The sequence below is a fragment of the Vanessa atalanta genome, chromosome 24 (genome assembly GCF_905147765.1).
Source record: "Vanessa atalanta chromosome 24, ilVanAtal1.2, whole genome shotgun sequence".
Classification (NCBI taxonomy): domain Eukaryota; kingdom Metazoa; phylum Arthropoda; class Insecta; order Lepidoptera; family Nymphalidae; genus Vanessa; species Vanessa atalanta.
The window spans coordinates 3,415,193-3,703,550 of NC_061894.1; the positions used below are offsets into that span (position 1 = coordinate 3,415,193).

Genomic DNA, 288,358 nt, shown 5'->3' on the forward strand with positions numbered 1-288,358 from the left:
TTTTTCACTTATCATATATATACACTCTGTCAACTGGGCGTATTATTAAAGACAAATATGTCGACTATGTCGTGAAACAGGACATTATTATAGCATATGTATTAATTAGACTAGCGATGCCATCAAGCTATAACTTCTTTTACGTAAAAGTCTTCAGTTACGTAAAAGTAAGAAGTTTTCACAGCACAACCCTCTCCTTATTTATATAAACAGTATACGTGATAGAACTAAAAGCGTGCACTCAAAATCGACCTTGAAATTATACTCTCATCTCACTCAATGAAGTTTACCTTCTGGAGTCCGCAACTTCTTGCACAGATTATCCTTATTTTGAGATAGATAGGAACAGATTACTTTATAAAGATCGCTGATAAAATGTTTTACAAGATTTCATTTAAGAATTAACATTTAAGGTTGGGTAAATCGGAATGAATTTTAAACAGGTTCCGCCAAATTGATTGAAATTAAATACTCACTATTTGAGGTGGTAACAATTCATGCATATTAAAATAGAGTATTGAATATAAACTTAATCGTGTCTTATGCCTAAAAGTCTTCATATTGCTAAGAGAGAAGTAGTATTTCCGCGTAGAATATGAAATCATTGTTGTTTAAAAGAGATAGATGTGATATTCCGTACTAAATTCATGCATATTAAAACGTATGTATATCTCACTGTAAAATAATAAAATCCGTTTACAATTTTACGTATTATATTTGGCTAAATTATAATCTATAGAAGTTAATTTTCAGTTAAATTATAAAAACTATCATCCAACCTAATCTAAAAATTATGAGCTACTAAAAAATACTAACATTTCAAATCAGTGTAAAACTATGTAATTAATAAATGACTTAGTACTTTGGAAGGAAAATCTTGTTAGTTATCAAATTATCGAAAATGAAGACGGTTGAAGGCCTGCTCCGAGTACCAGCATATCAGAAATTGATAGAATCAATCATAAGTCAATACTACTTTTTCTATATTAAATATTGTTGACAAAGTAATAGGATTTAACATTGTTGTAGAAATTGTGTTCCAGTCGGTTAAGTACATTTATAACTCAAACTTATATTTTCATTCTTCGTTGACTGATATTTACCAATTATGTAATTTATTTTATATCTGGTACAAGCTTGACAAACATAGCGATTCAAATAATAATAGAACTAAGCCCATACATCTTGTGACGTCATAGCTGTTTTAAATTTAAACTATAATACTAAAAGTAATTATGATTTCCATAGATTTGCTAAGATTTTTTAATATATAAATTATAAAAAAAAAAATATTTTTTTAATTTTAAAAGTGGTAAATTTTATTTTTTTGCTAGCCGTACTTTTCAAATGACAGATGACAGACGTCAGATCGCAGTAATTTGAGGTAATTATTGTTCCAATTCGTATTTGATTCGTATAACGAAAGTTATGTATATTCTGATAAAATAGGTTAGGGGCCATTCATTTATAACGTAAGACTATTTCCGCTTGTTTTTTTCCCCTCCCCCGCAATTATAAGAAAAAATACCCCTCCTGTCTAATATTTATTTCGTAAGAATGTAAAGGAAAAAATGAATACACGGTTGGTTTACTTTAATGTTTATGTTACAAAGAATCAATTTTTTGAAATATTTATTTGTAATTTCAAAGGTACTAATAATCTTTATCTTTATCCCTCGCCCGTTGCCATGGAAATGGATATATTGTTTTATACCTATACGCACCCGAGCGAACCTCGACAATCGAACCATTTTCAAATAATTTTAACTTTGCGCATTTTTTTTTATCTTACGTAAGAGCTATCGAGACTCCTTCCCACCCCTTTATAAGAAAACATAAGACATGGTCGAGCTCCCTCCCCCCTACATTGTCTTACGTAATAAATGAATTGCCCCTTATAATATAACTATCATATGTCATGTATATTCAACTAGTTTATAATTTTTTTATTGCCAACAACCGTTCAACAGCTGTCCTCATATACGACATTACACTGCTTGTTTCTGTTAAATAATATGCAATAAAAATGTAATTACAAATTCAATAAATGTTGTAATAAAACTCTCAAAAAGATACTTGCCCAATTAGTATCCTTTTAAGATAAACAATTTGTGAAGTGAGCGTCACTTTGAAGCTCGGAAAGAACCTTTAAAGCATACCATAATTTTCTAAGAAGTTGATTTTGAATGGTACTTGTATAAAATTAGTCTAAGCGCAAACCGTGTAGGACGTATAGCCTCTTCAATCCGCCCACGATTAATCAAGACTGTTTGACATCAATGTTTTGACGCAGATTTTATTGTTATATTTCATTTTTATTCTTCTAAAGCAATATCTCAACGAATTTTAATATTTCGTATACCGTGATTATCATTTCAAGCAATAGATGCTAACTAAACAGTTTTTGGCAATATTACGATTACAAACAACTATTACCTATCTACTTTACTGGGCATTTTTTTAATATTTTTGTAAATATAAAAACTTACAATTGAATAACATTAATAATTTCACTTTTTTACAAACGAATTATTTACAACGTTGTAACCACGAGATTTTATTAGAATTGAAATGTCAAGCAGACTACAAAAGGACAATCGCCGCCATCTTGTCGAAAATTAAAAAAATACATAAACTGACTACGTGAAATATGTAAATGACAGATATTATTTTTGTTTTGTTTAATTATTTTTTCTTAGAAGGTAAATGCACTATACAGCCTCTTTAGTATTTTTTAAATCTTAAGATTAAGCGACGTCTTCCTGGCTGGCAGATTTGTTTAATTTGGTTTCTTTTTTGGTTAAACAAAATAACTATAATTTTGAAAATTTACATTTATACTTTAATGAGAATGATTTGGTTTCTTTTTAATTTTAAGTTAATAATATGTAACAACTTATCGTAGATGATTTTTTATCTTTAAATGATGTTAGAGAATACAAAATACATATTATTATAAAAAAAAATAGATTTCTAAGTGTATTTAGACGTACTGTCAGTATTACGTAATTATAGCAAAATGACGCTTGGTTAAATATTAATAGTAGTGTTGTATGTAAGTTCATGTTATTGTTAGTAAACTAACTATATTTTTCTATATAAAACTTTCTACGAACTTTTTATATTGAATGATCTGTTATAGATTTTATCTGTGCCACAAAATTACATATATATTCTTTATTTCTTCATAAAATAATATGTCAATTTCTTGGCACAGATAAATAATTTAAGAACTTTCTATTATAATTTCTCTATATGTCAAGATTTATGATAACATTAGACAGACTGAGAAGAAAAACAAATGATTTTATGTTTTTAAAAAGTAGATGATATTTGACAAAACTTATTTAAATATGATTCGAATAAAATTTAGGGCTCATTATCATAAGTTGAGTTTTATTCAAATGCTTATAAACATTATTATTGTTGTTTAATTCAAATAGATTATAATTTTTTTTTTTTTTAATTCATTCTACGTCGTCAAAAAGTTAGGTTAGGTCCAAATTAACAATAATGTGACATAATATTCCAACTTCCGGTATATTTAAAAAAAAACATGAATTATCTTATGCAAATACTTTCAAACATACAGTATATCTATAAAACAATCAACACCAACTGGAAAATATATGACATGAATCGATTAAAATAACTGTATCATAATTATGTATTATTTTATGTCATTAATTATTCCAAACTATATACGTATATGAACAAAAATACATATATTTATTTAGAGTACTAATGTATACTTATAGTTTTGTTATTGTACCATGCAACGCAGTTTATATATTTGCTATTCGCTCGATCATATATTCTACATATAAGCTTATTAAAATATAATTTCTTTTGTATATTTTCTTATTGTGTTGTGGATTTAGGCTTATAATAAAACCCGACTTATGTATGATCGTATTTCTAAAGTAAACGGAGAAAGGAAAATAAAAAAGGAGAAAGCATTGTAAATTAGCCCAAGTGCGAAAGAGAGAGAGATCTTGTTTTTTATCAATTTATATTTTTATTCTTTCAGTATTTCGATATTTTATATCTTTAGGTAAAAACCATCTCGTATATTGAAAGAGGATAGAAAAAAATCATCATAAGCTTTAAGTTAGTAAACGTAACGTCTGAATATATGTTTATACATATATACCTATGTATGAAATAGTTTTTAAATTATTTAATATATATCCATGAATATCCATTTAAAGCATTGTTGGATAAACTAATACTTAAATATTCATCTCATTCTGTTTCTTGTAATCTCTTATAAGCTATCCGACCTACTTCGTGTCTCACTAGCGAAATATGTACGACTTGCAGCGCTATTTTTGTGAAATGTTTTATCACGTATGTTTTATTAGTGTGATTAAAATTGATTTGTTAATCCACTAAGGCTAATTTAAAAACCCGCAGATCTTAAAGGTCGGTATAAAATCCCGAGTCGGGCAGTTGAAAGTCTTATGGTTTTCTATAAAAAAAAAACATTGTAGTAAAGTCAGAAGGCGTCACACTCTCGCACCTCGGAGAGTAAATAAAGCATGATCTCTCTCCTGTCTAAGCCGATCGAATAAAGAAGGCACATGTGCATAATAATATCTACTGCCTGCCTCTATGTTTGAGACTTACTGTCACTGATGTTCGGTATTTATATTATTGTTTATTTATATATATATAACTTCTTTGGTTTTCTATAAAAATAAACTCAGTAGCAGAGTCAGAAGGCGTCACACTCTCGCACCTCGGAGAGTACGTAAAGCATGATCTCTCTCTCCTGTCTAAGCCGATCGAATAAAGAATGAAAGCACTTGGTCATAATAATTTTCTAATAAGATCATAATGCTTTAATTAATAAATCATATAACAGTTCAACTGACTTAATGTAATCTAGTTTATAAAGTGTTGTTTGCGTACTACAGTTTAATATTTTCTATCTTAAAATCTAAAGTCTGAGCTTTCTAAATAATTAATAATTATATTGTATAACATAAACATGTGTATAGTTTTTCATAATATGTTAAAGTTTTTGGTGTTTTTCAATTTGAAACTATATGTGATTAAATATGATAGTTGCAAATAAATGAACTATTTAAATTGAACATTGAATTTTTATTTCATATCAGTGACCAAACGTTGCTTAATTTTTATATACTTGCAACACTGAATACAAGACATCTTTTCGCTCTTTCATATTTACAATTTTTATATATATCCGTCTCTTTTCGCCTTCCCTATTGGGATACGAAAATTTGGTAGTAAACGAAAAGGGAAGCTCCCAATTACTTCGGAGATTAAAATTAACAGTTCTGTGTTTGAACTACAAAGTTATACGGGACACTGGGGGAAGCGTGGCATTTAATTTGTATATTATATTTCTAGCGTACAACTTTCCAACTTAAACAAGACTCGTACATGCGAAACTTTGTAAAACAAAATTTTATCATTATGTGGTCTGTGGAGTATCATCCTAAGATAATCAAGAATTTCAACAGGTAATCTCTTCTTAAGTATTTTATATCAAATCTTGTAATTGAATTTTAAACCAGTTCCATTCAACTCACATATATCCTTGGTTCTATTGACAATGCGATATCGCATACTATATATATATATATATATATATATATATATATATATATATATAATGCAGTATGCGATATGCGACAGCGACTATATATATATATGTATATTTATATGTGGCATTTGTTGGCGGACGAGCATATGGGCCACCTGATGGTAAGTGGTTACCATCACCCATAGACAATGGCGCTGTAAGAAATATTACGTCACCTATGCTCCACCAACCTTGTACATTATAATTGTTTAAGTATATAAGCTATAGTACTTTGTGGAAGGGTTATGTGTTCCGGTTTAAAGTGTGAGTGAGCAAATGTAACTATAGCCTTTTCCAATCAAAGTATGAATAAAGATAAACAAACCTTAGAATATATATTTCTTCAGATATTTCGTGCGATTTGCTAATAACTCAGATATATTGTGAACTACTAAGACTTTGTGATTAATATATCTTTATTAATAATACAATACTATTACACTTAACTTCTTATTAAATAAATAATAAATTTTATTTCCAAAGTATCGATGACAGTTTCGTCGACGTTCAAAACGCGATTTTTTCGCAAATCCTTAGTGAATATCATAGTTTAATCAAGCTTTTGAACCAATGGCATCGCGTCAATTTGTTGTCAAATGTTGTTTATTTGGCATTTCTACTATACTGCTAAGTTTTTTTGTGCATTGAGTATATGAGAAATGATTAATTTTTGTGACCATAAAGACATAAATAAAAGCAATACTATTAAAAAAAATTACAAGATTTTGTAACATTTATTTTATAACAATACAAAATTAAAGGTGGTAATTAATAAGACATTCCATATTTAAATTAGCGTAATTCTATGAAAAAAGTCATGTGTAATATACACATGAATTTTGGCATAGAAAGATTTGTATATATTATAAAACGATACTATTCAGAAGTATCTAAATCCAAAAGAATATAAAAACATTTTAAGCAACATAAGTATGTCACATACCAGTGTCAAATTGAGTCGAGATGGCCCAGTGGTTAGAACGCGTGCATCTTAACCGATGATTTCGGGTTCAAACCCAGGCAGGCACCACAGAAATTTCATGTGCTTAATTTGTGTTTATAATTCATCTCGTGCTCGGTGGTAAAGGAAAACATCGTGAGGAAACCTGCATGTGTCTAATTTCAACGAAATTCTGCCACATGTGTATTCCGCCAACCCGCATTGGAGCAGCGTGGTGGAATATGCTCCAAACTTTCTCCTCAAAGGAGAGGAGGCCTTTATCCCAGCAGTGGGACATTTACGGGCTGCTAATGCAGTGTCAAATAGCTTATTTACACATTAATATAAATAATTAGCAAAGAGAACTAACCAAGGTAATCATTATCATTGAATCAGTCCACATTTGGACTACTATCTGTGCAAAGATCCCGCTTCTCCAGATCATCGGTACATCTAGCTGGCTGTATTACTATGAGTTACGTTACAACATTGCTCGAGGTGAGTATTTTTTTCTATAAGAAATCTATAAGAATAATTTAAGCCTATTGGCTGGGAAATAAAATACATGAAGTGGATTTCAGGTAAAATTATTTCTAGGATATGAGTTCCGGGCACGATAAATGTATCGGTGTAAGTGGATTGAATAGCAACGACGTGGAAGCTTGAATCTCCTTAAGGGTAGGGCGATGATCCGGGAAATATCCGTGAGGTCACGTGTGATATTCTTGTACATGTATATATTTGTACTATTTACTAACTTAATAAAGACACTTATTTTCAAAAATTCACTAATGAATACTTCCTATTTAAGACATCATATTTATTTAGCATACATGGATCTTAATCACAAAAAGAGTAAAGTCCGATTGCAACGTATACTTACTTGGTATGCTGTCGTATATATATACATGTATGGTTTATTTATTTATTTATTAAGAACCATCATCATCAGTCACTACATTTTCACATGTTATACATAAAAAACATATTTATATTTAATATAAAGTGTGCGACTCTTTAAGACGGCCACAACATGCATTTTAAGGTACAATATACAAGTATATTATTTTTACAAAAATAATATTATATAATTAAAATACTAGAGATTAATTTATTAAGAGGTTAGTTAGTATAGTTCAGAAAATAAAAGATTTTGTCAAATGTGTATCTATGTATGTATAGCAATATATAATGTAGCTAAAACGTCCGTTATTACACTTATACCAGTTATAAAAATGTAGAAGTTGTTTATATATCACTTAGACGAATATAATAACACTATATAGTGCGAGAATTGTTAGTTTATTTAATATGCTAAGGTATCTTACTAATATTTGTTGGTTCAAAAGTAGAATGTATTAAATGCCGACGTTTTGCGCTTCTTCTACTTCCGATGGTTCAAAATTTAAGGCTAGCCAACACATGTTGTAAATTTTTCTTTCGTTACAAACTTAACCAACTTTTTTATCTTTTCTCTATTATACTTACCGACAGTACCGTGGGTTCTGTATAGGATACGCTATGCTACACATACCCTCTGATCGCTTAAAGAACTTTCGTATTTGCTCAATTCGGACTACGAATATTATTATATATTACTATCGTGAAAAGTCAGAGTGGTTCCAGAAGCGGTTGGATTTTTCATGAGCATCGGACAGAACTATGAAAGGTTATTTAAGTATGAGTTACGAGATCAGGTGTTACAGCTTTGAAACTAACACAGGAAGGATTGTATGGATGTGTCTTAATTAAGTACAAAAACATCCTTTTAATGATCTGACTTAAGGCCTTCTCTCCTTTTTGAGGAAAGAAGGTTTGGTGAACACAAATGGAGATTTTCATCTTGCACATGCTAGTAATCCCAATAATAAGGAACTGCCAATTTTCGGGGAAAATTCAAAATGTGAATTTTACCAGAAGTCATGACATGTTTTATTTTCTGGGCCATCTCGGCTAGTAGATGTGTATGCATTTATGTATGAGTATTCCAGCAGATATAGCATAGAAGTCACTTGAGTTTATTGCAAAATTTGGTTCCGTGGTCCTATTTTCCAGTATCAAATAAAATAAACCGTATACAAATATTATAATAATATTCGTAAATATTATTAATATAAGAATGGTCAACTTTTTTTAAACAAATTTATAAATTACGCTTTTACAACAGGATCCCAGAAAACATTCAATATTTTGCTATTGTAAGGTTAACCAATAATCAATTTTAACACAAATTTCTGAATTGAAAATTTCTAAAAAAATATTTGCAGAAACTCCCCGTCTATAAGTTATTGAGTTGAATTTGTCAGAAATAAATCCAATATATGTATAATTCCTCACAACGTTTTTTCCACCTACTATGGGAAAAATCAGTGGCACTGACACACAAACCAAATAAACCAGATTGAATGAATTCAGTTCTAACCGACGTCTTTTATCTTCATCATCATCTCAGTCAGAAAATGTGGTCGGTTTCAATATAATTACTAAGGCTAAAAATTCTTATCACTTTCCCTATTTTATGAAGACTCAGCAAGAACATTACCTACAAACGAAATCTGTTTCTATTTAAGATAATAGATCCTTTAAACTTCTTCTTTCTTATGCTTACATTCAGTTGCGAAGGTTAAATTGAGTCTTATATCAAAGGAATAAGGTTAATTTTAAATGAGCTTAAAGTATCTCTTGGGGAGTCTTCCCCAACGGCCCTTTTGTTTTGAATATTTAATCGTCTGTTACCTTTAATTTAGCTTTGAAATCTGAAATATAAAACGTCGAAAAACGCAAATTGTTTCATATAAAAAAGAACCTTATCTCAATAGAGTATTAGCAAAAATTGTAAAGCAACTATGTCATGTCCATTTAACAATTTTCAACGTGAGAATATATGAGCAATGAATGGAGTGAAATGGCATTTATTATTGAAACGACGCTGAAAAAGCAACTATTACGAATTTAAAGTAATTTGCAAATGTAATATCATTGTTCGACCTTTTTTGTTTATTTAATATTTAATAAATCCTGACGGAATTGAATCTGAAATGTTACAAGTTCAAGGTCAGATGTCTCAATTATTCTAGTAACTCACAGACACTAATCAACAATAACTATTTAGCTTTGTAATTAGTCTATACAATAATTAGTATTGGATTTTTAGGTGACCTGCCATCGGAAATTTGATTCAGCGTTAGAATGCCATTTTTGTAACATTTCCATGTAGTCGTGATAAATGTATTACTCTAATTTCAAGTGTAGATTTTGTAATTCAACACGTGTCCATCTCATAGATAGCCTATATGGTCGATTATGAGAGGTTCACCGATTGCAATAACCATTTGCATCTCATTAACTAAAGATCAGTACAATTTGCCAGATGCCGTTGACGTTTATGGATATTGCTCTACCCCTAAGAGTCGTAGCATGAAGATATAGCTCACATCGCCCATTTATTAAAGAAGATTGGTAAATATATTTTGAGTTAACTAACTATGCAAATCTATAAATGTTTTTAAAGGATGTTTAGTCAAACAATGAAGCTTCTTTTCATTGTTATCAAATTTCAAATCAATGATGACAGATGGAGAGAAAGTGTTTAACAAATCAACGCTACACAACGTTCATAAGTGAGGCCGTTAGAGACTAAGCCGTCGGTCATTACAGAAGACTCCAAGGTCCGAGTTTGTCAATTGAAAACGGTATTAATATATAATTTGAAGTTAGACACAAATATTTGCACTATATTTTCGCTACAGCGAAATTCAACACTTCCATCCACCTCTTCAAGTCAATCTGTTTTGAATTCAAACTGAGCATCTACGCGGTGTGGATTACAGTCCAGTCAAGGAAACTAGACTGGGAACAGCGAGGGCTTAATAGCATCTCTTGTATTGGCCAAGGTTTTCACAACATCTATAAGTTTCTAGTTACCAAATCTCCCAAGGATAGTAGTAAGTAGTATCTGCTGAGCAAATGCTTGAGAACGATATTATTACGGCGGTACCCAAGTCCTTATCCTTAAAACTTAAATTTTCGCTCAATAAGTTAAGTTGAAAAGCAGATATTGGATTTGACAAATTAACTTTTAACATTGAATACGGCTTGGGATTCGATTTTATCGTATCATTTCCTAACGTATTAAGAAATTAGAAATATGTATTACGTACATGGTTTGCATTATAATAATTTTTACTTCGATAACCGTTCACAAGTAATTTTATATAAACCTCATATTGTATTTATATTTGATTTGAATTTAATTTTCTATTAAATATGTTTGCAGCGTTGACATCGAACACAAATATTCAGTAAAATATTTGTTATCGCTGAGAAATATTCTTCGGAAGCAGTGTTTCATTACTCGTTAATATCGCCCGAGCACCGAGGTACCTCGGGGACATATTAATAAAGTTCCGAACAATTCAGACTATTAGCAATTACGACGCTTTATTTACTCGCCCTTATCTGGCTAAACGGAATTTATTTTTATTTTGGTAGAGATTTTTTTATTCTTCCCTCGTTATGTGTATTGTTATTTAAATTTTTTTTTATGTTTGATTTTAATATTCTTTATTTTATTTAGTTCAGGCAAGGAATTTTCAGTAACAGCCAACCTATCAGTTTGGATTTATCAATTTTTTATATTCCCTTGTCTCGGAGAGCACGTCAAGCCGGTGTCTCCGGAAATGGACTCTCTCTGGTTGAGTCGGATTACCATATAATCGGATTATGATATTATGGTTGTATATTATTTTTACTTGGTGGTAGGGCTTCGTGCAACCCCGTCTGGGTACGTACCACTCACTCATCAGATAAGATATTCTACCACAAAACAGCAGTACTCAGTATTGTTGAGTTCCGGTTGAGCGAGTGTAACTATAGGCACAAGGGTCATAACATCTCAGTTCCTAAGGTCGGTGGCGATTTATTACGGTACTAATATCTTTGAGCAATGATGACCATTTACCTCATCCTCACCTCATGTGGCCCACTAACCCCTCCTCTTACCGAGACTTTAAAAACCTAGGTGTAATTACTTTAGTGCAAATTATTTGCAAATTAATTCAACTTAAGCCCAGTGACTACCGAAAATATATTAAATATTAATTATATTAAGTGATTAACATCTAGTGTCATGTTATTTGAAATTTAAAACATGAATTTGTAAATTGTTAATATTATTGCATAAATGACTTATACTCACGTATGAGTAGGTTTAACGTGTGGATAGATTCTATGTACCCTTTATCCTTTTATATACCTCTGTCAAAATTTCATGACGATCGTTCGATTTATTAAGATGTCAATGCATAAAAAACAAATAAAACCTTTTTTTAAATCAACTTTTTTATTTTGGGTCTAGTGACCAAGTCAAAGGTTTATTTTATTTGTATGACGCAACGTCATCAAAGCCAAGCCATTGATGTGAATTTATTTGAATGTTTTCAAAAGTAAACATAATAATTATTTTCTAAATATTTTATTTACTATTTGCAAATTAATAAAAATATTAATAAAGCCGTTCAAATAAATAATACTTAAAGATTAATACGTAAACGCCGAGGGCGGTAAATTAAAAAAATAATTGGCCGAGTAATTCATTCCTGGACTGAGATTCTTATTTTTTAATTTGTTCGCCTAAAGCGTAAAGTCGTGTATATACTTGACTTAAAGAGTGGTTGATATGGATCAATTATTATTTATTAAGATAAATTTATTATATACAAATATAATAAATAATAATGTACCAAAAGCTTGATGTATCTTTATAATAATTTGTTTTATACTCATTTGTAAATACAAATACGTTTTCTTTTTTATTTTAGACTTTTGAATCCGTACTTTTGCTTGAGTTTATTTATTTTGTTTTTGCAATCGTACTTCCGGTTATATTTTTATTCTAACTCAATAGCAGGAACTGACGGTGTAACTTGAAGATTGTATTAATTAACTTAGATGAGAGATTAACTGAATCAGATTATTCTTAATTACAGTGGACAACTGAACACGTATTACGGTAATTAGTTATATTAATAATAAATAGTATAAGTACACCTGGTTTCGAATTCTGATCTAATGTAATAATGTACTATTTTGTTACGTACCGTTTCCTACAAATAGCAGTCTGTCAGGCGAACAGACTTACTTGGTGGTAGGGCTTTGTGCTAGCCCGTCTGGGTAGGTACCACTCATCAGATATTCTACCGCTAAACAGCAGCACCTAGAATTGTTGTGTTCCGATTTGATGGGTGAGTGAGCCAGTGTAACTACATGCACAAGGGACGTAACATCTTAGTTCCCAAGGTTGGTTGCGCATTGACAGTTTGAATAATGGTTATTATAACGCCATTGTCTATGGGCGGTGGTGACCACCTAACATCAATTGGCCTATTTGCTCGTCCGCCTACCGATATCATAAAAAAACAGACAATCACATGACAAAGTTTAAAAATAACGTGTTTCGTATGTTACTGAACACTCATAACTCGTTCTTTTTGTAAATATATTTAATGTGCGGACGTGACACTTTGTCGGATTTACTATACGTTAAGTATAGATGCTGCTTCCTCGCCGACTTCGTGCATTCCATCTATCAGAAAACAGCGTTATCAATTCATTCAAACTTATTCTGATCTATCTATCTACCAGACAATAAGTTTTACGTGCAACTCGAGTCAATATGAATGTTAACACTGGCGTCTTCCAAACTCTTAGTTGCTACTGAGAAATAAAAAAGGACAAATTCAATAACGTTTTGTTGGCCCGACCTTGAACTAGGTCCTCGGGAATCTGAACCTGTAGTAAGCCACTAGACACCTAGACCACTAGACTATTAGAATGCCAAAGTAGCGTGGCAAGCTCAAAATTTTTCGAAAAAAATATCAGCGTCGTATTAGACCATTCTGTTAGATTAAAAATTTGAACCATTTGCCAAATTCTACTTATAATAACACAAATATTGTTTGTACAAAAGACTTAAAACGCATAAGAAGCAACTTCCGGAAATGTTCAATTATCATACTGAATTTATATAAAGTATCCAAAACAGATAGTTTTACCCCTAACTTTTGACACACTAGGTTCAAAGGACACCTAGACAATCAATACAATAGTTATAAAGGTAACATTCACATTAAAATTATTTGACACCAATTCGCACTAATTCAAGTTAATTGAGATCAGTCGGTTAAATCCATCACTTCATTTAAAGATAACTAATTTTAGATCGTGTAACGCTCTACTCTGTCATTATTCTATAGTAAATAATGGGGTCCACCCTTTGAGATCCAGTGGTCCGTAAGTTTTGTTAGCATGCGTTTGAAATGCAAACGAACCGACAGTTTGCTTTACTAACTAACTTTGTTTGATAATTTAAAGTTAATAAAGTGACTTAAGAAAGTGCATTATCCAAGTCTTGTGGTCGACTATCGGATAGCCCAGTGGATTGTATAAGTAAATTATAATATAAGATTGTGAGTTCTAATCCAGACAAGTAGGTACTATATGTCAACGTGTCTGTGCATTCTGTGGTCGTCAAACATTTCGTGCTCAGCGTGTAATGCTGATACATTTTTATTCTATCCGACAAACCAACCCACAATGCAGCATGGTGTAATAATCTTTTAAAAGTATTTGCTTAGTTAAAGTGTAATTAATTTATTTAACTCAATACGAGAGCAGCAATATAATTTGTTAACAAAGATTATTCCTTACAAACGTTTTCAACGAACTAAATTAAATTCTTAAAGTACGACGTGATATATTCGTTGATATCGTAATCACTAGATAAGACTTACGTTACGATTAAATATTTATAAAATTATTTAAAAATTTACATTATTTTATGTTTAATACTTTGTGTAAAATATATTCTAATGTTGTTTGTATGAGAACCGCAAATAAACTGATATTACATTTTCTATGACGTCATGTTTTTAATGATAAAGAAATACAATTCGATGTTTAGATAACATCAATATTCTTTACTTCATTTATTACGTTGAAAACTTAGTTCACTAAATGCTTAAAACAAGGGGAGGTACTTATTTTAATGCAATCGATGTCAATTGTTTTATTTATTTTAAGCTGGGGTTTGGTGAGAAAGAGACAGAGGGAGTCATACAAGAGAACAATAATAAAAAAAAAATTACTAACATTTTATTTAAAAAAACCTTACACTATGTATTAAGAGTTTTACTATATAAATATAGCATACATTCTTAAAAGATACTAGATAATATAGATTTTATTCACAAAACATCTTAGAAATCACATCCAGTTCATTTTGATATCCTCGTGTTTTTATATATATTTTTTCCTTATGTAGATGGATTAATTAAACTTCATAAACGAATATCATCAAGTTCTTATAAAAACATTGTATAATTTCTCAGTCTGCGTTTCTTAAAATAGGTAGACAGGTCAGAGGTCAGATGGTCAACCTGGTGGTATGTTTTAACCAACGCCCATGGACTTTTACGCTGTAAGAAATATTAACGATTTCTTACATAACCAAAGCGCCACCAACCTTAAGAGCCAAGATGTTATGCTCCCAGGACCGGAACTACCATATGGCTTTTTGGGCTTCAGGCCAGGGCCCCGTGGATTCCAGCTAAGTCAAGTCAAAATCAAAAATAGATAATAACGAGAAAGAATCCATAACTTTATTAAATTAAACAGATCGTAATGTTTGCAGCCCTGTGAGTCCTGCAATTAATCAAACCCATTCAATTAATTTAATTCAAGTCTACGTTCAGATATGTCTTAGGTAGGCCCCTAAGTAATGTTAGTCCAGCGCCCCCTAAGCTTACGGTCCGGCCCTGTATGTCCTCATGCCTATAGTTACACTAGTTCACTAAACCTTCAAACGGGAACACAACAATACTTGTTTTACGGTGATAAATAAGCCAGTTACAAAGACTAATACCATCCTAGTACCACCGGATGTTTTGTAAGACATTTCAACGGAAAATTGTCTCGCTTTCGACATGTTAATGTTAAAAAGTTATTAAAATGATTCGATTATAGAATAATTATAATCTAAGAACAAAAGTGATCACTTGATAATAGATTATTAAAGCCCGGCAACGAATCTGCAAGACCCTGGTGATGTCTATGGGCGGTGGTAGTGAGGTGAGCCTCCTACTGGTTTGCCAGCTATACCATAAAGAAAAAAAATACTTGTCTCAAAATTATAGGCTGAACTAATAGAGGGTGGGATTAACTAGTGTTTCAAACGGCTATTAATATTGGTAGCGCAAAACCAGGAAGCGATATTGAATTACGAGTTTCTCTGGTTTCACCTTGATTAAATGATACAGCTCCGTCGCCGTGGGCTATAGCGTGATATCCTTTAGTATATATTCTTTCTCAATAAATGGGCTATCTAACATAAAAAACATTTTTATCGTATATAGTCGGATTAGAAATTCCTGATTTCGTTCAAACAATCCAACACACTCTTTAACTTAATATAAAACTATTTTACTGATTATCAAAAATTACTAGCAGCTTAAATATCATCTCCGACGAAACAATGGCGTACAAAATACAATAGGAAAAAGCTACAAAAAAAATGTATTCTATTTTTATCTTCGTTCATTTAATTTGACCCGGATAAAATGGAAATGTGGAAATTAATATCGGAAATTTTAAAAAAGGAGAACGAATTCATAATCTGTATTAATAAATTACACCAAAATTGCAATAAAATAATTAAAAAAGCCATTACATTCATCTTGCTTGCTTGTTAATCAATACTTATAAAATAACAAGTCCTGACTGACTGATACATCATCTAAGTAAACTATTAAAGTTAGGGCCATGAAATTTGGTTAGTAAGGTCGTTTTATTAAGTAGACAGCAATTTTGGAAATTCTACCCCTACGGGGGTAATTTAGGGGTTGAAATTTTGTATTGGAGTTCGTCATTTTTGAGTTAGCAACATGAAACTTTATTTTTGGTATACTGTTTAAAAGTAGCAGTACCCTAAGGGATGAAATACTGACCAATTTGGTATATAAAGAGGTCTTACATTAACGTAATATTTTAAGTTAATCTGTAAATATATTTAACTTCCAGGCGAGCAAAGCCGCCGGCAACTGCTAGTTTTATATAAAAGATTTTGTTTCAATAATATGCAATTTTGTTTTTTTTGTATATTTTTTTCTTTAAGAGTTTAAATTTAATTCAAGTTGTCGAAGATAATAAAAGATATTCATAGAATGCCTAATAACACAATAATAGAGAAAAAGAATAACTTTTTAACTATTCTGAAAGACCTATCGTGAGTTGTTAATTTTTTGTCATGGTAACATTCTTAAAACATTTTCATTTGATTAGTATTTTCTTTCTTAAACATTTGCAACGATTAAATTAAAATAATTTTATTTATATATATTTATATATCCTATAATTAATAAAATTAACAATTAAAAGTTGCACTCCTTTGAACTTGAATGCAGCTATATACCTAAAGATTGCGCGCCTGAGTTTAACAACACTTTGATGTTCAATTAAGTCTGCGCGAGTAAATGTGTTTGCACTTGAGTATGTTCTTTGTCGACGTAACAATGCGTGGTCGAACGATTAAAATAATTATTTAAAGATATCACACAAACAAGTATGTTATATAAAACCTTATTAGTAATTTGGCTGTTCGTAACTAAATCTGTTCAATTAGAATTTTATATTCTTTAATCAATTCTTTAATGTAACCAATTATTATTATTAATTATAAGTAAATTAATATTTTGTGTGAACAATAATAATGACGAGCCGAGATGGCCCAGTGGCTAGAACGCGTGCATCTTAACCGATGATTTCGGGTTCAAACCCAGGCAGGCACCACTGAAATTTCATGTGCTTAATTTGTGTTTATAATTCATCTCGTGCTCAGCGGTGAAGGAAAACATCGTGAGGAAACCTGCATGTGTCTAATTTCAACGAAATTCTGCCACATGTGTAGTCCGCCAACCCGCATTGGAGCAGCGTGGTGGAATATGCTCCAAACCTTCTCCTCAAAGGGAGAGGAGGCCTTTATCCCAGCAGTGGGACACTTACGGGCTGCTAATGTAAAAAAATGTAAATGTGAACAATAATTGTCAATGATGATGACGTTCTAACCAATTTCGGTCACGGCAGCGAATCTCAAGGGAAACCAGAGAACGCAGGAAATATTAAGTTAGTTAGTAGTTATAATTAGTTAACATGTTTTTTTATTTTTGTTGTTTTCCTTTTTATACTTTTTATAATTGTGTCGTGTCCTAATAAACATTTATTTCTTTCTTTCTTTCAAATATAGGTGCACTCTCCATTCCCTTACTCTCGTAATCTCGGCCTGACCTGAGGTTCGAACCCAAGAGGTTAGGATCTGCGGCACTATCTATCCACTAGACCAAGTAGAATAGTAAGAATAATAGTCATGTAACATAATTGCACCGAGGTGGCCTAGGGGTTAGAACGCGTGCATCTTAACCGATTATTGCGGGCAAGCACCACTAAATTTTCATGTGCTTGTGTCTATAATTCATCTCATGCTTATGAAGGAAAATATTGCGAGGAAACCTGCATGTGACTAATTTCAACGAAATATCCACCAACCCGCATTGGAGCAGCGTGGTGGAATATGCTGCAAACCTTCTCCTCAAAGTGAGAGGAGGCCTTACGACAGCAGCGGGAAATTTCCAGGCTGTTACTATAGAATTACATTATTATTAATCTCAATTTTCTAGCAAACTTAATGCTTATCGCCTATTGCTTATCATGTAGTTTAACTTCCAGAAACTACATAGCAAAAGTAGGTCGCATGAAAACATAATAAAATGCAAATGTTAAGATTCTTTGTGAAACGGTTATTGTTGTTTGTGCAAAAATAAGATTTATTTTATTGTTTTGCATGAAAACTTTGATAAAAAACCTTTTATAATTTCCCTCACGGCTGGATAAATAATAATGTCCTCTGCCCAAAATATCTCGTCTATGAAACTTTTCAGATAATAATCGACTTTACCTTCTAATTGACCGCGAAACTGAACGAGGTTCGAAACATCAACGCCAAGTTTCCCGATATTAGCTGCGGCAGCAATATAAATGTTCTCAAATCGGGGAGATACGACAAATGTTTATTGCCAGACAGAATCACAATTTAGATTTGAGTATTACTTATTATTATTATTTAAAAATATATCAATATATGGTATAACCTAAATGGTTTAGGAATACACGCTTTCTCCTTAAACATATTATTTTCTATATATGTTTGTATATAATATCATATTTTTTATTTTATAATGATAAAAAAACTCATATATTACGTACCTATTATAGATATTATGATCTCCACTCACAATACAAAGTAGCTTTTTAACGAGATCTGTTCATTACAGTTCTTCGGTAAAACATTACGGTAGATATATTTGCGGGTATTTTAATATGAGTCTTCTTAATTTAATATAAATTTATTTTCATTAAGACAACCAACAGTACATACAATATCACATTCAAAATAAAAAAATAATTACATTTCAAAATTATCAAGGCAAAAGTTCTACTACCTACAGGTTGTCTCACCATGCAATATCATATTTACACAATTTTTATTTTATTTTATTTTAAAGGAAATAATAAGCTTTATTTAAAACAAATGACATTAGTATTGATAACATTAAGTGCTTAAATATATATACAAATATGAATTAAAAAAAATTACTGTCTTAAAGAAATGTTAATTGTTAATTTTTTATTTAATACGAACATAACTAATACTGCGCGTTGTTGCATAAAATCTGTAAATTTCTCGTTAGTTGACAACCATGAACGCAGGTGGCAAATCTCAAACGAGATAGCCCCATTTGTATTAATATAATTATATTATCGGATGTTAACGTTTAATTGCAAGTATTATATATGTTCTACACTCCGTTATATACTGCATATCCAATTAATTAATATTCACAAACTACTGTTAAACGAAGTCATTTATATTATGTCTATATAATTTATACAGTCGCCAGCGAACCACCGGGTTCACAGGGGTGTGTTATCAATAAAGGAAATTATATTATTATAATCTATCATTCATCAAATATTGAAAAAAATATACACAATTAACAATTATATACAGCAAAATAACAAAAACATTAAAGAACTCATATCATAAGTAACCGACTATTCTATTCTGTCTCTTATGTCAACTCAATATGGCTGCCTCGCCGCCCGCGTGTCATATCATTTCTTATGCCACGTCGTCTGTCCGCTGACGTCACTTCCCAAGCCACGTCACTCAGTCTTCGTTCAACATTATATAAATCTATACATATAATAAAATTTCAGTAGCTATTTGTAATAATGAAATTGCCGTTTTTTACTAAATGCATATGTAGGTATGTATGCACACGGTGCATATACCAAAATAATATTTTTAATTTATGTTTGACTGTCTGTTTGTTCCGGCTATACTCTGGAGCGGCTGGACCGATTTCGACGGGGCTTTCACTGGCAGATAGATGATGTAATAAGGAGTTACTTAGCCTACAACAATAACTTTTTTGTTAAATTCAAACGCGCACGAAGTTGCGGGCACAGCTAGTATAAAATATAGCACTCAAGCATAATGTAGCTTTGTACCAGTATTTTTTTTTTAGAATTTGTTCATTAATTACATTCATTACCGTCTATCAACAGGCCCCACGTCCCCAAATAATAAAAAAATAAATTTTACATCTTCCTTGAAAAAATACTGTTTGTAGATAAATATTAGTTTTCTAGTTTCCTTGATAATAATTTATATTCTAATGTTAAGATAAAAACAGAAAGTATAAAAATGTACGTACTCCTCAACGGGACAGCAACCCGACAGGACTGAAGAGATTTCAAAACTGTCAACTTCCAAATTCCGAGCTCCCACTGTGAAATAATTAACAAAAACACCATCAAGTTTCGTTCGTGAAGTCCGGAGTTTGAACGCATGAACCCATCTACATAAGCTAGCCACTTACCATAAATTGAATTAAATAGTTAGTCTTCGAAAATTAAATTAAAAAAAAATAGGTCGCTAACCCTTTAACAATGTACCTTTGTCACTGTTTAAACCTTCAAAACAAACAACTGAAAATCGCGCTGTGATTAATTGCTCTAACTTCAGATCGTATTGTATTAAACTTCGACTGGCAATACAAGTGGTCGCAAACTTTGATTACTATACGTCGTTCTGTAAAATTATTTTCAATTAAAATCATAAACTAGTTTTAACTGGATTTGCCTCGCCTCTATTTGAGTTATTAATAATCATAACAGCTTGGTATTGCTCTTTAGCATTAGATAATTTGTATATGTAAGGTCACGACCGTCCATAAAATCGACACTGTAACAAATATTAACCATACTTCGCCAATGCGTCACCAAACTTGGGAAGTAAGATTGTATGTCCCGTGTGTATGTAGTTACACTGGCTCACTCACCCTTCAAACCGGAACACAACAATAATGAGTACTATTGTTTGATGATTATGAGCCGAGATGGCCCCAGTGGTTAGAACGCGTGCATCTTAACCGATGATTTCAGGTCCAAACCCAGACAGGCACTACTGAATTTTTATGTGCTTAGTTTGTGTTTATAATTCATCTCGTGCTCGGCGGTGAAGGAAAACATCGTGAGGAAACCTGCATGTGTCTAATTTCAAAGAAATTCTGCCACATGTGTATTCCACCAATCCGCATTGGAGCAGCGTGGTGGAATATGCTCCAAACCTTCTCCTCAAAGAGAGAGGAGGTCTTAGTCCAGCAGTGGGAAATTTACAGGCTGCTAATGCTTAAAAAAATATATTGTTTGATGAGTGGGTGGTGCTTTCAAACCGGAACATAACAATTTTAATTATTTACGGTTGCGGTAGATACGTGACGAATGGGTAGTACTTACCCAGATGGGTTTTTACAAACCCCTCCCAAGTAAATAGTTCATTTAATATCTTCTACTCATTGAGTTATTAAAAAGTTGTAACTTATTTGATACAAAACTTGTTTATGTTTGATAAATCAAGACAAGAAACTTAATTTAAATTTGCTTAGAGCGTCATAAGCCTGAATATAAAATTATCTGTCGCAGAGTGACGCGCTATATAATGTATTTATAGCGTTTACGTGATTTCAATGTAAGGCATATTTTTAACGAAAAGATAAGAAAATCATATCAGAATCACTGTCATTTTATACGATTAAATGAAAAGTACTATACTGAAATCGGGGTTAATAATAAATTGCAATTATAATAATTCGTGCTGTCAGTAACTATGAGACGGCGATAGCTTCATCCCTTTTTGCCAGGACACTTTGAAAAACCCTTTTTGGCCATATGTTATCAAAAATTGGGAAAATACGAATGAAAATTTATCCCTAAATACCTAATTTCCCTCCAAAAGGTAACATTCTGTCAAATAACTTTACTTTTAAATACACTGTATGCAAATGTTAATAATACATTGGAATTATAATTAAGAAACGATTTCGACTCCGTGCAAAAAGTATCTATAAGACGGCAGTTATCACCGCTTTTTGCATCGTTAGATATCTTTGAGAAAACATTTTTCATCCGATACTTAATTACTATCTTCATTTTTTTTTTATTGTGGTTAGAACTAAGTTTTCATGTGCTTAATTTATGTTTATAATTCATCTCGTGCTCAGCGGTGAAGGAAAACATTGTGAGGAAACCTGCATGTGTCTAATTTTAACGAAATTCTGCCACATGTGTATCCACCAACAAGCATTGGACCAGCGTGATGGATTACGCTCCAAAACTTCTCCTCAAAAAGGAAGCCAATATACCTACATCAAAATAGTATTACTAGATATAGGCACACACATGAATCCAGCTGAACTAGAACAGCTGACAATTAAAAATTAAAAAAAAATATTTTCGACTATTCCGACATACCTATTTTTTTATTTAAAGAATAGTAGCAATACCTCATTCTAAGGAATTACTTACCCATCTATTTACCCATTTAAGCTTAAAGCTTGTGCTAGGAGTGGGGACGACTATAGCCCAAGGGGTCAGGATCGATCCTTCGACTTTTTACATCGACGGCCATTAAACAAATAAAGATCATTTAAGTTAGAATAACTTACGACTACTTGGACCATGATTTTTTTCAGGAACATAATAACTCATTTTACAGATGATTCATTGCTGCGTTAAGGAAAACAAATAATTACACACTTTCGTATTTATAATGTTGTAGGAGGATTTTGAACAGCCACAATTATGTGAAGCATAAGAATATAATCTATCAGAGTTGCTCGGAATTTTTTAATTTTCTACTCACTCGACTCGCATACCACGGCAACAGCAATTTCCTTCAACATTTACCTGTGACCTTTATAAAATCCCAACTAATATAATGCGAAAGTGAGTTTACTTGTTTGTTACGCTTACACGCCTTAACTGCTCAACCGATCACAATGGAATTCTGCGGAAAACGTTATCAGGTGGACAGAGAAGGAAATACCTAGCACTTTTCCTCTCTCACTCACACACGCAGACAAGGATATTTTTAACTTTGCCGATTCATAAATTCAAATCATTTGTTAAAAAAGCATTAATAAATAAAGAATTCGACAGATGATTATATAGATGATAAAGAAACGTGGAGATAATGCTTGTTGACTTCCATATATATATATCCTATATTATATTAAATCGTATCTCAAATGTTGGAAAAGAGTAACTACTGAGTTTCTTGCTGATTCTTTTCAGTAGTTTTACTTAATATAGTTCTGTAAAATGGCGATTCATAACTGCTTGTAAACGCCTAGTTGATTAAAAGTGGGTGTTTGATTTTGATTATTTATTAATTTTGAAAGCCGCGAAATTTTAAATTTTATGTGTGAGATTTTGTATAACAATATTATATATGTTTACAATCAAATAGATATTTTTTAAAGGTACACTGACACTCATTGTATAGACACGAGGTAAACTAATAAAATCTAGTTTCTGATCTCCAATATATACTTCCCTGGATACGGTTTATTAAAAAGAATAAATCTCATGTCAAAAAAAACTTCGATAAATAAGACATGTTACTCAATAAAAGATTATAGAGCGTGATCTTAGTATTTGTTGATTTCTAGGCAGGACATAATTAAATTTTATTGTAATTGACATACCGAGTTAATTGTCGGTTCTTCTCGGTAGAATCTATTTTCGGAACCGGGGGTGGCTTTACGTTTAATTCAACAATATACTCGACATGTACATTAAGATTCAAAAGTTTATGAGCCTTTTTTTTTTTTTTTTTTTTCGCTGGAAAAACGCGTTACGCGTTTCCCCCACGTGGAAGTGGGGGGGTATGTGGGACTCGCCGGTGCCCAAGATGTTAGCGGCACACCGGAATACCCACTAAAAAACCAGCGGTACCCTCTCCGTCTCATCGGTAGGCGCCACGGGATCGCTTTCGCATACTACCGTGACGCCCTGACGGTCGGCCCACCTATGCGGGCCTCCAATTCCTAGGGGGGATTCCCGGGGTACTGAGAACCCTCCTAGCTCCTGTGGCGCCTATTGAGGCGGGGGGAGAAGGTGCGCGTAGCGTTGTTTCCTCCTCCCCGGTCTTCTTCGGCGGATCGGGTCTGCAGCAGCGTCCACCTCCCGCTCCCGTTCCGCTGCCTCCTTCTGCGACATAACGTTTTCGCAGAAGGAGCGCATTTCTGACCAGCACGCCTCGCTACCGAGCATTGCGTTGATGACGCTCGGCAGCGAGAGGTCTCCGCCCAAAGACGCCACCAGGGAATGCCTCTGGGGCCCCCACGCAGCACACTCAGTCAGGGTGTGGTACGCCGTGTCCACTGACGCGCCACACTGATGGCAGGAGGGTGACACCTCCCGCCGCGCTATCCCGTGCAGGTACTTACCGAAGCATCCGTGCCCGGTAAGTACCTGCGTCATCCTGAACGTGAGCGTGCCACGCTTTCTCTTGACCCAGCGACTCAAGTGGGGACGAACCGCCTCCACTGTCGCCAGGCCTGCCGTGGGTGACCCCAGATCCTCCTCCCATCGGGCGATCAGGGCTTGCTGGGCTATGGCTCTGATCCGCCCGACCTCCGCCAACCCTGGACGGTCGCCGCCGTTCCTCGCCTCCGCCCGGAACCGGTACACCTCTGCGAGCACCTCCGCTTGGAGTTCCCAAGGTGGATCACCCGCGAGAAGTGTCGCCGCAGTCCATGACACCGTACGGTACCCTCTTATACCTCTCACTGCTATGACCCTCTGCGGTTTCCGCAAGAGGGCCCGATTGCCAGCGGTGAGGGCGTCTATCCAAATCGGGGCACCGTACAGCGCCATTGACCTCACTACACCGGCATATAGTCGCCGACATAGCGATCCCGGCCCTCCCACATTTGGTAGGAGGCGTCCCAGGGCGGCAGCGGCGTTGATGAGCTTCGGCCCGAGTTGAACGAAATGCTGCCTGAAGCTCCATCGTCCGTCCAGGATCAGGCCCAGGTACTTCATCTGGGCCTGCACCTTGATCACCGTCCCCTGGACGGTGATACTTGCCCCTCGAGGGGGTCCCCTTCGTGGACCGTGGAAAAGGAGAGCCTCCGTTTTCGAAATGGAGACCCTCAGGCCCAGCGCTTCCATCCGGTCCACGGTGAGAGCAGTTCCGACTTCAGCCAAGCGGGCTGCGTCCCCAAAATCTCGCCCTGTCGCCGTGATGAGGGTGTCGTCCGCGTAACAGAGCACCCCCATCCCGGGAAGGACGGGAGCTCTCAAGAGCCAATCGAAACTAACGTTCCACAGGATTGGGCCGAGAACCGACCCCTGTGGAACGCCGCAGCCTACCCGATGCCGGACTAGCTCCCCATTGACCCCCACCCAGAGGACCTCCCGGTCCTGGAGGTACGCTTCCAACAGTCTCCTCAGATAGGTCGGCACCCCGTGGTATAGAAGTGCCTCCCTGATCGTCTCGAATGGAAGACTGTTAAAGGCGTTCGTTACATCGAGTGACACCGCCAGGACGACTTGCCCCCGGGCCACCGCTTCTGTCGTCCGAGTCTTCAGGGCGTCCAGGGCGTCGACTGTTGATCGGCCTGCCCTGAACCCATACTGGGCCTCTGAAAGACCCGGACCGACCTCCTCAAGGTGCTGAACAAGACGGGCTGCGAGGACCTTTTCGAAAAGTTTGGCCGTCTCGTTCAGCAGCACTATTGGCCTGTACGCCGAAGGGGAATTCATCGGCCGACCTTCCTTCGGCAATAGCACCAACTTCCCCTCCTTCCAAGGCTTCGGAAACTGCCCGCTGCAAAGACATTCGTCGAACAACTCCCGAAGCCTTGCACCTAGGTATTCCAGAGCGTCGCACAAAACACGCCCTGGAACCCCATCTGGACCCGGCGCCGTGTTCTTGGTTTTCAAGCGGCCGAGGGCCATCTCCATCTCCCGCTCCGTGATCAGTGGTGGAGCCGCTGCGTCTTCTATCACGGAGCGAGGGGCCATCTGCGGAGGGACGTGCTCGCCTGGATGGGGAAGAGTTCCCCAACTAGGCGCAGAAGAAGATCCGGCGGCAGCGTCTCCGTGACGGGGGCGCTTTGGTTGCGGAACTTTCCACGCACACCACGGTACGGGCGCCCCCACGGGTCTCGGTTGAGGCCCGCCAGAAGCTCCTCCCTGGCCCTCTCCTTGGCCTTACTTATTGCCAACTGCAGATCTTTTTTCAGTTGACGATAAGCGGCCAGCAACTGTCCCTCCAGTTCCGCGTCGAGGCCGTTGTGTCTTCGACAGCGGACGTAGGCCCTCCGCGCCCGGCAACACGTCGCCCGAAGGTCAGCGATTTCGAGCGACCACCAGTAGACATGCCGGCGCGGAACCTTGCGCCGGGTCCGAGGCATGGCCGCATCGCAGACCTCCTTGAGGGAACTGCTCATGCGACCCGCCAGCTCCTCCGCGTTGGCGCCCTCCCTTCTCCCTGCGGAAACCCACCGCTGCACGACCAGCCTCCTTGACCAGCTCTCGATCGACCTGGCCGAGAGACCACCTCGGCAGCGTGGTCGGCACCCTCTGGGGTTCCGCCGGCCTGCGAGAGGTGGAGATCTCAAATCGGATGTAGCGGTGATCCGATAGAGTCTCCACCTCCTCCTCTACTCTCCAGTTCTGCACTCTGCGAGCCACTACAGGGGTAGCGAACGATACGTCCACCACAGAACCCCCCTGTTGGCGCACGCAGGTGTGAACCTGCCCCTTGTTGAGGAGGGACAGATTGGAGAGTAGGGCCCACACTTGTACGGCCCTCCCTCGCGGATTCGTGGCAGGGTTGCCCCAGGCACGCGATTTTGCGTTTAGGTCGCCGAGAAGTATTGTCTGTTTCGACGACTGCCTGGCCACCGCAGCTCTGACCGAACCGAGATAGATCTCGAACTCAGCCAAACTTCGGTTCGGGGAGAAGTATGTTCCGATTACCACGTACTCCCCCCACCCCACCACTACGTAGCCTGAGCCCCTCTCAATGAGTGAAAGGGGTGGACCTATTCCGCTTCTCGTGAGGACCGCCACGGTGCCGTCCACGTCCCCTAACCAATGAGTTAAGGGCGGAACGTAATAGGGCTCGCAGGCCACAGCCAGGTTGATCCCCCACTCCACCATGGACTGCAGCAGTAGGTCCTGAGCCCCGGCGCAGTGGTTGAGATTCGTCTGAAGGAAGCTGAAGTCTACGCTCATACTGACATTGCAGCTTCCTCCTCGGCCTGGCGCCGTCCCACGTTGGCGGTGGTCTGGTTATCTCGGACCACCTTACCTTTCGTGATGGGGGGGTTACACTCCCTCGACCCCATCACGTGCCCGGAGAGCTTGCCGGCGTCTGAGCACACTGCGCACCGCAGCTTTCCGGTACATGCAGCCGATTTGTGGCCATCAACGCCGCACCGGTAGCAAAGGCCTCCTCGTTCCGCACTGAATGGGCAGAGCGCCTTTGTATGACCAAGGCCCATGCACTTATAGCAGCGCAGAGGGCGCTGTTCCAGCACGTACACCCTGGCCGAGCTCCACCCAACCAAGAGACGACCGGCATCAGACAGCTTCTTCGCCACAGCTATCGGACAGGACACAAAGACCATACCCATATAACCGGGCCCGCGTGAAATATCTCCACACCTTAACATTTCAGCGGGGCAACTCCCCTCGCGAGCGACTGCGGCAATAATTTTTTCTTTAGTGACGGAGTCGTCTAACCCCGTCACTTTAATGTCCACCTTTCTTATGGGGCGAACAACGTTGGCCACCCCATCCAACAAAGTGCGGAGCTTGTCGGCTAATTTCTCCGCCTGTTCTGTCTGTGCTCTCGGCAGCTCCAGTACTCTAGCCCCCGTCGCTGCGCGTCGAACTTTGAGCCCGCCATTGATCCCAAGGTCTTCGAGTTTCACGTTCTGCTCAGCGCGCTCCAAGACCTGGGCATACGTGATGCCTTTCTGCTCCGCTTCCGGCTGCAGCGTTAAAACCACTGCAGCTGTACGAGGAGCGGCCAGCTTGGACTTGGCCGCATGACGTGCCTTAGGCATCGTAGGCGCAACCGTGGCGGTTGTAACAGCCGGGGGGGAAACCTGCTTTCCCTTCTTTCCCTTTTTAACCACAGTAGACCAGGAAATCTCCTGGACTACCTGTGGTGGAATCGTCTCCGACGTAGTCTGGTCGCTTGAAGGACCAGCGATAGGTGCTGTCGGAGCAGCACGTGGCGCCCGCTTTGGCACGGGTGTAACTTTCGGCAGTGGAGCCGGGTGGACTGCCTGCGCGTAGGGCGCAGCAATTTGCTGCGCCGACTCCCGCCTCTTATCCGCAGCTAACGGAGGGCGTTGTATCTTTGCGGGTGGCAAGCGTTCCTCTAGTACTGCAAATCGGGCGTTAAACATAACGCCGAGCGAAGAAATTATGGAGGCCTTAAATTTCTCCATCTGAGCATCCTGTGCTGAGCCGGATGCCTCATTTGCCCCTGCCACCTTGGTCCGCATCTCCGCGAACTCGCGGCGGTGAGCTTTCACCTCGGCCTTGAGGCTGTCCACCTCTTTGCGCAGGCGGCCATTATCAACGCGGAGCTTTCGCGTCTCCTCGGCTTCTGTCCGAGATGCTAAGGCATCTACAATGCCCTGCAGTGCAGCCGCCGACTCCCTCAGCCTCTTTGCAAAGCCTCCTTTTAAGTTAGAGGACTTTTGGGCCACCTCCACAATGAGAGCTGCGCTTCGGCCAGCTTGTGCTCGAAGTTCCTCCGCACCCAACTTCGTGGGATCCTCGGTGTGTACATCTGAGGAAGAGGATTCCTCGGAGTCCAAAACAACCTGAGGAGCGTCCTTTCGAAACGCTCGACTACGCAGCGATCGCTCGAAGGCTTCCTCTCTGGCTTCGTTGGCCTTGGCTTTCAGCTCAGCCTTAGCCCGAGCAAGACCACTACCACGTCCTTTCGCGGTTTTGCCGCGAATGGCAGGCTTGTTCTTCGCAGCTAACCTCGTCTCCGTCTCCGTGTCAGAGTCAGAGTTAAAAATAGCAAAAGTTTATGAGCCTACTTGAATAAAAAAAAAATTTTTGGTTTTCATTTAGTTTGAGATGCAGTATTTGCAAAATATCCGAATATTGGACTAGTAGCTAGATTGTAATACCGCAAAACCCGAGTTCATTCTTTGGGTCAGGTCAATAAAACTGCCACGATATCCTCAGAAGCAGCCCGAAGTTCGGAAGTGTTTACAGCGTAAACAGTGTAGTTTAAACTTGACACTACTATGCCATGGAAAGCACGTAACTGTCGGGCCTGTACATGAACAGTTCCTGCTCATATTAGGTTTGCCATCTTATTGGTATCAGAGTGAGGTCATAAATAATCAGTTAATAGAACATAAGGTGTCTATGAACTCCATAAAACATCACAAACAGTAGAAATACGTAACCCAATATAGTATAACAGATACAAGCTATGACTATTCTTTTTACACCAATATTTAGAAGACTTAAAAGAAGAGAAGGCTAATTTGGTTCTTTACGTACATATGTTTTTCAATATTATCGCTAAAAATGAACTGATTTTACTGTCTCTTTTGTAATAAATTTAATAGTTATTCCATTTTAATTTGAAGATTAAATTCAAATCCTGAAAAAAAAAAAAAAAAAAACGATTGACCGATAAATGCTCTCACGTTATGAAATAATAGAAATCAATGATTGTTTAATAAAGTTTTTTCTTGATTTTAGAAAACATGTCGAACTTACCTGAATGGAATAAATATTAAAATGAGAGAAACCAAACTTATACAACATAGTATTATAACCTCCTTCACATATTTTATAGTTAAATATGACGACTATATTTATGTAATACTAGTTGTCGTCTGTGACATTGCTCGTGGTTTAGGAATTTTCCGCCAGGTGCTATGCATCAAAAAGTATTATGTCCTTCTTTTGAGTTCAAGCTTGATTTGTACCAAATCATCAATTTCGGTTCAGCGTTTTGGCCATGAAAAGCGACTGACAGACAGACACATAGTCTGAGTTACTTTCTCATTTATAAAATAAGTTCAAAAAAAAAAACGAGGAAAAATATTGTTAATGAAAAGGATATATTACTAACAAAATATATCGATAAAAGATCGCGTCGATAAAGTAACTGTTGTAATTCTTCCTCGAATTTATTTATACATTGAGGAATTTCTTTGATTTTTTTCCTTGATAATTTAACTTCACCTGATACTTACAAAATGATAAAAGTGATTGACGGAAAGTATCTACTCGAATAAAAATATTTACTTGATTCGACTATTTGTATCAATAAGGCTGATAAGAATGAAAATGTATATTCAATAACCAGTCAAGAGTACTCGTATACTTGGTCGTTAACGAGCTACCCGCCCCGAATTCGCGATAGTACTGTGGAAATATTTTTTAGACATAGTGTTATACATAAGCCGAAGTGGTTTATATCCCAACAAACATCAACGGTAGGTTAAAAATGTATAGGGCCTCAATTTTAGATCCTAAACAGCACCAAAACAGTATTTTATAATAATTCCCGTATCACGACGCACTCAACCTCAAACTCAAATTCCTCTATTCAATATAGAAATATTACACTTGCTTATTGTCAAATTAAACACTACCACCGGTTCGTAAAAGAAAATAACCTGAACTGAGAAGAACTGGCAAAAAAAACTCAACTAAAAGAAAAGCAGCACAGTCGAGTTATCACAAAAAAACGAAATTCAACCCTTTTTTCAAGATGACGCCTAACGTACATAGGAAATCGAGGTCGACACTTTCAAGTTAAGATTTTTTAAGGCACTCCTACTACATATCCAGAAATCAGCTTTCTCGGTTCATTTACTTTTCTCGGCCTGTTTTTTGTATATAATGACTAGACTACTACAACTCTATAAAATGCTAATAAATAGTTAAGTATTTTTTTTTTATATTAATTATAAAGGTAGTTGAATGTAGGTATCATTAGTGTTAGAGACTAGCCCTATCCTCCAATACGGTACTATGTCATAGGATATCATAATTAGTTATATCATTAATAATGTCACATTATTATTATTATTACATATTATAAATATATACAATTATTATTGTAATTAGTTGATCAATAATTTTTACAACTTTAGTTAATATCATTTTACATGGAATAACATTTAATACTGGCATGTAACACTATTTCTTATTTTAAAAGTGATTGAGCTGTCATAAGGAATACAATTGGATGATTGTTTAGCATTGTAAAAATATAGAGAGAGATTGGGACATCATTGTAAAACATAATTTTATTTTGCCATCCCGAACTACTAAAATTACAGTAGGCTTTGCTATAGATGTGCATCAGATAGATTTCAACCACACCAGATAGATACACAATGAATGGTATAGATTTTTACGTTTACAGCATTCTTCGTTACCATTCGACAGGTCGTTAGTTTTTTTTGTACAATACTTAGGTGAGTGAGCAAATAGACCAATAGCAAATGGATCTTCGCCACCGCCAGTAGACATCGGCGCTGTAAGAAATATTAACCATTCCGATAATCATGGAATCTAAGATGTCCTTTGTGAATCTAGCTACGATGGCTTCAAGCCGGAACACAATCATACAAAGTATTGATGTTTTCCGGTAGTATATGCGATGAGTGGGTGGTACCTACACAGACGGGCTTGAAGAAGAATCTACCACGTAGATTGATAGTTCCTAATTAGTTTCATCTTTAACAACGAAAGTAAAAATATGTTTGCCGAATTTTATTATATAGTAACTTAATTCGAAACTTACATTGCCTTTGCGAAGTCAGAAACTTCCCGTAACAAGTTTATCGTTACTGTTCGTGTTAATTCTGTATGTCTACATGATGTTTGTTACGGAACTGAATAATTTGTATTATTGTGTTTTAGCATTGTTGCTTAGAGTTAATAATCTCGAAACTCACCGCAGAAAACGATCGAAAAATGTCAGAAAGTGATACCTATGTTACATTCCCTTTAAATCTATATTATAAAATTATAAATGCAAAAGTAACTCTGTCTGTCTGTTGCTCTTTCACGGCCAAACCACTGAACCGGATTGAATGTAATTTGGTACGAAGCAAGCTGGAACCCAAAGGATCCTTTCATGTGCTTTTTTATACCTAAAACTCTACCGAAGTCGCGGTTGACAACTAGTTATCTAAAACAGGCAAAGACAAAACAGTTCGGTACCTTTTTCACCTCTGTTTGTCAGCCGATATTCTGTTTTATTTTTATTTGTTAGTTATAAACGAACTCCATATTTAAATGAAGTTCGCCAACTAAATATAGTTCAGCCAAATATATATTTTATCAACATATTGATTTTGGTAAATTTTCAACTTACGTGCAATCCAATTATCAATTAATCAATTATATTTTCAATAACGTATCACCGTAGGTCGGTTTTCAACATTTCCCGAACTGAGATCTTACAGAAAATCACTGCTGGTCTATCATTGAGAATAATATTCATATCATGAGTGTACGTAAGGTCACCACATGCTTACCACAAAGTCTATTAATCTTTGTTAATCCCGAGACCAAGTCTACTTGGAAATGCGTTTTCTGATAGCTTGGTTTACCTCGACTTTACGAGTAGTTGAGGTCCCTAAATGTTCAGTTTGACAAGAAATCTTAAAAAATTTGAAAAAGCACAGATTTGTGGATTTGTCAGATTAAATTTAAAATTGACGCTTTTAGTCTTATTGACTATTTCTGTTTTGTTTTGTTAATAAACTAAACATGTATTCTTAAGAAAAATTAAATACTATATATTGAAACTGATTTCAGAATATAAAGGAACATATGTATGTCGTAAGCGGAACCAGGAAAGCCGCTCGGCTGAGACAATGGAAGCATTTTCCTGAGTAAAGTTCCGCTTAAGCATGGGTGGCTGCGTATGTGAAAACGATCCCGCAGCCTCTGCGATTCGTGTCCGAAGATTATTATCGCAGGCTATTTAGTAGATAAGAATCTTTTAGAACCCTGATCTCGGTATATTTCGAAGATTAAATGAAGATTAAATACAACTTAAGTGAAAGTCAGAAATTTTTATTCAATATAGGACCGTGACACTTTATAGATTGTCAAAAATCTACCACCTTAAGTAAACGGCTTCTTTTCAAAAGCCGCTTATATTATGACTTATAAAATTTCTAAGAATCCGAGATCAGATTGAAGGTTTTCACCAATGTTTTTCCAAAATGTCACACTTTAAGAACAACAGAGATTATCTTGCTACGCCCCAAGATGATCTCTTGGGCGACATATTTCATTAAACAATTATTATAAACAATATATAATATGTTTCTCTATTTTATTTTCACTATTCCTCCTTTATTTTGATCGACATTAATCTTTATAATTTTTATATTTCTTTAGTTTCATTTGTTCAGTACATATGTCACCGTAAAATTTTAAATACCGTTAGATTATAATCTACCGAAGCTAATTAAAGTTAAACTATAAAAATTCTAACTCAACCGAATCGAATTATCATAAACTATCGAAATTTTTGACGTTTTATTTTGAGTTAAATCACCGTTCAGAAATCCAGAATCACCGTTCAAGGTCACGGGCCGATAGCTGTCATTGAAAAATAAAGAAATAATCAAAAATATAAAAAGAGAATAAACGATTTTAAAAGAGTAAAATATTATTTAAGTTTGATACGATATCTCATGACCATCTAATTACAAGTCTTATAACGAGGTCCTCATTTACCTTCGTTACATATATTACAATCACTATTGTCAAATAATAAAAAAAAAAAAATACAGAAAATAGAGCAAACATTTTTCCTAGTATACTCATTTCATATTTTTTAATCATTCCATAAACCGCCTATTCATCGCCATGCTGCTAAGGCCCTTTGTGTCTGTAATTAAAATGGCGCACCCTTAAACCGGAACATTGCAAAAGCATTTTTATTGGAATAAGTGATGTGAAGGTTGGCCCAGCGTTACGGGTCACATAGTCATGCGAACGGTAATTGTATAGTTAAACACATAATAAAATCAGAAATTAAATACCCTATATATAGGAAATATAGTAAATTTATATCTAATTCCAATGAGAGGAAATAAAAATAAATAATTAAATTCGATATTTAATTGAATAATAACATTGCTCGAAATGTTGTATATTATGGATACGTCGTTACATTTTGAATGTCGGCAATGTTGAATGAAAAATTTATTGTCAATTTTTCATAAGTCTTATTGTCATATACCTTTGTTATTATACTTTGCTGTATTTTAAATAAAGATATATTAATTATTAACAATTTGTAGAGTATATTAAAACAGAGCTATCATATCGCACAAAATATGTAAATTAAGTTCGTTTATCTTTATTACTCCAACCGTTGAAATGCAATAAATTATATAGTTTCAGAAAAATTGCTTCGAAATTATAGTATACCTATTCATTCACGAAGGCGCGCCCTTCCACGGTAAATACAATATGTCGTAGTGTGCGTGAGAAAATTAGTAAAAAAGAGATGTGTCGCGATACGCTCTGTTGGAAGGAAGTTGCTTTAAGCATTAGCAGCCTGTAAATTATCCCACTGCTGGGCTAAAGGCCTCCTCTCCCTTTGAGGAGAAGGTTTGGAGAGCATATTCCACCACGCTGCTCCAATGCGGGTTGGCGGAATACACATGTGGCAGAATTTCGTTGAAATTAGACACATGCAGGTTTCCTCACGATGATTTTCTTCACCGCCGAGCACGAGATGATTTATAAACACAAATTAAGCACATGAAAATTCAGTGGTGCCTGCCTGGGTTTGAACCCGAAATCATCAGTTAAGATGCACGCGTTCTAACCACTAGGCCATCTCGTTATATATTAAACAACAAGGAAAATATTTAACAACGTTTGAGAATAATCAAATGACAAAGTATAAAATTGTAAAACTTCGTTCCAATAAATACAGATTAGATTATATTATGACCTTTTCTTTCAAGTTCTACGTTTAGTTTAACGTTGGGGGGAGGGGGGTGCTCCGTGAGTGAATAGATTTATAGTAGTATTCATTAGTTCTGAAAAGATATTCCAATAACCTATAATATTAAAAATTGTTTGAAAGTACTGCTCGAAATATGTCAATAATTTTAGACTTTATTTCTTTTGCCATAAAGACTATTACCCTAAATATCAATTGTATCCTTTACTTATACCGGAATTTTTAATTTGAAATCGTTTACATTGAATATTTATTGCTATTTGACTTACGCACCAACGAATAAAGTGGTAGGATAGACTATTTTATAGATGAATATTTATTCAAACAGATGTGATTGTTATTAGTTTTAATTTAAAAAAATATATAATTGATTTAAAATAAAATATCAGTAATATAATATCATCTCACCCTTGGACGGTCCGCTTTTATTAACTTTACAAAGATTTCTTATTTGTACACGCTTCAATTATCTAAAATTGTTTCGTAATTGTTAAAAGATATCGCATTCAACAAGTGAGCAGAAAGGTGACAAAGCTAGAAGCCAAAGGTAAAGAAGAAAGACACTTATACTATACTTATACTTATAATAAGAATGGTACTACAAACTCTTTTCAGTTAATATTGTATTCTATTTTTAAAATTCAAATGAGAATGTTTTTTGTAATTGCGAAATTAGTTAAAAAAAAAGTTGTTGAAAAAAGTTTAAGCTAAACAAATTTCTTTATAAAATTAAAAGTTGCAAAAAAATATTCAAACTGAAGTTAACGACGGCAAAAAAAAACGTGTCATATCAATTTCAGTTTTTTTAAAACTGTATTTTGTTACTATGAACGATTTCTTAGTTAGACTATAATATGTACATGTGAATATAGTTTAAACAATGTATAAATATCTATTAAACGTGTACTTTGTTTCCATTTAACATTAGAAGAACAATTTCCCGTTAAATAAAAAGTTCCAACAAGCGTGAAGAATGAAAAAGTGTAAACAAAGAAGCGAACCAGCCAACCATCAGTCACCCAGCCTTGTTTAAAAACAAAACAACCGTGCGGCCGTTGTTTCATAGAGACCGTTGAATCATTTTAAATTTTAAAATAAGAACTTGCCTTCTATTACGATACATATATTTTCATTTGTATTGTTCATTTTTTAAATGATATATGTAAAGGCGCCGGTTTAAATTTACATATTTTTATAAAAGCGTAACTAAATGTAGCGTAAGCGTAACTAAGCGTAAAGTAAATGAGAGGTTCATTGATTAATCAGGAAATATCAGAAACTATAACACCTACAAACTTGACATTTGGCAAGTAGGTTTCTTATGTATGTGTAGATATATATATTACATATTATGAAACTTCACCCCTAAAGAGGTAAAACAGGGGTCGGAAGCTTGTTTGTATACATTTCGCGCGGGTAAAGCCGCAGGTTCAGCTAGTTATTTATATATCTATTTAGAGTGTCGCACTACAAAAGAAATAAAACTTTATTATCTTGGTGTGCGTGACAGCGACGCTTGACACTCTAAATAGTGTGCGTGTAGCACACTAGTAAAGTAGTGAACATATTATGTTGGCCACTATTTTTTTCGACGCGTTCTCCGCTTTGACAGTCTGTCTAGACAGATAAAAAATCAAAAGGCACAGGAAAACCTCCATCAAAATTCATCATGGTTAGTATATTTGTATATATTTGGGTAATTAATAAAACATTAATCCTTTTCCACCACACATTAAAACAAGCATAATAAATCTTCTAATAATTAAATAATAGGTAGTGAATTGCCGCGCACGGTGCACTGGTGAAATTCCGATTTCTTCCAAATCAAAATAGCCGCGCTACCCTAGACGAGATGTTCCACTAGAGTGCCAGTAACAAGACACTCTCTTCATAGACACGCCGTCATATGCTTTGTAACAGTAGCATAAGATTTTCTGCTATGTAAAAAAAAGCACATATTTTGATTGTAGTGAAACTTCATAAGACGCGATGAAAGTAACATTCTAATATATTGCATGAATCGAGATGTTCGCCTCTGAGATTAATCTCAGTGGAGTAAATTGCGGTGGATATATTATAGTATACAGGTACGCACGCAAATAGTTTCTATTTCCTCATTCTTATAGTTTAACGACACGAGCGGAGAGATTTCAGTCACAGCACCACCTCTATTACTTTCCGAGGCACAGGAGAGTAATGCAAACTTCTTAACTTTTTATTTATAATTTTAAAACCCTGTTTTTATTTTATTAATCTGAATTTGGCATCGGCATCTCGTGATCTCCAGCTGTACAAGTTAACCACTAAACCTAAAATACAATCAAAAGACGAGTACTAAGTTGCAAATGATAACGTTTTTGTAAAAAATATTTTTTTGGAATCGCTGGCAATTAAGCAGGAGGATCATCTGATGGAAAGGGACTACCACCGTCCAAGGACTTCATCGGGAAGTTTGCAGGTGCGTTGCCAGCATATGAGGGTCTTTTTTCTTTTAATAATTCCAAATCGTATCGGTTCTGATAAACTAATGAAACTTGGAAATATGGTAAAAACTTTGCCAAATTTTCGAATTTTGACGAAAGAATTTTAAAATTATAAAGTACATTCTAATGTACATTATGTACATTGATTGAACACATAGGCTACTAATGTTACATTTTATACGTAGTCTTGTCTATGTTTGAACCAATTGTTATGGCGAGTGACCCTTCTAGAAGGAAGTTACAACAAAGAGTATTGAAAAAAGCATAATATCCATAGAAATCTTTCAAGAATACTCTTGCCAAATAATTAAGTTATAAAAAATATTGAATTTATTTCACATTTATTAATCACAAAAAGCTTACAAACATGCGATATGTGTGCCCCAATCCTTAAAAGCACGATTTAACCCTGAAACATGCAACGTGACAAAAATGTCAACGTATCAAAGAGACACGCTGCCCGTGATGCTTGTGTCGTTAACAAAATATTTTTGTAGCATTAGCGTAAGTGACATATACATTTCACTGGACATGACATTTCCGATACATGTCGACATCTATATAATATTCGTATCTAGTTGTCGCCCGCAGCATCGCTCGTGTTTTAAGAGTTTTTCATAAGGTGTAATGCATAATCCTGGAGTTTAAGTTTGCTTCATACCAAATTTCATAGAAATTCGCTTAAGTTGTTTGGTCGTAAAAGAGCAACAGATGTTCAGACAGGCAGAGTTACTTTTGCATTTATAATATCAGTGTAGATAATAAATGATGAAACGTTATTTTTGTATTACCTAAATGAAAGAAATACTAAACTCTAAATGGAGTAAATATATACATTTATACATATTGCGTCACGATAGCGCAGTGGACAGAACATGTTGATCTTAACTTATGGATCTTTGCTACAGAATCACGCCAGAATGACTCTAAATTTAATTTGGCACAGGCATATATTAGTCTAGGATTACATATAAGGTACTTGTCAATCCTAACACCTCACAAGCAGCGAAGACGAGGGAGGACACAAGTATTACTATATAAGTAGATACGTTTCACAGTTTTCAGCGCTTAAAATTTATACTTTTGACTATTTGCTCTAATCTCAAAGCAATTCTGTATCGTTGGTCCACTAATCCGCTTTAGAGCAACATGATGGAATGAGTTCTAACGCCTTTACTTAAGAGAATATTCCTATGCATTTCTCTTTAAGTAGGGGGGGGGGGGGCATTAATAGAGTGCTATTTACAACATCATAAACAATATATCAGGATAAAACCTTCATAGTACAAAGGCGAAATATGTATACAAGGGTCAGTGTTTTAAAAATAACCCTTACCCCTTTTAATTAACATTCGCCCAACGGAAATCAAATATACCAAATCAAGTGGAAAATTAAACAAGACAAAATCGTAATTACTTTATCGGCTTAGTCTAATAAATTTGTAAAAAACTCAAAATATGGACTTATATTCTGAAATAAGAACTTATTATTAATAGCTAGCCCGTTCCGACATTTAATACCATAAGTAATACAGAAAAATATTGAACGAACTCTATAATAGAGCATTAATTAATTAAAGTGTTTCTATGAAGACTTCGAGATACAATCTGAGCCAAGAAACAGCCTTTGAATGTTTTCTCGAGAAGCCTTTTCCCTTATCAAGGAAAAGGATTTCGAAACATTTATAGATTTTCCGACTAATCTATATTTTTTCATCGAGATAGATAATTCAGTCGAGTTTTTCCAGATTTTAACCCTCGATCTCATGTCCAGGTGACATGTTCTGAACACCGCGCTATCGTGACGCAATATGTATAAATGTATAGCTTTATTCCATTGAAAGTTTCCACTCAACAGAAAACCACAGGTCGTTTGAAAAGCCGAGTGGACGTAGAAAATATTAAATGGATATGTAGAGATTTACCTAGAGTTCAAATATTATCAGTCAATTTTGAACTTTAACTCAACACTATAAGGTGTAGTATCACTTGTCTGATACAATTCTACGAAAACTATTTGTAAAAGAGGTCCACCGGGGTAAATACTTCTATCATATTTGTGTTTTCTAAACCACAAAAGATATACAATTTCGAAATGGATCTTTATTGTATTCTTATACATACTTTTTCTAATAAATTTCTTCTACAATAAAATGTCTGCAACTTATATAAAAAAACGTGGCCGTGACGGGTAGTCCAGCTGATAGGAAAAACCGAATAATTAAGGAAAAGTAATATCGATAAATATATTTGGTGTAAATAATTAAAATCATAGTTTTTTTATAAAATAAATAAACAGAGCGCTACGCAATTAGATAGTAGAGTCTATTTGAATCGAAGAAAGTATAGAAATAAACAAACCTTAGATTTACGTTTGCTACGCTTACTATTTGCTAATAGCTCAGCTATAATAAACACAGATAACAGCTTTTGACTTATATATTTTTATTTATAATACAACACTATTTCTCTAAACTACTTATATGCATTTTAATTTTACTTCCAAAGTTCCGATAACAGTTATGAGTGGTATTTACCATCAGATGGCCTTTTTGCTAGCCTACCTATAAATAGAAATAAAAAAAGTTTTGATAGTTAAAAATTAATAAAATGCTATTTACAAAATTTATTTGTTCCTCCAATTTATATTAAAACTAAATATTAAATGTTAAAGGTTATCTGTGAATAATTTTCATTATAACTTGGTCTGTTATTTAAGTAAATATAATTTAAAAGTTATCAATGAGATATAGCAATTATATTTCAATACATTTTTATAGACCGTGGGCGTCATTTTAATTTATATTCAAGAGTAAACAGGAGAATGATTAAAACAAATGGTCATTTCACTTACTTGGTAGTAGGGCTTTGTGCAAGCCTGTCTGTATAGGTACCACCCGCTCATCAGATATTCTACATAACAACAGTACTCAGTATTGTCATGTTCCAGTTTGAAGGGTGAGTGAGACAGGTAACTACAGGCAAGGGACACAACAATTCAGTCCCAAGATTGGTGGCGCATTAGCGGTGTAAGAAATGGTTAATATTTCTTACACCGCTAATTTTTTATTGTTAATGCCATATTGTATGTGTGAAATAATAAATAATTACAATAATGTCATCCTGATCGATTTCAGCCTTGATGGCCAATCTCAGGGGAGACTAGCCAAATATGGAGGACATATTATTGGGCACAAGTGTATGCGCAAACACAGGAACACTCTGACCCCTCACTCTCATGAGAACGGCAAATACACTTCTAACTTCGAAATTCCGCTACCGCTACGTTGTTGCTTCTCGGATTATTTTTGTCTGACATACTGAAAAACGTTCTATCACCTCGATCTAGGATTTCAATCCATGCTGCCTCATTAGCAGCCCGTAAATGTCCAAATGCTGGGATAAAGGCCTCCTCTCCCTTTGAGGAGAAGGTTTTGGAGCATATTCCACCACGCTGCTCCAATGCGGGTTGGCGGAATACACATGTGGCAGAATTTCGTTGAAATTAGACACATGCAGGTTTCCTCACGATGTTTTCCTTCACCGCCGAGCACGAGATGAATTATAAACACAAATTAAGCACATGAAATTTCAGTGGTGCCTGCCTGGGTTTGACCCGAAATCATCGGTTAAGATGCACGCGTTCTAACCACTGGGCAATCTCGGCTCTTTCTTTCTTTCTCTCTTTTCTTTCTTTCTCCCTGCTGCCTCATATCCAGCCATTAGCCCGAAGAGGCAGACATCAATAGATACAATTGTGCAAAGATTGAATGTTTCGATAAATAAATGTACAAAGTAACTATTGAAGTTTTAATCCTATTTATCTCGATAGATTGATATTGATAATGTAGTTTATCTTTCGAGCTGGTGGTACTGTCATGTTAAATTTAAAGTTGAAATTTAACGACACAGAGTCGTCTCGTCAGTGCCTACTTTTATTAAGTTGCTTTATTTCATTTATACTAAAACTTTTACTATCTACATCGTATATTGTAATATTCAATTATAATACTGACGTGAATTGTGTGGCGTGACAAGAATGGATAGTAGGGCAAGAAGTAGGAAGAAATTTAAGAAAAAAGAGCGGAATCTGATATAAAAATTATTGTGTTATGCTTATAGCCACAAATCCATACGAAGACAGTCTCTACATCGATTTATTTACTCGTATTTTCGCCTTCTTCTTGTAAGACGCAAGTAAATAAAACACAAGAGATAGAAATGGTTGGGAAAAAAATACACATTGCACCGGGAAAACGAAAGATTATAATATAAATATTTTAAGTCGAAAGTATTGTCATAAATTTGATATCCAGTATCCTCGCACGTATGGTTTCTTTGAAATAAATATAGTAAAACCTTTTTTTCTAAATTATACGCAGTGCAAAAACAGTACTGTGTATTGTTAGTTTTCCGACGGCCGAAACATCTTCCAAATTGATTGATGAAACCAGAACCTTCTTACAATTCTGTAGAATCGTGAAAGAGCTTTCAATGGAAATTGATGTGTTTACCTTAAGTCGAAAAAAAAAGAAACTTTTTTAAATCATGTAGCTTCATAATTTTTCGACATCGAATACATTAATTAAGATAGGACAGACTTCGTAAATTCGGCGTAACTAATGCAGTAAGCAAATAATTCTTTTTTTTTTTTTAAATATTATGATAAATGTAATTTCTTTCTTTTTCACCAATACCACAACATTCACAATTTGAATTTGTAATAAAATAAACGATGTTAAGATAAGGTGCGTCGTTGTCTGTTTCGAGCGACTTGACACTTAATTGGCGGTTTAGCGAGCAGCTTATCCTGTAGTTTTAATTTGACTACGCATTATAAAAATAATCATAACGCCCTAAAATAAGTGTAACTTTAAAAATAAACATTTAGTATCTATATAATAAGTAAAATCAAATCTATTGGTTTATTAAAGATCAGATTATTTAAAAAAAAAATGGTATAATAGTAGTATTATATTTTATTATATAATTTATACTATGATATGGTGGGATTTTTTTTAATCTAATGCTATTTTTTTAATTTATAGCTTTGTTACTAACAAAGTCTAAAACTTTCAGACTTGACAATAACCGATTAAAACATCTAATTATATTGTACAAAGTAAAATCAAACAAAGTTGTCACAACAAACCTAAAAAAAGAAATATTTTTTTACGCCGCAGGCTCTAAACGCCATGCCGTTGCTTACAATACGAACGCATTAGACGAACATAGAATAGCCATTTGGCGGGAAACGTGACAACTCATGTCACTTACATTATATTGTAGTTATAACAAATATTAGTTATTAGTTTTATGCTGAGTCATTTGATTATTTTTATTATGTGACACAATTAATTAATAAGAATTCTAAACGGTTAGTGGTTGATTATTCAAAGATATCATAATAATATGTGATATACACTATCGATCTTATCGATCTTATTACAATAAAATATAACAAATTCTACGTATTTAAAAAAAATGTGTAGCCCAAATAGAGTGACCATTATTGTATTTATCGTTATTGAATAAAGGATTATGTTATTAGTATAAAAACGTTCAACAACTTTATATTCCTGGATTTCATAAGATTTATTCCGACTTTAAGTTTATTAAATAAACGCAAACTTTACCACAGGCTAACTTGCTTTAATTTTGATAGGTTGATGATAAATTCGTAAGAGTACCAGAGTCAGTGAGTGAGTGAACCAGCCATCGAGTATTATTGTGATAAATGTAATTTCTTTTTTTATTTACCATTGCTACACTCTCTCACTCGCTCACTCACACTGAGTGTGGTAGCATTAAAGATTCATGATTTGGATTAAATTATGGAAATGACTTAGAAAACCTTTCCTGATAGACTTATGGTGAAAGGTCAGCAATAGTTTGGGAGAGGCGAGTTTGCCAATAGGATTCAACCTTCGTGCTGATCCTATACACCATAAAAATAACGCTCTATTATCGAAATGTTGCATTAAATTGTTGATATTTTAAATTATTTATTACAGTATTTTAAATTGTTGATATTTTAGAAGATAAGAAAATAAATTTTGATGAACTCAAAACATTCATCCTCTTAATATAGCTTGAAGTTTTTCCGAGGCCCGAGTGTACTTAGTGAAAAGCTAGCGCTACAGGTAAACATGGAGCTATACATCGAAAAAAATTTGTAGAAAAGTTGGTAACACTCTATACCCTATAATGGTAACACGACGTTCGATAATGACTTTGAATTGATATTCTGTAAGGTCTAGTACTGTAATCAGGCCTTTACCTAAAGCATCGTATTTGCCATAAACTTGAATAAGATAAGTTAATCCAATGAACGGAGTATCAAAATATAGACGGATTAAATCTCTGTCTAACTTACTCTGAACTTGTGACCTCTGATTAAACGTCACATAATATCTTTAGTAGACCATCTCAGCTAAATAAATAAGTATCAAACAAATATTTCCCTTTCTTTGTAGAAGTTGATTGAAAAAAATGCGAAAAACTTTTGAACTTTTGAAATAATTTTATCAAAGAATATTTATCTCGGTACTTTAAATTAAATAAGAGTTTATGAGGAAAAATCTTGATATAAAATTAAAACAAAACGCTCTAACTCATACCTCGCATTGCTTAAACTCTTTGCTTCAATAAAGCTGGCTGCACACAATCATATTTTACTCACATCTTAGATTTTTTTTACATATATAAGCATGAATAAAGATTCGTCCTTTCTCTGGCTAAAGTCTGAATCTGTACACAGATTTAAGAAAATTATAGTAGTAGTGGTAGATAAATAATATATAATATATATATATTATATATTATTTATATATTATATATATTATATATCATTTATAATGAACACATATCATGCAATACAGAACCGTCTAACTAGACGCCAAAATGTTAGTTGCGGACCGCACCTGCACTGATCCGTGCCAAGTTAAAGTAAGATCAATAAATAAAAAATAAATCTAAACTAAAATGAAATCAAAGCAGATCATTAGTAATAAATGGTAATACTATTTTGTCTGTAGTTCGTAGAAGCCTTAAAAGTAATTGCGATTCAGTCTACCGCGTAAAAGTCGAGGATTTTTCAACGTGACCTTTGTTCTTAATTTAATTACCACGTTTTCTCGATTACATTTCCTTCGCGTTTGATTTAATTGTTTACGGTCTAGTGGAAGGTAATATCTTCTACCTAAACCTTTTAAATCAACCTGTTTGAATATAAAATAAAAGCCCGTAAAAAAGGCACTCCTTGCAAAAGGTTGAAGCTTATTTCATTACAGTGCATTGAACGACCTGGTGGATTATACATAGCGCATAAATTTAATCAGGAACTTGTAAGTTTATGCACGATGTTTTCGTAAATTTAAGAGCTTACGATATCTCCAATGAGGGTTAAGGTACAGGTTCTCTGTTTGTTACTCTTAATAAATTTGACTTCAAAATAAATGACAAACGAAATAACTAAACCATATTATAATAAAATCAATTACCAACATCGAAATAAATTAAAAATGTATTATTTACATACTGACACGAACTTACCAATAAGTGAAAAATATCATTATGAATTCCTTTTTAATAAAAATACACAAAATCAGTACAACCCAAACAAGTGATGGTATAATTTTGAAAAAAAAAAACTTAGTATTCTGTACTATTTATACTAATATTATAAACGCGAAAGCAACTTTGTCTGTCTGTCTGTTACGCTTTTGCGACTTACATCTACCTAAACCTACCTACCTAGCTTAAACTTCAGACTTACTGACCCCAAAGAAAGCCCAAAAAGCTAATTTTTAATACCTAAAACTGGTGAACTGATAAATAAGGGAGACTTTTTTTAATAATGCTTAACTGAAAAAACTTCGAAAACAATATATTTACATAAAACTTATACTAGACTGTATCTTCTAGAGGTTTTATTAAATAATATTAATATGTAAATATATACATATTTTCGTCGGCGTGAATTTGTCGACGTGTGCGTAAATTTCTTTTGTAATAAATAAAACGATGAAGGCTTTTTTATATTTATTACATACAAAATATACAAATTACATTTTTACTGTGGTAATTAAATTAATATTAATTTAACTGTACATAATATTTCAATTATTATAGTATTTTAACGCGCTTTATAACAACTTTATTTGTAAGTAAATAACAAAAGCCACTGTGTAAACAAAACTAGGTCGATTAAATCTTACCTCTAATAATTACGGCGTCGATATGTCAATTTTGCCAGAATATGTAATTTGAATGCCAATACGAAGTGGTACATTTCAATGGGTTTAGGAAAACCGAAGTGCGATAGTCAGTTTTGACAAAATAGCGATTTTTTAAAATTTGCAAATAGGCTAGGCTGTTAATTGAATGGCTTAAGCTGTCTGCGACATATATATAAGACCAAAAACCAAGAAGTTTCATAAGGAACATCACCACCACTGCATTTTATCAGGTAGATTTTATCCATAGATTCTCTTGTAAAGATCTTAGATCTGGAGGATCCAGCATGAGCAAGGAGTGGTGATAGATTATTTAATTTACCACCCAGGCAGGTTTAGGAATACCAATGGCCACGTATGTCACGGACAGAAATGCACATGCGTTCTCGTGGGCAGCGGTTATATCGCCACCGAAAGCGTCGAATCTTGCAGAATGTCTTTATATCGCGTACTTTGACTGCTACCAGGCGCGTTTTTCTTACTGCTTATCTGTACTAATATTATAAATGGAAGTAACTCTCTGTCTGTCTGTTGGTTGCTCTTTCACGGCCAAACCAATGCACCGAATCCCTTCAAATTTAATATGAAGCAAGCTTGAATTCCAAGGAAGGACATAGGCTACTTTTTATTCTTAAGACCTGACGACCAACCCTTAAAACAAGAGCAAAGCTACGGGCGACAACTAGTAATTCATTTTGCACACTTCTCGCATCTAGCAGCAAGCTTGGATCTATTAAGACTAAAAAAATTTGCTTTATAAAAACAAGGTTTTAACTTAGCTTGCTTAGTGTTAAATATTGGTACAAATTAATAATACCCACTCTTATGGATTATGGTGTCTGTACGTTTAACCTCTTCTCTATGGTACATATTCATTTCAAAATGACACACAACTGATTTTTGTAATTATTTCACTGGTATCTATAGGAAGGTTTAATATTTCAAATAAGCCGCCACTAATAATAATAATTGCTTTGGTTTATACAATCGGTACGTTCAAAATATACCGCATATTTCGAATTTAAGGAATAAATATAAACTTCATATTGATAATGTAAGAACTAATTATGGTAAAAAAACAATTCTGTTTAAGGGAGAACGCTATAGTAATAAAGCCTTTTATATCCAACGGCCCAGATGTTAAAACTGTTTTCTTGCAAATGGTAAATTCTTATGAGAAATAATTTTTATACCTAAAATATATTGAATTTTTACATACATCATATATTTTCAAACATTAGAGAAAATAGTATAGTCTCATTGTGTTCTAATATAGCCAATCTTTCAGAATGATTTATGTATGTTATAGTTTTAAATCTGTTTAGAGCGGGAATAATTCTAGTGTCTATGGATGACCAAACCAGAAACTAAAAGTACTTAAGCTTAGATCATTCTCTTTTAAATTATTGCACGAACGAATTATCAGTAAGTAGCAGTAGTATACGGGATTGTGATATTACTATTTACCTATATATATATATATATATATATAATATACTATATTACTATAATACTAGCGATGGAGTAGACTCGTCCCACTCGGCGAGCAGCGGTCAGAGGCGACGAACGTTTTCGTATGACGTTGATTACCCTCAGTCAGGGGCGGACCGTAAGTTTAACACCTTTTTTTGACCCTGGGCTAACACTACTTAGGGGCCCATCTAAGATATATCTGAACGTAGAATTGAATTAAATTAATTGAATGGGTTTGATTAACCAAACGATCTGTTTAATTTAAAAAGTTATGCATTCTTTCGCATTATCGTCTATTTTTGACTTTGACTTAGCTAGGGCCCCCTTAAGAATCTACGGGGCTTTGGGCTGAAGCCCAAAAAGCCATATGGTAGATCCGGCCCTGCCCTCGGTTAATAAAATAAATGTTAGGCTAACCTTGACATATTTTTCTAATGATATATATTTCCAATTATCTATCTACCTATCCGGTTACTATCGGGTCTACGGCTGCTGAGAAGTTACTTGCCCGTTGTTTTACAAAGACCTCGGAAGTAGACCAGTGAGGGATGTAGTATGAGTACGGTTAATGTATGAAATTATCCATAAGATAATGTATCACTCGATAAAAATTAACGCTAGTATTCCGTTTATCATTCTTCCTTTACAATTGATCCTTAGTAACTATCAGCTGGTCTAAATCAACAAATTAAATTCCTGGTTAGGATAAGACGCAAGATTTACAAAAAAAAGTCTAATCAAGGCGATTATTTTAGTTCCCATCAACATTTCGATATACCTTGTCTAGTATCAGATTTGAACGACGATCACTTGAAAAAAAAACATGCTTAGGTATATTCGGGTCACAATTATATATCAATAACATTATTATTTATTAATAATTTCTGTACAAACTAGTCCATCTGGGCTGATTTTAATATTATACTATAAGATAATCTCGTGTTTAAAACTTCGCGTTAGATGTTTATGCGGTAACACAATGGAGTTCAGGAGAATCGTCTCAGCTGGCACCACCACACCCGCACCTGAAAAAAAAAGGCCAATAAATACAGGAACTTCTTCCTGATGCTTCCGTATATTCTATTTCTATTTTAATGTAATGTAAAAAATGTAATGTTAAAAAAAAATGTTTAAAAAAATTGTCTATTCCAATCACAAATTTTGAACGTCTACGAAACTTTTATCGGAACTTTGGAATTTTTTTTAGAGTGGATATAAATAGTTACGTGGAATGGTGTTATACTATAAATATATTAATCATGAACTCTTTGTAGCGCACAATATATCTGGGTTATTAGAAAATCGCGTTGAATACGTAAATCTATGGTTTATCTTTATTCATTCTTCGATTGGAATAGACAATAGAATATCTGTAAAAGAAGGACTCTTTTCGTTGAAAATATGTAGGTGGACTTGCAAATGAGCCACCATATTTTAAGGCACCCCCGCAAATATATTTTGGCACTTAACCAACCCTCACATAGCCAATGCGTCACCAACCTTGGTAACTAAGATGTTAAGTCCCTTGTGTGTGTAGTTGCACTGTCGCAAGGTCCACTCATTGGCCAGTCCGCATACATTTTTGACAAAAAAACATAAAAAAATGGCAATACCAATGTTATCTATATATATTTAGAAAATATATATACGTAAGTAGCGTCTGGTGACAGAGTTTAGTACGTACATAGTCAAATTGTACTCACCTAATATACTTATAGACGGGTTAAGTCTGCCGTCATTGTTGAAGAGCGGAGTGTTGTCCATCTTAGCGAAGGGCTTGTTGGGGTCCGGGTCAGAGGGTGTCCCTTCCACGCGAGACCACTCGCCTACTGACGCTTCTTGACCGACTGCAGGGAATTATACACAAATACGGAAATTATACAATCCAAACGAAAATCTAGCGTTTATTTTTATTATTTTATTTATTATATATTATATTTGCAGTAAAAATAAAGATAAACAAATCACAGAATTACACGCATTACAAAGAGGATTTAATTAATGTATTTATATTTTATTTGTAATACAAAACTGTTCCATTAAATATTATAAGTATTTTAATTTTACTTCCTTAGTTCTGATAACTTTTCAAAATGCTATTTTTTCACGAAACCATAGTGAATACCATAGACTGTTGAAGACTTGACCATAGATGTCATATCAATTCAAGGTCAAGCTTGTGTGTTTATGCTATAAATGTGTAAACATATTGATACTGGTTAAAACCAGTGACGCCAGGCAGATTTTATCGCAAAAACATCGATATTATTAGAGGCGCTGTCACTTCGGTATGGCAACACGTCATCACACCGTACTAGATGTTTCAATAGCGGGGCGACGCCCGACATTCAGTCGGTCTGACCGTATTGAATATTAAACCGGCATATATGGGATTCCGTTTTTGAGCTGAGATGGCCCAGTGGTTAGACCGCGTGCATCTTAACCGATGATTTCGAGTTCAAACCCAGGTAAGCACCACTGAATTTTTATGTGCTTAATTTTGTTGTGTTAATTTTGTCGTGTTTATAATTCATCTCGTGCTCGGCGGTGAAGGAAAACATCGTGAAGAAACCTGCATGTGTCTAATATCAACGAAATTCTTTCGTGTCAATATAACGCAACCGCGTTTCCTCCCGTACAGTGCTCCGCTCGTGGACCTACGAAGCTCTCCTCAGATGGGATTTAGACACAGACAATTTTACTGATTATTACTAATAACAACTTACCAACAGAATACATGATGAGGGTGTGTTCGTGTATTGTCGCGTTGTTCAATATTATAGATTCCTTGATTCTGACACCCGCTTTCACGGTCACTCCTGCGCCGATGGACACGTTCGGACCGATCTAGAATAAAAGATAAATGTATTAGACATAACTACAGTGACATTGACAAAAACTAAATATACTTTATTCAAGTAGCCTTTTACAAGCTATTTTGAATCGTCATTTTACAGAACTGCATCAAACATAAAGCTACTACCGGTTCAGAATGTAGAGTCTACCGAGAAGAACCGGTAAGAAACTCAATAGTTAATCTTGTCCAACTTTTGAAATACAAGGTTATGTCAGTTAAACAAAATTATATTTCATATTCTGCTTGAAAAACAACAAGCGTTAGCGCGACGCTTTTTTATCATCTATATATAATCTTGAGTGGAATAATATGACTAATTTATTAATTTTCTTTTAACAAACGATTATCGAGTTAAGAGCGCCACTAGAAGGACAATTTTCCAGCCATTACAAGTAAAAAAATTACGCAGGCTATCCTCTGAAGATTATATTTAATTAAAATATATAATATATCTACTTATTAGATGAAAAATCAATCAATAGTTCGTAAATAAGAATTTCAGACTGTACAATATTCGTAATTTTAAAAGTGCAAATATTCGTAGTCAATTTTTAATATTGAACTTATTTTTATATACTTACTGTACTTGGCCTCATTTAGTATGGATTTAAATATAAAAATATCAAAAAAAGACAATATAAAAACGTTCAATTACTAAGCATACATATAAATTATACATACCACAGCAGTACTGTCAACCACAGCGGTGGGATGAACAAACACATCGGGGAGGATGTTGCAAGGCGCATGGCTGAGCCGATCCCGATGCAATTCCAGGTAATGACGGTTCGCGTATATCGCTGAACCGGCCGTTTTCACTTGTGACCACCAATTTGTTACCTATATTATAATTTTACATTAAGAAACAGTTACATTTTAGGCATGGAATCAAAGATTTCCTGAATGCCTACGTTTTCAGATGACATTTTATGGGCGTGAGTAAATATCGTGCAAAATGAGAAAGCATTTCGAATAAGACACCGTATTTAAATAGTCAAAAATAATCATTAATCACAACACTAAATGAGGTTAAATATGGTCCCGGAATGTAACTGATCCAAATTCGCGTGAGAGTTGAGTCTTCTCAATAATCGTATTGGTGAGACGTCGTAAGTTGAAACACTGAGAAGTTCCTAGGCAGGAAGTGTGCCGGCCAAAATATGAGCAAAATTTTGTTGGTTTTTTTTTACAGTTGGTGTGGACCAATCCATCGCTCATCGAATTTAATTAACTTATATGGGAAACTAGCGACCCGCCCCGGCTTCACACGGGTGCAATGCTGATATTAAATATACTACAGAATGACTTACAACTTTCACAGTTTTTCAGTCGTTGAATAATATAAACCACTATGTTCTTGCCTTTTAAATCATTAATATCTTCGAAAATATTTATTTCAATTACATACTGTAAAGGGTCATGTTGATTTTTATTAAAATCACAATGTATTTAAGGTACTTAATTTAATGTACAATACTGTAATACATTATTCTGATCTATCTCGTAGAGTTCAGCCAGCGTTTGCATTGTAAGCGCAAAAAATGTTTTTATTTATGACATCACTTCAGAAACCTCTAAAATTAGTGTTTCTCTACTATATTGTGCATGTACTATACATAATAAACCTATCTCTTGAATCAAACTATCTATTAAAAAAAACCGCATCAAAATCCGTTGTGTAATTTTAAAGATCTAAGCATACACATATATACATACATACAGGGACCAACAGCGGTTTGTTTTATACTATGTAAGATTATATCACTCACGTTATAATCGAAAAATAATTTGCAACACAAGATGATATAATCATTTTACATGTAGTATAAGTTTTATACATATTTGAATAGTTGTAAAACTATTACTACATTTTATTGGGCCAAGTTCAAAGTAGCAGCCCTGAGTCTTAAACTTGGCAGTTTCGACTGCTGTACCTCGTAAAACCATAAGTCCTGCGCCTGAATTGTTTCCATTTCATGTAATTGCCGTCTTATCGGAATATGAGAATGGGAAAGACTTACTCTAGTGTACTGTCATATATCACATTGACAGTGGTCAAAATAGGTTTGAAATTTCATCGGCACACGTTAAAAAGTACTTTAATTCAATTAACACTTCCTTTGTTATCTATGTAACCACATATATACGTATATATAACTCGAGTAAAATAATAGATTGAGTTTTGAAAATCGAACAAGGAAATAATAATGCTGAGGAGATTGAACCAATCAAATTAATTTAACTTAGTTTTTTATTCAATTTAAAAACTTAGTTCAGTTCTATCTTAACTTTTTACACAACATTAACAGCCTGTAAATTACCCACTGCAGGGCTAAGGTCCTCTCTCTTTGATAAGAAGGTTTTGGAACATATCCCACCACGCTGCTCCAATACTGGTTGGTGGAATACACATGTGGCAGTTTTTCGTTGAAATTAGACACATGCGGGTTTCCTCAAGATGTTTTCCTTCACGCACAGCACGAGATGTATTATAAACACATATTAAGCACATGAAAATTCAGTAGTGCTTGCCTGGGTTTGAACCCGCAATCATCAGTTAAGATACACGCATTCTAACTCGGGCCATCTAGCGTCACTGGGCCATCTTAATTTTATTCCATAAGTATACCACAAGTATATAATAACAAGTACTGCAATTAAATATTTTTATGTAGTTTATAATATATTATAGTATATTAGAACCACTAATACTTCTGTTGGATGTTCTAAATAAATAAATTACATACCTGTATTGCATATAATTTGTTAGTTCCTGCGAGCAATGCCAGAACATCTTGTTCCCAGGACATGTAGCCGGGGTGAGCACTGCCTTGACCGTTACCACTAAAACAAATAAACTTCAGATATAAGATGCTCGGATACTGTAAATTAAGAATAAAAATTTTTAAAAATAAAAATATACTTTATTCTCTAATAATATATTTATTAGAGAGATAATTATTATATATATACTCAAAATAAAGTATAATTATTATATATATATATATATAATAATTATACTTTATTTTGAGTTGGTTTTTACAAGTACATTTGAAATGTCAATTCAATGAGGTCAATGTGAAGCAAGCACTGGTTACTTCCACTGATAAAAATGTGTAAGAAACAATCAAAATTTATTTGTGAAATAATTTAATTATATTGATAGTATGTTCTCCTCCTTACGATCCTTACAATACTTTGCAAGCCATTCAGTAGATAGGACTTTATGAGGCGTACACAAAGATTCCCTCCTCCTTCAGTATCCTATATCCCATATTATTCTGTTCTCCTGCCTAAAACTCCACCATTTCATTTACGATATTCTCCCTCCCACCTACAGTTCCTTATCCTATTAATGTTGTGTATTTGTTTAGTGTTTGAGTATTTCTGTTTTGGGATTAAATTGAGGGTAATCAAATTATAGTTGTATAGTTCTGCAATGGTTTATGATTTATCATACTAACAATTTATACCGATATAATTATTTATATGTGTTGTTATAGGTGGAGGATTTACAAAAATCTGACTACTAATATGGCTCCAAAAATTCAATCAAGCCCGTAACCTAGATCATACCGACAAATCTTTTCCGTGTCTTTTCCATCCCACATGAAATAATATGTGCAAATTTGGCAATCAATTGTTCGGATTAATCCCGGCTGCTGAATTTCACCTTCGGACATCTCGTCAAAACTCCAAATATCACCCGCACCACCTAGATGTCCGAAAATCCACAACAGCGCGATTTTTAAGACATTTTCTGCCTCGCACAACCACTCTGTGGAACCAGCTTTCGCCGGCGGTTTTTCCGAACCGCTACGACTTGGGAACCTTCAAGAAAAGAGCGTACTCTTTCCTGAAAGGCCGGCAACGCACGTGCAAGCCCCCCGGTGTTGCTGATGTCCATGGGCGGTGGTAGTCACTTTCCATCAAATGAGCCTCCTGCTCGTTTGCCACCTCTGACATAAAAAAAAAACAACGGAACAACATAAAAATTAAGGTATCCCATACTTGTAAAATCCATCCTGTTTCCTTTGAAATGCATCAGCCATAGTGTGAAACACTTGTAACGAACAGACATAAACTCCACAGTTAATCAGTGTAGATATATAGCTGCTCGGCTTCTCCACGTAATGTGTAACGGCCTTTGTGTTAGGCTCACGAACCATACAGCCATAGTGAACTGATTGTTGACGTGTTGCTTCTGTTCCCATTATTGTGACCTTGAAATATTAAAACAATTATTGACTTTAATTTAATATCCAGTAGAATTAAATAGACAATGAATACTAGATAAATTGGTTTATAAAATTCTAGTAAATGGCAAACTATCGAAAGTTAACACCAGATTATGATATTATCTCTTTTAGATTATATTAACAACGCTGTCCAGTGACATAATATTGTACATGTATAAAGGAAAATCTCATCAATGCCAAAGTTGGCAGAGCATTGGCAATGTATGTAATGCATTCTGATACCCTTCATGTTATCTGTCAAATAATGCTTAACTGTAATTTTAACATATTATGTAGACATACTCCGTGATATTAATTACGAGCAAAATTTGTAAATTAAGAAGCAAAAGTCACATTTCAGGGAGACTGACAATTATAGAAATTAAATTGGGTCTTACAATAGTAAAATATAAATTCTTACTATAGCAGTTGATTTTTCTTCATGAAATGCCCATAATTCCTTAAGCGGGAAGTCAGCACAAACATCGCCATTGAGAAGAAAGAATGCTGTAGGATTTCCTGCTCTAATTTGGTCCCGGAAGTGGTAGAGTCCTCCTCCAGTGCCAAGTGGAGTGAATTCTTGAAGATATCTGAAATTTAATATAAATTAAATTTTAAAACTGTTTACATACTTAAATACATACACTTATAGATAAATTATTGTCGAAAAAAGCTGTTATCGGAACTTTTGAAAGTTTTTTTTTGGCATTGGTTGGTGGACGAGTATATGGGCCACCTGATGGTGAGTGGTCACCACCGCTCATAGACAATGGCGCTATATTAAATATTAACCTTTCCTTACGCCCTTACAACCTTGGGGACTAAGATGTTATGTCCCTTGTGCCTGTAGTTACACTAGCTCACTCACTCTTCAAATCGGAGCACAATAATATCTAATGATTGGGTGGTACTCACCCAGATGGGCTTGCACAAAGCCCTACCACCAAGTAAAATTTAAGTGGATATAAGTAGTAAGGTGGAAAAGTGTTATATTATAAAATAATATTAATCAAGAACTAGAGACCATTACAGATGTGCTATTAACAAATGTCATGGAATATGTAAATCTAAGGTTTGTTTCTATTAATTCCAGCTTTGATTGGAATAGTCTAGATATGGATTTATGGTATAAATATATATTTTTATACCATTAATCCTATTGAGTTAAGCTTTATACAGCTGTTGAAACGATGTTAAGGTTTCTGGAAGTTTTAGTTAGCTGTGGTTAATCAATACTATGCTTTCCTTCATGTATATTTAAAAGGCAATATAATATGTACATTTGAAATCGGACATGTAAATGCTATAATTTAAAGATCCAAACACATTTACTATCTGATAAATTTGCTATGATTTTTAAGCAGAAAAGAACAGTCATAAACACATTTTAAGAGCTGAAGCAGTATTTTATTTCAAACAATTAAAGTGTATGGCTGAGTGCCTAAACCCATGAAACACCACCGATCGCTACCACCATAAAAACAAAGTGAAATGCAGGTGATTTTACAAACAATATATTTATGAATTGTATTGATTTTCAAGCTTAAGAACTTTTTAAGTGGCCTATAGGTCCGTAAAAGAACGCATTAGCTTGCAATGTACCATAGTCCATAAACAAGCTCAAACTTTACTATATTGATACATATTTTCATATATACCTTATTATAACGGCATATTCCTTCTGCATTTCACTAACAAACGGAGTCATAGTTGTTGTGGTGTATGAACCAATTATGAGGATCTCTTTACAATCTGTAAGCTTGGCACATGCTGCTATGTGATGTTGTATTAAAGGTAGACCAGCTATTGGGAACAGCGGTTTTGGTGTATCAAGAGAGAGAGGACGAAATCTTGTTCCTGAAACAAATAAATTCATATTAAATACCCTTTCATGGCTAGTATAATGATCCATAAGATCGACCCTTGTACTGTAGTTTATTTCTAAATAAAATTAAAAAATTAATATATAGTCAAGTTGTGGTTAAATAATTTTTAATCCATAAGTTACAATTGGTAAACGAAGTTTATATGAATTAATATATTTTGTATTCCTAACATTTTAATTTTTAGACTTGCAGCCTGTGAATCAAACCCATAAATATAAATATAAACACCAATGGCCTAAACAATATCTTAGCCAAGTATCATGCTACTTTATAATGATAATTATTAGTATATATAAACTTATATACAACAAACTTATTTACATTTACATTATTACACACAATACAACAGATAATTCTAAAATACAAAATATTACTAATACGTGAAATTCTTAAAAATTAATTCTGATTGCTGATTTACATGTAAAGCCAGGTTTATTTAAGGGTATCACGATGATTTATAGAGTACTCTTCATAAGTATTACATTATAGTATCAATAATAAACAATACAAGGAATTCATATCGCACCGATAAAAGCCGGTGACGTACAACATCATAAAAGTGTACTGTACCTTTTTGTGGACCACCGATAAGTATCACAGCTTTTAACATTTTGAAGCCTACTCCTAACTATATTTATAAATAGTAAACCAAGATATTTACAACTTTTTCGAACTTATTTTTTTAACTTGTTTACACAAGACCTTTCCTCTCAATGAATGTCAGCAAACAACTACAGATACAGATAACAAAAACAGATTATACTTATTAAGTACACGTCAGATACGTCACGGCGTTACTTGACAGTGACAATTGGACAGATAATGCAATTAATTTTCCGACTAAAATCCTTGCAAGTTAAATAAACTATAGCCTATTCCAGTCGAACTAGGAATAAAGTTATCTTTATTTCCGTACGTACTGAGTCATTCGTATGCCGATACTTTTATTGAACATATATGTCTTAAATAGGTAAGATTTGTTAATATAGATTAATTTAGAAACGAAAATGTTTAACTTTAAAAGTATTTAACAAAAGTTAGTTATTTCGAATCTCCGTCAACAAGCCTGTAATATCTATTATTATTTTATTTATTGAGAGCCGAGATGGCCCAGTGACTACAACGCATACGTCTTAACCGAAGATTGCGGGCGAGAAGCACCACAGTGAGGAAACCTGCATGTGTCTAAGGTCTAATTTAATTTCAACGAAATTCGGTCACAAGTGATTCAACTACCCCGTATTGGAACAGCATGGTGGAATATGCTTCTAAGCTTCTCCTCAAAAGGAGAGGAGGCCTTAGCCTAGCTGTGGGAAATTTACAGGTTGTTACTATTATTTAATTTATTTGGCACACGACATTAATTATTATCAAAATAAATTACATCATTTTTTCGATCGAAAGTTCCATTCAAACTATAATCAAGTCAAGTACTTATTTATCTAAGTAATATTATAAATACGAAAGTATCGAAGGATGTTTGTTACTCAGACACGCAAGAACGGGTAACAGGATCTGAATAAAATTAAGCACAGAGATAGGATGTCTGAAATAGCACGTAGGCTACTTTTAATCCCGGAAAAATGTAGCTAATACCTGCAATGAGTTTGCATGAAAAAACATAGCAAAAACGTGAGAGTATTCGCGCTGAGTATATTGTATCGCGCGAAAAGATTGCTTAGCGTGATATTATATATTGTATGATAATATTTGTTTTTTTTTACAAATTACAAAAAAATATAGGGGAATACCATATTAGCAAGTCAGTACAAACAAAAAGGCAACATCGAAATAAAAGTCCGAGGTATTTTACAAATATGCCATCTGTAGGTTGAACTCAGTCACCGCCCGTAATTAGGTACATACAGTCATTATAAACTAAATAAATTAAAATGAGGAATACAAAAGCTAATAAACATTGACATAGCGTTTATAAAAACACACCGGTGAACACACTTTAGGCAGAATTTAATCCCAAAAGATGCAGATTTCCTTCATCGCTGAAATTAATTATTAACACAAAATAAGCATCAAAGCTCGTTGGTACTTTCCCGGGTTTGAATCCGTAATATTCGTTTTTTTTTTTCTTCAGATCATATTTTACCACTGTGTCGTAAAGGTAAAGGTATAAGAGAGCGTTAGGATGTTAGCCGTAACGTCAGTCGAGTCAGTCCAAATTTTAGATCAAATAAGTCAGTACTCCGTCTACGAGAATTTGCCACCATAGGCTGTACAGCATATTAAGATATTAAACATTGATTTGAGAATTAACAAGATATCGAAATTTGCTAAAACAGACCAATAATTCTAATCATTAAAGGTCAAAATAATAAAAAATATATTGGGTTTTTCTTGCACAATTTATTGCATTTACGGCTATTTGGTACATAATAAAGCAAGATACTATATCATAAATAATTCGATGACGGTGGCGATGCGACGGGTGGGTTTTTAGTAAAGCAAATGCACTTGTTTATGTTCGGAACTATGTTGCATGAAATTAGGCAGCAAACTTAGTTACCACGAAATACATCTAGTTGTTTTACAAATCTTTAATTGCTTAAAGACTCAAGTCCTTCTGCGCAGTGTACTACCAGTTCATGACAATATATTCTTCTGCCAAACAGCTATACTTAGTACCTGTTGTCGTGTTCTGGTTAGAAGGGTAAGTGAGCTCTTGTAACTACATGTACGACGGTCATATTATCTTCGTTTCCAAGGTTAGTTGCGTATTAGTGATGTGAGGAATGGCTAAAATACCTTACGGTGCATAATGTCTATAGGCTGTGCTGACCATTTAATATCAGATCGCCCATTTAGCCCTCCGTCTACATATAAAAATAAAAGGCCTTCAGCCACGGCGCCCGAAAGAGAAATTAGTCAACTTCAAGACAGTGTGCACAAGTATGTTTACTCTAATAATCAGATGGGACAGCCAACTCAATACATCTGGAAAAACTAATTCAGTATGATTTGTCTACATTATTTTATATTTGAAACAATTAACTAAAAATATTCTCATCAAACATTGGTAAAAGCCTAGTTTAAGACAGACGATATTAACGGTTGTCTTGTGTGCAAAAACATTTACAGCCTTTCTTTTAATCCTTAGGATGTGTTTAATCCTTAAAATTTAGCTTAAATAGTGAAGAATGCCTTATGTTGACGCTAGCCTATCATTGAAACAGCACCAGTATATTCCGGCATTAGGCACAAGAGGAGCCCTATAACCAGCAGTGGGTGAATTCTGGCTGCAGATGGTAATGTTGATGTACACTCCAATCGACTACTACCTATTTCATATATTTTGGCACGGTTATTTTGCACTAACATTAAGAGAGACAGTGGTTATTTTTTATTATTATACAGAATAATAGCGACTTACCTCAGCTTCGCGCGTTGATACTAAATATAGTACAGTATGTCTTTATATACAACGTTCACAGTTTTTCAGTCATTAGACAATACAAACCGCTATATCCCTGCGTTTTTAAATCTTTAATATCTTCGAAAATATTAAAAAACCGCATCAAAATCCGTTGCGTAATTTTAGAGATCTAAGCATGTACAGGGACAAACAAAAAGCGGTAAGCGACTTTGTTTTTTTCTATGTAATGATAGTACTTTTCATACCCGTGTCCCAGTCAATTTTAGGTTGACGCAGAATCTTATTTCCTTCCATTCTCCTCTATTATTCGTCATCTGAGCGTTCACATCCATCACTTTTGTATCCCTACTCTATAAGTGCCATCCATCCATACAGAATATAGTATGTTCCAATAATGATAACCATTTCTTTTGACCCTAATTTCAATTTTCTTCTATAAAAAGAAAAAGGAATGTGAACAAAATTTGTTGAGTTGTTTTTGCGTTGAGCCGAAAACGTTCGTGATCGAAATAATCGAAACTTTTTTGTATGTTTGCCCTTCAATATAATAGAAGTTCTATCTAGACCTCTGTTACACCCATCCGTCTTGGGTAGTTTAACTAATTTTTACTTGAAAATAAATTATAAATATAATTTATACTTATCAAACACAAATAACTTAAGATATTCTATTTATTTGACATAACCTTATAAGCCATAAATAAAGTAAGTACTTATCTGATATTAAGGTTTTCTTATTTAAATATAACCTTCAAAGTTATTTGAAAAAATACGTAATATTACGCAATGCGTGATAAATTTATAATGTAGGTAGACTCATAAGATCGTAATAATTTAATAACTTTAATAAAAGAACTATGCACATTCTCGAAAAGTAATATTTTTTACAAGTACAAGAAGGCAAAAAATATATTCAATTTAAATGTATGGTAATAATAAAATAAAACCTTACTAACACGATAAAAGTTAAGTAGGTATGTTACGATTTTTTTTATTCTTCAAATGTATTCAACATTTCCTTCCTTCAAATTTATTTCAACAAGATAAACAGAAAAGAAAACGTACTTAATTACCAATTATCTACAGAAACAGTAACAATTTTTTTTTCTCATAAAATTATCTCGACATTTTTCGAATCGATTTAATTACATATGCAAGAATTCGATTATAAATTGGAAAATACACAGCAATCCGGTTGATCACAACTAATGTTTATCAACACATGCATTTGACCTGCTATTATACGTTCGCTGTTCATGTGTGCAGTGTCTTGTTTGTTTATTTTTTTAATATTCAAACATGAATACGATATTTCCGCTTATTTTGTTTATTATATTTACCTTGAAAATTAAGATTTTTTAAAACATGCTTATATTTAAACCTTTTTCTAATAATAAAAAAATAGACTATAAACAAAAGAAACATGTATATATATTAAGTTCAGTCCATGACATATATACAAAATATGTATCTTTTCGAAGCAAAATGTAACGTCCAACCATTTAAATTGGTTGTACGCAATTTTTTGGGTAGTTTCCTTGAATCATTGGATTCTGCGGGCTAAAAAAAATATGCATTTGATAAATAATAATTATTGAAGTGCCTTTTAAAATTGTCATTTTCATTTAAAATGAATAAAATAATAAAAACATATTGAAAATTAATAATAGTTATTGTCAAAGTGGTCTACGTATAAAGGTGTCGACACTAACATAAATCACTTAGAATTAAATAACTTCTCAAGTGAAATTCTATTTTTTAAATTAGGTATTTGGTATCTACGTTCTTTTCAAGCTGTTTTATCATCTACAGTTGTCTTCATGAATTCATTTAACCCAGCCTAAGCAAACGACAGTTTTAGGTAATTCCTTAAAAAAAATGTTATTTTTGGTTATTGCCTTCAAAGTTTCTGATGAAGTTTCTATATTTAAGCGAATTCTATATATAAAGTAAATTATATTAATTATTGTATTATAATATGGCAAAAGCATGTATACATCATAAAGCAACAGTGCAAAATAAAACTTTTTGGAAAAATTGCAATAAAGAAAATAAAAATACTTTATTATCACCGAGCAAGTTAGTTAAGATAATTATTTAAATCAATATTGTCGGAATGAGGAACGCAATACAAATGAGCGAATGTTTTTTACCATCTTCCATTCATCTACCGTCGCAAGTCAGTATGAAGGAAGACGCAGCAGTGATTGGGTGAATGTTGTTAAACTAGTGGCGAACTAAAAAAAAAAAGTTAAAATTCAAAATGAATTTTCTAATTTCAAAATTCATGTGGCAGAATGGGACCCGAATAAATCAATATCTATTCGCAATTATAAGTGAGTTCGATTAATAATTATATTTTTTTATTAAATTAGTTTTCAATATCTTCTAGGCATTATTAATTCAGATATTTTTAAAATATTTCGTAATTAAAAAAGTTCGCTTAAGTTGTTGCAGCTTCATCTTCGATCTGAAATAAAATGATCCTTTGACGGTATAAAGCTAAAACGATCTCAAATGTCATTTTAACGGTGAATCAGGGTAAAATAATTTATTTGCAAAATTAATTGGAATCATTTAAACAGAATTGTTCAAAATATTATTTTAATATTTACATCATATCATATCGTGTCGTATCGTTTAAATAATGATTTTGTAAACAATAATTTCTATTATAAATTATGATCTGTGACAACTTACAATTAGTACAGTAGTAATTGATATCATTTTATATAAAAAAAAATCGTTGATATTTTTTCAGACCTTTTTTAAATGTAAGTTTATTCTTCATTTCCAAACTTTTTTTACCAGTTTACGGAAATATTATTTACATTAACTTTTTTATTTTTCTTTAAAATAATGCATTAAATAAAAGACAGAGTTTATTTTTTAATTTATTAAAACTATTTACTAATTACTTATTTAATAATGTACATTCAGTCATAAATACTTCGAATTACATTTTTTTATTTATTTTCTGTTATGGAGATGAATGTAATTTTAAATGTTCGCTAAGCGAATGAATGAATGATTGTATATTAACCGTAATAATTTAACAATAACAAATCATTACATTAATTGTTGCCATTTACATAAATATGAATTATTACTACGTGTTGACTTGTAATTTAAACTTAACAAGAACATGAAATCACGCTTTTAACGTCAATAGCGTGCGAAACTGCGAATATTTACTAATAATATATTAAACCTTCTCCGAAACGTGCGGTATCTTCTGCTATACGTTTTATGTATATTGGTCAAGTAACTTTTCAGGTAGTTTTATTACAAAAAAAATCAGTAATATATAAAAAAAGATATTTCATGTTATTTTGAACATGGAATTCTTGGAAACAGAGCTTCCATTTTTAAATTTTTCAATGAACTGGTACGACATAATCATACGTTCATTTTAGATAAAGGAATGAATGACATTAACGATGACTTTATAATAAAATTAACAATGACTACCTATTAGATCTATTCATCAATCATACGTTGATAGATTAATAATATCATAATATTAAGTATTGTTTACTTAACTATAGTTTTTATTTATCGTAAAATCTATTTATTTATATATATATATGCAAATAGAAATTTAAAAAATAGAAATTTATTCAAAATAAGAATTAGAACAATTTTTTTAACGTCTAGAAATTGGAACATGTTTAATAATTGCATTTCTAAGGTAAAGAACAGATTATTTTTCGTTTTTGTATTTTTTTGACGATTTATTCAAGATTTTTTACAATATTTAACAAAATTTCGTAGAAAACAAAATAATGACACTGCGTTACTAAAAACTGTATTGCATCTGTCAAGCTCGAAACCATTAATCTTTATTTCTGAGTAATTAAAATACTTCAGTAAGTAAAATACTTCAAAGCAATTGAGTACATAAATGTATTATTTTATTATTAGACTATTTAATATAATAAAGGTTATTAAATATGTATAAAAAATATATTTGCATTTTTTAAATGTTCTAATAACTTAAATAAAGATATCTAAACAAATATTTTGATAGAAACACAATCAATCCCAGGACTGCACCCAACAAATTACATTTATTACTAATACATGCCCACGGCCTCCCTTCTTTTTATTTAAATATCTTATTTTAAAAAGAAAATTCATATCAATTTATAACCAGATATTCTTTGAAAACAAAAACAAATAAAAAATAATAATGATAAAATTTAATAGAAGATCATTACTCGAGTGAAGCAAATTAAAAGTGGGTTTTACCGGAACAAACACTTTAATATAATAAGCTGATCTTTAATCATCATACATTAAGTTTTAATTGTATAATGTTAAACTTAAGTTTATCTGCAGCCCGTGGAGGTCTCTCAGCTGAGAAAAGGATATAGGATAAGCTTAGTGATGTAGCACGCTGCTTTAGTATTCATGCTCGCAGACAAAATTAAAATAAACCAAATGATACCTACAAATACCTTAAATACTACTTATACCTACATCAAGAATAAAAGCCGCGTTATCCTACGCTTAAACTATTGTCGGTCGTGTCGAATTTTCATGTCGGATTATAAGACCGAGGAACGTTTGTGCAAACATATGTCTCCTGAGATTGGCCGCCTTATGGTAAGAAGTCATCCTCGCGTAAAGACATTAGATAATTTGATTCTCTCTTATTTTAAATGCGCCACTAACTTTTTGAACCAAGATATAGTTATCGTTTACACTGGCTCACTCTTCCTTTAAACTGGAACACAACAATACTGAGTGTTGCTATTTGACGGTAGAATATATGATGACTACTTAGACACTACTTAGACACTAGTATCACACCTACAATATAAGCCTAAGATCTTCCTCAATAAACGAGTGAAGTGAACTAGTGACTTAAGCGTCCAATAGCGTTTAATAATTCCAAATATTAAAGACATCTTGATTTTCTATTGTGTTTTTATATTTCTGATGTGAATCTTTGCAAGAGGTAAAAAAGCCGTAATAACCGGCGACGTCGTTGTTTTAAAAATAATAAAAATATAAATTATTATGAGATGGTTCCGTACTTAAAGTATTTTTGTATACTCGTAATCCCGTTATTTTGATTAGTCGGGTACGCTTTATTGCCATAACATTTTGTGTTTAAGTTTATAAACATAATTTAATATTTATTACTACTATTATTAATACAATATTTTACTTACATTAAAGTAAACTTACAATACATGAATCATTAGGCATACAAGCAAAAAATAATATATTAAAACGAGTAGTGTTCGAGTGCCGGTCGGAACGAATCGTATTCATTTACATATAAATTGAAATAAAACAATAACATTCGAGAATAATTAAATAAAAATAAATTAATTGTTATAAAAAAAATATTAAAATATTTTTTTATAAAACTGTATATAGAACGAAGCAGAGATAAAGAGGGAATCGCCCAGAGGGGGCATAACGCTTTTCCGTATGTGACGATTTTTGCAAGTTCACTCAACTACGTTCCAATAATATATACGATATTTCTATCGATATGCATATTTTAATATAACACGCATAGATATATGTTAGTTGTTATTAACTTAATTAATTGTACTCACTATTCCTTATAATTCCACGAATACAGCAAGTACGACACGGAAAGTGTTCAAGCGTAAAAGTGATCATATCATTCAAAAAGTCTACCTCCAAACTTATACTAAAAAAATCAGAAAATATTATTTATTGCACAAGATTGCTTGCTTAACCCGCTACCCGGAGCTAAACGGAGCACGTTTCAGTTTGGTGAATATATTGGATATGCCAGAATTACGTGCAAATTAGAGAAGGCAAGAAGGAATTCATTGATGTTGTGCATATCCAATTCGAACTTATATCTTCGATTTACTTGGTGGTAGGGCTTTGTGGAAGCCCGTCTGTTTAGATACTACCCACTCATCATAAATTCTACCGCCAAACAGTAACAGTAGTATAATTAGTATTGTTATATTCTGGTTTGGAGTGCAAGTGAGCCCGTGTACAGATGACAAGAGACGTGATATCTCAGTTCCCAAAGTTGGTGGCGCATTGGTTATGTAAGAAATGACAATTTCAAATGCCACCACCGTCAATGGGGAATTGTTACCACTTATGCGGTTGCCAAATTCGTATAAAAAAAGAAACATATATTCCCCATATCGGGTCTTTCCTTGTTGATAGAAATATAAATACCGCCTAAGTCCAGTTTCGTACGTATCAGTCAGCTTATAAAAATGATATACTTTTGACAAGATATGACATCATTTGTGACGTATCAGTTACGAAGGATGTGTTAATTGCTACTGTAATTCTATTATCAGAAATTTATATCACATACCATTTTGAATTCACATTTAAAAATGTGTGCAAAATAAATTAGTTATAACAATATGTGTATTGAATTTAATAATATATAGTATTAATTATTACCATTTGTACATCTGTGTGTTCTCTACATATTTACAAAAAAATTATATATGTGTTATTATTTTCCCCACTCATCATATATTCTACGGCCACACAGCGATATATAGTATTGTTATGTTCCGATTTGAAGACTTAGTTAGCCAGTGTAACTACAGATACAAGGGACATAACATGTTAGTTTCCAAGGTTGGTGGCGCATTGGCGATGTAAGGAAAAGTTAACATATCTTACGGCGTCAATATGAGCACACACTTACTATCAAATTACCTAATTTCCCGTCCGCTAAACAATGCTAAAACAAAATAAAACATCTAAGATGATTTAACTTTATTGCACAAAAAATTAATAAAACCTGTTTTACAATTAAAAAGTATTAAAACCTCTGTCACGATTTTATAATTAAAGCAAATCAGGTAATTGAACTTTAAGGTCTTCAGTGCGTTGCCCAAGAGCGAATTCAATACAGACTCCGAAACATATTTCGCAATTAAAAACTTATTTATGACATAAAAACAATTAATACAAGAATTTAAAAAATATATATACAAAGTGCTACATTAAATATTTTTGTTTTAAAATAATTTCATCGTCAATCGCTGAACCTTCCATTATGCCCTAATATACCTATTGATTAGGTAGAAGGTGTGGTATTGGACTTAGTACATATAGCCTATTCCAATAGAAGTAGGAACGAAGATAAACAAACTTTAGATAAACGTATTTCATGCGATTTGCTATAAACTCAGCTACATTAAGCAATAGTAAGAGTTTATGAACCATATATCTTTATTTATAATACAACACTATTACACTTTACTACATATTTCTAGTTTAATTTTACTTCTAAAATTCCGATAACAAATTCGTCGTCATTCAAAGCGACATTTTTTCGCTAATCCATAGAGAATATCATAGGTTAATCAAGCTTCTAGCCAAATCGCGTCAATTTACTGCCAAATGTTATTTATTTGGCTTTTTTTCTGTTATTGTTGGAATAGAGTATAAAGATAACGCATAATTATGCACATGGAGGTGGTTGAGTGTTGGACCGGGGACATAACATACCAGCCGGAGGTAAAGAGAAGACCTTACTTTAAAACTCCCGTGTGAGGAAATGATACGTTAAACGGAATATTTTTTTAAGAAACAAAAGATAATTTATTGTTTAATTAAAATATAGAAGTATAATATAACATATATATCGGTTAATATTTATGCAGTAACTATTTTTAATTGATATATGCATATATTTAAGGACTTAATGTTAATAATTCTTATGCACTTAAATTAAGATTTATTTCATTAACATGAAATATTTTTGATAGTACGATACCTGAGATTCTACTTTACTTTGTAAAAATTTCGGGTGGTGTTTTAACCTCCAAAACCCACGCCTTGCATATGTACAAACTAATAATTTACTTAATAAACGTCATATAAAATATATATTTTAAACTTGATATATATCATATTTTTTTTAATCTAAAATGGCAGTAGTCACCCTACCTACTTTACTTCGTAGATGTCGCATCGTTACGATAATTTTGTTATATATAGGAAACAGTAAACAGGAACACTATCAATACCAGGGCTAGATTAAGGGGGCTTAGCAACAGCGCCTTGGAGTCCACAAGAGAGTAACCCCACAATTCGAACGACTTCATAATTTTAGTGCAAGATATGTGTAGATGTATTAAAATCCAAATTTGGTATGCGATAATTTTTACGTTTATTAATTACTCATTTAAAAATTACTGATAGAGGAAGAGATTTTTTTATATCAAAGAATTTATTGAAATACCCGACAGAGGGATATTTATATATTATGTTTATCTCTACTATGTATATCCTTACCTCTTTTTACCTCTGTTTCTTTCCTCTTCCTACGGTTGCTTGGAAGAGATCGCTGTTTTAGTCAAAGTCGCCTCTTGTGTATCTTTCTTGAATGTGACTTATGTGTGTGTTTTGTTTTCTTATAACTATTACATGACGACCAACCAACCAACCCCTTAAACGCGAACGAAGCCGCGTGCGACAACTAGTTTAATATAACTTTGGCTTAGTATCCTTACAAACTCAACTAAGTTTATTTAACTTGTTACTAAATGAAACATGTCTATTTTTAAGCCGAAACTTTTCATCATATAATGATGAAAAGAGAGATGAGATAGAGAGTGAAATAACACGAAAATGGTTACTAAAGCGAACGAAAAAAACGTTTTGTATTTAATTTTGATTTACATAAAATGTCATAACAAATCCTCATTTAGCACGGTTTATATTAATTAGCACTTTGACGTATAATACCGTACCTACATTGAAGGACTCATAAACTGCACCAATGTTTAAGACGCCTTTGAAATTATTATTTTTACCAAGAAAAATAAAAGCTTTATATACAAATTTAAATTGAAACCTTTAGTTTGGTTCGTTAACTTCATAACAGCGTCAGCATTGGTGATGTAAGGAATGGTTAATATTTCTTACAGCGTAATTGTCTGCCTTACCATCGGTCGAGCAAATGGCCTATTTGCTCGACCGCCTACCGTAAATAAAAAAATAAAAAAATATTACGGTCGTGAAACGAGCGTCACACGGGTATCAACGGGCAACAATAAGTATCTATAAACAACTTTTATATAGAAGGAAAATTCCTTTTTTCTCAGCTACGATAGTTGCAATTCTCGGCTTTTCTCTACTATAATATGCGTATCTATACACCTTCCTCTTGAATCGCTCTGTTTGTTGATGAAAACCACATCAAAATCCGTTGCGTCGTTTAAAAGATCAAAACGTACAGACAGCCTTTTTCAATACAAACAAACGAAAAAGTTTAATTTTACTTTTAAATATTAATATTAAAATTAAAGAATATTTATCTTTAATTTTAATTAATTTAATCAATTAGGATTCTTTCAAACAATAATATGCTCGAGACTCCACCGTGTAACGGTGTTTCGTAGGAGCTCCGTATGTTTTCAGCTTTACATACTCTACGGACCGATTTAAACCAGAATCGAATGTTGATAAAAATAATAAACAGGTTAGTACGTCACATTGCGGACCAAAGTACAAATGCATACTCTTATTTTATAAAGTACAATGACCCTTAAATAAGGCTGCTTCTACATATGAAACGAATTTACCATTGGTATTGTTTTATCACACTACACTATATTTTCATTTTTATTAATTATAAAACACTTAATCACTAATTTTAAAATACCTATATTAATATTTATATATTTTTTTTTTATGTTCTTAGGGTTCCTTACATCCGGTAATTAATCGAAAACCCTATAGGACCACATTCGTGTTGGTCTATCCATCACTCACAATATATTTCCTTAGTACTAGATGAAAAATTATTACGTTATTGTAGCCTCATCGTGTTTTAGGGCGTACGCGTTAAGCCCTCAGGGGACAGCTCAATTAAGCAAATCCGGATAAAAAATAATAGCGTAATATCACTTACTAAATTAATGTTGTTATGAAAAACATATACATTTCTTAAATAATAGTAATAATATTATAAGATCTGTATCAATTCAATTCGAACGATCTAATAGCCGAGGACGACTAGGTACGGTTAGAATTGCAAATTATAAACGGTAGTTTATATTTACCCTACATTTATTTTGATAAACATTAATACTCTGTGACAATTAAATCAAAAATCAAAACCGAAATAAACTTCATTCAAGTATGCTCATGAAATGACTTTTGAAACGTCATCTTACACTGTTCTATTAAATTTGAAGCTACCACCGTTTCGGAAACTACTGAACTTTAAAATATGGAATTTATCCCAATAGATCCCAATCGCCAAGCGATCTACTCACCCGTAAATATATAAACTATCCTAGTTATCACCTGTTCTTGTTGTTGTTCGCTCGTGTTTTAAGGGTTTATCATCAGGCGTTAGGTGTTAAAAAGCCGATCTTCTCCTTGGGGTTCGAGCTAATTTTTTACCAAAATTCATCAAATTTGATTCAATGGTTCGGCGGTAAACGCGTAACAAACAGACATCGCATTTATAATATTCGTATAAATTATTCGCTCAATACAGTATTATATATTTGATAAGAGAGCGTGTTTTTGTTGAATATCAAGCACAAAATGTAAACGTATTTTATTAATATACCTTTACTAAGTTTCTGACCGGTCTTCTCGATAAGTCTAAATTCCGATTAATCAAATATAGTCTTTTAAAAAGAGAATTAACGTGTGTTTGAGAAATTTCTATTAGAACAAGTACATTTTGATTGATTCATCAGGTCAATACTGTAAGTTCGTCAATCGTGTCAAGCTCCTTCTAATCGCAGAAGAATTAAAAATAAATAAACCTCAGATTTACATATTCCACGCGATTTGCTAATAGTTCTGCTATATTATGCACTACAAACGGCTCCCGATTAATGTCTTTATTTATACAACACTATTACAGATAACTTCTACCAGACACTTAATTTTGCTTCTAAATTTCTGATAACAATTTCGCCGACATTCAAACGTTCAAAAGGAATTCCAATTTTACTCTAATACTATAGAATATTATAGACATTGCCCAATTATGTCATGGCAATTCAAGGTTAAAGATGTTTATTTATTTTTACTTCTATTGCCATTGCGATAGACACTATAAGATAAAAGGTAATATTTTTAATTAATTTAATTCTTGTTGAGAACATATTTTTATATCGATATGACATTATATTATCGACCTTCATCTAAATATAATAAACGTATATATGACCTTATCAGTAAGCTAGATATTCTACCGCCAAATAAAAGTACACTGTATTGTTGTATTCCGGTTAGAAGGGTGAGTGAGCCAGTGTAATCACAGGCACAAGGGACATAACATCTTAGTTCCCAAGGTTGGTGGCGCATAGGTGATGTAAGGAATGGTTAATATTTCTTACACCGGCTTTGTCTATGGGCGGTGGTGACCACTTACCATCAGGTGGCCCATATGGCCAACCAATGCCATAAAAAAAACGACTGCTTAACCGGAGGTAACAGATTAAAATACATCCTCAAAAAAAGAGTTTTCTGTCAAAGAAAGTTGTTAAGAGTACCAAAGTGGAGTGTAGTATCACGCTTTTGTAACGTATTTACATTTATATCAATTTGTGATGTACTTTAGCACTCGCCCGTGTATCACCATAGTAGTAATGTAGCTCATGTGCAGTCATGTGCAATTGTGCACTATGCTTCTGCGTAATTTACTAGTAATTTCCTTTGTAAAGTTACACTACTAAAAAAACTTATTATATATCTCTTTTAAATAATTGCACTAATAAAATGAATACGTTTAGCATTACAAATAAACTTTGTATGCAAATATTTTTTTTATAAATCTATCTGCACGATACAAATGTGAAACTCTTACAAATTATCGTATTATTATAGTTCTCGTGGTTCCTAAAAAGCTATTAATAAATCACCTGACCCACTAACGATGTCCAAATTACAAATATAATACAAAACTTGTTTTTTATAATAATATTTGTTGCAGAATATTTAAGACCACTTTCTAAATACAAGACTACATCTAAAAGGAATTCAAAGAATGCTAGACACTCCTATAAATAATCATTTAATAGACCTTTCTCCAATAATATATATCCTGGTTAGAAAAAAATTTCATAAAATAAATACTTAAATCGCTTTATAGACATAAAATATATTTTAAAAAGTTCAGAATTTGACAATTTATGGGAGCTCGGAACAGAAAGACAACTAGAATGTGTCCTTAAAACTTAATTTATAGGTTAGTGGTACACGACTGTAAAACTTTTTTTTTACAGTCTTTTTTGTTACGTATAACATCTTAAAAACAGATGATATACAAGTAAAAAAGATAGTCTACGGTGGAAGGAATCTCATTAGAGAACAGAAAAGAGCAGTCAAATAAAGAGAAAAATGTCTATATATGTACATATAAATAAAAATGAATCCCTATTTCCCTTGGCTGGACCAATTTCGCTATTCCTTTTTGTCGTGACGTCCTTCAATGAAAAAAAAAATAAGAAAATTTTAAGAAAACTTAACGACCATATTATCTTTTCTATACCAAAATCGAATGCCAACATAACTATTCATTTTCGCGCCAGAAAATAAAGCCTAGAATGATTATGTATCATTAATTCATTAAGCATTAGAATAATCAACAATATATTTATTTTTTAATCATACTATTTAGGTTTCAACATTTATAGTTAAGACAGCACGTATGTCGAGTCGGCTAGTTAAATTTATAATATTTATATTAAATATTAAAATGGTTTCGTCGTTGACAAGGCGTCGCGACCATTTTTTTCGTTGTTAATTTAGTAAGCAAGTAAAACTGATTCCTAAAACACTTGGCTTAGTAAATATTAAGCTCGATGATACATTTATTCGATTAAATATTATTGTTTTAAAACAATAAAAAATAACTTCTGAAGTGGTCAAGGTCATAGGTCTGATGATTATTACAAAAGTTTGCTAACGTATGAGGTTTCTTGAATCGCTTATCGATTTCCTTAAAAAGCTTATATAAAACCTCAAGTAAATATCTCACTTAATATTTTGCCGTGCCTTATAAGCAATTAAACTATTTTTTAAATGCAATTAAAAGTAAGTTTGGGCGAACGCATACGTGACCTTGAGGGCTTTGCATCTAACCCTAAAACCTGATATTATGTCCTGTTACAATTGATATTATCGGTTTTTAAATTTGAAACGAATTTTCGTTTTATTTTATTATATACTGTCAAGTATCATCATCATTCATTATTATAAATGTGAAAGTAACTCTGTCTGTCTGTCGGTCGCTTCTTCACTGCCAAACCAATGAACAAAATTTGACGAAATTTGGTATGAAGCAAACTTGAACTCCGAGGAAAGACATAGACTTTTATTGCCTAACACATGACAACCAACTTCTAAAACGCGAGCGAAGCCGCGGACGACAACTACTACTATATATATTGTCAAGTATCTCATACATCGATTGACTATTTTTAACGACGAAGGCTGAAAAAAAAACTCTTTTTAAGAATGGAAAAAAAAACAATAGAATATTTTTTATTATTATTGAACTAATTAATAATGCATGCACATATGTACTTATTTTAACCTCCCTTAACAAACCATTCGATGGCGTTTCAATAGAGTCATTTTATACGCTTAGAACAAAAGCATAATGCAGTTAAAAGAACAGTACCAAGTGTATTCAACATATGTTCTTTTGTTCTAAAGGCCATTTTTAATATCAAATGACAAATATAGAATAAAAAAACATCTTATAATAATTTATACTTACTTGAAGTAATAATATATTCAACGTGATTAAGAACAAGGATAAAGACAAAATTGCATATAACATTCGTAATATAATAATGACTCAAAACAATTTATAATTACTTATTATATTAAGTTTAATAACTGTCGTGTTGTTTTCAGTAGAGTAGAATGATGAACAACCCCCCCCCCTCCCCTTCCTCTTTTTCATAATTGCTTTTTAATTTTCACGTTACAGAATTTAATTGTATGTAAATCTACTATTTTTTTCGGAACGTACATTGCACCGAAGTAACTCAGTAGTTACTCTGTTTTACTTGTATCTTCTAAACGATACCCTACTCAGTGGAGGGGTTGTGTCATTCTTATCTTATAATAGAGAAATACTAACCCATATAAGTTTTGGTGATAATAGATAAGATATGTTTTTTGTAAAGTACCCCAATAAAATACATTAGCCTTTTAACATCCCAATGGTTGCAGACCAATAATTCTCAAGATGGCTTCAGGAAGGCGGCTGCCAAATCTTTGACTTTGTTATAAAAAAATAAATAAGAAAAAACGTCCTATGATTATATAAAAAGTAATAAAACAATTAAAGAATATTTGAGTGATGACGAAAAACTAGTCACTATGGCGTTTTTTTTCATCCATCCGCCATATTATAATATTCGGGTTACATCCCCAAACATTTGATCAATGAAAATCAATATTTAGTTCAAAGTGATAAGACCTCCTTTTACTTTATTTTTATTATTTAAATTTTTCGCGTTAGACTTAATAAAGTATTACTTTTGCCTTTTTTTCTCTATATTGTGGTGTGTTTAAATTAAAAAAAAAACTATTCTACTTGGCACTTAGTTAGCCTAACGTTATTAAGTATTTATTTATAAATTCAAAGTAATAATCGATATAATCGGTCGGATGGTCATCATCGTGATTGCATTACCGTTAATATAGGTAATGGAGATAATTAAATCGTATTTTAAAACGATTATGGTAATGAATGCAAATTAATTGTATTGTGATAGAACGAGGGACAAACACGAAATATCTATATACAAAAACGTAACAATTATGTTAGTCCATGTTATCGAGTAGCATCAACACAATCATTATAGCTATTTAAAATGATTTATGGCTAATAACATTGTAACAATTAGGCAATTATAAAAATAAGATAATCTCTCCAGCTTATATATACTAATAGTATAAATGCAAAAGTAACTCTGTCTGTCTCTCTGTTGCCCATTCACAGTCAAACTACTGAATTGAATTCTATTAAATTTGTATTCCAAGGAAGGACATTTTTTATGGCTAAAACCTGATAACCAATCCCTAAGACGTGATGTAAGTACCTCGATAAGTTCGTCAATTATGAATCGAATTTTCATGATCCTTTTAATTGAAGATGTGATATACCTTTTATTACTACAAGTATATAAAACGGAATATATAACATGTTTTTATTTTTATTTGGTGTCTCGTGAACAAGACATACGTAGATAATGTCGAAATATCGAGCTCCACCAAATAAAAATAACCATGTTAATTTAAAATTTGATATACCTTGATTTAATTTTAATTCGAAGAAGAAAATCTACCCTAAGGCTTGGAATAAGGATGGAGCATTCATGATTCGTCATCTTCACTTCATTCCCTAAGCAGCTCCGTCTTTTTTGAGCGTTTAGAAAGGCGTATACAATTACAATACTTGATTAGTTATTTTTTGAATCAGTGAGCCAAAGCAATACAAGCTGAGGCGAATATATATGTGATATTAATAACGATAGTTGCAGTATAAACACTGACACGAGATTAATCGATTAAATAATGTAAATACCTAAATGTTTGAAACCTTTATTAATGTTTTATTTACTGAAGTCCTGTACCAACTTATTCCATGTTGTTGACGTCAGTTGTGCATATTTATTTACACACAATAGTTTTCTTGCCACGTGATCCATTTTTTTTTATTGTCATGGTACGACTTGGGAATGTAACGCCTTCTAGCTATTTCTTTTTGATATCGAATATATATAAATAATCATAAATTGACTAAAAGAAACCCGCTGAGGTTTTTTCACCGGTTTTTTCAGGTTTTCTTTTCTAAATTGGAGTATTTAATTTGATAATCGATAAGACAGCGTAATTACTCTGTACTGAATAAAGGATTTTGATTTGAAGCATGACACTGTTCTCATTACTTACAGCATACAAAGATACTATATAAATAGATTTGCCATTTTTATACGAATTATACAGGGTTATTGGTAACTCGACGCATTCCCGTTAGGACGTGATAGGGGTAACTATTTGCGATAATTTTAACCCCTGTATATTAAGATTATAAAGTTATATTTTTTCAAGTGTTATTTGAATATGTCTTGCATATTAATAATAATTACGCAAATTGTAAATAAGATAGTGGTGTACTGGCTTATGTATATATCAGCAACCATCGAAGTGCATGATCAGCTTTAAGTTTGGATCACTAAAATTTATCTATTCCTCCGAGAGATTATTATTGAGCAAACCGGAGTTTAGAAGTTTGCAATTTTGCGCTTGCGTGCGTAAAATCGTTGTCCTTGCGTCTGATCTCTCTAGCGGTCGCATTGCTGACCTGTCGCTATACAAGAGTTAGGTAATAGAAAGTTCACCTGCACGGCTATTATGGAACTTCAATTGCAATGAGTTTCAATCACTTTTTTAATCTGTCAAAGTAACAGATTTGCAATAATCGATTACATTTTGCCTTATATTATAAACCCTGATGGTAAGTGGTCATGCTCTAAGAAGTATTCTGTCAATGCACCATCAACCACGGAAAATTTGAACTAATACGTTATATCCCTTGTATCTGTAGTTACACTGGGTCACTCACACTTCAAACTAGACCATAACAATACTAATTGCTGTTTGGCAGTAGAATGTGATGGTGGTCTGCTTTTTGGTAACTATCCAAACTTACGAAAAGTCAACATCAAGTCACTACAGTTAACTTATATTGAAACTTTTGAACTATGTCAACGTATTAGATAACCATTAAACAAAATTAATTCATAAAACTCGCACGACCATAAATCTACCTTTTCGTGACCCGATATAAACACAATCAATTTATTATCTTTTGTAATTATAATCAATTATATATCTAACATATATTTAACATGAGAAAATCAGTATTTATATTAACAAAGTTTGATAAACAGGAAAATAATGTTAAGCGGCGTTAAGGCGCATTTTTCGTAACCAGTTCTAAACTGGTAATGCATTTAATGAGCTAGAACGTCTTTTTACAACTACGCAAAGAAGATAATTTCTGCATAAATTAAAAAAAAAAAACCTAGATGCAAATCGTCCTCGAACACTACGCATTTAATCCCTTATTCACTTATTTTAGAACTCTAGTAATACATTAAGACATAACATTAGTTCTGTATAATCAGGACAGGGTTTATGGGAGGGAACTGCCCCGGGGGCTTCTACGAGAGGGGCTCCTACAACAGAGATTCCGACGAGTCAACAAATATCTAGATATAGTCGAATTATAATAATGTTACTAATTACTGTTTTAAAAGTTACCGATACGAGTAAATAATAAATACCTTACTGATTAAAATTTAAATATTCAAATTAATTCATAATTTAATTATTAGGGTCTCCACGCCTTTGCTGCTCTAGGGCCTCTACTCCTTTGTAGCCCCGGGTCTTCAGATCTTTAAATGCGACTTTGCATATAATGTTGCTTCAAGGTTCAATAGCTCGACGATTCAACCGCCTAGAGCTGTCAAAGTCAATCACCGGAACTGATCCTGGCGACATTGACGTACTGACTCTGATAGAAGGTTAATTTTAAACATGTCTAAAATAATCTGAGTACTATTGAAACTACTAAAAAACACAAACAGATTTTGTTAACTCCGAATCGTGATTAGATCCTTTACTTGACCTAGACATTATGTTGATGTCAGTTAAATAAAGATTTGCTTTGCACAGTCTACTTTCCAAACCTATCAGAGTCAGAATCTATATTAATTAACTCTGTGACTTTCTATCAAAATCAAAATTAAAATTTACTTTATTTAAGTAGACTTTTATAAGCACTTTTGAATCGTCATTTGACAAACTATATTAAATGAAGCTACCACCAGTTCGGAATGCAGATTCTACCGAGAAGAACCGGAAACTCAGTAGTTATTCTTTTTCAACATTTAAAAATACAAAGTCATGTTACTTAAATACAATTATAAGTGTATGTAATTATGACGGCTGTTGTTGTGAGTGTTCTGTAATGTTAATGTAACAGATACAATTACAGTAAAGAACATATACTTATTTCGAATTTCGTAGAAGGTATTCTACGAAATTCGAATCGAAAAAATTGCATTAGCATTAGCATTAGCAGCCTGTAAATTTTCCCACTGCTGGGCTAAAGGCCTCCTCTCCCTTTGAGGAGAAGGTTTGGAGCATATTCCACCACGCTGCTCCAATGCGGGTTGGCGGAATACACATGTGGCAGAATTTCGTTGAAATTAGACACATGCAGGTTTCATCACGATGTTTTCCTTCACCGCCGAGCACGAGATGAATTATAAACACAAATTAAGCACATGAAAATTCAGTGGTGCCTGCCTGGGTTTGATCCCGAAATCATCGGTTAAGATGCACGCGTTCTAACCACTGGGCCATCTCGGCTCTTAAAAAATTGAGATGTTTCAAAAATATTAATGCATATAAATGAATAATATACATATATCCTGTGTTACATTATGTTGAATCAACGGTTAGAGACATTTATATTTACATTTAAATCACTTACAGAGAAAATTACAAAACAATTAGTATAAAAATTTAGTCGAATATGCGTACATAATAGGAGTAATATTACAATAACCCAATAATATCAGTACAGTGCTAACAATACAAGGATATTCCGTGATGTAAATGTAGGGTAGTCTACTAAAAAATATATATATGTAGTGCGTAAACAAAATAATGATAAGTAAGGAAGGTGACATATTAAATATAATTAAGCTAATCTTAGTATTGCAACAAAATACTATCAGTTAGGATAAAATATTTTTATGAACAAATCTGAACGATCTTAAAACCAACAATACGATTCAGATACCAAATTCAAAACACAAAACAAAACAAATTCAAACCAATCGGTTGATTGCATTATTTTTTTTCAGTAACGATTCCACTGCTCAACTTCGGCATGGTGCAGGGTTGGCTGTCTCCCATGATCTCACTTCTTCAAACACCTCAAGGCCCTGCGCCAGATCCTTACACAAGTAGCGACATATCCTGGGTTACATCTGTAACGTACATCTCGGCAATCATCTTCGGAGCTCCCATGGGTTACCTCACTGATAGATACGGGAGAAAAGTAATGACTCTGATAACAACATTTTCATTGATTGTAAGTATATTTTTATTACCGTCTTCTACTGTACTATTGCTGTATATAAGATACAAAACAAGCTCAAGTATTGGACTCCTTGGAACACCCAAAATTAAAATATATTGTCAGATACGTTTCAATAACGAAAAGCGACAATATGTAAGCTTCAAAGCATATTTTTGCAAGCAAGTTGCAGAATTTCATTCGACACATACAAGTTTCCCCACGATGATTTCCATCGCTAAACACAAGATGAATTATAAACACAAATTAAGTACATGAGAACTATACTGTACTGTGTTGTATTTGATTGAGTTTGAGCTCTTTACCCTTCTGTTTATACGCTGACTTATTTAACCATTGCTCCGTTATAGAGATAACATATATTTATAGAATATTTTTTTCTTATGACGTTTTGTAAATTATTAACAAAAATCATTGCTCACACGTTGATTTGGACAAATTATAGTTGTTATTGTACAAAATGTATTCAGCATATAAATTGCCAAATTAATTTGTTTTTGTGTATAGCGTACAATATTGTTTCCGCGATTGCAGATGTGTGAGCTTAACAAAATTATAAATTATATTATTTCATTTACGACTTAGTCCGTTTTATTGCATGCTTCTAAGCATTCTTCCAGAATCGAAATCAGTAGCTTATAATATAATTTTTCATGAAACACTTTCATGTGGCTTGGTAGGAACATTATGTCGATAAACCAAATTTCATAGCCAATAAACCTTATAGCTTTGTTTATTGATACGATAATTACCTTTAATCCATAATATTTGAATTATTTTTTCTGAAATATACGTTTTTCTTTAAATAAATAAACATATACTTAGCTTAAAATAAACATTGCGCGATATAATTTTATTCAAACGAAGATAATTTGGAACTAATGATAATGTTAGGAATATAATAACATATCAGTAAAAAGTATAAAATTGATGTCCAATTAAATGCGAAAATATGTAATACAATGAATAAATAAAATTAGTCTATTTCATTGACGATTAAAGATGAAAGAGATTATCAGTTCCGACTAATTTTATGTGCTTGTTACATATTGTGCTTGTTATTTTAGGCGATTATGAATCGATTTTAGTAATTGTTTTTTAATTGTATATTAAACAAATATTTAATTAATATAAAATTTTGTTTTTACCTGCTATTTTAATTTAAAGAAAATACAATCTTCATCGTTAGGGTATATAGACATGAAATGTAATATTCAAAAATTGACTTTTATAAAGTAGGCTACTAGGGTAGAATAATTAGTAGATCTTCACTTGTTATTACTTTTTTTTCAGCGATTGTAAATTGTTTTTAATAAATCGATTTTTAATATTACTCAGGTCCAAAAGTAGGCGAGAAAATACATGTTTTCCTAACCTATACTTGGTGTTTTACATATTATATCGTTTAAGAGCCGAGATGGCCCAGTTGTTAGAACGCGTGCATCTTAACTGATGATTTCGGGTTCAAACCCAGGCAGGTACCACTGAATTTCATGTGCTTAATTTGTGTTTATAATTCATCTCATGCTCGGCGGTGAAGGAAAACATCGTGAGGAAACCTGCATGTGTCTAATTTCAACGAAATTCTGCCACATGTGTATTCCGGCAACCCGCATCGGAGCAGCGTGGTGGAATATGCTCCAAACCTTCTCCTCAAAGGGAGAGGAGGCCTTTAGCCCAGCAGTGGGAAAAATTACAGGCTGTTAATGCTAATGCATCGTTTAACAGCAATACTTTATATTGTTCTGTTCCCGTTTGAAGTTTGAGTTAGCCAGTGTAACTACAGTCCCAAGAGGCAGTCCCAAGACTTCAGCAAACTCAAATTCCATTATTCAATATAGAAGTATTACACTTTCTTATTGATGGTCAAATTAAACACTACCACCGGTTCGGAAAAAGAAAACACCCTGACCTGAGAAGAACCGGCGAAAGAAACTCAGCGGGACTTTTTTTTTTACGTCAAATTAATTATGTACATAATTGTATATGAGTAGAAACAGCCAGGAGGCGATCGTTACATTCCCAAGGTGTGCTATCAAACATAAATTCAGCGGTTATATAAAGGATGGTTAATATCTTACAATGTGTATGGAAGCTGGTGATCAAATCTAATCAGCCTAATAATCCTAAAAAAACTATTTTGAACAGCGCGATACTAAAGATCGATATAAGATTATCTTGAATATCTGACGTTCGACTTTATTAACATTTTATATATATATTTTTAATATTATGATTTTTGATGCGGTGCAGTCATTAACGTAATAATAGTTAGTTTAACTCATTGTGGATAATGATTTCACAGCGAGTTCTTTTAAATATATTCTAAACAATTTTATTCTTAAAAAAAAAAAAAAACATTTAATATGTCAAGATATTTATGAAGTAATATTAATTGTGCCAATAACTCTTAAAATCACTCTAGCTATCTCAGCTGACACCGTACGCGTATTTGTATGATTTTGATTTTGAAAAATACAAACTCGAAATTCACCGCATGAAGTGAAATGCGATATTGGCTAAAGTAATTATAACAAAGAGTACGTTGACTACAAATTGATGCTATTGTGTTATTCCGTTTTCAACTTTTCGCTAATGAGATACGAAGAGAGTTCTTTACTCTACTTACTTACTTGTTTTTAAATAGCTTAAGCTGTGCGTTGAAAGCCAGCCAGTATGTTTATATTTCAAACAAAGCTATGCTGTTTTGTTAACTAAAAGAATGAAATAAAAATAGTTATAATAATAAAACAGATTAAAAATATACACAAACGATTAACAATTACCGACGCAAAGATGTCTGTGGGCAAATAATTAATACCAATCTTTTATAAAGATTTCATTTTTAGTTTTTTAAAAAGATCATCATGTTGTTGGGAAAAACTTATCCTTGATTATCGGAGAAGTTTTAAATGTAATTCGACGTTTTTAACTGTTTAAAAATCACGTTCAAAGATTCCGTTACATACATTCGGACGAAGCCAATAAAAGCGTGTTAAAAAAAAAAACAAATTGATTGTATGTACAAAGGAGGTTTTATTACTAAAAGAGAGGACTGTTGCAGATTACCTCTGGATAAAGTAAAATTATTATTTGTAACAACATATAAATATTTGTATTGATGATATAGTATGTATAATTATATGCATATATTAATCTGCTTTGTGATATCAGCGAGATACTATATGGTTGTGCTATAAAGACATATTATTAATAATAATAATTAAAAATCTCATCCAACATGTAGAGTCACATGTAGAGTGTAGAGTTGTAGACTTCTAAGTCAGTTTATATAGAATGTTTATCCTAATAAGATCCACTAACAGACAAACATAACTTATCATTTACAACATACGTATGACTAGTATGATAATTTATACTTAAAAGTCACAAAAAAATAATAATAAATTAATAATTTAAAATTCATAGATTCATTAGTATTTTAAATACAAACGACATCTTGAAATAAGGAAGTACGTACGAGGCCTTGCACTGTATCATTATTTAGATTTAATTAATTAACATTTTATTTACCTTGAGATCGCGTTTTAAGTGTCATTTAATTAAAAATCTCTTAAAATTATAATAATAATAGAAAACCTAATTTAAAGTCGGATATGATTTTATTTCATTGTAACACTCAAGGGAGGATTATCAGGATGTTTTTATTTATGCCATTAAATCTGATGGACCCACTAAATAAGGAGTCAAGTCCTCCTATAGATATCTCACTCAAATCGCCTTGTGGGAAAGTATAATAGATGATTATACATATCTTACATATTAATAGCGTAAGCCGATTTTGTCCCAGTGATTGTGGGACGATGGCTGCATAGGTATAAAAAAACGGTTATAGTCTCATTTTTAAGAGCTCCAGCCGTAGATGTGCAGAAAATTAAAGAAGATTCTTGATTGCAATTTACTAAATTGTTATGATTCAACAACGAATTAATTTTAGACACCGGAAAAATGTTACTGGCCAGTTAAAATGAGGTACTACGGTTGTATAAGAAAAAAAAATGAAAACGTAAACATTGTAACTGAACGAATGTACTATTTGATATTAAAAAAATCATTTAAAAGAGGTTTCATCATATTGACGTCAATTTACAATGAAATTAAATTAAAACAAAACATCATCTATGATAGGTTTCCTACATCATTAAGAAACTTTTGCATAAACGCGAAATTTCGCGGGAGACCCACTAATAGTATATAATTTTGCATTTAAAAAAAACGGTGAAAATTAACGTGTTAAAGCATATTTTTTGGAAGTGCTAATTTCGAATGAAAAAAAAATCTGATTGCATTGATCGTTTGGAAAAAAATAAGTCAAAATGCTTACTGCAAGATATACAATCAAAAGTCAGAAATCCAAATAGATTATCACAAGAATTTTTGTGTGGTATGAAATCTAAAACAATAATTCTATATTTAAAATCAAATTTATAGAAAGAGATTAATTGTAGAGGACAACTGTATAAGGAGAGGCCAACACGAATTTTGCATTATGCGGAAACAAGATGAATCGATATGAAAATAACGCAAAAATCTGATCTTAGCAACTTATAAAAACCTGCCGAGACAGGATAAGTTTTTCGACCTCTCTATAAAAACCAATAACTAAGATTTAAAAAAGAAATCTCCATAATATTTCCTTTTTTTTTCTTTTTTTTCCAAGCTTTTTCCTCGTGTACTATAAAAGCCTCCGAAAGAGCTAGAAATCGAAGAGTTCCAACAAAGTCGATAAACTAAACATACGGTAACCTTCAAAAACATCTTTAGACGTAGACAAGATGATGTGTCCAAATTCGACGAAAATACACGGAAATTAGACAATTAACTTAACATAATAGACAATTGCGCTCGAAACTAAATGTTGATGTTTTTTTATTATATTTAATTTGTTGATAAACAAAGTACGAAAACCGGTTCCGCTCCAAAACTATTATCTGACCTGACGTTTTTGTGCGTATAATAATAGCTCGTAAAAAGTGGTATTGTTGACACAAAAAAATGTATCAGCCGCTTCCTTCCTATCAATTGAGTATTATACAAAGATTTAATTGAAATGTTCCTAAACTTCCTTTACCTTCCATATCCATAACAGCATACTATTTTACCAGCAATTAAAATTGTGACATGGTTGCATATTTTATTTGATATATCATATTTTTTGAACATATGATAATGTATTATGTTTTGATTTGACAACAATGAAACAATTATATTATCCCTTTAGATTTTAAAAGTATAGAATAACAAAGTTTTTCAATCTTGAAATATAGAGACGTGATTTATCATTAAGATTATCACAAATATAATTGCAATTAAGTATTGCGTAAATGCTATATTGTGCCGTATTCGGTTTCGGTTTTTTTTCTTCTTATAACATACGAATTATGAATCCGTGCTCTGCGGTTTCACTCAATTCAATTCGAGTCTTGCATAACTAATTCATACATTTAATTCTGTGATAAGAATCTTCATAAAAATATACAGCTTGGAAAAACAGTTATTTAAAAATATACTAAATAAAAAAGTTTTTACTAAAACAAGCCGACTTAAATAGCAGTTCCGTCGCGTGTCTCCGAAGCTAATCATCTTTACGAAATTTAATTGGGACCATACAAAAACCTTTTCAGAAACAAAAAAGAGTTTCGTAAATCCTTCTATATATGACAGAATTAAGCTCATACAGAAAAATAAAAATAAATCAATATCATCAATAAGACTCCTCCGATTTTGAAGTCGGTTAAAAAATGAAAAAAAAAACTCAACAACGCTGACGCACCTGGTTCGTGTGAATGTTGTCGCTTTGCGTACACGATACCTACAGTTCGCCAGATTTGTTGACGTTTTTGGTCATTGCTCCGCTTGTTGGAAAAGGGGACACGCAAAAACAAATTATCAAATCAGTTCGGGTAATTTTTATTATTGCGTTCAAACTTACAAAATCTTTATCGATTATCTTTTAGAGCGCCTTTATAATGTTGTAATAATTTATTGTATTTTTCAGTTATATTGGCAAATAAAACTGCTCTGCCTGGAACCGTGGGCACTAATTCTCGCCCGGGCCATTGCTGGTATACCTTGTTCGGCCTGCTACATCGTGTTACCGATCTATTTAAAAGAAATCAGTGATATTGATCTAAGGGGAGCTCTTGGATCTTTGCTCATATTAAATAGGTAATAATTTTTAATTATTCCCCAAAAAACTTTAATTAAATTACCAAGAGATAACTGTAAATGTTATTCTTTCCAGAAACATCGGCTATCTAGCTAGCTATGTATTCGCGGATCTGCTTCAAGTGACCACGATGCTGTGGATGGGGCTATTAGTTCCAACCGTAGTATTTTTTATCTTCTTAATAATGCCAGAGACGCCGGAGTTCCTCGTGAAACAGGGAAAAGTTGATGTAAGTGGCTTATTTTTACTTTGAACCATTTTAAAAGATTTATTTACCGGATTTTTAGCTCGCCAAGCGGTTTATTCTGGTTAAACTATTATACATTGTTAACTATAATTTAAGGTAATTTGACTTAATATCCGATTCCTTTAAATAAATAAAAAAATATTGTATGTCAGTAACATTATAAGTTTTAAATCTATATTTGAAACTCATGAAACGTTTTTAATAGGAAATCACTTGAATAATCGTTCGTATTTTTGAAACTTTTCAAGTATGTATAACTCACTTTTTTACAGGAAGCTAAAACTGTCTTAGCTTGGTTGCGTGGTGTGAGCGTGCTAGACCGTTCTCTTGAACAGGAAATAGACAATATCGTGAAAGTTGAAAAACAGGCCAAAGCTGATCCTAAGTCTGTCTGGATGATTATATGTCAGTATTTTTTTGTTATTTAATTTATATTAAGAAGGCAGACTAGTAAATAAGTCACCCGATGATCCCTTTATATTTATGAACCGTTAAACCATCAATGAGCATAGCACTTGATCTTGGATACTTTGCCTCCTGTGACTGTTATTTCACCTGGCATCTCAAAATTTGCTTTAACACTAGCCACAATTAACTTTCTTTAATTATTTTTAATATAATTTTTTAATCCTTTTTGAAACAAATGTTGTAACTATTGTGTGCTCAGTTAATCTGCTATAATTTTGTGTTCTAAGTGAAATAGAATAATGGTTATTTAACCATAATAATTGCACTGACTGTCCCTCTCCAAATCAGGCATGTAGACTATAGTATCACATATAAAAGGATGTACAAAAAGCTCAACCATCCTCAAAATTGCTTTATGACTTGCACATAAGTTCTTACAAGATTAAAAGATTAAAATCTACAACAAATGAAACAATTAAACACAAGGTATATATATATATATATCTAAAGGTCGTTTCCTACTTGTATGACAAATATCGTAAGTAGGTCACTTGGATATTTGCATTTGTTTTGCATCAGATTTGCATCAGCCATGTTGTATTCATAATTTGCGTCTATTGTGTTTGTTGTACTCTTGTTCCTACCCTTGTTTTCGTATTGCTTTGAAGCTATAGTATTTCTGTCCATGAAATTTATTATGAGATATGTATTACGTTTTATCATCTTTATTTGCATTACATTTTTTTGCAACATTAATAATTATACTTTCTATTCATATTTTGAATAAAGTACAATTTAAATAACTAATTAACAATTATCATTCATCACAGATATCCAGACGGTGGTTTAAGTTATTGTTAGCTTAATCAGACTTATTTATTAACGTCAGAAAGACGGATAAATAGGTCACTTGTTATGTGATAATATCCTTTATCCATAAATAATAATTATTATTAACAGTTTAAGAAACATTGTTCACATCTTCTACCATCTTGTATTATCTGGTCCTGTAATTACACATTAACTGCTTCTACTTTGGTCTTATATATATATAGATTATATATATATAAGACCAAAGTAGAAGCAGTTACCATATACTATATATATATAGATTATATATATAGTATATGGTCTTAGCTGTAGAGTTCAAACCTATGGTCGCAGGTCGGGCCACTAAAATGTTATTAGGATTTCTGTCGATAAATTCTGAGTGCGGAGTCTTAGTTAGACGGGTGTACACTGTCATGCATCGAAGAGCGTTTAAAGTCATTGGTTCTGCGTCTGAACTCTTTCTAGTCGAATCAAATTTGAGTCCCATAGGGTTATATGAGTGAAGAAATCGAAAGTGCACTTGTTTTTCACAGACACTTGTGTTTGTGTTTTTTCCTGTGTCAAATACACAGTTAGGTTCTCTTGAGATTGTTCGTTATGTCCGAAAACGGTTAGAAGGATATCATCATCAGCAATTACAATTAATGAATTACGACTAAAAATTACAATTGCATTTATAAGTGTGTTTAATATTTCAGTAAAAGACAAAGCTACCTTCAAAGCTTTCATCATCACCCTGGTGATTAAAATCACTCAACAGTTTGACGGATACCTCATCGTTCTTATATACGCTGGTTTCGTCTTCGAACGTGCCTCAGAATCCATCAGCTTGAAACTGAGCCCGAACAAGCAGGTGATGATGATCGGTCTGGTGCAGCTCTTGGGCTCTACGGTTGCAACTTGTATTGTAGAGAAAACTGGGAGGAAGGTAATTAAAGGAAGACAATTCATAGATGTTAAATTAACATGGTTATTTTTATTACTAACATTATTTAAAACGTGATATTTACCATGTTTTTTTATTTTTATTTGGTGGAGCTCGATATTTCGACATTATCTACGAATGTCTTGTTCACGAGACTGTCGAGTCTGTCGAGACTGTCGTGAACAAGACATAATGACCAAATAAAAATAAAACGAACGAGTAAATTAAATTGGAACCACTGCCCATAGACATTGGCGCTACAAGGAATAGTAACCACACCTCATATAGTGAATGCGGCCAACATTGGGAGCTTAGACATACTGAAGTGCTCACTCACCCTTCAAACCGGAACACAGCAATACTAAGTATTGCTGGTTGGTGATAGAATATCTGATCCGTGGATACCTACTACCTACTACCTACCCAGACGAACTTGCACCAAGCCCTATCACCAATCGTTTAATATTTACCTCCAGCACAACAAATCAAATCAAAATCAAATACCTTTATTCAATGTAAAATGTTACATTTATTGAATGTCAAATTAAATAATACCACCAGTTCGGAAAAGAAAATACCCTGACCAAAGAATAACCGGCGAAATATTTTCAGTGGGGTTTTTTTGTCAATTTGTGATTTACATATATATTATTGTTTACATATACGTATATATACAATATCAAAGATAGGAGGGGTACGCTTATTTATTCTTTTATCGTGTTGTTTTCCAGTTGCTTTTGGTGTCCACGTCGTTCGCAGTGGGCGTGGGGATGCTGGCACTGTCTGCGTGGTTTTACTTGACGGGTATCGGCATCTGGCTACCGGGCTGGCTTCCAGTCTTCGCCATGTGTCTCTGTATCTTCGCTGACGCTGCCGGATTCCAACCGATATCGTATATAATTATCACGGATTTATTCACTTTCCAGGTAAGATTAAAACAAATAAATTTTAAATATGTTCCACACATACGATTGAGTTGAAATTTTGCACACCTTTTAGTACTGGTAACAATACATATTGTATGTCTTATTGAGTATATAAAGAGTTTGAGTGAGGCTCGTCGTTAAAATAATTCTTAGTGTGAGTATTGTGACTAATTTATGAATAAGGACGGGAAAAAAATTAACAAATTCGATTAGTTGTCACCCTCGATCCCATCAAATACACAACGATCCTTTTTATCACGATTTCCTTAAAGGTGAATCATCGGTTCGTTTTGCACTTAAACTCAAAATGAGACGTCTAAGAGAATAATGACAAAAAAGTAACAAAAGAAATCATCAGTGAGCCAATCAAATAATATTCGATCAATGGATTTAGGTATTCGGTATAGAATCGAATATTTAGTCGAATGAACGTTCCTAATAATGAATATGATGAACTTAATTGATAAATCTTAAATGAATAAAGAATATTTTGATTTGATTAGATTTGAAGATTGAATATACTTAAATACCTAAAGCACATTTCCCTATTTTCCAGTTACGCGGCACAGTGTCATCGTTTGCGAATATCTGCGCGAAACTAAGCAACTTCATCCAGATGAAATGGTTCACTAAAGTCTGCGAGCTGATAAGCATTCATTGGACCTTCTTATTCTTTGCAGTCGTATGCTTTTTCGCCTGTTTCTACACATTAATATCCTTCCCGGAAACCAGACAAAAATCCGTTGAAGAAATCTACGAGAAATTGAATAGGAATAAAAAAGAAGAAGATAGAATAAAGGCCGTGCCGTAACGCAAGCGATGCTATTGAATGTTGTATTTTTTTTCAATTTGAATGGTATTACGCATTTTTTTTTAATAGGAGGTTTTTAAGAAGGTGTATAGAATTGTATTCGCTGATATATTTGATATCTTAACGTATGCCTTATATTATTCCGTCCTAACGATTTGTGCTTAATACAAATCAAGACTGTCTTAGAATAATTCCTATTTGGGATGAATATCGTTAATTTTAGTGTTAAGAGAAGATATCTCTTAGGTTTAATCAAAAAATGTTTTATGAAATTAATCTCGTCTTAATGTACTTAAAACTATTAGGTATAAAAATATAATTATCTGTGTAGATTAATTATAAAATCAAGAGCTTTAAAGTTGATTAAATATTTTTATTAAAGAAAATTAATGTTTTCTTACTGTTTAAAATTATCAAGTTACAAATGAATTTATTAAACTATTTAAAGTCTCACTAATAAATGAACCACAGGCGTTCATAATATTATTATAGTTATTTATCGAGATAAGCTCGACAGATTTCGGAGGACAATGTTTCTAACCGCCATCGCGTCGACATGGAACTGTCACGTGATTGCAACGGAACGCAAATGAAATAAGAACTGTATTTATAGTCGGTAAGGAGTAATTCGAAACTCACCGCAGAACACGAATGTTTAATGTCAAATTTCCCGCGTGAAATGAAAAAATGAAGTAAACTCTTACAGAATCACGCTATTATCTATAATATAATGAATCAAACTTTACACAGTAAAGCTAATACAATAATGATGATTTAAATAAATATATTATTAACACTTCACAAATATAAAACTAAAACGCGTGCACTATACGCACTAAATTTTAGTTTTATTAAATGCAATTTTTATAGCATGATATATCTACGCATGTGCAGTTAAATAAAACTGATACCTTATTTGAAAAAGATATGGAGGGTGTTAATAAATGACTCGTAATAATGATATATATTATTTGATCACCACGCAATGGCGAACCATTGATGACGACGATGAAATAAATTGATGTATTAATTTTTATTTATTATTAAATTTATTTATTTAGGGAGCTGTCTCTTACATTCGTCTCTATCTCTTCTCCTATTGTCAATAAAATTAATCTATATTTGGATCTTGGAATCCCACAGTCCATTTATTGCTTCTTCATACATTAATATCTAATACTCTTCTCGTAGGACGACATCCAACGCTTCACATTAAATGTCTATATCATCGACTTCTGTTAACTTTCAAATTACATTTATTTATTTATTGTTTTTTTTAAAGCTCCCATTAGTGTCAAAAACATCATATTGGCTGTATGCATACGACCTTCGTCCTCTCTCAGTGGTCCAACATTTCAAATGACACATGACAAGTCTGATGACGGACGGTTTTATAATTTCCCGTTAGTGTAAGAGAAGCTTATTGGTCTCAAGTCTATGACCTATCGCCATTTCATCCACACTAAGCTTATTCGATTATCTTATGTCTCGCTCTATATTGTGTAAAACTAATATTATTTAGTTAATAGACGTCGTAGATCAATAAGCGTAGAGTAATGAAAATTTAAACATATGTTAAAATTTTATTTGTAATTTCAATGATCATTGTTGATAAGAAAACAATTATTGTTTTCAAATATAGTCCAGATAATTTAAGTTATAAAATTATATGCATATAAAGGAATTTAATTGTAAATAGTAAATAAAATGTTAAATTTCAATATACATGTATTGTTGAATGTGTGTGTTTTCATTTTCCAAAATACTTTTAAGATAATTTGAAATCAAATAAATCAATTTCAAGAAATTTATTTATGTATATAAAAGATTATGAATAACTAGAAGTGTTAGTGGTTTTTCAATTAAGTATATTCCAATTTCCAGTACGAATTAATGAATTGAATTCAATAAAATCATTATCAGTCTCTACCAAATAAACTGCCTATTATTTACTAGAAGAAACAAGGAAATAAGTTAAATTATTAAATTAATAGTAGGGAAGAGGGTGAGTGCAGATGCTAAGGAAAAAAGGATAAAACCTGTTGAGCAAGAATTTCATCCTGCCCGAGAGGGCTCGAACTTCAAGGCTGAGTCTAGTACTCGCCCCTACGCCCGATGGCCGAAGCTGTGAGTCCAAAGTAGCCTTACAACAAATGACACACAGACAAAAAAAAAACAGATCTAATCAGCCGTTCTTGGGTGATTAAGTCACAAACATCCATCCATTCACATTTATAATGTCTATTAATAAGATTTGAAGCGTCAATGTTTAATAAGCAGCCTAACGATATACCCCAAGAATAAAAATATATTTTTTTTTTTATATTTGATAATATTTCTCCGTTTAATTTATTAACTTTAATATGTGAAATTAAACAACTCATCTGAAGTTATGTATGCGTAACAGAATTGATATAGACAACATACATATATACTGATATAGATATAGGGAACAGATAAAAGATGTATATGTTTAGTATATCCCGTTTATAAGGGCGAAGCTTGTCCTAAGAACGAAGTGTAGTTAGAATTTGACATTTACAAAACCTAACGCCTGTTCATTTATAAGAGACATGTTGTTGATATAAAAATATACTATTTTTATTCATAACGAAAATGCCTTTTACGTGTTTGGAAACGATTGGAACCAGAGGTGCTATGGATATGTAATTGGGTATGTGATTAATATTTTACCGGTTTCAGATACGTTTACGGACACGAAATTATTTCGTGACTATCCGATTGTTCCGTATAGTTTCGGTTATGAATATGAGATAATATGGAATTTGTAAAAAATACAAGGTAACAATTATATACATATATATTTAAATAATAGTTACTGAAATGGAATATGCTTTTAATAATAATATAAAAATTAGGTCAAATCAACTCGGTGATAGGGCTTGCACAAAGCCCTACCACCGAGTTGATTGATTGAGAGATTGATGAGTTGATGAGTCTGGGTAGGTACCACCTACTCACCAGATATTCTACCGGCAAACAGCAGAACTCAGCATTGTTGTGTTCCGATTTAAAGGGTGAGCGAACTAGTGCAGCCAGTGTTCCCAGGATTGGTGGCACATTGTCGATGTGATGTAGATAATTTATTATTACATCGCCATTGTCTAAGGGTGGTGGTGACCACTTACCAACAGGTGGCCCATTTGTTCAACTATCAATATCATAAAAAAAGTCCTTCTCAGCTTATTAGAAAAAGGCTTTTAATGTATATAACCTGCCTGCTCAAATGAGAATGCGTAAATACAAATATAATTTTAAATAAAAATAATTTAGGTAATTCTTTAGAGACGAGAATGAGATGAATTATAAAAACAAGCAAACTCAGAAATCCTTGCCAGTATTTGTACATACTAACTGCGGTTAAGATTAATATACTTATTAACCGCAACAATAAAACAATAGACAATAATTGCTGGTGACACCGGGATTCCGTACTCATCTCACTTTAAAGCCGTGAAATGTTGGAAGTCGAATTAGAATGATAAGCAATTTTGATACTAGTATCATTTAAATTAAGGCCTAATTATCAATTTAGTCAATGCATATTCCTTATCTATTACATGACGATCGTAGAATAAATAATAAATAAGAAAAAAACGTTCTTGTCTATGGATTAAATCATCACTTTGAAATGCTTAATGTGTGGGTTGAAAGAAATATTAGGACAAGGTGCCAACAAGCTTACCAAAAACAGACAATGTTTGTAAAGTAATTATTTAACAAGCGCTCATGTTATGTAATTAAACAATATACTATATATTGTTAGAGTTTTTTTTTATAAATTGTATAACTATAATTTATTAGAATAATTTAATTAACGATCGAATGTCGATCGACTATTTTTAGAATATGTAGTAATGTAATATTTTAATTTTTCACGATTAGTACTGGCCGAATATCTGATACTGGCCGGTAAGAAAAAGTTTGTTGTTTGTTATAATTCTAATTATTTTTAAATAATTAGAATTATAGGCGAGATTTGGATAATACGGGTTTTATTGTGAAACACGGATAAGTGGGTAAAATAAATAGTGTTAATAAATGAATCTGGAAGATTATCGTTGTTTAAACTTGCGGCCATCCTAAGAATATACAATTTTATTTCCTTAATGGAAATTGAATAACATTTTTTTAATTAAAAGCGATTTAAAAATTTCTTCACAAAACCATTTTTTGTATATCAAAAATACCACCAAGAACATTGAAACGATTATCAGAAATACATAAATATAATTAAATATTGTTTAAATTTAAAAAACATACGTCAAAGTCAATAAAAATTACTCGTAATTATAAAGATAATATGATATTGTTTTTCTCTGTAAACTCAATCATTATTGAAACGTGATGAGTGTCAAGATAGAATATCGCACTTAAGTAACTTACCACATTATAGAATTACGAAGAATTAATAAATATATTAGCAATTAATATTTATTAATAAGGCGTATTTCTCGATAGAATAGATGAATAAAAAGCTTGAGATTAAGCATTCATTGATTTCCGTGCAACAAAATATAATATTTCAATTGTATTTGATTAAGTTTGATTTCGAATATGTTGGAAATTGTCAGTTCTGTTCGGTATCATTTCGGTTACATTCTTAATCACACAACTTTTAATTTAATGTAATCTTGTTGAACGAGGAACGGTGCATGAGCCTATTTGAGTAAAGTGGAGTTTTAATTGGATTTGGTAATTGTGCACGAATATCTTATTAGTAGTAAGTTTGTTTAAAGTTTGCCAAAACAAGAACGACCATTTTCACGCACTCTTTGTTAATACAACTATCTTATTTATATACAGATTTAGCTTCGTTAGACAATGGAGAAGCTAAAATGCTATTATAAACACCAATATTATAACCACGACTAGCGATAACAGCTCCCTTTGTAAATTTAGCTCTCAAAAATAGAAATTAGAAAGCCTTATCTATGACTGTATTGTACTAATATGTGATGTGAGAAATGTATTTAACTGTATATAATGACGAGGGTGACATATTCACTTAGTGAAAAAACCCTCTATAACTATCTTATTTAAATATGTCATAAAATATAAAACATATTAACATATGTAAGCCGACTTTTATTTAATGTTTTAAATTATTATTTTTCAATTTATTTTTTATATTTTTATTGACAATAAAAGATTATTGACTGCCGGTAAATATATTTTGTGAATGGCAAAAAAATGTGTGCGGGTACATACGGTAATTTGATTCATTCGGTTTTGAGCGTTGAAGGAAAAACAAAAGAAGGAATGAAAAGTGAAGGAGAAAAATAAAGAATGTGATTGTGATCATTACGGAGTTTCATTTTGGACATATTTTGTTAAATTTACACATAATAACTTTTAAGGTAACGTTAAGTAAAGTAACAGTATATTAGTGTCACACTGCTGGGCCTCTTCTCCGTGTAAGTAGAATGCTGCTCCAATGCGGTTGGTGGATGCACATGCAGAATTTAATTGAAATTAGACACATGCAGGTTTCCTCGCTATGTTTGTGTCCTCACGAGATGTATTATAAACACTAATTGAGCGCATGAAAATTGTGAATCATGAAAAGTGCTTGCCTGGATTTGAACCTGCAATCACTGCGCTATCTCGGCTCTTAACTTACATAACTTTTATTCATCTGGAATTTTCTTAATCGGATTACAAAAAGTCATCCATTTTTGTTTATTTTTAAATATTAACTTGCTATACTATCATACCATATGGGGTATATTAAACAACTCTGCCATCATTAATATTCCATTCGCACAGAAACAATACTATTAAAATCGTGTTTGTTTTTTTTAAATAATTACCAAAAGAAACTTTTAAGGTAATACAAACAAAGTCTAACGATTTCTACCAAATATTATGAGATGTTATTTGCAAAATATTTGACATTATAATACCTATCTTTAAATCTGTGATTTTAAATTTTAGTAATACCAAACGCCTTTATTATTATTGATTTATGGATGAAAAGCATTATTTATGGCAATGTACATTTCTACTGGTTTTTAATTTAATTTACACTTTTAGCGCCAACAACAATAAAACATAAACATCTACATTTGCACATCTGCCTTTCCAATGAAAAAACAAACTGAAACTATACAATTTTTCAAAAAAAAAAAAACGTGGAAGTTCACTAACAATGCAATACAATGACAGTTTTTTTTTTAAATTAATTCTCTAAATTTGAGACAGAGGATGTTATTGGTGGATCCTAACATATATCATTTTTTTTTTAGTAGGTATACCGATTGCAATTAGAAATGGGTGCTCAATATCAAGTATCAGCAAATTTCCCCTGACGTTATCAAAGACAAGTGTCTCTTAAAGCACTTTAACTATCTTTGAAGCCTTCATTACCATTTCTCACAACCTGGCCGTATATAAACCACATTCGAATATTAATATGAAGTAATTTTTGGTTCTTACTTTGATTTTTAACAGGTTTAAACTTGGAATGAATTTAACAAATAGATCCTTTAATGATAATATAGCTGTTTTATATGTTCTAGGAAAAAAAAACCACGGGAAAAATTTGCACTCACATATCAAAAGCAATTTACGATGATAAGAAATTACGCATTCAAATTTATGTAGATTACAGTGTAGAGAGCACTTTTTTCCCGTGATCAAACTCCGATTATAATCACGATTGATAATTTGAAGAGAACACATATTTTAATTTTCATATTTCGAACATAGTTTATTACATTAGCATTACATTAGCAGCCCGTAAATGTCCCACTGCTGGGGTAAAGGCCTCCTCTCCCTTTGAGGAGAAGGTTTGGAGCATATTCCACCACGCTGCTCCAATGCGGGTTGGCGGAATACACATGTGGCAGAATTTCGTTGAAATTAGACACATGCAGGTTTCCTCACGATGTTTTTCTTTACCGCCGAGCACGACATGAATTATAAACACAAATTAAGCACATGAAATTTCAGTGGTGCCTGCCTGGGTTTGAACCCGAAATCATCGGTTAAGATGCACGCGTTCTAACCACTGGGCCATCTCGGCTCGTAGTTTATTCTGCAATTATTTAATTTCAAATCAACATTTTCTTATTGATGATGCTCATAGCACTGAATTTTCCCTTTGTTTTGCCTTTTCATAGACTAAAAAAAAAAAATATTTTTTCAAATACTCTATTCGAATTTAGAAGGAACATTGTACATATATCGCAATATGAAACTAATCTTGCTTCAAGGACATGCCCTTAATATTACTCGTTTTTGTTTTTATCTTAAGTTAGTTAATCATTCATTATATTATAGCCCTCTTTTATATCTTAATTGTATTTAAATTGTTTTTTATATTCATTAAATTACGGTATATTAATGTTTATGGCATCGTAATGCAAAAAGCCTATTTCAATGGAAGTAGGAAAAAAGATAAACAAACGCGATTTGCTAATAACTCAGCTATATTGTGCACTACTGAGAGTGTAAGAATAATAAATCTTTATTTATAATACAACACTATTACACTTAACTACTTATTTCCACTTTAAATTTGCTTCCAAAATTCCGATAACAGTTGCTTCGACGTTCAGAACGCCATTTTTTCGCAAATCCATAGTGAATACCATAGATTAATCGATATCCCAACCAATGATATCGCGTCAATTTGTTGTCAAATGTTGTTTATTTGGCTTTTTTCCTGTAATGGTTGGAATAGATTATCTGTCTTAGTAACCTTTAAGTAACCGTTAAGACGACACCTAATTCAAATCCTATTACTTTGTTTAGCTACCTTGAGTAGGTATTTTGGTTGCCCTAAATAAAGTAAAGAAGTTCTCTGAACATAAAATTAATTTTATCATTTTTTATAATTATATTGTATTTATTATTGGTATATCAAAGCTAGCAAGAGTAGAATAGAATATTATTTTCCTCTAAGCTAGATTCTAGAGAACTGAGCCAACATTAGTTATAATAAATACGTTATCATTAATAATACATTCCGTTGTTTAAATAAGTTTTATTAATAAATAACATTAGTAAGTTATTTAATTGTAAACTGCTGTATAATCTATGCAATTAAGATCAGCAGTTTCAGAGATATCAAACGATACTCAAATGAATTCATATAGCTAACAGTTCTTCAGATAACATATCAATGCATTTGAATCATGAATTCTCATAGTAATGCTACTTGTAATATGTTTGCATTTGCGTTACTAAGACGTGAAGGAATTTATAGATAAACTTCAAGAGAGAAAGGAAGAAAAGGTTTTAAGTGATGATAGACCATTAAACGATACCGGATCCCTTTCATTATCAACTTAATATTTAGGTAAAACAGAAACAATACTGAGTAATGTGATAGTGTCAATGATTAGGGTTTATGTTACTATGTTTGAAAAAGTACTTTAAAATATTGTTTTCCTAATAAAAGGCCACAAAATATATTTCGACTAAATAAACACGCTTTCTTGCCATAAAATAAAATTTTAAGCCTCTTTTATTTCCGGAAAAGTTGATGTTGCCAGTCATTTTGGTGACGTCACATTGTTATAAACAACAGTCGACCGGCAATCATTCAACGTTAACAGCTATAAATATTTGGTGTTTTTTTTGGGAAAATAATGAATTACAATCGCTATCGTTGGTGTGTAGTTTCTGATTGTACACATACTAGCATTAAAACTCCAGAAAAGTTGCATAACTCTCGGAACTCGCAAAACAAATAATAAAATAGCTTATCAACTAAAACTCGATTGTATTTATGTGAGGGATTTTTTAAATGTTAGTAAATTCGCCTTATTAAATTCTAATATTACTTTGCCCTTTTTATGTATAGGTATGTATAAATAAAGTTGATAGTAACATAATCTACAATTACTATGAAAATTAATAGTTATGTACCTCGTTTACATTGAACTGACAGTTTTTGTCTATATGACGTCACACCACGTGTTTTAGGTCACGTGATATACAGATTAAAAATTACGACTTTTTATTTTTATTTTTTTTAAGCCTATCTCCTGCTTATTATTTAAATATCAATAAAATCAATTAAAATATACTTTATTCAAATGGTATGGTTTTTGTAAGCTGTTTTTAAATCCGTTCGGAATTTAATTTCTAATTCCGAAGAACCGGCAATCAACTCAGTACTCTTTTCCAACATTTATAATAATATTATTTGTTTATTAATGTTTTTTAGCAGATGATTTGAATTATGAATCGACAAAGTTACAAACATGGAATTTTAATATAAAAAAAACCTTGCGTGAAGTGAAGGGTAACTATTTCTATACCTACTGTATAATACTGACCGTAAAATGATAGACCAGTTTGGGCCATTGTTATTATACTCCCTGAAATTAGTTTGACAAAATATCATACGACAGGAATTGTTCATTTTTAAAATAACTCGACACACAAATTATAGTTTATTCAAGTATTCCTTACTTTACACTACCGCAGAGCAGAATCCATGAGAAGTTGATGTGGACTAGTATCTTTGAAGTTTATCGAGTATTTATTTGACTAATTATCACGAAAGTTCGCAAAAATATATGTTATATGTATTGGTGTTTTAAGTCGAAGAAAATAATATTAACCATATCTTTATTTATTTGCTTCGTAATTTTATTTGCTTTCCTACTCTTTCACACTTCGAAAGCTCTGAGTAGCGAGGCACGGACGGAGCAGGATTACCGACAGGTAAATGAAAACGAACCGCGGCCTCTCCAACAGGAGCGATTATAGACACAGACATTTGTTCAAATTAAATTATGTCGTTTTATTACATAGCAAAGTTTATGAGATCATATGGACTTAACTCTGGATGATCTCAACAAAGTATTTTGAGGTCTTAACATATAGACGAAATACAATTTCGGTGATTCGCGTGATTTAGAATGTTTTTTTATTTCGACGTACCTATACAATTTTGGTAGGGTCATGACCCTTATAACCCTCCTTCTCGGAATGCGTCTGCTCTACGATTCGTGCCGAGGGCGAACAATCGCGAAAGCTTTTAGAGAGTGGGAATCCCACATATCTCGGTTCCACTGTGACCTAGGAATCTTGAAATTTTCAATGCTTGATTAAACAACAACATCTTGAATTTGTGAACTTTTGTAAGCCAAACAATATTTTATAAAATTGATTACTAGATATATTTAAACTACCTAATTAAGAATAAAAAAAAAAGCTCAGAAATATGTGTAAGACGGAGGGAGAAAGAAAGATAATACGGACACTCTTTGGCGGACAGGAAGTGGGTTTTTGTTTGTTTACATTTTAATTTATAACACCAACCAATGAACCGGGCGTCTAGTGAGCGGCGTGCATCCGCAGAGAATGTACGTGCGCACGCGCAACTATTATCCATTTTTATTATTCGGTCGATCTCACTGACGAGAAGTTTATATTTCAGTGATTAAATAAATAAAAGTTTAAATAAATTAAAAGAATATAATTTATTTCGGATCGTTTTAACTTTTAGTGTTTAAGTCGAGTTTGTGTGTTAATCGACGAAATTTAAGAGAAAGTAACTTAAATTATACTTACTCGACTGAACTGTGCGAATAATTAATAATGAATGGTGGTACACGAGTGACAGAATCGTAAGTACATATTTAAATATAGTATTATTGAATAAATCCCATACTAAATGATGTTAATAAAATAAGTTTTCGTCTGCTCAAGCATTGAGTTATAGCTTTTGTTTATCATATTGATAGATATTGTTTTTCGACTTTCCATTGGATTTATTACGTTTATCGAAATAAAATTTATACTTGTGGCATAGTTTATTATAAAGAGGTTCGCTATTATAACATGTCGATATTTTTAAGCGTTTTGGTAATATATTGACCTCTATTTCGATAACACATCCAGAGCCGCAATCAAAATTTTCTGAGAACAAAGTATAAAACAAGAATATATATTTTTAGCTAGACTAAAAGTTACACTATTTCGATATCATTTTCGAATTTACTCCAAAATGACAAAGAAATGCCCCGTGAATGTTAACCTTTTTTTATACTTAATAAGAACAAAAAATCTCATATTGTAGTCAACCTTTCGTCATCGTTCCCTTAATCCTACACTTAAAATATTCCACACAACCATTAAACTCTGTTTTTGTTTAGTATTTTACATCCAAATACTGTTCTTTTATTTTATAGATTTAACAACTAATATTCTTTAGCTTGTCCGAAAAAATCACTACTACAAATATTTTGTTGAATGTTTGTTTAAAAATAATAATAATTACACACAACACACAGTTTCTTTTTTAACAATAACGACACGCGGCCCGGGGCACCCCTGTCTGTTCGAATTTCGAACTTCGAAAAAGGCCCCAAACTGGCCTCAAATGACCCAAAGGTCTGCATGAATTATTATTATTATTCATACTTAAGTAACTGTGAATGATTTATAATTATTTAATATGACTTATTCGATAATTTTAAAGCTATAAAAGTCTTGAAAATGACTATTAAGATAATCTCAGTCAATACAATTATAGTGCTATTATTGATTACGTGCACTTCTAATTCGTCGAATAAAATATTAGCAATAACGTGATTGAACTAAAATCTTCAAATGTTATTTAATCAAGGTCAAGGTATAAAATATCAAAATCTCATCTCATTTGAATACTTGTTCCGAATTCGTCTTTGTTGTAGGATATCTGTAAATTTATGTAATATTAGGACTGGGTGTATTAATAATATATTTTTTTATCTGGATATTGCTTAATAATAATTTATTCCTAATTTATCCCCACTATGTTTAAGTACTGTTAAAGCAACTTACAGGTCTATTATTGTCAAGCGTGAATTGTTCAATTTTCTTGTGCACAATAGTACTTTAAAGTCGGTGGGTATTTTTACGTAACTTTAAATGATGTGATTGTATTCTTGATGAGTTTATCGAGATACAATCGTATAATTTCAAGTCAATAAGTAGGTATAGCTATACTTCCTTAGGAAAATAATTGTTAAAATGTCATGAAATAGGGGAATCCTGCTCGAAACACAGTAGTTATACTTTGAGAAAAATTTAAAAGCGCTTTAAAGCAAAGTATGCTAAATTTAAAGATGTTCGTTTACTTATAAGCGTAACACTACGTCGAAATTTGGATTACTTACAAATAACACGCCGATCGGATTTTATCTTACTTGATAATTATTTTTTATTTCTTACACGATTTACTAAAACTACTTTATATATTTCCAATAATAAATATATATAACTAATTGCCTTTAATTGTAACTAAGAATTTTTTTAAAAGTCTGTGACGTCAATAATACAAAAGCGCTAAGAAATACATTACGAGACCAAGAACATAGAAACTTGAGTTTTATTTAATATGGTCAGTGACCTAGTTTTCCGTGGCTTGGGCTTTCAATGGAGATAAGATATACATTTTAGACCATTATAGTATCTTATTTCTTACCCTTGATTCTTTCTCTTTCTCATCTAATCATCATTAATAACTTCCTCCTTGTATATGACATACTTCATAAAGCTGGACTTCTTATCTTCCATCCAGGCGGCTTTTAGGTATATACAAACCCGCCTTGCCCCAGGAGTACAAGCTTGCTTCTTACCAAATTTTATCAAATTCGGTTCTGTAGTTTATCAGCGTCATAGACAGACAGACATAGATACAGTTAGTTTCGTATTTAAACATCATATAAATTATATGTCTTAGGTAAAAAGGAAAAAATAAATCGAACTCTAGTCTTAAAATTATAAAAAGAATAAAACCAGTTTGTATGTGAGGTCAGTGTCGTTACCCGTGGAAAAAAACGCAATTTTAATTCCTATACATCAAACATTCAACAAACGTTACGTATATCAACATTGCAAAACACATCGAAATGCATTAAGTAGAATTGTTATGATACTAATACAAAACGCAAAGACGCAAATGGCGAATTTAGTTAAATATTTTTCTTTACGCTATTCAATTAACTCAACTTTAAATAAATATTAATAATAAACTAAAAAATATTCTCTCTTTTAAATTATAAAAATTTAATCTAATATTTTTTTTGTTTTTAGAACATATTATATATACACAACGTAATACTTTTTAAAAAAAACATTGTTTTTTTTTCAGTTTGTTCAACAATTTTATTTCTATCTGTGGGCAATAATTCTTCTACGTTATAATTAATTGATTAAAAACATATTATACAGACCTAACGATAACAATGTATATGTTATTTATTAATTTAATTTTATATACTTTTTCACTTTTATTACCTACTTTACAATTTGAAAAAACATAAATAAAACAAAAGCCCAAATAATATCTCAACAAATTTGAGTTACTAATCCCAAGAAACCAGGTGTAATAATGAATTAAACCTTTCTGAGAAAAGTCTTTGTACCTTTTATATCTAAGAAAAAAAACAGTTGAGACTATACAAGATTACGAAACAGATGTGCCAGTTCATTCGGCATTTCATTCATACAGTTAGAGCGCGATCATGTGTGTGTGTGTGTATGTTTTTATTGTAAAATGTTTATAGAAGTGACGTGTTACCCCACTGTAATATACCACATACCACCACATATTAATCCACATTAATGCGATATACAGTCCACAGATTCTCTATGACATAAATCGTAACGAGCCAAAACGAGTGACGTCATTACACGCTTATGTTTTCTTAAGTATACCGCAAGATATGTAATCTATGGCTATTTTGAGAGTTTTCACGACCTGACGACCAACCTCCAACCGTTTTTTCCTCTAAATAAATCCAAATATTGTTAAAAAAAACTTACTAAAACTTCTGTATGCACATAAGATACTTTTTATCCCTAAAACTTGGCACACCATATAATACGCAAAGAGAATGGTAAAATTATTCAATCTTTACGCTTGTGTTATTACAAATGATTATGTAACTGTGTTGACACACAAGATCAAATGGTCTATTCAAATTTATTTGTTTATTTGTAATCTGTGTGACTGCGTGACCCTACTTGATGTGCGTGTGAAAGATCTTTCACGCGACATCTCGTCTTCGGGTTAAGGATTTTTCGAAATTAAATTAACGATATATTTCAAATAGAGATAAGCAATTATTTAAAATATTTTCTTGTTCCATCACTATATATAATATAACTCCAGTAAATGTAAAACAGATAGTTGCGAGTTCAAACGTAGGAAGCTATTGAATTCCCATGTGCTTAATTTATGTTTATAATTCGTTCGTTCTAGGCACCGAAGTTCCTGACATGGTCAGGAAACCTGCATGTGTCTAATCTCAATGAAATTCTCCCCATTTTAGCAGCTTTACTTCATTAAAAATCCAATCCTTGACCGAAATTGGTTTTGGAGAAATAATATTGGCATTAATTTAAAAATAAATATTGTACAAGTTTTAAGCAAAATGACAGTTAATATTGAAGTAAATTATATAACTTATTTTAAGGGCTTAAATCAATATCTGTACGCATCACGACCGCGTGGAATGGTGACAAGAATTCTAACAGCATTTCTCCGTTGAATCGCCATTCCGATTCTCTGGGAAAATTTAACAAGCCTTCCTACCTACTACGAGATCTAAAATAGTAAAATCATTTGATTTTACTATTTATAATAAATATTTTTTTTTAACTGCAAACGGCACAAATGCAATAATATAATTAAAAATTAAAAAAAATAGTATTTAAATTAAGTACCATAAGCATAACCCTTGAAGTATGTTCATTATGAATCTGTGTTATCAGAAATCATAAATAAATAATATTCACTTGATAATTGAAAAAATTAACAAAAGTTATATCGACAATAATTATGTATATTTGCAAAAATGCATAATAAGTTAATTTATTCGATATTAATTGCGTAGACAATTAAACTTTATAATTATCTACTAATTATTTCTAAGATAAAATCCATATTTTATGATCCCATTTTGAAATCGTTGCCAATTCAATAGTTTTTCAATCAAATTCGTTCATTTAAGTACTTACGACACATCCCTGGCTTCGAAACTTCTGAATTAAGCCTCGTAAACGAATCGTTTCTTGAATATAGTAACTGGACATTAATTAATTGACATAACTAGCGTTGATCATGCGTCCCTAGTACATTCCGCTTTAAAGCTGTCTTCAATAAGACCGCTATCACAAAATAAGGTCATTTGTTACAAATTAATTCAATAAATTGTACCTTAAAATATGATATATCAACACAATTTTATATATATATTTGAAGCCAGTGGTGCTCATGTTTGAATCTGAAATTTTCGGTTTAAATTTGCACTGTGCCATCTCAGCTCTTTGTACATAAAATTCGGTTATTAAGGTAAACATTGTCAGGACTGTCTGCCTGTCTGTCTGCATGTGTTGGATGAAATTCTTCTACATTGGTATCAATATATCGAACAATTTCTGCGTTCATTGGAGCGTTTTCCACCATGATTTCGTGGAATACACTCGAAAACTTCTCATTGAGAGAATTTGATCTCTTGTGTTGAATTTGGACTCTTTTGATCAGCAATGGTATATTAACAGACTTATTGCTTTACAAATATACCGTAAAAATATTATTAAGTTTCAGATAAGTTTATTTTATATATTTTAAAACTAAATATTCATATATAAATATGTAATACGCTCTAGTAAAACATACAGGTTCAGATTATGTATAACCATAAACTACCAACAACAAAATCCATGAAACATCAGGAAATAAGCTCATGTATTAATATTTCTCAAGACACATACATTTGTCGAGCTCTCAACAAACATGGTGCCTTAGTTACTGGGGCACACGCGCTATCTCCCTTCATAACGGAATTTTTGTATGGAATTTTGCGATTATTCTTGGTAAGATATTTCAGATTAAAAAAAAACAAGTACAGCTACACTGATTTAGGTTATAGCTTTATTTTAAAAGTTCACTTGAATAAAGTATATTTTGATTTTATTTTAATGTTAACAAATTTTTGGTTCACATGATCCGATTTAAGTTGACCAATAGCTGATCATTATAAAAATTAGAACAAATGTTCATTTGTTCTAAATTCAAATAAGTACTAATGCAATAAAATATTCCATAAAAGTCATTGAAAACCCTTTAAAATATATCCTTAAGAAATTTACATAACAAAAAACAAAATAATGTTATATTTATAATTCGAGGTTATTTTTCTAGATTAAAAAAAAACGCAAGACCTACGACGAAACACGATCGAGAAATATTACAGACTGACAAGAGACATCGACTATAATAATTACATTTAAATAAAAATAAAAAATTACCCTCAGATTAAATTATTATCAGATGGAGCACGCGGAACATTATAATCCCCAAAAGTTTATACAAATTCTCTGTAGCGAGCCGTCTATGTAATTTCAATATTCTTATCATATTCGAGTAACTTAACTATTACTTTGTAATATTGAGGGTGTTACGCATGTGAGGTCACTCACATGCGTAACACCCTAAATGTTTTCAACATTTGACAAGTGAGATACGTAATTACGGAGTGAGTTTTTATGGAATAGCACTCACTGTAGTTCTTCCCGGTTCCTTTGGAGTTCTACTTAGGGTTATTTTCATTTATTACTAATACTACTTGTTATAATTTTACTGTAACTGAATTATATTATATAGAATGTGAACATTTTAATAAAATCTCACAGATATTTAGACTTTAGACTTATTACAAAATTACTTGGTGGTAGGACTTTGTACTAGTCCGTTTGGGTACCATCTACTCATCAAATCATATTCTACTGCCAAACAGCAATATTCGGTATAGTTATGTTCCGCGTTAAAGGGCGCGAGGGAAACTATATCTGAGCTCCCAAGCTTGGTGGTACATTTTGTTGGAAACGGTTATTATTTCTTACGGCTCCAATTTCTATGTGATAGTATCCATTTACCAACGAGTGGTCCATTACCCCGTTTGCCAAGTTACATAATAAAAAAAAACAATCAACTCAACAACCTATTATAACGTTATTATTAATTACAAGGTTATAGAAATTATAAAAAAATAGCACAATGGTTTTTATACATAATCTTATATACATTTTATGTATTTTATAAATATAAAACGAATTTATTGTGTCGACCAACTGTCTAATTCGTTGCCGGTTGTTTTCGGTGGAATCCGCATTCTGACGGATGACAGTTAAACGTCAAATTGACATAATAAATTAATAAACTTGATAATTGATGGTACAATAGTCTTAATCAGAGTCAAAATTTATTTTGATTTGATTACAATACACAAGTTAATATGTAGAACTGTGGGTAAATATTTTTCAATGTGTTTTTTTTTAAATATATTTATTTATTAGTAGTAGTTTCTCATTCATCCTCTGTCTGTTTCTTTAAATATAAATCCCTAAGTTTATTGGGAAATAAATGTTTATTAAACAATAATAACTTTATGTGATAAGTTCTTCTGTCATTCTTTAATGTTTACTTGATAGTAGGGCTTTGTGCAAACCTCAGTACCACCTACTAATCAGATATCCTTTCAGCCTTAACAGCTAGCCAGTGTGACTACGGCACAAGGGACATAACATCTTAGTTCCCAAGGTAATGGAGAATTAACGTCTCGTGTGCAATACATTAGCAAGCTGTAAATTTCCCACTGCTGGGCTAAGGCCTCCTCCCCCTTTGAAGAGAAGGCTTGGAGCATATTCCAATGCGGGTTGGTGGAAGTGACTGTGCAATAAACAACTATCTATCTATACAAATAATGTACAGGATGTCCGTGCATCGTGAGATGTGTTATACGAAGGACTAATTTCGTCTAAGTATACATGAACAGTTTAAGTCTGTCTAAATGAAACTGCATCCGACGTTAAGTATGTATTGCTGGTTCTATTCGGTAGAGTCTACTTTCCGAACCGATGGTAACTTTACATTTAAAATGTCACTGCAACATGGCAATTCAAAAGTTCTTTTACGAGCCTATTACTCCAATTTTTTGCTTAGTGCATACATATATGTCAAACTTTCATCCGACACGTGCACGTTTCCTCACGATGTTAACCTTTACCAACGAACGGATGATTTATAAAAACAAATGATGTAATGTGATTGTATCATTAAATAAATTCATTGAACTACTGACATTAACACATACTTAATGATTGAATTCAGTAGATTGTTAAACCATACAATCAATCCAATACAATTGGTGACGACGATAAAACAAGCGTCGCATTACACCGGTCAAAACCGATTTCCGCCGGTTATCAACATTTCACAATGTCAACATAACAATAATTAAAATTTACTACAACAAATCCCACGCGATTCTATTAAACGTACTAAAATTATATAATATTCATACTAATGCTATTAATTAGGAAAATTAATGATTATAATTTTATTTTACAGAAAGACTTTAACACTGTTTAACTAATCACTATGAAACTTGGCACATATATTATATTTCTATTTTGGAGGATTTTATGTTATCCTCGTTGCAACCGCTAGAGGGCACTTCAATGCACTGCAATGCAACCAATTCTATGGTGTTTAAAAGTCATGCAAACAATAAAAATATGTTTTTCCTTCGAAAAAACATTCCCCTGTATGATTATAACAGTCCTCTCTGCAGTTTTCAATAAAATCTTATAAAATCTAGTGGCGATTCCACTTCTACACACAGAACAATTCCTCAAAAAAATGAACATCACCTTAATCGTACTACTTATTTATATCGATTACGATCCGATTATATTTCGATTTAACTTCGACCGAACTGCAACTGGATTGTTGTGTTAGTAGAATAGGAAAATCGGGTTTCGTATCGATTGCGATAAGGTGACAATTTGTTAGTAAAATTGTCGCCCAGGCATAGAATTTAATGCGAAATTACTTAAAAGAAAAGAATATTGAACGATTTTTGCCAACATCACTATTATTCTGGTCTGGTCTGACATCTCAAGTTCGACGTTCAAACACGAATCCCGCCAAAATCAGTCCCGCAGTAGCTGTCCTCTAGACATTACACTTTAGTGTATTAACTAATAATGTAAGGCAATATAAGCCAATTTGCACTTTTATTAAATAGACTTTAATATAATGTAAGTAAGAGGGTAATTTGTAATGAATACTATAGAAGTTATGAGTATATTGTATGAATCATGTCACAATATGATTGATACATTGACTCAATATCCTGCTTTGAATAAATTACACTGCGACTTTAAAGCTATCTCACCACTTTGTAAGCGTTAGAGATGACCTTAGAAAATATAAATATTATATATTTTTTCAAACAACTAAGATTTCAAAATCAAACAATGTTGTAATGGTAAATAAAATACAAAAATAATAATTGATTCAATTTTAAGACTATGTAAATCGCCATGTTCATAAACGTTAAAACTTAGCGATGTTTATTGGCATTTTAACCCGAGACTGTTGCCTATGTTCTTTAATAAAAATACATCACATTGTGACGTATATGTACGTGACATCACTAATATTAACAAGATATAAAACGCTTAAAGTCGGCAATCAGACTTATCTCATTGAAATTCTCGCGTCTAGTATAGATTGGGTGTAGACAACTCGGAACGCATTGACGTAAGCTGCCAAATTAAGTTGAGAATATTCCGATCGCAATATTGTCCTTTGTCTTTTATGCAATATTATACATACAATCCGACGAATTTGGTATAATGTATACGCGTTATAATACAATAAACATGTAGGTATTTTTAATTTAAGTGGCTATTCAATCAATTTGATCTACTCTCATCTTATCTATATTTTTTATGAATGGCTGTTTGAATATGGATCGTATGGCATATTAAAAAAAGAGCATTGTATTTCAGTAGTAACAACCTAATAATCGTAGATTAAATTCCCGATTTGAAATGCGAATGACCTTGTCGATAAGCCGAGAGAAATATCACTGAAGGTTAACAGTGAAGAAATTGAAAAGTGTTTACATTAAAACGTTACCTATATATTTACATATACTCTATACTAATATTATGAATGCGAAAGTAACTCTGACTGTTACAATTTCATGGCTGCCAACCGTTGAACCACATTTGATGAATTTTGTTGAACCCCAATCAACAACTAAATTTTAATGCCTAACAATCGATCCCGAAAACGCGACCAAAGCCGCGTGCGACAATTAATATTGTTATATTATCTATATTATTACGGGAACGAAAGATCATCTAATCAAATACTATGTTAATTATACAGCAATTGTTTTTGGAACCGGTTAAAACTGGTTAGGTGAGTTAAATCGAACGAACGATGCGTTTCGTTTGTCGGGAAATTACTTTGAACGAATTATCATAAGACGCTTCAAAAGAAATCCTCAAATTCCCCCAGATTATGCGTGACATTGAAAAGTCAGAGATATATGATTGTCATACGAAAATATCATTTATTTCTTTAAAAGGTCATATATAAAGCATCGTGTTTATCCCGTCTGACACGCCACAGACACTTCGATCACGTAACAATAACTATATCATAGTTATCTGTCATTCGTGTATAGTTCGAGATAAGCAAGATTTCACAATTGTTAGTTTAGTTAGATAAATCGACTCTAGTCAATTTAATAAAATGATTTCCGTAGTCACATTAAATTTATGAATTGATAATTTTTTTTTTTTATTGCTTAAATCAAAAATTTAGACTCTGTCCTATGGTAAATGATCTTTGCCCATAGTCATTTTCGATAAGAAATAAATTGCATAAAATCTCAGAAGGATCGAACTGTGCTTCTGTCGTCAAATATGATGTTTCAAGATAAGAAACCTTGAACTATAACAAACAAACACATATTTCGACTTCTTAGTTGGCACACCTTGGGAATGAGATGATCGCCTAAAGGTGATAACGATTTTTTTTTTGTTTTCATATAAAAACAGTTATTGTAAAACATAAAACTTAAAAAATACCGCTGAGTTTCTATCGCCAGTTCTTCTCAGGTCCGAGGTATTTATTTCCAAACCGATGATATTGACTTTGACTATCCACAAACAAGTGTAACGCTTCTATATTGAAAAAGTCTTTTGTCTTTGACTATACTACAAACAGCCTTAAAAACGCACGGATGCAAAGTGTGTAGAAAAAAAAAAGAATTTAAATGAAATAAAAACGAAAGCTTGTTGAAATGAGTTACTTGCGTAAAATGCACACACGTTACACATACATACGCATGTACATTATCGAACGAGGGATCTAAGAGGTTATATCACGTGCTATTAGACTACTGAACCATTGACGAACGTGAATTTCATGTAGTAATTTATTTATATTAAAAAAAAAGATAATAAGATTTGAAGAATACATACCAAGACGTATGTCTCGATAAATTAACTGATTATTACGAATAATTGGTAATTTGTGTTTATAAAAAGCGGGTAAAATAAATATTGTCGTCGTTACATAAGATTTTATATTAAATAAAACAAAAAGAAAACAATGCAAAAAATCGGCCACGCTAATTTGTAATATGTATATATTTTTGCAACAATTCAGGTTTGAACTTAGAATCTCCTTTTCATCTAAGTTCAATATGCCATTGGGATAATAATTATATTAGAGTCACGTGACATTTCAAATTTCTATTAAAAGTGTTACCTAATTAAAAAATAGTTTTTTATATAATTATTATTTTTTAATTAGTATTAGTGACAAATGAAATCCTGAGCAATAATAATTGTCAAGAATTATTACTTTGAAAATGCCTTATGATTTCACTATGAATATTTTAATGTAAACAAAGACTCATAATTATGAGCGTCATGACTATAAAATTAAATCTATATCAATATTATGATATAATGTAATATATTATGTCTTCGTGTTGCCATTTAAAAAAAATTATAAATTGATATCACTATTATATTTGAATTTAAATAGGATTGCATTCACGATCTTCGGTTATGGTTTAAATGATATCTACTGGGCCATCTTGACTCCTCTAAGCTTATAAAAATAAAACAAAATACAATATTTTGTCAGTGGAAAGGAAAAAAGGCTTAAGTACTTTTGGTTAATGAGCTTTACTAACTTTATTTTAAATCCCATTTTCAAAACTACTATTTTGGCGCTTTGGCCTTTATTCCTTTCCATTGTTGATTTGTATTTAATTTATCTGTCCGTGCAGGTTAATATATTTTCTAGTACAAAACAATACAAATCTTCGATTGAAAAAGGTCGAATATACATATTATAAAATTTGACTAAGTTAACTATAATTCACATTTTTTTTATACATATTATTATTGCTTAATTTATCGTACAGTGATGACTAATTATTTTGTCTATATTTGCTAACTATTTAATTTATCTGTAAAAAATACATAATATAAATATATGAGTAGAAGCAAATAAATGATGATTATTATTATTATAAATATACTGGCGACCTAGCTAGACCTAGGAGTGAACCGGAACCAGTATGATGCTGGTCTAGTGCTTATCACGAAAACTAGGCGTGATATAATTGCAAATTCATTATGTATGAGTAATTTGTTCACCAAAGCTTTAGTTTTGTTTGATAAAGATTAAAATTTTAAACTAATAAATTATTAATAAAATGTCAACTATTGAAAGTATCTTGTATATAGGTCTATAATTAATGTTTATGTTGTTTTAAGTGACAGGGGTCGACTTTTAGACTTTTTACATCGCCAGTTGCCCCTTATGTCATTGTTATATTTAGGTTTATTATTTTACGAGTATTAAAAAAGTATTTACCCAATTATTTTTTTCCAGGTTCGACAGACTCTAAGATGAGTGATTAAAATATACAATAAACAAGCACAGTTGCAATATGCTTCAGCTGCCGCAGCAATGGTTCGCGCGCATCCAACATGGCGGCATCGCCAATCAATTCTTCATGGCCCTCATGGGTGAGCCTTTATATTATTATTTATTTATTATATCTGAAATCCTTCAGTCTAAATTACGATGTAAAGTTTATTTACTTGGGTTTTATGCAAAATCGTCTAGGTAAGTACCACCCACTCATCACATATTGACCGCCAAAAAGCAGTCCTTAGTAATATTCTAGTTTGAAGGGTCAGTGAGCCAGTGTAACTACAGGCACAAGGGGCATTACTTAGTTCCCAAGATTGGTGGCGCATCGGCCGTAAAAGGAATGGTTCATATCTTTTACAGCGCTAATGTCTATGTGCCACTTTAACTTTAAATATGTAACTTGTGTGTGTACCGTGTTTTCATATACTTTTTAATGTTAATATAGATTTTTTGCAGCAAATCGTTATATATGAACTAATCCGTAAAGACTGTTAAGTATATCGAATTATGGTGTGAGAGTGTGGAGACATGATTGAGCTACAAAAAAAAATTTTCAAACTTAATATTCAAATGTCGGGTAGGTCCTTCTCTGTTCTCTGTCTCGCTCTGATGTTATAATATACTCTATAGACCGGAAGCTGGATTGTGGGGAGTTTCAAACGCGAGATTAGTAAAAAAACAACACAATTCTAACGAGTAAGCAAGGTAAATAAAGTAAAGTGAAATTAAAGTATAGTTATTGTATTTTCCTGTATTTTCTTTATGTTGTTAAAATAATTAGAATTTGTCTCGCAATAGTGTCTACTCGTTGCGGTAGTTAAGCACAATAATGTACATATTTAAATACATGTAGCAAAAAATATTATCCTCTTTATAATGTAAATAAATATTCCCCACGAGAAAAACCACAATAGTAAAAGCTATACAAAAATGTATATAATGTAGTCGTATCTACATACAAATAATTATGAAAACCTTTGCTCACACTCAATAAAAAGCACATAAAACTATCTTCGAGGACAAGAGGTCAAAAGAGGCAATCGAATTTTACTACCTGACTACTGTTAAACATACGCGTAATATTACCACCACTTTCAATGTAGAAGGAAATGTCTGGCAGTTTCTGTTATTCTATACGAGTTTGGATGATTTCCTCAACTTGTTTTCGGTTATCGCATCAGGAACTGTGAATACAAATTAAACAGTTCCGGATGTCAGCGAGTGACCTTCGCTTAAGATTTCTAAAGATGGTAGCTTTTGTCCATTAAATCGCAACAATTTACAACTAGAAATGAGCCAAACTTTTTATCAAAACCAGAACCAATTAGATAAAGGTTTAAAAAAGTCTACAAGCCGGTTTTTGTAAGATCCATTGACAAATGTTTATTTGCTAAGCCAGATAGAAAAATCTTATCATATTCTTAAGATGAATACAACCCAATATTTAACAGAAAGAAAATACGTGCAACAGTACTTGTGAGATAAATGAAACCTTTTTGCTTCAAATTTTTTAAAAGTGTAACATCCATCTCAAGAACACATATATGCACGCTGCAGAAAAACTGTTTCTGTTAAGGATTCAGATGAGATCAGAAGTTTCGAATCCAAATTGATTTTGAAAAAAAAACTAACATCGGTTCTATATAGATTACAATTAACTTGACTATTATATAAGTTTAATTAAATACTACAGTACTTTTTGACATAAAAAACTAAATTACTAGTTTTAAATACCAACTTGTCAATAATCTGTACCAGTAATTTTCACTAACTGCATTGATTACTTCATCATAATTAGTTTGTTTATCGTCCACTTAAAAAAGTTACCAAAATGTTGACTCACTGATAAATGTGTAGTACGTAAATTATAACTAATATATTACGCATGCGTGTGTCATGAATAGTAATTCTATAATAAAGTAAATGGTACTTTATCAAATGACATCAATTAAATTCTTCGCCATGTATGTATGTATGTATGTATGTATGTATAGAATTACAAACGACTATCATTGACAAACATTATAACATTACTAATGCCCTTAACATAGAAAGATCATTTAGGAGGTCATTTGCATATATCAAAAAAAGAAAGGGACCTAAAATTGATCCTTGTGAAATGACTACTTTCAGTACAGACTGTATATTCTATTGATGGAAAACTTGTTTTTTAGCTTACAGTTCTTAAGACAGTTATTTAATTTAATAATTAATAATATATATTATACGAGTTTATTTGAAAGCTATTTTCTCTAACAACTCTCCCGTAACATCCGTCTCGACATATTCCCATTCGTCACAAGTAATTTAATCTTTATGGCATTGATTGTAAGGTTTATTTTCTTATAATGGGAAATTGTATCTTAAGTAGCAATAAAACTTAAGTAAAGACCAGCAAGTCTATTTTTAGTCAGATCTCTATAAATAGTAAAGCAGGATATTTAATACCAACCGCAGGTTTCTTAAATAATGTTATGATCTAAACTATTAGTTACGGGCTAGATTTTTTTTGCCGTAAAGATTTTTATATAGCTTTTGAAGTTATATTTCTCAGTCAGTTTAATTTATCATCCACCACATAAAATTATGTGATAAAAGCAAACGTGTTGAAATATATAACAAATATATATACATTGGTATCTTTGTCTTCTTGTATTTTAAGTCTATAATATTTTAACCCTATTTTAAAATAACCTTCGTCATGGTTTTATTTTAAACAGCTCCCGAATTAAATAAATGGAATACTGATGCTGCGTTTTCCATGGTCCTACCAGTAATACCACAGGAAGTTTTGTTCTTTTAATGTATATATATTAATCCAGAAACCAGGCTACGTCTCAGTCAAGTGATTTAGGTGCTATGAGGTAACAAACAGACAGAATTACAATTACAGAAAGAAATATGACAAGAGGAGGAAATAATCGATGGAAAGACTACGACCGTAATAGCAAATTTTGAATACATTTTAAATTTGAGAATTGGTAAAATATATGTTGCGTCATTCATTTTTTAAGTGTTTTTCCATTTAGTTAAAGCCCCCGTTTCGTTTCCAAAATGTTGACTCACTGATGAACGTGTAGCACGTAAATGTTAATTAAAATATTACGCATGCGTATGTGTTGAACAATATTTGTACACACGTGAAGAATTTAATTGTTGTAAATCGTTGTGAGATAAAAAATATTTGATGAAAAAATTATGCTTGTAAAATCAGTACAGCCGATCGATTTGTAAGAATTCAATTTATAATTTTTAACGTCAATGCATCACCGAAATGACTGATTTTCTTAAGAACTGAGCATTGTGAGTGAGCCGAATTAAATTGAATGATACGACCTAATCAACCTTATAGTAAGCATTGACTTAGTCAATTAAAGTACAAAATATTTTAAAAATACTAATTTCACAGAAAAATAATCTTGTTTGTTCAGATGCTCGTTAATGAATCACGTTCGAAACACAGTATTGATTATCGTGGAATTACTGTTGCTAAATATTTTGTTCCATAATTTCCGTCCAGATGTTAAGCTTTTATGTAGAGATGACAAAAGGCTAACGGCACCATGCATCTGATACACCGCAAGCCGAGGCGTATATCACCGAGATACTCTTATATATTAAATGTTAATTAAGCGTATAATTGAATAATTATAGCAACAGCAATACCAATGTCTTAAGTGATTAGTTGTATTATATAAATAAATAATGAGTTGCGTTATAAATTACAGCGAGAATAAATATAATTCTGTGTTTTTTAAATATTACAAAGCGAAATAATTTGTGTTATTTTATTACATACGAGAATTTTATTTATTTATTTAAATTTGGTGCTACAAATTGTTGATGTACTTGATAGGGTTTTGTGCACCCGTTTTGGTAGGTACCCACCCACTCATCACCAAAGAGCACTCTTTGATATTGTTGTGTTCCGGTTTGAAAGGTTAGTGACACATCTAACTAAAGGCACAAGGGACATAGCTTCTTAGTTTCAAGGTTGGTGGCGCTTTGACGATGTAAGGGATGATTATTATTTCTTAAAACGCCTATAAGGCGGTTGTAACAACTTCATAAGGTGGCCTATTTATTTAATTTAAAAAAACGGTTCATCCCTATATTACAAAACTACTATTCAAACAATATACATATAACTGATTATATTACAGATAAAAAGCGCCGACTTACTATTTGATTTCTAGGCTGGATATATAAAAAAAAAATTGTACTTTACTGACTCAGTAATTAAAATGTTGGAAAAGAGTAACTAATGGGTTTCTTGGCGGTTCTAAGTAGAATCTAGTTTCCGAACCGATGCATCTAGGTAGTAGGTAGTTAGCTTTAGATTTAATTCAACACTGTAGCGTGATACAAAAGTGCTTTTATGAGCCTACTTGAATATATGATATTTTTGTATTGATATATGTATAGTTTGTAAATACATAATAAATACGAGAACGAGGACGGTGACATAGTATGATACAAAATTACTTATATACTAATTATATTATGTTAAAAACTGATCCCATAATTGTATTCACAAAGTTCACACATGACTCACGGGATCACGACCGCTGTTTGCATGAGGAACTGGTTTCTTACTCATAATCAACTCAGGCGCATCTCGGATCGCGTTCCCTTACATCAGGGATGTCAACATGCGGCCCGCACACATGCAACCACCGTGGAATTTTGCGGCCAAATTATTACGAATTTAAATATTTGTATATAAATAAATGATACAATTCAAGTTCGTAATATCCTGCGTCTGTGTACGCAACAACGCCTACACGACATCAACTCCTGCGCAGATTTAAATTAAATTAAATTAATCAAATGTATTTATTAAAGGACACATAATAAACGAATGCAGACAATTAAAAACACGTTCAGAATATAAAACAACTAAGTATTGTGTGTAATATTTATTTTATTATTTTGGTAAAGAAACTGTTATTATAGTGAATCGAATAACAAAAAACAAAAAAAAATGTTCAATTTTAAAGTATATAAAAATTATGTAATATCATACTTCAAGCTATATTGTAAACAGGATTTTTTCTTTATATTGTTTCCGGCTTCTGACTTGCAATGAAATGCATAATTCTAGATTCAGGCGTTTAAGTAGTTGGTAATTAATATGTATAAAACAGCCACGTTATCCCTACGTAGTCGGAACGTGCAGCTAACTGAATGTTACTAATAACATATAAAAATGTACTAGTCTGTTTTTCTGTATGTCTCTGTGTATTATTATTAGTATAAATAAAGCCTACACTTAATATAATGACAATATTATAAATAATTTTCATTAATTCAACATCAGTCTTTAAGTAATGTGTTCGCGCAAGTCTTTACATTTGAATTGAATTATTAAATGCCCCGTCCTTCCAACTAGTTTGTCGTCCCTGCCTTACATTACATGGAATTTAATACTTAAATTACACTGATTATGAAACTGTCAACAAGATTTTATGAAACGTATATTTTATATGCTTTTATGCGTTTGTAATATGCTTAATAAAAGTTAAATTTTGAGTGCTGCTTAATTTTAAAGTAAAGTAACCGGTATATTTCCCATTGCTGGGCAAATGCTAGCTGGACTTGTGTAACTTTGGAGAAACTTAGAAATTCGTCTTTCTTACACATGTTCACAATTTAAACACAAATTAAGCCCATGGAAATTTAGTGATGCTTCCCCGATTCTGAACACATCATTACATGTGTTAAAAACAACTGTGTAATCTCAGCTCAGCACTATTTACAACAATATCAATTTTCATACAGTTTAAAATGAAGTTTTTTTTTTAATTGATTCGTTTTACTGAGTTTTTTTCATGACTAATAATTTAATCGGTTTTGAATTAGTTTGACTTTTTCCATATAAAAGTAATTACTGTCATGTCATCTATTGAAGATTTAGAATAAATACAGATTTCTCTGTAAACATTAATGAGATATTACTTTTATTATATCACCGTTTTGGTATATCATACAATGCATGTTAAAATTATAACGAGGTAAAACAATCAACTTGGCAAATGTACTGGGCTTACAAATAATTACGTTTCCGTAAAGATCATTTTCACTTAAAAACATTAATAAAGACTGATGTGACCTATGTGATGGATATTACGAATTGTGTCGTACTATAGATTTTGTTTCACGAAATAATAAAATATGTCTTTTTTTTTTATTTTATAACTTGAATATGGGCACAGACTATAATTGTGATACATGTATGTTATAACTTTTATATATGCTGTGTTTGTTTAATAGTCGTAAAACATATTAGCTTTAGCTATTAGCTTTTGAAGCAAACATTGCCAAAACTATAAAGATACAAATAAACTTTATACGAGAGATCTGTCCCAAATTTCTATAGAATCAGCTGCACAGTATACCTAATCCAAAATATATAATTGACAAAGTATGATATTATTATTAACACATATAAATATAGCATATTAATTTTAAACTTTTCATATCGTACGAAGTCGGATAGAGTTTATTATTTAAGTTTGACTAACATTCGCCAAAAACAACGACCAATTTATTATTCATTCGTTTCATATTTGTTAACGAAAGTATCTAATGAGATTTGTTAAAAATGTAAACAACCTATAGGTACATAAATTATTCAAATCCTATCTCGAATTTATTCTAACTGATTAAAAAAATACAAAATTTTAATGTAATTATAGTATTTTCTTAAATAAATATATATTTTTTTATGATATCAGTTGGCGGATGAGCAAATGGTCCACCTGATGGTAAGTGGTCACCACCGCCCATAGACAATGGCGTTGTAAAAAATATTAACCATTCCTTACATCACCAATGCGCCACCAACCTTGGGAACTAAGATGTTACGTCCCTTCTGCCTGTAATTACACTGGCTCAGTCACCCTTTATACTGAGTACTGCTGTTTGGCGGTAGAATATCTGATGTGTGGGTGGTACCTACCCATACGGGCTTGCACAAAGCTCTACCACCAAGTAGTATCCTCTCACTAAACCTCGTCACCCATTTTACTTAATAAAAGCTGAATGAATTTCAAGACACAATAATAATCTGTTAACGGTAGGTTTTAATCTGTCGAACCTTGATCTAACCTGATCTAACTAGAATCTTTAATTGCCCAACGATTAAATACCAGTTACATGCAACTGAGACAAAACATAATAAATTAACATTTCTTGCATTACTTAAATTAAAAACATATCAATCACAGCGACATAGATAAGTACATTATTTATCATGTCACTATAATTTGCCAAGAAGGTTTTTGCAAATAGTTTTTAGTCCGCTTAAAAAATCAGAATGACAGCTGAACAAATAATTATCAACTTTTATATTTTTTTATCTTCTATACCATTTAATGTTATGTTTATTATAATTATAAATAAATTCAAGTTTTAATTAATGGAATTCAATGTTCTTAAATTATTAATTATACAATTAGTATAAGCAAAAAAAATATGCCGTTGATTTGGATTATAAAAAAACCCTACTTTTTTTTTAAATTATAAATCGGGCAAATAGAATTAACTTTCTTCAAGTAAATTCGTTATATTTAAATATGCCTCTTAAAATTAATTTGGTAATATCACTAATGACATAATTATTATTTCTAGTAACCATCCCGGTGCTGAACTTCGGAATGTTAATGGGCTGGCAGTCTCCAATGACGCCCATCCTGCAATCAGAAGACGGACCAGCTCCAGAACCAATCACAGACGAAACGATCTCTTGGATGGCCTCAGTGACCTTCTTCCCACCAATATTCTGCGGTTTCCTAGTAGGTGACCTAGCTGATAGGTGGGGCAGGAAGACCACCACAATGTTGACTTCCTTAATGCTTGTGGTAAGTTCAAATTCTGTTAAAAGTTTAACGTTATATTTTGAAACTTGTCTGATGTAACTATCTACAGGATTGGTACCACCCAGTCGTCACAAATTCTAATTAAAAAAATATTGCCGTGTTCTGGTTTGAAGGTTATGGGATCCAGTGTAACTGCAGTCATAAGGGACATATAATTTGTGACGTATTGACGATGTTGGGGATTTATATATTTCACGCTGTGTCTATGGGACCACTTATCACCTGGTGGTCCGCTTGCCAGCTTGCAAACCGACTTGACATAAAAGGTCAATTTTTCTTGGGACTACTTATGCAGCAAATATAATATACTGTCTAACTTTGTTGTGTTCGTAGGTTGCGTCGCAGGCTTAAAAAATATTTTATTATTTACTGGGTGGTTAATATTTCTTAAAGTGCCAATGTCTACGGACGTTACAGACCATTTGTCATATGCCAGTCTACCCTATGCTATAAAATATGCTTCCATGACTATAAAATATCTGGTCACTATATTAATATTAAAATATTGCAAATACAAGCAAAGCAAAGCATGCTTAAAAATTACTGTTTTATTATAATGACCTTCGTAACTGTTGAACGGTAGTGAATGGTTCAATTCAATACCAGCTCTTTAAATGTGAAACCAATTACGAGAACGAATGAGAATCATGTAAATCGGTGGGTTTTTTTCGTAACAACATAATATAGCTTCAAATTATATATATATTTGATATCAGAAATGCGAGTCAAAGACTAAACTCAATAAATTTGTTCCCACCATTTTTCAAAAAGCGTGGTCACCTCGTTACCAATGGTTTCCCGTTGGTTTAATTATGTTTAAATGTCATTAAGATTATATTAATCTGTATTTAAAGCAAATCAGATTGGTTTTCTATGTTCTTTGTAAAGTAATGTTTCCTAAACCAGGTAACGTTTTAAGCTATGTTAGTTTAATAAGTGTTATTTTTTAATAGCTTACGTACTTTTAACTGACTTTGATAATTGAAAGTGCTAAGTTATCCTGTATGTTTATGTGTTTGCGATATTATCACTACCAATTTTAATGATTCTTTTAGTACATTAAGATACCATTATTGTGAACAGAATTTTGAGTATAATAGTTACGAGAATCGATATAATTCGATTGAAAAAAAAAATACAAAATGATTATTTCATATTTTACATAAGACGACACGAATAAATAAAAGGTGAAATTTTTTAAAAATCTCGTGGTCTTACCGATGCTCTATGGCATAGAGTAAAGTTCGATTGAAAAAGCTCGAGTATTCTTTGGTATAAATCGATCGCATTTTACAAAGAACATTTTACATTTTACGTTAAAATATTGTCAAAAGCACAAGTCTGTGCTGTATGTTGTTCTTTTTTTTCAAAACTCCACCGGTTTTGTTTAATTAGACTTAACTTTTTTAATGTTTATTTTTATTCTATTTCTATATCTTTTCTAAACTTTTTTTAAAATAAAATAATTATATTTCATAAACATCAGACTCATTCACACAAATATAATTTTAAAACAATTTTCGTTTTATCTGTATTGTATCCGTTACAAATAGTTGCCAACAGACCTAGGGTTTAATTTGATCATTACAGAGGCGGTCCCAACCGCTCTCTGCTAGAAAATTGTTACACATAACATTCTAATTATCTAATACTTGAATATCTATCATTTAAGTAATTACAATGTAGTTATTTTCTAGTAATTTCAAAGCGTTATAAAGAAATATTAAATATAAATAATTAACTTCTTTTAATAAACTATACATATTTTTTCTATTTTTAATCTGTAAATATTGTATATTCACTTTGATTTCTTAGTCACAAAGTTACAAAAAAAAAAAACGTTTTTGTCATAATGGACTGTCTAAACTTGCTTCCTACGAGGGGATTTTTAAAGACCATTAAAGACTTACTCTTTCTAAACGTCGTATTAATATTGTAATGAGTATATGATACAATCACAACATAATTTCAAAACAAATTTTTGAAATGATGTTGTATCAGTCATTGTTTAGCTAAATCAATCTACGATACTGTGGCTTGATATACAGAAGATAAAATAATAAAATTATATGAGATTTACAATATGACGTAGGTCGATTGCTTGATTATCTGTTTTTTGACGACGATGATGACGTTTAGCGGTATTTTATAATTACTGATTAGGTCATAACTTGGGTAGCAGCTTTGTTAACCGTAGTGCAATGACCGTCTAACTGAACTTGGTACAGTTCTATATAATAGATCTGTTTTGTAAAGCAACTTAAAGTTTTGTTAAACATCAGGGGGACAATTCTACGAACTTGTATGATACGTTCCCGATTCTATTCCGGTCAAATTTCGACTATTCCTTACAAAAAATAACCTGAGCTTAATCGTAACTGAGGACTAATTCTACTGATTATAGACTCCGATCGAACTGGATCGTTGGGTTTGCATTGTGTAGAATAGGCACTTCGATTCGATTAAGATAAACTGTCAATTTTGTTAGTAGAATTAGTGCCCTGATTCGCCAATCCATCTGCGACACACGTATTGTTAGTTACAAAGGTTTCAAAGCTTTGTTCGTATTGCATAACATTTAAATAATAAAAAATATATGCCGGATGTACTTCTAGCACTGCGGTTTCCGATCTCTCAGCAATCATTTTTAATTATACGTATATGATGAATACGAGAATGATTATAATATAAAAATATGTATTTAAACGAATCGCAGCAGTGATATATATAATTGCAATTTGGAGATATGACGAAGTTTTGAGGTATTGTCGCTATAATGACTGACCTAATCTAGGACTGTATTTAGCACAAACGCAGTTCATTCAACTGCGCAGAACTTAGAAAAGTGACACAGGATGTTATATCCCCGAAACATTTAACCAAATTGAACAATTATACAAATTCAGAACGTGCATACATAGTGCATATATAGCGTGGAAAATTCATACAAAAGATATACATACAAAACTTAATCACATAAATATGGTATAATACAGGGTTTGAGTACAAACTAGAGTGACATAAAACAATAGTTACCTAAAAATGTAATTAGTTTTACGTCTTGTTCGATATTTAAACGTGAACTTAAAAAAAAATATAGAAACTTTTTTGCTGATTTATGTTTTGTTTTATTTTTCACTATTGTGGCTTGTAATCATTTTATTCATACGTAATTTCTCATTACAAGTGGACTATGCTCATTAAAGAGTAAATTAATGATCTTTAACTCAAAATTGGACAAGACCAAGCTCATGTTCATCGAGCATTTCGTGTAGGGATTGATATACGTTGAAATTATCCTCTTGATGTTGTTGAATAACGTTATACATGGGTCATATGGATCAGGTCGAATAGCTCCGTAGGAACAACATCGAGTAGGAAGCTGATCGAAACATTTGTTTCGGAAATGGCAATTTTTACAATTCCCTACGATGTTCGAATTTCATACAGCAATTTTTGACGATTTTTGAAGTATGTTTTTAATCGATTGAAGATAAAGGATATATAATATTAGGATGTAGTTATGTGTAGTTTATTATTATACTTTAATATAAGTATTCTTAAATTATAGTTATTATCTCCTCTTTCTATCTATATCCGCATTTACTTGATTTCGTTTTCAAACTTCTATCACGAAAGGTTTTCTGTGATAGATCGCTTTAAGCGATAAGACCGCCTTTGCGCACCATTTGTAATATTTCGTTTCTCTAATGTACTCAACAATTGTTGTGTAATGTGTTGTGAAATAAATACATAAAAAAAAAAAATTAACTAAACCCTCCCACAGGTGGACCAGATAATTCTGGGACCCACCTAGATGCTGCTATCACACGGACCTAGAGGACTGCGATTAAGTGCAATAATGATAATTATATACTTTGGCGTTATAAATTTAAATCACAAGTTAAGAAAATTGTAAATAATAAGACATATTACTCAATTAGGGACATTATAGATTATAAAAAAGTGTGGAGTTCGTTTTTATTGATCCATCATCCGTGCAGCTTAAATAATTACTCTACTGTATATACTGCAGTTTTATTGCGGGTCTCTACTCTGTGGAATTTACATTTAAATCGGTGATAGTTTTTAATTTGATTTAGTCCTCAAAATGACTATTCAAAGGTTCTACATAGCCTACTGATATTAAAAATCTATTTAAACTATACTGAATAAAGTATATTGTGATTTGATTGATTGATACTAATATTATAAAGAGTTAAAATTTGTTTGTTTGTATGTAGGTGACCTTTAGAACTAATGATCCTTTACCTACCAAATTTTTTTTACTGGTAGAAAGGTACATACCCTATGAAGGAAATAATGTAATTATTTACTTCATAGGGTATGAAGTTTATTTGTATCATATAATTTTCTTTATTAATGAATTGCACCCGTCCCGAGTTAATAAATTAAATAAATTTTACAATTATAATATGTTCTCGTGTCAATGACGTTATTTACGGAATAAATTCTACAATTCGTATAACCTCGCCGACTGATACTGGAAAATAATAAATATGTATAATTTTATTTCAATTTTTTTATTGAAAAAAGTTAAACAAAGGCCTCGTATTGCTATTGTTTAGAAGAATTCAGTTAGAAAGTCATAAAAAGATTTTGATTTAGATGAGATAAAACGTGTAATAAAAAAAGAATTTAAAATGTCATTTAAAAAGAAACTATAACTAAAAAGGAATTAAACGTAATTAAACCTCCTTGCACAATGTATAAATTATTTTTACTATAATTACCTTTACTTTTTTTTTTTTTTGCGAAACAATCAGTACCATTCGTTCTTTAAACTTTAACATAAATAAGCACATGATCCAGTAAAGTTTTCTCTTATAACTAAACACATAATAAAGTTATAGAACAAAATAATTATGAATATCTTAATAAAATAATAATAAAAAAACCACGAAAAACGGGGTATCGTTCTAACTTAAAATTCCTAAAGTTAGCGATGTCTAAACATCTGTCTTTGTCTATTTATATAATACAGAATAATGTTGTTATCAGATCAGCTGGTCAATCACCCTGTTCTCCCTTCGGCCCTGGGCTCTGATCGCATCGCGAGCAGTCGCAGGCCTAGCATGTGCAGGCTGTTACGTCGTCACGCCATTATATTTAAAAGAGGTAAGCAGTCCAACATGTTAACCGTCAGTAATTACATAATGAGTTCCCTAAAAAAAGGCTTAATTAAACTAAACGCTTAATATGTAAACGCCCGTCACTGTTTACTTGACCTAGAACTGTCACTAATGGTTGATTTACCTGTACAGGTTTTGGCGAAAATCAGACCGAAGATATTTAAAAGTAAAAATAATAATAACAGTCTGTAAACGGCCTCCACTCCTTTTGAGGAGAAGATTTATACCTCCACGCTCCTCCAATACCGGTCGGTGGAAAGAGATGTGACAGAATCTCATTGAAATTAGACACATGCACGTTTCCTTACGACGCGTTCCTTCACCGCCGAGCTTGAGATGATTTATAAATACGAATTACGTTGATATTGGTTTGACATTTGAAATTCATGTAAGCATTAATGTAAATGTAAACTTAGATGGTTGCATTTATTTAGGACATATAAAGATATATCATGTTTATAAACTAAACTACGAATTAAGACTCAGTATTTACGGTTGTACAATGTGTAATGATTAAAAAATGGCCGGAAACAACAAATTGACTTTCGCATTTGATGTATAAAAAAATATACAAGAGAATATATCGGTAATAATATATAATAATATGTAGGTTCCACCAACTCATTATATATTCAACCTCCAAGCAACAATACTATTGTTGTGTTCCGGTTTAAAGGGTGAGCCAGTATAACTACATGCAAGAGGGATAGTTCACAAGGTTGGTGGCGGATTGGAGATAAAGTAATAATTAAAACTTCTAACGCCAATAGTGCCTATGGGTATTGGTGACCACGTTCCAATAGATGGCCCATTTGATCGTCCGCCAACCTATTTCTAAAAAGAAAGTTAGATGGTCGTGGGGCACAGCTATGAATCATCAAATACTAACCATTTTTCTGTAATCCAGGTGGCATCAGACAACATACGCGGAGCGTTGGGCTCGCTCTTCATCCTGTCACAGAACCTCGGCTACCTCGTGGTCTACATCGCTGGTGATTTCTTCTCATTCGCCGCCGTCATGTGGCTGTGCACGGCCATACCCGTGTTACACTTGTTCGTGTTCCTTGCTATGCCTGAAACACCAGTATTCCTAGTCAAGCAGGGCAAATTAAAGGTGAGTTGTTTTAGTAACAATTATATACATATTACAAATATTATAAGTGCGGAAGAGTATGTTTTTGTTACACATGAAATTCTGCATGGACGACGTCGAAAATATAGAAAAATTTATAGAATACCTAATACATGACATCCCCCCTCCCGTGGGTGGGAACTAGTTCTACACTATTCGAATATATCATATGTAAACATATAACTAAATAGACTATTCTATTCATTACCGTCTTTACCATAGGGCACACGGGGCACGTGCCCAGGGCACCCATCCTGAGAGGGCCCCGAAGAACCAACAATTTACCAAATTAAACTAATAAATATCTAGCAAACGCGCTCCAAATTCATGGGTGACCAAGGGCCCAGCATAGCTTGAGACGGCTCTGATTCTATTCCAACCGCGATCAGACCAAAAGCCAAACAAACAACATTAATTTGTCATTCAAATGTCTATTGGACTGTCTTATTGGTTGGCTAACCTAAGCCATTGTATATAGCATAGGTATTTAAGTTTAAAAGTTTTTGGTAGGTTAGCCCAGAAATTCTTAGTATGTAAATGTAGTTTGGAAATTAACAATATCACACTACTTAAATGGGAAATTAACAATGACAATTGTTAGTTCTGTGCCTGATCCCCAAGTTGCGGATTGATATCCCACAGAACTATGATCATGAGAGGCTGGGGCATGAGGGGCTGTTGCTGCGTTTGCACATACACTGTTATACATATATAAATGTTAAGTTAGAGGCGTGCCATACGCCTTTTACTAAACAGGCTCACTTTTCAAACTGGAACACATTTGCGCAATCCGATATTTAAATATTTAGATGCCTATAGTATATTCCAACCATAAGTAAAAATTAACTAAAAAAACTTCGACATTGAATTAATGCGATACCATTGGTGTCTTCGAGTTCGAGATCTTGAATTATATTCATAATGGATTCGCAAAAATATACGAACGTTGACGGAGCTGTTTTCCAAAATTTGGAAGTAAAATTGAAAAATTGAAAAAAAGTGGATATAAGTCATTCAATAGAAATGTGTTTAATTATAAATAAAGATATATTCATGAAGAACTGTTAGTAGTACACAACATAGCCATTACCAAATTATATAAATATTTTTCGATTGGAATAGGCTTTTAATTTATATGTTTATCCTTTTAAAAATGGTACCAAACCACGGATTTTTGTAATACTATTATCATAAAACAATTATAATTTTGTAGTTTCATACACCTTCGCAATTGTTAGGTACGTGGCAATTTTTCCAGCAAAATTAGAAAGCACTAAATAGGTTTCAAGATAGATTTAATTTATGAACAGTATATTTTTATTAGGTGGTACTTTAATGACAGTTTTAATCGTACCAAAACTCACAAAATTCAAAGACATATTTTTGCAATTTTTTTCATAATAGGTGTTCGTCTTTAATGAATATACAATGTCGATTTGGTAAAAAAAGGTACAAAACTGCGAGAAATCGTTAGTTTTTTTTTAATCCTCATACTTTTTTTCTATATCATGTTTTGTTTTGATATCGTATTCTCAGAAATAAGCAAGGATACGACTTGTTTATGTGTTTTATTCGAATAACAATTTTTATATCGTATAAAAACCGGTCGACTTCGAATTTCGTCGACTTTAAATTATACATACATATATAATTTTTATTTTTGAAGTCCATATGATGTAAAGCCCAACAAAATCCATCAAAATTAAAGCTTTCTTCAACTTCTTGCATAAATATTTAATCAGTCATATTTTGGTTTTTAGATTTAATTTATTGGACATTATTTTAATTTTTTCTTTCGTCTAATTAAATTATATCTAAAAATACATTTTCTTCATATCCATCAACTTCTATATATTTGACCTTGCCAGTACATATATTATTACCTAGGTAGTCTCTACTAAGATGTGATTTTTTTTAAAGTTTGTAATATAGTTTGAGGAAATGGACCACCTTATGCTTAGTGGTCACCACTGCCCATAGACATTGGTACTTGGTAAATAGTAACCATTCCTTACATCGCCAATGCGCCATCAACTTTAGGAGCTAAGAAGACGTTATGTCCCTTGTGCCTGCAATTACCCTGGCTCATCTACCGCTTAAAAAAACATAACTAAATCTAGCTGTTATTGTTGGCCAGTAAAATGTCGCGTTTTTTTTTATGGTAGGGTTTTGTGCAAGCCCATCTACCAAGTCAAAAACGATAATTCTTCGCAACTGTCTTCTGGCGTTTAGTAAATACCTCGCCGTTCCTAGGAAATGATTGAAAATATATGTATGTGTTCGTATGATAAGAAATTACAATATCCAGTTCCAACATCCGATGGGTTTTACCGAAGTAAAAGTAATTTCTAAGAAACTTCATAAGGAAAAATACCGACAAAATATTCCACACTTTGTATTTTCTTTGCATTGGATTAAACTAATACAAGTATATCGGTTTTTTTTTCATCAGCTACGGCTCAGTAACGAAGATTTTGAGTTTAATTTTTGTAGTTTGTGGTAAAACAAATGTATGGGCCAACTTTATTATCTTGGTGTGCGTGACGGCTACGCTTGACACTCGCCAAACGTCAAACTAATTTACGCACACTAGGTGCGTGTACGTTACGGCCAAGAGTTGGCCACTATTTTTTCCAAAGCGTTCTCAGCTTTGACATTTTTATTTCTCTAATTTTGGCAAATATAACGTCATTCGTATTCAATATTTGTCGCCATTTTGGAAAGAAGTTAAGAAATCTATTTTTTTTTCTAAGTGTGACAATATGTTTTTTTTTTATTATCTATATCAGTCTGCAACCTTTGACGATCATTCAACTTTAATTATCTTGAGTTAATTAATTACTGTGCAGGCCTTGACCCAATAACGTGAACACACTTCAAATATATGCTTTATACCATAGACAATGTTATATTTTTTCAGATAACAGATAAAAAATATATAAACAAACTCAAAAAAAAATATATAATTAACGAATCCATTTTGTAATTTTCATGACTATAAGGATTGTTTAATGATACATAATATTTTTTCTACATTTTAAAACATTCCATAGATTAAAAATATATTACACAGATATTATATCGGTATTTTCGTCTCTTATTTAACGGAATTCTTATTAAGTTATAATATATAATATATGTAATTCAACTCAACATGAAATGGACGCTTAAGATATAAACTATTTAATTCCAATGCTATTGCAAAACTTCCGCAAACTGACAGAACTGGAATATGGCGCTTATATATTAATGAATGGAATCGTGACCAATGAATTTTTTTTTTTTTCTAATTATACTAGATATTGACGAAGGTTGATTTAAATCATCCGGTTAAAGAGTAACTCGGTATTATTTAAACGTGGCTTAATGGACACCTATAAACTATTATCCTATACATATAAGATACTAGTTTTCGTATTACTTTAAATTTTACGATGATCGGTTTAGTTTAGTAGTTAGGTATATTTTTACCTTTTGCATTTGTACTATTAGTCAGGGTGAACTAGTGGACAGAACACACCGCCTGCATTAGCAGCGAGTGCGGTATTTCGCGTAAATAGACTTCTAGATTTCTCCTTAAAAGAGGACTGCCATCGCGCCAGTAGGATATATACCGACCGCCTCATTTTTTTGGTTAACTATTGGTGTACTCCTACAAAGGGCCTCGAGAACCACACTATCCCCTTCATCCATTTCATTCTAATTTAACTTTTAGCAAACATTACACTACCTAAGAAAAACAATTTTATGATCGCGTCATGATTGTGTAATTTAGTATGTAATTGATTGACACGGAACTTTGACATAATACGGTAATAATATCTCATAGCTTACAATAGTTTATTAAATATGTTTAATAAACTATTATAAGCTGCTTGCTGTGCTTCGTCAATCTAGTGGATGATTGGGGGTTCAAATCCCGTAACAATGTCTTTTTCCTATCTATGGTGACTTCCTACTTTGTGATATATTTATTATTTTATTCGTAAACTATTATACTAAAATTATTTAATTTTATAACTGCATAATTAACTAGGAAATCGCTTTCCTTTTCTATTTAACATATAGCAATTCTAAGAATTATATCGCTAAGCGACAAAGAAACAGTGCTTATAACAGTCGTTTATCACTGAGAACGATTTAATTGTATTTGTTTCTATAATTATGAATAATAACTGTTCGGTCATGTATAATGGAATAAATAAAAATGATTCGTGGAACAAATGATTGTCATTTACAACGTTATTGCCGAGAACAGTCCGAGCATGGTATTTTAATATAATAGCTGTCCGTCCCGACTTCGTTAGAATAAAATAATTTATTCCCGAGACTTTTATAACCAATGACACAAAAGTTACGAATACCAACTGTATTCGCCCGTATGGGGGTTCAATTCTACTAATAATGAATTACTACATAAGATAATACGAAAACGGCAAATTAGCACAGCTTACGTTACGATTCGCTATAGTAACAAAAGAAAACCAAAGTATATAAGAGCAATATATATATAAGATATAAGTATAATATATAATAAATATATAAGAGCAAAGTATATAACACCTGCCCATCACACGCGTTATATCTGATTACGTCATAATCTTTGTCATTCAATTCACTTTGTTAATTGAATGAATATTGTCATGAATGAATTCATTTGTCTATATTGTTTTAAACTGTAACAATTTGGACTCGCTTTTGAAACATCGGTTCCGTGTTCACTGGATACCAGAATACTTTAAATAGTCTGATTACAACATCCGTATTTGTGGTGATCTTTGAGCTGGGTAAGGCTAGCAATATCGGAATCGTGGAAGTTACTTAATCTATAGTTCAATACTAATATTATAAATGCGAAAGTAATTCTGTCTATCTGTCTGTTAGTTGATCTTTCACGGTGAAGCCACTGTATCGAATTAAGTATGAAGCAAGCTTGAACTCCAAGGAACATAGGCTACTTTATACCTAAGTCCTAACACCTAACGACCAACCCCTAAATCGCGAGAGATCAGAGAATCCTCAGGCGACAATTAGTATTAAACAGGACTTTTATTTTTCTTTGACTATCAATAAGTAATCGTATTACTTACATTTAAAAAAGGAATTAAAATTTTCTAATTAGCTCTAATTTTGATGCACATTATTAGTGTCATAAATATTATATTATATTGCAACGTATGAATAATTACGAGTTTATATCACGTACGTGTAATTTTAATTGTGGCTTAAAATAAAAAGTTCATATTAATACCTTAATAAATTACACATAATTTAAAAACAATATTTTTATGTTTAGGAGGCCAGAGCGGCGTTGGCGTGGCTACGACACACCACTGTAGATGACAAGAACCTCGAAGAAGAGATCCAGGTAATGGAAAGAGAGGAAGAATACGCAAGAACCATGAAGAAAGCTTCCTGGAAGAGCATCGGTGAGAATAACAAAAAAAAACAATTAAATATATTTTTATGTCATTTAAAATGTAAATAAAACTTTATAAATTTCACATACATTTTATTTTATAATAGTTCTTTTATTATCTAATTTGCACTACCTTTTTGGTCACGCAAAACTGTGACGAAACACGAAAACTCGTGGAAGTGATCGGAATAAGAAAAAGTTCATTGGCAATTTGAAAATAGATATGTTATACGTATATAAACACATCATCCTGTAACTTATGTACAGTAAAGTTTATAAATAAATAACATTTGAAAGTATATGTATTACATGTAAAATATTCTCTTTTCCAGTTCAAGACAAAACCACATTTAAAGCGTTCAGGATATCAGTAAATGTCATGTTATCGCAAGAGACATGCGGCTACCTCGTGGTGCTCATGTACGCTGGGTCCATCTTCGAACAGGCTTCCGAATCCATCAGCCTCAAGCTCAGTCCGAACAAGCAGACGATTGTCGTTGGAGTCATACAACTACTGGGTTCCATCGTTGCCAGTTGTATTGTTGAAAAGACTGGCAGAAAGGTATGGCATATTAAAATATAATAATTGATTTTATTTTAAGCATAACCACACAGGTTTTACTGGCGGTAAGGCTCGGTACAGGCCCTACATAACTTATCACATAGTCTAACGCCAGCAGCAATACTTAGTTTTGTTGTATTCCGATTAGAAGGGCGAATAACCAGTATAGCTAGAGCCACAAGGGACATAACATCTTAGTTCCTAATATGGTGTCGTATTGGCAGTGTAAGGGATGGTTCACATTTATGGCAAGACGAATGTCTATGGACGATGTAGACTACTTTACTGACTTTACCGTCCATGTGCTAGTGTGCCAGCCGACTTAAAATACAAAATCCTTTTAATTTGGGGCGTGTGATACCAAGGACAGATACTGTCACTTTAGCTTGGTTACTTTGGAGACTTACGAAATTTATTATTTACTATTCTAACTAATAACGCTCTTCAATAATCCCAGTGGTTGCTCGCTGTGACGTCATTCGCGACGGGTCTTTCAATGCTGGCGCTCGGCGGTTGGTTTTACATCACATCTAAGTCAATATGGCTACCTGCCTGGTTGCCAGTGGTCGCCATGTGTCTCTGCATATTCTCCGACGCGGCTGGCTACCAGCCCGTGCCATACGTCATAACGTCTGAGTTGTTTTCATTTCAAGTAAGTTTTGTTACATTTCAATGAACTAATTTTGAACTAGAATTATACTTATAAATAATTTACTTTCAGGTAATCACTAAATGAAAAAAAAAATCACTAAAAAGAATTTCTATCAACAATTTTGATATAAATTTAACAAAATGTTAATAAATATAAAAAGAAAAACAATACACGTAAATAAAATATAATATTTTAATTAATCTATTTTAAGAATAAACAAAAACTATCACTTAAATTCCCTCTCCTTATGTCACAACGGAATAACAAAACTAAAATTTAATATCCTTAACTGATGGAATCCTAATCTCTTATTCCAGCATCGTGGTATGGTGACGTCATTCGTCAGCAGCGTCGACGCCCTCAGTGACTTCCTCCAAACGAAAGCCTACGACCCCCTCTTAAAACTATTAGGAATACATTGGGTCTTCATACTTTTCTCATTGGTTTGTTTCATAGGCACGTTATATACCGTATTATATGTACCAGAGACGAAAGACAGAACCGTAGAGGAAATCTATGCCATTCTAGATGGCAGACAGAAGGAGAAAAGGAAAGATGTGGAAACCGGAAACGAAATGAGTAGACTGTAAACCATTATTTTTATACGCTCGGAATTCCCTATTTATTTATATATAAAAATTATTATTGACTAAAAACGGACAATGTGAAGACATAAAATGTTAATTAAAAAAATTAAATCAGTAATTGTAACAGCACGATTGTAATTTTTAATTGGTAAGCAAGGGACACGTGTTATGAAGTTAAGCATTCGAGAGCCGATTGGCAGAGAGCGTAATTCGAATTTAGAACTGCAGTGGCGATTGGCGTTAAGCTGCTGTTGTTGTGCTGTACGACAAAATAGCGCCAGTTCCAAACAGTCAATAACAAAAATCATATCTTAAAGTCGGCTTTTCTAATCCTAATATACAATACTTTGCATTCCAAAATAAAATTTAACATAAAATATGTTATTAAAACAAAGTATAGATATCATTTTATATGTTATGAACTTTCTAACAATGTTTTAATTCAAATATAAATTAATCTATCGTGGACGATTCTTTTTGGATCTGAAATTGTAATATATATCTGTATGTAGATATTACAATTTCATTTTTTTTTATGTATATTTCTCGCTAACTTTCTTTGGTGACTTCGCACTTGCATAATTATAAAAGCCAAGGAACAATATTTATATTCGTTTGCCTTGTGATAGTGTGAAAGAGACGGAAATAGAGTACTCTTTACCTATTTCCGTCTCATTTTATTACATCTGTGCCAATACTTCAACAAAAAAAAAAAAATTCTGTTTTAATTTAATTTGTACAAAAACAATAAAACATAAATGAACTATATTACTTTATTTTTATTTCATAAAGAGTTCAAAATTAACTAACTGATTATTGTCTTTAGGTTTCTTAACAAATAAAAAAAGGTTTCCTTTCAAATAAAACTTTTGAGTTCATAAAAATAATTATTGTTTAAGTAACTCGACATGAAAGACAGATATATTAATAATATTAATAAGAAAATAACAACAGAACCAAACAAATCAAGTCAGTTTCAATTTCGCGTATATTGTTGTTTGGCCAAAGAAGCCAGATCTTGAAACAAACCATCCGCTCCGAGTTTTTTAACAATTTTTATTATTAATACTAATATTTACATAATTATTTATATATACCGTCATTACCTAAACATTTTTGTCTTTGACATATATATTTTTTAAATTATACATAAATAGCAAAGAAAACTATTCTTTATCTTTAATTCAAGGCGTCAAATTTTTGACATATTTTATTTACCAATTCCAGTGATTAAAAATGTATTTATCATTAATATGCACTTCAAAATTTTATACCGACTAATCTTCTATGTGTCAAATCTATTATACATGCCATTGGCAGAATATTTTGTACTCAACGAAGCGAAGGTACGCGCTAAAAAAAAAAAATTTTGTACAGATTAGATTCAAAAAATGTATGCTTGTTTTGATTGTGCAATGAAATGTTTATGCTGTGATAAAGTTGAAATTACTTTATTTGTATACAAGATTTTTTTTATTTTTATTGAGCTGTTGATTCCAATTTTGTGATATTATTGACGAATTAATTATGGTATTATTAGAAATAAGTTTAGATGCCATTAAATAATTTATGCTGGAGTATATTTTGTTTAATTTCTTTACTGAGTAACTCTACTCTAAGAATTTTCAAGGTTCTTAGACAAATCCGGCGACTTGAAAAAACAACGGGCTCAGGCCTAATGACTTGATAAAATTAAAGAGGTATGGGATTGTGTAACCACAGAGAACACCAACTCCGAGCTGCCTTTGAGAATATCTTAACAAAGTACCCAATATTTTTTGTCTCAACCGAACTGGGTTTGAAATAAGGATCTCGGGATCTGTCTTGCTTAAAACTTCGCCTTCTAGCACATTTATTTACCTTTTACGTCGTAATCGTAAATAAAAATAGATTGAAAGCAATAAATTTCTCGTAAAAATATATTGTTCTATATTCAAAGTAATCGATACTTTTTTGATAACGCGGTGTTTCCAAATGGACAATGCTCTACAGTTCAGTGGTTTTAATAACGGTTGTTTTTATTAATTTTGTACTTACTAATGTGGAAAGAAAAGATACTTCAGTTAGTAAGTTATAAATATCGTAAATTTCACAATTATATACATATTTAGGTGAATAACATACGTTTATAAACATAAGACTTGAGGGTAACATAGTAACCATGGAATACGTCCAAAATCCATAACTTATCGCTATTTTATTTATATTACGTTTATTTACGAAAATATCAGAGTCCTGTAACATGATGGTAGTGCCTTTATGCGTATTTGCTGTTGAAGGACTCCGCAACTATTATTTGCTTAATTTCCACAAATATGGCAAATAATACAGATAGCAAATATATATTTGTATTCAATATAAGCCAAATAGGTATATCAAACAAATATCAATAATTACGCAAAAATTCTGCAATATTTGAATTATTAGAAGTTTCAAATTCAGTCCATAATGTGAATGTCATGTGTAATATTTGTGAATGTGCCAAATATTTGACCTTACACGCTAAGCCAAGTGTCGTGCTGTGTAACGAAAATTGTACATTATTATTTTTTTTAGTTTTTAAATTGAATTTACAAGTAAAAGGACTGATTTCAGTCAAATATTCCACTCTAGATTGGAAGTCAGAGATGCATTTTTAAGATATTTAAGATTTTGTATTGTAATAAAATATTGTAACTTGATTTTTAAATAAACAAATATAAATATATATTTTCTTAATATTCTGTGACGTGAATTTAATTTCAATCTAGTTTAGAAGAAAAAGCTATGATAATGTTTGGAATTTTATCCAAGACTGTATTTAATTTGTTTTTAAGTGAAATTCAAAATTAATCTAGACACCGATGAGCGTGAGCCCTTACAAGATGGACGTCGCCGTCAGGACACCGAAGAAAAGCAAGCACTGAGAATACGCAACGATTATGTATCCAGCATGAATAGTAATAAAGATAGTTTGCGAATTCGCGGAGGAAACACGACTGATACAAAGAATTATCCGTACATAGCTGCTATTATAATAAATGGTAGACTGTGGTGCGCTGGGACCATTGTTGACGTCAATTGGGTGCTGACCGCTGCACATTGTCTCAATTAGTGAGTACAATATCACTTGGTCCCATATTACATATATTCCTTATATTGACTTCACTGCCCTCTGTTGCATATATCTAAAACCTCACGAGCTTCATATCGATTCTTCAAAATTCAAATGAATTGGTATTCTCACTTTTCCGAAATCATGCGCTAAGTAACCATTACTCTGAGATTAGTCAATCGTTTATAAACTTCCTCATATTATAAGAGATTTATATATTTCATTATTCAACCTCTCGTATTTCCAATAATTGATTACGCTGATGAATGTTATTAGACGTATTTTAAACAATTATATTCGGTTTGTCTTGTACCTTCGAAAATGTTATCATATTTCTGACTACCGCGCTCAACTTAAATGGTTCGCGAGTGGTTAACCATGAGATTCCGATTAATTACATAATAAAATGTTCTCTTTGACTCCTACTATACTACTATTTAAAGATAAATTTTAAATTCTTGTCTGACAATAATTATTTATTCATTACATACATATACTATTCCTGGCACTGGTTTTGTTTCTAATTCTTTAAAGCTCAGAAAGGCTTTTAAACATAGACTACGAGAATATTTCGAATGTATTACTTATTTTGTAGAGTAAGGAGATACTAATGTTCCTATTTACGCCTTCAATTAAGCTTAAAGCTTGTGCTAGGAGTGGGAGAGAATCCTAAAGAATGTTTTTTGTATTAGATTCGCTGTATATACCGACTGCCAATAATATCATCAATGATGTATTTAAATATATAAATAAATATATTCCAATGATAGAAGGAGTAGATTAAGAAACCTTGGATTTAAATATTCAACGCGATTTGCAAATACTGCATAACTAGCTCTGCTATATTATGCATTGCAAACATTTCTTGATTAATACACATTTATTTACTATTCCACTTTAATATTCATATCCAATTTAATTTTCCTGCCAAAGTTACAATAACAACATCGCCTAAATTCAAAATGCCATTTATTTATTTGAAACACAATCGCCATATTCACATAAAGCAATTTGAAATACACGGATCGATGCGGTGTGGTACACCGCTCCAAGTATTTATTTATTCACGAATCCATACTGAATATTAGAACACTTTAGATCTTGACCGATGTTAATTATAGGACAATGTCCTTTATTTACCTTTACTCCTCTTAATACTGGAATAGAATCTTCTTTTCTTTGATCAAGGACTTAATCTTTTAAGGAATTAATATCATCCAGTACCCCAAGGTTTGATGGAATATTTTCCATTTTGTCTTTGAATACTATTCATTTGAAATATCTTTGAGCCAATTCTTGTGTACCAATGATTATTTTCATGTTTGCATTTGCAATAAATGGAGTAACCGAGTTGGTATTACTAACAAATGTTAATTTGGGAAATTTTACTTTCGGTCACTTAAATTCAGTGTCCTCCACGTTGCACCTATGAAGACTTTAGGGCAATATGTCAAGATTAGGGTGGGCAGCGCCCGTCCTCACGAAGGAGGGACGTTGGTTGATGTGGCCGGAGCAATTCGTCATCCCAAATTTGAAGAGGAACCAGTTCCACACGCTGATATAGCCTTGCTGAAACTTTCTGAAAACCTAGGTAAGCGTACTACGTATGTATAGAATACATCATAACTTTTTTTATCTTATTTGTAAATAAGCTAATAAAAAGATAATGAAGATAAAATTTAGCAATATTTTGTGTTTATTGGTATAGATATCATACTTTCTCACGAGTGCATTAGGAGTAGGTATATCATATAAAATTTTACAAGTTTACAGGTATATCACATTAGTAAACTAACTAGTTAAATTGTCTATGTCTAAATCTCATTTTCTTCTATTAGATAGTACACGAGTACAGTAGAATCTGGATTATCCGAACTAATTGGTACCGAGACTAGTTCGGATCAACATCTTTTCACATAAAAACAATATATAGGCTATTAAAATTTGAAATACTTATTAAAATATAAAACGTAATAAAAATACCTAAAAAAAGTAAAATGCTATTTTTTTATAAAAATTGCTTTTTCAATTAAGCGTTCGGATAATTGAAGGTCCGGATAATCAAGGTTCTACTGTATATAAAATATTGGACATTACGCCGGAAAGCTATGTTAGAGAATATGTCCTATACCTACTGGTATATAGTGTAAATAGTAACTAAACCTAATCTCGAAAGTGATCAGTGATTCAGATTAAAATCTCAAAAGTGATAATTATATTAAAACATTTTTTTATCAATACCGTTTTATAGAATTTCAACAGCACATCAACCTCATCAGAATATATGACGGTATGAAGGAGCCCTTTGCACAAAGTTTTGTGTCTGTAACGGGGTGGGGAGCTACACGTGTAAATATAACATATTATTTATTTATAAAAAGAATATTGGAATTTTTTTTAATGATTTCTGATTTAAAAGTTACTTTGTTTGTTAGAAAGAAGGCTAAAGAAAAGTTCTTTAGTGTTTTTAGATGTTTTTTGGCGGAATGTTCAATCAAAGTAACTTTAAAATCAGAAATCATTGTTTTGATATTTTTTAAATATAAGAACATAGAATATAATAAAATATAATATCTGAAATTTGATCCCAGAACCTCATGATAACCATCATTTGATTGCCACTTCAGCGAGGCAGCCTTTCGTCTCTAGTTTCTTAAAGAATAAATGACAAAATAAACAAAATAAAAATCATCTGTACATTAAATATACAGGAACCCTGCTTTGCGATTTCATTTAATTCCATACTGAAATCAGTCGAGTCTATAATATATTCACGTCATCAAATGAGAAATTAATAATCTAGACTTAATGACAACTTTTTGTTATTCCATTGCTAAGTATGTAGTATTTTTTTTTACTATTACATTATTTCAACTTTTTTAATTCAATTGACTAAGTTGACATAATGTGAACTTATGAATAATAATTTTCAGGGTTCAGATACGTCGTTCCGTGATCACACACCGGACCTGATGACAGCTCGACTTAAGGTGCGCACGCGCAGCTATTGCAGTGACGCATATCAGCTCGTCAACGGTTTTCAGTTTACGCCAGATTTCTTTTGTGCTTCATTGAGAAATGGTACGAGAGATGCATGTTTGGTAAGTTTTAAATGCAAATTGCCACCTAACAATTAAATAAATATAAGGGGACTCATTTGTGCAAAAGAATACGATTAGGTGACTAGAGATCCTCACCTCCATCCGGCGCAAATTGGCCGGATGGAGGTGAGGATCTCAATGCAGGCAGGAGGAAGGCGCAATGCATGCAGCATTGGCGCCTTTGAAACTTTATTTTTTATCTTTATTTATCTTTGTTTTAACAATATCAAATTATATGAAAAACTTTGGGTCTTTGTAAGCAATTATATCCTTTCTAAACCTGTGCTTTGGCTTCTAATAAATATAATACTTTAAAATAATAATGGTCCCATTAACCTCTGCTTATATGTCCATAGTTCGATGCCGGCGCCCCGGCCGTGCAACACAATCGGCTAATGGGAGTCATGAGTTTCGGACCAGAGCGATGCGGACACGAGTACCAACCGGCTGTTTTTATAAAGGCTTTTTATTTTAGGTATATACTTTACATTATATATTTTTTATGTATACACTAGCTTAGTGACGCACACACAGAGTATGTTAATAATTAATTAGCAATTAAATTTAATATGAGAATTGAGACTGGGTACTAAGTTTTTATTATTATATTTTATACTTATTTTTAAATAAAATATTTTGAAGGTTTTTAAGGATTTTGCGAAAGCATGAGTAGTGGACTCCCACTGGGCACCAACTTAGAGTGCGTTCAAATTTGATCAGTGCTTCAAAATATACGAAATGTTCGCCATATCTGAACGCTCCCTAAAAAAACAAAAGTACATTTCGCCAAACCGCTCTTCTTAACTTAATTTCAAAAACGGGAAAAAAATAGACGGCGAGACGACTTAATTTTTGCCAAAAATAAAACCTGTTCGACTTTATAGAGATTTTGTAAAACACACAATATCATCATACAAGACGACAGCTGAACTGATAGAAGCGATGAAAGACATTGACCCGGTGGTTCGTCCACCGGTTCACGTGCTGGAGGACGGACCGGCGTACAACCCGGATGAAGTTACGCAGCCGGATTACAGACACGATTGATGGATATCATTTTAATAAAAATCTAAAGTAAAATTATTTGTATTTTTTATTACCAAAAAACTAATCCTAACCAAATCAGTTTCATTAAACAAATTAAAACAAACGAACAGTCCTTAAATTTAAATGTTCCATTGGATTTGCTAATTGCTCTGTTGTTATGCACTACGAACAGTTCTTGATAATTTATAATTATTTTAAATACAACATTATTGCAACTAATTGGGCCACTTTAAATTGACTTCCAAATTTCAAAAAAAAAATAAAACATTCATAAAGCTTAGTGTAGGACGCCATGTGGCACAGTGGAGCGGCGATAGAAAATGGATGAGAAGGGTCGAAGATCAGGTTTAGTGGCGCGCCTTGGGGGAGGCCTACGTCCAGCAGTAGAATAATACAGGCTGATCATGGTGATGATGATTCATAAGGCCACAGTTTCACACCACCATTAATACCATAGATTACATTTATAGTTTATTTATCTTAAATCCTTGTGGTTCGAATCTATAGTATAACAATAATATTCCTTGATAGATTACTCGAATCGTTCGTCTCAATTCTTATTTAATAATTAAGGGGGGGAATAAAATACAAAATCATATGTATTTATTATTTATTTAATACATAACTACAGAGAATCATCACTGCGTCCACCGAGCGGTGTCGCACGCCGTCACGGGCTCTCCCAAGTTTTTGGTACACTTAAATCAATTAAACGACACAAAATAATTATAAATCATACACTTATCACAAGCTAGAGCTGGTGGACATTGAGGCGACGTTGGGAAAAATCCACAAAAAGAAAATATATATATATTTGGGTCATCTTAGATTAAAACATAATTTTCACCAAATCAAATCATTACTAAGTAATATAAGGATATATATATAAAAAGACACATAGTTCAATTCAATACCTAATATATAAACTTCTTAGTTCAAAAGTATCATATTTAATTCGGTGGCATCAAGTGGTACAAAGTAATATTCCCAACGTAACTTAAAATTAAAGTTTAACAATGAAATAACTTGTATTTATCACAAGAGTCTAAATATAAAACGCGACGATGTCCACTAACGATATTTTTTTTTTTTTTAAAGGAAATAATTTTGTGTCATTAATTTAAATCCGAACAAGCGATCCGTTGTAAAATCATTGATTACACATGATCATATTGTTACTAAGACGATATTAATTTGTCATCACTAAAGAATACAATAAACACCATGCGTATTCATGAATCCCTATTAGACCTCGAGGCGTAGCCCATGAGGCTGAAAAAGATTAAAAATTAAAAAAAAAAAAGAGAAAATAATCGACCAGCCGAAGTTTAAATTAAAACTAAAAACAACGAGCGAACAAACATTGTATCATAACTTACAATCAAACACTATATTACACTGTTCTCCTTCATAATATACCAAGTGAGTCGTTAAACCATAAATACATATATACTTACTTATATCCACTTTAACATCATACATAAAATATAGAATCTAGAAAGACAGTTTGATAGAATACATAAAGTTTCATATGAACTGACCCAGATGGGCCTTTACACCAATGTTGTGACAATATTTGAACCGTGGTACACGATTAAACTTTACTTCGATTTAATTTACTCGTAAACTATTTTGACGTTAAAGTAAAATATAAGTAGGCTGTATAGACTCGGGCCTAAAGATTTTAAACATATTTTCTACAAGCGAAACATTTTGGGAGATTATTATTGATCATTCGTTTTAAAATCGTCCTTAATTAATCGAAAGATTGTTATTTTGTATTTCATCTCCCAAAATGGTCTTAGACAGAAATATATTAAAAACAAATTCAAATCCCGGTTTAAATACGATGTTGTTATAAAATCAAAATACTTTAAAACCTTAATGAGGTCGATTTAATCATTATTATCGATAGTGTAGATTACAAAATCTATTCAATTATATTTGGACCGATGGTAAATAAATTAAAGATCAAATATCTCGTACATGATTCGAAATGATTTTTTTTTTGTTTCACAACACTATATTTTATTTACTGTTTGTTTTTTTTTTTTTTTATAAATTTAACGCAACAGATAAAAAACCTCATATACAATTTTCAATGTTTTTCTTCATATTTTTATAGACGAAAGATTCTTCAGGTTTCGTTTTTAGTATAATAGAATTTGAGTTTTGTCTCCTTGTGTTAAGGTTGATTTTATTATGACATTCAGGGTATAAATATCCAGTCTTAATGGGTTTAAGCGTAATGATACCTGACTGGGTGTTTGTCTGGGCCTTAGGAATTAGGGATGTATTCTATATAAACTCACACAATTTGTATTACATATTATTTACTTTACTAAAAAGTTTTGAAATTGACATTTATTTTTAAATTAAATGAACGCTATTATTCTTCTGGGCTGAATGGTTACTATAATTTACATCATATCTATTTTAAGTTTCACGATTAAAAAATAAACTTTTACAGGAATTTTTTACCTCAATTATAGAAAATATTAATTATGCTAATAACGACAATTAATAGTAAATACAATAATCATTTAAACGGTAGTTGTATCAAATTAAACTAAAACTGAACTATCAATTTCACAGTGGTCACAGATAAAAAATAAAACAGATAATATTAAAAAAATAACAAAGTTCAATTTCATCGTAAAAATGACATAAACGACTTCATTATTAATAGAATACATCCCGATTTAAATAATTCAGTCATTAATGACGCGTTTCGCTTGAGGCTCTTCCAGCTCCGTTTCTGGTGGCTGTTCGATTCCAGGCAATATTATCTGCGTATCCGATGCTTCTGATGGCTGTAATTAACAATAATATATTATTTAATATACTTACTATTTTCGTCGAGTCTCGAGTAACATTTAGATATTAAAACAGTCATAGTTCAAACAGGACAGTTCTGAACTCCTTAACATATTCGTATTTATTTCGTAGAGTCGATGGTAGGCGACATACCGTTGTCTTTATCTAACATGCGAAATTAGAAGCAAATAAAAGAAATACAACGCGATTTTTTTTGTTTAAAATTGACATCCTATCCTTAAGTTCTCCGGCATGCAAAATTTAAACCCTATAGGGTAAATAACAAAGTTCCAGAATAGCAGAGTTCATACATAAGAAGTTATTTTTGGTAGGTAAATAATCTTTCGCTCCGTTTCGAAACATGCAACTCAAAACGTTTATTTTTTCACAAACAATAAGATAAAGCAAATGATATATTGAATCCTGTCTACGAATCACAAATTTGTATAACTACAATACATAACTACCAAAACCATTTGCTTCTGCTATAAATTTTTTAACTGATTTTAACAAAACAACAATAAAATAATTTATATGAAATACAAAAAAAACAAATAAATTTGTTTTTTTATTTTTATTTGTATAATGGCAATGGTAGTTTTCCAAATGCTAACATAAACACAACGCTAAATAATTCAAAAATAAAACAGCAATTTACATTATTTTCTCTTCGCCAAATAAACTACACGCTATAAAAATTAAAAAAATAATCAAATCAATGCATTATCTAGTTTGTTTTTCTTTTTTTTTTTTAATAATTTCGTATAAATTGCATATAATGATGTAGCGTGTTTACCTTAGCATCGATACTTCCAGATCGGCCAACGACAGGCTGAAATGAAATTAAAGATATATAATGGGCATTGTACAACGCCCGCTACTTTATTCGACAATTATAATGATTAAATTATTTATCAAAGACCGATGAAGTGATTTTTATCAACCAACTATATATTATGAAATATTTATAATAATGATGAAATTTTATAATGCCGCAAGCACGTGTGTAGAGCGTGTACAGGTAATTTTATGGCTCGGACTTTACTAAAGCATTTATAGCAGAAGGCATGAGAAAGGAGTTTCTGCTTAAATAAAGCGGAGAGGAGACGTAGCTATAATAATATCTTATTGGTTATTTACAATACATTTCCCTCCCTATAACACAATCGTGGATGCAAGAACTACAGGGATTTTTTGTAATATGATATATAAAGGATAATTTCAATTTTAAAGTCTTACTATCAGAAACTTGTCACGAGAAAGTTATACAGTTATGCATGCAGGCCATTAAGTCTATAATATAAGACAATGCAGTTAGATATTTAAAAAAAATATATATAGATGATTTAAGTACATTGTGATTACACTCATTTAATCCGAGCGTGTATAAACTAAGGTTAATTTAAAAAAATACAATTCAATTCCGAGTATCGATTTAAATGAATGCACGAGAGATCCCCGGGGTATATCGTAAGTGTGATGATAATAGAAACAAGTGGAAACAAGGACCTATTTTTGGTATCTATTTTTTTCGTCATAATAAAAATGAAAAGACTTTTATTTCGGACGACGATCATAAGATAGTATTGTTTGCAGTCATTTATTTACTAAAAAATGATTCAATCGATACATAACGATTTGAATAATGCATTCAAATGAAAAGACAAAATTTAATCATAAAAAAATAAAACATAAACGACGTAAAAACACGTACATTGTACTCGCCAATGAGGACATTTTAAATTTCTTAAAATCAATAAGCGAGTGTTACGCTTCTATATTGAATAAAGATTTTATCTTTGACACGCAAAAAACGGTAGACGCGCGGGAAAATGCTCATAGACTCAGGCGCGGTAAGAAATTCTATCTACGTGTTCCTTACATCGCCAATTTGCTACCAGCCTCCGTGGCTAAGTTGTTATATCTCTTGTACTTGTAATTACACGGCCGAACAAACCCTTCAAAACGGTGCACAACAATACTAAGTATTGCTGCTCGGCAGTAGAGTATATGAAGACAAGGTGGTACAGATGTGCTTGCACAAAGTCCTTACCACCAAGTATCAACTTTTCTGTGCCCCTGGTACACGATAGATCACGTGATATACAGACTAAAAATTACGACTTTTAATTATTATTTTAATATAATAAATTACTCTCGACTCAATATCAAAATATTTACGTATATTTCTACAAATATTATAATTTTAATCAAATTTCATAATTTATTTTTTAGTACCGAAAATACCCTATTTCATGATTATCGATTGAGTATAACATGAAAGCGTAACGTACAAACTCGTATGTTAACGATATATATAAAATACCTTGTGTTACAAAAACAAATAATCTTTATTAAATTTAAATCCCCATAAACCACAATAACGGTCTGCGTGTCTGTTTGTTATTCTTTCACGACTAGACCACTAAACGGAATTTGATGAAATTCTGTATGAAACAAGTTACTTTGTTTTGACTAACCCTTAAATACTAGCGAAACCGAAGACGATAACTAGTGTCTAATATAGGTTGAAATCACTGATAAAAACGGCATAACATCAAAACGTCTAAATTCAAGAGTGTGCGTCGTGGGATAGAACTTGTGTTGCAATCTAATACTCTTAAAACTAGTTTATTATGCTTCCTAATGATTTAAATATTTCATAGCTATAATTTATTTGTTAATTATTATAAATAATAATAGCTGAACAATGGTAGAATTAGGAGTGTTTTCTTTACAAAGTGAATCCGAAGGCGGGCAAAGGGAGTTATTCCATATTCACTAAATATATTATTAAGTACTAACTGCTAAGCTCCTTGTTTTTTTCTTATGTAATTCAGCCTCAGTAGGATAATTATATGTTGAATTTATATAACATATTATTATTATTATAATATATTATGTATATTTACATTATTAAATATTTTTTAATTACTTTACTATCCTTATTTTTTTCTAATATATATTTGAATGGCATAATTAGCGTTTACGTTTATATGAGAAATTATTAATAGACTAATAGTACCTAATAAAAAAATATAGATAGAAAAGTGGAAGTAGTCGTCGATTTTCGTAAATAACAGTTGCCTATAACAAACAAATGTCCAATCCGCATTAGAGAGTGACTCGTGAAATGCTCGCCGGCTCATAGTACTCATGCGTTCGACCCGGGTGCTAAATGTAAATATCGATAGGAAACCGCCGGCGCGGCGTGCGGGCGCGTGCGGGCGCGTGCGGGCGCGTGCGGGCGCGTGCGGGCGCGTGCGGGCGCTCACCTCCACGTCGTTGGCGTTGTCGAGCGAGTCGCCGGGCCGGCCGCGCTTGCGCGCGCGCGCCGCCACCTCGGGCGCGCTCGGCTGCCGCTTCGGCTGGAACTGACACATACATTTGTTCATTCCTTCAGTCTTTGTTGCACACCAACACTTAAAATTCGACACTTGGATTAACAAAAGTTGCGGTGGGCGCGACCGGAGGCCTCACCGCTAAAGCGGCGAGAGAGTCGCATAATACATGTGAGAGGGGAGAGGGGGTACGATTATTTTAAATAGCGAATAAGTAATATACTGCATATACAATACAATAGTACACAAATATATATAAATATAAATAAATACTAAGTACATACATACATAAATAACTATGTATATATCCATAAAATATACATACTATATAGACCTGAAATAATTAAAAAAAAAAACAAAAATAACAACGACAACGACTATTTAGTTTAGATTAAAGATAGAAGATAGATAATAAAAATGCATTTCGATCGTTTAAATCTCAACTAATATTTTCGGAACATTCGAATTGTAAAACTATAATTAGCAATTGTTTTTTTTTTAAATTAACAAAGATGTCGAGTAATAATTTATTAGTGTTTCCTCTTCAAGGTATTCTCCTTCTATCCGCCATGACCCCTTGCCGAGTACATGTTCAATTACACGGGTCTCACCTGTAGTTCGGGCGGCAGGAAGACGCGCGTGTTGATGAAGAAGTCGGGCTGCGGCGCGAAGTACATGGTGGGGATGCGCGCGTCGGACGGGAAATCGCGCAGCTCGAAGCTCGTGGAGCGCGCCCAGATCACCGACATCGCCAGGTCGCACGTCGCCCACAGCTTCTGCGGAGGGGGGGGGGGATCTCATTAGCTCTGTACGTTTCATTTGTATCGTCGTGACCATTTATACTAAGACGAATCTTTGGTCGTCCTTACTAATCGCAGAAAATTCTGCAGTGAAAAGTTGCGAAAGCAGTCACTAATTGCATAGCCGCAAACACTGTAATTTAGTCACTAGACCGAAGATATCATCTAGGTTTTTAAATATTTAAGATTATAAGACAGGGAGTCCAATACGTATAGTACAAAACTTAATCATAAGAGACAAATAAATTGTAGACTATCAATAACTTACATAATTAAAAGAATCGTCTGTCTCATTTAACGCGTCCTTGTGGTTTTTCATTCGCTCCACGAGACTCTTGTAGAAGCCGTAGCAGTAGAAATCGTTACGAGTTATTAGAGGCTCCAGTACAAACCAGAGACACTGTTTTATCACCTGGAAATCAAAATCATATTTAGTATATAGCATAAGATGAGACAACGGTTAGGTTAGGCGTCCCTTGCTTCACACGGGCACAATAAGGCTATACATATATGTTTTAGTTGTAAGAACAAACATAATAGAAACATTCGTAATGTTATTTATCTGGATATTCTCGGCTCAACTCTACTTTAATACGCATGTATTATAAATATAAACCTTCATGTTGAAACACTGTTTCCTGATGAAAACGGTATTAAAATCCGTCGCGTAGTTCGAAAGATTAGATTCTAATATCTAATCTACAGACAGTGGTAAGCGACTTTTTTATACTAGGTAGAAATACAGCCGAGAATATATGTAAGTTTCACTTTACATTGTCATATGCTTTATATAAATTTGTGTCCAATTTATTATCGGTCTTTATTATTTTTTTCTCTCTTGGGTTTACTGGAAGAAAACGAAGGGAATCTCTTGGGAAACACTAATGAACAATGGATAAGCATACTTTCCATAGTTCTCTTTGTCATATTTGTATATATTTTACTTCTTGCACTTAAAATAATGTGTCAAGCTTACTTACTTAGTATGTTCTTCATAACATAAGCAATAATCTGATAACGTTTTGACCAGTATCAATACAGACCATTGAGATGGCCAATCTCATACAGTAGAATCTTTCAAATCAATAAATCTTCATTTATTTATCAATGTCACATGCAGAGCTTGTCGATATTAAAATGAAAATATTCGTACCTTAAGCTGTGCTACGTTATCGTAGGCGGTAAATCCTGGATCATGAGCCAGTACTGGCACTGCGAATACCATCATGTAATCCGGTAGGATGTGTGGCAATTGGCTCACTGCTCGTTCAACTAGAACAATCAACAAAGTTTCATTAACATTACATATTAAAAAAAAACACAATACAAACTATTTATATTGTTTCCATAGACCCACTTCATCACACATTTTTGTAATTCACATCTTTGTAATATTGGTAAATCATATGAAACCGCGGTGAGTTTATATCTGTTTAAGCACTATTTGATAATTGCAATATACTAGGCCATCTTAGATCTTATAGAAAATTTGTTTTTGTTTTTATCCTTTTGATGCCTTTTTGGTTTTTGTTTATGTTGAAGTTATCATCATGTACAGTTTATAAATAAATAAATTAATCTAAGTTTTTTATATTTTATCTCGATTCATAATTATCTTTATAAAGACACAAATGTAAATTTAATTAATATTCTTATTAATTCAATGAGCATTCTGCATGTTCCCAACCTGCCCTCGGCAACTCACCTTTAGTACCAATAGTGATATTCCGCACGTACTCCCTGCGTCGTACGACGTCAGCTAGCATGTACTGGCGTATGATGCCCCGTATGCGCCTGTCCGGTTCGCGGCCGGCCAGAGCGTACATACCCATAAAGTCCAGAGGCAGGCATTTGTTTGGTATACCCTGATAAAATACAAAGCAAACGTCAACTCATTAAGTACATACTGGACATAGTGTGTTATTGTTAGGTATTTTATCGTGATATTTTACGAAAACCTTGATTTTCACACCGGGAGCAACCTCAATGTGATAAATTTTATTGAAATCTACGCATCTTTTACTTTTTCACATTGATGAAAATTACAACTAATTTACTAAGATAATTAAATTATTACCTTTGATAATCCTTTATGTAATTTAGCCGCAAAACCTTCTCTGACTTGCGGCACTTCATCCTAAAACAAGAAACCGTCATAAGTAAATACTGATACTTCAAACACATTCAGCCTTCCTGGATTTCTCTTAATATCACCATTTTTTTTGAAGATGTATGATTATTTTAAAACCAATCCTAATAAATATTTTCCTAAATTGAATGCAATAATAGCAAAAGTATTACATATTTAAATCTCAGTTTTAAGCACTCGTTTATTATATAAACGACCAACTCTGTTCATGTTTCTTCAACATTGACATTTGCTGAATTACTGTAGTGTAAAAATGCGTGTCGCGAGTGCGTACTCACCACCATGAGATGCGACAGGTTGTAGAACTGGTCGGCGGTGAACTGGTCGCCGACGCCCTTCTGCTCGCAGATCTTCAGCATGGCGGCGCCGGCGGCCAGCCGCAGGTGCGCCATCTCCGCCTTCGACACCTGCTTTTGCTGGGAACATGATTCAGCGGCTTGTGATGTTGGGGATTATTGTATTCAGTAATTAGCCACCACCAAACTACTGTCCTGACGCTTAGGACAAGTCTATTGGCTGTTTATAACCTCATATTTTTTGTATTACAAGGGTTCGGATTTCGATTTCGTGCGTATCAAATATTTATATATACCTAATTCCAACCACATCAGGAGTAAAGATGAAAAAACAATTTTGACATTAAACTGATGACATAACATTGGTCTATGATATTTCTTTTCGGATTCGTGATTCGGCTTTATGATTAAAGGCAAAGTTATTTGCAGTCTGTAGTATAGAAGAGCTATTAGCAAACCTTCTTCCATTGGAATAGGCTATGTTAGTTTTGATAAACATTTTTATTTGTTTGTTAAAAGATGGAGTCATACAAAAAACTTAAATTACCTGTAGTAGGTCTCCTTTATGGACAATGAAAGCATTGAGCATCCTAAACGTCTTCTGTGCAGATAATTCGTCCTTCTTCAAGCCCAGCAGCCAGCGGGCCATACACTTGAGTCCTTCTAACTTGCAACGAGTTTCCTCCGGTAATTCCTCTTCCGGGCACCAGTCGTTATCCGGCGCGTTAGGACCACCCCCACCCTCACGTACTAGTAGCTCTTTAACTATCTATTGAAGTAGTAAAAATAATCTATTAATAAAATGAATTAACAGAATTGTATGTACCGCCCTATATAATATGAAGAACATAAAATAATGTAAGTAGCCAATTCCAGTAGTCGGACTTAAGATAAGTAAACAAATTTGAACTCGAATTGATATGTCATTATTGGTCGGTCTATATAGTCTGTGGTGTTCGCGACAAAAGGGCGTTTTAAATAACAACAATCAGACCTTTGCTAATTAAATACTTAAGTGGAATAGTGTTATATTATAAATAAAAATGTATTAAAAATAAAGTCGAAGTCGGACCCGCTAAATAAATCATCTCTAAATAATAAATGTGTCTAAGTATCACCATTCATGATATACAGTCTGGTGGCATACGGACAGAGAAGTCTTAGTGATAGGATCCCGTTTTATCCTTTGTGTACGGAACCCTAAAAACAGATTTTATTGTATACTAAAGCAGAGCAATTAGCGAATCACGTATAATATCTAAATCAAAGATTTGTTTAGCTTTACTTCACCTACTATTTGAGTAGCCTATATTACGTCATAGACCAGAATGTAAATAGTAGTCAGTTATTATTTTTTATGATACGTATTAAACGCGAGGTGCACCTTTCTGGAGACGATGTTCTTGATGTGCACGGGGAAGTTGTCCGGCAAGTTGTGCGCGATGTGTCCGAGCGTGACGATGGCGGTGCGGTAGTGCTCGGAGTGCGGGCTGAGCGTGCTCTTCAGCGTGTCCAGGATCTCCGTGAAGATCTGCGACCGCTGCTCCGGGACGTTCACGAACAGACATCTGGAAGGGAACGAGCTTGTTACTTGATTGCTATCTGACTGTACAATATTGGCTTTACATTGAATAATTATTTAGCGGATGTTTAGGTGTTAGTTGATCATTATTTTTTCTTTCTGTTATCATTTGACATTCGAAAGATGAAGATATAATTACGTAACTAATCACCTTCTAATAACATTTATAAATAAAGCCATTAAAATATTTTTTTATGATATACGTCGACGAGCAATTGGGCCAGCTGAAGTTAAGTCACCAGCGCGCATAGACAATGGCGATGTAAGGAATGGTTAATATTTCTTCAAAGCGCTACCAATCTCGATAACTAAGATGTTATCCTAATTTAGAATAAACTATAACATATGTTCAGAGTAACAGAAATCCATAATTATAATTTAACATACATTTTAACTTAATATTAAAGTACGTACACACAAGACGGTAATGTCTATGTTATCACAATAAAACATTAGAATTAAGATTATACATACCTCACAGCATTTTTGGCTTGTTTTGGAGTACCCACTTCAGCGTATGCCTTACAGAGTGTGATCAGTTTCGGGAACAACGCAGGACAGGCTTCACCTACGAATAAGATTATTGATTAGTATATTATATATTACTATTTATACAACGGCTGTACCGTCCAGACTAAGATATCAAAAGTTTCTCAAAACATGTACTTCTGTTTAGAAGTTTAATTATTTTCAAAAAGTTTTGAGAGAGATTCGGTAGTAGAATGATCGGTTTCGACACTCACTGAGCGGGCGGTACTTCCCGAGGAAGGTGAGCGCGGCCAGCACGTGCGGCGCCACGGCCTCGTCGTCCAGCTCCAGCAGCGACGTGAGGCGGTGCAGCACGTCCTCGTGCAGGAAGTGCGCCGGGAACACGAACGACAGCATCACCAGCAGCTTCAGGCCGCGCTCCGCCGCGCGCGACACGTCGATGCCTGCGCGCGCGCCGGTCACAGATATACTCGTGTCGTTGATAAAGGTTTGGAGCTTATACACTACGCTGCGGATGGGTGGATACCCATGTGGCAACATTTTATTGAAACTAAACACATACGGCTTTCCTCGCCACGTTTTCCTTTACCGCCGCGCACGAGACGAATTATAAACACATCGTTGGTAAGCTTATAGAAATAAGTTTATACAATGTGGTCTAAAATATTATACAGCTGTTTCTCAAAATTATACACTCGATGAATGAACACTAACCGCACTCCTCTGCGATAGAGGGGTCGACGCCCCGCACGGCGCCCTCCACGTATCCCACCAGGATGAGCAGCGACTCGTGGTCCACCATCACCGAGCTCACTCGCTCCAGGAGCATCTTTACTGTGTTGTAGTATAGATTCGTCATAACCGGCTGACCCAATTTTTTTAAGACGTTTGACTGTAAAACAATTAAATATATTATTTTTTGTACGTATTATATTTTATTATATCTTGACAATTTATTAAATAAAAAGATTAGTTAAGGAATTATTAATATTTTTATTTATCTCTCCTTTAATATTTTTATTTATCTCTCCTGTCACTTGTGTTAGGAGTGGGGACGACAATAGCCCAAGGAGTCAGGATCGATCCTGCGACTTTTTACATCTCTAGGCGGCCCGTAAGCCATTGCGCTGTTGACGCTTCAAGCTTTAATTAAGTAATTAAATTAAGAAACTTATTATTTAAAAGGCTACTACTAACCGTTGTCCGGACACAGACTTCACAACTGACATTGGGATTTAAAATGGTCTCCATCCCTTGCAATAGTTCGGGAGCGGCGTTCATGTGACTCGAAAATTTATTCAGGAACTCTTGAGCCTTCACAGACTCCGGTAGGAATTTCGAACTTATGTGTAGGACCTTAGCGATCATTTCCTTCTGAACGGCCGGTGTTGCAGGTTTCCTGTGCAACTCTATCCATTCGGCGACCGTACGCCGTACGGCCAGCTGGTGCTTTTGTAACTCTATGAATGCTTTCGTTGCATTATCGTCGACATTTGACATTAAATAGTACAATTTTTTCATCCTCACCGGCGGGGGCAGTGTGTACGGAACCAGGGATGTATTTAAAAGTCTCTCGACCAGTAATCTGTCCTCTAGGGCTGTCATATAATACCCGTGAAGGATTTTGTCTTTGATCCACTGTACCGCTTTCTCGGTGGCCGGTGGGACGCTTTCTTCCGTTAAGAACTTCTTATATATCATCGCTAAACCTGACATTGCTTCTTTGCGTATTTTGAATTTCTTATCCAACGTCCTTTCGCGAACGAAATGGAGGAGATCCTCCGACTCGGCGACCGCTTGGAAATCTCTTTGGGCGGTTGCTATTATGGCCATAACGACTTCGTAGCGAACTTGCTCGTGCGCATCGTGCTGTCTCATTTTGAGCGTCTCCGTTATATCTTTTCTCAGGTCCGGATGGTGGACAAGGAAGTGCATGCAATATTGGACGCACTTGATTCGTATCTGAACGGATATATCGTTGAATCTGCCGAGAAAGGCTCGCCACAGGGCGGGGTACTGCTGGGCGAGAGTTGACCCCGGTTCGGAGAACATTCGAGCGAGTAACGCGACTGCGCTCAATCGCTCTTGAAAGTGCGCCGATTTAAGTTTACACTCTAACTGTGGCAGTACCGATAATAGTACTGACGGGCAACACTGATTTAGTTCGTATATTAATTCATATACTTTAGAAAATATTAGAAGATTCTTCTCTTCCTTTCCCAAGATTAAAACGTGATTAAAGAACTGAAAATAAAGAATATCTATAGTTAGTTAAGTATAGTTAATCTTATAATAATATAAATACGAAAGGAACTCTGTCTGTTGCTCTTTCACGACCAAACTTCTGAACCGAATTTGATGGAATTATGTATGAAGCAAGGTTTAACCACAAAGAAGAACATGGATACTTTATTATATCTAACACTTGACGACCAACTCCTAAAACGCTAGCGAACCCGCGGGCGACAACTAGATAGATACAAAAATGAACTCACCGCCTGTATATAAGGCTCCAACGTTTCGCTCGTTTTCACTATTAATTCCTTAGCGAGGGAATACGCATGTTTATGTTCTCGCTTGTTCGGTTCCACGAGGTTAACGAGTATGACGTTTAGCAGCTCGTTGGAGACCACGTCCGACTCGGTGATGAGGGGACAGAGAACGTCAAGCATGAACGACTTGACTTTTGAAGAGTGTTCCGTACTGAGGAAGAAATCATGATATTATTAACAATCAATAAAGTATTTCACACAAACACACACAAACTTTGGATGTGTTTAAGAGAGAGTTCCTTTAAAGAAATATGATAAAATATATACAAATGATATCAATATTAAAAAAATATTTCTACATTATGCAAACATGTTCAGCAGTTACTAATAAATGAACTGTTAGTATTCATAATATTATTATTAACTAATCCGGTTTCAGTAAAGGCGGTACTACACCTGACCAAGCGCGTTCGCATAGCGATATCACTACGTGTTTGACCAAACGTTTGGCGTATTCGAAAATATTACAAAGACGTCAATATGGAAAAAATACCACAGTACAATGGTATTGGACGACCTAGTACTTTTTTACCCCGAATTGAGTATTCTTGGCCCAACTAGCATTGACAGCGTCACAGTTTGGAAGCCAAATCTCAGAAGGTTGAGAAAATTTAAAGGCTCGAAATACGCAAGTCTTATGAAGTAATCTTTTATTGCGTATTACATATTTTATGAAGTACCTACTGTACTTAGTATTGTGCCAAGAAATTTTCGGAAACAGCTAAGATTTTAGAAGGTAGTGTTGTTAGACTTTTTTAGGCACCTGAACTCTCTCTAGTCATTTCGGATTACCGTCCTATGATCAGACCAGAGAGTGCCTCTTTTTGAGCACTATAACCTCTCCTGCAGTTGGATTGTGCGTTGACAAACGCCATCGTCACATCCACAAATCCGTCAAGACAACATCACCAGTTAGTATTAGTTAATTGATTATTTATTAAAAAAATTTTTACTCACTTGACAATCTTAAACATGAGAGAGAACAATGCGCAGAATATCTCCTGGCAGTCTTCCAGCTCGAAGCACATATTGAATGATTTCACGTAGGCCAAGTTCTCTAGCAAGTAGAAATAACGCTTGAAGGCCGGGTCCTTTGGATCCCGGAGTCCTTGGAGTTGGTTGATAAGGAACAGGAATATTGTTTTCACCTGAAAATTAAATGTTTCTTGTAGAACTTCTTATATAGTTATAGGATTCATGTGAGTGGACTTTTTCTCAATAAATATAAAGCGGCGTCTCCTCAAAAGGAAAGTTGGCAACTCCTGCAAACTATTTTCGTGGAAACGTAGCATTCACGTAGCATAAACGGGTTATACATTTTTAAGACAGTTTACTGTTCATGCATGAAAATATAAGTTAAGAAATAACAATCTCGTCAATTACATTGAAAAACAAATAACAGAACAATTAAATTAGAAGAATATTTTCAAACGTAACCTATACATTTTTAAAAACATGAACATTCTGCAATTAATCTTGTACTTGACGCAGAGAGAAAACTAAATTAAAAGAGGCCTTACTGCTACTGTTCGATTACACTTATATTTATACACAATATGTATAACATAGATATCACCATTCCTTCAACGTCAGTGCGCCACCAACCTTGGGAACTAAGATGTTATGTTCCTTGTGCCTGTATGCACACTGGGTCACTCACCTTTCAAACCGAAACGCAATAATACTATATCTGCTTGGCGATAGAATATATGAGTGATATGGTACCTACCCAGACGGGTTTGCAAAGAGACTTAACACCTAATAAAACCAAGTACATAGATAGTATGTCAGTGTTTATACTGTACCTGTTCTTGGTCCTTGTAAGGAGCTTCCGGTGCGTAAACTCTAAGAACATCTGCGATGCAGCACGCGATGAGCAGCTGGACATCTCGTGATGGATGTGTTAGGAAAAACTCGTCTGCTAGGTGTAGAGCCAGCGGTATGTACTGCTGGTACATGCCTTCATCCTGACCCAGACCCTGGAGGGTGTGAGCCAGGGCCTGATGATAAAAAATATATTAATTATAGACTATGATAAAAAAAATATACTTAAGTTTATGAGATATAATTTTTATTACGCTTTAGAATGTATGTATCTTAATACAAAATAAATAAACACAATATTAGTAAAACAACAACAGAGTTTACTGGACTTTATACCTACGAGACATGGTAATAAAGTCGTTTTTAATTAAAACCAAGCAATATTGCCAAAACTACACTTAAATCTCAACCTGAATTATTATTATACTATAGTAACTAAGGCGTAGTTACTGGAGAGCTGATAGAAAATTGTATTTATAAAAACATGACTATGTTACATACATAATAAAAATATGAAGAAACCGAATTTGTATACATTTGTATCTACTAGTGGATTATGAGTCTATCTAAGAATCATTACTTAACTAAATTAATAATATCGAGATTCCGGGCTCGAATTCTGGCTCGAACCAGAAAGTTCTAGTTATATCTAGAAACTTTCAGTTACAGACAGGAGTTGGCAAGTTGTAGTGTTACACTTAGTGTTGGACCTTCACGGAATCTCTCACCAATCGTGTCGGATTTCCCTCTAATCGGACTCGGTTCTCACAAATTTGTGGCCTTAATTTTTACTGTTCGATTTGCATTTGATAGTGTCCATTACGGACACTATCGATTATGGTTAAAAAATTCGACCAGAACATCTTCATTGTTAAATCGATAATGTATGTTGTGTTTAAAAAAAAATATTAGCATATGAGTTCGAAAGCAACAATGTAATATTTTGATCGTCTAATACGAAGACAATTCAGTGTGTTTTGATTACGTGGGGAAAATATATAGAACGGTGTGCTACGTACTAAATGAGTCTCGTTCAGAATAAGGCGATATTAATTTTTATCAATTTGTCCGGCAAACTTGGCTTACTTCGATAACATCAATTTGTGCTCTCATTTTTACCAAATGTTTAATATATTCCATGAACTGAGAGAACAATGCTGAAGCGGACGTACGTCTCTTGTTCCAAAGTACATATTTTACATACTTGCAAATTTTAGCGACATTTTTAAAAGCAAAATACCTTAAAAATGTTGATTTACAAAAGATGTCGAACATGTCGTCTTAATACGATCGTCTCCTTCGGTGATATCCATTTATCTCCTAAATACTAAATAATATATATATATACTATATTATATATGATTTCATAGGAAAACATTTAAACCATGTCAGGCCGTTATGATATATTTTATTACCGTTGCCGTTCATAGACATAAATAAAAAAAAAACGAACGTATGAATTATTTGCTTCACGATTGTTACGACTATCAACAAAATCCAATATCGCAAAAGTTTTTTCAGCAATAAGTCTCAATAGCAAAAGGTCTATATAACAAACCTTCCAATCACCAAATCTTCTAACGTTTTTTATTACTTTCGTAAATATTAACGCTAAAACGTGATATGGTTCAAGTGATTTAGGTTTAGCCATCGAACCTTCCGGAGTTTAGTAATCACATCAGAAAAAGTTAAAGTATGGTCTCCAAGTTCAGTTGTCCCAATAAATTTGTCTTTAGATCGCGATCTTGCCCTTTAAATGTCTTGTTTACTCTCCAAAGTCTACCGGTGTCATTAAACATTACGAAATATTACTTGGAAACTTTGAATATTTCAGCAACTTGATTGCACAAAGGGAAAGTCCAAAAGGCTGACGAACATAGTGGAATCCCATCCCGACCCATAGTAAGGATTAGTATTTATTATATTCAAAATTAAGAGAAGTATGTAATTATACCAAGTTTTTAAAGCTATTATGCCCACCTGGCAAATTTAACCCAAGGTGACCGCTCTAGGAAGCTTAGTCAAATGTGCAAGAACTGTTATATTATGATTACGCCACATCAAAAGCGAAGCCCTCAAGGAAAATTGTCCAAAGGCGTATTAATTTTGCAAGACAATATGCCAATTCACAAGAGCAAGAGTTATGACAGTTGCTTCATAAATACGAGTGCGCAATGCTTGTACAATCACTTTAAATAATAAGCCGAGCCAGAACAAAAATTACACCTAAAAACATATTTTCAGGGAAAATATTTTTAAATGACAATGAACTCAAGGAGCCAATTTCGAACGCAAAGACAAAAAATACATATTTTTAAACGATTACAAAAGTTATCTCGATCTGCAAAATGTATTAAAGTTGAGGTTTGAATTTACAGCCCTTTCATCTCGCGAACTTTTAAACGAAGTGTAACGATTTTAATTTTAAGCCGAACTCGAGTTGTTCGCAAGACTTTGGCTTAACTTAGTTGCGAATTTTAACTAAAAACTATCAAGTATTCTATATAATATTTAAAGACAAAAATATTTTATGACACATAAACTTAAAAATGCAATAAGACTTTGCCTCCGACACGCAATTATTAAATACAGGCCGATAATAAAATTAGGATCCTTCTTCTTTACGAGCTTTTATTGAACTGGAAATGTTTGTTTAGGTCAAATTTTTGCAAGTTGATTTAGTACCAATTCTTCTTAGCCTACGTAGATGAAATTCTACATGTTTCTCGATCTTCGATGACAATATTTTTTTTTAATGGTAAGCATCATTATGGTGACCTGATTGTTCAATGTCAAAGGGAGTCAAAGGAACTCGTAGTGTTGAATACAATACAATTTTGTATGTGAAAAGTTATTATACGATCAAGTTATTCAAATTACATAATCCGACGTAAATGACCAGCACATAATGAGAAAATGTTCTCTCTTTTACATTCCTCTCTCATATCAATACAATATTTGTATACTGTTTATGTCAAACAGCTCAGGTCAGTTCTACAAACAAATCGACAGACAATTCTACAAACGCAACGAACCTTTTGCGGTTCGTTCAAAGTTGGATGGCAATATAATCTAGGTCGTATCTGTTCGATATAAATAAGTAGATATGCCCCTGATTTACGATAAAGCTGAGTTTAATTTTTGCGACGAAAAGTCGAAGTTAGGTTGGAATAGAATTAGAACGTATCATTACAGTTAGTAGAATTGCCCCCAGGACACTAACAATTGTTTGAATAAAATCGAAAACGTTCAAATGTGGGTTTGAGTAAATTATAACGCTGTTAAAATCAATATACTCCACGCCTTATTGTAATATTTAATACGATGTTGTTTTTTGTCATAGTTTCGTAACGGAGTAAGCATTCGAAGCGTTTTAATTTTGATTGGAATACTGGACAGATCTCTTGTCACATTTAGCTTCAGGCGCTCAATCGCATTCTTTACGTTGCTGCTATTGTTGACAAATAACATAGTTTCCGACTGCATAACATTCAGACTAAAGATCGTTTATATCTACTCGTATATGATACATTGATACCATTACTAAAATACATAAATACAATTATATTTGATAGTTAAATGAACGTACTTTTGGGCATATACAAAACTTACACAATAATTTATTAAATTTATCATCAATATAAAAAAGGACCAGATTCAAGGACATGTTACCTGTACATAATTAAATATTAAATGATTTAATTAATGTCCAGCTCGACAACGACAGCCCTCGGAAAACCCAAAATTCATTTGACATTGCGCCTATACTCTCTTTAATGGAGTCGTATCATTGTTTCATATAAATATGAGTAAGGGAAAGCACCAGTTCTATATCGACGACCTCCGTGGTCGAGTAGTGTGTACTACACCGGTTTTCATGGGTACGCCATTCGAGGTCCCGGGTTCGATTCCCGGCCGAGTCGATGTAGATAAAGTTCATTAGTTTTCTACGTTGTCTTGGATCTGGGTGTTTGAGGTACCGTCGTTACTTCTGGGATCAGAGTAATGTATGTGATGTTTATTTATTTATTTATTTATTTGGTTCTTCAACAATGTGTACACTGATTGTAATAATACAATATAATAAGTAAAATTATATTCTAAGTGTCACAATTACTTAAATAAGAACACAGCATGCACAAAAAGAAAACAATCAACATCTTAACCTAATTTAAAAACGATTTAAAAACTATTTAAATGTTAATTAAAAGGAAAAAAGATTTCGATATGTTTATCGAATTTAAGTTTTTGGTCCAAATTAATACCCAAATCCCGAATAATTTCTACCTCTCTAAGTACTTCCCCGTTTATATTATATACTGTTGGTTTTTTATATTTGTTTTTTGTGAATTTAATATGTTTACATTTAAAGCCATTTTGTTTTTTGTGCACCACTCTGCAAGTCTATCTAAATCATTTTGAAATAAAATAGAGTCGGAAGTATCCTTAATCCTAGCCATAGCTTTTAAATCATCTGCGAATAGGATATTTGTGAGTTTTTAAAACATTCATCGATATCGTTTATAAAAATTGTAAACAATTGTGGTCCTAGACGGGAACCCTGCGGGATACCAGACAAAACCTGAAAGGAATTGGAAGTATAATCATTTACCACTACTCAAGCATTGCGATTGATCAGTTATGAATAAAACCAACTAAGCAAAGGATTCGATATCCCGTAAGATTTTAATTTGTCTAATAGAATAACATGATTTACGGTATCGAAGGCCTTACTGAAGTCGGTGTACACCACGTCTACCTGGATTCGTCTATCTACAGCATCAATTAGGTCTTCGACGTATGAAGTCAAGTTAGTTGCAGTTGATCGCCCTTTGTAAAAACCGTGCTGGGCCTCAATTATTAACTGAGATACATCCCAAGTAAGACATGGACATATGAGCTTTTCAAAAACTTTTGCTAAAACAGACAGAATAGCAATTGGTCTGTAGTTAGTAATAAGAGACTTGTCACCGTCCTAGTAAATCGGTACGATATTAATTTCCTTCCATTGATTAGGGAATTTTCCAGTTTTTAGAGACATATTAAATATTAAAGTTAAAGGAATTGATAGTTTCTGTGCATTACTCTGAAATAATATAGAAGGAATATTGTCCGGTCCAGAAACTTTTTTTTTATAAAAATGCTTTTTGAGTGCGTCACTAACCTGCTTTTGAGAAATTGTAATAGAATGTAGTGTATTATTAATTTTGCAGTCTCTTGTAATATTTTTGGTTGAGTCATTATTTTTAACATAGACGCTAGAAAAATGTAAAGCAAAAAAGTTACATATCTCTTCCCAGCAATCGGAGGTTCGGACACCATTAGACATTACGGCGGGAATTTTATTATTTCAACCCCCTTTTAATTTTTAAATAATTCCAGAAGTAATCGGGGTTTGAGATTAGTTTACATTCCAAGAATGAAATATATGAGTTGAAACAACTCAGAGTCATCTTATCAAAACTTTTTTTAAGTAAAACAAAAGCAAGTTCTTCCACCGGGTTGCGATACTTTTTAATTTTTAATCTCATTTTATTTTTTTCATTTAGCGCCTTAATTAATGCTTTCGAGAACCAATGAGGATATTTTACATTTCTGATTCTAGATTTAGGAACAAAATCATCTATGACTTTGTAAATAACGGAATAAAAAGCTTTTAACATCCATGTTGTCCAATATTTATTTATTATTTATTTATTTATAATATCTCCTGCACTGTAGGCTAGTCTTTGAGATTGGTCATTGGGTTCGAAAGTCAATCAGGACTCGAAAATTTCAAAGGAAGGCCTTTTTAAGCAAACACAGCAACGCAATTTCAATGGAATACTACGTTATCCAAGGGAGTTATCTAAAACGAGTGGGTAGAAAAGTAGATTGGTACAAGACGACCTCGCAAACAAATCCAATTATATAACATTGAAATTGTGTTCTGTATATATATATGGATGAAAATTGTGTAAATGTCAATTAATTTTCATCCGAAAATTTGTTCAGGTTTGTTCCATTTTTTCAGAGAATATTCTTCTAATAATATTTTGGTCTCATCGTTGCATTAGCACACTTTGAAATAGAATGTTATTTATAATAAATAAAAAAACCGGCCAAGGTCGAGTCGTATTCGCGCACTGAGGGTTCCGTACAGACTAGTAGGTATTTAATTAGTTCGTCGATATCGAGAATCGAGTATTAAAATATTTTTTGTGATAACTACCAATTTACGGTTTTCCGATGTCCCATTAACTTGTGCTACATGACTTTGCTTCTTGCCAAATATCATGATTCTAGGTTAACGGGAAGTACCCTATAGGTTTTTATTGCGGTGTGAGTGTCAAAATGCTATGAGGCATGAACGGGGCGTACAGTTTCGGTTATGGTTGCGTTGACATAGAAATTTAATTTCTAAATTAATCCAAGGGATTGCAGACTTGAGTGTAAGATATTAATTTCAACTTGACACCTTCACGCGTTCATTAAAATGGTCTTAAGAAACGGACAGACGGACGTGTGATCCTATTAAGATTCCGGTTTAATTTTTGAAAATATCAAGGAAAAATTCCGACATTCAAATATAAATGTACAGATTATCATTTCGAATATACACTAAAACATTTAAAATAACATTTATAAGTCGATTAATTACAATGTACAAAGCCGTCGGAGTATTGAAATCATTAACGGATTCGTCGTATTTTATCAGTATTTTATGAGGAAAAAATTACACATTCAGTTCGGCTCATACCCGTGTTATGCATAAATTTTTAATGATAAAAAATTATTAATGCAACTTTACTTCATACTGGCTATATGCGACTTAATTCTTCTTAATTTATTTTTCTAAATCCCAAAAATACCCTTTATTTTTATTTAAAACTAGCTGTGTCCGCGACTTCGTGCACGTTTGAATTTAAAAAATCGCGACGTTATTATTATTTTATATATAATTCTAAAATAAAAGTAGCCTAAGTTACTCCTTATTACATCAGCTAACTGTCAGTGAAAGTCCCGTCAAAATCGGTCCAGCCGTTCCAGAGATTAGCCGGAACAAACAGACAGACAGACAGACAACAATTGTAAAAAGTGTTATTTAGGAAAATATATTACAAAATATATTACAGATTCAATCATTTCCCGTCAATTATTTAAATATATCATGATTGAAATCAACCCTATAAATAATTAATTGCATTTAATGCAAAAGTCCTATATGTATAATAAAAATCCTGACATATTCAATGAATTGCATTCACAATACATTCATTATTCATATAACTTATCTCCGAATAGTTTAATATTTAAAAATAAAACGACACAAAAATATGACCGCAGTGGTAAACGGAACGGCACAGTGCGGAACATTAGAATACTAAGTATTGCCATGCCTAGACGGGCTTGCACGTAGCTCTACCACCAAGTAAGATTTACAAGATGATTCTTGTCCGATTTTAGATTAAGTGTTACGGCCTTAATAAACATTGAGCAATTGTTCAGTGAAATATTAATTCCTCCCTTTATATCATAATCATTCGAAAGTAATATATAAAATTATATATATATATACATTTCGTTATCTGTGTTTTAGCGTGTGAGTTCATTTATTATTTATATTTTACAAGTGTAACAGAAGAGCCGGGTCTGTAATGGCATTCTGTAGGAAGAAATTCGAAACTCACTCAGAATGTGATATGCGACATTGAGTATAATAATTATAAAATTTATAGGTTACAAGTATCAAAATGGTGTATCACCGTAAGTCGGTTGTCGAAAATTCACGAGTGAGATACGAAATAAATTCATACAGAATCACACTGCTGTGCTGGTATAGTGAACTGTTCAAAATTATCTTGTAAAATTCTGTGGTAGAAATCTTAATGGTAGCGTGTAAATGTTCCGCTACTGGGTTTGGCCAAAACTAATGCTAGATTATCATTCAACTCATACAGATTTACTCACCAGGGGTATTACGGCATAGCAACTGTTGGACATATGCATTAGCATAATACTCCATAATACTGATTTATCGACTGCAACGTTTTTCAAACAATATTTTCAACAAATATTTGATAGCAACAGTTGCTGAGCTATAACCGTAATAGCACCAAGGGTGAGTGTAGCTCCTTGTGTAGCTACAGGCTCAAGGGACAATTTAGGCAATTGGATTAAATTAAATAAGGCATTTTAGTTCCCTAGTGGTAATATGAATGATTAATATATCTCAAAGTACCAATGTCTATAGGCAGTGGTCCAGTCCAGACAAATGGACCAGTCACCATCAGATGGTCCATTTGTCGTTAAATTAAGAAAGTGCGTATAGACCACCTGAGCGAAAATTATGTATATATAAACATCACGGTCTATCCACATTTGCATAATAAACTCATCGATAGCGATTTGACTTATTTGAAAGAAAATTAAATATTGTGACGTATTCAATTAAATTCTCTTTCGTTTTTCTTTCATTTGCACGTCAGATTTAAATAAACAATTCATATGTAGTTATGTTGCGCAGTACACAGTTTCTGCCAACTAAGGAATCTCTTCGAACCAGACTTCCCGTGGGATTCCAGTAAACTTGCTGATTCCTCCAAAATGAATATTGTATAATTTTAAGTTTAACAATTCATTACATGATTGGCATCCAATACGTCCTAATTATAGAATTAAGTTTTAATTTTTGTTCAATTGAATTTAATTTTCAAATAAATTCTATTATTTTTAAAAAAGTCTATTTTAAGCTCCCGAAACTATGACTATGTAGTTCAAACTACTCCTCGCGTTGTTCAATACGTCAAAAATGGTATCTACGAGCACGATAAATATTAGCTAACAGTTAAAATCTGAACATAGCAAAACATAGTGTTTTTTTGCAAGTAATATAAAGCGATCAGTGGGTCGTACCTACTTAGAAGAACACACAAAGCCGTACCATTAATAATGCCAGATACAAGCACAGTTGTCTCGAGTAACTTTCGTAAACATCTCCGAATAACAAAGGTTCATAGCAACAAAAACATGATGCATATACATTATTAAATACCGGAGGCTGCGCTAACATTAGTCTTGTCGTGATAAACTCTCTCGAGATTCCAACTTTTCACGACATTTTATTTATACAATAAATGCAAAACTGTTTGTCTATATGATTGTTTGTTTCAGCTTATCTTCTTAACTTGGACAAAACAGGCTGATGTTTTGTCTGAATCCGAAGGTTCGGTCGGACACTAATAATTTATGAAACTTACATTATGTAATTATTATTGGAACGAATTTCTTTTACTCGGCTCATGGTAGAGTGAACTGGCAGAAATCATCACGTAAGTAAAAAGCGTTCCACCCGCTCCAGGCGACCTTACCTCTCTATTGTCTGTTATTTATTAGTTGTCATTTAACTATTCTCAAACGTCAATTTATTTTATTGTATATGACGAAGAGGCTTGTCCCGGCTTGTTTTTAAAAATGTCAATGTCAGGGTTTAAATTTCTATCCATCCTCGAAGGTATGAAATTAAACTCAGGAATTTTTATTCTTCTCTGATTTATTCCAAACTGAGGAGGTCCGATCGCTCCGGCGGCTCGAACAAGCCTCCCGATACCGGCAGGCGTTCGGCCTTTTATAACAAAAATGGGTGGGGGCACTATTCACTCAATATAACATCTATTTATGTACGGTGAAATATATCAAACTAATTTAACATCTCAAAATTCACTAAATATTATTAATTTAATAATCAAACAGTTTTCAATTATTAAAAATAATTAAAACAATAATTTCCGGGCACGTGTTTTTCTTAAATACGGGATTTTCCGCCGACATATATGTTTATTTAATACACAGCGAAAAATGCTTCGCTGCAATCGGGTATCAAAAAACCCGATCTTTTTTTACTGAAAAAAAAACGCATCTCAGTTTACAAGCTAAACCTGTGACTTTACCCGCTCGAAACTTACCAAACTTAACTTATAGAATACAAACCCCAAAATTTTGCCCCCTGAAGGAGTGAATTAAAAAAAGCCTATGTCCTTCTCCAGGACTCAAACTATCTCCGTACTAAATATCATCTAAATCGGTTCCCCCTGAACCGATCATTTAAGCATGGAGACGTAACAAACAGTTATTTATCTCATGTATAATGTTAGTAGATAGTGAACATTCACTTTGGAACATGTTTAATTTCATAATTTCCATTAAAAACATACATAACGTCGTGTAAATATGAATACAATGAGTTTCCTAAACGAAAATATAATAGCAATATCTGTGCGGTTTATAACGCCGGATAAAAGCCACCACAGTTCCGACTCTGAATAATGAAAAGACACGTGACATTAACATAGCGCTACGAAAAACATATACGACGTCAAAAAGTGTTGAAATTGTAAACAATATCGCAAAAATATAGTAGCACGCAGTATTACTGTAAAAAAAAAAGTCCAAATTCATATATTTTTTTTAACAAATCTCTGATTACTGTGAATAATATTTTCTTTATTCGATTATAATAATACTAGGTATAGTTTTCATTTTCATTTCACTCGGCAATTTGCCTTTGTACTAAGACCCACAATAAGGCTGTTTACATAGGGTCAGCTAAATATGTAAGCGATCTGAGCTATTTCGAACACGAAACGGCCACAGAATGCATCATATGACGACCGAAGCAGGCGGTTACTCGGTAACGAATTCAACACGGTTACCATATATCACTATGATATGGCCCATGGAACAAAACGGTAGGAAGACGACAAATAAGCGCACAAAACGCGACCATTTGCTATGACTTACAAAAGTAATCATTAGTCCACACCACGCCACGTCAGACATTGTACCACTGTGCCGTGGACCGGGATACCGCATAACATTCGCTGGAGGTGTGACAAGACTACTCCCTGCGAGAAGTCATGACAGCGATGGTTTACACGGAATCGGAGTTGAAGATCATAGTCGTCTTCTGAGAGAACATCAGGAGACGACTTAACGTGATATAACCATCTCGCTCGGCGAAGACGACACAGATGTCATACTAGGGCTTAAAACACGATACAAAATCCTAGGCCTAAGCTTCGTCGTTTCAAATGGCCCAATAAAAGGCGGCAATAAGGGTAGCCTCTACTTGACATACGCATTAACGAGGGCTGCAGAGGAATAGTGGCTTTGTAAGTGACAACGATCCCACGGCCTCTCACCGTGTCGAAGTCTGCCATCGCAGGTGTTTTAGTAGATAAAAATCCCACATACACGGACCGGAAACTCTATAAACTATGCTTATTGTAATGTATTATAATAATTGTACGTACCAATATACATTAAAATTCGTTTGAAACTAGAACAGCTGATGTTTCTCTAGAGAAATAATGGTACTTAAGGATGAAGCGCCACTATAGGCTAAGTTAGGTTTCATTTATTTATTATTTTATTATATATAATAAATAAAATAAATAAAACCTATATTAGCGAATTCGCAGATTATTTTTTTGCTGCGATGACGTCTATATTTAAGTACCGAAATAATATTAACTGACGCTAGACTTGATTTACTTTTAAGAGTTACAATCAAATGACAAATGACAATAAAAACACGACAATAACTTTTTTTCGCAAACGAATATTCACGAAATTTAACGAATGGCTTTTACTAAGCAAATATTTGAAAGTTTCGTTACGAATCCGTGTTCTATTTTGCTTTCACAAAATAGTCCGAATCAAATATTTCACCTCTTAGAAGTAATGTTGGCAGCCCTGTGTGAAGGTCGTCTGGGGTCGTCCGATAGAATACTTCAAAGGCCTAATGTATTAAAGCATTCATATTTTATTTATTGATTGGATATGAATGTAACTTAGTATTTATATTATTCATTTATATAATAAATACCATCGGCATATATACAAAATAAACAAGATAAGAAAATTACGACAACACAACAACAGAGTGGTTGTGCGAGGCATAAAATGCTTTAAAATCGCGCTGTTGGTTTTTGGATTTTCGGACAACCAGATAGTGCGGGTGAAACTTGGAATTACGACGCGATGTCCGAAATCCAATCCATTCCATGGAACATTTCCCGTGAGAAATGCGGTTGAAGACTCAAAGTAAAGATGCAACCTTTGCATAATTTGAACAAATATCAATATATAAATAGGTAAAGACAAAATAGTTCAATTTCTCTCCTCTGTCAACTTTATTTTGTTTGGTCGCTATTGACTAGCTTCAGTGTTATCAAGAGAAAAAAGTTTAAATAAATCATAACACGTATTATGATTCCCTCTTACTTTCAATAATTATTAGTATCGAATTTCGACGTAACAAATGGTTTTAAGATATTAAACAAACACCACCTGACCTCACCTATTACATAGTTAAAAATATATATTCCTGTATTAGAAGTCGAGAGATTATTTTATTAAGTCGATTTCAATGGAATATATATCCAACATATCCAAAACTTATCCAAACAAATGCAGCGTGATCTATTTTAAAACCCTGTTTAAGTTGTTAATTATATTCGTATAATTTATTTTTATTTAAATCCAAAATTTTAATACATAAATTTTCATATAACATCCAAATAGCCTAATATTTTAGGGTGTTAATTGAAATTTTAATTCTCAAGACAAAACAAAGTATTTTAAGTACACAAAAATAATTCACTCTAAATGACCAAACGTGTTTCAAACTAATTAATATGATTGAGAACAAAATCGACAGTAAAATGATTTACGTCTACTCAAAAATACATGGAAAAAAGCAATTACCTTTTTAATATTATCAACCACCATGTTGATTTTATTTCACATTCATTTATTTTTCAAACTATTTCAAATACAAAAAAAAAAAAATTGTAAGATGTATTCTTACACTTTTTTTATTATATATAGACTGGCAAATGGGTCAACTCATGGTAAGGTAAGGTGGTAAGGTCACCACTGCCCATTGAGCAATAGGCACTGTAAGAAATAGTCCCTTACATCCCTTACATCGCCGATGTGCAACCAACCTTTGAACTAAGATGTTTGCTACGTTACACTGGCTAACCCAACCTTTCTATATATTAAACATTGTTGTTAATCGGTAGTATATATTATGAATTGGTATTCGATCCAGACGGACTTGCAAAAAGCTATACCACCAAGTGTCACCATTATTTTGAATACCTGAACATTTTGTTACAGTACATACACACATTAACAGCTAAATTCAGTGGTGCCTGCCTGGGTTTGAACCCGAAATCATCGGTTAAGATGCACGCGTTCTAACCAATGGGCCATCTCGGCTCATAAGGCTATATCACTATCTAATATGATATCGGGTTTATAATATGTTATATCAACAAATTGGTACTATTATTTACGCCAACAATTTCTTCTCACCTTCACCTAAATCTAAAGCAATTTTAACGATGTTCAATTTAAGTAGAACTCTATTCGATGATAACATACCTTGAGTCTTCGAACGAGCTCGTCTGGTCCAAGGTCATCGGTGATTGGGCGGCAGCCTTGCGGGTACACTATTTCCGCCATGCTGCCAATCTGAAATAAAAACGTATATCAAAAATTATTTTAAAGATATTAGATCATATATACTATAACAAGATGAAATTCACAGTTGTCACGTCAACAGTGTGATTCTGTGAGAATTCATTTCGTATCACACTCGTGAATTATTGACAGCCGTCCAACGGTATACCCCATGTTGATACGTATTTCCTGTAAATTTTATAATGTTTATACTCAATGTCGCATATCACATTCTGACGATTGTGTTCTGCAGTGAGTTTCGACTTTCTTCTTACAGAAAATAAGTTTTCTCATTTATAAGTATAGATAGATACAAAATATAAAACATGGAATCCATTTTTTGAGGCAGGTATTAATTGTATGACTAATTAACATTATAAATTATTTTAACATTATAAATCTAAATGGCACCTTGAATGTGAAGCGGCTTGGTAGCGCTTTTAATGTAATTTATTCTATGCTAAGGAATATCTTAAAGCGCTTGTAATTATTATTATGTCCATAAAATACATTTTATTATTTAAATTTCTTATCTTAATTTTGATTTGAACTTTAAGAAATAAAGCTACAAATGCAAGAACAAGATACATATGTGCATTCCAAATTAACAATAAACAAATCTCACCTTAATTAAACCTATATTCAATTATATAGAATCAATTAATATAGCATGTTTTCTGTATTACTTATTAGTGGAAACTTAATTGGTTTATATATCTATTACGTACTAATTATTTATTATTTTGTAATTTTACACAGTTTATTCCACAAATAAATATAAATGTATGCATTGAAAATGAATTTTAAACACATTTTTATATACAGGTAACACTTTATGAAAAAATTATTTGTCTCATTGTTCATTTTTATTAAATCTAATTCAAAGATAAGGAACAGCTTTCCCAGAATAGACCATTGGCTAAATACTAAACAAGACTAGATAACTCCTAGGAATATATTCCTGTGATGAGCTTGTTTTTAAGTCTACAATGCTGTTTACAAAGAAAAACATCTTATTTCACTCAGAGGGGCAACATGTCCTACTAGAAAATGTGATATATACATTAGTCTTTAAATTAAAAAGTATTGTATAATAGTAAACTAATTGTCGAGGTATACAAAATTGAAAGATTTTGTGCAAACATGTTTGAGTCGGTACCACCTCTTCAATAGATATTCTAGTGCTAAACAGCAATACTTAGTATTTTGTTTTCCATTCTATGAGTGGTGGTGACCACATACTATGAGGTAGCCCATTTACCTGTCTATATAACAAAAAAGTCATAAAATTACAGCTATAAAATCAAGTGCTACCAATAAATATATAGGATTCTAAACTTGTATTTCAAACATAAACCTAATCCACCCTAGTACAGCGATCTCAATTTTTAAATAGAAACCTACAAGGTCAGTTACACAGGTGGTAAGACTTCAACATGATTATGCAAAACATTGTAACTAATAGTATATAGGCTTCTATAGCTATCTATAGCTATCTATATTGTAAGCTTTTACATAATAATAAATATATAATTATATTATATTTTTATGCTGAATATACTTTTTTTCGAGTACTCTACTCATTTACAAATTATCAATAAATTTATGTATTTAAAAATGTGATTTTTGTCGAATGTCATTTTTTTTTTTTTATTAAAGTTGGTGGCCAGATTATCTAGCGGGTACTAACTTGGTACTAGTACACATAGACATTAACATTCTAGGAAATATGAACCACCTCGTATTTTCTTAGCTACACAACTAATTATGAGTATTGTTATTTGGCAGTAGAATATGTGATTAGTGGTTGAAACCTACCCAGATGGGCTTGGATTAAGTTTTAACACCAATTAAACTACAACCCTTTCAGTGAGATCATATATATGGGTTATTCTAAGGCTGGCATGTTAGCACCCAGAATATTATTGCTAATTCTAGAGTAACCTATAACAATAAAACAACCAAATCGCTAACAATTTCAAATTAAGTAAAAAAATATAATTGATTAGTACCAATACAATATAACAATGGATATTTTAGGCAAGCTCTATTGTTGACACATTTTTTACAGTGTGAATCATTTATTTCTGTAAAACACTATTAAAATAAAGATGGCATAGTAAATCCATCATGTGTAACCACCTCATTCCTATGAATAGTTATATTATAATAATAAAGAAACATACCTAATCATTGGCACTTACCCAATTATTAGTACTTGACTATTTATCTAAAACAATTGAAATAAATAATCCATACATCATAGTTCATGAACTAAAGATTACGTAGAAATACATTAATATGATATGGAAATTCTGGGAATAAGCTGCTACTAACAAAACTCTTCTTTCCCTAAAATGTTGCTAAGGTTGTTGGAAGGTGAAATTTCATGATTTCATATTACTAAGGTATTCTAAGACTGTTATACAATCATGTTATTAATAACAACAAAATTAAAATAACTCTAAATGTCAGGGAAGGTGGTTGTTAAAATGAATATTTTCTAATAGTAGCCTCAGAGGCTATTGTTACCCTTTAACGGAATATATACATGTCAATTCTAAAATGTAATAAAGAAAATGACTATACTTTATGAATTGAAAATTTATAAAATAGCATTATCAAACTGTTGGAGCTGGATTTAAAACTATGAAAATTATTAGGAATATGATATTTTTCAATGCATCTATTTATATATGTTAATACAGATGTAATCGAAAAACAAACTTAGTAAGAAGAATTAAAAGGAATTTATTAAGAATAAAAAATGTTCATTACTTATGAAGAATGATTACAATAATATGAATTATCAAACAGAAGATTATAAAGTGGAACACAACAATTAAATTACTTTTTTTTTTCTTTTCTGCTGTGTATCTATGCTAGTTAAGTACAAAATATTCTGCCACTATTAAAAAAAAAAAGATGACAATTATTATTCGATTAAGCGGTTTCAAATTCTAAAGTGTTCAATAAACTTGAGTATAAACTAATACAACACTAGATGTCTAGAGAACAGTTTTATGTTATGTATGTATGATAGGACAATTATAGTTGTAATGAGCTTAGTTGCTTTATTATCTGTACAATGTTTATCTCATTAAAAGTCCTAACTCTTAAGTAACTATTAATATTCACCTGGAATAGAAGTAACATAAAATTGGTAATCATTATGCAAGGTGATTATTTTATTGAATAATATATAATAATTTTTTTTTTTTTTGGCTGACTATATATATCTATAGACATTAACATTTAGGATTCTTAATCCAATATTTAAATTGTTAAATGCTATACTAAATGTTTATGTAATAGATTACAGTATAGCTGTAGATGCATTTATTGGTTATTTTTACATTCAGAAAACAAAAAGTTAAGTTTTACAATTAACAATTGTTTTGATTCCCAGAACAGGTATTGAGCTGTTCAATTTATCTTATAACAGATATATATATCGAAGCATCATATGTTTAATTAGGATTTATTTAATTTTATCATACATGCTGGCAACGTCAGTATGACTTAAAAAAGAAAAGAATCGAAAAGTGTCAGAGTTGATTGAATATGAAAGAAAAGAGACGAACAAACGACGAGACTTATATTTTCGGAAATAAATATGTCTGATAATTAATTAATACCCAACCCTTTGTTATCTATATAATGAACCTGAAGAGTTTGTTTTTTATCTTTGAACACAATAATGTTCAATTGTATGTTACTAGTTAGATTGAAAAAAAAAATGCATTTGATAGCCCAATTCTCGAGGCAGGTAAAAGGCTATTTAACATCACACCATGACCTACCAGGTGGAGCATGAATGTTTAACGAGGGTGAAACTGCACACAGCAGCTAGTGATAAATAATAGATGTGATATATTTAATTGAATAATTTTCATGCAATGCATTTTAATAAGTTGTATTATTTAGAATTAGTAAAATATGAAATACACAATGTAAGTACATAAGTAAATACTTTAATTGTAGTTCTTTAATTTTGAAATCTACTTTTTTCTTTAAACAAGTTTCTTTTTTCATAAAATATAAATAAAATATTTAGAAAACTAGACAATTATGCAAATAAGCATATAGGATAAGCTTTTCTACTAAGAACAAAAAAATATAATGCAATTAGGAAATATAATAAGTATGCATCAATAATTGAGTTTAAAGAATTATAAAAGAAGTTTTCTAGTTGATCCTTCTTAATATCATTTAATTTAAACTTGTAAAATTATAATTGTTATGTTCACACACAAACTGTTCATAAACACTCACTTAAAACAAAACATAATTTGATAACATGAAGGGCAATCAAATTATTTATATGGATGTGAGATTTTATAATTTAAACTTTTTTGACCATTTTAAATCAACTAACGACAAAACTGTAAGGAAGGTCAGTAATATTATACTTCATATATTAATAATTAAAGTGATGTCTGACATATATCCAATTAAGATGACAACTGAACATGCAAAATTCTCTGTAGGTGCCAATTTTTGCTTACAAATAAAAAAATAATAATTGTAATAACATATTATTTCTGTGAAATTCATATTTCATGGGCTTATACTGTAAAATTATTTATAATATGCATGTTATTCAAATAAAAACTAAAATAATCTATTCTACTCTTGAGTGAATGGCATTTAGTTGTGAGATTGTTTTTTGTTAAAAAAGATGCTACAAATTGTATCACGCTTTTTTGACAATATGGTATTATACATAAAAACTTTCACACTGAAGAATTTTAAAAGCTTCAAGGCATAACATTGAATAAATCAAGTACGGAGTGTTGAGTGTCGTATATCTAAAAGATAAAGTGCAGTGTTTTTCGGGTAGTGAATATATTAATATTCCGTGTAAACATTAAGAAATCGAAATCATAACATAAATTATGACGTGGTAACATCAAACATACTAATCTAATAATGTACCGAATTTGAAAACTAAATGCATAGTTGTTTTGGTCAATACAATTGCGTTCGTGGTTTCTTTCAAGCGACATAACATTTTCGCTTACCAACCACGATTCGATTACATGAAGTTTTTACAACCAAATAAACAACAAAATTTCGAGGTTAATCCACGATCAGTTACACAAATGTTACACATTACTACTCATTTTTTTCATGGATTATACAAAACTAACTTATGAGATGTGATAATGGCTAAAATACGTACAAGAAGTCATAGACGTGGGGCCTGTGTTCCCGATGTTTACAAAAATCACCACAGCAGGAAAACCCAAACGAAGCAATCACGGAAACAACATAATAAGTCTATAAAAACATCACTAGAAAACAAATCATTAGGATAAAGAATTGTCTTATTGATCTAAATACATAGAAAAAACGCGTTAAAATTCTTTTATCAATCGGTGGACGCCAAACTGCGGGAAAAACTACTGCGAAGTTAGCAACATGTCAGTTTGCAATTCAAGGTTACTCTATAGTCTGTGGTAATCGTCCAAAAATGATACCGATGAAATTATACAATATTAATTATATTATTATTATAGTAAATCAATTACTATGTATACTTTTTTCTAATTTTTTGAATGAAATGGATATCATTAATTTATTGTGTAGAATCTCATTCCAAAATATTACTTAAACTATTGATTGAACCCTTAGTTCTATATATAAATATGTTTTTTAAATTCAATTCTTCTTTTCTATTTAACTATTTTGTCTGACTTATTAAATTAAGTAATGACATGATAATTGATAAATATTTTTTAATGATTTTATAATAATTTTATGGATTCGGCGAATAGTATTATAATTTTTTAACGCTTTTGGTAGCTGTATCGTTCAAAAACGAAATTCAAAATTTTCAATTCAATTGTTAAAGGTAAGTATAAATAAAATTCTTCCTTTGTGCATATTGTATTTATTGTAAGCATTTTATACTAATTATTAAAATACTTTTCCACAAAACGGAACACCTTAATTAATTACTTATTTGCTATTTATTTCTTAAAGTTATCTAACTGCTTTATAAGTTAGTAACGGACAGAACATACATCAAGTATTTAAAAATATTATTTAAGCAGCAGTCAGGTTGTCATGTCATTAATCACACCTCTAAAAAGAATTTGCTAATGAAAATTATTATACTTAATCATTGTAATTTATATGTACAATGACGTCATCAGTTTAAGAATGGTAACGTGACCACCGACGGCTGCCACTACTTTACTAGTTTCTATAAAAGTTATAAAGATATAATTCCTTATTATAAAAGCGATTTTATTTATATTATTTAACTATTTTAATTTAAAGTTAAACCATAATCTGTAAAGTTTAAAAAACATCGATGAGATCGGAAATATGATAATGAGATAGGAAATACAGAAACATTCGGAAATGTAATACAAATAATATATGTTTTTTAAAGGATTATGTATACATTTAAAATTTGGATATTTTCCTGAGTATTTAATTAAAATAACATTCACTTTAAACCTACATCTATCACAAAGTTATAGCTAATCAAGTTCCAGTTTTCTGAACGAACCAGCAGTTGAATGTATGTCTTGAGTCAAATCGTTTTTTTCAAGTGCATATAAATCAATGCACATGTCGTCCAAAGCAAGCAAATCTTCTCTATGCTTTAAAAGTTTACGCTTCAATTCATCAATCATGTCTTTTAGAGGAACTGTTCCGCCGTATTCTTTAGGCAAAATTGATGGATCGACGTGTTTTACTAAATCATCCGATGTGCGATGGAACTGTAAATAAATAATCGATTTATAAAATAAAAAAAAAAAAATATACGACTAATAAAGTCGTCGCAAACTTTGTCTAAATAAATACAATGTATTTTTGTTTGTACATTATTAAGAAACGGCTATTGTTGCAAAACATATAATTTTACTGTTTTTGTAGTAAACGTTTAAATTATTCATCATTTCACATAAAATTTCCATTGTAAGTATTTACCATAACTCTGTCCTTAAGTTTATCGCTGAGCAAAGATATTGCGAACTCAAAGAACTTGACGCCATAATGCGGTATATTGACGAAGTGTGTACGCTTGTGACGCATTGGAGTGGAATTCTGCAAACATAATATGATTTTAAATTATTTGAAATCTGTATAAGAAAAAATACGTTGCTATACGTCAAATAATAATTAACAACATAATTTCAATATCAATCTTCTCTCTTTTACTCCCCCCTTCTCTATTTCTTAAGTAATTGAATATTAGGCAGAAACGCAATTTTATATACATATTTTGTTTCATTCATTGATTTTATACTTCAACGCCATCATCCGCTTAACCTATACCATTTATTAATGGCGGGCCATACATTTTCGTATTCCATTCGTCTCGTATCCTAACATTTTGACACAAATAGTGTATCCGTCTTTTTTCCAGTCTTTCTCGTCACATTTAAAAAAAAGCATCTCCATTTTAAAATTAATTTTAATAATAAAAAAAAAAACATTGTTTTTCGTTCAAATAAAATAAAATATGTGTTAAATTTTATAAAGACGTATCTTTATGTTTATATATATACCTGTATACAGTTTAACATGACCCGCACATCGTTGAGCGACCAGAGGCTCACGTGTGGCATTTGCATCCCGGCTTCGTCATTAACGTGCGTGTAGCCCAACAGTTGAGAACGAGGTTCATCAAGGAGCAGCTCAACGATCATGGAGTGAACGCGCGCCATCACACTGCTATCATAAACGTGTGGATCGAAGCGACCTGAAAATATTATGACATGTTAACGGTACTATAAAAATATAAATCTATAACTTTTTTTAAAGCATATTTAATAGTCGAAGATTCCTATGTTAAATTCCAATCTAAAATCAAAAAGGCTCTACTTAACGTTGTTTAATCAAAAAAATTCTTGTTGTTTAATTATATTATTATGAACTTTTCCTAGAATGTAAAGGAAGGTATATAATTGCATGAAAATAAGTAGTTCCTAATAATTAAAGTAGAGAAATTCCGGAATTAGGAAGTAATTATATTTTAAAAGTGAGTTTATTTATGCTAATAAACACCAAGCATATTAATTAATTTAACGCGATAACATTTTTTTGTCTACTTGCTTTTGTCTTTCTTCTACTTGTACGAGTTTGTTTTTAATAAGTCCGGGTTCACTTTACGTTGTTTATGTATCGGGGAGACTACGGGTGCAAAATCGTGGAGTGAAAACAAACGAAATCACTTCTCACTCTCTGTATCGGTTTGCTTGAAGAACCGCAATAATTAAGAAGGACAATATTCGCAATACTGTTTATTTAAAAGTAAGTAACATTTGCGTATCTATAAAAATGTATATAAAAAATAGTTAGTGAAATCTTTTAACCGTTTAAACACAAATCAAATTTTATAAAGATTAATCTTGTACAATTATTTACAACAATTTCAAATTTTAAAATGGGTTGTATTAAGACGGTAAAATTAACAAAACACATTGCTTAACCATTAATAGTTGCGCCACAGTCTGGTAAAGATCTAATAATTATTAACATATTATGGACATTACAGCTATACTTTTATATAGAAATATCTTTATTATTTTTATCACTGTTATGTCACGGCGGACAAACCATAACCTAAATGGTACTAACTGTTTTATAAATGATCTATACAAACCCATGCAAGATAAAACGACCCTCCGTCCTTCAGCATCCCTCTTCGGCAGTGGAACTAGATACCCAGCATCAATAATTGCTGCTATTTTGGGATCCAGAGGATCGAGCTTCTGGAACCAATGTGGATGCATCTGCCGTATGGTCAGATATCTCTCCAGCATGGAACAGGATTGGGGGATGGAGTATTTCTTTGTGCGTAGAAAACGAAGCAGAAATGGTGTATCTGGAAAAATCTTCAGATAAATCCTCCAATTTAAAGCTGTTTGTGGTTTCAGAAATATTTCAATTAGGAAAGACTTTTTTCAATTTTCAAAAATGAATCATGAATAACCTTAAATTTGGAACTAAATAGTAGAAACACGGCGATTAACTTATTGCTATGTAAATGTCTCCATTACTGTCAAATGGAAGGTTTAGAATCTAGAGCTTAGTTCAGTTTGCCACTGCGAGTTACCGAATGTATTTACATATGGTGACTGGTGACTTCACTTTAACAGATGTTGACTGGTTTCCAATTTCCCTTCATCTTCTAACATGAGTTAAAATTTAAAAACAAATTTAAGAGAGACCACTCAGTGGTACTTTCCAAATTCGAACTAAAATCATAATTTTTCACGTGAGCTCGATGCCTAAACACGAACGATTAAGTTTTAAATATTTGAATGTAGCATTCCACGCACACTTCAAAATTCAATATACATACTAACACATGTAGGTATACATTAGTCTGTATACAGAGTAAGTATTTAAATTACTATTTATACAGAGTACGTAAAAAAGTTACGACGAATTCTTTCAAATTGATAAAATATTTTTTAATGTTAGATATTTAAAGCTACTGTTGTTTAATATGAGATAAATCTGGTTTAGCGAAGTTTATGAGCAAAGATATTTGAATTTATATTACAATAACCTACTTTTCAACATACCTTGCTTAATCGAAACCAAAAAAAAATCCAGTTTATTAAATTACAAGATTTTTTCAACACGTCATATAATTTATTACATTATGATAATAGAATAATGACAAATCGCTATCGTTATTCAGCCGTCAAACATCACTGCGAATATATTTATTAATAAAAGGACATGACCCTAACCTTAAATTTAAATAGTATCTAGTATGAACAGATTTGACCGCCATTACGTGCCCCTTTATCCAGTCTATCTCCCAAATAAAAAACCTACCAGTTCTACATTTCTTAATTGCAGGATGTTTTTCAATGAAATGTCTCATCTGCGCAAGCGCATGTTCCCTCAATGTTATTTCCTCCCGTATATCAACTCTGGCTTTTTCCCTTAGTTCTTGAGGAAGATCGCCGGTTTCACGCTCATTGTTTTCCAGGATGGCAATCCTTTCATCGTCGGTGAGTCGGGGTGTATCAATATCGGGTTTAGGTTCATGTTCTCTTCGGCAATCTTCGGGCTGAAGGACGGACGTCGCCATTTTCGTAAATCTAAAAAAAAAAAATAGACTATAAATCTAAAATCAATCACCTTTACAAAAATATCCAATTAAATATATGAGATGCATGTATTAAGAATGTAAAATCTACTGATCAATAAGAAACACAATTTTATTTAACACAGAATAATATTAAGAAGAATACACTTTGACCTTAACATGTCTAATAACTTTTTTTTTATTACGAATACATAGTAATGCAAACGCTTGTCTTCCTAAGTTTCTCTATATTTAACCAAAATGAAACTACATAAAAAACACGATGTTTTTGGAGAATTTTTTGGTTAATTTTCAATGAAATGTGTAATCAATCAGATTATGATATTATTATTATGAAATTCGGTCACCAGAACGAAAAATGGAATCATTCGGTTACATTCGATTTCAACATGGTTTTAGACCATAATCAATTGACCCACTGCACAAGTTGCCCATCATTATGATGTAATGGATTATGGAACATGATTTTATGTCGTGGAATGATGTAAGACATGACCTACCATTAAAGTATGTAACATACAAATTTAACAAGTATTCCGTGTTTCTATTTAAATAAAACGTATTTTATCACAGTTTTTACTGTATACGGTCCTATACCATTCAGCCGATAGAGTTTAAAATTGTCGTTGACGTACGTGAAGGTATCTCCTATCAAAGTTTTACTGTACATGTAGAGGGCTCGAATGTCGTATAAAAATGCTTTAAATATAATATAATTTAAATAGACTTTAATAATTTAAATTAGTTTGACAAGATTATATTTCCTTGTTTGAATATGATTTAAAATATTTGTTATTCATCTTGGACTGGTTTTACAAAAATACCTTAAGTACCTTTAACTCATTGCAAGATTATGGGTCAACAAAATAAGCTATGTATAGTTTTAGCAGATTATTTGAAGTAAATACCATCTATTATTTTATATATTATTATTGTACGTTGATGTTGTAATGGCCGAAACTTCTGCACAATAATTGTATAAACGTCTAATCGAATCATTCTGAACGTCATGCGAAAAAAATCAAGTGTTAGTTTTATATATCTATAATTTTACATAAATAATTATAATTCGATTATAATTATAAAAGTGGAAATAATAAAAAAACTTAAATATACCTAATATATAAATAGAAAGTGACAGGAAGGTATTTATTAAATAATTATTTCATAAAACATTATTGACTACAATAATATTAATATCGAACATAATTATTTTCGGTTGTATACTTTTATGTCAATGATACATAATATACGTATATAATAATATTTAAATATTATTTAATGATCGAATCCAATGGTCCGAATGATTATATATTTTTTATATATTAATTATAAGTTCGTACTGGAAAAAATACATATAGCATTACTTTTAATCACTTTCATCATGCTTACACAAAGACCCGGTATTGATATTTTTAATTTTGGATTAAAATATTTATTCCGTGGCCTCATCTTATGAGTTAAAAAAAAAAACAAAAATGTTCATGAAATAATATCTAGTCTAAAAATTATACTTTAATGTTTAAAAAGCAGTATAGTTACATACTTGTAAATGCTGCTGTCCCATTTTATGAACTGTTGAATTGTTCACGTTGCAAACAGAAAGCGAAAATGGCGATTTTAAAATTCCCATTGTCAAAGCTTATCACTTTTACTGTGACGTGAAAGGCAAGTGAAAGTAATGATAAATGAACGCGCATTTGAAGGTCGAGAGTTTTAGCGCGAACTTTATTAGTCACGAAAATTTCGGACACCATTGAAAAAAAATTAGGAATATAATAAGAAGTAGTCAATTGTCTATGGGAATATCTCATTGTCTCCGACTAATTTAGTGCCTTTATTTATTTAATTTGCACTATATAATAATTGATATAGTGAATTAGTAGTTAAACAAGACCAAACACTTAATACAAGAAAGACATTAAATTTTCACCCATTTAACCAAGTTTAGACATGCTGGCACAAATAACAAACAAATAGGCACTTGTAAAAGTTGAGTAAAAAAATAAAAATAATTTTAATTCAAAATTCTTCAAAGTCGCTGTCATACCTTTTATTAATAATGTCACCTATTTACCTATATCTATATAAATAAACTCGAGTCGGTTTATTTTGATTTATTTGATTAGTTGTCAGTGATTACGTAAATACAATGTCATTAGATAGAGGAATTCACCTTAATAAATGATAAACATTAATATTTGTCGTTGTACCACACACGCAGAGGTTGAGCATATTTTAACAATAATAATGGCATCGTAATATTCATAATGTACACCGCATTGGGGAATAACAATAAAATGGTTTGTATTGCCGACGATATGTGTAAAGAAATAATTGTAATATTTTATAATGTTTGCTAAGTTTGTCTTCGCGCTGACATTTAAGTTTCGGGAATAATTTATCTGTGGTAATTAAAAAAATTAGAAATGACGTTTTAAAAATATTATTTATACATTTGTAATCCAGATTGCCCTTTCATTGAAATAACAAAATATTTGCTGGTATATATTGTATAGAGTTATTAAAAACACTGTTTATAAAAACTTTTGAGTATCAGTTATTATCACAGGTTTGACACAGTACGGTACCTATGTTAAAATGGTTTACATCAAGTGGTGATACATCAAAAGGTTAAAAATTGTTCTCACACTTTCGTATCGCATGTAGGGCTTTATATGAATGTTGAAAGCCGACTTACGATGATACGCTATTTAGTGGCTTGCTTTCGGACAATTCGCGACCGAGTTCTACTTAGGTTTCGAGTTGCTACTTACAGAATAGACCCATTGGTTTTCGAATTTAAGATGTAGCTCATTTAAAATTGCATCAAATAGTTCCATTGTTTGAACATTTTCAACGAACTTTTTCTTTTCGCTGGGAATAAAAATCACTAAACGGCATAAACGCGAGTGAAATTACCGCGAAAGTTTCAAATGAAAGCAATGTACTTTCGTTTTAATATATATAGCGGTTTTTTGTATGACTCACGTTAAAAACGGGAAAGTTTTGTGATTTTGCTATAATGCACCAATTACCTAATTACATAATTGTATACGAGTACAAATTTAAAATAATAATCTTATTTACTTCTGTCTGACATGTCATTTTCATATCAATACAGATATCGTTAAGAAACTGCAGCGTTAGGTTTTTTTTTTTTTTTAGCATGAGCAGCCTGTAAATTTTCCCACTGCTGGGATAAAGGCTTCCTCTCCCTTTGAGGAGAAGATTTGGATTGGAGCATATTCCACCACGCTGACAGACACGTGCAGGTTTCCTCACGATGTTTTCCTTCACCGCCGAGCACGAGATGAATTGTATAAACACAAATTAAGCACATGAAAATTCAGTGGTGCCTGTCTGGGTTTGAACCCGAGATCATCGGTTAAGATTTTCTAACCACTGGGCCATCTCGGCTCATCAGCAAAAAAAATGTCTTCAAAATCTTCACCCAAAACCAATAAGAAATCAGAACGTTCTCCACATAGAAAAATAAAATAAATATCGTGTATCCACCAACTGTTAGTTTAATATCAATATAATGCACTTCTTCTTGCACCACATCTTATTGCACCAATTATCTCAGCACATTTTGCAACTAAGTAAAAGGTTACTTAATCTTCCTACGCGTAGTTACCATAAACATAACTATATTATTATGTATAAAAGTCGACAAGTGTTGTTTCCTTTGGGCATATTGTGTAAATATGCAACGCATTCGAGAGTCTTTTCAATAGGTTGCTAACTACTATGTCACCATCTTTAATACATCAACCGTTCCATTTCAATTCATTTTTTAGGTTAACGGCTTTTAGCTGTGCCAAGAGAGCACAGATTATGACATCAATGTCATAACTTCTAGAATAATTTAAAGCAAGCGAGATATTACAACTACGGCCTTAGTTTAAAATCTCTTAATCGCAGATATATCTCGTTCTTTCATAACGGACAGAACATTGTTTAACAAATTAACATATGAACAGAATATATTGCGTAAAAAGCTAAACAATAAGACTTATTAAATATAAAATTTGTCAGATTCTCTCCGTCTCATAAAATAAATGACGTATGATATGCCCAAGCGGACAAAGACCGCTAATATTCCCCTCTCACTCTAAATTATATTTTTGAAGTTACAACACTTGGACTTTGGAGTAATAGTGCAAATATATTTATCAATAAATTAATAGCTACCGGCCCTTTTCTCTACTTCTACTATAATATACATTCATCCTCTTGAAGCAATCTCTGTATTGGTGAAAACTGCATTAAAATCCGTTGCGTAACTTAAAAGATCTAAGCGTACAGACGGCTGGAAGTGACTTTGTTTTATACTATGTAGAGTTACAAATAGCCTTTCGTATCATCTCCACTAGTCACTAGCTGGTTCATTTTTCAACCTAAAGAATACTTGCCACAATTCTACGCGTTTATCAAGCAAAGTAGCAATTGTTAATTTTGGTCGAAGTATATACTTAATTGAGTCTTCTTTATACAAATAATTCTTGCGTCAAAAAATATATAAAGGATTTTTTTAATAACGTTACGAATTTTCTATATTTATGAGTGATGATTTGCTATTCATGATACCTTACGCTGTTCTGTATTCCGTCATGTTTATAATCATGATCAATAAACCCATTTAAAGTCCATCAGCGTATCGTATTCATATACGTGAGGTTTTATTGTTTAAATCTTGTAAGCAATTTTCATTCATATGCTCTTGATTTTAAAGTTAATTTCGCTTTATCGTACTAATCCATGGATTCAGGATTGTGATGTTTGGGAGACTCCAGCTTTGAATCTCATTGCATGTTGCAAGAATTACATATTAAGATTTTATTTAACTTCATTCCAACATTAATCATCGTCGTTAGCCCGTGACCGTCCGTTGCTAGACTCTCGTGCACACAAGTGATCTCTTACGTATTTTCCAGCCAATTTGCGTATGTCGTTGCTCCATCAAGAATGAGGACGTCCTCTCCACGTCATATTGCTTATAGGCAGTTTCTTTAGCAATTATTATCAGTTCTGTGGAGATGTAACCATCAAAATGCCACTTAAGTTTACTAATTCTCTGACCTTTATTTATTTCGATTACTCTGCATTGAATTTGCTCATTAACTGAACTTAACTTTGTGTGAGCCGTGTGGGTCGGTACCACCCATCAGATATTCTACGGACAAACAACAGTACTCAATATTGTTGTGTTCCGGTTTAAAGGGTGAATGAGTCAGTGTGACTAAAGGCACAAGGGACGTAACATATTAGTTCCCAAGGTTGGTGGCGCATTGGCGATGTCAGGAATGGTTAATATTTCCTACAGCGCCATAGTCTATGGGCGATGGTGACCGCTTACCAAGCTCATCCGCCAACATATACCAGAAAAAAACGCTTAGCACATTCCAATACATAAAAGACGAACAAGATGAAAACCTTCAGTAATAGTTACGTTATATTAATCTATATAAACATTTTAGATATACTTATATGTATATGTATACTATCAATAACATGATGTATTCTGAAACAATATGCTATTGATATTTCGTTATAGACATAAAATATTACGTACATTAAATTGTCGTTTTTTATTGATTAATTACGATGATATTAATTTAATTTAATACGTTTATTGTAACGATTATAATGTTATATGTTGATGTAATCCGTACTAGAGGGTAATTTAATTTAATATACAATAAATAAAGCTATAACAATTTATCATAACAACTCAAACCAAACTACAATTAAAATAAAATTAATCCCGTCCAAGTGAAAACATTTACTAAAAGTAAAATGATCTTAATATTCATTTGGATAATAAAATAGATAAAATGTATTTATTAACTTGTACTTTCTTCTTTTCCAAAATAATAATAGTTTTTTTTTCTTTGTGCGTCAGTCAATTTAAAACTACTGAACGTACGAACGAGACTTTGACCAATCGACGCGGAATTCTTCATAGACAGACTATAACTGGTATAGGTTTGACATATCTACTTAATTTTTTAAATTGCCTCGGTACTTTCTCTCTTTTTCTTTATTATGTGCATTAAGCACAGCGAAGCGAGTGACACGCTTAAAGTTATTATTTCTCCTATAATAATTCTCTTACATAAACTTATATATAGATTTTTTATTCGTTAAATACATTATAATTATATAGTTTAAATGATTCGAGGAATAATATTCATCTTAATAAATTTCATAATATAAAAATGATGTATGATGTAGATATTAATGCTAGGTTAAATAGGGGCTTATGTACGTGTAGTATTTGAGTACTTACAAAGCGTTTAACGCGACATCATTAAAGCTTTATAAACGTGTACATATAATATTATATCGATATAAACTTTAATTAATTGAAAAAGCAAAGGACGAATCCAAAACATCTATAAATTAAATTAATATAAATGTAAAACATTTCTTTATGAATAATTAATTTATCAAAGGCAATTGGGCAATTGTATTCAAAATATTTTTTATTATATTGTTATGGCAACACTATATTAAACTCAAATGTGATAGATATACTTATTATAAATAAAAAAAAATCGTAATTGTATTACGTATTTATAGAACAACTTACGTTCACATTTTCGTCACAAAATTCGGGACACCATATACACGTCACGCAATAAAACTCCTCGAGTCTGACTGCTCGGTCGATGCACCTTCCAACCGTTAGCTCCCGAAATATTGCCACACTGTGGATAAGGTACTCTTGTACTTTAAAAGTGTTTTATGTAGGCTGTTGCCCTTTTAAAGTACATTGGGCTATGTAAATTGTCAAAATCACCGTCTACTTTGTCGTGTTGCGATTCGAGTTATTTCGTAACGTGATCTTATGGGATATTTTGTACTAAAACACGGACATGGAATATACCTTTTAAAGAATGTTGTAATATAGCTTATAGTAATGAGTACAAATATCTTTTAAATGTTCTCACATTAAATTTTTTTTTTACATTGTACATGTATATTAATATAATTAACAAATAAATTATTTATTCTAAGAATATTTTGTTTCAACTTACGTACAAAAAACCAGCAGATGTTTGATACCGATACATTTCTTAAATATATTAAATATTATTAGGAATTTCAATTTTAATATATCAAAATACTGTTTATGATAGTTTAAAAATAAAACAAAATATAATTGACATACACGTTTGTCTCTTTTTTCTGAGATAGGTAACTTTATAAATTACTTAGCAACGCCTTTGAGATATATATCGAATACCAACTGTCAAAAGAATTTAAAAAAAAAGTAAATGCAACAATAAACTTCATAAAAAACATGCCTATTTAAATAAATTTTTCAATAATATATTGCTCGTATTTTTCTTTTGTTTTCAATGATCTAAATGTTGATTCTATATATATCTAGACAGACTTTCAAAGTCGAAAAAAAATTATGCCCAACTGTTAGCCACTAAGTACACGCAAACTAATGAAGTAGTATGACGTTTAACGAATGTCAAGCGTAGCTGTCACACACACCAGGATAACAAAGATGACTCTTTTTTTTTTAAGATAATGTAGGTATACTTATTAGGCGGTTACAATTACGTAAATAATAATAGATTTATTAACATAAGAATTAATAACATTGAGTGCTTAAATATATACAAATATGAATTAAACAATACCTATTGTATTGTATAAATCTTGACCGCGTGGAACGGGGAAATGCTGCTAGCATTCATGCCACCAGTAGAATCGCAATTCAATTGACTCTTTTGTTTTAGTTATTTACACTCTTTCTAGGTATTTACCTAAATCATCTACGGATCTTACGTCTTAAGGATAACTGCCTTTACACTTTTAGAATTCACTCGGTAAAAAAAAGTTACATTATATATTAACATAGTGCATACTAAAAAAAACTAACTTTGTTTTAAAATTCATTGCATGATTGACTTGGATTGTCGCTTGGCCTGAACTTGACATGACTCACAAGCAGCTCATACGTATCTATAAAACAAATCTTGATTCTACACGTGTATGAATTTTATTAAGCTTTTGTTTAGAAATGGTGAAGATTTTATTATATCGTATTAAATCTATAAATAACTTTATTTGTAATTATTTATTGGATTGCATGAATTACCAAAAACGGCAACTTTTGGAGATTGTCAAGAAGAGAAAAGTTGCATTTCTCGGACACGTGCTTAGGCATGAAAGATATGAACTTTTGCAACTCATTAGGATGGGAAAAGTTGCCGGAAGGAGAGCTGTTGGGCGCAGAAAAAAGTCTTGGCTGTGCAACATCCGAGAATGGACGGGAATTACGAGTGCTGTCGATCTCTTTCGCCTCACGAAGAACAAGAAGGAGTATTCAAAGCTGACTGCCAACCTTCGCAAGTCGGAGTAGCACTCGAAGAAGAAGAAGCATGAATTACGAAGCGGATTCCATGTAGACGCATATGTCAGAATACTACTGTATCTATTGAAAAATTTATGAAAAATACTAGAAAAACCACGTCTGTGCCATTTGAAGTAAAATAGTAAATAGTTTCAATAAAAATAGGAGAAAAATATTTGCTATAAATTTTCGTATAAAAATGTTATACAAACATTTTTATATTCTATAAATAAACTGATACTGGTTCCTTTAAGAAGGTATTTAATCTGTGAAGCATAATTTATTATTAAAAAATAATGGTAGGCGTTAAACGAGTTTGAGTAAAATGTGAGCTTTATTAAATATAGTTTTACCTTATTCGTGTACAAGTTGTAGATGAATATAATATATTTTTTTTAATTATTTGAATCGTTGTGATCGTTCTTTTAGAGGCAATGACAAAGAAATTGATGTTATTGAATCCTGTACCAGGATTATCTTAAATCAAAAAAGGATAAAAAATAAACTATATTACCTACTTATTACAATTACCAAAAACAAACCTAAGCAACCTTAATAAATACATATTTTTAATGTCTTAAATGTCCTTAATATATTTAAGGGCTACAAAAAACACTTCTGATCGAATTTTAAGAAGATATACTTTTTTTTTAAATATTTGAATTGCTGTGATCGTTCTTATAGAAGCAATGGCTCGATAACAATTGACTCGATTTTATGGATTTCTGGTAATAAATTTACTTAATCAGAAAAGGACAAAAATATTTTTTTATCCATTTCAATTTCCAAAAACAAACCTAAACAACGACAATAATACCTTTACAGACATATATACATTACAAGGGCAAAAAAACAATTCTGGTCAAATTTTAAGAAGGGGTTCAATAAATACATAAAGTTTCGGAAAACAAACGCAATCATTAAAAAAAAAATTGGAGCTCAAGTGCGGTCATTGGCCTTACCGTTACTCCCGAATCGCAACCGTCCCGTGGGACAGCTTGCTTGCTTAGAGTTCCGTATGATATACATAAAAAAAATCATTGGATATTAAAAACAAATATTCATTCATACAATTTTAATTGTATATTTAATTTAAAATACTACTCTTTCAACTTCAAAATATAATTCAATTTAAATAGATAATTAACTCATTTTATTTGTGAGCACGTTTAATAACTCTATTTCTTGCCGGTTCGATTCAATAGCGTCTATATTCCGAATTGGTGGTAACGTTATTATTAATTTAATTTTGTAAATTGACACTTCAAAAGTGTTTGCAAGAGCCTTGAAAGATTATATTGATTTTGGGTAGAGAAGAAACGTAGGAGATTGATTATGAAATCATAAGCGCAAGGATACAAATACTGCTGTCCATATAACTGTGTCAAATCGACTGACGCGTGTCATTCCGTTATGACCAATTACAACCGCAAAACTTCTAAGTGTCAAGGGTATTGTATTACAGGAGACGAGCACGTCACTTCGCTTCGTATTTGTGTATGGCTTAAACATATATAAAACCAGAATTGCAGCTTTACTGACGATTATGAAATTAACTAAGTGAAACCGACTATCGCTACAATGTAACGTGTGTATAATTTGTTCTCGATTAAATGTCTCTTGCAGAAACTATACTATACATAAGTATATATCCAGTATATTAATGTATGTATATATAATATAGTAATGCTAACTAAACATAGAAAATACTATTGGATTTCCTTTTTATTTATAATTTTTTAATAAAATATCTGATGTTATTGTCATCGAGATGAAGTTAAATATTTAGACGGTTTATTTTGAAAATAAGCAAGATTCCTTCCTTTACCCAACATAGTTTTAATCTACTAGAACATTTTAAGAATGGTAATTTTGCGGCTTTTATAAATTTTTAAAATCAACATAAGACATTAAAAATAATATATTAATATTTGATATAATAATTAAAATTATAAGTAATCAAAAATATATCTGGACGTTTACTAATGTTCGTATCGTAAAATGTACAATTTTTTTTTTTATATTTTTATTTGTAAGGAACCTATAATGTATTGTAACTTGTACAATGCATGTACATTTCTTTCAGCCCTTCTGCGTACACATGGCGCTGACACGAATTTAAACTAAATTCATATCAGATGCATTTGTAATGATATTTTTGGAAATCATATATCCTTACAGGTACTTTTCTATATTATATAAATGGCTTTCAAATATATGTTAATACAGCATTGTATTGTATTTACAGGAAAAAATAATGGGTACAAATAGATGTATGATAAATTTAAAACATTCTTAAGGCTTCAAATGACTCATTCAAATCAATTTTATTTAATATATTTAGTGTTTACAAAACAAAAACTCACTAAGTAGGTAGGCACAGATTAAATTATTTAATTATTAATAATTATACTCTAGGCGATTACAGATTACAACTCATTGTAGTTCAATTCATTTATAAAATTTTATAAATGAATTGAACTTGAACGAAAAATTTTAATATAAAAATATAAAAAAAAAAATTGTCGTTACTAATTGAAAGCGCTAAAATGCATCGTCTATCAGTATGATTTTATTACAATATAAGAAAAAAAATTATAATTTATTAAGTAATGACAGTTTCTCAACTGTCGTTAGCGATACCTAGGTCGCTCACCTTTATTTATAGGTACTAATAGTAACAGTCTTAAGGTCAATGACGTCACTGAAATCCTTGCCAATAACGAAAAAAAATTGGCCACTATATAATATAATTAATTCATATATAATATCCTCAATACCATATCGTTTTTGTTTATCCATTAACATCCATTTACGTTCCAATTACAATATAAACAATGAGCAATAATGTACCAGGAAAACATGATACTAAGAAGATTTATTTGCAACGCAGTACTTGAATAGCTTGTCCTATTTCTCCTCACCTGCTTACAAAACTTGATTTATGAGATCTGTCAAATATAATATTGTATGCATTCCATCCGCTGATGCTCGTATTGTGTCAGTTACATAACTGTATTTCATTTATTCGAAAATGTTTTATTTAGTTTATAGTTCGTAGATTATGTTGCACTTTCCATAAAATTGTTGAGATATTTTTTTTATAGTAGAATATTGTCCGGGCTCGATAACATTATAGTGTACTATATAAATAATTTTGTTAAATTAAATCGATCCGAAATTGCGAAACGGGTAGACCACGTGGATCTTAAATAAAGATAGCGAGTTTTTTTTTATTTACTTTACAACATCCACGGGCTCACAGTTGCCCGTGCCTTTTTTCACATTTTATTTTTATAACTTTTGGCGTAATTTTATATTTTTGCTGAACATCAGCAGATCTTCGCTGGACTTTGAGCTTGTCGTCTTCTTGGAAGACGTGGCCCAGACTGACATTTTTTTTTTTTTAAATAACGATTTCAAATCCGATCAACGATCACCGTGTTATCGGTTTTTGTGTATATAATTCATTCTCTTTGGTGGTAAAAAAACATCGCGAGGAAACCTGAATTTTTTGCCCCAGAAATAAAATGAATGAGTGCCTATAATATTTATCAATTTCCAGCGATAACCTTACTTAAAAATAAATAACGCATAAGTATACTTGTAATATTACTGTATGTAATAATTACTCAAAACATTAAAAATAAACAAAACATTAGTTCCGTATTATTTTATGACAGTATTGCCTTTTCACCTCCAACCAAGCGTTAAGTTTATACTAGAAGTGGTTACGACAATAGTTCAAGGGGTCAGAATTGAACCTGCAACTTTCACAACGTTCGACTGTTCGTACATCGTGGTTGAATAAGTTTCATTCTTAAGCCCATAAATATTTAATCACCTTAAAAATATACGAAATCATAAAAACCATAAATTATATTCCGAAACCTGTTTTAACATAAAATTCTCATAATGAACTTACACCATGTCTTAGGATTTCCACATTGATTAGTTATTGAAATTAGCATGAAAAGTTCAAGGCAAACATCGGAATACTCAGATCGTGGCAGCCCTACACGCACACAGGCGCACGTATTTCTACAGCAATGTCACGCACACGTGCCTAAACGTGCACAAAGTTCGTCTCGCACGCTCCATCATTTTGTTTTATAATCCGAGGCTGTTGTAATAAATTGCAATTACAAATATACACTAGGATTCCTACGTGACGTTGACAACATAATCTGCGTACTGTTGGCAACTAAAAGCCATTAAGCTAAGAGAGCAATTAATTGAACAATAGGGTTGTTAAAATTTACGACTAAGTCCTCACAAATTTGGTATTTGAAGCCGAAATTAAAAACTATAGCGACAACCCTACGCACCTATTCAATAATAAGTATCTTGCAATTTAAATTAATATTAACTTATTGTTACCGTATAACCGAAAGGTATAATATAAAGATTAAAAAATATTATGACCTTACATCGACCTGAAGTTATTTTGATCTTTATTTCACTTATAATAGAACATTAATTTCAATGCACTAGACCTTTTTATATTTTACGAGTAGCTTTACTTAAGATGACACTCCTAATCCTTATCATTAACAGATAATTCGATGAATGCAAATGTATTCTTTATTTCTTTTGATATAAGATCGAATGTACTTTGATATGGTCTTATTATGGTAGTCGTGGAGGGAAAGTCCGGGCCGACGAAGCAGAATGGGGACGAACGGTGATTCATGCCGTTATGCATTTAACTGAAATTCCGTAAACTATGCATGGATTGTTCAAAGATTTTAAAACATTGGGTATATAACTGAAGACGAAGCAGGGACAGTGTATATATTCTATGTACTATCTACTGGCATTTCATTATTATTACTACGATTGGTGAAAATTTAAATTCCTAACCTGTAGTAGCTGTACACTGCTAACGACATTAAGTAAATTTAGATTTTGAATGTTTGTGTTCCGGTTTAAGGGGTGAGTAAGTGTTATTACTTCAGCGTTGGTGGTGCATTGACAGGCCAATCGTCTTAAAATAAATATATAAAATAATGTTATGAAAGTAACATTGTCCATATATTTTATTATAGCTCACCGTTACGTATCCAACGCATTACGAAAGCATAATATGAAATACAACGTACATGTGCAGGCTTGGTAGATACCTATAGGGGCAGTATGCAAATATTTCATCACAAACATCAGCGGTGGATTTTCCAGCTGGCTAAGCAGGCTTGAACCTAGGTCTAGTCTAGGACTTTTAAGATTTTCAGGGACAATCGATTTAGAATTGGATCATTAGTAGCGGATATTACCCCTTACACACAAACAAAAATTTTTATCAATTTATAATATTAATATGAGTATATATAATTTAACCCCTTTTAACCGCCTTTTTTAAATTAAATTCGTCTCTAAATGACATTAAATCCAATCAATTTCTATATGCCAAGTTATGGTAATCCAATATATGATCCCTCTGTGATAACAGACGTTAGAGTGAAGTGACATGAATTAACACTGGACGTTAGTAATCATTTAAAACTAAATAAAATATCATAATAATATCTTAACGAGGTACTAACGAGGCGTAACCCTGAAACATACAATATACAAAACAATTTAAAAACAAACACGCGCACATCGCTTAACTCTTTGAATAGATTATAATTACGGTAAACGCGCACAGATTGTATCGCATATTTATGATTTGCAATTCGCTTCTTATTGTTCGGCAATTTCTAACACTAAAATTAACTTCGTGTACGTTTTTCAACTGTTCTACTACTTGCTTGCACTCATCAGATATTCTACCGCCAAACAGCAGTATTCAGTATCGTTGTGTTCCGGTTTGAAGGGCGAGCGAACCAGTGTAACTAGCACAGGCAAGGGACATTCCCAAGTTGGTGGGCCATTGGCGATATATCTTATTTTGGGGAAGGGGAGTTTGAAAAACACTGCTTGCACTCGGCGCTTGCTGTAAGTAAAACGGGGTTAAGTTTTTGAGTATTTGTGTGATGTTTATTAGGAATTTACGTTAACTTAATTGAGAAAAGGAATATCAATAAAAAATTGGTAAGAGTTGGCTATTCTACAATATTGTACTCTTAAAATTAATGTAATTGCACATAAGTATAGCCGACCCTCATTGGAGCAGCGTGGTGGACAAAAATCCAAATTTATTCAAAACGAAGAGGAGGTCTTTGTCCAGCAATGGTACATTAACAGTTACTTTACTTTTGTGTATTAAGGCTGTAAGTACAACAATAACAAATTAATAAAAATAAATTAAAGGCGCGATCATATATGATAGAAGCAAAACCTGTTCACAAATTTTGATTCAAACGTTACAAATTCAGCGTTCACAGTCTCAACTTCAATAATCATCCTAAGATATTTCAATTCAAAAATTAATTTGAAATAAGGTTCCTGTTACATATAGTTTGCCATATCGGTTAACATTTATGGTTATTGCTTCCTGCACCACTCGTAAGGGGTTAGAATAGTTGGCAAACAAGCCTTATAATCTGAACAAGACTGGCCTATCAGAACAGACATAATTTTTCAAATGAGACTGGTAGTTCTCGAGATAAGCGCGTTCGACCATACAAATACTAAACAAAATGCACAACTAACAGTAACACTAACACTATTAACTAAATACGTCAGCAATAACTAACAAATGAATGGATGAATTTCACAATTTTTTTCAATTTCAGCGCAGCCTCCATTTACTCGGACACGGCCTAAAAGTTTTTGATAACAAATATATCTAACAATGTGTATAAAGTTTCACGGCTCCGTTTCGTTCTAGTTCACACCACATTCGTTCTCCGTATTATGATTTGAAATTTGACTGTTGATGGTTCTTATCGTCTTTAAAATAGAAACGTATAACAAATTTAAATAGGTCGCCCGCCTCGTTGGCTAGATACTTATATGGCTACAGATGTACGGTATATCGAAAAATTCCATAATCCCACCATAAATACTTTTTTTATGAAAAATGTTACCAAGACGAGACCATATGACTGTCACACACTGTCAAAAAGTTACCAGATCTCATATAGAGCCAAACTTCTAACTCTACACGCCCTAACTATACAAGGCCTAACATCCCAAACTCTACTCCTTAGTCAAAATATGTGGCTTGGCCATTCCGCTACATTCAGATGGGCGTATGGTGAAAAATGTATCCACTGTTCATTACTTTTCTGTTATACAGTAGTTCTTGTAGTAACAAAACGTCTGTTAATATGGCTAACAATACCACAGACACTTTAATTTATCAAAGCGAAAAGCAAATGATGAATATATAAAGAAGTTTATCGATTTTACGTCTAAAACAGCTAGAATTTACTTGTACTGAGGAAATACAAGACACTCGGATTTTATTGTATCGCCTATAATTCCAACTAAGCTGATGGTACTTAGTTGTCTTTAGACGGAAACAAGAATAGGCCATTTCCCTATCTTGAAACTAAATTTATATTTATTTACATTCAGTAATGTACTGTAACTGGCAGAGAACAAAGATTATATAAATGTAGAACTCTCAGAGCTCTACAAAAGAACTAACTACCTAAGTAATTTGTATAACAATTTCCTTAATTTTTTTTTAACATATTTGTAATATATATTGTATAGATGTATTTTTTTTTAAAATAAATGTTGAGCTACGATCACCAATAGTTATTTATATTCTACCTAAGCAAACTATTTTTGTTTCGTCTTAGACGTGCCAGAAAAGAATGATTTAGTCATTACTTATCATATACATCTTTTAATTTATAATTAACGATGTTTGATGTCACTTAAGATCTACATTACTTTTTATCTCATTCTAGGTGACGTTTGGCAAAACAAATTGGAACAAAAGATATATCTATATATATATATATTCAGATCTATTAGATCACAACATTTTTTTCTAGATAAATCGATATTCTGAATACAGAATATTTTTTTCTGTGGTATATTTTCAATGAATCAGAGTTATTTTTTAAAAAGTAAATCATTTAAATGATCTTAGTGTCCTTCTGGCAGATTACGGCGGCTCAAGAGAGACCATCCAACTACGCAGAACATATCATATTACACAAATACGTGTGTGCGTAAACATAAAAACATTCATTCCTCCTTTATTCACCGACGAGGTGAGAAAAATAAGACAAAACCGGGAAGAGTTCAAAAGCATGTTCAATGGATTTACTTACTGACCAAAAACCTCTTCAATAACATGTCAATAATCCCAGGGGAGTTGACCCAGTATCTCAGAATCCGCAGCCTTATAAGCTTTTCCCCAAAGCAACGAGACTTAACAGCCAGATTTGAATTATTTTTATTTACTTGTGTTAATTTATGTGGGTTAAATATAATACTTACGTAAACGTGTGAACGTTTACTTGTGAGTTGCATGACCTAAATATGTACATATGTGAACAAGTATGGATTACGTCATCAGCCATTATCAACAGTATATGATGGTACCACAGAATAAATTATAGAATGATGGTATCTTAAATGCGAAACGAAGTGAGGTCATTGACGATCAGCCTGCATTTGAAATGGTAATCGAAATTACCATTTTCTGTTACTAAATTCTTCGACGCTTCTATCTAATAGTAAATCTATTTTAATATCAAGCGGATTCGAAATTCAAGAACCTATTTTTTAATATTGTTTTTGTAATTTATGGCTTAGGTGGTGCATTAGGTAATCTCTAATTATTTGTTTGTCGTAAATGAGATAATATCTATTAATGACACTTAAAAATAAATAAAAGTTACTTTCATTGCACAATATTATTATCTTTGTATAATGATAATTTAAAGACCTTTTATAATTCCCAGCGAAACTGCTCATTTTTTAGAAAGCCGGCACTGTAGCAGCTTATTGTAATAAACTCAAAACTTAAATTATTTTTCTTAAGTTACATTTGACCAGCTTTGGAACATTTACTAGCAGCGCTATATCAGGAACAGCTGGTTAAAAGCATATGCATCGATATTAAGTTATCATTTAAACAGAACGCTTGCAAAATCTTCAAAACCCGTTCTGCATCCGGGTGAAATGTTACGTAAACTACTAACCTAGATAAAAACTTGATGTGATGAAGGGCCCTTTACTGACGATTTTAAATTAATTTTCATAAAAAAAAAACTATATAAAAACTCTTTCGTCGATATATAGTTGACCTTTAATTTATGATTCTATGTAATATTTCCAGAGGATTCAATGAAGATTGATCACAAAAAAATTAAAAAATGACAATAATTTCATTGAATAATTGGGTAACAATGTTAAGAAAAATAATTAAAAAAGGAAAAGCACAGATTATTATTAGGTATATTTAGTACAAAAAATAAAATTTAGAAACTATATAATATATGTATATATAAATTTATAAACATTATATTCTAATTATTGTTTGTAATTTTACATATTTAATTTTTTTTTTAAATATATTAAAAGACTTTCTGCTGGGATAATTAATAAAATTTATTGCTGTTGCCAAAGACATCTTTGCGAGACATTTTCGTAAAAAAAAAATAGATTGCATAACAGATTCCTCAATACCATTCCTTATTTAAATTAAATAGTAGATAAATAAACACAAAACTATTAAATTACTTTTTGCAATGCAGTTGCGTATTCAATACAATTTACTTGAATTATGCAAACGATATTTAAGAAAACAAACTTAAATTAAGTCGAGCCTTGAGAAAAATAAATGTTGACAGAACCTATCAACACTGTTACGCTAAATGCGCCTTGTGTAATCGAAAACTATAACTAATCGAATTATTTTGAACACGCGAATATGACATGTAATGTTTAAATAATAGGGACTTTATTAGCGTGTACATATTAACACGTAGCAACAACAAAATAATGTAATGGCTGTACTGTGGAAATCTAATGGCACCGTGACCGAGGGCCATAACAGGTTTCTTTAATTCGTTAAGCAACTTTATGGTATTTAATTTAATTTTATCCAAACGCTTTCACATACCCATAATATTTTGGCTCGATGTGCCAAAGCCTCAAATTATTAAGTCCCTAAAAGCGTTTATGCCATATTATCAGCTATTAGGTTACACGCGTTTCTAAAATGTTTTATGAAACAGATATTTATCAAAGACTTCTAAAATAATATTAAACAAAATATAAATCTCTTTTTTCTTATGTCTTCTGGATAAATCCTAATTAAACTTTGTTGATTTTTTGCAAATGAATTAATAATAAAATGTAAGTACTTAATCATTTTTTTAAATAGGAAACTTACGTTAACTATTGAGTTCCAGTAGCTAGACAATTTGGTATCAAAGAGCTCTACTCTTGTTTTTATTTATGGTAATATATATAACATTAGTAATTTGTAGGCACTAGGCTATTTTGTTTCCGTAATAACACAAGTATGGAGGTAGTCGGAAAAAGGAGATATTAAGGTTAAATTAATTATTTCGGCAATAGCTTACCGTTTATTTAGACTTTACAAAATAAAAAAAAAATATTACACGGAAACCAAAAGTCAAGGGAAAGAAAAATAACAAATTATAACACGGAAATTTTATTAGGTATCCTATTTTGTTGTTATGTGGCTTCTAGTTGTAGACCAAAAAATATTTGTAAGTACCTTCTGCGTAAATCTGGTGTTTGAGGTCACTGTTGGCTTTGGTGAGTCTTTTAGTGGGTCCTGCAACCCTTTAAAAAATAAGTCTAAAGTGTTATATTGATGTTTTCTGTCAAGAGATTAAACTTTATTTTAGATAGGAATTAACATTTTTATAGTATTTTATAGATTAAATGCCTCTTTCGTGCTAGCTTTTCTAAGATAGGTAGGTCGCCCCTATCACATAAATATCCACTGCATTATTTAATCCGACTTATTGAAAGAAATGTATAATTAAATAATTATTGAAAATGTAAAGCGTAAGTTTAAGTATAATATTAGTTATAAATACATTTAAAAATTTAGGCCGAATATATTTAATTTTTAGATATTTTCATTTGCATTAGAAAAAAGACGAAACCGCCATCGAAAAATTGGTCAATGTGAAGCTACATTTAAATAAACAAACTTTCTATTACTCACTTATATGTATATAATTATCACAATGACGATAAGTCTGTAATATCGATTCCGTACTAATATTTTTTTTAATTGATATCCTCACATAAATACTACCACAATCCCATAAACAATTTTTGCGTTTTATAGTAATTATTGGACACTCTTCACAGATCCAATTAAAAATTAACGTCGACTTGGTTTACGAAAATAAAATTATTTACAATAATCCGATGACAAAAAGAAACAAAGAGACCTTAATTTATTCATCCTGCTTGGTAACATTTAAGTGTTAAACACAAGGAGGACAACCTTGAAAAAATTAACTCCTTGTAAGTGCACTTTCAAAACGAATTTCCAATTGAGTCTTAATAATGCTAAGACAAAAACTTTTTATTATTAAAATTATCATTGATTATCTGTTGTGTCTCACAATAATTTTGATAACATAACAAAATATTCAATATATTATTATATATGTCATTGCAATTTCATTATTTCCGTCTGTATTTGATAACTTTCAAAATTTCTAAAGACATAATGAGTTTAAATATTTTTGCTTGATTTTAAGAGATTGCGGTCGAGGTTAATATATAACCTTTCTTTAATATCCTTATTCTGAATGTAATATTAATTTTTCAGACTTGTAATTCAATCACCTACTTTCCCCTCTATAAAAAAAACAACTTAATATATTATGTACAAATGTTAAAAGTTTTCGTTTTTAAATATATTACATTTATATTGTCTATATATATTTTAAGTGCTCGAGCTATTGTCTTGTTATGTATTACTGTGTAAGTCTTTGGTATGTTATTTACATTAAAAAAAAAGTGAATTGCTTGGCCATTACCCAAATATAAATAAACTTTACATAGCAACATAATTTTTACGTATAAACTAACTAACTAATATCAAAAATATAATATATTTTTAATCGTATTATATTCAAACTTTTTTATAATATTGTAGTTTGATATGAAAAAATAAAACAATGTGTTCAAAATTTTTGTCGTTTCGTTCTATAAATTAAATTTATTTTTAATTCTGTTTATGAATACATCGGATATAAAGTTACAAAATAAATAACATTGACTGAATAATTACTTAACTGAAATAAGATAAAATTAATATTTATTTTATATTTGTGTTATTTTTTATTATCTTTGCAAACAAATAAAAAAAAAATATATGTATTTTAGAATAAGTTACATGCTGAATTGTATTAAAAAAAAACACGTCATGTTAATAATATATATTTTTAATAAATCGTTGAACTTACCAAAACAAATATAAAACAGGTCTCCGAACGATATTCACAAATAAATCCAAAATATTTTGCACACAATTTTCACTATTATTTAATAGAAAAGTTAATTATTATTTACTTGCTATATCCAATGCGATGGTAATGGTACCACCGCACCGAGTGTCGGTTCAACACTGGCTGACTAGTATTAGTAGGTCGCATACACGCGACTATGTTATTAAAACCTCTTTGGACTTTCTAAGGAACCTGAAAAAAAAGTGTAGAGCTCTAGCCGATACACTTTCGTAGTTTGAATAATTTCGTGGGTCGTTCTATTTTCAAAAAAATGAGTCTGGTGCGATTACATTTCGAATCGAAATCTTAGAGCGACCGGTTCTTTCTCGTTGGTCATCTCGCCACGTCCGTTTTTCTAACTTTCTTTGACCCCAATATGATCGTGGTATAGATCGAATTTTTGTATGCATTTTATAACGTTACGTTATACTTGATATTTTCGTTTTCGAATCGTTTAATAAATAAAAAGTGAAATTTAAATGTTGCTTTGTTTTTGAATCGAATTAGTGATGTATGTAGGAATTTTTAAAATATTTTTCTTCTTATAGATATAAAATAATTTTCTATACATTTATTTACTACTATACATATTGAAGAAAAAAAAATCGAAAATTATAGAAAAAAAGTATTAGAGTGAATGTGTTAATATATGTGTAAATAAGTCTGGTTTATACAATTTATATGTATATATTTTTTTATTTACGCACATTATGCATTTGTTTCAGTTTAAATGCAAGAAAATAACAAATTAATGCCTATTCATTTCCTTAATCCAGGGACTCTATGATAGCCGAAAGTAGCTTAATGACAAAATGATAATCGTATATAATATTATATAGGTACCCATAATTATTATTAATGCCATAATGCGTTATCGATAGTCACATCTGTATTTATATTATAATAGACTATGTAATTTAATTAATAGACGAATATTACTTAAATAGAAGCTTATCAAGAATGACATCAAAGTTTTTTATTAACTTATGCACCAACACTAACCATTTTTCTCGTCATCAAGCTTTAAAATAGTCGAAGAAACTATGCAATATATTTTTTATATATGTAAACAAGAATATTCATGTAATCGTTTGAACAACAACTACAACAATATTTGTAAATAGCCTTTTGATATATATATTTAGCCATGTAGCTAATCCTCGTCCGAAACTTTACCATTGTTAAGCTGTTTTAACGCTCTAATCCATTATTTGATGTCGACGTAGGGAGTTCGGCGGAGTATCGGAGCGTGCGATGGCCGCGCTGATGTTTAACATAGATTAGCTCTGGTTTTAGTCTTGAAGAATACAACTACGTACAAAAACTTATTACTTTCGCTATTCTTCAGTTAAGGCAACTATTTATATTCGGAATATTAAAAAAAAAACTCAATATCATTAGACTTTAATGTACCCAATGGAAGTGCTTACGGAAAATTAAAAATATTGTTTTGATGGACCTCACAGGAAAGTATAGGAAATGAACAGACTTCGCAACTCCGATGAGGTGCTAAATATACACAGGTCCGATAGGGTTCAGAGGGATCGTCGGTTAGTGTACAAAATGATATGTAATACAATATCTTCACTTTAACATTGGAAACATATGTATGAGGTAGATGAGTACACCGACGGACTCATAAACTGCAACACTGTTTAAGACGCCTTTGAAATAAACAAGCTTTTTATACTAATTTATATTGAATCCTTTAGTTTGATTCGTTAACTTCATAACTGCGTAGTATCAGATCCTTAAGTATGTATTTGTATACTGGAAAGGAACATTAATTTTTTTGAATCAAAACGATAAATGTAACAAAATTTTTTTTTGGTTAGGTTATAAGGACGAGGGAAATGAAACGCCCGAATGTTGATATAAGACTACTTTATTAACGTTACTGGTGTAGGTTTTATATTATGATGGCACTAAACATGTGTATATCTAGATAGATACCACAAGGTATGTTTGACCTAAAGACAATAAATTTTAATATTAATTTAGATAATAGTTATGAATCAGCCTAATTCGTAAGTATTAGGAATACAAACATAAGTAAAAGTAGCCAAATTGTCTGTCTAAATTCCATTGCCTTTAATTAGCTGTTTTAGACGTACAATCAATAATCTCCTTCATTTGCTTTCTCGATGATAAATTAAAGTGTACTTACACACATTATGACGTCATAACGTATATGAGATGTTCTTATAATTTCTAGAAACGTCATCACTTATAGGAATATAACCATGAATAAAATAATCTGATTGTCTTTAATTAGATAGTATATACAAAATATTTAACAGTACAGCAAAGAGCCTATGCCGTAGGACTCTGTAAATATAATGAGTATTTAGTATAATTAGCAGTTAAACAAAACAATAACATAAAAATGATAATATTACGAAATTAAATAAATACGGGGCAAGCACAAATGAATTTAGAATTTCCACCTCGAACATTAGAATTATAATAATTTAAAAATAAAATACACAGAATGCGACAAGTGGAACAGTTAAATGTCACAAAAAATAAATTAGTGTTACGACAAAACAGATCTTATGAAAGAAACTATACCAAAACACCTTTTTAAGAGACTTAACTATAAGAGAATAAAAAAAATAACTACTTAGTTCGTTACGTAAATGGTTAATTTTCTTAAGAGAAATTATTTTATAATAATTATTTACTTTAAAGCCTGAATAGTATAAAAAATAAAAATTATAAATAGTTACTGAACAAATTATGGCCGCGATTAGTGGATTTGTCACTTTAATTGCTAACATATGCAAATATTTAATTTCACGGGTAATTCCGTGCAAATAAAGTATATAGAATTAATTGACTGAACAGAATACGTAATAGATCGAAAGTTACCATCGGTTTATATCAAACTATTATTATAAATTCGATAGTAACCGTTTGTCCGTCCGTTTGTTAGCTTGCCTGCGACTAAACCAATGAACCGATCGTAATGAAATTTAATATCGAGGTAGCTTGCGATCTTGGAAAGAACATAGTACGTATAATGTCACCTCCCACTAAAAAAGGCAGACATAATAATATTATTTTCTATAAGCGTTTCTTATGCTACATTCACACGCATGTACCATTTTTTTTCTACTAATTAATTACTCTTATACACCAAGGTCGATATAAAATGCAATAAATAACATATATCATAAAATAACACAAATAATATAACTCCCTTACTGTGTTGAATCACCTAGAGTAAATACTTGGCAAATACATACCTGTATAAAGCCAAATATCAAATATTCACACGCTTGAGAATAATCTTTTGGCGTCGTGAGTCTCCAAACATGGTAGACGTTAACATACCTATAAGTAACTAACTACCTATAGATACTATATCGTTAGGTAAATCATTATTTTTTATTTAGTACTCGGGTAATAATTTGTTTTTTTATCATATTATAGATTATACATTCTAAACAGATCAAATAGACGTAAAATACATTACGTACTTTGTAATGCGGGTGTAATGCTGGCTAATACTTGCCACGAGTTTCATAAATTGAGAATATGTGATTTTGTGAATGCTTGAGACACAACAACCGTGTAGATGTACCATTACAATATTGGTGAATAAAGGTCTGTACTATATTGAGCCGTCAATGTTGACGCTGTCAAAATCATATAAATATACAGATATCGGTCACTCAGTTCAGACTGTCAAATGTAAATAGTGAAAATGGCGAATGTTCCTCTGGGCATAAAAACTCACGCTCAAAAAGTATGCAGTCTATATAAAAGATCTTTGCGTAATTTAGAAGCGTTTTACGATAGACGGTAAGTAAATTAAATTATAAATTAATACGGTTTAAATATCCTTTACAATTACGTAACTTCTTGTTTTCAACAATTAACCTTTTATTTTGCAGATTTTTATTTATTTTTTTGTTATCTGGACCTTAAAAGTATAAAATGTGATCAGGTTTAATTTTTTATATATAATTATTTGATTAATGTAGAGCTTAAGTTGTTATTCAGTATATTATGCATATAATTTTTGTATTTTATTTATGTTAATATGAAAATCCGTAGATGAGTAATTTGTATCAATGCAATAACATATACTACACAAAAAACGAGGTTTATAGTATTTGGGATATTTCAGTCATGTCTACCGTTACCAAGCAGTGTTGATGAGGGAACGCTTCGACAAGAATGCCAACATCAAAGACATGCGTAAAGCTGTTGAACTGCTGAAGGCAGGCGAAGAAGAACTCTTCCTTAACCAACATCCAATTCCTAGGAAATGTAAGCAAACTTTATTAATATAAACAAAAGCCCTTAAAATTACTCATTGGAATAATTTATTCTGGAATTCAGTTTGATTGTTTTACTTTCATGATCATTTATTTTATGTATGCAAAATCTTATGAAATCTTATACAACAGTATAAATATATATTTTTCTCACTCAAAATAACATTTGTATCAGGTTATAATAATATGTTGGTTAAATATAACTATGTATTCCTTGTTACAGTCCCATACAGCCATGGAGGTGTGGCCCATGAGCGTGAGGTTAGACCACCAGATTGGGTGCTAGATTACTGGCACCCATTAGAAAAGGCTCAATACCCTGAGTACTTTAAAAAGCGCGAAGAAAGGAAGAAAGAGTTTATTGCTATGTGGGAGAAGGAATATGGCAAGCCCGATCCCAAAGATCACCACCATTAGAAATGTGTATAATTATTTATCATAGTAAAGTTATCATTAATCATTTAACAATTTTTATTTATCTTAACCTCCATATATAGCAATACTTTGTTAAAATAAATAATTTTTCAGTATTTTATATGAAAAGAACAATTATATTGCTACTAAATGTTTCAGTATGGTTGAGATTCTTAATCAAGGAATTTACTTATAAAGTCCACCCTAAATCAGCAACAATAAGAGCCTGCCAGACATCTTGATTATTAAAATTCACTTCTGATTGTTCTTCTGATTTTTTACCCCGAGTAAAAAGCGAGAGCAAGAGCGAATTGGCGGGCGACGACTAGTACTAAATAATAATATAGTAGTATTGTATAAATTCTGCAATGTCATATTATCATCTGGTTTTATGTAGGTATTCTAATATTCACTAAGTACACCAGGATTAGGTATGATTTTATAAATTCCTATACACAGCTGTACGAAGGAAACAGCCTTGTTACAAATAACTTCATTGAAATTGGAACTCTGGTTAAAAATATTGTTCCAAAGACTTACTGCTCATTTAGAAGTTAAATATCATGTCAATTATTAAAATTAGCATAACAAATTAAAGTTGAGTCAAGATGGCCCAGTGGTTAGAACGCGTGCATCTTAACCGATGATTTCGGGTTCAAACCCAGGCAGGCACCACTGAAATTTCATGTGCTTAATTTGTGTTTATAATTCATCTCGTGCTCGGCGGTGAAGGAAAACATCGTGAGGAAACCTGCATGTGTCTAATTTTCAACGAAATTCTGCCACATGTGTATTCCGCCAACCCGCATTGGAGCAGCGTGGTGGAATATGCTCCAAACCTTCTCCTCAAAGGAAATGTCCCACTGCTGGGATAAATCCCAGCAGTGGGACATTTCATTTACGGGCTGCTAATGCTAAAAAAAAAAAACAAATTAAAAAATTACCATTAGTTTTTTTAAATGGATAGGTAAAAAGAAATTCAATTATAAACTGAAAATAATATTTATTACTAAAATAACTCTGTTATATACAAAACAAAGATTATTTAAAGTTCCATTAGCAGCAGGTCTATCATATACTTTTTTAAGGAAAATTACCTTTATTTCTACCTTTAATACATCTGTTATTGTATATTTCAACAATAAATATATATTATCAACATATTAAATACACGCAAATATTAAAACTACCAAGGATCTCATGTATTTAAACAATTTCAAATGTATTTACATTTTTATTTCGCATGAGAAATGGAATAAAAACCAAATTAATTTTCATTACACTCTTGGCGGTGAATTGATCAAACAAAAGTTGTAATTTTCTACATCACCTTATTGTAATAAATACGTTGATATATTAATATCGTTAAGATTTATTACATCTATTAAGATGTATATGAAGAAATATACATTTGAATAATATTACTGCACAAATACATAAAACTTTAATTAGATTTTTTTCCGAATTGTAGAAATGAGACATTAACCTAATTAATAATATATATCATCGGTAATAAACTGATATATTTTTATATATGATATATATTATTATTTGAATTGGGTTCGCTAATGCCAGTAAAATATGCCTGGACTTAAACACTTATTTCTCTTTCTGATAAAGAAGAGACATTAAAATCTTTTTTTTTTTTGTATAATTGAAGTTTTAAACGATAACGCTACCCACACAATGGTTTGGATAAATAAAAAATAATATAAAACGACGATATTTTATTTTAGCAAAATGGCAAAAAAAAAATAAGAGAAACTGGAATACCAGCTACTTAATATCATTTTAATTAATTTCTCACACATACAAAATAAGATAAGGAAGAAATTGCTTTTAAAAAGTTTTATAAAACTTAAAACTAGAAATCATATTATCTATCAAGAATAATTATTTTATTCTTTGCTGGTCATTGTTACTTTTTAGACTACTTTTTTTTTTTGCGGCGTTGTGAATCAAAGGAATTATTTATAGTACTCTAATACACACATGTCATACACACAATACAACAATTCAGGTTAAATTTATATAATCGTTTTTTAAAACGTAAATAAATGCCTTTTTTGTTTTGATAATGATTTTAATTTAACATTTTTTAGTTAGGTACAATTGTTAGCTATCAAAAATCGGATCTAAAGCGGATCCAACGTTAATGTTAACCATTTGTATATTTAATACTTTTAAATATATTTCTTTGTAAGTTTATCATTTCATCATTTTTAACTATTCCTGTCAAGTTTGTTCCACAGACGTATACAGAACATACGCTATAAATTTAAATTAATAAAATTCGATGCATTCACTTGTGATAAAAGTTTATTTGGTTTGTTCACGTCTCCTCAGTTGCCTCCTAGAGCTTGACCACGGCCCCAGTTATGTCCACCAAAGACGGTACCGCCCGGTCTCGTGGGCACCCTTGCCTGAGGTGCAGTACCAAAACCGCCAACGTACCTCGTGTCGGGGAAGATTTGCTTTCTAAACAAAAAAAAAAAATCATGCTATAGTCTAAAGAGTACGACTTCAGTTTTATAATTAGAAGTTTACTGTTGGAATACTAATGCATATGTTATGTTATCCGTGCAAATGCATCCATTTAATGATCTAATCAGTGACCAGATTAATTAATATCAAATCAGATATTTGATAAAAATTAAATAAAAATATTGCAAGAATACCTTTGATTTAATTATTTGCTTATATTTTTTTATCATTATTACTTAATTTATTTTAAGAAAATTATTTTTTGTAGATTAAATTTTATCTTATAATCAAAAAGTACACAATGCCAAAAAAATCTGCCTGCACTACAAACAGTTTCTGATTAATATAACTTTATTTGTAATACAGCTAGTTTTAAACCACTTTAATTGTGCTAAATAGAACAACAGCCAGTAAATATCCCCCTGTTTCACTAAGGCCTTTTTCTTTGAGGAGAAAGTTCAGTTCTAATTCCATCACACTGGTTCAATGTGGGTTGTCGTGTCGACACATGTCGCGACATTCCATTGAAATTAGACATAAGCTGGTTTTCTCACGAAGTTATCTTCACAGCTGAGCAAGTGGTGAATTATAAACATAATCTAACCCAACAACTTTGGGAACCTGATGATGTTATGTCCCTTGTGCCTAAAGTTACACTGGCTCACTGACCCTACAAACCGCAACACAACAATAGTAAGCATAACCAGTTGAGCTAGTACAAAGTATATATATGCCTAAATATTCAGCAGGAATATTATGGAGCTCCATTTTTGCATAGGGTTATACTTAAAGAGAATAGATAATTGTATTTTAAGCTATCAGTTCTTTCTGTGATTACACCTAATACTAAATAATAGCCTACAAATAAAGCAAAAAAATATCTAGCTGAAACTAAACAAGTAATATTGTAATATTAATCTCATACTCACAAGAAAGCCGGTGGAGTGAGAAGAGCTGGACCGCCAAATTCTTGAGGATATTTGAACAACAGGAAGAACGAAAGATGTCCAATAAGGATACCCAGCAATTCCATAACACCACTAGAAGTAATAAATATATTATTGTATTTATAGTACAATTCGTGCGTAGGAGATCAAGTCAACTTGTTGAATAATGAACTGCATGAAATGAATGCGCCTGAACTGTCTTAGGTTGTGACCAATCAGCCGTCCCATCAGATTATAAAAGTAAGAAATTGTCAGTAGTATATTTTTTTTATTAAATATTTAAATGTATAAAAATGTTGGCTTCTCCTTCTGAATTTTACATTGGTTTAGTGTTGATAACTTACTGTTAAATACTATGAATACAAAATGTATTAAAATTAACTACTCATAACGTAAGATGTGTCAAATGAATACTTTGAAATGAGGAAGCATTAGATGTTCTAGAAATAACAGAGTAACAGAATATTATATATGTACACAAAAACATAAGCAATTTTTCCAGAAACTGTGACATACATATTGTTAATACTAGGAACAACCCTAAACTTGTTACATAAATTACCCGATTACACAATAGTAGGATCTATAATTTTTTTATTATTGTATGAAAACATATGACATTAAAAAAACCACTGCATTTATTTCCGAACTGGTGATTAGATTTTAGAATATCGATAAGCAAGTGTAGCACTTCCACATTGAATAAAGATTTTTGACTTTGACTTTTGATTTTTGCAAGTCTGTTACTATGCAGATGTATTCTTATTCTGTCTTCTAAGATATAACTATAGGCAGGACATTGTCCATTGAGTTTCACTGGTAATCTTTTTTTTGTTTTTTAGCAATAGCAGCCTGTAAATTTTCCCACTGTTGGGCTAAAGGCCTCCTCTCCCTTGGAGGAGAAGGTTTGGAGCATATTCCACCACACTGTTCCAATGCGGGTTGGCGGAATGCAGGTTTCCTCACGATGTTTTCCTTCACCGCCGAGAATGAGATGAATTATAAACACAAATTAAGCACATGAAAATTCAGTGGTGCCTGCATGGGTTTGAACCCGAAATCATCGGTTAAGATGCACGTCTTCTAACCACTGGGCCATCTCGGCTCACTGGTAATCTAAAATGTTATAATTTCTAATTTCTGCTATTATTAAAAAATCACCAGTATATGATCTGCAATCTGCATTATATGTATTGGCTGCAATTAGTGACATAAATAAACTTACCCTCCACTAATAACGAGGTTGAACACAAGAAGTACCCATGGCAGATACATAGCTTTAAAGCGAGTGCCGAACCAGAATGACACAATCACATCCTTGTTGAGCTGACACCATACATATAGCACTGACAGCACCATAGGGTCCATTAGGATCTGTGGACAATAATGAAACTTAAATCTATATTCTTAACTACATTTTATTTGTAGGAGGATGAAATAAAGTAAGGAAATTAAGTATAAGTTTTCTGTTTCTTTATTAGTGCTTTTTAGCATATTTTTATATTTTTTAATTTTGATAAGTTTTTAAATAACTTTGCCAAGATTATGTTTAAACCATGAATATGTTAGTAGCAAATTTAAAATATATATAAAATAACACAGTTGGTTTATGAAAAAGGAATGTAACACCAACAGCTGTTGACTTTAGAGTGTATAACCACACATACATTACGACATGGAAGGAAAAATAAATATTAAATGTAAAATAATTAATAAAATATCCCATCTTACCGGCAAATTAACCAATATTCCAATGATAACACAGTTCAACCAATTAAACAGCAGCATGTAGAAGTAGTCTGCTGGTTTGCCAGCAAACATGCCCGTTTCGAGTCTTTGTGAATAATTGTAGAGGAAGTAACAATTTATTAGGAAATGGAAGCCAGTGGAAGGACCTATTGGGTAATAGAATAGAGCTGTGATAGGTCGCCATATCTGTAAATAATAATCATTTTAATGTGAGCATTCTATAATAATATTAGGGTGTATTTGGATTGATGCAATTTGCAATTTCTGTGTATTCTCCAGTTAAACAATGATTACATATCAATTGTATTATTATAAAAGTCAATAAAAGTAAGTTAAGATAGGGTATGATAGGATGTTATGTTTACAACATATGTAAGATGTTATGTTTATTTTATGGGTACATACAATTTTGTTAAATAAAAATAAATAAAAACAAATATTCTTTTGTCACAATTGTATGTTAAACTCTGTGTAGGCAAAATTTAATATAATATGATTGTCATTGATATTATGTTGCACAAAATTCTTAGATAAATATATCTAGATTCTGTTTAGTTTAATATCTTATTTCTTGATGATGCAACATTATTTAATTTTAATGCAAACTTTTCTTCAAACTATTACATTGTTGCATGCATTTGTTTATGTAAATAAAAACATATTGCTAATTATAAATATAAAAAATATATATCAATGATACAACATTACTTCATTTAAAAGAAAACTTTCTTTAAACAATAAAGAGTTTATTATTATTTGAATGTATTCAGTATATTTATTTATTTATTTATTATACTATATTATTAATATTACAAAACATTTACAATAAAAAAAATATCATTATTAAGTATAAAATTATCTTATAAAATCTCGTCACTAAAGAAACTAAGTCATATCAACTTCAAATATTTGGATTCCAGTAATAATTGAAAAACGATAGTAACTTTTAATAGTACTAAAAGGCACTGAATATAAAAATTAACTTGTCAAAACATATATTTAATTGTTTTTTTTATTATACACATACATATGTGACAAGTAAAAAATATAACATTCAAATTCAAATATTAATAGATACATACCTGAAACTGGCTTATGAATGGATAGAAATCAAGAATCAAGGTTCTATAACTTATAATTCCAAATCTTCCAATAATACTTAAAGCTATTGTAAACGTTAACCAGTAACGAGTGAAAAACGGTACACTGTTGTACCAGTCCTTGAATTCCGACATTTTGCCGCTTTTCAACTAAGTTCAAAACAACACTGACTCTATGAAGTCACCGATTTCTGTATGTTCTAAATAATGAAGCAATCGTGATTCAATCAACACTAAATACAGCAAGTACACGTGTCCTAAATGAATTTGTCCAGAAAACTCGGCTATAATGATATTTTGTTTTTTGACGTTCTCTTGCTGATGATAACACTTGACAAGGCACAGTTTTAAATGTTGCCAGCTCGATTACATTATATAATATGCAACAAAGAAAATAATTTACTGAATTTATTTATTGAAGAATAGTATAAAGGACAATAATATAGGACAAAAAATGTTTTAATATCTATTAAATTTTAAACATTTAATGTTTTGTTAATTAAGCGTATAAACAAAATAAATCACTGAACTTTTTAAATATTGAATTGTCAATTTGACAACTAATAAACATAACCTAACAGTTTAGGAGAATATTGCCGGAACGTAATATAGTACTTAATAAATATTAAATAGATTAACATAATTAAGCATGAGGAGTTTGATTAAAAAGTTTTTCTCAGTTACAAATTTATCATTTGCTAGGATAAGTACTGTTAGGCATGCTTCATCCAAAAGTGATGCACAAAAACCGAAGGAAGAACCAAAGAATGTCGAGCAAATTAAAAAGAGTAAGTTTTATTAAAATTATTAACTAAACACCTGACAAAATATACTTAGTTGGGCAACAAAGAATTATCTTTATTTTTATCCAAAATAGAGTGACTTTGTATATTAAAATTAATGTGATTATCTATATTAAAATTAATGTGAAATTGGATGTATCTTTAAAATTTTAAATTACAGACATATGTGTGGAAAAGTATGGTGGTGTGACAACTCTAAATATAGATCGTCAAATAACTCGAAATAGTCTCGATGAAGCCACTTTAAGGGAGATGACTGAAGCTATTAATGCCTTTGACAAAGATGCCGAAGCAAAAGTCCTAGTGTTCAACGGTGAAGGCGGAAGTTTCTGTTCAGGATTCGATCTGGATGAAGTTGGAGAAAAAGGATACCATACCTTAGTAGATGCAGCGGTTTGTATTAATAAATACCTGATATAATAATTAATACCTTAAGGGCTAAAAATTTTGCAAGCATTGTGACAAGTATCTTTTATTTTTCTTTTTTATATATTTAGTCTAATAGTCATTGTTAAGTATATAATTCTTATCTTTATTATTAATGAAAAAAAGAAATTAAAATCAAAGATTGAAGATATAGACAGTAGTTCTATTATCAGCTATGATTTTGGAGGTATATTTCTGTAGTACCTATATTAGAGCCTTGTCTGTAGAAGATCTGATGGCATCTTTCTTCTAGTAGTCTATAAATAGATAAATAAAATTGATCATGTTATAGTTTATATGGGCACCTTTCATTCCCTATTTAAGTTTCACACATCTGCAGGAAACAAATGTTATTACAGGTTCATGAGATGCTCTCGGTGGTAGGGCTTTGTGCAAACACTGGGTAGGTACCACTCACTTATGAAATATTCTGCCGCCAAGCAGCAATAATTGGTATTATTGTGTTCATAATGGATGGTTGGTTGGATGGATGGTTCATAATTCTAACAGTGTAAAAATGTCTTTAATAGTGGTGATCACTTAAAGAAGTGTATGTAGTGCCTTAGATCCTGTGATATGTGGCACATCTTCATTGTAAGAAGTGGTTTATACTACCTCCTTGTGCTTTATAAACTGTTTTCAAAAGTCTTGCCAGAGTGATTGTTGATTTTATGTACCCATAGCAAGTTAGGCTATAGCTACTAGTATAGTATATTATTCCTGAAGGTAGAGTATTCCTAATGTATACCTGTGTGGAATACTTAATCAAAATCTGGCCAGTGTTTTTAACTTGGCCACTGACTCATCACATATCTGCAGGCAAACAGCTTACTTAGTGATGCTAATATGCTGATTGGGAAAGATAAGGAATGGTTAATATTTCTTATCTACGGATGGTAATGACCACTTAGCATCAGGTGGCCCGTTTGCTTACCTAGCATGTATATCACACTTCTACAAGTCCTTTGTACTCACACACTTTCATTCGCCGCTGTTATTGTGTAGATAGATTCAACAAGTATTTTAAGTGTATCTGTCTTAATATGAACTAGAAAAAGATTGGGTCACTTTTAACAGCCATATCCTACATAAATTTTGTTGGATTAACTTCCTGAGGCATTCCTTCGAAATCGTCTGAATGTTATTTGTGTACATATCCAACGTCACGTCAAGATATAAAACTCTGCTAAGCTTCGAAAAGAAAGCTGACTATAAAACTAAAGATACGAAAGATAAGAACAGTAAAACACTTAGGAATACCAAACAAATTAAAAGTTGTTAAACTTTGCAGAGAGCATAACTAAAATTCGATTATACGAAGAAGGTTCGTAGTTACGAAATTAAGACACTGCTGGGCTGATCGCGCATATCTTAGGACTAGTGGCCATTGTAATAAGCGTGCCTTTAATTGAGACGACGGATGGTAATATGCCCCTTTAACTGGGTAGAAAGATGATATGGTAACGAGACTGGTTAGAGATTGGTGCTGTTTGGGAAGTCCAATATGGTACTATGACAGTAAAGGAACTTGTTTGGGCACATTACATTACATTAACAGTCTGTAAATTTCCCTTTGCTGGGCTAAGGCGCCCTTTGAGGAGAAGGTTTGGAGCATATTCCACCACGCTGCTCTAATGCGGGTTGGTGGAATACACATGTGGCAGAATTTCGTTGAAATTAGAAACATGCAGGTTTCCTCACAATGAATTATAAACACAAATTAAGCACATGAAAATTCAGTGGTACTTGCCTGGTTTTCAACCCGAAATCATCGGTTAAGATGCACGCGTTCTAATAACTGGGCCATCTCGGCTCTTATCTATTTGTCATTTACACAATTAGTTTATGTAATACAAGAACACAATAGAACTTCGATTAACCGTACACTTAATTATCCGAACGCTGACTTAGGTTTTCCGAACGTTGGCGCGTTGCACCCTTCCGTGCAACTGTACAATGAAGACTTGACGAATTTATAAAGTTAAAAAAAGCAACTGCCTTTTATTAGGTGTTTTATATTTTAATAAGTATGTCAAATTTTAATAGACTGTACTGTTTTTACGTGAAAAAGTTGTTTTTGTTTGATCTTGTCCCAAAGTACCCATATTTCGATTTTTAGAACTTTTGATTATCTACACTGGTCTAGTTCCCAATTAGTTCGGATAAACGAAGTTCTACTATACGAGCAGAGGCTTTCAAAATATTCTACCTAAGAAACTAAGAAATTTACATCCCAATAATCTGTGTGAAGCAGTCATTCTTTGTAATAACTTGTTTTCATTTATTTATTAAACAGTCTCGTCTTTTACGTCGACCACTCTGCGACAAGCCGACTATAGCTGCAGTCACGGGCTATGCAGTGGGAGAAGGCTTCGAGCTGGCTTTGGCTTGTGACCTTCGAGTGATCGAAGACACTGCGGTACTAGGATGTCTTGGGAGGCGATTTGGTAATATTTATTAAATATTCGAATGAGACTCTTATTTAATTTAAAAAATAGTTTTTTTTTTTTTAATAAATTTGGTAATTATACCAATATTATATTATAATATTAATGTCCTACTGCTGGTCTTAGGCTCTCGTTTTAAGGTGAAAAGTTTGATTTCAATCCACCAAGCACCGATACGGATTGGACGATACACGCGTGGCAGATTTTTATCCGATACATGCATGTTTCCTCACGATAATTTCCTTCAACGCAGAGCGTGAGACAAATTACATAAATATTAATTAAACACACGAAATTTCATCGGTACTTTTCAAGGTTAAAACGTGCTATCCTTGATTAGGTTTCAAGTGTTTTAATTACTCAGCCATATCTCATAATATTCAGAAATATGTGATGCGATATAGTCGACCTTTAGAAATATTCTTACGAATCGCCTTTGAATGCACGTAAGGCTGTTGATTCTGCGCCTGAACTGTTTCCAGTTATATAGTAACTATATATTTCGCTGGTCTCTCTTGAAATTGGCTGTCGTGCCAAAATCGGCCAGGTGGAAATCATCATCAACATTTCTCAGTAAATGGTTTATCTAGAGCAATTGTTTTTTGAATTAATTAAGTTCGTATCAATAAATAGTAAATATTTGACAACATCACATACATTACTCTGATCCCAATGTAAGTAGCTAAAGCACTTGTGTTATGACAAATCAGAAGTAACGACGGTACCACAAACACCCAGACCCAAAACAACATAGAAAACGAATAAACTTTTTTACATCGACTCGGGAATCGAACTCGCGACCTCAGTGTGGCCTACCCGTGAAAATCGGTGTAAACACTACTCGACCACGGAGGGCGTTGTATACAGTAAGAGGGCTTCATCATTGATGTTTTCTGTTCCAGGCGCTCCTCAAAGTCTCTATGGTGGCAGGCGACTGACTGCTCTCATAGGGCTGTCTCGCGCTTTGGACTTGTTAATGACGGGTCGGCCAATTTCTGGTTGTGATGCGAATGCTATGGGCCTCGCCTGCAAGCTTACCACTACTGGCACAGGTATGATTATCAAAATATTTACATTCCATGCATTAATTAAAATATCTTAATAAATTATTACTTTATTTTTCTAGCTAACTTCAGGAGATATTGTCCTGTATTATATTATAATTTATATTTATGTATAAAAGCTTATGTGCCACCATCGCTATCCAGTGCGCCATCTAGTGGCGAGTTACAACAAAGCTTATATTTTCTAGATTTTCCAAATAAATATAGGTCTTAAAATACAAGGGGTCTGTCAAACGGTCTCAATGACTATTGAAATGAATACTGTTAATTAACTTACATTTCTATTTTCAGAAATATCATTTTTCAAAGACTAAAAACAACAAATATGACAAAAACTTTTACTAACCGAATGGTGCATGCAGGTTTAATATTGTGTTAAGACTTCTTGAACGAGCAAAGACAAATACAAGAATCGAACTTGCGTCTTGTATATTATAGAAGCTTATAATGGATACTGAAAAAAGCTGTAGGTATAAACTTATAATTTAATACATACAATTTATTCCGCATGATAATCCAGCGCTCGGCGAATCGATTAAATTGGCAAAATCTCTCATCAAGTTCCCACAAAACGCACTGATAATGGACAAGCTAGCGGCTGTGAACTCTCAGTTGAATCCCAATAGTGAAGAGAGCATGCGGGATGAAGCAGTGATGCAGAGCTTGTTAGGTTCAGCTATTGAAGATTTAAACCAAGGGATTAAGAAGTTCCAAGGAGGTAACTAATCATTTCATTTAAGTAAAATTTTGCGCAAAAAACTCTTATTAAAGAAACGCTTGAAGCTTATTGTAGCACTCTGCTCCAGTGGATATCAAAAGGATATCCTGCAAAAATGAATCAAAGGTTTCCTTTGTATTGTTTCTTAATAATCCTATGTAAATAAAAAAATATTGTGGCCGATAGCTTAGGAAAAATAATTTAACATAATCAAAATAATGTGGGTTGAAACAATTTGCTTTCAATCGTTTTCTACTTTTCTGAAGAAAATATATACTATACACACAATTCTTTCAGTATCCACAACTGAGAAAAAAGTAATCAATTTAACTAAAAATTTATATTCAAACTTTAACATAACAAATTCACCCAACATCCATCAAAGATATCAGCTCAACTTGTACAACCTTACATAAGATATACTTAGCATGTTATAAAATATACATATATTTTACAGGAATTGGAAAACATGGCAAGTTTTATAAGCTGACTGATGTGCCTTTAAAAGATTGGGAGCTGGAAGAAACTATTGAAGAAGTTATTGTTAAAGAGGATGAGGATAAAAATAAAAAAGCCTAATTATTTATACCTACCTTAGATTATTCATGTATCTAGGTAGAGTGTCGCACTACAAAAGAACGAAAACAAATGAGCCAACTTTATTACTTTAGTGTGTGTGTATTTAGTGGCCAACTGTCGGTCACCATTGTTTCGACGCATTTTCTAAAACTACTCTGCTTTAAGTACAAGTTTGTTAAACTGTGACATTTTATCTAGAAATAGAAATAATCAGGGATACCTAGTATTAGGATGCTATTTCGCCTGACCCTTTTTTTAAGTTTGATTTAAGTAGTTCCTAGCCTATTTCTATTGAGCCATTGAAATAAACGCCAAATTAATATTGTTATAAGTATTTATTATTGAACTTAATCTGTTATTGTTTTCATTAGTTTGTATAAAAAGAATAATCTGTATTTGTATTGAATAAAAGTATTAAGGATTTTCAGAATTGATGTTGTAAAGTATAAATCACCTGCTGCTTGATACTTTCAGGAACAAAACACTTGACAAAAAAGTGATTGTTATATTGTTACCAAGTATTATTACATTGCCTCAAAAGTACTTAAAAAATATACTTAATAAAAATTCCTTTGTTATCAATGAAGATAAATAAAACACGTCAATGCATTAAATGTTATATATTAAAAAACTTATATTTATTCATCCTTGACCCCCTTCTCCTCTTGGTACTTATAATGCAAGTCAGAACAGTCCTCGTTGGAGATGTTGACCCAGCCCTTGTCACTGATGTGGTACACACGGATAATACCGCCGGAGTAAGCATCGCGGTGCGTTGCGTGGTAGATGGCGCGACGTCCCAACTCTGGATAAAAATTAAGTATTGTTTATTTTTTGTATGGGATGACAGGGAAACTACTACAAATAAATGTAAGACGTATAAGCGACGATGACGGCGACGATGACGACGACGATGCCACTTTAAACACTTAACAGAGATCTAAGATGTTAAATTGTTTGTGCCTATAATTAAACCTCACTCTCCATTCTATCTTAGAATAACCAATAATTGTGTGGTATCAACCTAATCATACCAGTAAAATACCTTGCTAATTAAACCTACTTTTCTTTAATTAACTCATGTTTAAATATATAAGAATTAAAGGTAAAGTATACCACTTATGTGTAAAAAATATTTGATCCTTATTCAGGTACAAACCTTGAGCCTCAAGATCTTCAAGATCCCAATGGTATCCAGAGTCCAAAACACCAAATGCATACACAGAACCAGAACCAACTGAGAACACTTTCCCTGGAGTACGAGTTCCCTCACTGTCTACATAATACAGTTGTGCACCCTAGAATAAAATTAATGGATTATATTATGAGTAGCCTATTAATATAGTTTGTATCATGTAACTTTGCTACTTAGAAGTATGACAACATTGTATGTACACAGTTCAATCAAATGGTAAAAAGCAATATTAGTAATAAAAGGAATTGTTACTATTCTTTTTTTAAAAAAAACTCAAGCTACTTTAAATTTATTATTAATGGCTTGAATATTATAACTTTTATGACATAAAGATATATTCATACATTTAAGTAACAGCCTGTATATCTCCTACTGCTAAGCTAACTTTTGATCCTTTGAGAAGGTTTGGAGCTAATTCCACATGGCTGTGGTAAAATTTTATTTAAAATAGACACGTGCAAGTCTCTTAACAACATGAGATTATTTATAAACTCAAATTAAACACATGAAAATTCTTAATACATAGTTACACATTGTAACATATTTTTATACAAGAATAAGAAATGCCAGAAATGTATCAAATATATCAACTTGATAATAGTATATACCCTTTTATCGAATCCAGCTAGCATCATTCCCATGCTGAGTCCCATGCCTTTGTAATTGTACACCATGTTGGCCATCAGTTTGCTGGCTGCGGCCACTGAGATACGCTCACGGTTTCGTAGCTCATAGAGTCTGCATTGCTTAGCTAGCACACGGTCCCAGTAGACACAATCTGCAGCACCGCCAGCGAGTGTACCTTAACAAAATAATAATAATAATGTGATTTCTCATATAAATTTAAATTACACAATGTAAGACATGTTTTATTTCTTTATGTTTTTAAATTAATTTTATACCACTTACCAAGTAGATAGTCATTGATTTCTACAATTTTCTTCATTGACTGAGAACCAATGAACTGACCACCAGTTGCTCGTGAATCTACGGCAAGTAATACTCCTCCCTAGAAACGAACAATTTATTGGTGTATATATGTATCTAGTCAATATTATAACTACAAAGGGAATATTATTATACATACCTTATAACGAAATCCAAGAGTAGTCGTACCATGATCGAACTCAATTTTTATTTGGCGTCCAGTCTCATCTTTCGTATTAAACTGAGCTAAAGTCTCTACCGGCTAAAAAAGACAACATAACGGAATGACCAAGATAATATATAAAAAAAATATTTTAAGTTTTCGATACAAGTCTTTGCTTGGTTACGTTTAATATTTAAAATTCTTACTAAAACAAAAGGATTTTCGGCAAAATAACCTTCACTTACGTTTGCAAACGGAGGAGTCGCAAGTTGAGAACAATTTATAAAATTTTGTGTGTATCCTAGTACGTCATTATTAATAGAAGCAAGCGAATCAATCGGTTTTAAGTTTATTTTCTCGTCTAAACGACTAAGATCTAATAAAGCCATTTTTTTTAGTTAATACTTATTGAACAAACTTTTTGGATTTTAGAATACGAGTACGGAATGACAAGCGAAAATAAAATGCTAAATAACGCTGTATATGATATGACAGCTGTCAGTGTCGTTATATGTACATGGTTATACTATTCAGCCTACTCATAATAATGTAATGTTCTGTATATTACAAACAAAATAAAATCTTGCTCATAATAAAATTATAATTATCTTAATATATAGTTCATTTCTAAAAACTATATAAAGCAAATGGTGAACTAAAAATTAACATATTTTTTGTGTTAATTGATGTAGCCAACAAGATTTCCATTATATAATATAATAATAATAGCGTTCCCTAATGTTTTAAATTATGCTTTTTGTTAAATAAATTTGGAATTAATGCTATTATATTATTCTTTATAAATTATATTTATTTCATAAGCTACTACTATTCAACACAAGATGGCGGATGTACTTTCAATGTTTAGTTCTGTCTTTTCGATAAGTGATGGCGCTACGCTCTACAAATGTCATTGTCTTATATTGTAAAGCTTAGAATATAAAACTAAAGGCAATTTGTTTAATAATCCAAATATAAAAACAGAAAATAAATGCATTTAATTTGAGATAAGAAAATATATTTATATTTAATTTCTGAAGTTTTTTTGTTTTCGTTTTATAATAAAAAAGGAAAGTTGATTATTTATACCATTGCATAATTTGAAATATATAAAGCTTGAATGAGATGTTTACCATGATACGAAGCCATTTTATATGAAATTCAAAAAACCTGAACATTACATTACGAAGTCTTGGTTCACTTTTTTGTAAAAAGAGAGAAAAAAATATCTTAAGAATATTAAATAATAGGTATTGACAAACAACAACGTTTATAATTTGGAATCTCTCTGGTTTAAATAAAGACTTATCTGACGAAATAATTACGACATTATCGTTAAGTGTTTAGTAATAAAAATTAGGATACAATTTTTAGTCTTGGAGCTTATTCTGACACGCAGCTTAGACATGCTTCATTTGTTTTTGTATCCAATATTGAATCTAAAGTTTTGTGAATGTGCTTGTATAATTATAATAGTTTTCTTATCACCCCTTTTACTTCAAAACTTGATTTCCATATTAATTAATGTATTTTTTTGAAAGACATTTCTAACATTACTTTACTATGAAGTCTTGTTTATATAAATTTGCAAGTCTCCGTAGGATACGTACACATAGATATCGATACATAGTGAGTTCTGTCGGTCGATCGCATTCATATTTCTCGCCCATACGCCAAACTGCCGACTCGTAACTTCATTCGCTCTCTCAGGGTTACTACCCCGTCTTAATCAAATAATGCGGAATACAAATTCAGGCGAACAGCAATAACATTTTCAAGTGCGAGTTTAATATTGTAGGTAGGCAGTATAGCGGAGATCATAGACATAAATTTTATCTATTTCTAAAATATCATTCATGTCAATATCATTTTTAATTTAATTTAATATATTAAATCGTATTTTAATGCAGAATTTATTTAGTTAAATTGGTTTTAAAGTCTGATATTGATAAGTATAAATTATACTATTATATATTGTATGATAACTGCAATGAAGCTTAAATTATAGTGAAGTGAAGTTATAGTAATCGTTCACGATAAATTATATTCTTAGTAAAATAAATAGTTTGCTTGGAAACCGGTGCTTATATAAGATTGCTAAGATCCGAAAGTCGACTAAATTTCACGTCAGACATTAAAATAATTTACAAAAATGATTACGAAAACAAGGAAAATAAATTTCCATTTAAAGTTTTATTTTTAGTATAATCTGTATACATTCAGGATACACGAACCATAAATGTATATATACACATACGCATACACACCGTCACTCTCATGCATACCTACGGCTCTTTAGAAATGAGTTTTTTTTAAGTGAGGAAGAGAGGAAAAAAACATCTAAGACGCTCTCAATTTTGAATAAAGAACAAATATATAAATCAAAATGGAATCAAACGCGGTCGAATTCATAAAACAGCAATCTCTTCCCGGCGACCTTTGGGTACAGATTTTCAATCCGTATGTATCAATATAGGCTAGAAGTACGCAGATTCATATTATATTTGGATAAGAAATATTATTTAAAATATTTAGTATCGAAAGAGTAGAAGGAATATTATTATTCATTTCCGTATTTTCATTTTTATGGTGACATTGAACCTCTTGAAAAGTGTAATCTTCTAGATGTTTAACATTTTTCCCTTCCTTAGCGAGTTTCCAATAAATATATTTTTATAACCAATGGGCATCTACATACATCACGTACATCTTACCAATGGACTAGCACGGCTGCATATCTAAAAGTATTTCGTTAAAATAATATCGTCAAGTTAAACCAGAGCTCTCGTTGCGAATTGGGATACAGAAAGTTGTTTTTGTTGAGAAATACATACGATCACGAAACACATTACAGAACACACGTGATTACTTATAATACTAGTTACGATCTCTTTGCGTTCTAACAGAACGATGTTTCGATGTTAAATTCCTCCGACAATATAATTTATAAAAATATATTTTAAAAAAAATCCTATTATTACAAATTATTATTAATCGGAATAACTATGAAGATTCTAGAACAAAACTACAATAACCAACATTATAAATACTAATCCTCATTTATACCTCACATTTCACCTCTATCCCAAAACATTCAAATTGTTGATGTGTTAAGTATATAATTTGTTACGGTTAAAACTTTAACTCAAAGATGAGTCAAATCCAAAAGTCGTGAATCCAAGAAAGTCACGATTCGGATTCCAAAACTGCATATTAAGAAATGTTAACCTAGCCCAAGAAAATAATAGCCTAAAAATTCATAATTGCAACTTATGAAGGCTACAGTCACACCGAAGCCGAATGCTTTATATTAATTTTATGATAAATAAAAATGTACATTGTTACATGTTAAAATTTATAATGTCATGATAAGTGTCTCGTTGATTTAGTAGCTAGTATATAAATCTATATATTATGAGGTAAGGTAGGCTGATAAAAGGAGTGGAGATGTCGAAAATATATTCAGAGCATTGATTTAGATCTCACGCTCGATTTTTTTTCAAAAAAAATTTATATTGAGGTTACTTTTGAAACAAATTTATTTAAATATAATATTGACTTCTATATATACGATACTTAGAATAACAATTTACATACATAGTGCGATTGTATTCTTTACGATTTATCTGTAACAAATTTCTTCTTAATTATTGCGTAAGTTTTTTTTTTTTAGCATTAGCAGCCCGTAAATGTCCCACTGCTGGGATAAAGGCCTCCTCTCCCTTTGAGGAGAAGGTTTGGAGCATATTCCACCACGCTGCTCCAATGCGGGTTGGCGGAATACACATGTGGCAGAATTTCGTTGAAATTAGACACATACAGGTTTCCTCACGATGTTTTCCTTCACCGCCGAGCACGAGATGAATTATAAACACAAATTAAGCACATGAAATTTCAGTGGTGCCTGCCTGGGTTTGAACCCGAAATCATCGGTTAAGATGCACGCGTTCTAACCACTGGGCCATCTCGGCTATAAGCGTAAGTTACTACATATTTAATAATGACTGATGTAATTACTAATACATGTTTACTTACGTCTTTATGATAAAAAATCCAGTTATCCTATTTGTTAGTTTACTTGGTGGTAGGGATTTTTGTAAGCTTGTCTGAATAACACATATACTATCGCCAAAAAAAAAAAGTTTTATTCCAGTTTGAAAGGTGAATAAACCTGATATAACATCTTAGTTCTTAAGATTGGTGGTTCATAGGCGATATAAGGTTAATATTTCTTACAATGCCGATGTTTAGTGGCAGTGGTGACCTTCAGGTGGCACATTTAATAAATAAAAAAAACCGAATTTATAAAATTAAATATTTCACTCGATCTACCATCGGTGTGATATGCGGTTCACGTTTGAAGCTTATTAGGGCATTCCTGTAAACTCGCGATTTAACAGGGTTAGGGCAAAGTTAGGTTCGGTTCCCATAGGAATCTTCGTTCTGAAAGTGCCCCTGTTTTGTCACGCGATGTCTTCTGGTATTTGGTAGGGTGACCATAATAACAGAATGATTTGAGTACTGATAATTACTAGAATATTTACTTTTTTGTTTCATTCATTTGAACTAAGTCCTGAAATACCGTCTTTTCCATTTTATTTATACGAAAACTGTTATGTTATTTTACTAAGTATTGATACTGCGTGACAAATAAATTTAAATTAATTTATCATTCTTAAACTTAAAAAATTGTTAATATTTGCTATACTATAAAAGAAAAATGCTATCCCGACATTTCCTGTTGAAATTATTAAGAGATGTGAAATGTATGAGTAATAACTATGTTTTTCACTGCCAAAACAAAATATTCCTCCGCGTCTGTCTTTCTGAAAGCTATAAACTTAAAAACAGTTTTTCATAGTGTTTTCACCAATGGACGGAGTGATTCATGACGAAGGTTCAGGTTTACAAATTAATTAAAAGTTTGTGTAAATTGGTTGAAATATGAAGTCGACTAGAGCGTTAAGCAATACCCTCACCATACGTGTGCAAAGCCGGGGCGGGTAGCTAGTTAAATGTAAATGTGATATATGCTAAAATTTTGCTGAAGAATCTTAATAATAATTGTGAAAAACAAATCGAATTCAAACTCATTGCTTAAAAAATGGTAATGGACAGACACAAAGAATGAGTGTTTTATTCTAAAAAGATTATTTTATACATAAAGGTTTTTATTAAAGACTCAAGTTAGAAGCTATTTTGTTACACAATTTATAATCTATTTTAATTCAAAAGTTTCCCTTTTATTATATTACTGAAAAGTTATCTAATAATAAACATTGAACAAAAATCTATCCATGTCAGAAGATCTCGGACATCATCCCGCCCCGGGGTATACAAGACCGACCAAACGAAATAATAATAAAAATATATATTATTTTCTTACAATCATTAAACTTTTTCCGTGATTTTTTTTTTAAATTTGAAACGGCTTTCCTGACTCTGTGTATAAGTACTGGAACTTTTCTTCTACGATATATATATTTTTTATAATAAAATACTAACTAATAAGTGCTAGTATTCTACTAAGATTAAGATCTTATGAAGAACTGTCTGTGTGTTTGTAAATTTTAATCTAGCAATCTGATTCGATTTTATTTTATTTTAGGTCTATGTATCGATATTTATTGAGATAGGTATTTGAGACCATATAACTTCACGATAAAATACACGAAGGAGTTACGTTTAAATTTGGTGAAATCACGCGGAGTTAACATAGTATGTATATGAATAATTCGTTACTGATGTTCGCCCACACTATAGTTCAATGAAAATATATATTATTAGTAGACGTTTTCAATATTATATTTTTCTTATTTTGAGATTAATAATATGAAAGTTACTCTGTTACGTGTTGTTTAAGTTAGCGATATTTTTCCATACATTTGTTAATAAAACTTGGTTATTCTGAGAGTTTTCATAAACATTCTATAGTTACATATTGTGATAGACATGAAATCATACATTCTATCGTTAGCGATGATTTGAGGATGTTTTACGAAGTTACGATTCGCTGTAAGAAATAACCTCTTTTCTCTACTTTATTTATAAAAAAAATTCTCCTTTAATTTTTACTATTTTAATTTAGTAAACTAGTTATACATAATAAAAAAATAAACATAATATTTTATTATAATCGTTTATTAGAAAGTGTGTCCACCAAAGAAGGACTTTTTTTTAATAGGGACTTATCCGAAATGATCACGAAATCATTGTGAACCTACATGAATTTTCGGGCCCACCTCGCGGCTGTCATAATGTCATACATTTCAGAGGCACTTTAATGAGAGCGGTCCACGGTCTATTGACACTAAAATTGTTAGGAATTACTGTCTCGCTATAAAGCTATTAAGAACTATATCACGCTACGGGCCATAGAGTAAGTGGTTTATTTCGCCTATTATATAGATTAATAAAAAATATTTTATGCTATATCTCACGCAGACCAGATTATACGGCGAGAGAAAATTACTTAGAGGGAATACTACTAGTATGTTGATTAATTGTGTTTATGCTGCAAATAGGAGAATCTGAGTATTTACTTCATTACATTACATTCTTATTGGAAAAATGACTCAAGGAAAGTCATGTCTCGAAAGAAACGAATTGAACTCCGAGTAGCTTATAAGCTTTTTTATAACCAAAGAGATCCCAATCGCTCTCGTTAAAAATTTAAATAAATATGAAAAATTATGAATAAATATTGTTATTGTTCACAGCATAAATTAAATTCGGAATTTATTCGAAATTTAAAAATAACTTATTCCACAACTGAATTTCTAAACATAAAAACAGTTCAGTTGTCAAAATGAATATATACCTACTTTATTTAAGTAGGCAATATAACGTCATTCTAACAACATACAGTGTTGGTGTGATCTGGTTTGCAGGGTCAATCAGCCTTTTTTTGACACAAAACATCTTTACCTATCTTTCTAAGCCACACAATCAATCCAAGTAAATTATATTTAATATAAAAAGTTATTACTTATAATTAAAAAAAAAATCTGTAGATATGCATTTTTCTTTAACATAGAATAAAAATATTATTACTTTCGTCGACAATAATGCCATGTAATTTTTCAAAATAGATAACTTGCGAATTTACTAAGAATATTTATAATTATGCCAATATTAATCACCGGATGATTACAGATTATAAACCACATTTCTGTTTAAATCTTGAGATCGAGTCGTTTTACAAAAGGTCGCCATTATTCTAAATTTGAATATTAGACGAGTACGGATATATGGATTAGGCTTGAGTGTAAACGGGATGGACGATAATGATGTTACTTGATGTGAAATACGGCGTAATGTTGCACGCTCCTTATTAATATTCGAAAATAAAGAATGTTGCCATCTGCCCGGAGGTAAGGGGAGTAAATTTTTGTAATAGTGTTGTGGACTACAAATATCGACGAATCAAAATAATTTAAGGATTTTAGCTATTATATCCTCGTATGCATTTAAATTTACCGTTTTTAAGTTGTACCACTAAATGTTTTAACTAGAAGAAATACTTTGCATTAAAACATTAATGTTATTTTAATAAAACGCAAGATTAGGATTTACAAACAACAACATTACAATCTTGTTAAATTTATAATTTAAAAGTAATTTGTCGGGTACTTTTGTGGCAGTATAGATATTATGTGTGTCGTTAGAGATAGTGTGACGGGAGTGTGAAATATCAGAATCGGATACACAACATTTACTTTAATATTTTTAAAATATTCGTATTAAAATGGTGTATCTGGCGTTACAGAATAAGTGACGTCCAGTGAAGTTACGGTTAAAAATGACATGAGATTATAATAAAGTTAAAAAACAACTTTTAAAGTTAACATAGAATTTGTCAAATAAACATATAAAAATTCAATGTACTAGCATCCAACAAATACCAGAATAATATACGTCTTATATACACTATTTCTTATATACTATAGTACTGATTATCACTAATAAACTATTATATTAATAATCATTTTAATGCTAGCGTTGTCCTAAATTAATCGATATCATTCACATCACTAATACCACGATGGTGAGCGATAGTAGTGGTCGCGCCTCGGGCTGCGTGCGCGCCACCCTTTCATTTTCTAATTATATAACTGGCAACACGGGCCCGTGCGCGACCGGTAACAATTTGAATTTAGAATCGTGAAGAGTCATATCGAAAATATTAAAATCTTGATATAAATATTATAAAAAAATTCATCATTCTGTACTGATTACTACTTTAAGAATTACATAAATATATTATTGTTACATAGTTTTTCTACTTTCATAAAATATTAAAAAGGTATGTCTGAATTTTGCAAAATCTTCTTCAGATTTTTATAAGTTTTTTTTTTCTAAATTTACTATACCATTGTGTAAAGCAATAAATACAATTAAGTTAATAGCTCACACATACAAAAATCCATTTATTTATTCGAACTATTATTTATTTATAAATTTTACAATTGTGAGATAATTTGGCGGTTGCAGTTGAGCCCGCAAGGCACGCTTACAACATTACGTGTACCTACATAGCACGTAAACAATTTAGAAGCGTTCTTATTTTAAATATTTTTTAATTCTATTTAGTTACATTTTTTTTTCTGGATGATATTTAATTTCAAGATCGAAATTAAATGAATAATCTACATTAATATCACGTTATAAATTAAATATATTTGACTCTCATCTAATATGGTGTACCTACGTTCTTTTGTTTCCAAAGCTTAAAGTGAATTTTTATGACGCGCGCGCACAGGGTGACAGGGATACTAGTTACATGATGAAGTTGCTCGCTAAGCGTCAAGTTAAATGTCAGATCGCTCCAAATAGACAACTTCACACCGTATCTTATTTACAACGTTTAAATGTGTGAGTGAGTTATAGTAGTCGTGAAAAAGAAGAAATTACATTTATCATACCAACAATGATTATTTTATTATTAATGAGTAGGTTACTAATTATTTGCATGCAACTGAGGACTATTTTTAATTACAACGAAGAAGTATAACTTCTCACGCGCGTACAAAACTTCACGCACCTTTTATGCATTGTTATGGATATTTTTCATTGAGTTTTAGCTTCGTCTGTGAATTCGCTTCGCGTTTTTAGCTTCGTCGATGAATGCTAGTACCTTATCCTGAATAAAATTCGATTCCGATTCTCCGATTACCTGGGCAGTTTCCTATCACCAGTAGAGGCTATGAAATGGGGGAAACTTTTCAAAAAGGATTGTTCTGTAATTGTTATTGTATGCAAAATTTGACAGCAGATAATGTACTCTATATATAATATAGACGCTTTAGTATTAATTTTCAATGCATATCACGTCTGACCATGTCTCCGTAACATCAAATCAACTACAAAACTCAAATTATATTATTATATAATTTAATTCGTGGTAGAGTTACACTCATATTTATCGCCAAGCTAGTAATTACTAGTATTGTTGTGTTCCGGTTCGAAGGGTAATTGGTCAGTGATAACGTCTCAGTTCCAAACGTTGGTGGTGCTTGGGGAATGAATAGCAATAGTACTTTTTACAGTACCAATGCACTAACTAATCTGACACATTCGCCCGTCCACGTACTGATGAGGGTCACGGCGGTTTTATCTAGAATAACTGCATAGGATATTATAGAGCTCATGAGCATAGGTGCACTCCCAATTCACTCACTCTATCACTCTATAGACCAATGAAATAGATCGGGATAACCTGAGATAGGTATAACACCGACCGCTTTATGGGCACAAGATTTTTACATTAGCAGCTGTAAAATTTTCCCCGCTTGGTTAAGTCCTCCTCTCCCTTTGTGGAGAAGGTTTGGAGCTTATTCCACCACGCTGCTCCAATGCGAGTTGGTGGAATACACATGTGGCAGAGTTTCGTTGAAATTAGACACATGTAGGTTTCCTCACGGTGTTTTCCTTCACAGTCGAGCACTAGATGAATTATAAACACAAATTCAGCACATGAAACTTCAGTGGTGCTTGCCTGGGTTTGAACCCGATATCATCGGTTAAGATGCACGCGTTCTAACCACATGATAACGAGAAATATATATGTAGCCGGATGATTTTAAAGAGCATTCGTTTGTAATGAGTCTAGATAGATTATAAACTGTCGAAAAATTATGAACGTATATTGTTTTCAATATAACGGGCGAATTACAGTTGAATTGAACAAACAGTACAATAGAACAGTAATATGAAAAAACAATAAAATAACACACAGACCAATTAAATTTCCAACGATATCTAATACAAATTAGAAGCAGGAAGTAATGAGGATGAGAATAGTTCAAATCAGAATTTAAAAAAATAATTACGACTATATTATTGTGGATAGGTTTCGATGGGGTACAGTCAGGCACGGAATTATTAATATAGATTGAAAGCTCCACTCACATTTATCGAAAACGAAACTGTACAATCGAAACTTTACAATCCGTGTAAATTTATTATAAAATAATAGTCCTTATAATAATAGTCATTATCCGGTAACATAATATACAACCACTAGTTTTCGCCCGCGTTTTATAGAGCGGTCGTAGATTTTACGTATAAATACGTCCTTCCTTGGGGTTCGAGTTACCTTCATACGAATTAATCAAATTCAGTTCAATACAGAGATACTTTCACATATTAATTTATAATATAAAGGCGAAAGTTTTAATGTATGGCTGTTGGTTATTCTTTCATGCAAAAACTACTGAACTGATTTTAATGAAACTTTACATTAATATATCTTGAGCATGAGAATAAAATTTATAAAATATTGTGTGTATAATACCTGACAACCAACCCCTAAAATGCGAGCGAAGCCGCGGTTGAAATCTAGTTTATAATATTAGTATAGATAACATTGGATTACACGTAGTATTTTGTTCGCATTTGGCTTTCAATGATTACGCCTCAATCATTGGAATTGACGCAGATATTTTGAGACACAAAATGGACGTAAATTTTTATCGCGATGGAACTCGTACGTGGACTATTCAAAAGTTTTTAGATCTAAAACTATATTATAAAATTTCATTGAGAGTTATATTACCGATATACGTGTGTGTGTATCAAGGCTGTAGAATGTAACATAGCCTATAGAAATTACTTCGAAATTTGAAACCCACCCAAAGTTTCGCTCCATAATATATGTGAAAAACGAGCTATTATCTTGTAAATTGCTAAGTATTGTTATTTTTCAACAGTTATAGCAGACTTTATCATGTATATTTATTTATTTTTAAAATTTTTAAGCAAAGATCATACAGAAACATCCTAATATTACATAAATTTGATAAATACTTCTTTAAGTAAAAGCTGACATTTGACCTTTCCTATTCAATGAAATCTCAAATTATACAATGATTAATTGACCATAACAACTATAATTACACATTTTTTTATTTTATAAAAGATTACACAGTACCGTTGACAGCTGGCGCCTAGAGCGATGTACTAAAAAGTCGAAAAATCGGTCACAGATAATCAAGGAAATGCCTAAGGCCTTGTAATTAGTAATGAGGTGATGATGCGATGGATATAACACTTTCGATTTTTGTAAAGATTTTCTAATTCTTTTTAATTATTATCATTGGCGCACCATTCATGCTAAAAATTAAAAGACCTATAGGATTTTTTATAGTTAATCTTATCGAAGAATTGTACCTGCGACACATGTAGGGAGCCAACTCTACTAACATTTAACGGTTATGCTACGTTCCCGATCCAACTTCGACTACACCTCACATAAAATATCCTCAGCTTAATCGTAACTGAGCTCTAATTCTGATTATTAACATCGATTAGGATACGATTCCAATTATATTCGAATCCAACTTTGACCGAACCGCAATTAGATTAAAATCAAAATATACTTTATTCAAGTAGACTTTTACAAATACTTTTGAATCGTCATTTAACAAACTATATTAAATGAAGCTATCGTTTCGTTTGAAAAAATAGGAAAACGGAAGGGCAACGAGTACGTTTCGATTCGATTGCGAAAAAGTGTAAATTTTTTTGTAGATTGGGTAGGTGGATTTTTAAGAATCCACGATATTTTCTTTCTTTTCGTTAACTTTCAAGCTCAACGGTATTTGTGTGGACCTTTTTTTAATACGTTAGATGGATAGACAAACGCAAATCATGATGATAAATGATCACTACTACTCATAGACTTTGACACAGTAAGAGATTTTAACCATTCCTTACATCGCCTACAAACTTGGGAGCTAAGATGTTATGTCCATTGTGCCTGTAGCTACACGGGTTCACTCATCCTTTAAACCGAAACACGACGAATACTTTATATTGCGATTTTTAAGACATTTTCTGCCTCGCACAACCACTCTGTGGAACCAGTTTTCGTCGGCGGTTTTTCCAAACCGATATGACTTGGGAACCTTCAAGAAAAGAGCGTACTCTTTCCTGAATGGCCGGCAACGCACCTGCATGCTCCCAGATGTTGCAGATGTCCATGGGCGGTGGTAGTCACTTTCCATCAGATGAGCCTCCTGCTCGTTTGCCACCTCTGACATATATATATATATTGCTGATTATGAATAGAAGAAGAATAAAATAATATGTTATGAGTGGGTGATACCTACATAGACGGGCTTGAAACAACAACAAACAAGTATATTCATTTCGGTTACGTACGTTCTAGGACGTACGACAAAAAATAAAAGTTTGTCTAAATATTTTGGCGCTGATTAACGACAAAATAATGTTCTTGATGAGGTAATTTCAACTGATGATATTTTAAGCACAGCTAAAATAATAACGATGTAATCTAAATATAATTAAAACCTTTTTCTTTTAATAAAACATTTTTATCAATGTAGAGACTTTAATTATAAAAAAATACATTATTTATTTCATTGTTAACGTATCAACATTTATATATTGAGTTTTATTTTAATAGGAAATATGCAAATTAATAAATTATTTAACAGCAAATGGAAAATAGAAAACAAATAATTAATATAAGAATTTTAATTACGCAATGCTTATGGCGACAGATTCTTAATACCCTGTCAGAAGCAAAAACGATCTAACGGTCTAACGTCAGACCTGAGCGTAGACAATTTCGCGCGCGAAAGATCACCATCTCCTCTGTGGTCTGCCACGTGACCGCCAGAGGGGTCACGTGACTCTATTTGTACAGCTATAGCGCTTTTATTAACTCAGCTCTGGGTTCTTTATAGAGTCAGCAATCGATATATCATTGAAACCTCAAGTTTTATAAATACACAAAGCGATGAATAACATTTTTCTTTTAGGAGTTTGTTATTGCTTTTATTACATTTAAACAGTACATTTTTAATATTCGTGTAATATTGTGATATAATGTGTTTTAAATTAATTGCAAGGAAATAAAGGTTCTTTTAGTTATAGTACTATCTGAGTTTAGTCTATGAATGTAATGAAAATAATGTTATCCAAATAAATACGTATTTATCATGAAGATTTCAGTTGGGGATACAATTACTAGTAACACACCTATTTCAACAGTGAAGGAAAACATCTTGCGAAAATTAGACATGTGTGTATTGCATCAATCCTCATCGGAAGTCTAAGCCCAGCACTAGGACATTGGTTGGTTACTACTTGTTTATTTTTAAATATAGAATTTTGTCGCAAAGGCCAAAATGTTGCAAATATTATTCACAGACTAATAAAGCTCACTGACATCGGGTCAGTTATGTGCCTATAATCTGTATTGTCAATACTTCGCGCTGAGTGACACTTGACGTCCCGGTGCTAATCCCGGGGGATAACGTGAATAACGAATTGAAAATCAAATGGATGTGCCATTTTATTTCTCGTATCCGCGATATGAGAAATAAATTATCCATAATATGATTTATTTTATTGACTTGTTACGGTATGATTTATATATACGAGTATATGACTTTTGATAAACATATATATTAAGACAAAGTCAACAATCGTTTCTTTTTTTGTGGTAGTTGTTGACGAGATTTATTGTTATTAATAAAACAAATTTTGACAATTAGACTATATGCATATTTTTTATTTCAATATAAATTTTGGTTGAAACTGAACAAACACTAGTCTGTACAATTTTATATTTTTAATAAAATAATAAACTTTTTTATTTGACATTAAAATGAATAAATAGAATAAAATTAAATAATCAAATAGAAAAATACACTTCGACTAAATAAATTATTTAATATTGCCTTCAACTAATACCGCATCCGAATTTCTAACATTAACGTCGATCTCTCAAAATGAACAACACGAAGAGCGATGTAAGTGTTGATTTTTGTACTCAACGCTATCCCGGACTTTATTCCACACGCTTTCCCATGCGGTAATGAAATATCATTCCTCCCGGGATCGAGACGGCTAATAGTAAGCTCGTTATAGCCCTTGGGAAGTGCGGATTTGCACATAATTAGGAATTTTCGTGGTCTGTGGATATTAGGTGATCGTATTTAAGTTCGTTGCTTATATTACATAGAAGGAAAAAAAAAGTTGTGTCGTTTCTCTATGTCCTTTTATATTATCGGTCTTGAATATGGCGACATTAAAACTGTATATAAGCATCAGCAACGAGCACAAATTACGAAAAGGTAAATAATATTTTTGAACTTATGTGCATTTATATGAATTATGTGTAAATATATTTTCTACTCACAAAATCACAGTATTCCAAAGTGTGTGTGTCTGTTTGAAAATAAACGAAAGGAACATACATTACATTAGCAGCCTGTAAATTTCCCACTGCTGGGCTAAGGCCTCCTCTCCCTTTGAGGAGAAGGTTTGGAGCATATTCCACCACGCTGCTCCAATGTTTGTGGAATTATAACATGTGGCAGAATTTCGTTGAATTTAGACACATGCAGGTTTCCTCACGATGTTTTCCTTCACCGCCGAGCACGAGATGAATTATAAACACAAGTTAAGCACATAAAAATTCAGTGATGATAAAACCTTCTTATTTTTAAATTTAAAATATCCTTATTCGAATTTTTCCATTTATATTCAAGATTCAAATCTAAAATATCGGCATCAACTAAAACAAACACATTCGCCACGCTCACAAAGAACCGCAACATCAAAACGCAACTTAACTGGCATCATTACGAGATCTGCATAACTGCATTCGAAGCGCGGGATTGTCGCATCATCGAATCCCCCGGGATTCTAGTCCCGCACAATAAAACTCAATTGTAACCTTGTTATATACATCCCTATTTGTTAGAACCTGTTAAATAATTTAAAATTCTATGACATTGCATTACGGACGTTTTTTGTTTGACTTTGTCGTGTTTTACGGCGTTTTGTATTATTTGGAGGAATATGTCAACCCCACAGTTATTATATGCAAATAATACGCATAATTTAGGGTTTTGGCCTATTCCGTGTTTTATCTACTTATCTGTGAAATGGCTCAATTAGTGAAGCGTGTTCGTGCTGGTCTGCGGTCGGGGGTGAAATGCAAATGTGGTACCTACTCGTATAGAATATGCTAAATGATTTATCGTGATGATACATTATAATACACACTTAAGCTTTGTTGTTTCAAAAAGTATTTAATGTTTTTTATCACTTGTTACATATTAAAAAAAAAAAACATCGAGAATAAGTTCACTTAGTTAACACAATTAGGTGCCACAAGTAAAACCTATTTTGTGTTATGTTAATATTTTAGGTTTGACTTGTAAACATTACGAATAAAAAAAATTACCTCTACCAAAGATGTTGTTCCAGAATAAAATATCGAAACTTAAATAAAAAATAGATACAGATCATCTGACGGTGCCAAGAGTAAAAAAAAAAGGTTAAAATAGCGTTCTTTTTTTGAAATTAAACCATAACAGAAACATCCTCGACTGTCGTGATAATTCATTGTTCAATTTTCAATTACAATTTATATAAGTTTGAATTTGTCATTACAAACCAAATAGTTTTTATTTTTAAGAACATCGTAATAAATCAATGGACAATGGCACTTATACCTCATCGCTTATTTGACTCCTATGCTGAATTACATCCTTCTTTAGTACGAAGAATTAATAAAAAAAAAAAACATACTGAGTATTAGATAATACTAGAGTACACTTTAAAGGGTAAGGTATTCATGATTCATCCTAATTATATAATTTCATATTTGCGAAAATCCTTTTTCGTAAAGCTGTAATGATTTCCATGAAAGAACCTTTAAACCACACATGATGATAAAATTATAACAGGCTTGTTCCAAACATGAATCCCTTGAAACATTTTTAAGCACCGGTCACATACATTTATAACCATTAGCGGCTCACAAAAACGATTACAACCGCTAATCTTACCATATCTATAAAACTAAATAAATCAAGAAAAAAGCAAACACACGACTATTAATATCTCTATCCTTATACTTAAGTTCGGAAACGCGACGATAATTACAGTTCAGGAACGTTGAGTTTAACGTTTGAAAATTAAAAGAGTTGAGCGATCTCGAAACGCCACGTATCATTATGTTTGCATTATTTTGTTCTTGTTCGAACGCGACCCGAGGTTAAGTTGGGTCACGACACATCCCAATTAGGGGTGATTAGGCGTTGTAATTTATTGAGTGCGTTCATAAACGCGCTGTATCACCGCGGCGTGCTTTCAAGTTTCGAACGAGTGTCGTGGCGCCAATGTTTTTATTTATCTGTTGTGCTAATTTGCAAATGTGGCTTCTTAAAATTCTTTTATTGATTTTTTATAATTCCATCAATTAATCATTTCGTCTGTCGTCGACGCGGAATATTTAAATTTGTTGATTTTATTTTTTAATAAAATGTTGGAATTATTTCGTAAGGTTGGGGCGTTAAATGTTTTAGCGGGTAAGCTGTCCCAGACATTAATTATGGCGTGACCCCACTTTCCCGGGATTCTAAATTTAAGCGCCGCGCCGCCCTATGATTAGTCCCCATACACAATACACATTTAAAACTTTCCAGCCACATTAAACATCATAAAAAATATATATCTTACTTCGCTCGAGTGTTATAATTAACCCAAAAGTTTCGTATATGAAACACTTTGATATGTATTTACAAAAATATTGTTAATGCGTGTATGATTTTATGTCTGTTTTTGTAATTACTTATTAATATTGAAATAAAAATTTCTTTATAATGCTTTGATGAGTCGAGTTGGCCCAATGGTAAGAAAACGTGAAGGTAAACCGAAGATCACGGGTTCAAACTTGGTAAGCATTACTACATTTTTATGTGTTTAATTTGTGCATTGAGACAGCGTGGCAATAGAAGCTTCAAACATTCTCCTTAATAGGAAAGGACGCCTTGTCCCAACAGTGGAATATACCTTACTTTTTTTACTTTAGTTTTTGATGTATGTTTTATTATATTAGTGACGATGGACGACTACTTGTTACTAATATTATCATCATCCTCCTGCCCTTATCCCAATTTTATTTTGGGGCTAGCGCAGCATGTCTTCTTCTTCTATACTTCTCAGTCTGACGTCACGTATCTCAAGTAACATTCTTTCCAGCCATATCGTCTTTCACACAATCCATCCATCGTTTCTTTGGTCGTCCCCTACCTCCATATCCATCCACATCCATGCTCAAGACCTTTAATACTTCTAGCAAAACATTTATTTTACCCAGTTGATCCTATCCCTAGATAGACATATACCATTGTGAACTTTTTTGAAGACCTTTTTAAGGTGTACAATACACACACACATCATCCCGCATTCGTTCACTGCTGGACATAGGCCTCTCCAAATGCACGCCACTGTGGTCTTTCTTCGGCAATACAATACAATACCGTAATACATTATTTGGATCTGTCTCGTAGGGTTCAGCCAGCGTTTGCAATGTAAGCGCAAAAAATGTGTTTATTTACGACATCACTTTAGATACCTCTAATAAAATGATCAGTGTTTCTCAGCTGTATTGTGTATGTATTATACATATAAACCTTTTTAATCGATCTATCTATTAAAAAAACCGCATCAAAATCCATTGTGCAATTTTAAAGGTCTAAGCATTCATAGGGACAGTCAACGACTTTATTTTATGCTATGTAATGATGATAATGACGATGAGAATAAGATGGATGGATGTTTGATAATGTTTTAGTTTGGTTGGTTAAGTTGTAAACATTTTATCACTGACACCTGCATTCGAATCACACGCGGATAAAGTGCGAGCGTGAACTAGTTACTACATATATAATATAAGGGAATTAGTACTTAGGCGACTTAGCTTCGCTCGGGCCTAATTAGGTATAAAAATAAAAATGTATTTTTTTGTAATAAATGCGTAGTTTCAGGAAATACTTCTCACGTAAAACCTTACCTAAGTACAAAATTTGAGGCCAATCCTTAGACCTGTATTTTGTTTCTTCCTTCGTTCTCTTCACTGTTGCCTTATACTGTAGTACAACCTATGGGTATAGATATAGGCGCTGTAAGAAATGTTCCCCTTTCATTACACCTAGCCACCTGGACAAACTAAGATGTAATGTCCATTCTATCTTTGGTTATGCTGACTCATATACCGTCAAGAGCCGAGATGGCCCAGTGGTTAGAACGCGTGCATCTTAACTGATGATTTCGGGTTCAAACCCAGGCAGGCACCACTGAAATTTCATGTGCTTAATTTGTGTTTATAATTCATCTCGTGCTCGGCGGTGAAGGAAAACATCGTGAGGAAACCTGCATGTGTCTAATTTCAACGAAATTCAGCCACATGTGTATTCCGCCAACCCGCATTGGAGCAGCGTGGTGGAATATGCTCCAAACCTTCTCCTCAAAGGGAGAGGTGGCCTTTATCCCAGCAGTGGGACATTTACGGGCTGCTAATGTAATGTAATGTAATACACCGTCAAAACCGTAACACAACAGTACTAACACTCTATTCCAACCATAACAGGAAGAAGCCAAATAAACAAGATTGGACAGCAAATTGAAACGATTCTTACTTCCATTGGTCTTCCATCTGCTAGATGTATTGATGTTTTCTGTTTATAATATATGTTACATGATGAGTGGGTGATACACAAGAAATGCTCATTTCCGATGATATATTAGTATTCTTAACGTTACTAGTATTTCTTAACTCGGTACACGTGGTAGTGAATTCGTCTAACTTCGTAGTCAGAAACGTAAAATATTAAAACTTTGAATTAAATTTTTTAGTGTGAATTAGATTTGTACTCATCTGTTCCGAAAAAAAAAAGTTTTCACTAGGGATGTCAAATGGGGGCGTTATCGATATTTCAATTACTGTCGCCTTGCTAAACGAGAGCTGGTAATATTTCTAACGGTACGTAATTGTTGCCTGTCCGGGCATAGTTATTAGTGTATTGCTTATCAAGCGCGTGCGCACAGCCGGGGGCGATGAGGTGACCACGAATTATTGGGACTTTTAGTTTTCGTGACTGCGAGTCGTAATGTATCGGAATATATATTGTATGGAGCTCTAAGGCTTTTAAGGGCTTGTTAGTTTTTTATTGGGCTTGCAGTTCTATGATTATTTGCTGCGAGGGTTGCTATTACTCAGCATTCTGTGTATAAAAATAACACTCATACCTTTTAGTGCGTGGGGACTAATAATTAGTGCTAGCTACAACTTCTGGCGGTAGACGCGTAGTACATAATGATTCGTAATAATTTTAACTTTTACTTTTACTTAAAGTCAGTAAATGTCCCAGTCGAAATGTTTTTTCCGACATCTTGATTTCGGAAAAAAACATTTATACCAATCATCGTTGTACTTCAACGAATTTATACAAAATATTTATGAATTATTCTCCGCATAAAAAACCATCCTGATATTTTTTATTACATTTGTGTAATATTCGTTATTAAATTCAAAAGTCAAAGTTCAAAAATCTTTATTTAATATAGAAGCGTTACACTTGCCTAGTGATAGTCAACAATCTACCACTAGTGCACCGGTTCGGAAATAAACACCTCGGACCTGAGAAGAACCGGGGAAAGAAACTCAAGCGCTTTTCTATGTTTTTATATGGCATATTTTAAAATTATTGTTTTCATACATTACATATATAAAAATTATAAGTTGCGTTGGCTGGACTTTGTATGTGCGGACTGAAAATCAGCTACAAGCTGGGGACAATTCTACGAAATCGTTGCCTTTCAGTCGTTTTCCTATTCTCCTTACGCAACGATCCAGTTCCAGTTCGGTTGAAGTTGGATCGAAAAATAGCCGGAATCATTTCGTAACCGATATAAATCATTAGAATAGTCCTTCATTTACGATTAAGCTGAGGTTATTGTTTGTGTGAAATAGTCGAAGGTGGATCGGACTAGAATCGGGAACATATCATAACCGATATATGTTAGTAGATTTGACCCCCTGAGCTCACGATGTTTTTAGTTTTTACCGACATTTATTACGTTTTCAAATTATTGTACTTAGATTTGATGTCTCTTGTTTATATAATACTAACCGAACTTACGGTTTCGCGCGAAATTTATAAAACACAAACTTCCAAGCCCCGTTTTACCCCCCTTAGGGGTGGAGTTTCGCAAAATCAATCATAGCGAATGTCTACACCCTAATGTATAAGGAACGTACCTGGCAAATTTCAAGTTTGTAGATGTTATAGTTTCTTCAGTGAGTGGTATTCCGCTTTTATTTGGGTAATATTACTCTTTAAATTATGACGAAACGTCTTCATTTTAAATATGTAATCCGAATGCTTTATCGGATTCATTTGTCGATGTTCACATATTTCGTGGTCGAAATGTGAGATGTTTGTGGCTAAAAATATTTCCTATACTTGAACAGTTACGACCGGAATCCACGCCTTTATTATATGAACAAGTAATATCTTGGCTTTTCGTGTGGGTGTACGAATTGAACTTACAATATTTCGGCTAAAGATGAGGTCCGGTATTCAACTTCAAATTTAATGGCAGGGATGTGTCTTGTTAATTATTCGTCAAAAATAAATATATTATAAATTTTATTTTGTCGTTTTATGGTTTCAAGTACGTGCAGGTGTAATTACCTGCACAAGGGACATCTTAGTTCCCATGCATATACGTGCGTTGACGGTGCAAGTAATGCTTAATAAATATTATCGTACAGTGTTTACGTGCGTGGGTGGTAAAAACTCACCATCCGGTGGCTCACTACACCATTTTTTATTTTATCATAGATAATATAAAGCCTGTAAATGTAACCAAAGAGTTTATACTATTTTTTTAAAAGGTAAACACAATTGGGCCTCTCCAACTCAGCCTAATAATAAATTTATGATTAAGAAATAATGTAATGTCAAAAACATTGATAAATAAACAATATTGTCCAAGGAAAAGATACATATATGTATACTATAGTATATATATGATAAAAAAATCGTTCATTTTACTTAGTTTCTTGTCGAGTTTTCTCGGATAATCCATATTCAAAGCCAGTCGTTGCAGAACATTTTATTCAATTTTAGCATAACGATTCATTTTTTTTTTTTTGAATAACGAATATTTTGATTTGGCTTGATGAACAATACTCAGCGTCACTGAAATAAATTGGTAATATTTAAAAAAGTATAAACTATTCCTTACAACGTCAACGCACACACTTAACGTCTAAGATTCCATGATCGAAGATGTTTTGCATGTAATTAATAATTATACTGGCTTACTGACCCTCCAAACCGGATGATATAAATAAAGTGTATTGAGTTTGATGAGTGGGTGTTACCGTCATCCGGGGTTGCACAAAAACTTGCCACATGCAAATATATAATAATAATTATTATATTTTTATAATAATAAATAATAGTTTAATTTACGTATTAATTAATTGTCGCTTGCGTTTTAGGTGTTGCCAGGTGTTAGGACGAAAAATGTATGTCATTTGAAGTTCGAGCTTGCTTCATACAAGATCTCATCAAATTCGGTTCACTGGTTTGACCGTGAAAGAGCAACAGACAGACAAACAAATAACAGATCTACTTTCGCATTTATAAGATTAGTATTACTTGTTGTAATGTTTAATTAGGTGTTCATCTACATTACTTAATATAATACTTTAATAAAACATGTGGTATATACTGGTCACTCATAATCGCAATGTATGATATACAAAACATTTATATAATATCATGTCTCTCTTATTAGGTCGAGTGTAGGGTAGGCTACTGCCTAACAAAACCTATAGCCTATAGCACAAAAAATTTAGTTACCATTTTACCCCCTCGAGGGGTGAATTAAGAGCAAAAAACACCAATTTTTTTTTTCATTTTCACTAATAGTTTGTATGTAAATTGTTATATTACCACATTTAAGAGGAACATAACCACGATCGGGAGCTAGTGTTGCCATTGGGTGCAGCCTACGCAAACTTTTTGTTTTGCAGCGATAGATGTGTCGATTAGATTATTTAAACCATTTATTATGTCGTTATTATAGACTATGTTTACGTCTCAGTAAATTGCTATGTTAAGACGTAAAAGTAATGGCAATAACAGCTATTTAATGGCCGATATAGCTTTCTTTTTTTTTAAATGTTGTATTAGTTATGGGCAATGGTAAAAAGTAAAGTAAGTATTCAGGGTCTTTGTTAGCTTTGCTAATTTTTATTTTATCTTTAAAATAAGTAGGCAGTTAAATGGGCCACCTGGTGGTAAGTAATCACCACTTTACATATTAACCCTCGTTTACATCGTCGCCATCGTCGTACGCCATCAACATCGAGATTAAGATGTTATGTATTTTGTGCGTGAAGTTACGTTGGCTTATTTACTTTTGAAACCGGAACACAACAATACCAGTATGTGCATATTGCTGAATGTGTGAAGGCGTTGAAGCTGTTAAGGTAGCATATGTGATGGCTAGCTGGATGTCTTTTGTATCCGTAACAAAATGTTTTCATGTCGAAACGTAAGCAAACATGAAAATCGTTCATGGACGGACTCCCACTTATAGTTATATACTTGTAAAGTACTGCCCAAAAGTACAGTCGTAGTTGTACAGTTGTTGTGAATAAACAGTAATGAATTACGCCTTCTCTTTTTAAGGTGACGGTTTGGAGCTTATTCCGCTGCTCCAATGCGTATTGATATACATTCATTCACAGCCTGTAAATTTCCTATTGCTGGGCTAAGGCCTCCTCTCCCTTTGAGGAGAAGGTTTGGATTATTTCACCACGCTGCTCCAATGTGGGTTGGTGGAATACACATGTGGCAGAATTTCGTTGAAATTAGACACATGCAGGTTTCCTCAAGATGTTTTCCTTCACCGCCGAGCACGAGATGAATTATAACTTAACCAAACTTAACCAAAAATAAATTTCCGATATTACATGACTACAAATTATTAAATCAAATAATAATTTTTAATTAAAAATAAAGAGAGAACATCAAATTATAATTAATAAATTAAAACGTAAATATTATTGTATATTAAATCAATCACAGCAACCGCAATGGTGCGTATTCCACTCATTAACTATGTAATCACGATATCCGAATTAAGCTTATTAGCTTAAAAATATTGCTGTTTCTTTTCCATGTGTAGGTTTGAAAGAGATAGCAAATATTAGTCTTTTAAACTTAATTTAGTTGAGATATTTTATGTAGTTCAAAATGCACCACTAATAGGGATCGAGTTGCTCTGTCATCAGACGTTATAGAGATCGTCTAATTTAGAACCTGGATTTTTAAGCTGATTCCACACATTTGATTGAACTGAAATATTGATAATATCTAGATCTAGAGCTAGAGTCTCGGCGCCTCCGAAGTAGAGAAGTCTTAAAAAAATTTTTTACTGTTTCAACATCACAATTTCAACCAGTCAAGTTTAATATAATATTATATTGACTAAGCAATATTCAAGTATAATTCTTCTATTTTAATATATCTAAATAATTTTATTTATTAAAAGAAAACACCCGACTGAAATATTACTAATAAAATTCATTTTATTTGGAAAATAATTAGGAGCGCAAGTTCCCCAGGGATTCCAGACCTGTAAAGACGATGATTTTATAATGTAGTATATTAAAATATAATCCGATTTCGTATATGGATTAAAAACATTTGTAACAGTAAAAATAAACATTAAAAATAAAAATAAGCATTTATATAAATAAATCGAGTGGACATTATACTTAATTCTAGTCCCATTCAGTATAAAAATTATTGTATCAGATGATTTTTTTAAGCCAATGTTTTAGCATTATTCTCTCAATCACTTAAAGAATGACAATGAATGAATGATGTAAAAAATAACTAGAGAGTGGTCCCGAGTCGGGCTTGGAATTATGTTAATGAACATATGCCCTCTGCCCATAAACCGTTAGAAATGTAAGGCTTCAAATCTAAAACATTTATAAAATGTATATTTCAAAGCACTGTTCAGAAAATTAAAGAGAAAATAAAAATTGTATAATTGTATAATGACAAAAATTACTTGGATTCCTTCCGCCCTTCTATAATTTGCAACAATTACCGAGCCGTTTCAATGATTATGAACTATTACCGGGGTAAGAGGTTAAAACCAAATTATACAGCATTGTCGCGATAATTTAAAGTATTACTCATAAGGTGTTTCGCATACTGTGATTACTTTGGTTTAGCTTGTAAGGCTGTAGATCAATAAGTCCCGGCTTCAATCCTGTTAATAAATTGACAGTGGTATTATGCTATGCTTGCTTCGAAAAGTACTTAAGGTATTTGGTGATGCGTCTAATCTTCAGTTGGTTGTTCTAATACTCAAAGGATATATATGTTATAACATCCCAGAGTTATCATTGTTCATATCGTTCGGCGTTGATTTGGTGTTGCAGTTTTCCAAAAAAAATAATTGATTCCTGGTTAAGAAAACGCATTATTCAAAAAGCCATTAATACAGTTTTAGTTTACATGAGAATCGAGTTTGAGACTCTTTGCAGTATTTTTTTATATTCTTCATAGTTTGGGACTTGGCCATCGGCTTCCCACTTCAAAACTTCAATTTGTTTAAATGAACAATTACGAACAAGAAGCATAATGGATTGTATATATATATTTTTTAATGTTGGACAACATCACTTACATTACTCTGATCCCAATGTAAGTAGCTAAAGTACTTGTGTTATAGAAAATCAGAAGAAACGACGGTACCACAAACCTTGGCCGGGAATCTAACCCGGTCCCTCGTAGTGGCGTACCCATGTAAACCTGTGTACACACTACTCGACTACGGAGGACGTCGAAGAATATTATTTTACTATTATTACATTATAATTATAAATGGTCATCTGTTCTCGTTAATTTTTTATTATCATAATCTTGCAAATATATTCTCGTATTTATATATTTTTTTTTTGTAATGGTCACATTGTTTCCGAATTAAATCTACCGTCCCCATAAAATATCTTTGGTCAATAATTTAGTTAAGGCGATAGCTCTGTGGGTAGCCGATTGGCAAAATTTGTCGTTTGAAGCGTCTGAGGGGCGAATAATTACAGAGTAGAAATGTTTAAATAAAGAAAACCATTGTTTGCTCACCGCACCCCTTCGCTTTGAGCTGGGATTTTAATTTGTCATACGTGTGGGGTAGGTTTTAGGTCTCATTTTGATCTGTCCTGTTGTTTAAAACGAACTGGTATTTCTCGTTATAAATTCCAATTGTTGGAATTTTTCATTTTTAATATGCTTTGTTAGTCCTATTGTTGTTTTTGTTGTTTGTTGTGTTGTTGTTGTTAACTAGAAATTACTAGCTATGAGAAGGTGTACACGTTCCAAGTTACATCTTAGAGTCTAAAAATTTTAAAGAATGTTGACTTCAAAACTTTACTTGGAAAAGAAGTGTTATATTTGATCGATATTAATATTATAAACGCAGAGATAACTCTGTTGTTACGCGAAATGACTGATGAAATTTGGTATGAGGCAATATTGATTTCCAGCCATAGGACATACTTTTTTATACCTAAAGCCTACGACCGAATAACAACCTCCCATTACAAACACGAACGAATACTAGTACTAAAATAATACTCTTCTGCTCTACATTCAGAGGTGTGCTGGGCTTGAATCTAGGACTACGGTATCTGCGATATTATAAGCAAGTCAATCAAGCAGTAATGTTAAAACAAAACCAAGAGTAACCGATGGCCCCCAACGTTTAGCAAATGGAAATGGCCCCTAAACTCTCTCTAAATAACTACCCGATTAGACCACTCGCCCTCATTGCAACTCGCTTTTTTGATGATAGTGATGTGCATGAATCATAATGATATATCGACAGAAATCTAACGTTAATATGTGTAATTATTTTTATATTAAACTGTAAAAAAACTATATTTAAATACACTTGATATTATTATGTAGAGGATATCTGCTGTACCCAGGCGTGCACTAGGCGTAATAGTTATAACCTTAGAAGCCGTAGATTAACAGCTTGTATATAGTCAAAGATTAAATAAAATTTAATAAATTAAATAAATTATATAGATATTACTTGGTGGTAGGGTTTTGTGCAAGCCCATCTGGGTAGGTACCACCCACTCATCAGATATTCTACCGCCAAATAACAGTATACTGTATTGTTGTATTCCGGTTAGAAGGGTGAGTGAGCCAGTGTAATCACAGGCACAAGGGACTTAACATCTTAGTTCCCAAGGTTGGTGGCGCATAGGTGATGTAAGGAATGGTTAATATTTCTTACAGTGCCTTTGTCTATGGGCGGTGGTGACCACTTACCATCAGGTGACCCATATGCTCGTCCGCCAACCAATACCATAAAAAAAAGAACCTATAAAATCTTTTCTATACGTATAGATATAACTTTGTTTTATTGTTAAAATGATATATCACTTTTTGTTTTTATTTAATAAGATATGTACCCAAAACTGGTTTTGATTTTCGAAACAAATAATTGAATAAATTCTATGCGTACGGGTTCAGACGCAAGACGGTTTTGTATACTTTTTATTCAAGAGTATCAAAAATATTTTGACAGAGAAATCCAATAACTTACTACGCCTCGTCGAAATTCTTATTAACAAGAGTTTAAGCTATAGACTACACAAAATAATACTAGTAGCTCAATTCTAATCATATGGTTTATCTTATTAATTATTATTTATTAATAATCGTTTAAAAATGTATTGTATTTCTTATATTTAATTATTATGCTTATGTTTAATTCATATTTTTAATAATTACATTGTGTAATATGATAATGCACGGTGAGACTACCTGTAAGTAGTAGAACTTTTGCCTTGATAATTTTAAAATGTATTTTTTTATTTTGGATGTGATCTGTGATATCTACTGTTGGTTGTCCTAATGAAAATAAAATAAAGTAGACAGTTAGTCTATAAAAATGAAGGAGGACACGTTTTTTGTAATGTCTGACTGAACGAATTATTAAACCAATGCTAGTGGTATAATCCGCGAAACTTTTTCAAAAGATTTTTTATAAATTTCGAAACCTATGACAGTTTTTATTTAGATTTAATTTAAACTGCAAGTCACTCATCGTTTTGCGCTAAAAATATGAAACTTATTTAATAGAATTTTTTTTTTTTTGTCAAGTATTTGTAATACATTAGTTCAGTTAGAATTGGAGTTTGTCGAAACCAATTTACTTTAATTTTGTTTACGTTTTTATTTTTTCTTCTTATACAGACGTAGCGCTCTCTAACCGGACAGTAACTATTTTCCGCTTGTTAAAATCAATTCTTTGTTAAATTTTAACAATTTAGTAAATTGTAATTAAAAATCTTCTTTAATTTTCTGCACATCTACGGCTGGGGCTCTTGAAAATGAGGCCATAACAGAATTTTTATGTGCAGCTATCGTCCCATAATTACTGGGACAAAAATCCGCTTACGCTTTACATAAAATTATATCAGAAGATGTAGCGTGTTTTGGAAAAGGTTTTAGTATGTATTAGTATGTATGTATGTATTATAATAAGTGCGCAGCTTCGCAGGTTCACACAATTTAAATTCACACTTTTGACGTGACAAGCGTGTATTGCATGTTCCTGTACATCGATATAACGGAGCCCTCGCTCGTCACTAAGCTGGATTATTTAACAGTAATTCAGTTATTACTCTATTTGTTGCGCTCTTTGATGTACAAATGGAACTTTTGTTAATAACATACTTCGTGAACGTTTTAGTTACATGATCGTAGGTAATGGTAAAAAATCTCGTTTTAAAAACGATAACTAAAATGTTATTGAGATTACATTTTATTTTTATATTTGCATATAACATATATCAATGATTTTAAATAATACAGACATAGTTTATAGGTTTTATATTTTATTCTTTTATATTAAATATATATTTTTAATTACATTATGCAATTAACTTTGTTAGTAGTTAATTTGTGATAGAGCTTTGAACAAACCCCGTCTGAATGGGTACCACCCACTTATCACATATTCTACTGCTAAACAACAATTGTTGAGTTTCGGTTTGAAGGGAAGGTGAAGAGTAGGATAGTGGAAGGCACAAGGGACATATAATATCATCTTAGTTCCCAAGGTAAGTAGCCAATTGGTGCTTTAAGGACTGGCTCAAAATTTCATACGGCGGCAATGTCTATAACTTTTATCATCTAGTGGCCCTTTTGCCCGTCCTACTTATTTCATAAAAAAGTAAAAACGTTCGGAAAGTACCTACTATCTACGTCTTTATTTAAATTTAAAAATAAAACTTACAAAACATATTTGTAAATAAATAAATGATTTTGGTAGCTTATATGTTTTCACTACGCGTTGTTATTATCCGTATAATTTTACTAAATGTAATAATTTACAGGTAATAAATCATAATACATCCTTTCTCCCGTTTCAAACTTCAAAAAGGAGGTTTCGAAACGTATTTGTTTTTAAATTTATATTCAAAGATTACTCGAAAAAGACTAGACTTTTAACTGCGAAAGAAATGTAACCGGGATTTGTAGACAATACTGCAAAAACGTTATGTAATTTTTTTCCCTGACCTGAATGAATCCGACTTATAATTATTTACAATAAATAATCAGTATTTCAGGTAGCTAAGATTTATTTAAAGAAGATTAAATTATAAAGAGAAGAAAGTCCAAAGAAACACGAAGAAGACTTTAATTGTATTCCAACCCTTGCAGTTGGAATACAATTTAACCCTTGAAGTTACGTGATCTAACTGTACAATGGTTAATTAAAGAAGTTCTACTGTTATTGCTTTAACCCTATCAAAGTGTACCAAACTTCGTGTTTACTTTGTCGGTGTACTTCAAAGAAATAATAGTTTGTTTTTCAAGAAATCTCATTGCTCTAGTTATTTTAATAATAATTAATTATATAATCTTGTTGAAGAAAATATTAGTAAGTATAAGTAAGTATAGGAACATTATTAAATGTTATTAATAAAGTTGACATATTAATAAAAAAAACAAATGTTTACGTTTCGACACTATAAAATAATGTTAATTTAATCCATATAAAATGATATAAGAACAGGTTGTAAAGATTGCTTCATAAACGACTATCGAGGCCATTACACAAAACATACATCACAAACATAAGGGCACATGATTACACGAATGCCTGAAATTTCCGAACGCACAAAATTGCCTGGCCGTATGCGAAGAATGTCTTAAACTTGGTAAAAAGAAAAAAATATTTGGAGCGAAAAAGTCGTGATAGTTGTTCAAAAAAGGAACGCTTAGCAATTACTGGCACGCGAGCGGACAGTCGCGCGCCGGCTTCGGTCTCGTTCACATTGGTCGAGCGTGATTGTAAATTTTAAACAATATATTGATTTTTGTTTGTCATAATAATTAGTTCATTTTGTTTAATCAACTAACTTATAATACAGTTTTCCACTGGCATAAAACATTAAATAATGTTAATTCAATGAAAAAGTAATTTAATAATAAATAATTTTGAATGTATTGGCAACATTGAGTATACATGTGTATGTTAACGAATGGCAATAAAGATGTGTATTTCAAAAGTCTCTTCTAAATTCATATAATTTTATCATTTTATGACCGCATCTTAGTTTTATCGCACATCGTGATAGCCGCAAGCCTCTGACGGAAACTTCTACCACGATGAACCATCCATTTCGTTGAATTGCTTTGGCGTAATTTAACTTACTTTATACTAATATTTTGATAGAATAAAGGTGAAACTTTCCAGAATATTCCAATTTTTTTTCATCCATACGAATTAAAAACGGTATACGTACCAGTATTGATGCTTTCTTAATAAAATACGATTATAATGAGTAATCAATACTAATATAGGAATGCTCTTTACTGCAATTTCTGTTCATTATATTTTAAAAATCTCGTCAAAATATCAATTTTAAATTTGGAACGATTTATTACGGCCGGTAGCATTGACAATGGTATAGCTAGACGGTTGTGTGATTGATTGTAACTTTAGCAGCGATGTCGTGATCGCCGCAAGCCGCTAGCAAATAGGTTCCATATAATGTCTGCCACAAACCGCCATCCTGTACAGTCAAATATAGAAGCTAGTTTTAAATTTAGAATGACATATTTTTAATCGCCCAAAATAAACGAATAGCATTGTTGTATTGTTTAGATAGTGTGATCGTAACTTTATCAGCAACGTCGTGATTGCCGCGAGCCGCTAACAAATAAGCAACGTATATCTACCACAAATCTCTCTATATAGTCAAAAATCAATAAATACAAAGTCAATTTTAAATTTAGAATGTCACATTTTTAATTGATCCAAATTGCTATATAGGTAGCATGGTCATATCCTTAGCGACGTCGTGATCGCCGCGAGCCGATGTATCCCTCCTCACATTAACCAACCACATGCCCATACTTATCCTAACTCTGCTTCCAGAGCATATTAATTGTAACCTTTAAATTATATACCTAACTTTATTTTAAATTATAACGAATTGAAATAATATATTATATTTCGATTAATTAACATTTTAAAACAATAAACATTTTTAAATTATTTATTTTAATTAATAAGTTATAATTTTAAATATGGGATTTGGTCATATTTTTACGTTAACGAATAATTTAGTAAAAGCGCTGCCTAATTGCGTGGTCGCGTCTTTAGCAGCGACGTCGTGATCGCCTCGAGCCGACGTAATGACCACGCCCACTAGCTTATACCAAGCTCAGTCTAGCCTGTAGCTACCATATACTTTATCTATGACTATTGCTAACTGAGTCATTTGTCAGACATATCGGTGGGACTTGAGGACACCGTTTGTAATCTGTGGCATAGACAAAATATATTGCCTTCTTTTGGTTGTCTTTTAGAAAAATACTATTATTGAGTTACAGATTTTCATTGTATCTAGATTTTTATTATTTTGTATGTAGGAAATAAGAGACATGTATGTAAATATATTGAAAACAATTTTAAAAATAAGTCTTTTACTAATCACACATACGATGTGAAGTAGCAGACAAAATGGGAAATCCCCTCCCATCGGCAACATCTCAAGAATCATCCGATTTTTCTCAAATCTATATTTTTGTAGAGCTGAGTTGTTAATTGTAGAGTCGTAATGACCCAGTGGTTCGAACTCGTGCATCTTAACCGATGATTTCGGGTTCTAACCCAGGTGAGCACCACATAATTTTCATGTGCTTAATTTGTGTTTATAATTAATCTCATGCTTAGCAGAGAAGGTAAACATCGTGGGGATACCAGCATGTGTCTAATTTCAACGAAATTCTGACACATATTTCACAACCTACATCAGAGCAGGGTAGTGGAATAAGCTCAAAACCTTCTCCTTCCCCCTCAGAGGGAGAGGAGGTCTCAGCCTAGGAGTGAGAAATTTACAGGCTGCTACTCTATATCTGTTTGGTCGACCTGTTTTGTCTGTCCGCATAAAATTAAACAAGCCCATATTTTTTTACGTAAAGCTTATACCATATGTAAAAAGCGAAGCGTGTCTCGGAGAAGGTTTTATTATTTAATATTATTTTATAAGTGTGATTCGCAGTTTCACCTGCTTTAAATTTTGAATTTCGTTTCTCTGTAATCTGTAAATTATAAGGCTATAAACTTTTTGTTATTCACTTAAAAGAAAACATTTTAAAAGGTGAACTTAAAGAATAAGTCTTTAGTACTGATTTGTCTATGTATATAACTTCTGTTAGTTGTTACTCCCTACTCCCGTGCATTTATTCGATGTCAACTACAAATCCATCGTTAGAACTTGATTGTGAAACAACTTGGATTACTTATTTATATGTGTCTAGATAGACTATCACAATGGAGAACGTGTCGAAAAAATAGTGCCCAATTTGGACACTAAGTACACTCACACTAGTAAAGTTGTATGAATTTTGGCAAGCGTAGTTCAAGGGTAACGTCACGCACACCAATATAATAAAGTTGACTCATTTGTATAGTTCTATTGTAATACGACATTATATCTACTGGCAATATAAAATACATACCTAAACCCTAAATATAACATGCATGTTTAGGTCAACAATGTTTTTAAAGTTTTAATTATTTCCGATTTTTTTTCAACGTAATTCGCTTCAATAGTTTTTACAGCAGACAATTTTAGTTTTGTAATAGTGAACACTAAAGATGTAAAAAAATCGCACAATAACACAGGACTTGACGTGGCTTTACTCCTTGATTCGGAGCACTCATTGTTACGAGGTTATTGTTGGGGGCCAGATTGTCTTATTCCAATATGCCTACTCGTCCGAAACCAAATACCTCGAGGCGACTCACTCCCTATTCAGGACCCCACGTTTCCTCTATAAAAAACCCAACGTCGAACGATTGATCCGCGCGAATATGTTCCAATTAAAAAATCTATTCTCTTTTTAAAACTGACAGCTCGGAAAATGAACCCGTTGCGACTCAGCGGGTGTTGGGCATAGACAATAGACTTTTGACTTCGAGAACTCGTGTATTCTTTAAGTGTGTTTGTCTGAATTAGTTAACGATTTTCGTAAGAAACTATACGAATGCGTGAAATCTAAAGCTGGAGTGTCAATATCGTTGAACTCTCTATATCGCTTATTACCAGTACGATTTAAAAACGTCACTTTGAGTTATTGTAGCCCGTTTATTAAAGATGGTTAGGTCTTCTTAATTAATTATCATAATACTGTTCAAAGCAGTGACTATATGCGTCAACGAATCTAGCCATTTTGCCAGAGGCAAACTAGGCAAGTCCTTATGGTTTGTATGAAACGAACAGAATGTATAATACGAATTGCAACAATAACAATAAATAAGAATATTAACATTAAATAATACTTTGATTATTAAAATTGTACGAATTAGTAATTAGCTTGCTTTTATAAATTCGTAAAATGAAATAATATCCACCCTGATTGTTTTATTTTTTGAATCTGTAACTAAAAAATAAATCCAAGAATTTAAATTTGGAATCCCCTCGCGAATCGATAGACCGGTGCTACACGCTGGAGGCTGTTTACATTAGTCAACGTGCACACTACAGAGCCCGGATTACGACGATCTTTCATTACCTAATGGTATAATAGGGGAGCATTTCTGATTATATTTTGCTGGGTTTATCTATATGATATATATATTGTAATGTGTACTGATGCTTAAATATGTACCACCTGGCATGTATGTACAACGTTAAGGAGAGTTGAAAAGGAAAAATTTGTTTTTTTAAAATATGGATACATTATTATTAGTATATCGTATTTATAGGAATTATTTTTAAGGACTTTGCTTTATTTTATTTGTGTCAGAAAAATCCTATGTTTATTTATATTTATCCTATTCGTGAAGAAGCGTTATCATAAATGACCTTTGACTTTTTAAGAAGAATGACCAAATATAATTCTTACTGCTTTGTTTCCGGTTACCTTGCTTGTCAGAAAAATTGTTTTTATAGTGTGTCGTGTCGTTAAAATGAAAGCGAACAGTAAAAAAAAATTGACTACTTTTCATCACTATATTTTGGTAGCAGATTGTATCTTAAGACTAATAAAAAATTAACAAATGCCAAGAATCCTGTTTCCTGTTTAGGTTGTAAACATCAAAAGAGCGAGTAAGAAGGTGAGCTTGTTTATCTGTGGTTATTGTGCGACACTTACGTGCTACAAAATTTGCTGGCTATCGGAAAAATCTCAAACATAGAAGTTGTAAACTTATATATTGTCAACTAGATACTTCGGAGAAAACGCATCTTAAGAAATATGTCCATAACATGGATCAAATTCTTTGCTATAAAAATTAAAAAAAAAAAGAACAAAACCAAGTAAGCTCTCTGATAGTTTAGTAGCGACTGCCGTATTTCACTACTATGACAATGTCACTCTCGAAATTGATTAATAAGTACTCTTTTGCATTTGCCACAAAAAAAAGTTATTCTACTCACGTTTTCTATAATGGTGCGAAATAGAATTATATTTTACGTTGTTAATTTAATATAACAGTTGCAACAGTCAAACGTTTAATAATATCTTTAAGTTCATAAGGAGTCAAGTTATGAAACGGTGACGCAGCGGGGGGCGACGTCCAGCCGCGCGGGCACGCTACCGCGCAAACGCTAACACTTCGACACATTGATGTGTTGCCATGTTTATTTATTTATTTATTTATTGTACACCATCAACTTATCGCTAAACACTTAAAATTAACAACGAATATAAGTAAACATACGAAGTGATGTCTTTAAATGTGTACACCAATTTAACCTCAATTAAAGAAACACGGCATAATATTTTTTTTATAAGTGGCATTGGTTTATTACAAATATAGAATATTATAATAATGTTATAAAATAATAAAAAAAAATAGAAAATCTAATTACTATGAGATCGAAGCAATATTAGTGTGAAAAATTGAAAATAGAACGTGTCAAAGATCACTTTATTTTTGTTAACAAAAATAGTACGTATTATGTTTTTCATTTGAAATGTTATATGTGATACAGAACATTCTCATATTCTATTCAATCTATTTACCTACAATCTATATTCGTTATTAGCTTCGTTCTTAGAATAACGAAACAATTAAAATTGTTTTCGTCTTTTATATGAGAAATTCAGAAGTATTATTACTTTTTTTCTTCATAAATTAGGCTGATATGGTGATGACCTTTGCATACTAAGTTAGGTTATACTATATTTAAAGTAAATAAGACAGCCAGACGAATAACGCAGTAATCTTAAACAAAAGTTTTAAATCCATGACTACCATTACTAGTGTATAAACATCGCGGTAGATTTGTGTAATTATATTCCCATTTCTTCTTAAAAGAAAAACGTCCAAAGGTCAGAAGTGTGTCATTCAAATGCTGTTACTCTAAAGTGGAAACTATGCCGTTTTAATCTAGTTTGTTTAACTCGAAGTAAATCTATTGTTTCTGAGAAATGAGACGTAAGATGGACGTGGTAAGCGCTGACACATGTTCAAAGGGTGATTGCTAGTCATTGTATCGGCGTTCAAAACAAAACAAACCCGCCCCTCTCGTCAATTGTCTCCTGAATAAGTTATTGCGGGATCGCTGTATGCAGGTATAAGTATTGTAACAATCTTTACCGCGAATTTGTGCGCCGTTCGATATTCGAATATTAAAAATGAATTCTATATTTGAAGTTTTCTTTTGTCAAATGTGAATTAACGTGTCTGATGCAAAGGGGTAGACAGTAAGTAGGTTTCATATCTGACACGTCTGCTGAATTACTCGCGCCTTAATAATTATTTAATTATTCTAAAGAACATAATTACGAGTAGGTAGGTATATATAAAATAATGTTTTACAAGAGACATAACATTTTAGATTTAGTTCGTGGTGCAATAGTGATATATCGGTGATGATTACCACTAAACATTAGATGTTCTATTTGGTCCTCCTATAATATTTAAAAACACACAATTATTTTTAATTAAATTTAGACACTACTGCATAACATTGTTAAGTCTTTTAATTATTCTGTTCAACCCTTAAATATAAATACTATTTTCGTTAAATAAAAAGAAAAAAGATCTTTAAGAGTTCATTTGCACACTAACATGATAATGACCGAATTTCGTATTTTATTCAATCAACTTTGCATTAATTATCTATTAAGAAAAAAAACAAGAATTTTCTATGAGGTTTTGCTATTAATGTATTTTTTAATAATAAAATGGTATATAAAGTTGTAAAAAAATCATAAAAGCTCAGTGATAGGTGTTCTGTGTTCAATAAATATATTGGCACTCAAAATACTTATTTAAAAAGAGGCATTTCAAATATCCCAAGCCCGAGATGTATTATATACACAAATTAAGGACATGAAAATCCAGTGGGTCGAACGCGCAATCATCGATTAAGATGCACGCGTTCTAAACATTTGGCCACCTCAGCTTAATTAAGGCTCGTCAGTACTATTCATCTAGAATATTTCGTATGAGAAAAGTGTCTCAGCTAGTCCAATTTCAGGCATAAGGGACGTAACGTATTAAGTCCTATTTTTATCAGTGCAGAAAGACCAAAGGTTTACTTTTTTATCCTAAGCAATGTTTTAAATGGAAGTGAATTCGTTTGTTAGTTACGCTCGCATGTGTGTGAATGCACGTTGACAATGGTACGGACTGTGACGTACTTTACTGCCCAACCTCACTCACACGAGGAAAATAGCTATAAATATAAATAAACTTCAATTATAGAGTCCGGACAAATAAACGGATGTACATTCGAACTTAACACACCTATACGTATTCAATAAATTCGATCTGCGTTTAATGTGATTGTTGTGTTCGCTTTACGTAAAGTTGAGCGTTTTTGAGTTCTAAAACGTTGATTATTGAATCAATGTCTGATATGTTAAATATTCCGAAGACCTGCTCATGAAAATTTTACTGTTTCACCATCGACTTTTCTTTTATAATTTCAAGGTTTTTGTCTTGGTCTGGACATACGCAGAATTGAATAAAATTCGTTCAATGTAAACTATTATTGATAAATAACCGTTAAACCCTTGGACTTTGAGGATTGAAATTACAATTCAATGGTAATATGCTGCTAGCATTCTTGCCACAATTCCACGTGATCATGATTTGTAAAATAACTATATATAGTTATTTTACTAACATAAGGCCTTATGTTAGTAAATACTTGTACAGATACAGGACAGGAACTTGAGATTTTATACGAGTAAGTATTAGTTCATTCAGCGTTACGCGTACTCATCCGGCGGCCGGCGGCGATCTAACATCTGTCATCGTTCCTAGTCTCAAGGATATGTAGGGATGAGATCATATCGATAAAATGTCATCTATAAAATTTAGTTTAAAGATCGTTTTAGCCGGCGTTTCACATTTGATTTTTATTTTGTTTTTTAATAAAATATATCTATAAAAAGTGGTATGTATTTTTATATACAATAATAGCTTGTGAAATTTATATGGCAAAATTTAAACATTTTCTTGCCAAATATAATTTGGCACACCACAATTTTTTCTAATAAATACAAATTTAAACACCAATTTCTATATTTCTGACTTTCAAATACGTCAAAATTCCATACAAACTTTCAAAACTCATGTTCAAAAAAGGTTTATCAACTGTCTGTTGCTTATTAACCTAAGGCTTAACAACGATTTATATATGTACATTATTTCATCCTACACTTAAAACCCCAAAGGGATGAATTTTGAAAAATCCGTTCTTAGTGACCTCATCTACGTTCTACAAGGAAATCTGTGTAAATTTTCAGTCTGTCACACAGGTAAAGACTGCGTTGCATGCAGTCAGACATTTCAAAACTGTCATTCTTAATTTAATATAATATTTATAATTATATAAGTTCAATTGTAATAAAAGTATCGATAGTTATACATGTAAAAATATCTTATAACACATCACTAAGCTTCTCATTTCAAATATAATAAATTATTCACAGTGTAGTTTTTTACTCATTAAACGCAGTTCAAGCGAGTGACAGATGGGCTTGTTTACTGAAAATTACTTGTCAAATGTTGCGTGTAAAGCCGGGGAACCGCCTATTACGGTGTTTTGATTTCATCTGTGTCATAAATAATCTGCTTTTTGAATGTTTTTTTTTTTTTTAATTTCCTAATAACTATCTTTATTTCTTGTCGGTCAGATTGTTAATTAAATCATAATTCATCTAGTTAACTTTTAATAATAATTTTAAGCTTTTAACATTTTTATTTAATTACATAATTATATGTATGAAATTGTGTATTCATTAAAAAAAAAAATGTTATTATTATTTTCTTAAATATACATTTATTCCTTCGAATTACAAATTTTCGAATAAAAAATATTTTACATATTTTTTTTAAACAGAAGTTTTCTCACTTATACTTTATCGACTACCTCGACCCATCTATGGTAGAGAGCGATCCATCGACAACATTTTTTACTTTTATTTGCTTATAATTTATTTTATTTATAAAGTAGTCACATAACGACCTCACGCTGGCTGGCATGCGTTGATAAATATGTATGTAACACGAAAATCCCGCTGTTCCACTGTTAACAGGAATATCTGCTTGTAATTCAATTACTATAGGATATATTCTTTTTTATAAATAAAAGAGGTTCTATAGGTTTTAATTAAGTCTATACGAAATATGAGTCGTAGAGAATTTATAGATTATATATAATTGAAATTACAATAATGAAAAATATGACAATCCAATTACAATTTATGTTGACTACACTTTCACTTTTGTCATAAACAAGAAAAAAAAAAACATTTCGACACAGGCTTTTAAAAAAACATATCGATAAAAAATAAAATACGAATTAATTATATTAAAATAAAAGCAATGTTGTAATGACTGAGTCCATCAACTAAACGCGGAGAAATTAGAAAGGTTCATTGTTAATTGAACTCTTTAAAGTAATGCTTTGAAACTTACCTGTTGATACAATAATGTCAAGAGGGATACAGATTATAATAGGACAAAGTGACGTCACTCGCAGAGGTCTTTGATCCCCGCTTAACGCCACTCGCATCACAGAGACTGCGCTTTTGTCATGATTGTGATTATAATACCCTTAGTTATATCTTTTAGAAAATTTCTAAGTGCTAAAATTATATAAAAAAAAATTGAAATAAATCGTAAAACAGATTAAAATATCTAATTTATAGTAATTACTAAGGAAACGTTTTTGTCTAATTGATATAACTATTAAACTACTACTATAAGTATTACTGTGCATGTGTGTGCACTCTTGTAGACTATAGTATGTCCTGCATAGTTGCCGTGACCGAAATCGGCCAGGACAACATCATCATTATCATCATAGTTCTTACTACACGAATCCTATACCTACCCGAAGATCTTTTATCGAAGAAGGTTCTATTATATAATACTTATTATTATATGAGTAACATAGACTATCAAACTAAATAATAAGAGATTGTATACAAATGACGGTTTTTTTTAAAGGAATTGTAATAAATATTACACATTTGAATTGCGTCGTTGATATATATTGCTAATTTTATTAATTAAGTAAAATTTTTAAAGTAAATGTTTGCACTTAATTTACAAAATCGTTATATAATAAAATATATCACGTTCTTTATTCGAATTCTTTGAATATAGCAGCCGTGTTTTAATATCAAAGGATTTTTTAATTATTATTTACGGATTTAGAATTAGGATTATAATACAGCTCAGACGTCGTCTGATGACGTCACTCGCAGAGCCTTTGATCCTCGTTACGTTCACGTCAACGACATGACAGATGAATTTAATTTGTCGCAGTATTTCAATGTAATAATTTTAGATAAAACTATCTTATACCATGAGCGTATCCGGACAAAGGAAGGGGCGTGGTCACATCCAGAAAATAAATTCGACAACCAATGAAAATAATGATCTAAATATCATATTAAATTTTATCAACAATTCTAGATCTTTAAAAAATAATTATTTTTTAGTCGATAACCGTCGATATCCACAAAATTCGTAGAAACGAGATGTTTACATTTCGAGAATAAAACCATGAAATTCGATAACATAACAATACAGCGGCCAGTCATGTTTGACGTTTACGGGTGCGTTCAGAAAGTGTGTTCTAATTAATAATTTCGTGCATAGGTACGGTAGTTGGTACATTTATATTTGTTTAGCAAGCGAGAGGTAGCGAAGCCGGCTTTTCATTTCGTATCAAAATAATACAATGATATAGCCTATCACAGTCCACTGATGAACATAAACATCTCCCTAGGTAAAGATAGGTAGATATAGATTCAAGTCTGCGCATATCGCATCCGGTTATATATAACCTCTTTCGTCAGATTCGTGCTCTTTTCTAATTTTTTAATTCAATTTTACTCTGAGCTCGCTGTGCAACTTTGAATTTGTGGATTAGTTATTATTATCTACATTTCGGTACCTCGTGTCGTTGCACAGCTCGATATAATATTACGCTTTTACTTGGTAGAAGGGCTTTGTGTGAGTCCCAGTACGTACCATTAGATATTGACCCGTCAAAAAAAAATTGTATTGATCCGTTAGGGTTCAAGGTTGCTTTATACCGATTTTCATCAAATTCGGTTCAGTGAAAAGACAAAACAAACAGACAAATAGAATTACATTAGTATTATATTATATATAAGTATAGGATTATTGTCTCTTACTAATTGTTCTTTGTACTTCTTATTATTTGTTCCTTTATTATATACAAGAACATGAAATTCACGTTTTTCTCGTGAAACGGAGCCGTAAAACCAGTGACACTGCGGAACATAGCTGTTTATATATTATTATATACTAAAACATTCTCCGCGCTGCTTTATTTGATATAAGCTTTTTATATATAGGATTAGTAGATTTTTTTCCTACAGGCATTATAAGAAAAAGTCTAATCATTTATAAGCTCCGATAAATTACTCAACTGGTAGTAGTTTACTAATTTAAAGCATTATCAAAATTATTTATTAGTTTCTGCACACGACATTACGGGAGGGCGTGTTATATTTTACGTATCCTTTGACCTTTTCTGTACTCCTAATAACGTGTACAGAAATTTTCATGATCATAGGCTAAGTTATGAGCGTAACAAACAACCAAATATTTAATTATTCGCATGAATGCTCTCGATATTAATATAATATTAATTTATTTAGTCGAAATGATTATTATTACATTTGATTGGTTGACATAATACATTTTTTTTTATTTAAATTAAATAATTCCTCTTAAAAAGGCAAAGGAAAAAATACATAAGTAATGTAAAACAGGTCTTATGCACCAGCCAGTACTTTTTAATATTTTTAAATAGCTATTAATATTTATAATCGATAAAGTTTATTTATAAAGTGCAATAAAGTTTCGTGATAACATAAATTGTAATAAATATAATATTTTTCCTACTTGTTGTAATTTAATTATCATAGGACGAAAATAAAAATCGTAACTCGATTATAACATGTTTAAACAGACGGTATTACCTTGTTCATGATGTTACGATCAACCTTGCGTTTATGGCTTGTTTCGGAATGTACTAAGGACTGTACACACGCGCAGCTTACCGAACAGATTAATAATCATAATTAAACATTACCAAATGTAAATATATTTATGTTTTCTATTTTTTTTTAAATACCAGTATTTGTTTTTAGTACCATTAAATATATATTGTGTTCGTTTATTAATTTTAAATATTTGAACACGATGCTAGCTTATCATCAATCAGTGGTTTACTTTAATTTATATTAACATTATTAAAACCGTTCAAAGAAATGTTTATTTGTCTGTGTGTCCTCCTTTATTTGGTACAATGTAGTGATGTGCACTTAGCTTAACAACAAATTGATTTGTGCGCGCAGACCGCTAGGAGGTTATAATTTTCGCGCCACGCACGTCCCATGCTGAGTCGCGCCGACCATTGAAATATTGATTATTTTCACCACATTTAGATCGTTCTATTTTACATTATAAAACCAGTGTAATACAGCTTAAGTACGTAAGTAAGTTGTACTTTAAATAATAACAGTTTTAAATTATAATTATATTAATTAAATTGTTCAAATAAAAAAAAAACTTTGCTTCGAATAAAGTAAATTTGAATATTTCTCGTATGAACATCACAAAATATACAAATAACTTATAAGTATTCGATATAAGATTTAACCAAAATGTCATCTTCGTCTATTCTAATCGGAAGCCATTAAAAACTACTGACTACCAAAATAAGGTCAATAACTCCGTATAACGAAAACTGAACTGACAGATAATTAATAACTAGATAATTCAGTCGTTTAACAATAATAAATACAACTAAAATAAATTATGTAAATTGTTAATACATTTAGAGTTAATAAGAAAGTTGAAGGAGGTGCCTGAGCATGATAAAAGGTCTCGACCGAGGCCTTAGTACTATAGGACAAGACCTGTGTGCTAAGTATGTCCTGCTAACTTTAATCGCGCTTATTTTAGTATCAATATACTGGACCTATACGGATTGTTGCGTTTCTATAACAAATACCGCAGATATTTTTAATTTTATCGATTCATAAATTTAAATCGTTTGTCAATAAAACGATAATAAATAACGTACATTGTTCAACACAAGATTGTATAGATGATAAAAAAGCGTGGAGTTAACACTAGCCTGGGCGTGGACTTTAAAACAGATTATATTACTTGGTGGTAGGGCTTTGTGCAAGCCCGTCTGGGTAGGTACCACCCACTCATAAGATATACTACCGCCAAACAGCAGTACGCAGTATTGTTGTATTCCGGTTTAAAGGGTGAGTGAGCCAGTGTAACTACAGGCCCAAGGGACATGACATCTTAGTTCCCGAGGTTGGTGGCGCATTGGCGATGTAAGGAATGGCTAATATTTCTTACAGCGCCTTTGTCTATGGGCGGTAGTGACCACTTACCATCAGGTGACCTATTCGCTCGTCCGCCTACCGATATCATAAAAAAAAAAACATATTATATTCAATTGTTTTTAACAAACATAACCTATTTCAAAAGAAAGTGTAACTACTGAGTTTTTTGAACCTACATTCTGAACTAGCGGTAGCTATCCGTTTAATACAGTTCTATAAAATGACGATTCAAAAGTGCCTGTAAAAGTCTACTCGAATAAAGTATATTTTGATTTTGATTTAGAGCTGGTCGTAGTTTAACAGTTCCAGAAAAAGACGAGAAAAGCCGACTATGTATATAATTAAAAGGTCTATCAAAAGTAAATTATGTTGTGAGATTAATTGCTAGTTAGTCATGTTTTATAACTGTTTAGATTTATTTTATAAGCTATTACATAAATCTTGTATTAACGAACCTGTCCTGTTGGTTTAGTAGCTGGCTTATGTAGCTACAGATCTCGAAGTCCAGTGTTTAAGCCCCTGTTGTTCCAAAAAAATATTAAGGGTTTTTATGGAATTGTGCAATTGGTAGTCTTAATTTTGGGACGTGCACATTATTCATCATTCGTTAAATATTAAATAATGTGAAATTAATACTTTTAATATACTAGCTGAACATCCGGCTTTAGCCGCGCGAAATTTATAAAACTGTCACCACCAACTTTAACCCCTCGAGGGCTGAATTTAAAAAAGTAGTTTTCCTCAATGGCTCAAAATATCTCCACACCAAATTTCATCTAAATGGATTTATTATATAGCCGGACAGTTACTTTCGCATTTATAATATTCGTATAGATTAAGTACATTACATTTTTACTCAAGTATCGTAAATAATTCATCGCGAATTGGACTAAGATAAGAATAAATCTTATATTACTATGTTATACCACTAGAATGTTAAAAAAATCTATATAAAACATTCTACAACGTAAACATATATACTTTATTCTAACTATAACAGGAGAAAAGCCAAATAAACAACATTTGACAGCAAATTGACGCGATATCATTGGTCGAGAGCTTGATCAATCTGTAATATTCACTATGGTTTTGCGAAAACCAACGTGTTGAACGTCGCGAAGCTGTATCGGAATTGGAAGTAAAATTAAAGTAGAAATAAGTAGTAAAGTGTAATAGTGCTGTATTATAAATAAAGATATATTAAATTTATTATTAGCAAATAGCAAGAAATACGTAAACCTAAATTTTGTTTATCTTTTTTCCTACTTCCATTATAATAGGCTATATGTGGATACTGTTTACTTACTATGTGTTTTATTTGATTGTTTTTCATACCTTGATTCGAGTATCTCATCAATTTAACCATAGGCTAGAAAGCAATTGCGACGCATTGCTAATGCATCTTACATTGTATGTATGAAGAGGTCAGTTTGCTTATCAACTTTCTGTTTGTAAGTTGTTAAGGCCTAAATTGTTACACACAATATCTAAATTAATTTATTTTAATGTGTGTACGTGTGAATATATGGACACAGCACACATACTAAAGGTATGCATTTTTTTAAAATCATTAGTGTAGATGAATGGCAAAGTTGATAGTGTTGACAGCCGAAAGCGAGACCGTTTTTAGCGTTTTTTTATTTCAAATACATCATAAAAGTAGTCTAAGAATTTACACAAGCTATACCTAACTAGCATCTTTAAAAGTTCTCATAGAGTCTGTTTGTAAGTTATGAAACATCATGCAAGAAACGCGAGTAAACAGACTCGATTCATGTCGCAGTTCAAGAACAATGTACACAGTGTGAAAGGCCCCACTAATGACAGCTGAATATTTTAACATGCAGTGTAGGTAGGGCACACATGTGACGTTAGTTTTTTTTTTGAGAATGCTAAGAAATGATAATGTAGATGTTCAAAGCTTTTTATGAAATATGTAGTAGTTTTTTAATGCCATAAATTAATTTATTATGTAATGAAAAAAATTATGCTTTAAAAAAAAATATTCTAAAAAAAGAAAATAAAATACGTTTAAAATAGATTAACTGAATTAATAATAATTGCTCTGACGTTACTTTGTCCAAAAAGAAAAATTAAAAAAATCTCTGCTATCCAAGATTTTTAAATCATTCGCAACGCTGCCTAGACTACTTACCTACCTGTCAAAATAAATTCCCTTTGGCCATTGAAAAAACAGAAGGATATCTATTTTGATACAAACTCTTTGTTGTAATGTAAACAAGATTATACACCCACAATAAGTTTTTTTTAATATCCTGTTGACTGACGTGTATTCAATCAATGATGCCAATATTAAATCGCGTGTTAAATTTGCGAGTTTTGATATTCGAAGGGTTATCTTTTTTTTTAAACATTTTAGGAGTCGAAGAAAAAATATATTGTGTCTGAATTATTTCGTTTACGATATTTAACAAAACATTTCTTTGACTCAATGTACATCAAAGGTTTTATCATAGGCTACTTTGAAATTTAAATTTTGCTTTTCTTGTTGGATGTTGCTATGTCAAACGCAAAAATACCTAATTATAATTAAGTACTTGTTTATTAGATAAATAATAGAAAAAATTGAAACATATTTAACTCAAAACTTCAGATATAACATACATTTTTAATAGTTATGGTTAAAAATTAAAATAACTTAAATGTAACTACTGGTTCGCAATCAATTCTTCCGAAAATGACCGAACTATTGTTACTGTTTTTCACGAATAAAATGAATATTCTACCGCTAGACAGCAATACTTAGTATTGTTGGTTTCCGGTTTGAAGGGTTAGTGAGCCAGTGTAGCAAAAGGCACAAAGGACATAATATCTTAGTGTCTTAGGTTTGTAGCGCATTGGCGATGTATGGAATGATTAATATTTCTTACAGCACCATTGTCTACGGGCGGTGGTGACCACTTACCATTTTCTCATCCGCCAACTTATATATAATAAAAAAGACGACATTATTTAAGTTTATAATGAACCCCTTACCTCCTAACTTAAATAATTATTATATTTACCTATTATTTACTATTACTTTTATCATAAAATAGGTCGACAAATTCCCCTAATGGACCTATCATCAGGGTCATTTGCCAAACTGGTAACCACCACTTGAATTGTAAGAAATATCAACCCCTACACCATCAATGCGTCACCAACCTTGGGAACTAAGGTGTAGGTATCTATAGTTACACTGGCTCACTCACCATTCAAACCGGAACGCGTTACTAGCTGTTTGGCTGTAGAATAAGTGATAAGTGAGTAGTATCTACCCAACAAAGCTTGCAGAAAATCCAAGGTTAACGTAGGTACCTAAGTTGGTAAAATAAAGTACACGTTTAAGTTGTTAGTTGGGTATTTTTTCAATAAGCAATTTCTTTGAAAGTCTTATTAAGATTATAGGAATCCAAGAAATCGGTATCCTTGTGAGAATTTATAGAGATAAGTCACCTGTTTATTTAACAACAAATATAATTCACGTGCACCGTCGAACGTGACGAATCTCTTGTACGAGAGTTTTAGGATGTTTTTGAACTGAATTGAATAACTATTAGTAGGATATTGTTTCGTAAAAAAGAACAGATTTTATTTAGTTATTTTTATAGAGTACGATTTTTTAGTAGTTGCGTCAAAAACTACCTTTTATTTTATTTTTTTAAATATGTAGATGTAAAAGTAAATATATTTTTTATTTCTCTTCACAGAAATAAAACTTCATGTTTTTATATAAATTACAAACGACGTCAAGAAAACTATTTAGAGTCAAGTGTATGTGTTGGTGTCTAGGCATAGATGACCTGTATTATAAGTCACAAGGTATCACCCCACGAGTTCAAGTATAAACAGAACTTAAAAACGATAAAAAAAAAACAAAACAAAGATCATTTATTTAATAATGTATATGACATTAATTAAAATAAAAATAAAATAAATTCATCCCAACAAAAAAAAAAATACCGTGATTAGGTATAATTTAATTTCGCACTTCAAACCTGAGTAGCCCTGTATCGAGTAAGTTAACTCGGTTCGGTGTAAATAAAATCGAGTTAAACCCGGCAAGGTGTGACCAGTACAACTAGTACAGGAGAAACATCACTAATATAATTATTGTATGTTGTAGTATGAAAATAAACTGTATTTTAAAGCTATAAACAATATATATCGAGTGATAATAATTAATCAATGAATCCTCTGGTTGATGAAAGTGCGTATATTGATAATAAAAAAATAGAACATGTGCAAAGGACGCACGTAAGAAGAATGAAATATTTTTGGGTCAAAGTATTTTGTTGCGTTTTTTTTAACATTCGAATTTTGAATCTACACTCACCACCGAAGAGTTTTGCTTAAATATAAAAACACGAAAAAACAATGGTGCTTCGAACCCACGATCTTCGTTAAGACCCGTATGTATGTATCCTTGGTCATTTCGGCTTTTAAAAGTAATTTATTAGAAAAACCGCCCATAAATGTCTCACAGATGGGTTAAATCCTTTTCTTCTGATGAGCAGAAATTGGAGCTCATTGCACCACGCTGCTTGAATGCAGGTTGGTAGATATACACAACGAAACGAGATGAATTACCCAAAAATCAAGCACATGAAATCACATGAATACGTTCAGGTTCAAAACAATCTTCGCTCTAATTCCACGTTTCATGTCCACTGGACTGTCTTGGCTCTCGAAAGTAATATTCAAAAATATTATTTCTATGTAATGAAATCAAAATACAGTTACGACGAACCGTGTACGAAACAAACAAACTTTTAATACATTATACATTCAAGGCGGAGTCAAAGAGGAAATAAAGAGGAAAAAATCAAAACGACTTGTTATTGTAAATTACATTTTTCTGAATTTTCTTAGGGGAGATTGTTTGCAGGATTCTTAATAGAAACGTAACAAAAACTCGAGTAAACGAAAATCACCCTTATTACGAATGCGATAAGAGTTAAATGTACAAGGAAGAAAACAATGTTATTCGAAAGTCTGTTTCCGCACTGACAGTTTTATTAATTCGAGTTTTTTTGCGGTAATCCTATGAGGTTTCTCGTTTCGCCTTTGATATGGAGTTTTAATGAAATTTCAACCGAGATAAACAATGGTTAGCTTTATTACAATCTCAAAGGTGATCGTAGAGCAAAATAATAAGTATCTAATATGTGTTTTGCTCGTGTGTCATGTGGCATGACAATATAACATCACGCTCTTTGTATAGAAAGGTACGTCATTGTTACGGGCTATGGACTATATCTATAACCTTTGTATATAAAACATCCAACAGGAAACGTTTTGTTTTATGTATATTATATAGATTTTACTGATTTACGTGTCCCATTTTTATTTGTCTATTTTTTCTCTTGATTTTTTTAAAATATATAGTTATATAAGGTATAAGGGCTCTTAGACCAACTGATCAATGTTTCCAATATGTCACCAACGTTATCTGGTACACTGCCTCATTCATCCTTCAAACTGAAACACAATAATACTAAGTATTGCTGTTTGGCGGTAGAATATATGATGAGTGGTATTTACCCAGACGGGTTTACACGGTTGCACAATACCCTACCACTAAGTGAAAGTGAGTTTGCTGAAATAAATTACTTCAAGAGATAAGCATACCTTCTATAAACCATTTCGTAAAATCCTTCCTTAGGGTGACTCTACATGATTATATACTTACTCGGTCTCTATTTTATTTGTCCTAGGACCAATGGCCGCTGGAGCAGACGAATCCTAGAGTGGAGACCGCGTCTCGGTAAGCGTAAAGTAGGGCGTACTCCGACCCGCTGGTCCGACGACATTCGCAGGATCGCCGGTAGAAGCTGAATGAGGGTAGCAGAGGACCGAGCAAAGTGGCGCGCTCTAGGGGAGGCCTATGTCCAGCAGTAGGCTGATGAATAAAATCTTACAGTTCAACCATGATATTCAGACCGACGGTACATTCCCCTTTACAAATAGATTGATTGATGTTTAAAAAAATTTCCGTTTGAACTTTAAATAAGAGAGTTTAATATCGTCATCATCAAGAACTTGTTTATTCACAACCAAAAAATCTTATGTTTTAATATCACACTTAAAATATACAACTTAACACTAAAGTCTACTTAATACCCGATTAGCATTTACAAAAGCCAAATTGAATACAGATTAATATGTAACATTAAAAGTAGGTACCTAGATGGTTGTAGTCCAATAAAATCTGTCAAATATTTAAATGTTTATTAGTATTGGTATTAGGATGGATAAATGGACCACTTTGGATTGGATGGTAGTTACCAACCAACGCCAATACACATTGGCTAAATAAGAAATTACAAGCATTCCTTGCATCGCCAATGCGCCACCAACCTTTGGACATTAAGATGTTCTGGGGGCTTTGCATAAAGGCGGTTTGCACGAAACTCTACCATCATGTGACAGTGAAATCTACCAAATTAGGCCAAACACTTATCGAACTGTTCCGTATTATTAAACTTAATCAAGCGTTTTATTTTATTAATATTAAGACTTTTGTAAACATGTAAAAATATTCAATATTAGATAAATGAAATCCGATCTTTCGTGAATTGTAAAGATATCTAAGATTTAATTTATAAAAAGTTTTATTATTTTCAACTTCAGACGGTTTTTGTATGGATAGCGTTTTCATACCAAAATTACCTAATGATTCGCACTCGCACAGCGATTTCAAACGCGATTCTAGAAGATCTACAAGTTTCAAATGCGTGATGACATTCAATTTTTAATGTTATTTTTAAAATGGAATTATTAATTCTATATATCTAAGTAGCGCAAGAGCAAACGCATCCGTTTACATATTTTATTTTCACAAATATTATGTTATATTATGAAATATAGACCTTAAAAAATATACGAACATTATCGAAGTTCAGATGTGAATCTATATATCAGTTCTATAGCTTAACAATCGATACATAACTTCAACAACAACGCGAGATAAGATCAGAACAAAATAATCTACAAATAAAGATATCTGTGAAATCTCGAAATATTTCGTTATCAGCAAAATTAAAGTTTAAACCGCCGGTCCATACATTTAGGTGTCGTTCACAAATTTCTACAAAGCCCCTTCTGACAGCAATTTCGTTTTAGCACTTTAATCCCGATTCTAGTACGGAATAAAAGGCATATTTTCGTTCGCCGACGCTCGCAAAATTGTCATCGCAAATAGCTTTCGCCCCGAGCTATGTAACTGCACACTTCTAAAACCACATAACCACCACCATAACAGACGATTATAAATCTTAAACTGTCCGACTAAAGATCAATTTGCATTATCGTATCCGCTATTCTGAAGTGTAACAATGAAAATGCCAGCATTGCACACGTAAATAGGATTCGTCAAAACGTTTCCCCGTGTTAGATTTAATGGGCAAAAGAATAAGGTTCACAATCATTTGAAAGGGAAATCTGAACTTGAAAATCGTCGCTGAAGCTCGATATCAAATAAACATTGTCGTAGGAATGTAACGCCCCAAGCGACTTTACCTATTGGACGGAAAAATGAACTCTATCCTGATGCAAACAAGGTTAAATATGTCTTAATAAGTGATTATTGCTAGGATTTTCGCCGGGGGAAGCGAAAAAGACAGCGTTGTAAGGAGATTAGCGGGTGTAAGAGAGATAGAGATATAGCTCCGAGCGCTGTGATTGGTCAGGAAGGCCGCAGGCTGTGAACAGTAGCCCGCCCTATGTCTACTGTAAACGATGACGGACTTCGCGGAAAAAGACGTACCTAATCCTGAAAAGAAAATTGTGTTTTTAATTTATTATTTAAACATATTTATTTTCCTTGAATCTGGAAAACAACAAGTTACTAATCTAAATTAATATTACTAGAAAAGAATCAACACTAGATATATAAAATCATAGTCGTATACACAGACAAAACACGCAGTTTTACGTTTCGTTCAACGAGAAAATATCATAGAGAGTTTTGTAATAATGATTTAAGGCCTGGTGTCTCGTTTAGAGTTAAAGTGATCGCACATTTGTAACGAATAATTCAAGTGAAATACAACAATTTGAGATTGTCACTTCCCAGCTTCTCCGCCGACGTCCCCGGCGGCGACACCGAAGGCGCCTCGCGTCGCTCGGGGCGGGGCACACATACAAAACATACACACACCGCTACATGCCTCTTTGAAAACCTTAACAGAGCAAAAGTTTTAAGCGAGTGTACGGTTTGAGACCCTTTGTAATACATATACTATATATTTGTAACTATTAAGTCTATATTATTTTTGCTATGTTTATGTTTTGATATAGGCCAATATATCTTTACACGCTATATTTTTAGTTTTTTCTATTTTTACAATATTGAAATACTGAAGATCAGTGCGCAGTGAGATATTATTATGAACCGCACATAAATAATAATTTATGTGCGTTTTCTAAATTTAACGAATCATAATTTTAGTACAGCCTTTTTGTTACAACCAATCGGTTTGAGTTTCGAGTAACCCTCTAGAGTCGTTCAATAAGTTTCTACGTGAAAAACGTGACTTCAATTTAACGAAGCGTATTCCAAGAGATATTTTTGATCTACACCGATAAAAGCAAAACATATTGTTCCTTAAATATATTAACTTAGTGGTAGATATTTACCCGTCTGGGTAGGTACAACACACTTTTCAGATATTTAACCCAAACAGCAGTATTTATGTGTTCCAGTTTGAAGGGTCGAATGAGCCAGTATAACTACAGGCACAAAGGACATAACATCTTAGTTTCCAAGCTTGGTGGCGCATTGGCGATGTAAGGAATGGTTAATAATTATAGTGCCATTGTCTATAAGCGATGGTGACCACTTACCATCCAGTGGCCCTTTTGCTCGTCCTATATCATAAAAAATACTGGGCGCAAGGAAATGACGTATATAGAAATGTCATTACAAACAACAATGTCTTTCGTTTAACTCGCTAAGATAAATTAATTAATATTTAACATAACATAACATAAACAGCCTGTAAATTTCCCACTGCTGGGCTAAGGCCTCCTCTCCCTTTGAGGAGAAGGTTTGGAGCATATTCCACCACGCCGCTCCAATGCGGGTTGGTGAAATACACTTGTGGCAGAATTTCTTTGAAATTAGACACATGCAGGTTTCCTCACGATGTTTTCCTTCACCGCCGAGCACGAGATGAATTATAAACAAAAATTAAGCACAAGAAAATTCATTGGTGCTAGCCTGGGTTTGAATCCGAAATCATCGGTTAAGATGCACGCGTTTATTTGGTAAAATAATAAAATCGATAATGTCTCAAACAGTATATTCGGTGCTGGCGAAGTCAGGTAGGTAACTAGTTTATATATCTTAGTGAAATTTTCATTGGAAATTATCTTATTCAGTTCAAAGAATTGTTTTTATCACCATAAAGTATTTACTGATTTTTTTTTTATTATTAGTACATCTTGATAGTCTGATACGTAATTATATACGTATATACTGTTTTTATGGAATCCTATGGACCACGTAAACCATATCAGTCGAAATACATAGGTACCTCCCCGTCTCCACAATCTCTCATAGCGGTAAGCCGTCGGCATTTTATGCGTTTCTATTCATCTCCTAATATAAAAAGATCATTCATATCATAACTAAAATAAACATAAAAACACAACTTTTTTAGGAGGAATTCGTACCCAAATCATCTTGTTAACTTAGTACTTTAATGCAAACTCGTCTGGTTATGTATCATAAGTAACTACCCATTCATCATATATTGTTGTGGTAATACTTATAGTATTGTTGTGTTCCGGTTTGAAGGATGAGTGAGCCAGTGTAACTATAGGCCTAGCATATTAGTTCCCAAGGTTGCTGGCACATTGGTTATGTAAGAAATTGTTAAAATGTCATAGGTATACGTAATGTCGTTACGAATATTACTATTTACTCCTAACCGTGTTTACAAATAACGTAAGCCGTACATCTATACAAATAAAGTCTAAATTACAGCAACATGTACTTAAACTTTTATATCTTTTTTATTCTGTAGTAAATTTTAAGCATTTCTCATTTAATCCTCAACATTAGCGTAAAGTTTACTAATAAAGATAAACTTATTACTCCAAGACTTCGTCTTTGTTAGGTTAACGATTCATTTGTGAGACAGGCTGCCTATACCTTTACTTTAAGAATAAAATGAGGCACGACTGTAATATTACAAGGCGAGTTAGACGTCAATAAGACAATAGACAAGTGTAACTCAACATTCAGCGGTACATATTTTATGAAATGTCAGACTTTGATCCGCCATTTTGACTATAATGATTATATTATTTAAGCCAAATTTATTTATTTAACGAATCATGATTGTTTATCGTGCAACCTTTTTTAGTTACAATTAAGGAAAGATTGGTTTAAAAATAGTTTTGAATTCAGTACTCCTCGTAAAAATCTAGAATACGATAGCAGAGCAAATCGTTTCATATTCATTCGTTAATAAAAATAACATAATTTCACGTCTGATACAATTTGAGAAATTAAAATATTTTAAATAACAAAATAATATTTATAAATTACAAAAAAAGAAAAATCACATATATAGCAACATTAAAATAGCGTATTAACATAAGTCGATTAAATAATTCACGAGTGAGATACGAAGCGAGTTCTTGTGGGATAGTACTTACTGATGATGCATGGAGTGAGTTAGAGTTGACGTCATGTAGAGAGGAATGTTGCTAAGGTTTGACTAGAGACTATTTGGTGGTAGCGCTTTGTACAATACCACCCACTCATTGGTCACCACTCGGAGAATTGCTAATTTATTTCTTACCAATGTTTATGAGCAATGGTAACTACTTACCATCAGGTGGCCCATTTGCCCGTCCGCCAACCTATGCTATAAACAAAGAGATAGAAATGAATATTTTCTAAACACCCATTTGGGTAATACCACCCATTCAAAGTTATTTCACATTCAAACATCAACTTTATATTAAAGATTACTGTGTCCAAGTTTTACGTAAGCCAGTGTAATTACAAAGACAAATATATTAAACTCAATAAATTAACATATTAAACCTCATTCGTGTTTATTGATCTCGGTCTTTATGCGACAACAATTACCTACTATAAAAAAAATTAATATATGTATTTTCGAGTCATACTGCAATTATATTTTATATAATTTATATATTATTATATTAGTAATATATTACGTTTGTTTTCTTATCTGTCCTGTCGTTTTGAATTTCGTTCTATTATATATGTAAAAGCGTGTAGATGTGCTTGTACACACACTGCGCTTCGTTGTTAGCTGGTCTCCGTTCACAATGGCCGCCTTGGACAAAATCGTTAAGACAAATCAAACCTATTCTAATACTGCAATTATTCTTTTTACAATGTTTATTTTCTATTCGAAAAGTTAATTTAGAAAACGTGGGACGTTAATTAGTGGGCTATAATGAAAAATCTTATACTACGAAACAAAAGGCATAAATCTGTACCTATACATTTAATGAGAAAGGCGATTGTCTGTTCGTAAAATGTGTTTAGTAGTGAATATAAAAACTTCAGAAAATCCCGAAGTACACAACTCACAACAATTACTAAATCGAAAAAGTAAACTGCTTATTGCCAAATCTCAAAGTTAAACGAAAAAAAGATATCTATATAAATATATAATTCTAGCCTCTCGCAATACTAGGGACGTACAATTATATATACCTACAATGCTGAGTTTCTTTCCCCTGTTCTTCTCAGGTCAGGGTGTTCCTTTTTCCGAACCAGTGGTAGTGTTTAATTTGACCATCAATAAGAAAGTGTAATGCTTCTATGTTGAATAAAGGTATTTGAGTTTGAGATTGAAATGAATTTATTAATAATTGAATTGACTCCATCAGTGAAGTTTTCGCAAGTCGCAGTGTTTTCGAAATGAAGCGAAAAAAAGTTATCGATCGTAATGCAATTTCTGTTACGTCGCATCAACAGTCGAGTATCAAATGTACCATATATAGGTAGGCTGACGACCAAATAAGCCACCTGATGGTAAGTGGTCACCAGCGCCCATAGACAATGGCGTTGTAAGAAATATTAACCATTCTTAACATCGCCAATGTGCCACCTTGAGAACTAAGATGTTATGTCCCTTGTGTAGTTACACTGGTTCACTCACCCTTCTGGGTACTGCTGTTTGGCAGTAGAATATCTTATGAGTGGGCGGTACCTACCCAGACGGGCTTGCACAAAGCCCTACCACCAGTATTATTATAAATATGATACATTTAGATTTGAAACGTTACATCTAGTCAATAGAGCCGTTGTTATAGAGAAGTTTCTCTTCAAAATTGTCTCATCTCAAGTTCAAACGAAATCGCGGAGAAAACATGTAAATAACAAAACAATAATGTTTCCTGTAATAAGAAAAATAAATAACAAGTATAATGAGAAAAGCCGAAAGGTAATTCCCTGTAATCTTGTTAGGTAAATGTTTGGGGGGTGTAATTATTTAAGATCCCCCCACAAAGGGGACCGGCCCTCCGGTGAAAGCGACCTCCTAATTATTTTTCCTAAAACTTTGCGTGTACGAATCTTATTTTTGGAGGAAACATTTTTGGGGTGAGCTTTGTGTGGAGTAACTTCTTTCACCGCTACTGACGAGGGTTGCTATCTGTTCAAATATATAAAACACTTTTTTTTTTCGTTCGAATTATACATAGGCTTAATTATAACAACGCGTGCATCTCAGCCGATGGTTGCAGGTTCAAAGCCAGACAAGCCACATTGAATTCTCATGTGCTTAATTTGTGTTTATAATCATCTTGTGCTCAACAGTGCAGGAAACCTACATGTGTCTAATTCAGTGAAATCCTCCTACGTGTGTATCCACCTGAAGTTGGGTAAGCTCCGAGCAGTCTCCTCAAAGGGAGATGAGGACTTTGCTCAACTTTGCGGACTGTTATTTTTCTGAATATCGGTTACACGTATGTCAAATCAAAGTAATAGAAGTTTTATATTTTATTTTCTTATTCTATGCTTGTTTCGTAGACTTTACAACTGGATAGCAAGTACATATAGAGCCTTTAATGTATTATTATGAGGCAGTTAGCCTTTGACAAATCTTAGAAAGGTCTTATAAAAACAATATGTTTGCAATTTGATCCATTTTCACCTTTAAATGATCGTCTTCTATGAGATCGCAACACTCAGAGCGTGGTCGATATCAATGCTATGCACTTGGTTTTGCCGTTACGAGCGTCGTCGAGGCATTACTAGACGGAGTCCTTTTGACATTGACGGAAACGATAAGATGTGCCTAATGTTTTACCAAAGAATGGGGCGTTTGCTACAAATATAAATTTGTCAATTTATCTTACAAAACGTGCATACGACCCCGGACTCTGTCTTGATGATTTCATTGTACGTGAAATGTATATCCAGACTTGTACTATCAACTGAGATTAAAGGTGTAAAATGATGATTCAAATAAAGTATATTTTGATTTTGATGGGTACAAGACGTCACACCATTCCGCTTCTCTGATTAGTCGCTTATTATTACTTACAAGATATTAATCCGACTAATAATTTATGACAGCCGAGATGGCCCAGTGGTTAGAAAGCGTGCATCTTAACCGATGATTTCGGGTTCAAACCTGACAGGCACCACTGAATTTTCTTGTGTTTAATTTGTATTTATATTTCATCTCGTGCTCGGCGGTGAAACAAAACATCGTGAGGAAACCTGCATATGTCTAATTTCAAATTTCGAAATTCTGCCACATGTGTGTTCCACCAACCCGCATTGGAGCAGCTTGGTGGAATATGCTCCAATACCTTCTCCTCAAAGGGACAGGATGCCTAAGCCCAGCGGTGGGAAATTTACAGGCTGCTAATGTAATAATTCATAAAGTTTTTACACACTAATTAAACAAAAGAAACTATTAGAGCGCACTTTATAATCTATGGAATTATTAATATTCCGATCATTGCTTGAATATAATGAAATTTATGAAGACTTTCTAAACCGTACTCTCGATACAAAATGAATTCTAACCTCGTTTCCTTGATAAGAACTAACAAACCGTCGGTGTAAATTGAGATTTCCGGTCGGTCGCTCCATTTCCGCCAATAGAGCCTACTTCCGGCCAGGTGCTGCCACTATTTAGTTTGCTCCAACAATTTCCTTTACGATGAAAATCTTATTTGGCAGGAAATTTGCTACATAAACCTTTTTTGAGCGTCTTAAAGTTTTAAAGGTAATCTTTTGTGATAATAAAATGATTTTTTTTTTATATTTTATAAGTTTCCTGAAACACAATATAAAAATGATTTTTTTTTTATAGAATTTGAGTAATAAAATCACCAAAGTAAAAAACTCTGCTTCATTGAAGTATAGTATTTCAAGATTTTCATCTATGTTTATAGTAGCGGAAAATTTATTGACAAATTAAACGTCCCTTAAATAATTGGAGATAATGTTTATGGTCTAAAAGATAACACACACAAGATAAATGCTCCTTAATCGCCGTGTCGAGTGTAATTAGATGTTATCACTAAGTATTCTCGTAAAATACGTAGCGTGTAATCGATTTGAAGGCATCAGTCAGGAGTCTGCCCGTGACCACGAACACTGCAAAGTGCTCGAAACGTCGGGATGTTAAAATAAAATAATTAATATACGCGATTAAATCCGTTAAAAAACTAGTTTTATTTCAATATTTAAAAGTGTGTTAGGATGTGATGTCGTGTGATGAATAAAATATTTTCACTTTGAATTTCGTACTTCGTTCTGTATATTATATACGTATGTGAAAGTGTTTGTTGGTTTGTCGGACCAACGGCAACATGAACAAAAAACACGAACGTCAATAGATATATATATATTTTTGTAAAGGTAGTTTAGGGATAGTAAACTGACATTGGATTTTTTATTTGGATTACAATGAAAGCAAAACACATGTAAGCATTACGAAACCTAAAAGAGAAAAGAACTATTGACATTAAGACCTTAAATATATTCAAATAAGTATGAATTAAAAATAGTTACTGTAAAGTTTTGCATTTCTATTGTAAATATATCGTATATATGTAAATACTTTACACTTGGTAGTTAGAGTACAAAGATTTTACAGACAACGTACAAATATATGTAACATTACCAACATAAGAGCATTCTCTAACCCTTTACTTCTATAATCCGATAGACTGGAAAGAGTTCAAGCGTAGTTCCAAAAACTTTACGTCCTCACTAAGAAATAGAAGTGTAAGCGAAGTTTGAACCTAAAACCCTGAGATCTGCAACCTTATGTTTCACCCACCTATGCCTCTACACAAACGAGGCAGATAATCCTTCATTAGAAACAGTTCTTCGAAGCTCGCCATGTTTTTTACAACTAAAGTAAAATGTAAAATATATATAATATTCATAAATAGCATTTCATTTAAACAAACTCTACCGTAGAATACTTCGTTACGAGTAAAATTTTCATTTCACTGTGTAACAGGCGTGTACAATTATCTTATCCATCGTCTATATTATATTGACCCAAGCGAGCAATCACATGAACTTTATTTCTGATGTGATAAAGCTCATATTTGATTTAAGTTTATATCTCTTTGAATTGGTCGTATAAATGCATCATAAAGTGAACTTAGTGGATATTTTAGAGTATTATGAGCACCTTATTTGTATCGTTGTAAGGTTGATTTTAGTAGAGCAAATTGAGTTTTTCATTTGGGCGGGTAAATGCAACACGAAGCAACTTCATGGTTATTTTGTCGCGTTAGTGCGTGCTCTGATTGTTGGGTAATGAGCGAACGAATAGTGTTTGTCGCTTTAGTGACAGATGAGATCGATTCTGTTTTCCCTTTCAAATAAATGTTTTTCTTTTTATTATTTTTACAGATAATAAATATTTTTGTAGTAATATAGAGTCGGCTAAGATTTATTTTATGTTATCTCTACCAAATTACAATTTAAACCAATAGGTATCAAACCACGTTGGCAGTAAATGAACACCCTATAAATGTTCCTCTGCTAGGCCAAATCCTCTCCTTTTGTGGAGATTCGGTGCTTATACCACCACTTCTAAATGGGAGTGGATATACATCCAAATCGAGCAGGTTTCCTTACGAAGTTTTTCTTCATTGAAAAGCACGAGAAGAATTATAAACACAAATTATGCACATGAAAACTTCAATAATACTTTTCTGGGTTTGAGCCAATAATTTCCGGCGAACGAAAACATTCATGTATTCTAACTGCTGGACCACCTCACCTTCGCCGTCGATAGTAATATTAAATTAGTATTTTGCTTACGATAAAGGTTTCGTGCAAGCTTCTCAATCACCTTTTCAAATAATCAACAGACATATTTTATGTTACAGGTGAAATTTAATTCTATTTAACAATTTAAAATTACCAGTTACGTGCTGGTAAAAAAAATTAGTTTCCATGACTAGAAAATTTTATTATACTGCAGGATTTAGAAAATTGGTAGAGTTACATTTCCGTGCCTCGGAATGCATGTATCTGCTCCCGATTTTCCCCAGGTTACGTCGGATTCTCTTCCCATACGACTACGTAAACGGGACACAGACACACGCCTGTATTATATAACATAATGCATAGTTAGTTACATTCGAGATTGACTCCAGTAGGCTGAAATTACTTAAGCTAAGTACACACCAATTTATAGCCCAATACAAGTGTGAACCAGTTTTAAAGACTGGTCTCATTAAACTCGACGAAAATGTATGTGAAAATAAAATTAAAAGCGCGGCTGTTTTACATGAATACTCGTTCGTATAGTTAATCGAACAACAAAAGCCGGATAGATTAAAACTCACAGTTAGACAAATTATTATTGTTATTTAAGTCACTATTGATCTAACAATGGCGGGAGGGTTTACCTATTGATGTACACTCTGCCTCCAATCATAGATCTAAAATCTACTAGAATTGCTAATGTTATTTAAAAAAAGATGGTCATATAATTTTTATAATAATGCTAAATAGGCTTTAACGAAAATTTAATGCGATTGTGCAATTACGCAAAAGATAAAATTAGTTTTAAATTAATTTAATTATTTTAAAATTATGGACAAAACTTAAGTGAATAAATTTTAATAACACATTAACGCACATATACAAAAAACAAATTCTGGCCAGTTTCAAAAGATGAAGATTTGAACTACAAAAAATATAAAAAATAAACCTACAATATCAGCAATCCATAGTACGAGGAATACGCGTATCTGTTATAAATGTATCAAATAAACTCTTATTATATACTTCTAACAAATGGCGGTTTAAAAAAAGAACGAGTTCCATTTGATTGATTTACATATCAAGCACAGGTTATTATTAAACAAGTTTTCCATTTCTATGAGTTCAAAAGTCTATGGCTATCAAAGGGTAAGTAACCCTTTCCCTTCGGCCGCCATTATGCCGCGACTCTACAAATGCCTACAGTCTCCACGTCGTACTCTCGCGAATTAATACAGCCATTTATATATTCGTATAACGATTCAGCGGTACTTGTATTGTCGCCTAATTTGGAGAAATTAATATTATGTATAAAATATATACATAAGCAGCCCGTAAATGTCCCACTGCTGGGATAAAGGCCTCCTCTCCCTTTGAGGAGAAGGTTTGGAGCATATTCCACCACGCTGCTCCAATGCGGGTTGGCGGAATACACATGTGGCTGAATTTCGTTGAAATTAGACACATGCAGGTTTCCTCACGATGTTTTCCTTCACCGCCGAGCACGAGATGAATTATAAACACAAATTAAGCACATGAAATTTCAGTGGTGCCTGCCTGGGTTTGAACCCGAAATCATCGGTTAAGATGCACGCGTTCTAACCACTGGGCCATCTCGGCTCTTATTAATATATATCACCGTAAAATTATAGATACCTTTAGATTATAATCTATCTCGCTAGATTGTGAACTGTCGAAATATTGTGAGCCGTAACATCCTCATGATTAGCCTGTGTTATTCCACTGCTGGACGTAGGCCTCCCCCCGCGCCACTGAGTCCGATCTTCGGCCCTTATCTTCCATAACCGTAACATACTGCTTACAATTTAACGCATTATTATTCGGTAGTTTATAATCTATCGAAGTACGTAAGAACTATATACACTCTCACCTAACTTAACCGAAAGATCAATAACTATCAAATTTGTATATGTTTTATTGTATACACAAACACACACACATATACATGTATAATGTATTTATATCACCGTTAATTACATAAGTATTATAAGTTTAAGCCTAAATAACTCATAATATTATGTCTTATCCTTAATAATAGTATAATAGTATTGGGTAGGTATTTTGAGATTTTTTCAATATCTCTGAATAACTTGATAATGGTAGGTTCCACCTCATCGTACATTCTACCGCCAAACAGCAATACTTAGTATTATTGTGTTCCGGTTTGAAGGATGAGTGAGTATAACTATAGACAAAGTAAGGGGTGGTTAATATTTCTTAATGACAAAGTCTATGTTTGACATATAATCAAAAAAATCCATTGGTTTATTTGTGATATGGACATAAATATCACTTGTATGGGTGCATATGTAGAAGTTAGTAATTTTGATAATGAAAGTAACGTCCAGATAGGCATCGCAAGCAAACCTGGATAATTTTATTAGTGCCTTAAAGAGGTTTCGAGCTTATATATTCTTTTTCATAAATACCTAAAAATGACTTAATAATATTTTAATTTTTTTATATCTCAACATTGTGGTTGTTGTATTAAACACACACGGAATTTTCAAAACTCACTATTTTTCTTTGAAATAATAATCAGATCGAAAATTTCGATATCGAAATATTTTTTAGAAGATCATAGGCATGTTTAACGTTATTTAAACGTTTAAAAGATGAAATAATAAATTTTATATAGTTCATCAATCCAGAAAGGACATACCTATGAAGGTCGCTTGATGGTTAGCGACAATCTTGCGCATAAACAATACTCTTATACTGTCCCTGCGCCGCAACCACAGGATCGTGATCTCCCTTGTTCCTGTAATAGAAATGTCATAGATAATGATTTCTTTTTTTAATTGGAGAGAATTGTGGCACGTAACAAAACAACTTTGGTGGTTGAAAATCAGTCCAAACAATCTTTAATGAAACATTAATTCCTTAGATTTGACAGCTTATTTAAGATTCAAACAGTATAAATATACGATCTTTGATAATGTATGTTGTGCAGGACCGTCTCGATTTCTCTGGTTGCCATACAGTACGCCAGCCGCGGGCAGTCCTGCGTCCGGTAATGACCGCGCTGCGCACTGCACGTCAGTTAAACGGGAACGCTACAGGATGATACAATTTTGACAATAAATTCCAAATTCAAAAAATCGTCCACATACTTAATGTAGGATATAGTATTTTATAAAAAATATTACAGATTATATAAAAATATTATGTTGAATTTAATGTTCGTTGATTTTCTTGTTCCTATATGAAATAAAAAATATAATTGTAATTTCATTTTAATTCATGCAGGTGGACATGCTGATGTACCACCTGACAATAAATGACTCCGCCCATAGACATTGACATTGGACGAATAAATTGTTCCTTAGTCCGTGAAAGAGTCGTTAAGTATCCAGATGCTGTCTGTATGTACGGTATCTGTGACCTATATTTCTTTAATAGTTCGACGACGTATTGACGGTATTTCACCTACCAAGGTCACGAGGTGACGGTCGATATAATATATAAAATAATTGAATATATTTTTTTACTACTAATTTCTTACGGTTAATAATTCTTAATGGGAACTAAGTTGAATTTTGCTGTTTTGATCCTTGATACTAACTTTAGTAAGTGAAGCACTAGAATGGTCACATAATATATATCGAATAGTCTTGATACGTGATATATCTAAGCGCCCCCTTATTAATTCACCAAGCACACTGTATCTTAGCATCTGAACGCATTACATATGCGAAAGGCATAATATATGTATCCGTTTAATTATTATTTTGAAAATATCCGCGCCCGCGGCTCCCGGCAAGTCCCAATAAGACTAAGACCCGATGCACAATATTATCTGCCGGCCCCGGGGCAGAGGCAAGTGGAGATGGTAGGAAACGATGCCCTTCATACCAGCTTTAAAATGTTTAGCGTAAGAATATAATGGGTAACGATCGGGGCGCGGTAATGATCGTCATTTGCGAGAATCATTTTGGTTACAAAATATAAGTAGGTATACATGTATGTACAACAAGTGTGTAGTAGTAAATACGTTACTTATATTACGTTTAAAACTTATTTTATATATAAGAAAGAATTAGAATTAAAATTTTAATTTATCATTACATAGTATAAAACAAAGTCGTTTACCGCTATCTGTCACTCCCTATGTATGCTTAGATCTTTAAAATTATACAAGGGATTTTGATGTCAATACGGCACTTTACAGCATGTAATTTAAATGTATATTTTCGATGATATTACAGATTTAAAACGCAGGGACATAGCGGTTTGTATTGTCTAACGTCTGAAGAACTGTGAACGTTATAAGACATTTTGTAGTATATATACTATCAGCATTGCACCCATGCGAAGCCGGGGCTGGTCGCTAGTATTCAATAAAACTATTAACAGCTAATAAAATTATCTATGTAATATATATAACTAAATTATATACAAAATCCGTCTGTCTTGGGCACAATTAATAAACAAAGAAAATCTTATAAGATAAATATAATTTAAGCCCTATATAGCATACAGAAATATAGCAATCTAACTTTGAAAAGGTTTTAAAAATTGACTCGTTAGTTTCGGAGATCACCCCCTACGTACAAACAAACAAATAAGTCGTCTTTATAATATTAGTATATATGTTTTAATAGCCGTCTAATAGTTAGTAAAGCTCACAGGCCTGAAAATCTTTTGATATCAGTGATTAGGTCATTTCTTTAACAACCAATCACAGGAGGAATAAAGACAAATAGACAACATTGACCTTGAATTGACGCAATATGATTGGTCAAGTTCTTGAATGATCTATGGTATTTGTTATTCGTGTAAAAATTTGTATTTTTAATGTTGGTGAAATTGTTGTCGAGACTTTGTAAGTTGAAATTAAAGTCGAATAATGTTGTATTAGAAATAAATACTAATGTATGAAAGAAGAACTATTTTTAGTATTATAAATATATATATTTTTTAAAACTGTTCTTTGAAATTATAATAATGTTCCTTTCCTTATTATATTTTTTTATATTTTTCATAAATCATCCCTTTTCTATAGGATTAATAGTTCTTATTCAAACAGAATTATTATGTTTATAGTAAAGAATATTAGTTAATACTTATTGATTTTGTGGAAAACCGCATGGAATAATTTAAGCTTTGTCTGTCTTTGCGCCTTTTTCGATTAGAATAGGGGAAACTTCCTACACACTTGACTTCGTATGAACAGTATATTCTCGTTTATAGGCATTTTTTATTTATATGAGAATTATTATATAAATTATTATCCGAGATGGCCCAGTGGTTAGAACGCGTGCATCTTAACCGATGATTTCGGGTTTAAATCCAGGCAACCAGTGCTGATTTTCATGTGCATAATTTGTGTTTTAAATTCATCTCGTGCTCGGCGGTGAAGGAAAACATCGCGAGGAAACCTGCATGTGTCTAATTTCAACGAAATTCTGCGACATGTGTATTCTACCAAATGCTCCTTCTCCTTAAATGGCTGCTAATGTAATGTAAATGTAAAAATTATAAACATTAAGTCCTTAACTATAAACAAATATGAATTAAAAATAGTGTCTGTATCAATCTTGATCGCGAGGAATGGTGGCAAGAATTCTAGTAGCATTCACCGTTGAATCGCAATTCGGACCCTTATATATTGATATATTGTTATTGTTGGTAACAACTCCTGTATGAGGAGCCTATTCCTATTCAGTATCCGTTATAGTTCATGGTGATGATGAGAATAACCTCCAGATTCAGCCACGGCTGCTATTTTTTTTTTGTCGCTGGATAATCGCATTACGCGTTTCCTCCATATTATTTCTGTGTGGGGGATGTTATGTGGGTCTGAAGGCGCCGGAGAAAAGGCCTTAGCCTAACAGGGATACTTTTACAGGGAGATATTTTTATTACTAATGACTAGGAGACATGAGATGGGTTACTTCTCATTAATGGTTAGAAGTTGCATTGTCTTCTTTTTCAGTGAATTTGTCAGTTGTGTCAAATCAGGTGAAGCATTTTTCCATGATTTTTTTTTTATAATCATGTCATATTCAAATTATTCACAGCGTAAGGAGGAAGGTGTACATGAGTTACATAACAATAATATCTTAGGTGTATATCGATATGGTTGTATGTAATAAGCTTTAAATATGAACAGAAGAGGTAATTTCGGTCAATTTTGTAAATATACATTTTTATAAATTGCTTCGGATATCGAAAGTGTATGCATAATATGGTGTTTTTTAATTCATTATACGAAATTGATCTTGAAATAAATCTCATGAAAATATGCCAAACGTTTGAACAACACTGAGCTCAATATTCAAATGTTTCCCTTAATATACTCACTCACACATAAACAATGCAACAACACACGTGTCTTGTACCTACTGTAATTACACAAAGAGTGCATCGATGATAATTTTGTACAGTATGTAATAGCCCGGCTCTAATTGACCATCCTCCTGTCTCGCGGCGATCATGACCCCACGATACACGACCAGCCCCCAGCGTCCCGTGTAACAATCCGGTGGCCGAATATTTTAAATATAAAAAGCACCTCACTTAGAAAGTATACGTTTTAACTTCGATAACAAGGAGGTCACCTATTTATCCTTAAGTTTGTAAAAGTGCAATGTCATCAAATCTGTCAAACGGGATTTCGTGATCCAGTAGTCGAGTAATCGGTACGCCTAATAAAATTTTTGCGTTTTATTTCTATTTATATACTGACGTTTAGATATAAATAATGTTTAGCTAATATTTCAAGAAATCGATGCTTTGCTTAAAACTGGTTGTCAAATATCTACTATCGGTTCGGAAACAAATTCTTCTTACCTTAAAAGAACGGGCAAAAGAAACTCATCGAGATTTTTTAACGATTGTATATTTTATTTGTACTTGGAACGGCCTGAAACTGATTTTCGATTTGTATTACTTCTCACTTAAAAACTTAAAAATGCATTTGTTCTTTTATACGCACCAACGCACTAAAGTTTCATTAAAATTCTGAACGTTTTCTGAGGTCCAGAATAACAGTCGTAGCTAACGTATGCTTGTTACTGGTATTAATAATTACTACAATAATCTATATATGTAAAATTCAGTCAGGGCTGTAAGTCGCTAAGCGTAAACTATTAAAGTTAGGGCCATGAAATTTGGTATGTAGGACCGTTTTATTGAGCCACCCTCTAAGAAAGGAATTTTGGAAATTCTACTATATTATCTAATTATTCTATATATTCCTATAGAGTGAAATAGGGGTTGAAACTTTAGGGCTCAGGTTGTAAATAACAATTATTGTTATACTGTTCAGAACATTACGCAAATGTGCCAGTGTTGCTAGATATAAATAAAACTGACATCGGTATTTTCTTTAAAAAAATAAGCCATCTTATCTCGTTATCTAAGGAAAATTGTAAACGTAAATTTTTCCGAAAAGTCAAATTAAAAATAATCGAAAACTGGGCGTCAAAGACGACTTACTAAGCTCCTTAATTTAATCCTTAATCTCCTTCAATTTAAAAAATAATCTTAACTTAGAAATGGTACAATTCGAGGATCATTTTGCTATTTTACTTGGTGGTACCACCACTAACTCATACTTTTTCGCCAAGCAACAATAATTAGATTTATTATTGTGTCCCGGTTTGAAGGGTGAGTGAGCCAGTGTAACTACATACAACGTCGGCGCATTGCGATGTAAGGCATAGTTGTTGTTACGGCTCAAATTTTTATAGTCTGTGGTCACATCATCATCAGGTGGCCTATTATATATCAAAAAAGAAATATTATAACCAGTTTTACGTCTATATAAATTATTCGGCTATGCTAATTTTTCTATTAGCAGATCACGAAACTTACAAAAAATGATCGTTGACAAAATACCTATTATAAAAAAAAAACACAAATAGAAGGTTTTATAATTTTCCCATGCGATTATTAAAACTCGAATACGTCAATTACATTTCGCCATCACGAATTTGAAACGTGAACTGCCCAAAAATTTTTGGCATTCGTGAGTTGTGCTTAGCCTTAGGGCGGCTTATTAGTTGATTTATCATTCCCATGGACGTGTGAACTACGTTTATTGACTTTCGAGGAATCGTGACTCACTTTATTATAATCGATGTTAATTCAAACATGTCAATTGTCTTTAATTTAATTGGTGTTATTATAATCATTTTTAATTTTCTCAAAATATTTTAGTGATTTAAAATTGTAGCTTAACATAGGAAGCTTTAATATTTGTAGTTGATCCTGTAATGTTCACATGTAAGGTCGATTTACAAGTTACATTAAATAGATATTATATTATAAATATTATATTAATATCAGCTCGCTGAGCACACTCACCTTTACCGAGCGCCAATTTTTATATATCTTATTTTCCCGCGGTTTCTGCGACGTGTGTCACTCGAGATGACAGATACATAAATACACAGATAATATATATTCATATAAAATATAAATCTACTACTAATTATGTTACAGATTTGTGTACAATACAAATCCATGGCATTATAATCGAGACCTATAATTTAATCGTTATTATATCGAATTTTTAAAATTAAAAACAATTACTGTACAAATCATGACAGATAAAATCATAAACGGTGACAAGAATGCTTTTTATTTTTTTATTTGTATATGGTTAAGGCCTAATTTTTAAATTTTTAATAATTCTTTTTTTTTTTTAAATATTATAACTTTTTAAATGTATTATAAAACTTAGATATTTAAATGAACTATAAATTTATTGAAAGGAAGAATAGCCTTTTTTTCTTTACATAGAACATACATACAACATACATTCATTCATTACATAGAACATACATTCTTGACATTGCACATTTGCCCATAGACATTAGCATTTTACGATGAGTATTCCAACACTATTCCTTATTCTGTCAGTGTCAATTCACGTGATGCGAAATTATAATTGTCTCTTATGCCCGTAATTAAACAGATATATAAGATTCAAGGTGGCTAGTAACTTATCTACTCAGACTTCTAAACAACTCACCTCTAAAATAGTCACTTTTAATCTAAATTTTCGATAATAAGTCCACCTGTGGGACTAATTAACATAAATATATAGACGGATACCTTTACTTATTTAAATTACACAGTGAAAGACAAACAATGCATAAATAAACAGCTATCAGTTATATCATTTAGTTATAATCTGTGTTCTCAGCTGTCAAGGACAACATGAAGTGGGTTATTGGGTGCTCAACCTTTTTATTATCTCTTGAAAACATTAAATCACACCAAAATCCAATAAGACACACCTTTTAGAGCTCTTATGTGTGCTGAGTGTATCCGGATAATTGTAAGCAACATAGTTCGCAAAATCCAGCCAAGT

The 288,358-nt window shown here is 32.3% G+C and overlaps 11 protein-coding genes across 16 annotated transcripts; 5 read left to right on the forward strand and 6 right to left on the reverse strand.

Annotated features, from left to right (window-relative positions):
• Window positions 1-27,253: 27,253 nt before the first annotated feature.
• LOC125073522 lies at window positions 27,254-29,200 on the reverse strand. The gene is made up of 2 exons (XM_047684384.1): window positions 29,183-29,200; window positions 27,254-29,041 (listed from the first exon to the last, which is right to left on the reverse strand). Exons 1-2 carry the CDS (start codon window positions 29,198-29,200, stop codon window positions 27,254-27,256), a joined length of 1,806 nt encoding a protein of 601 aa, XP_047540340.1.
• An 18,874-nt stretch (window positions 29,201-48,074) lies between these two features.
• LOC125073304 (mannose-1-phosphate guanyltransferase alpha-A) lies at window positions 48,075-56,931 on the reverse strand. The gene is made up of 9 exons (XM_047684079.1): window positions 56,773-56,931; window positions 55,975-56,173; window positions 54,738-54,906; window positions 54,090-54,301; window positions 52,826-52,922; window positions 50,760-50,918; window positions 49,948-50,068; window positions 48,925-49,068; window positions 48,075-48,246 (listed from the first exon to the last, which is right to left on the reverse strand). The coding sequence occupies exons 1-9, from the start codon at window positions 56,810-56,812 to the stop codon at window positions 48,146-48,148; spliced, it is 1,242 nt and encodes a 413-aa protein (XP_047540035.1). The 5' UTR covers window positions 56,813-56,931; the 3' UTR covers window positions 48,075-48,145.
• A 4,855-nt stretch (window positions 56,932-61,786) lies between these two features.
• LOC125073397 (facilitated trehalose transporter Tret1-like) lies at window positions 61,787-90,734 on the forward strand. Its single transcript, XM_047684213.1, has 8 exons — window positions 61,787-61,926; window positions 78,499-78,728; window positions 84,754-84,923; window positions 85,000-85,153; window positions 85,444-85,576; window positions 87,109-87,338; window positions 88,067-88,261; window positions 88,818-90,734. The coding sequence occupies exons 1-8, from the start codon at window positions 61,854-61,856 to the stop codon at window positions 89,070-89,072; spliced, it is 1,440 nt and encodes a 479-aa protein (XP_047540169.1). The 5' UTR covers window positions 61,787-61,853; the 3' UTR covers window positions 89,073-90,734.
• Window positions 90,735-99,406: 8,672 nt separating this feature from the next.
• On the forward strand, window positions 99,407-134,810 carry LOC125073396 (solute carrier family 2, facilitated glucose transporter member 8-like). The gene is made up of 9 exons (XM_047684212.1): window positions 99,407-99,682; window positions 111,823-111,959; window positions 119,500-119,729; window positions 124,770-124,886; window positions 125,808-126,014; window positions 131,329-131,461; window positions 131,784-132,013; window positions 132,471-132,665; window positions 132,983-134,810. Exons 2-9 carry the CDS (start codon window positions 111,881-111,883, stop codon window positions 133,253-133,255), a joined length of 1,464 nt encoding a protein of 487 aa, XP_047540168.1. The 5' UTR covers window positions 99,407-99,682; window positions 111,823-111,880; the 3' UTR covers window positions 133,256-134,810.
• Window positions 134,811-135,210: 400 nt separating this feature from the next.
• Window positions 135,211-140,530, forward strand: LOC125073465 (trypsin-like). Of its 2 annotated transcripts, none has more exons than XM_047684306.1 (7): window positions 135,211-135,318; window positions 136,069-136,345; window positions 137,756-137,937; window positions 138,598-138,695; window positions 139,280-139,447; window positions 139,804-139,922; window positions 140,332-140,530. In XM_047684306.1, exons 1-7 carry the CDS (start codon window positions 135,234-135,236, stop codon window positions 140,492-140,494), a joined length of 1,092 nt encoding a protein of 363 aa, XP_047540262.1. In that variant the 5' UTR covers window positions 135,211-135,233; the 3' UTR covers window positions 140,495-140,530. The 2 variants fall into 2 exon arrangements, with proteins under 2 accessions (XP_047540262.1, XP_047540263.1); XM_047684307.1 differs by having other exon boundaries at window positions 136,090-136,345.
• Window positions 140,531-141,087: 557 nt separating this feature from the next.
• Window positions 141,088-175,269, reverse strand: LOC125073273 (sister chromatid cohesion protein PDS5 homolog B). 3 transcript variants are annotated; one of them, XM_047684029.1, is made up of 19 exons: window positions 175,039-175,269; window positions 169,776-169,865; window positions 156,326-156,520; window positions 155,478-155,668; window positions 154,464-154,671; window positions 153,166-154,212; window positions 152,683-152,860; window positions 152,223-152,411; window positions 151,954-152,047; window positions 151,282-151,465; window positions 150,445-150,666; window positions 149,880-150,008; window positions 149,530-149,589; window positions 149,158-149,317; window positions 148,606-148,724; window positions 147,721-147,864; window positions 147,264-147,428; window positions 146,587-146,685; window positions 141,088-143,307 (listed from the first exon to the last, which is right to left on the reverse strand). In XM_047684029.1, exons 2-19 carry the CDS (start codon window positions 169,854-169,856, stop codon window positions 143,206-143,208), a joined length of 3,567 nt encoding a protein of 1,188 aa, XP_047539985.1. In that variant the 5' UTR covers window positions 169,857-169,865; window positions 175,039-175,269; the 3' UTR covers window positions 141,088-143,205. The 3 variants fall into 3 exon arrangements, with proteins under 3 accessions (XP_047539985.1, XP_047539984.1, XP_047539983.1); XM_047684028.1 differs by having other exon boundaries at window positions 149,880-150,011; XM_047684027.1 differs by having other exon boundaries at window positions 149,880-150,017.
• Window positions 175,270-175,803: 534 nt separating this feature from the next.
• LOC125073606 (clavesin-2-like) lies at window positions 175,804-204,264 on the reverse strand. Of its 3 annotated transcripts, none has more exons than XM_047684495.1 (6): window positions 204,162-204,264; window positions 179,667-179,935; window positions 178,480-178,701; window positions 177,383-177,576; window positions 176,802-176,918; window positions 175,804-176,590 (listed from the first exon to the last, which is right to left on the reverse strand). In XM_047684495.1, the coding sequence occupies exons 1-6, from the start codon at window positions 204,206-204,208 to the stop codon at window positions 176,348-176,350; spliced, it is 1,092 nt and encodes a 363-aa protein (XP_047540451.1). In that variant the 5' UTR covers window positions 204,209-204,264; the 3' UTR covers window positions 175,804-176,347. The 3 variants fall into 3 exon arrangements, with proteins under 3 accessions (XP_047540451.1, XP_047540452.1, XP_047540453.1); XM_047684496.1 differs by lacking the exon at window positions 204,162-204,264 and adding an exon at window positions 200,638-200,811; XM_047684497.1 differs by lacking the exon at window positions 204,162-204,264 and adding an exon at window positions 186,542-186,566.
• Window positions 204,265-204,327: 63 nt separating this feature from the next.
• Window positions 204,328-205,425, forward strand: LOC125073611 (NADH dehydrogenase [ubiquinone] 1 beta subcomplex subunit 9). Its single transcript, XM_047684502.1, has 3 exons — window positions 204,328-204,486; window positions 204,815-204,957; window positions 205,189-205,425. Exons 1-3 carry the CDS (start codon window positions 204,389-204,391, stop codon window positions 205,380-205,382), a joined length of 435 nt encoding a protein of 144 aa, XP_047540458.1. The 5' UTR covers window positions 204,328-204,388; the 3' UTR covers window positions 205,383-205,425.
• A 1,021-nt stretch (window positions 205,426-206,446) lies between these two features.
• On the reverse strand, window positions 206,447-211,984 carry LOC125073610 (derlin-1). Its single transcript, XM_047684500.1, has 5 exons — window positions 211,642-211,984; window positions 210,542-210,745; window positions 210,036-210,184; window positions 208,793-208,903; window positions 206,447-207,857 (listed from the first exon to the last, which is right to left on the reverse strand). Exons 1-5 carry the CDS (start codon window positions 211,792-211,794, stop codon window positions 207,722-207,724), a joined length of 753 nt encoding a protein of 250 aa, XP_047540456.1. The 5' UTR covers window positions 211,795-211,984; the 3' UTR covers window positions 206,447-207,721.
• A 248-nt stretch (window positions 211,985-212,232) lies between these two features.
• On the forward strand, window positions 212,233-218,239 carry LOC125073608 (probable enoyl-CoA hydratase). Its single transcript, XM_047684498.1, has 6 exons — window positions 212,233-212,447; window positions 212,623-212,855; window positions 215,185-215,335; window positions 216,238-216,387; window positions 216,920-217,117; window positions 217,575-218,239. The coding sequence occupies exons 1-6, from the start codon at window positions 212,309-212,311 to the stop codon at window positions 217,694-217,696; spliced, it is 993 nt and encodes a 330-aa protein (XP_047540454.1). The 5' UTR covers window positions 212,233-212,308; the 3' UTR covers window positions 217,697-218,239.
• A 62-nt stretch (window positions 218,240-218,301) lies between these two features.
• LOC125073609 (proteasome subunit beta type-5) lies at window positions 218,302-220,455 on the reverse strand. Its single transcript, XM_047684499.1, has 6 exons — window positions 220,227-220,455; window positions 219,979-220,080; window positions 219,801-219,900; window positions 219,500-219,693; window positions 218,856-218,994; window positions 218,302-218,501 (listed from the first exon to the last, which is right to left on the reverse strand). Exons 1-6 carry the CDS (start codon window positions 220,368-220,370, stop codon window positions 218,335-218,337), a joined length of 846 nt encoding a protein of 281 aa, XP_047540455.1. The 5' UTR covers window positions 220,371-220,455; the 3' UTR covers window positions 218,302-218,334.
• Window positions 220,456-288,358: the final 67,903 nt, after the last annotated feature.

Bases quoted from the DNA above. Each gene is read 5' to 3' on its own strand.
- LOC125073304 (XM_047684079.1), bottom strand. From the start codon at position 56,812: ATGTTAAAAGCTGTGATACTTATCGGTGGTCCACAAAAAG. The intron at 54,907-55,974 runs GTATATATGAAA...ATTAAATTTCAG, and splicing joins GAATATGCCGTTATAATAAG to ATATCTTCAAGAATTCACTC. The intron at 50,069-50,759 runs GTATGTATAATT...CTTTTATTCTAG, and splicing joins TGGTTGACAGTACTGCTGTG to ATCGGTCCGAACGTGTCCAT.
- LOC125073397 (XM_047684213.1), top strand. From the start codon at position 61,854: ATGAATTTTCTAATTTCAAAATTCATGTGGCAGAATGGGACCCGAATA. The intron at 61,927-78,498 runs GTGAGTTCGATT...ATTTTTTTTCAG, and splicing joins ATATCTATTCGCAATTATAA to TAACGATTCCACTGCTCAAC. The intron at 84,924-84,999 runs GTAATAATTTTT...TATTCTTTCCAG, and splicing joins TCTTTGCTCATATTAAATAG to AAACATCGGCTATCTAGCTA.
- LOC125073396 (XM_047684212.1), top strand. From the start codon at position 111,881: ATGCTTCAGCTGCCGCAGCAATGGTTCGCGCGCATCCAACATGGCGGC. The intron at 111,960-119,499 runs GTGAGCCTTTAT...TATTATTTCTAG, and splicing joins ATTCTTCATGGCCCTCATGG to TAACCATCCCGGTGCTGAAC. The intron at 119,730-124,769 runs GTAAGTTCAAAT...TGTTGTTATCAG, and splicing joins TGACTTCCTTAATGCTTGTG to ATCAGCTGGTCAATCACCCT.
- LOC125073465 (XM_047684306.1), top strand. From the start codon at position 135,234: ATGCTCTACAGTTCAGTGGTTTTAATAACGGTTGTTTTTATTAATTTT. The intron at 136,346-137,755 runs GTGAGTACAATA...ACTTAAATTCAG, and splicing joins GCTGCACATTGTCTCAATTA to TGTCCTCCACGTTGCACCTA. The intron at 138,696-139,279 runs GTAAATATAACA...AATAATTTTCAG, and splicing joins CGGGGTGGGGAGCTACACGT to GGTTCAGATACGTCGTTCCG.
- LOC125073273 (XM_047684027.1), bottom strand. From the start codon at position 169,856: ATGGCGGAAATAGTGTACCCGCAAGGCTGCCGCCCAATCACCGATGAC. The intron at 147,429-147,720 runs GTAAGTTATTGA...CCCCCTCCGCAG, and splicing joins CAGACGATTCTTTTAATTAT to AAGCTGTGGGCGACGTGCGA. The intron at 146,686-147,263 runs GTGAGACCCGTG...TGTATGTGTCAG, and splicing joins TCCTGCCGCCCGAACTACAG to TTCCAGCCGAAGCGGCAGCC.
- LOC125073606 (XM_047684495.1), bottom strand. From the start codon at position 204,208: ATGAAACTCGTGGCAAGTATTAGCCAGCATTACACCCGCATTACAAA. The intron at 177,577-178,479 runs GTTTGTATAGAT...TAATATTTTCAG, and splicing joins GGTCGTTTTATCTTGCATGG to GTCGCTTCGATCCACACGTT. The intron at 176,919-177,382 runs GTATATATATAA...TTATGTTTGCAG, and splicing joins TCATGTTAAACTGTATACAG to AATTCCACTCCAATGCGTCA.
- LOC125073611 (XM_047684502.1), top strand. From the start codon at position 204,389: ATGGCGAATGTTCCTCTGGGCATAAAAACTCACGCTCAAAAAGTATGC. The intron at 204,487-204,814 runs GTAAGTAAATTA...GGGATATTTCAG, and splicing joins GAAGCGTTTTACGATAGACG to TCATGTCTACCGTTACCAAG. The intron at 204,958-205,188 runs GTAAGCAAACTT...TCCTTGTTACAG, and splicing joins ACATCCAATTCCTAGGAAAT to TCCCATACAGCCATGGAGGT.
- LOC125073610 (XM_047684500.1), bottom strand. From the start codon at position 211,794: ATGTCGGAATTCAAGGACTGGTACAACAGTGTACCGTTTTTCACTCGT. The intron at 208,904-210,035 runs GTAAGTTTATTT...TATTACTTCTAG, and splicing joins AACCTCGTTATTAGTGGAGG to TGGTGTTATGGAATTGCTGG. The intron at 207,858-208,792 runs GTGAGTATGAGA...TTTTTTGTTTAG, and splicing joins CTCACTCCACCGGCTTTCTT to AAAGCAAATCTTCCCCGACA.
- LOC125073608 (XM_047684498.1), top strand. From the start codon at position 212,309: ATGAGGAGTTTGATTAAAAAGTTTTTCTCAGTTACAAATTTATCATTT. The intron at 215,336-216,237 runs GTAATATTTATT...TTTCTGTTCCAG, and splicing joins ATGTCTTGGGAGGCGATTTG to GCGCTCCTCAAAGTCTCTAT. The intron at 217,118-217,574 runs GTAACTAATCAT...TATATTTTACAG, and splicing joins GATTAAGAAGTTCCAAGGAG to GAATTGGAAAACATGGCAAG.
- LOC125073609 (XM_047684499.1), bottom strand. From the start codon at position 220,370: ATGGCTTTATTAGATCTTAGTCGTTTAGACGAGAAAATAAACTTAAAA. The intron at 219,901-219,978 runs GTATGTATAATA...GTTCGTTTCTAG, and splicing joins CTCTTGGATTTCGTTATAAG to GGAGGAGTATTACTTGCCGT. The intron at 218,502-218,855 runs GTTTGTACCTGA...ATTTTTATCCAG, and splicing joins TGAAGATCTTGAGGCTCAAG to AGTTGGGACGTCGCGCCATC.